The sequence below is a fragment of the Tasmannia lanceolata genome, unplaced genomic scaffold (assembly GCF_043159265.1).
Source record: "Tasmannia lanceolata isolate RefF3 unplaced genomic scaffold, GAP_Taslan_0.1 ptg000015l, whole genome shotgun sequence".
Taxonomy (NCBI): Eukaryota; Viridiplantae; Streptophyta; class Magnoliopsida; order Canellales; family Winteraceae; genus Tasmannia; species Tasmannia lanceolata.
In genome coordinates this window covers 61128393-61408687 of record NW_027518692.1, presented here as the reverse complement: position 1 = coordinate 61408687, position 280295 = coordinate 61128393, and the positions used below count along the sequence as shown (strand labels likewise).

Sequence of the window (280295 nt, the reverse complement as noted above, 5' to 3'; positions counted from 1 at the left end):
GCTTATTGGAAGAGAAAACTAGAAAGTGTCTTCCTAGATTGGGAAAAGGTTATTTTTATCCCCTTTTGTTTGTCATTTTCAAGAAAGACAAACTAACGGGTGTGGAAATGCAGTCATTTTTAGAAATCCAATACAAACAAGGCCTTATGATTTTGAGTCCAAAAGTGATTATCACCTTTGGACTCATATTCATTTCTAAAAATCTAGAAGGAACAGGGCCTTAAGAAACCGATACTCACATTATGCACGCAACAGATGCCTGCGAGCATGCATGAACTTACACATGCCCAGGCACGTGTTTGAACATATTGTCATGCTTTTGTCTAGGTAAACTTTTTTTAATTACTTGTAACATCTTTCCTAGTGTTTTTAATGTGATTGGAGCCACTTTTGTTGATTTTGTGGGTACTTGGGAAAGATAAAATCATTAGCATTCGTCTTAACCTGGAAACAGATACAAAAGGAGGAGATTAGAGCTTGATTTTGTGCCCATTAAGAACCACTTTTGTTGATTTTATGCCTACTTGGGAAAGATGAAATAATTAGCATTCGTCTTAAACTTGAAAACAGAAACAAAAGGAGGAGACGAAAGTTTGGGAGTGTACAAAGAATCCGAAGAAAAGAGCTTCTTTTTGACAAGGGAGGTATGAGAAAAACGGAGGCAAGTACTATAGCCACCTTTTCACAAGGTAGAAGGAAAAAAACGTGGAATTATGCTTAAAACAACCATGCGTGCAATGTTAGAATATGTGAGATCTCATGGTCGGATTGGGTTGAAATTACACCGTTGGATCATCATGGTGGTAGATTAGGCAGTTTGGTTAAAGGGGGTAACCCAGCTAGATTAGGCAACTAGATTTGATTAGTAATTAGGGTAGATTTCATGTTACCTAATTACTAATCAAATCTAGTTGCCTAATCTACCTGGTATACCCCCTTTAACCGAACTGCCTAATCTACGACCATGATGATCCAACGGTGAAATTTCAACCCAATCCGACCATGAGATCTCACATATTCTAACATTGAGCTTCACATTAATTAAAGGTAATCCATCAATAGAACCATTACGAGTGGATTTTTATACTAGAGGAATGCTAGCAACACGCGGTTATATTGAATATGCCCCAGCCTCTAATGCTAAATCCTACAAAACTATTGATACAAAAAATGATAACTGCAAATGAAGAAAACGACTGAGAGAAAGCGAAGTTTAAGATTCTAGAGGACAAAGAAAGAGAAGAAAGACAAACTTTCAGGTAAAGACATGAATATGATAGTTTGATTTTTTATACAAAATCATACACCGTTGGTCCTGTTGTCCATCAACAGATAACCCACATGGTCTCAATCCTTTGCCGAAAGGGCATCCCGTCCGTAAGGTAAGGCTACAAAAATTCAATGGTTCTTTTCTTGGATCAAAGATAATTAAGGATTGATGGATCTATCGGCCAAGATCAGCCAATTTTGTGGGTGCAATGGAAATGGGCCATACTTCCTATTTAGGCTATGGCCCATCTAATATACGGTTTGGATCATCCTATGGTGCGGGCCATACCGTACTTTTAATAAAGTGATGAGTGCCCTCATCAAAATACAGTAGTGCTGATAACATTTCCCTAAAAAAATGTTCCCCTTTTTTATTGCCAAGGCTGACTTTTGTTTGGCCCTTAGTAGAGAATAAAACTGTTCTGAAGCCAAGTTTTGTTCGCTTTGAATAAAACTTGGCTTCTGATCCGTTTGGAGGATGTTCCTCAGACCTACCTAGGGGTGTAAACGAGCCGAGCTTGGCCAGGCTCGGCTCGGCTCGGGCTTGAACTAGGCTCGCGAGCCTTACCGAGCACGGGTTATATTAAGTTCACACCCCTCATCTTCCCTGGACAGCCCTATCTAGTGTAATTTGACTACTTTTTTTACATTATGGGGGGTGGTCCAAGTAACAAATGGGATTCCAAAAATGAAGTGACATATTTTGCCTCCCCCTTTCACTCCCTGGACAACCCTTTTAGTGTATATATTAATAATATATATATATATATATATATATATATATATATATATATATATATTAAATTCTTAACGAGCCTTAATGAGCCGAGCCGAGCCTGGCCTAATCGGGCCAGGCTCGTTAAGCTTAACGAGCCTGGCGAGCCGGCTCGGCTCGGCTCATTAAGGATTCGAGCCGAGCTCGAGCGAGCTTCCGAGCCCGAGCTAAAATTGACACCCTTATCCAGACCTCTTGCTAATAGTGTAATAGCCATGAATTTGATATTTCCACATCCCCTTGCTATTAGAGGGTACTGGAGGAACTTCCTCCAAACTGTTCTAAGCCAAGTTTTGTTCGCTTTCTCATGTAACCGAAGTAAATTTCTGGTCTCTGATCCTTGTCTCGGAAGCTTGTATGTAGTCGGACAAGCCCGAAAGTTACCTCATTGGCAAATTTTAGGCCTATCCTGTAGTCTAGATCACCCCAATGGGTCTATCGTTGCCACGCGATCTTACAGTCTAGATGGCACCTTGACCATTAGAACACACCTACACATGATCATGTGGTCTAGCCCACTTGTGACCGATCGCATCCGATCATCTGAGTTTTTATACGTTGTGTAACGTGAAGACCAGTACTTTTGAAAAAGTACAGTGGCCCCACTTCATAGGATGATCCAAACCGTAAATAACCTGTACCCCATAAATCAACTCCAGTTCTTCAAATAAAAACAAAAAAATCAACTCCATTTCTAGAATGTTATGTTCTTCTACAGATCAGAGGGATAGGACCATCCTATGGAAATGAACTATGGGGTACAGCCTATTTACGTTGTGGCTCAACAAATGAATGATTCGGATCATCTTCTGAAGTGGGCCCCACTGTTTTTTTTTTTTTTTTTTTTTGAAAAATAACGGAATTCAATAGCACTCACCATATAAAATGCCCATTTTACGTCAAAAGAAACAGAGCTCAATGCTTTCTTGATCATCCTTAATCATAGGGGTGGATTTTGTGTTTTTCTCAACAAGAGTGATCATCAATTTTAGGAAATGATACCAGCACAGCTATTTTTCACAATTTCACCCATTTGGATACTTCCCATTTTGTATTTGGATTTGGAATTGAGTTTTGAATACAAATTGACTATATCCGGCAGCTCATGTAGAGGGAGACAGAGAGGGAAGGGGGTGCTTCCTACTGGAGGGGAGAGGTTGAGGAGCAAAGAGGGTGAAGGAAACTGCCAGATTTGTGGATTTCCAATTTCTTATTTCCACAGCAAATTTAGAAATCTGATTTTTTTTCACTGTCAGCTGCTGAATTAGGAATCTAGGAATTTGATCCGATCCAAATTACAATGCAAAAATGGCAGCAAATGTGAGAAATCCAAATCAAAATCTTCTCGGCAACGGGCCCTAAAGCATCTTGTTTCTTGTTATTTAAAGAGTTGTCAAAGGTCATTACAGTTCCTAAAAAGCTGTCGCAAGCCGATTAAAAAAGAAAAGTCAAGCTGAGCTTGGGCAATCTGTAAAACATGGTTGTGCTAATATCATCTCCCTTAATATTTTGATGAACAAGATTGATCTACTGATCAAAGTAATGACGAACCAAAGTCCCGGTAGATGTGCCAACATCATTTTTTGCAAACTTGAAAAGTTGTTGGACAAGAAGTATGAATGAAGATAAGGGAGGGGGCTTTTATTTTACCGAGATTTTTATATGGTGCCCGCTCGGGCACGTACATTGGCGGGGCATCCAACTTGATATTTGATCCAAAAGAAGCCCACTTTTTCAACTTTTTAAGGGGCTGCTTTTGGATCAAATATCAAAGGCAGATGCCCCGCTAGTATAAGAGCGGGCACCATAAAATTTCCCTATTTTACTGCAATATGTAAGGAAATGCAAAGCTTGCATTCATTCTAAACAGAAAGGAAGCTCTTTTCTGCCCCCATGTTTGGTAGAAACAAAATTCTTCCTTGTTAAGAATATTGAGTCTTCTCCAATCACTCTATAAAGAATACGACATTCCCTTCTTTGTTTCTCTGTTCTCCTTTGATTCCTCATTTCCTCACATGTAGTTCATCTAAGAACAATGCGGAAGTCTTCTACTATAAAAAAAAGAAAAAAGAGAGAGAAACAAAAACAAAAAGCTTGTGCATGGGGTGGCGAAAAAGGGTTTTCGCCGGCTTTATGGGTGGGAATCAGAATGCTATAACAAAAGGGTGGGAATCATGTGTAGTTAATATAACAATCTAGATCCGAAAACAACAGGGTGGGAATCAGAATGCAATGCTGTTTAAAAATGTAATCTACTGGCTATCATCTTGACCGTTCTGGGTGGTGCAGAATTTGAAATTTTCATGAAAGTGCTAGAAGGTAGGAATAGTGTACAAAATATCCTGTTTCAAGACCCAAAGATTCTCCTAGTTGTGGAATTTCAAAGCTGGGAGCAGTAGCCTTGGTACAAGGTTCATGCAACCAGATTTTTTTGCTTGTTTAAGGCAAACAAGTTTTGGTTAAAAGAAACTTTACAGTGGAGGAAATGTCCATTTATGAAAATAGCATCCATCATCACTACAAATGCTTAAAATTTTCAAGGTATTTGTAGACTGATGGAATCTGATGTGAGTTTTCCCAATGACAGACCTTCAAGTTGAGTACTTATAACCTGCTGGCTGTGGTGCGCAGAAAGTCCGATTCAGTAACTATATGGTTGCGAGTTATCTCCTTCAGTGAGGTGCACCCACTTAAGGCCATCGTCAGCTCAAACTCGTCACGCAGCATCTGGAGCGCCTTTCTCACACCTGCCTCGCCTTCAGCCGCCAGAGAGAATAACACAGGCCTTCCAATCTGAGACCAAGAATAGAACCAAACTCAGTTACCAGAAGAGAAACTATTTTAAGACCAGTAGTGTGTAAGAAGCATGAGATTTTGAAATGGGACTAGCACCCCAATTTGAAGGTTTACGCAACTACACAGTGAAATGGGTGAAAAAAAGAAGTGGTGTAGTAAGTTGAAAACAGTAATGTGAGTGTTACTTACAAATATACCAGAAGCTCCCAGTGCCAATGCTTTGAAGACATCAGTTCCACGACGAACCCCACCATCCAGAAATACTGGAACTCGGCCTTGTGCAGCTTTAACAACCTAAAGTTGCCATTTCTTGAGAATCAATAATGTGTCTTTCTTAGACAAGTTATATTAACTCCATGGCCACTGCCTCAATAAAGTGACTAAGATATGGGCATGAAGTGTTCAACATGGTAACAATTAAAGAGTCCGACATGCTGACATGTCAATGAAGTTTTATGGTATAAGTGGAAGATATAATATATTAGAACTGAATAAATCATAGTTACCAGGATGGGAAACGAATTCGGGACGTGAAATGGGACACATGAAAAAAAAATATAAGGGAAACAGAAAACGAGAAAACGATATAAAATATGAGAAACGTCTTAGGAAACGCATTAGAAGTGCTTTGGAAACGACTGAAAAAACACACATGAAACACAAAGGAAAACATGGAATATGTGGTTTTGTAGATTTAAATTTTGTTAATTTCAAATTTCTATTTGAATTTTTCTTATTTTTATTTTTATTACAATATATGCTCTTGTTTTCTTTTTTAATATCCATTCCACAATTTTCGGTGTTTTTTTCCAAAATGATTTTTGTAAGTTCCACACATGTTTCCTACATGTTTCAAATGCATTTTCTACTGTTAATGTATAAAAGATTAAATAATGCCATCTCCAACGGCTTAAGATTTTGGAGTAACCGGCTGTTTCACATGGTATCAAAGCCAAAGGTCCCGAGTTCAAACCTCCTGGATAGCAAAAATCCACATGCACTGGCCAAACACAAAAGAAGGGGCCACATGTGCCACGTGTAGGCCAAAACTAAAAGAGGGGCCACACGTGAGGGGGAGAGTAAAAGTATAAAAGATTAAATAACGCCATCTCCAACAGTTTAAGCTTTTGGAGTAACTGGTTGTTTCACATCTACGAGTGTTGCATACGTTTATCACGCGTTACACACATGATTTACATAAGTTTCCCATGCGTTTCGGAAACATTTCTCCAATTTTTTTTATCATGTTTCAAAAATGTTTCCGAAATGGGGAAACGAGTTTCCCACCCTCCCAAGGAGTTTCCGGCAACTATGGCATAAATATTATACATGGGATTTGCTAGCGTCCATCGCATAAGGCATTTCTCAGATGGTCTGTTGCATACTTGCATGTCAGAGCATCCACCTCATGAATGAAGACAAAATCTGCTGAAAAGTGAACCTGTGTGGCTGCTCTGACATGCAACAGACCATCCGTGAAATGCCTTCTGCGATGGATGGTAGCAAATCCCATTATACAATCATGCGAATAAGGAACAACGAATAAAAAACGTGAAGGCTTCATCCGAAGAGTCCTAACAAAACATGTGCAAAGTAAATGTCTGACAAGTGTTTCTGACATAGTAATTGTTTAAGAAATAATCTGTCACGTTAGAAAGAGCCACAGTAAAAATCATTGTTTAAACTTTAAAAGGTCCCCAAATCAATCATATACTCCCTCGAGTTGACTAGGTTTTACATTGGCCGAGTTCTCCCAGTCCGAGTTTAGACTTATTGACTCATAAAAAAAAATCCTTTGAAAACATTGACGATATCAATCACTGACTCGTCCAAGTCGACTTGTTTGTTTTTAACTTGGCAGGGTTCTCATCCGAGTCTGAGTTTATAAATACCGGTAAAAATCATGTGCTTTCATTGAAATCTGGGAGAAGTGTTTATGGGAACCCAGTACGCTTTACAAGGAGTAGCTTATTATTCCTTAAGAAATTCTAATTCCGATGAAAACTAAGTTTTCACCCATAGAAAAAAAGGAAAACCTCTTCATAATGTAAGGAGCAAGCAATGTACCTCTTCTAAAGCACTGATAGTTGCTGGAACATAGTCAAGTTGACGTCCTCCATGATTTGAGACGATGATACCAGCTGCACCGGTTTGGATGGCAATTCTAGCTGCATGATCACCATAGAATGTTATGTGGAAACTCATCAATCAGAAGAAAATATATGAAAGGAAGAGTTAAAACTTATAACTAAATGCTTACTATCTTCAGCAGTCAGAACACCCTTCACCAGAATTGGCAAATTCGTGATTGTCTGTAGCCACTTCATGTCCTGTCCAAAGTCCAAACCCAGAAGGTGTTCTTAGAAAGATATTTAATCATCTTGCTTGAAATTTCTCAATGTTGTTATAATCCTTTGATTTCAAACATTCAGAGGATAACTGCCTTTTTAATTTTTGGTTTTATTAACTTACAGTAATTAGTCGTAAATTTATTAGTTTAATTTAACTATGTAAAAATCTCTCAAATTAAGGAATCTTTATTGAGTGTCTAACTAGCTGGTGAGGATGAAGTAAACGTATGACATTTTGTGATCGATAACAACGATGATCCCTAAGTGGACTATTCTTGAAGAAAAAGAACAAAAATGGCAGAATAATTAATGGCCATGATCCTAAAGGAATTTTTGAAAGTAAATATTCTCAAAATTCCAAATATTTTTTTTCTTATTCTATTGTTTTCAGTTTTATATGCTTATTTGTCTCAAATCAAATGAAAAGAATTTGACTTGCCCAAGCAACTGATTAACCGGCCCAAATTATGAGTTTTTGGCCCTACTGGGTAAGTCCAAGTCACGATTCTTAATCCTCCCTACATACCTTCCAGCTTAGAGACCGATCAATTTGGCCAGCAACATATGAAACCAGACCCGAGTCATCTGACTGCATCACCAACCAAAAAATCGCAATGAGAAAGATTGGATGTGGAAAACTGTCAAATCTAATTAATTGCCTTTGAACTCTCGTTTGCCACTGACCTTATTCATATGGCCAAGCTTCAACCCCTCAAAGTTCTTCAATGTTAAAAATGGAGGTAAAGTAAATCTGGTTCAAACAATTTAGGAGTCAATACGCTCACTGTGATGTAACGTACATCCAAGGTTTAAAAACTCAAGCCTAGACTTGAATCAACAAAGTTTTTCAAGCTTTCAATTCTTTTCAAGAAAGTTCAAAGCAAGTAGTCCTGGATTCTTTCAATTTTTTGAGTTTTGGACCAATTTTTTGTCAAGTTATTGGTAGATAAAATCAAAAGCAAATTTTTCGTCAAGTTATTACCTGATAAAATCAAAACCAAGTTGAAGGGAAATGTGTCTAGACTCTAGAATCTTAACCAACTCGACTCTGCTAACTTTTGGCTTCACTCATTGAGATGTTAAACTATGCATATATCAAATTGTGGTGCCAATAGGCATTGTAGCATGTAAAGTTCAGGTCCACCATTTTTTTTTCTTTTTTTTTCATTTTTATTACTGTTAATCCAGTTGAACTTAAACCCGCACAGGTGTGGCTCTTTGTCTTAAAGTTATGGGTATGCTTCCCATTGACGCAAGTTCAATCCCCCTGGGCTTTACCCAATGTGAGTGGTTTACGGGTGATTGCGCACATCTGTAGGGAATAGTTCGGCCCTAAAAATTGGCGTGGGATACCCTATGTCATCCAAAAAAAAAAAGAGTAACCATCAATGCACTCACCTGTTCTTTATGTCTGCTTCCCTACGGCCAAGTCTCGGAGCATCGACTGTGAGAGCAATTGCCTTGAATCCAGCCCTTTCAGCTCGTCTAACAAGCTGTGCAACTACATTCCTATCCTTCAAGACCTAACAACAGGCAGGATGGTCTTTGAGGAAAGAGAAAATGTTATGAAAGAGAAAATTTTATGCATGAGGACAAGTGAACAGGAAAAGATATGCTAATCTTGGCACATAGGTCTGCCAATAGTAACAACATATGTAAAATATTACAGGGTCAAGCACTTACATAGAGCTGGAAAAAGCGAATACCAGGCCCTGTCGAGGCAACCTCTTCAACACTGGACGTAGCCCATGATGACAATGTCTGTGACAACCATCCAAATAGAGTAATGCAAATATAACATTGCATATAGCAATCACCAAAGAAATTGAATCATAGGCGTTGATACAAAATGGAGAATTACAGATCAGTGATTGAACACACTGAGATCCTATGTAAGGGTACTTACAGAACATCGAATCATAGATTAGAAGTCACTTGTCATAAGAATACTATGAATCTTATAGGGGTTTAGCATTGGATCATATAAACTTTCACAGATAGTATTTACCATAGTTGGTAAGTAGCTTATCAATATTCATCTAGAGAGTCATGTGCATGCATGCCAGCAACCTATGGCAAGAGCCAATAAATTAGAAGTAAGCAAAACATAAATTGATTTATGTGAAAATCAAAAATTTTGAAGTTTGGCAACCCATTTTTTAGGTACACTGTTTCGGTAAAATTATTTTTCGCATAAATTTTGTCATGAGAAAGCCTTGAAAAACACAATCCATGCTATAACTGATTTTTTCATTTCCTGGGAATTTTTTTTAAAGGAAACAGAATTTTCCATAAAAAAAAAGCTCAGGTCAGCCAAACACGCCTTTAATAAATACTATAAATCAGAGAAGATAATCGAATAGAATTGTAGAAGAAACCTGTTTATGTAGAGGCTTCTTTATAATCATGTACATTTTAACTAATAGAATTTTGGTGCTGCATAATACATGCGGGTATAAATTGTTGATTCTGATATTCTTACTGAAAAAGGTTTACTTTTGAATGAACAAAGGGGAAAGTATGCACTCTCGAATTTAATCTTGACAGAATACTTGTTTGACCAGATTGAGATGGACAACTTGACCACATGAAGTTCAATAACTTGATGATTTCTTATCCACAATTAATTTAGACAACACCACATGAATCATAAAAGGATGAGATACCAAACCATCATGTTCCGGTATGAACCTGCTCATAAATACACTACACTTAAGTCAATTATAACTATCATAGTAACAGACTACGTAATTTCACAAGTATTAGTCACATTTTGCAGGTAAAATATGGAGGCTCCTTGACAAAAGGAGAATGAAGGTGTTTCTGACAAGATTTATATGGAAGCAATCACTGCCAGTGTTTCAAATCATGGATGCAAGTCGAAACGAGGCCAAATGAAATCCTAGTCGACTAGGCACGGAAGAGTACTCAGTTGACACAGTCATGACTTGGGAGTCATATGTGTTTTGATTGATTTGGTAGAGGCTGTAGAACAATGCAAGGACTTGAACAAAAACTCGGCCAAGGTAAAAGGGAGTCGACTTGGGTGAGTCAACTATTGACTTAGGGAGTCTTGAAACAGTAACGGCTTTTCCGATTCTGCGAGCTTCAGATGCTTAACTATCCAATCCTACTACCATTCAAAAAAAGGAAAAAGAAAAGAAAAGAAGAACCTATCCAATCCTACTTATAGAAACCACATCACCAAAACATAAAGGTGAGATAATACACCATAATTGTCCCAGCTGCTGATGCTGCTCTTGCCGTTGCGTACTCCCCTGGAGCAGAAAATTAGATGTTTGTTTAGGCACAGCTTATTTTTTCGGCATACTTGGTCCAAAACAGTGTTTAGAAACTCAATGTGACATTTTAAAAAATCTTGAAGAATCAACTCAGGTCGAGCTAAGGGAGTAAATCCACGGCTCAGAACCCAGAAAACTCAATTGAATACTCAGCACCTGAAAAATCAGATTATAGCATAACCTTTTTGGACTCGATTGAGCACTCAACTCAGTTTTCAGTCGACTTGGATGCAGAGCCTTATCAAGTCTGACACACAAGCTTTAAAACTTGGCACAAAGTACAAATATGAAAGAGCTTAATGAAATGGCATACCTTCGGGGTGGGCCATTTTCTGCATTGCAGTGGGAGCAATCATGATGGGCATAGATATCTTGAAACCCAAGACAGTAGTGGTCATATCTATCTTGCTCACATCAATAAGTATTCGAGGCCGAAACCTATCGCATAAGCAAAAAAGCATGTTTAATAGAGTTTAAGCACAGGATTAAGTGAAACACAGACAGGTGTTTTGGGTCAAAGAAAAAATGCTTCATAAAGGCATGAGCAGCAATGGCAGTGTTCATATCAGTTGAAAGACCTAACGCAAGCTAAAAGATGACAACTATGACTCCCCACTTATAAAATGTCTCCATGAACATACTATTTCACTTTATTCTTGGTGGGTAGTAAGGTCTACTGTTGTATCACTAGACTGGGCATCATGCCTCTTGGTACAAAAAAAAGAGAGCATGATGGTGCAAAAAGTTACCTTATAAGGTAAATAAAAAACAATACGTTAAACAGAGAGTATGACTGATGCATCAGGGGTACCAAGACAGTAGATTATTTTTGAGAGGAAGGTCAGCCTCAATATGGAATAGGTAATGGATAAACTTTTGTGCAGGCAATAGTGTAAATAAAAGACTGATATGGATGAACCGTCAACTCTTAAGTGTATATGAGCAATCTTAAACCAAGGCAATTACTGGGCAGGCTTAGGAAACAAAGAAATTAGGTTTCAGGGTGATTGGTAAGGGTTTAGAAAGGTTGTACAGATCTGTAATGATAGGACAGATGCAGAGATATAACATCTAGGCTTTAGGAAAAAGAGGGATTTATGTTGCAGGTGGGGAAAGGTTACAGGTTGAGGGTTTTCTTGACAGTCATGGGCATGAGGAATATGGAATTTATGGGTAAGCAAAAGTTGATGTGAGGCTGGACGAAGATTGCGACGGTTAAAGTGATGATTAGGGAGGTTGATGGTGGAGATGGGAAGTTAATAGTGGGTGGATGGACTGGTGCAAGAGATTATAGAAGTTTTGGTGAGAGCTAACATTGAGGCAAGCTGTGCAAAGTAGAAGGAGAAGGTTGATCGTCATCACTGAGAGCTTGTTTTTGAAGTTGGTGACGAAGTATGGGTGTATCTGTAAAAAGAAAGGCATCCTAGTGGTGAGTATTATAAAATCAAGCCTAAGAATGGTCTTTGGGAAGTTTTGAAGATTAATGGCAATGCCAATAAGGTGAAGCTGCATCCGGATTTGAGTGTTAGTAACAGCTTCAACATCAAGCATCTTTGTCCTTGCTATTGGGAGCAAGAAAGGGAGAACTTGACGGAAAATTCTTTTCAAGAACACTTGACTAAGGTAATACAACTTTATGTTGAGGCTAAAGATGAAGTAGATCAACATGTGCGCAGAATGGAGCATCTAGAGGTTGCTACAAATGTACAAAGAGAGGCAAGATGGGGATTGTTCATGACTCATAATTGGACTAGCGACATTATCCAAAGAAGGAAAAGGCTATTATTCTTAAGACAAGTTTTAGCATGGATGTGGCCTATCGTTAGTATCAAAGTGACTTTTTGTTTTAGTTATAGGGTTCTAAATGAGTCTTTTTTTATAAGGTTGTAATCAACCTAGGTCTGATTTATTTTGGCTGTAATTTTTATATTTCTAGTTTATTATTGAAGAAAAAGGTGAGTTCATATGATCTTTTTGTGGTAATTTACTTTTAAATAGATCCTAGATTTGAATTATCTTATCGATATCTATTACCAAGGGCTACCCATCGACTCTTAGATTTTATTTCTATGATAAATTGCATCATGCTCCCAGAAACCATGACTTACAAATCTGAAAATTGGGTAAATCAAGATTGAGCGATGATTTACTTGCCGAGATAGAAAATATTACAGTAGTGGAGCATGAAGGTTGGAAAAAAAAGCTTACAAGATCCTTGAAAATGCATTTCTGTTCTCCTCGAGAGTCCATTGATCCTCTGCACCTGATGCATAGTAGTCGTACACCATCTTTGGCAGTTTTTGCTTGGCAATAGCCTCGTACTCCATAACATTGGTTATCTCCATATTGGCAATCGACTATTTGCCCTTCCCAAACAGTCTGAAATAAATTTTGCATTTGTATAGATCAAAATCTGCTCAAACCCCTGAAGAGTAAAAGCAAAAATACAGTCTCTCTAATCAAATCTTCAAAACTAACAAAATGAAAAATGCTGTCCAGGATCAAATTTTGCACACCCCACAAGAACAGATAGTCAAACCAACAAGAAAATCAAAACAGAAACCCATGTCTGAATTTTTTATTCTGATCATATGTACTAAATGAGAATGTAACAAAGTCTGAAAGCAGAAATTCGCAATGCTAGGAGAAGAGAAAACGAAAATAGCCTCACATCAAAATCTAGACAAATCCACCAAAAAAAGGGGAAAGGGGTAGAGAAGAGAAGTAGAAAACAAAAACAAATAGAAAGAACCAAAACCTAGTCAAGCCCCATGACTGAACGAAAGCCAGTTTTCACTTCGCCTCAGATTCTACTGAATCTTCATAAGTTTTGATACAATTCAACATAAAAAAGAAGAAGACAGATATAAATTGTATCATGCTAAAGCCCTACAAAAAAAAGCTGAAAATGCACAGCCTAAAATCGAAAATCAGCTGAGCCCACAAGAAAAATAAAATATAGACACTTCATCTCGAAGAATAAAAAAAATAGAATGTGATATTAAATTGTGCTGAACCCACACCAAAAGAATGAAGATACATAGCCTAAAATTGAATATTTACACAAAACTGCATGACAGAAACAGCAATGTTCACGTATATCAGGATTTGATAAAACCCTCTTGAAAATGAAAAAGAAAAGAAAAGAATTAGACATGGGTGATCTACTTTGTTAAAACTTAAAAGCCACAAAAACAAAAACAAAAAAAAAAACTAGAAACACAGAGTGCGATTGAAAATCTGCACAATCCAACAAGAAAAGAAAACAGCAGATCAATTTCTGATAAAACAGACATGCAAAAAGATACAAATAGACTGCCTGAGATACAACTTTGCAGATCCACAAGTAAAAAACATAGAAACACACAGCCTGAGATTAATTTCTACAAGAACCCATAATAGGAAAAACACAAATATGCAAATCCAATGCTAAGGATCAGCTCAAACCCAGATAAAAAGAAACAGAATGCTCTGTCCCAGACAGCTCTAATAAAACTCAGTTAGAGATTACACAAAACTATCCACCATTAGATTGAAAATCTGCTTAACAAGTAAACATTACACACTCTCATATCAATATATCATGTCCTCTAAAACCCACATGAATCACATAAAAGACCCATCCCCTGATTGAAAATATACTCATACCCAAACACTAAACTCTTAAGTAACATTCTAACACAACCCAACATAGAAACATAAAAGTATCCACTAAACCCAGATGAATAAACAGAAATAGACACAAACCCTCAAATTAAAAATAGAAAACAGACCTCAGCTTCTCTGAGCAGGAGAGGGAATGACGAGAAACCGAGACCACGTGAAGACAAATGGGTAGGGATTCCTGAGAGAAATTTACATATAAATGGATGAGTTTCTCGAGGCGTGTGAGAAGGTCGTAGCTTGGGAAGGTTAGTCAAAAGGCTAAAAGAAGCCATCAGAAAACTCAGAAAAATACAAATTCAGAAGGCTATATATGCACGTATATGGCTGCACAAAAAACCGGCAAAACCGATAAACCGAACTCAACCGGGCCTTTCGGTTTGGTTCGGTTTTTCTCGGCATTGGGTCGGTCACGGTTTAGAATTTTATCGGTTCACAATTTTAGAGTTTTAATCCGAAAATTAATCGAACCGAACCGAGAAATGGAGGAAAAGACGAAATGGTTTTGTGTCATTATCAAATCTAAGGGAAGTTAATATCATTTGCAAAGAGAAGAGGGGTGATTTAAACAAGGGAGGTGTGTCTATATCAATTCCCTGTATTCACAAGTAAAGAATATGGGTGTCTATATCAATTCCCTGTATTCAAAAATAAAGAATACATTCACCTTTTCTCCTTAGAGCCCCCCAACACCGCGATCGGTTTGGATTTTATCCAAACCGATGTGATTGGCTCGGTTAAAAAAAAAAACTCCTTAAACCGCACCGGACCGAACCATGTGCACCATGTACATATTTATTAATGTGATATTTGGAGTGGTGAGAGAGGCCTCATCTTCCCTAGTAGATATTCCTTGGATATGACAAACGAGGAAAGAGAGAGGCAGTGGGTTAAAAGGTGGTTGGAAAAAAAAAAATTGCACTTGGGCCCAGTTTGGATTGAGAGAAAAAACATTTCTGATGGAAAAAAATTTCATGGATTTTTTTTTCCTTTCATGATTTACATAGAAATGATATGATTATAGCTAATTTGGAGGGATATAATCACAAGTGGAGTGATAAATTCACCTGTCGAAGTATTGTGTCACGAGTCACGACCGGGAATGCTCTCTCTCATGAACCCTTGGTGGGGCCAGCAATTGAATTGTTTAGATCATTGAACAGGGTAGGCTCCACCCATACTAATTCTCACAACCAGTACTCTCTCTCTCCTCCTTGGACATGAATGGTTTATCTCTTTCAAAGATCCGAACCGTTCATTTGTTGTGACCTAACGTATATAGGCATGACACCAAAAATCATCTTCCTAAGACGATCCTAACTCTTGTGACCATAGAGATATTTATGAGGTGTCATCATATTCAATTGATAGTTAGGGTTATCTGATGGAGATGATTTTTGGGGCACAACCTATTTAAGTTGAGGCTCAACAAGTGAACCGTTCATTTACTAAATAATATGCTTTGTATGATGTCTGTAGTGCCACATATAATAGGTGGCCCCAGTGTGTATTAGGTCCCTTCCTGGGTGAGCCTATATTTTGTTAAATACAGTGAGGTGTTCACCTTGTTCAAAGATCCAGAGCATTCAGTTCTTAGGTCCCAAAGTAAATACATTGTCCATTTGTCCCCCAAAATCATCCCCATTGGATGATCATAACTCTTAGATATATAGAGATTTCTGTGTAGTTTATCTACAAATTAGAGGGTTACGCTCATCCAGTGAAGATGATTTTTGGGGTACAGAAACATTGGTGCCCCAAAAACCATATCTATCATATGATCCTGACCCTCTAATTTGTAGGTGAACTATACCATATAGAAAGCTCTATGGATTGAAGTGTTAGGATCATCCAATGGAGATTATTTTGTGTAGGGATCATTGATCATCCAAATGAGATTATTTTTGAAGCCCTAGGAACCCTACAATCTACCCGATACCATTAGATTAATTCAACGTCTCTTATGATCTTATCTCAATTGACCAAACAATCATGACTCCGTATTGATTGTTTCCTTTAATTTACTCACATTTTTCTATTTTCCATATTGATTTCTCATGCGTCGGTCTCTGATCCATATATATACCTCATCTTCTAGCGTTTCGAAACCAATATTTTCAGCAATTCGAGTACAAGTGTATCGTTCCGATCTATTTACCTCGTTTCTTTTGGTCTTTCTCTCGATTTGCTGCATTGATTCTGTTGGTGTTGTTTAGGTTTTCGCTTCTCGTGATCTATTTGCTGTGTTTTAGATCCTTCTAGTGAAAGAAGGTTAAAGAAACCGTGAATTAAGAACATGTAAGGAAGTGGAGAGATTGGGAAGGACGAAATGAAAAATTACTCTGTTATGTGGCTCAGTTACTATTTATTTTAAAGGTATGATAGTTTTTAGTGATGCAATCCAACAGTTGAAAACTATGTTATCTGAAATTGGAAGGCTCCTAAAATTAGCATCTGTATTGTTTTTTTTCCTATAATGTGTTAATGTTCTAAGTGCCCCCCTTAGGTATAAGACTAGGTGGGACCCAGCCTAGTATGGGACATGTTTAAAGTGCCTAGCCTAACATGTTCAATCACCTTTAGAGCTTTTGGCATTTTAGTTAGGATCTGCTGCACTAGAGTTTATTTTCGTAAAGATGCAAATTCACCGTAATGCGAGCGACTTAGTCCGTGTCTCATCTGGAGCGACCTAGTCCGTATCACAGTTTTTTTCATAAAAAAGTTAGGGTGATGATATATTCGCACCCTCTGGAGGATGATTCCCACCCCTATACCCTGAATTGACGTCAAAAAGCATAAAAAAGAAGGGTATGTGGCTGACTGTGAGTTTGCCTTTGCGGACTCAGCAGCTTGTATAAAATAAGAAATTGTTACCCAGAAAAGTTATTGCGAGAGAGAGATTGCCCTGATCTAAAATACATTGCATTCTTTGGACACTTTAGAGCCAGACCATTGCAATCCACTACAAAAATGGAAAAAATGGTGTATAATTAATCTACTCAGGTAAAAGAATCATGTTTATTAAGCTATTTAGCACTTTCTATTGAAAATTTTGGTTCAATTACCACTAATCATTTCATTCAAAAAAATTATCACTAATCATTACTGCAAAATAGAAATAACTTCAAGCTTCCATCTCACACGCCCAATAATCCTTTCTCTACCTATACATACATATTACATAAAGCAATGCCATACTCCTAGAGAAGCTTAAGTAGTCAACCTCTCCTTACGGATACTCTTTACCACATAAGGAACTAACGTCATGTTGTCTTTCATGAAAACCAATGTCATGTTGTCTTTCATGAAAAAAGTACTAATTAAGGCGAATAAGACAACACATGACATTTAGAATATCATCTAAATCATGCAAGGATTGCACATGCCGATTTATGAGCAACTTGTTATTTACTTTTCTACTGTGACATATATGGCTTTTCAAACCACATACCCAATATTTACATAAATAAGAAGGAAAAAACCCATTAGTAATTCTTCCAAAAATCAGAACATCCCAAAATCCCCACTAGCAGTTTTGGCCAAGAACAAAAAGAAGTAGCAATGAAAGACAAGATCTCGCGCGTGTACTTGTATGCAAGTTTGTATATGCTTTTAATCTAAGTGCTATCTATCTTGAAGATACTTGCCAGTTATTCTCTTCCAGGACAAGAGATAAAAACAAACAGCGCTATTCGAGGAGTGACATAAATCAGGCAAGATGTACTACAGTTAAAGCAAAAGAAAGAAAAGATCAAGACTCTTCATAAAAGCTTTTAAAACTTCAGAACCATCAAATCTAAATACAAATATAGCAACCATAGAGTCTCCTTTTTCATATTACAAAGAAAGAAAATGGCCTGTCAATGGAAGTGGAGGAAAAACAAGAAAAATCAAACAAATACCATTAAAATTACAAAAAGGTTAGAACCAAAGCACCAAAGAAATATCAGCCTCTGTTTCACAACTGATGCATTTGAATTCCCCTTCCCATCATACAAAGATGGCTTCAATCTTTGATAATCAGTACCAGTTCCTGAGTCTTGATCCCAAGACCTGTTGCTAGGTTTATCAGAATCCAAGCAAGGAGGAGTATCTAGATTCAGAGAAAGGTTCTTATACTGATCTTGTCTTGTGCAAAGCCCACTGTTTCCTCTCACATCCAATCTCTTCCCAAGCCTGTTAACAAACTCCTCTGGGAAAGATAGCTCCCCACTTAGCAGATTTTGGCTCAAATTTAGCTGGCTCAAATTTGGAAGTGCCCCTAAATTTGGAGGAACTGTCCCACTGAGCCTGTTTCTATCCAATGACAGAGTAATGAGATGAGCTAATGAACCAATGGATGTGGGTATTGGACCAGAAAATCCACATCCAGCCAGACTCAACACTGTTAACTTCGTAAGACTCCCGAGAAACATGGGTATCCTTGTGTTTATAGGGTTGTTTTCTACTAAAAAGTATTCTAACTCCTTCAAATCTGAAAGGGCCTCTGGTATAGGCCCACTTAAAAGGTTGTTGCTCAAATCTAACAACACCAACATAGACAATATCCCTATATGTGGAGGTATTGTTCCAACAATCATGTTTGAGCTCAAGTCAATCTTTTGGAGGGACTGAAGCTGCCCTAAAGTGTAGGGCACCTGGCCTTGCAGCCCATTCTGGCTCAAGTCTAAGATGGTCAAACTCCTCAACCCTCCAATCTCATCGGGAATCTCACCAGACAGATCATTGTAGCTTAGATCTAGCTGCATCAAACTATCCAACCTTCCAAACTCCTTTGGAATTCTTCCTTGCAAGCTATTCTGAGATAGGCTGAGGACTTTCAAGGTGGAAACCTCTGCTAAGCTAGGAGGGATCTCTCCAGACAGACTTGGATTGGATTTGATGACAAGTTGCTCTAAGTAAGAGAAAGTTCCAAAGAGAGATGGAGGGAGGGTGACTGTTGATATGATGAAGCAACTAAATATGGAGAGGGTCTTGAGGTAAGGTAACCTTACCAGAGATTCTGACAATTTGGCAGAGGTTTTGCAAACTGGGTTGGCAATATCTGGGCCAATATGGAGCTTGGTGACATGAAAGATTGGCACTTCTTCTTGGCCTACTTCACATTGGATACCAGGCCATGGGGTGTCAGTGCAAGGGTGTGGGTGCATTTGAGGCCAGTTGGGGTTTTCTAGAAGGGCACTCACAACCTCAAACAACCCCAAAAGCTCCTCACTGTCCATTCCACTTGCACCATCTGTGAGATTTTTTATGGCACTCTGCTCAGCTGTTGAGCCCACTAGAAGGATCCTCAAAAAGAAGAGGGCTAGAAGGAGAGGAGGAGACATGGAACAAGTCACAGAGAAGGAAAATCTCTACTAAACTGGTGATCGGGGTCCATTTTCCAGCGTATAAGTAGTGTAGCAGAGTTTCAGTACTGATGGGCACTCTTTTTTTTTTTTGGTCGTTTGCCTGGTTTCCTATTTGGGAAGCATTGAAGTGGTCCTTGACTGAAGGGGTTTATCTCTTCTTCCTGATTTTCATGTCGGATGGAATATTTCATTTTTGTCTATTGCAGCAAGTAAAAGATGTGTCTTCCTTTTTAAATCCAGATTATTGACGTGCAAAAGCCACTAAAACTCAATCCAGAAGCCAAGTAAAAGATGGGTCTCTCTCATACACAGCATATATACATGTGTTGTGTGTATAACCCAGATTAACTCAGCTAAGAATCCCCCCGCCCCCGTCTCTCTCTCAGCCCAATCTAGAAGCCAAGTAAAAGACGGGTCTCTCTCTCGTACTTCCGCATATATACATGTCTTGTCTGTATAACCCAGATTAAGTCAGCTAAGAAGCCCTGTCTCTTTCTATCTGCATGTACGTAGGTAGGAGTGTAGGAGCTTCTTTTTGTATGAAAGATAAGAGAGAAGATCGAGGAGGAAGAAAGTAGTCATTTTGCATAAAAAGGTTGAATGGTCAAATGGAATTCAAAGATTAGCCAGTTGATAAAACTGATGGGACGAGACTCTCACCTAGACCAGACCACACAGAGACAGACAGACATGTTAGTACAGCCCTCCGACATTTTCAAGTGCTTTCATAACTATCACTTTTTGTGGACACAACTGCCACGTGGTCATAATCATGCCGTTGATCCGATCTGCTTAAGTAGTCTGGCCCCACTCTGATCGGATGATGCTACCTCTTTCATGTCCATTCGATATGGCACAGCACCGCACGCATCCCATCTGTGACCCAAATATTGATCCTCAGGAGCTTTGATAGCTATCACAATCTGTGCCCAGCTAGTGTCATGTGGATGCAATCATGTCCGTTGATCGGACCTGCTAATGTAAGTAGTCCACCCACCCCTAACTTGATCAGTTGATGCTAACCATTTGATCTATTAGTTCTTTGAGCAGAAGTTAGTAAGTTTTTATCTTAAGGATGAATGCAAATTGAAGCTTTCCGACCATAAACTAGTGTTCTAGAAAATTGACTTAACTTGATGCTTTTCCAACTCTCCAATAGGATGATCCCAACCCTCCAATATATAGAGGGAACTGCACATATGTAAACATCTATAAATCGGAGGGCTAGGATCATCCGATGGAAATGACTTTTTGGGAAACAACCTATTTATGTTGTGCTCTATCACATGGACGGTTTGAATCATCTCATGATATGATCCGTACAGTACTTTTTGAAAAATACGGGACTGTAAGGGCTTACACCAAATAAAAACTCATAAAACCCATTAATTTATCGTGACTTTTTATCCAGTACATGAGGAGAAAAGGAAAATTAATAGGGCCCACATTATTGGGTAATCGAGATGGAAAATGATTCATCCTTCCCCTGGTCATTCCTTGTTGACTAAAAAGAGCAATCACAAATAAAATCGGTGGGGGATGGCCGGAGGAAAAAGAGGGGGCGAATATATCACTTCCCAATGTAAATCATTCAAAAGCTGGGCCCTCAGGTAGATCCATACGATGATCCTAACCCTCATATGTGTGGAAGTTTAAAATTGACGGTACGTGGTACCAGGATTGAACAAATGGTGGAGACACAAATAATTGGTCGTAGTGCCATAGGAATCATTATTGCAGGGCACAAATGGGGAGGTCATAAGCGTCTCTAAAGTAAAATTGATTTTCAAGTGAGAAACACACAAAAAGGTACTGAAATGGGAGATAAGCAAGGCAAGCCAACTAAGGACTTTCTAGAATACTTAATTTCCGAACTTTTGTAGGTAGCTACAGGGAAATAAGTCCCGAGGATACAATGTCTATGCTGTGATCGAGGGTTGGACCCCAAGTTCATGTAACCAGTGTGCCCTCACTTAGAGAAATGAGAGAAGAGTAAAAGAGTAGTGTGCATTTTGAAATGTAAAGTGAGATAGGAAGTCAAAGTGGAGGAGACAAGCATTGGATTTGTCTAGAATTACATATCAGAATTACATATCAGATAATAATGGAATAGATTTCAGTAGAGTTTGGTTGCACAGCATAGACCGGAAGAGTAGGGAAAAAAGTATGAGTGTCATTACCAATATAGAGTATCGAGAGAGGGAAGAGAGAAAAAGGCCCAATTTTCAAGATTTTTCAACGAAATTGTCTCTTTTTGGTGGAATTGGTTTGTAAGTATGAATGCCACATGAACAGATAACAAACAATTATGCTAGAAACATATTAGAATTTTAATGCAATATTGGCAACCGAATGAAGGATCGACTTTACTTTTCTCTTATAATTCCAAAGGAAGCCAAGCATTTTGTGCAATCAAACAATGTAATAGGTAAAAAGGCAAGCACCCTTTCAAAGGAAAATTACCTTTTCATTTAAAATAAGTCTTTTGAATAATTAGAATACCTTTTCACAACATTTTATGCTGTGACCATCTTCATTTAATTTATCTGAGGTGGCTGTTCTCTTTTGCGAAAGTGAGCTGCGAAATGGCTTTTGTGGAATTTGCCTAGCAAAACTCATTTATCACTGCCCTTGAATAAGTGGCTGGTGGGGGGCCTTCTATATGAACTTATGAGAAAAGCCTCTCAAATGCCCGAAATAGCCTCGGGTGTAAATGGCTGAAAAAGAGAAGATAATGTCTCTCTTTACTTAGAAAGTTAGAAGAAAAAAAAATGAAAAAGATAAGGTTGTGGAGATGGTGTTATTTGGTTGTGTCTCTTCACCTTCCATTTCTCTTCCACCATTCCACTCTCCTAAATTCAGTACAGTAATTTCAAAATCAAGGTACTCTTCTGCTTCTCATTCAAATGAAATCTCGTTTACAAGGCGAAAATCGGTTTTCATAGCCTCCTCTCTTCTCGCTTCTTTTCTCCCTTCAAATCTCAACTTCAATCCATGGTTTCGCATTGCAAGGGCGGAAGAAGACGAGTTTCAGGAAGAAGAAGAAGAAGAAGAACGAGTTGTTCACATATTCCAGGTTCTCTCTCTCTCTCTCTCTCTCTCTCTCTCTCTCTCTCTAACTGGACGAGTTAAGTGGGTGACTCGGACGAGGCATGTTTTATGAGTCGGGTGATTTAAACCCACCATGGAGATTGGTGGGCCACAGATCACAGATGTACACTTGAAATAGATAAATTTGAGCACAAGGGTAGTTTTCAAGATGACTAGGTTTTAGGCTTACTTAGTCCAATTATCAGTTTTGGACTCACAATCTGTTTATTTTTATTGGAAGCTGGGTTTAGGCAGGACCCCTGCCAGAGTTTAATAGGAAAAAAATATAAAGAATTACAATCAGGAATAGCATGTGCCATTAGCATCATTACAAATGAGCTCCAATAGAGCAAGAGGCCGACCACTAATATCTTTCAGCCACACTATTTGCTTCCCCGCCATACATGAGTTATTTTCCATTCAACCAGGTTGGCAAGATGATCTCGGATTTGCTCCAAAACTTTTTTAACTCTCCACGGGCACTTCTATTCACCCTCTACAACTTTTACCGCGACCATGGAATCAGATTCGATCCAAACCCTTCTAATCCTTTTATTTTCAACAATCTTGAGGCCCTGTAGGATGGCCTCAATCTCAAGATTATTGATGGACCCACATTGGAGGTTGAGGGAGAACATAGCAACAATCTCACTATCAGCTGTTCTAAGCACACCACCAATGCCACCACCCTCATTAGAAAGAGATGCATCAATGCTAAGTTTAATCCATCTCCCGAGTGGCCAATTTGTTTTGGACCCTTCTGAGCAGGTGGAACATTTGGGATTATGACATGAAAACCGATTGCCATCCCCAATCAAATTATTGGACCCAACATTACATTAATTTTGGGTCCAATAATCGGATTAGGGAGTGACCATCCGTTGCCACAATCTCAAATGAACAGGGCCTTAGAAATGTTAATAAACAACACCGTCCCACTCTAGTGTGGCTGCATTATTATGGAAGTCCCAAAGGTTTCATTAATTCTATTAGAACAAGCATGATTAGCCATCGAATCTTCAGCACAATCACCTTATCTTTACTTTTGTATCTCTTCTTTCGCATTTTTTCGTTACAACTTCCCTACAAGTACCTTCATAGCTTAATTCCAAAGAGAGATTCTACAAGCATAAACCCATTTATTTCTGCATGATCTATAATATCATTATTGTAATTGGGTTGTCCTTTTTATGTTACAGGAAGCTTCGCCTTCGGTGGTTTTCATCAAAGACATTGAAATAGTAAAAGACCCCAGAAAGAGCTCTAACCAAGTTGCAATAAGCGAGGATGAAAATGAAAAGGTTGAAGGCACAGGTTCTGGATTCTTATGGGATAAGATTGGCCATGTCGTAAGCATTCTATTTTGCACTTGTGTTTTACTTCTGGAACTATTTTCGCTCGTTTCCTTAGCTGATGAAATCCAAAAAATGCTATTAGTCCAAAGTACCCATTGGGATACCATATAGGAGATGCGGAATAGTGGCTTATAGTGATACTGATACTGTTGTACTTCTAATGTATGCATTCAAGAGTATTTCTTTCCTCCTTTATTACCAGATAGTTGCTTGCATTAAATGATCCAGAGATTGGACCTTTTTTAGTACAATCATGATATTCAGTGAACATTTTTGGAAATTTATGTGATTTTTAAGATTAACCCCTCTCATTTACGAAAAACAATACGGTTTGCAGGTCACTAATTATCATGTTGTCGCTAAGTTGGCAACAGATACTGGAAATCTCCAGCGTTGTAAGGTACGTTACTCGTATTTTGTGTTCTTATCTTTTCTTTTCTTGGATGTAATGTCGTTGAGCTTGACTGTGATCACTGTTTTTGTGAGGAACTTTTGTTTGACATATCAAGTTTCTCTTTTAAATGGACTATTATGCAGCCTTTTTATCTTCATTTCAGGTTTTTCTTCTAGACACCGATGGTAATACCTTTGCAAAGGAAGGTAAACTTATTGGTTTTGATCCTGCATATGATCTAGCTGTTCTCAAGGTATCAATGTGAGCTCTTCATTTAGTTTCTTAAGACTTTAATTACAGTAGTTTCAATGACTTTAATACATCATATTATGCATATCTATTAGGAGGCTAACTTGATAAGATATAGTTAATGAAGATACTGACCCTTCTGTATTATGTAATTGGGAGTCAATCCTCAAAAATAAATTGGTTTCTTTAGTAAAGTTAGTAATTCAGATCAAGAAAAGAAAATGCGACCGTTTCAGGCTAGTAATGTAAAATCAACTTGCAAATGCTTATTTTGGTATTGGATCCACAGGTTGATGTGGAGGGAAACAAGCTAAAGCCAGCGCTCATCGGTTCATCTCGTGATTTACATGTGGGCCAGAGCTGCTTTGCAATTGGGAATCCATATGGATATGAGCATACTTTAACTACAGGGGTATACCATTTCTTGGATTTTTTTTTTTTTTTTTTAAATTGACATTTTATTGAATAGTGGCTGGGACAAGTTGTCCCTGCCATATTACAAAAGTGGATCCAAGTCCAAATACAATCCTTGAAAGGATTACAAAGATGTAAGAACTATAGTTTCCTCTTTTAGGACTCTTGCTTTAGCTAAAACATCCGCCTCTTCATTTGCCGATCTTCTCCGGCGCTCAATTCTAAGGTGCAGCACCCTTATGAGGTCAAGAACTTCCGCTATCACATCCTGAAGGCGCCAGGGCCCTTTTGAAGTACCCGAAGCCCAACCCACTGCATTAGTCAAGTCCCCTTCCACTATTAAAGATCGCACCATTTCTTGGATTTCAAACATATGTAATTGTGTTAGTTGCTTAATTCCTTTCTCATAGTCCCCTTACAAATTATTCTGCTATCTTCTTCAAAGAACAGCAAACACCTCTGCTGTTGGGCAGCTTATGCATCATGTTGCATTTTATGCCATTTGAAGTATTAGGTGCATACTACTACTGTATGGACATGCTTCTATCTTTTTCGGTGAAACAATCCAAGAATTTAAACATAAACCAAAATGTTACTAGAAAATAACTAAAATAAGTTGGTATGGAAATTTTCCTGATCTGAGGTTCGAGATTTGGAGGACTGTTCCCTGCATCTATTCTTTCTGTTTGTGTCAAATGCCAAGTTTTTTCAAACATTAGTTCTATTTACATTTGTTATCACTAATTAATTAGTCAAATTGCAGGTAGTGAGTGGGTTAGGCAGGGAGATACCCTCCCCCAATGGGAGGGCCATTCGAGGAGCTATACAAACAGATGCCGCTATTAATGCTGGTAAGAGGTTGTATATTCACTTTATTTTCTACAGGATGCAACTCTGTTTTTCCCATTCATCTTTCTATGCATGTAAAAGCATGTTATGTGTTTTGATATCAAACAACTTTATCATGTTCCTTGTCCTGCAATAGTTTTGTTCTGCATATTTAGTTAAGGTAACTTCAATCATTGGAGAGATCGTCTTATTGTATACATGAAATACAATTTTTTTGACAACAAACAACTCCATGTCTAACATATGTCTTGACTCTAACATATGCCTTGACCTGCAATGAGGATTGATTCCTGCACTCCCTTGATTTGATAATGGAACTTCACTTAGTCAAACCCTCTTTTGATTTGCTTTTGACTGCTTTTGGGAATTACAGCGGCCTTTAAAATCTAACTAGAAAAGTCCGCATTATGTGTTTATGAAGACCATTTCACTTTCTTTTGCCTACTTAAAGATTCTTCCTTGCTTTAGATTCATATCCAGCTGTGAATTACGTAGATGCTGGCAAAGAGATTTGCGCCTCTGGTGAGTAGAATGTGCCAGCTTCTCTCCAATGGACAGATCTTGATCTAGGATTCTTCAAACTCAATTTTGACGGCTCTAGCTTGGGCAATCCAAGTCCATCTGAGATTTGACGAGTTCTTAAGGATGACCGAGGGATGACTAGATGGGCATTTTCAGGTCCTGTAGGAGTGGCAGATTCAAATGAGGCGGAATTAAAAGCGGCCTTACAAGGTATCAGATACTCATATGCAAGCGTCCCAAGTAGGATGATTGTTGAAGGGGACTCTCTTAATGTAATCAGATGGATGAATGACAGTCACCCCATCCTTAGAGATTTGCCAATATGATCGAAGATGTTGGGAAAGTTGCCTTATTTCCCCCCACCACTAGGTTGCTTGGGTGGGAAGGAGGCAAAAAATAGAAACTTACTTTTTAGGTTTTAGAAAACCTAGGATATAAGAGAGGTCTTTTCTTTTATGTGGTGTGTGGAAACGTGGCTAGAGAGAAAGAGAGTGAAAAGAGAGAGGAGAGAGAAAAAGAGAAAGAGAGGAGAGAGAAAAAGAAGAGAAAGTGGGCTTTTCTTCTTGGGTTTTTCTCTTGGGGTTTACTCTTGGGGTTTCTCTTGTACGGTCTTGGTTTGACAAGCAAGGAAAGGGTTGCGGGTTTGTGATTAATCCATTGTAATCATTGTATTTTTTTTTCTCATAGTGGAAGATCGTGTTTCTCGCCTATGCAGTAGGCTTGGCCGAACCACGTAAAATCTCGGTGTTCATCTTCTTGCTTGTGTTATTTTACTTTCCGTTTAATTTGTGCACGATTGGATCGGATTGCCCTGCAGATTTTCTCAACAAGTGGTATCAGAGCTCAGGTGGAGCGATCGTCGAGGCTGGGTGGAGTGATCGTGGGTGTTGTGGTTGGATCGCGGTTAGAGCGATTTTTGGGGTAGAAAATTGTCCAAGAAAGATTCTTGTTCGAGGTGGAGTGCTACATTGAGAAGTGCAAAGTAATCTGAGATGACGGTAAAATCAAGTTCTACTCAATTCAACATCGACAGATTTGACGGAAAGGGCAGTTTCACCCTATGGCAGATGAGGGTGAAGGACATCCTAGTTCAACAGGGCTTGGCTAAGGCGTTGAAGGGAAAGGATGGGAAGGCGGAGAAGATGACGGGTGCCTAGTGGGAAGACATAGAGTCGAAGGCGGTCAGCACGATTCGACTATGTCTGGCAGATAGCATTATGTTTAACATTATGGAAGAAGAAGATGCGCCTAAGTTATGGGATAAGTTGGAAAAACTTTATATGTCAAAAAGCTTGGCCAATCGGTTGTATCTGAAGCGGCAATTATACGGGCTGAAGATGCAGGAAGGCGGGGATCTTCTGGAACACATTACAGTGTTCAACGGGCTTGTGGATCAACTCCACAAGGTTGATGAAAAGTTGAAGGAAGAAGACAAGGCCCTTTTGCTTCTTACTTCGCTTCCTGATTCGTATAACAACTTGGTGACGACTTTATTGTACGGTAAGGATACGATAAAGTTAGAGGAATTCACGGCGTCGCTCTTATCGAATGAGATGCGAAAGAAACATGTTCTTAGCGCAAATGAAGAGTAGGGGTTGGCTGTTCATGGTGGGAATCAAAGAGGAAGGTCGTCTAACAAGGGATCAGGAAAAGACAGGTTAAGATCCAGGGTCGGCGGAAAAGGGCGTGCAGGTGTTACCGTTGTAAGGAATATGGCCACATCAAGCGGGATTGTCCGAAGAGAGCTGACTAGGCGGACAATGGTGCTATGAATACTGTGGTGGCGGTAACGGATGAACAGAGAGAAGAGTTTGGAGACGTTCGCACAGTCTTCACAGGTAATGACACTTCTCCTCATGATGAGTGGATTTTAGATTCAGGGTGCTCTGTTCATATATGCTCCAGGAGGAAATATTTTGATACGTTCCAGGAGACAAGGGCGGGTGTAGAGTCCTTGGGTGAGGGGTCTATTTGTGACGTCATGGGAGTTGGAACGATAAATATCAAAATGTTTGATGGAGTGATTCATACTTTGGGTGGTGTGGCGTATGTCCCAAAGATACGGAAAAATCTAGTATCTCTTGGCCGGTTAGACTCCAGAGGTTGCAGGATTTCAGCTACAGGTGGAGCCATAAAAATCATATGCGGCTGTATGATTCTGATGAAACGAGAGAAGTGTGGGGAGTTATATCGTCTGGTCGGGGACACGGTGACTAGTGTTCGTAAGATCTCGATGGTTAGTTAGAAGCGGAGTGATAGCGCGTGCACGCGTAGGGTCTCTTTCGCAGTTGGTGCAGAGACAGGTTTCCAGGGTGCAGACGATGGTGACAGGATGACAGTACATTTGTTGGGGAGGATGGATCGTGATCCCTCTCCAAGGTTGACTGGGTGAGTCAACGGGTTGGCAGCTACACATGTGCATTGGCCGTGTTGATTGAATTGGAAGGAGTCAGAACCAAGGTGATTCGAGGGTGTGTAGCTGGTACTTTGGAAGGCAAATGGTGGTTTGCGGCGAAAGCAGATCGGTGGCGACATCAACAGAAAATCTTCAGGCGGCTGGAAAATAAGCCAAGGTGGAGATTGTTGGGAAAGTTGCCTTATTCCCCCCTCCCCACTAGGTTGCTTGGGTGGGAAGGCAAAAAGCCAAAACTAGAAACTGACTTTTTAGGTTTTAGAAAACCTAGGATATAAGAGAGGTCTTTTCTCTTATGTGGTGAGTGGAAACGTGGCTAGAGAGAAAGAGAGTGAAAAAAAGAGAGAGAAGAGAGAAAAAGAGAAAGAGAGGAGAGAGAAAAAGAAGAGAAAGTGGGCTTTTCTTCTTGGGTTTTTCTCTTGGGGTTTCTCTTGTACGATCTTGGTTTGAGAAGCAAGGAAAGGGTTGCGGGTTTGTGGGTTTGTGATTAATCCATTGTAATCCTTGTATTTTGTTTTTCTCATAGTGGAAGATCGTGTTTCTCGCCCAGGGAGTAGGCTTGGCCGAACCACATAAAATCTCGGTGTTCATCTTGTGGCTTGTTTGTTACTTTTATTTTTCCGTTTAATTTCTGCACGATCAGATCGGATTGCCCGATGGATTTTCTCAACATAAGAGATTTAGGAGCGCCTATCTGATTTCCATGTTTGCTTTCTTCATGTTATAAGATTGGCAAATAGTGTTGTCGATAGTCTTGCTCGTGAGGGAGTAGGCAAGACCATTTTAGGGTTTTTTGATTTCTTGCCTCCCTGATTTTGCCTATTCTCTTTATTTGCTTTCATAAAGTGGGGAGTCCCATTATCTTGTATTCTTGGGGTGGCTCATCTCGGGCTCCCGTTTTTATCTTATACAATCTTGCCATTTCAAAATAAATAAATAAAGAGGGGAGTCCCATTATTTAGACAAGGGAATGCAGATATCATTTCCCTTGCTTTTTTCTCATTAATGATGTCCAGAGGAACTTCAAATCGAGTTAGATGGCATTCCTTATTTCCTCTTTCAGAATGAACAATCATCAATAGAAGGCAAACCAGCTCCCAAATTAGCTAATCATTCAGTTGGCTTTTCTAACAGTTTTGGAAGAAACAATTCTCAAAGGCTAATAGTTAACTTGAATCAGATGCTTGGAGGCATGCTACAAGAAGCTATTAGTTGAAAATAGTTGAGTCCCTCAATTGCACAAGGGACATAATGCAACCCTCTCGGATTCGACCAAGCCTCGACTTTGAATCTCAAACGGATTTCCTTTATGTCACTTAATAAATCCACTCTCCCTGGCAAAAGAAGAAGAAGAGGGGACCAGGATAGGATATGAATTGTGGATAGCCCACTAACACAATCTCTATTAAATTTGTGAAGGGAAATGATTTTAGCACTCCACTTTTTTTGATATGTGGCAAAAGCTTCTTGTCTTTTAGTGTTTAAAGGGCTGTCAAAAGGTTATTTACAGTCCCCAAAAAGCTCGCACAAGGCCATTTAAAAACAAAGAGATATGTTGCTTTAACGACATATCAAAAGAGTGGAGTGTGAAAATCATTTCCCATTTGTAAATATCAATAACCCTATTGAAGATCGATTAAACAAACACAAAAATAGTTTTTAACACATAAAAAGTGGATATATTGCGATGGGTATACACGTACGTCTGTTAATTAGAGAAAGAACCTATTGTTTCAAGTTAAAATAAACTCTTTATAAATAAGAGGAAAAAACTCTTGTTAAATTTAGTCAAATTAACTGAAATAAACAGGTTTAAACTTGATAGCAGTTCATTTGGTTCTCCTCGGCAATTTTGACTTCGTGAAGCTCCTGGTGGTTACACTAAGGTGCAGACCTTCTGGTCTTTGGTCTTCTCCTGGGTTTGTCCCCTTCTCTCTTCTAGCATCCTCCAATGTGGTGCACTCACTACCCATGAGCCCTTGTATACTCCAATTGCACTTTTGGATTTTTTTTCCTGAGCATCATCAATGGTTTATTTTCATTGTTGAATTTTGTCCCATCCATGTTCTAAGTAGCTAAGATTACAGTACCATTCTCAGTTAAGGAAATCATGTCCAACCTGGTTTGAAATGTCTATTATATCTTGAACAGGAAACTCAGGTGGACCATTAGTCGATTCTTATGGTCATGTAATCGGAGTTAACACTGCTACTTTCACTCGAAAAGGTAAAAATAATTATCTCTCTCATTTTTTCTGTATGTGATATTAAAACATGAACACAAATGGCATGCCACTTCATTATAAGCAGGAACAGGCGTATCATCTGGCATCAATTTTGCAATACCCATAGACACTGTCGTCCGAACTGTCCCTTACCTAATTGTGTATGGAACATCTCTTAGCAACAGGTATTGATTGCATCCCATCATTTGGGCCTCTCATGCATCAACTTCTCCTTTTATTTCCTTTACTTTTTAAAGTTCTATACTAAGATTAAGATCATAAGACTTCCGCTTATCTGACTACTGTAAAAAAACAGAGATATAATGTTGAGTGTGTGAAAGCTATAGAAGAAGAGCAATGAAGCTTGTAGTAGTGATTCCCACAAGAGCTCTAGAAATTATAATGATTTGATAAAGTTTTGTTAGAATTGTATTTTAAACATAAAATCATTTCAACTAAATCCTTAAAGAGTGACCAAACCTTGATAAGTCATCTTTTTTAACTTAAACCTTGGCAATCAATCTTTTTTTTTCTGATAGGATAAGTCTCCCTTATCACTCTCTTAGTCTTCTACATGGTTTGAGAGTCCCTTTTTGGATTGTAGGAATTTTATGGAATTGTTTGGAAAGGAATAATATTTCTAAAATTTCTAACTTTTATTACTCATGAGAAAAGATAACTTGAACCTAGGGCTGGCAACGGGGTGGGTCGGGGCCGGATGTTGGGGTCCCCTACCCCTTCCCCTCTGCGGGGAATTCCCCCCCTCCCCTTCCCCTCCCCACTGCGGGGATCATGGGGAATCCCCCTCCCCTCCCCACAGGGAATATCTAATCCCCATCCCCGCCCCGCATCCTTCGGGGACAATCACTTTACTTTGTTAAATGTTATGTTTAAAACTAAAGATTTGTTAGGGACAATCACTTCAGGCATGTTGCGGCTTGGTTGTTGCATGTGAGAGTAGCCGCACAACCCACACAGGCTAAGATTTTGTCTTATTCATTTTATTAACCTGGGGACAAAGGTGGTTGCTCTCAGATTCATTTAATTGATCGATAGTCCCTAGCAGATCCCTAATTCTCAATCCCACCTGCCAAAAAGTACTGTACGTGCAGGATAATCCCAACTCTATGATCTATAGAGGAATTGCATATTATGGTACCTTCTATAGATCGGAGGGTTGCAATCATCCTATGGAAATGATTTTTGGGCCACAATCTATTTACGTTGTGGCCCATCAAATGGACGGTTTGAATATCTATGGTGTGGCATCTAAAGTACTTTTAAATTGTAGCCTATCAAATGGACGGTTTGGATCATCCTATGGCGTAGCCCATACATTACTTTTTGAAAAATAATGGACTATACGAGCGCACACCATATAAAATCTCATCACTCATAAGATAGAAGTTGCCTTTATTTGGGCGAGGGAGATTTTCAAAGGATTTAATGTTGCCTTACAGTGATGGTTCGATGGAGAGATTTTTTGGATTTTTAAGGGTAATATGCTACTATAACGAGGGACAATGCCCAATGGATTATGGGTAAAAGAAAACATAAAAAGTTACTTCAGGGACAAAACTGTACTAATGGAAATTATGAAATTTTGGAGGAATCTTGTAGATATGTTTCGATCCAAGGGGTTTCTAGTAGTTTTCCCAAAAAAGAAAAACACTTATAAAAATACAAGAAAAAAATGGCATTAATGAGGGCAGGGAGGGGCGGGGCCAACTCCATCCCATTCTTCTCCCCTTCCCCGCACCAGGGAATTTTTTAAATCCCCTTCCCCTTCCCCCCTCAAATCGGGGAATTCCCTCCCCAAGCGGGGTGGGGCGGATCCCCGCTTCCCCGGGTGAAATTGCCAACCCTACTTGAACCCACCCTATTCAATTTATTGTTTGAGAGGACCTTCAATCTAATGAGTAATGACGCTCCTTCCTTGTAGGGCTGCAACTCGGGTCGGGCGGGTCGGGTTTTGGAGAACCCAACCCTACCCGAGAAATATCTCGGGTCGGGTCGGGTTTTTTTTCGGAAAACCCACGATTCCCAAACCCGGCCCTACCCATGATAAATCTCGGGTCGGGTCGGGTTTTTTCACGTTGACGCAAATTTTTAAGGAAAATTCTTGTTTGGCAAGGCAACTCAACTCATAGAAGCAAAAATTACACTCACATTACACTTGAATCAAACAATGATGTAATTACACTCACATCACATTTGAATCAAACAATGCTGTAATCAAACAATGTTGTAATTACAATCAAACAATGCTGAATCAAACACTTGAATCAACTCAACTCATAGAAGCAGAAATTACACTCACATACAGTAACAGTGGGTGTGTGGGTTTTCACTTTTAACTTTGGGATAATTACATTTACACCCCCTCTAGTTTCTGACACATCTACTTCCACCCCTATAGTTTAAAACGTGACAAATACACCCCTGTAGTTTCAATTTGTTTAAGGTTTGCCCCCTCAGCTGAAGGTCCGTCCATAGATTGAAGGGTTAGGATGATCCGATGGAGCTGATTTTTTGGGCACACCATATCTATGTCAGGACCCATCAAATGAAAGCTTTGGATCATCCAAATAATGTGGGCCCCTACCCGAATCCAAACACTACCAAAAAATCATCCAAATAATGTGGGCCCACATTGTTTGGATGATCCAAAGCGTTCATTTGATGGGTCCTGACATAGTTAGGGTGTGCCAAAAAAATCAGCTCCATCGGATCATCCTAACCCTTCAATCTATGGACGAACCTTCAGCTGAGGGGGCCTACCTTAAACAAATTGAAACTACAAGGGTGTATTTGTCACGTTTTAAACTATAGGGGTGGAAGTGGATGTCTCAGAAACTAGAGGGGTGTAAATGTAATTATCCCTTTAACTTTTAACTAACAATAGAAAAAAATGTACATACTATAACTTATGTAACTCGGGTCGGGTCGGGTCGGGCCCCTTCAAACCCGGCTCGACCCGAGATTCATGCGGGCTTTTGGATGCTGAACCCGGCTCGACCCGAAACCCATGAAACCTGAACCCGACCCAGGCTATTTTCGGGTCGGGTCGATGCGGGTCGGGTTTTACCCGGCTCGAGTTGCAGCCCTACTTCCTTGCAAAGACATGCCCATTGTAGGCAGTTCACCCGTCATGTTCTCTTTAATGTTTTGACGAGTCAAGTGGTCCCACTGAGTGACTTATAGGCTGATCTTTGAGAGCGGACCCCACAAGGAAATAAGTGTCCTGTCTAATGAGTAATGACGCTCCTTCCATATAAAGACATGTCCATTGTAGGCAGTTCACCCGTCATGTTCTCTTTAATGTTTTGACGAGTCAAGTGGTCCCACTGAGTGGCTTATAGGCTGATCTTTGAGAGCGGACCCCACAAGGAAATAAGTGTCCCGGCTAATTCTCTTTTGCCATGTTCATTTGTTGTGCTACAACATCATAAATAGGTAGTACCCCAAAAATCATTTCGATAGGATGATTCTAACCTATGATATTTTCATAATGTGCAGTCTCTCTATAGATTGGAGGGTTAAGATCATCCCATCGAACTTATTTTTGGGCACAACCTATTTATGTTATAGGCCAATAAATGAACGGTCTGGATCATCCCATAAAGCGGGGCGTATTGTACTTTTAAAAAAATACGTGACTAAAACGTATAAAATCGAGAGAGAGAGAGAGAGAGAGAGAGAGAGAGAGAGAGAGGGGGGGAGGGAAAGTGGGAGAGATAGATTTGGAAGGGCATGAGTGAGGAAACCACAACGAGACTAACAAATTGACTCCAAGTCCTGCTGCCGTGTGTCTCAAACCTTTCTTTACTTCGTTTTAGGTTTTCCTTTTAAAAGGTATTGGAGTCTGCTATCTTCACCTCCATCCTTCTCTTTAAAGAATGGGTTGGATTTCTCAAATCAAAACCCCAGCTTTTCAGTTGGTTTTAATATTATGCTACTTGGCCATCTTTGTAAGATCGGTAAATGATGAAGGAAAATGGCTATTGGAGTTCAAGAAGGATCTCATTGACAACAATCACGAGCTTCGAGGATGGAATTCATCCCATCTAACTCCTTGCCATTGGAGAGGGATAAGCTGTATCCACAACTCTAAGGTAACTTCCATCAATCTCCAATCCTTTAATTTGTCAGGCCATTTGTCTTCCACTTTCTGTGAGCTACGTCACCTCACAACATTTAATATATCAAACAACATGATTTCCGGTCCTGTCCCTAAGGAACTTGCGAGCTGCAGTGATTTGCAAGTTCTAGACCTTAGCAATAATAAGCTCCACGGGGAGATACCACGCGAGCTTTGTGGTATGTCTTCCCTGAGGAAACTTTCCTTGTCTGATAATCATCTTGAAGGTAAAATCCCAACGGAGATCGGAAACTTGTCTTCTCTCGAAGAGCTTTTCATTTCTAACAATAATCTCACTGATGTAATTCCTTCATCAGTTAGAATGTTGAAAAGGCTTCGGGTTTTCGATGTGGGTTGGAACTCTCTCTCGGGTACAATACCTGTTGAAATCAGTGAATGCGATAACCTTGAGGAATTGAGCTTGGGATGGAATAAGCTTGAAGGTTTTATTCCTAGGGAGCTTCAAAGACTTCAGAATCTAACCATTTTAAGTCTCGATCAGAACTATCTATCTGGTGAGATTCCTCCCGAGCTCGGGAATTGCCGAAGCTTAGAAGATCTTGACTTGGGTAACAACGATTTCATTGGTAGGATTCCCGTGGAGTTTGCTCAGAGTAAGACTCTTCAATTACTTAGTATCTTTGGCAATCAGCTAACGGGATTCATTCCGGAAGAGTTGTGTCAGATTCAATCTCTTCGGTTTCTCTATCTCAGTCTAAACCATTTATCTGGAAAGATACCCCGTGGGCTCGAGAATTGTAGTAGCTTAGAGCATCTTCTGTTGGGTTTCAATAATTTCACTGGAAACATTCCCAAGGAGCTTGGAAAGTTATCTAGCTTAATGATGATTGACTTGAGTAACAATCATTTCACTGGAGACATTCCCAAGGAGCTTGGAAAGTTATCTAGCTTAATGATTATTGACTTGAGTAACAATCATTTCACTGGAGACATTCCCAAGGAGCTTGGAAAGTTATCTAGCTTAATGTTACTTGGCTTGAATTACAATAATTTCACTGGAGACATTCCCAAGGAGCTTGGAAAGTTATCTAGCTTAACGGCTCTTTTCTTGGATGACAATAATTTCACTGGAGACATTCCCAAGGAGCTTGGAAAGTTATCTAGCTTAAAGGGTCTTTCCTTGGATAACAATCATTTCACTGGAGACATTCCCAAGGAGCTTGAAAAGTTATCTAGCTTAAAGTTTATTTACTTAAGTAACAATGATTTCACTGGAGACATTCCCAAGGAGCTTGGAAAGTTATCTAGCTTAGAGGATCTTGACTTGAGTAACAATAATTTCACTGGAGACATTCCCAAGGAGCTTGGAAAGTTATCCAACTTGAAATATTTCTATGCTGAGTCCAATGGATTGAACGGAATGATTCCAAGCGAATTGGGAAATTGTAGTAGTGCTGTCAAAATTAGTCTTTCTAAAAATCAGCTGACAGGGTACATTCCTAAAGAGCTGAGTCAAATTCAGACTCTTAATGTGCTCCGTCTTTCCTTTAACCTTCTACAAGGGAGTATTTCTCCAGCTTTTGGAGAAATGGTGCATGGTCTTTCATTTTTAGATTTTTCTTCGAACCTTATAGATGGAACCATACCCTCATCTATATGTAAAATAAAAATTCTGGAAGTTGTTGATTTCTCGAATAATCGTTTATCAGGAGAATTGCCTGATTGTTGGCAAGATTCGCCTAAACTGGCCATTATGAACTTTGAAAATAATACTCTCTCTGGAAATATTCCTAGCTCATTGGGTTCTTTACTTGGTCTCAAATATTTGCAATTGGGAAATAATAATTTCTCCGGAGAAGTGCCATTGTACTTGAAAAAATGTGTGAGCTTGGTACTTGTTGATCTTGGTGGGAATAGATTAACAGGAAATATACCGACATTTATAGGAGAAAGTCTATCAAATCTGGAGGTTCTCCGCCTACGATCAAACATGTTTGATGGGAGAATTCCTTCAGAGCTATCGTATCTTACTTCTCTCCATGTCTTGGATCTCGCACATAATCGTCTTTCGGGAACCATACCACGATGTTTCAGCAATTTCAGCGCCATGGCCGTGACACAGAAATCAAGCAACAATCATAATTTCACATCTTGGTTGGATGGTTACGAAATGCACATTTCGTTAGTCACGAAAGGGACAGAACGTTTATATACAACGATACTTTCACTTATGATAAGCATTGACCTTTCAAGTAATTATATAAGTGGAGATATCCCTGAAGAACTAACGGGTCTTTTTGGATTACATAGCTTGAACTTATCTGGAAATCATTTGACAGGAATGATCCCACCAAAGATTGATTGCTTGCAATCATTGGAATCCCTTGACTTATCAAGAAACCAGCTCTCTGGTACAATTCCTCCGAGCATGCCTGCTCTAACTTTTTTAAGTTTCTTGAACTTGTCAGAGAACAACTTGTTAGGGAGAATTCCATCTGGGCGTCAGTTTGATACTTTCAATTCATCTATTTATTCTAGCAACCCTGGACTCTGTGGGCCTCCCCTCGCAAAAAAGTGCTCAGAAGATGAAATTCCTCAGAGTCCATTGGCTACCGGTGGCGACAAAGATGTGGATGGATTTATATGGTTTTATGCTGGCCTGGCACCGGGACTCGTCGTAGGGCTTTTGGGCGTCTGTGGTATGTTTTTGTTGAAGAAGTCTTGGAGATATGCCTACTTTCGATTCATTGATGATATGAGCGATATGTTGATTGTGAGTGCAACTATAAAGATGCGTAGAATCAGAAAGAAGTTGATTGGATAGTAGGTCAGGTGGTGTTTGTAAGCAGTTTCTACGAAAATGCCATGGTAAAATAATAAATAGTATTGTATTTTTTTTATCTACACTTTTGGAAATAAGGGAAATAATAATAATAATAATAAAGAGTAGTATTGTTTTAAGCAGTTTCTACTATCTTCAAGTTACTACATGTTGGTAAAAATTTTAGTACATTTCCCACCTATGTATGAGGTCTAAACATTCATCTGGTGTGACCCATTGTAGATTATTCGTAGCCCTAAAGTATACCAGGGAAAATCCTTCGTCGTAAAATTTACACCCATTTTTGTTCCTCTCCAGTTCTACTGAAAGACATTTCTGTTCTCTTATACACTTGTAGATTTCAGCATAATTTTCTGCAAAATCAGTTAACTGCCGTTGATTTGGTAGTCTCAGGTGCTTTGCCATTTTGTAACTAGTCTCCATGGAGACATAGATGTGTTAGGATAAATAACCTTCCTTCACATGTAGCAAAATAGGGGTATGTTTGTTATTTTAATTTAGGGAAATGATAAATGTGCCCCCTTTTCTTCTCCAGGCCACACCATGTAGTGTAAAAAGACTCATAAATACGCTAGAGTGGGTGGCCCGGGAAGAAAAGGGAGCAAATATATCACTGCCCTTTTAAAGAATAGTTATTAATACAGGTGGCATAAGAATTGGAGAACTCCGACAAGGGTATGTCTTTCTAGCAGGTCTAATTTTCTGACCCAAACGCCATAATTTACAAACCTCCCTGTGTCTAGCAGTCTGATTCGCATGACCCAAGAGCTATTTGCAACTTGGCACATGTTTGGCTACTATGAAAAATTATTCCATGAAATATTCGGGGTCCCAATTGTAAACGATGTTAGGAGGAGGGAAGGGGAGAGACGTTTTGCCTCACAAGTAGGGAGAGCACAAGAAATAAATACCTAAACAACTGTGTACAGGGAGAGCATACAAAAAAACCCTATTTTTAAAATTACTATACGGCCCACTTTATGGGATGCTCCAGACAGTTCATTTCTAGGGGCCATTTGGATACGCGGATTTTAGAATCCATGTTTTTAGTTTGAAAACAGTGTAAAAGAGAATTGAACATGAATGCACTGTGCAAAGGAAAACGTGAAAGCAACACTCTACAAAATTGATTCACGTTACTGTTTATGTATATTCAAGTGTTGTAGTTCCAAATAACCAAAACTCCTCTATCGACTTTATCTAGATAAACACAACCTCTTTAATCTAAGCTATTAGAACTCCTAAATAAGTAGGACTCCTAGCTAATGGCTATCGGTAGACTAAAGCAAAACCAAAAAACTCTAAAGAGTCGGTGGTGACTCTATTCACACTTAGGTGCAATATTTTTGGGACATGCCTCAATTTGATAGCTGAAATTCATACAATTTTTGCAGGCTATCAGTCTCCAATCGTATTCAACCTTCTGATTGTGGATCCCATTTGGAGTATGAATAGGTATAACCTCAGGATAGGAAGCACCCGCTTCAACTTCAATACATAAACACGCAAAGTGCAATCTTGTTGCCTCCGAGGTTTGAGAATCCATGTACAAGGGATTTCCAATATCGCTGGCAATCTTGCTAAACCTCATAGATAAGTCATCTTTTTTAACTTAAACTATTTGGCGATCAAATTTTTTTTTCCTGACAGGATAAGTTTCCCTAATCACTCTCTTAGTCCCTTTTTGGATTGCCTGAATTTTATGGAATTGTTTTGAAAACAAAAATATTTCTAAGATTTCCAACTTTTATTACGCGTGAGAAAAGATAACTTGAACCCACCCTATTCAATTTTCAGTTAGAGAGGACCTTCAATTTATGATAATAATTGACATAAATTCATCAGAAATGTTTTTCTTTAAATCCAAAAATGGCCCACGGCTTCGTTTCTTTATTTACACCCATTTTACATCAAAAGAAACAGAGCCTGAGTAAACTTTATTTATAAAACATAATAGTATGCCCTCTAATAAATAATATTGGAGATGAAAGGATATGATATCCTCATTATTTAAAAATTTTCAAATTGGCTTTTGATAGCTTGTTAATTGTTATAAATTTTTAACAGAGAAACTGCCAAAAGTTTAAAATAGAGGGCTACTGATGTCAAAACAGGGGAGCTAAATCCAAAATGGCAATGTAGTGTTAAATCCAACTGTTTTGGGTTTTAGGCTCAGACTCTCAGTGACTTTGGATTGACAGGTCATGCTTTAGATTCGATTGGAATGGATTGAGAGGTCATGCTTTAGATTCGATTGGAATGGATTGAGAGGTCATGCTTTAGCAAAGGAAAATGCCAAAAGAAACTCGGACGCTCCTTCCTTACAAAGACAAGTCCATTGTAGGCAGGTCACCCGTCAGGTGCTTTTATACCTGTCACTTTTTGTTGACAACAACTGCCACATCGTCTTAATCAAGGTTTTTAAATTTCGGGTTCCGGTCGAAATAGGGGAAAGTCGAAACGTTACTTTATTTCCACGGAAATTTCGAAATTTCGTTTACCTGAAATTTTCACCTAGATTTTTTGATATTTTTTGTTATTATCCCGCAATTTCAGCCGAAATTACCGAAAATTTCGAAATAATTAAGGAGAAGAGATAGACGTTTAACCCATTTCGTCAAATTTCGACCGAAATTTTGGTTCGGTGAGGACCGAAACGCATACCAAAACCAAAATTTAAAACCTTGGTCTTAATCATGTTGGTTGTCCCATCTGCTTAAGAAGTCTGGCCCCGCTCTGATCGGATGATGCTACCTACATCTTTGATGTCCATTCGATATGGGACCCTGAGTCTGTGGTCTAAGAGATCAATGGTCCCTATCCATGTATGACCCAAATATTGATCCTCAGGTGCTTTGATAACTATGACAATTTGTGCCCAGCTAGTGTCATGTGGATGTAATCATGTCCGTTGATCGGAGCTGCTAATGTAAGTAGTCCCTTTCCACTCAGCCCCAACTTGATCTGTTGATGCTAACCATTTGATCTATTAGTTCTTTGAGGATGAATGCAAATTGAAGCTTTCGGACCATAATCTAGTGTTCTAGAAAATTGACACAACTTGATGCTTTTCCAAACTTTTCCCAGAAAATTCCTGCAATCCGAACCGGGACTAAATAAGAAAAGAATCAGCTCGTTGCCAGGTGGTTACCGGTTTCGTTCTTTATTAGGAAAAAATTGTTCCTAATGTCAGTTTGTAAGTTTGCATTAGGGAAATAAGTGACGTACAAAATCTTTATACCGCCTTTTACCTTACAATTCACAAAATAGCTGGTATAAAACCCGAGTTTTTATATGGTGTAAGGCCTTGTAGTCCCGTATTTTCCGAAAAGTATTGTGGGGATCACAACATAGGATGATCCAAACCGTCCATGTGATGGGCCACAATGTAAATAGGATGTGCCCAAAAAATCATTTCCATAGGATGATCCCAACCCTCCAATATATAGAAGAACTGCAAATATGGAAACATCTATAGATCGGAGGGCGAGGATCATCCTATGGAAATGATTTTTCGGGGAACAACCTATTTATGTTGTGCTCCATCACATGGACGGTTTGGATCATCCTATGATATGATCCGTACAATACTTTTTGAAAAATACGGGACTGTAACTCTGTAAGGGCTTACACCAAATAAAAACTCATAAAACCCATTAATTTATCGTGACTTTTTATACAGTGAACTCAAGCATATGAGAAGAAAAGGAAAATTAATAGGGCCTACATTATTGGGTAATCCAGAAGGAAAATGATCAATCCTTCCCCTGGTCATTCCTTGTTGAGTAAAAACAGCAATAACAATAAACTTCGTGGGGGATGGCCGGAGGAAAAAGAGGGGGTTAATAAATCACTTCCCAATCTAAATCATTCAAAAGCGGGGCCCTGAGGTAGATCCATATGATGATCCTAATGCTCATATATGTGGAGGTTTAAAATTGACAGCACGTGGTACAAGGATTGAATAAATGGTGGAGACACAAGTAATTGGCCGTTATGCCATAGGAATCATTACCGCAGGTCACAAATGGGGGAGGTGCAAGGCAGGCCAACTAAGGACTTTCTAAAAGACTTCGTTTCCCAACTTATGTAGGTAGCTACTGGGAAATAAATCCCGAGGATACAATTTCTATGATGTGATCAAGAGTTGGACCCCAAGTTCGTGCAACCAGTGTGCCCGCACTTAGAAAAAAGAGAGAAGAGTTAGAGAGTAGTGTGCATTTTAAAATGTAGAGTGAGATAAGAAGTCAAAGTGGAGGCGAAAGCATTGGATTTGTCTAGAATTACATATCGAATAATAATGGAATAGGTTACAGTAGAGTTTGGTTGCGCGGCATAGACTCGGAGAGTAGCTAAAAAAGTGTGGGTGTCATTACCAATATAGAGTGAAGAGAGAGGGGAGAGAGAAAAAGATAGAGACAGGCACAATTTTCAAGATGTTTCAACAAAATTGTCTCTGTTTTGGTAGAATTGGTTTGAAAATGAGAAGAAGAGGAGATAAATGCCACATTGGGAGATAAGCAATAATTATGCCAGAAACATATTGAAATTTTAATGCAATATTGGCAGCCAAATGAAGGATCGACTTTACTTTTCTCTTTAGAATTCCAATGGATACCAAGCATTTGTGTAATCAAACAATGCCTTGTAAAAGGTAAAAAGGCAAGCACACTTTCAAACGAAAAGTACCTTTTCATAGGGTTTTGCTAAATGGCACTTGTTATGGTGCATAAGAAATGATATTTTACACATCTTTTGATAATAAATTCACAAAAAATGAGTATTCTTATCAAACAGTCTGTAAAATAGATTGGAAAATATCATTCCCAATGCACCCGGGTAGCTATCTTCCTATAAAATAAGTCTTTTAAATAATTAGAATACCTTTTCACAAAATTTTATGGTGTGACACGGGTAGCTATCTTCATTTAATTCATCTAAAGTGACTGTTCTCTTTTGCAAGGAATGAAGATATTTGCTAATATCTTTCCTCTTTCCTTTTTTTTTTGCGAGGATCCAGTTGGAGACACACCAGATCAACGGTCCTGATCACGTTCATCAAGATGAGTTCATCTTCCTAGTCAATCATATGAGGATTGAATAAAGGACGGTGATAAATCGACCCCTAATATCTTAAATCGACTACATCTCTCTCTCTCTCTCTCTCTCTCTCAGATATTGGGGTCGATTGAAGATATATGTGGGGGTCGATTTATCACTGCCCTTAAATAAATGGCTGGTGGGCCTTCTATATGAACTTATGACTTTATGAGAAATGGCTGAAAAAGAGAAGATAATGTCTCTCTTTATTTGGTTGTGTCTCTTCACCTTCCACTTCTCTTCCACCATTCCACTCTCCTAAATTCAGTACTACAGTAATTTCAAAATCAAAGTACACTTCTGCTTTTCATTCAAAAGAAATCTCGTTAACAAGAAGAAAATCGGTTTTCATAGCCTCCTCTCTTCTCGCTTCTTTTCTCCCTACAAATCTCAACTTCAATCCATGGTTTCGCATTGCAAGGGCAGAAGATGACGAGTTTCAGGAAGACGAAGAACGAGTTGTTCACATATTCCAGGTTCTCTCTCTCTCTCTCTCTCTCTCTCTCTCACTGGGCCAGTTAAGTGGGTGACTCGGACGAGGCATGTTTTATGAGTCGGGTGATTTAAACCCACCATGGAGATTGGTGGGCCACAGATCACAGATGTACACTTGAAATAGATAAATTTGAGCACAAGGGTAGGCTTCACTTTGACTAGACCTGGCAAACGGGTGGGTCGGGCCGGGTCAACCCGCGGGTGGTGCGGGTGCGGGTCACACGGGTCAGAATTTTGGTGACCCGCATTTTTGCGGGTCAGAAATTTGATGACCCGCGTGGCCCGCGGGTGGGCCGGGTTAACCCGCGGGTCACCCGTAAATATAAGCAAATATAATATGGGATTTAAATTCTCCTGATTTGACGTGATTTGACCCACCCAAGTTTTCCCCGTAATTGTAATAACTCTACACATGTTTGTAATTGTAATAACTCTACACATGTTTGTCGTATTTTTCTCGTTATTTTATAATTACATAACCATTTATCCGTAATTTTTCATCTAAAACTTTATAACTCAGTTATTTACTTTTCTTTTGTGTAATGATTACGTTTTTTTGACTTTTTCTTTTTTGCTAGAAACCTTCGCCTCTGTGCGCATCTTTGCACAGCGTTAAAAAAAAAAAACGAAATGTTACCAACACTACTGTACTGAGGGCACTCTCACTTTTTTAAAGGTATGGTATGGCCCACACCATCGGATGATCCAAACCGTCCATTAGATGGGCCATAGGCAAAATAGGTTATACTCCAAAAATCATTTACATCTGATGATTTTCCAAGAGCTGATAACATTCTGCAATAAATTCTTAAAAATTACTTTAAAATGCGGGTGCCCGCGGGTTGACCCGGCCCAACCCTTGTTTTTGCGGGTTGGGTTGCCCGCGGGTCAAATTTTGGCGGGTCACTAAAACCCAGACCCGTGCCCGCAAATTTGCGGGTGGGCCGGGTCAACCCGCGGGCATGGGTCGGTTTTGCCAGGTCTAACTTTGACTAGGGTTTTAGGCTTACTTGAGTCCAATCATCAGTTTTGGACTCACAATCTGTTTTGGATCCTCTTGAGCGGTTGCAACATGTGCCCTGTTCGTTTGGGATTATGACAACCGATTGCCACCCCCAATCCGGTTATTGGACCCAAAATTAATGTTGGGTCCAATAATCGGACTCGGACTGGGGAGTGACAATCCGTTGGCACAATCTCAAATGAACAGGGCCTTAATATTGAGGAGGATTAGTAGGATGAAAGTGTTCTGATTTTGTAATGACACCTCGTCCCGTTCATGCTTTGTATTAGTTCTGATTCAGTTAATAAAAAAATTGACTTGTGGGCTAAGAATATAACAGAGAACATGACCTTGGATAGGATAGGACGGAAGAAATTGATCCATGTTAACGAACCCAACTGAACTAATGTCAGGATTAGACTTAAGTCAATTTGACCTGGGTAGATCCTTTCACCTTTTTCATGAAATTTTTCTAAAGGATTCATTAGCCGACCCAGCTAGTTTGGGACAAAGGCTTAGTTGAGTTGAGTTAATAAAAAATTTGACTGTTTACTTCTGTATCTCTCGTTTTTTTTTTTTTTTTAAGCTGTAATTTATCTAAGAACCGGGGGCAGCAACTGAAATTTGATTGATAGAAACAAAGTAGTAGTAGCGTTCAAAAAAAATAAAAATAAAAATAAATAATGAAGTACTAGAGGTGGACATGAGACCGGACATGAGACCGGACATGAGACCTTACCTAGTTACCTCTGAAACCCATACAAAATACTATAGAAACCACACCTCAATATAAAATACTTAACTAACTATAACTTTAGGAATACCAAGTTGATCACATCTAACAGCCCCTCTGATTCCCCTTGGGAGATCCAACCTTTTCCAAAAAGTGTCATTAAGTCTATTAGTATTTTGTATGGGTTTATCATAATTCAAGGAATATCATAAAAAAATCTGGATTTTATTCATTATTTAATATTTTCCCTAAATTTCAGCCGAAATTTTGTACGAGATAAAATATTACTTTTTTAATTTCGTTAGATTTCGTCCGAAATTTCGGTTTCGGTCCTCACCGACAATCCGAAACTGAAATTCGAAACCATGTTTAGAACAAGCATGATTAGCCAACGAATCTGCAGCACAATCACCTTCTCTATACGTATATCTTCTTTCACATTTTTTGGTTACAACTTCCCTCCAAGTACCTTCATAGCTTAATTCCAAAGAGAGATTCTACAAGCATAAACCCATTTATGTCTGCATGATCTATAATATCATTATTGTAATTGGGTTGTCCTTTATATGTTGCAGGAAGCTTCGCCTTCTGTGGTTTTCATCAAAGACATTGAAATAGTAAAAGACCCCAGAAAAAGCTCCAACCAAGTTGCAATAAGCGAGGATGAAAATGAAAAGGTTGAAGGTACAGGTTCTGGATTCTTATGGGATAAGATTGGCCATGTCGTAAGCATTCTATTCTGCACTTGTGTTTTACGTCTAGAACTATTTTTGCTCGTTTCTTTAGCTGATGAAATCCAAAAAATGCTATTAGTCTAAAGTACTCATTGGGATACCATATAGGTAGATGCTGGATAATACCTTATAGTGATACTATTGTACCATATAATGTATGCATTCAAGAGTATTTCTTTCTTCCTTTATATAATGTAACCCCTCTCATTTATGAAAAACAACATGGTTTGCTGGTCACTAACTATCATGTTGTCGCTAGGTTGGCAACAGATGCCAGAGATCTCCAGCGTTGTGATACGTTTCGGCTATTCTGTGTTCTTATCTTTTGTTGGATGTAATGTCGTTGAGCTTGACTGTGATCACTGTTTTTGTAAGGAACTTATGTTTGATATATCAAGTTTCTCGACGATTATGTAGCCTTTTTCTCTTCATTTCAGGTTTTTCTTCTAGACACCGATGGTAATACCATTGCAAAGGAAGGGAAACTTATAGGTTTTGATCCTGCATATGATCTAGCTGTTCTCAAGGTATCAAATTGAGCTACTCATTTAGTTTCTTAAGACTGTAATTAATAGTAGTTTCAATAACTTTCATACATTATATTATGCATATCTATTAGGAGGCTAACTTGATAAGATATAGTTAATGAAGATACCGACCCTTCTTAATTGTGAGTCAATCCTAAAAAATGAATTGGTTTCTTAGTAAAGTTAGTAATTCAGATCAAGAAAAGAAAATGCTACCCGTTCCAGGCTAGTAATGTAAAATCAACTTGAAAATGCTTATTTTGGTATTGGGTCCACAGGTTGACGTTGAGGGAAACAAGCTAAAGCCAGCACTTATCGGTTCTTCTCGTGATTTACATGTGGGACAGAGCTGCTTTGCAATTGGGAATCCATATCGATATGAGCATACTTTAACTACAGGGGTATGACTTTTCTTGGATTTCAAACATATGTAATTGTGTTAGTTGCTTAATTTCTTTCTCATAGCCCCTTTCCTAGTCATTCTGCTATCTTCTTCAAAGAACATCAAACACCTCTGCTGTTGGTCAGCTAATGCATCATGTTGTTTCTGATGCCATTAGGAGGATTAGGTGCACGCTACTATTGGAGATTTTGATTAAGCCTGTGATGAAATAAAGAGGAATTTTGGAGAATGATTATGTCAACAAAGGAGTTTGAAGATAATAACAGACCAATTGTATGGACGTGATTCTATCTTTTTCGGTGAAACAATCCAAGAATTTAAACATAAACTAAAATGTTACTTGAGAAGAACTAAAATAAGTTACCATTCAAAAAAAAAAAAAAAACTAAAATAAGTTGGTGTGGAAATTTCCCTGATCTGAGGTTGGAGATTTGGAGGACTGTTCCCTACATCTATTCATTCTGTTTGTGTCCTATGCCATGATTTTTCAGACATCAATTAGATTTACATATGTTCTTACTAATTATTAAGTCAAATTGCAGGTTGTGAGTGGGTTAGGCAGGGAGATACCCTCTCCTAATGGAAGGGCCATTCGAGGAGCTATACAAACAGATGCTGCTATTAATGCTGGTAAGAGTTTGTATATTCACTTTATCTTCTACAAGATGCAACTATGTTTTTCCCATTCATCTTTCTATGCATGTAAAAGCATGTTATGTGTTTTGCTATCAAACAACTTTATCATGTTTCTTGCCCTGCAATAGTTTTGTTCTGCCATTTTAGTTAAGGTAACTTCAATAATTGGAGAGATCGTTTTATTGTATACATGAAATACAATTTTTTGGACATCAAACAACTTCACTTTCTATTGCCTGGGTAAAGATTCTTCCTTTCTTTAGATTCATATCTAGCTGTGAATTGTGAAGATGCTGGCAAAGAGATTTGTGCCTCTGGTGAGAAGAATGTGCCAGCTTCTCCGCAATGGACGGCTCCTGATCAAGGATTCTTCAAACTCAATTTTGAGGGTTCTAGCTTTGGCAATCCAGGGCCATCTGGGATTTGGCGAGTTCTCAAGGATGACAAAGGGATGACTAGATGGGCATTTTCAGGTCCTATAGTAGTGGCTGATTCAAATGAAACGGAATTAAAAGCTGCCTTACAAGGTATCATATGCTCATATGCAAGCATCCCAAGTAGGTTGATTGTTGAAGGGGACTCTCTTAATGTAGTCAGATGGATGGATGACAGTCACCCCATTCTTTGAGATTTGCTGATATGATCAAAGAGATTCAGGAGCGCCGATCTGATTTCCATGTCCGCTTTCTTCATGTTAAAAGATCTGCAAATAGTGTTGTTGATAGTCTTGTTTGCGAGGGAGTAGGCAAGGCCATTTTAGAGTTTTTTTATTTCTTGCCTCCCTGATTTTGCCTGTTCTCTTTATTTGCTTTTGTTTTTGCTTTTACAGCTTCTGACCATCTCGGTCGTGGGCCTCCTCTCGTTCTCTTTCTTTTAATAAAATCTTTCATTATCATTCAAGAAAAAACATTTAGTCAGAAAAGTGTACATAAAGAGGGAAGTCCCATTATTTAAACAAGGGAATGCAGATATCATTTCCCTAGCTTTTTTCTCATTAATGATGTCCAGAGGAACTTCAGATCGAGTTAGATGGCAATCCTTATTTCCTCTTTCAGAATGAACAATCATCAATAGAAGGCAAACCAGCTTCCAAATTAGCTAATCATTCAGTTGGCTTTTCTAACAGCTTTGGAAGAAACAGAAACAATTCTTAAGGGCTGATAGTAAACTTGAATCAGATGCTTGGAGGCATGCCACAAGAAGCTATTACTTGAAAATAGTTGAGTCCCTCAATTGCACAAGGGACATAATGCAACCCTCTCTCCAGGATTCGACCAAGCCTCGACTTTAAATCTCAAATGGATTTCCTTTATGTCACTTAATAAATCCACTCTTCCCTGGGTAAAAAAAGAAGAAGAAGGGACCGGGATATGACTTGTGGATAGCCCACTAACACAATCTGTAATAAATTTGTAAACAGAAATGATTTTTGCTCTCCACTCTTTTGATATGTGGCGAACCTCGGCATGGTGCAGGAAGAAAGGACCAAGATTTTTGTTGTTTTTGTTCAGTCTTTCTGGCTCAGGGTATGCCCGGGCTAGCTTTATTCGATACTATGTAATGCCAGTTGGGACTCCTGGTCTACAATGTAATTTTCATAGTATCAATAAAAATATGTCAACTTTCAAAAAAAAAAAAATTGTGGCGAAAAATGCTTGTTGTCTTTTAGTGTTAAAAGGGCTGTCAAAAGGTTATTTACAGTTCCCAAAAAAGTCAGACAAGGCCAGTTAAAAATAAAACGATATGTTGCTTTCCCAGCATATCAAAAGAGTGGATTGTGAAAATCATTTTCCATTTGTAAATATCAACAATCCTATTGAAGATAGATTAAACAAACACAAAAATAGATTTTAACAGATAAAAAGCGATGGGTATACACGTACGTCTGTTAATTAGAGAAATAACCTATTGTTTCAAGTTAAAACAAACTCTTTATAAATAAGAGGAATTAACTCTTGTTAAATTTAGTCAAATTAACTGAAATAAACAAGTTTAAACTTGCTAGCAGTTCATTTGGTTCTCCTCGGCAATCTTGACTTCGTGAAGCTCTAGGTGGTTACACTAAGGTGCAGACCTTCTGATCTTTGGTCTTTTCCCGGGTTTGCCCCTCCCTCTCTTCTAGCATCCTCCAATGTGTGCACTCATTACTCAAGGGCCCTTATATGCTCTAATTGCACTTTTAGTTATTTTTTCTTTTTGAAAAGCATCATCAATGGTTTATTTTCATTGTTGAATTTTGTCCGATTGCTATGTTCTTAGTAGGTAAGATTACAGGACCATTCTTAGTTAAGGAAATCATGTCAAACCTGGTTTGAAATGTCGATCATATTTTTGAACAGGAAACTCAGGTGGACCATTAATCGATTCTTATGGTCATGTAATCGGAGTTAACACGGCTACTTTCACTCGAAAAGGTAAAAATAAATTCTCCCCACACAGTATCTTTCTCATTTTTTCTATATGTGATACTAAAACACGAACACGCAATGGTATGTCACTTCATTATAAGCAGGAACAGGCATATCATCTGGCATAAATTTTGCAATACCCATCGACACTGTCGTCCGAACTGTCCCTTACCTAATTGTGTATGGAACTTCTCTTAGCAACAGGTATTGATTGCATTCCATCATTTGGGCCTCTCATGCATCAACTTCTCCTTTTATTTTATATACTTTTTTAAGGTCCATACTAAGATTAGGATCATAATACTTCAGCTTTCCAATGTGATTACTGTAAAAAAAACCGAGATATAATGCTGAGTGAGTGAAAGTTATCGAAGAAGAGCAATAAAGCTTGTAGTAGTGATTCCTATCTTTAAACTATTTGGCCATCCATCTTTTTGCTTTCTAATAGGATATGTGGTTTGAGGGAAGGATATAATTTCCTTTTCCAGTGAGTAAATTTTAAGTATAAAACATTATAATAGGCCCTCCAAAAGGGTGGCCAGTGCACGAGGCTCCCGCCGCTGTGGGGTCTTGGGAGGGCTACGCAGCCTTATCCCTACTTTGTAGAGAGGCTGTTTCCATGACTCAAACCCGTGACCACCAGGTCACAATGGAGGAACCTTACCGTAGCGCCAAGGCTCACCCTCTATAACAGGCCCTCTAATAAATAATATTCGAGTTGGAAGGATATCTTGTCATTATTACAAATTATTAGTTGTTGCTTGTTATTTCTTTATTTTCATTTATGAAAAAAAAAGTTTTGCTTGAAATATTGGACCCAAAATTTACATTTTTGCTCTATTTTTATTTTAAATTATGTTATTGCTCAGGACATAAAGCTCCTAATTTCCTTTTGAACTAATAATTCTTGTGCTTTTGTTTGCTCGTGTATTTCTTGACAGATTCAATTTTTTAATTAAATTTGGACCATTTCTTGATTTGTGCGTGAGGGACATGCTAATCAGTGGTTTGTATTCTTTGTAATTCCTTCAAATGTCTCGTGCTAATCAATCCCATGCTCTGGGAAAAACCTGTTTCCAAACGGGCTTTGTAGGGCTCTTCAGTCCCATCAGATGTTAGTTTTGACTGTCGAAATCAATGACATCCTATGACAGTCTTTTTATTAAAGACAAGTGGGCTGTTCACCCGTCGTTTTAATGTTTGGGCGGGTCAATTGGTCTCAAATGGTCCAACTCCCAAGACTTATAGACTGATCTTTGAGAGCGGGCCCCACAAGGAAATAAGTGTCAGCAATTCGACCCGTCAAATGGTGCACCGAGGGAGAGAGAGAGGGGGGCCTAGGGGCGTTAAAATTGTAAAAAAATTCGCCTTAAATAACGGATGGAATGGTCCCATTGCGAGAGTCTCCAAGACTTGCTGCCGTGTTTCTACTTTCTAGAACCTTTCTTTTCATGTTTTGGGTTTTCCTTTCTTGTTAGCTACGCCTATTTAAAGAGATATCGGAGTCTGCTATCTTTATCTCATCTTCTTCACCTCCATCCTTCTCTTTAAAGAATGGATTGGATTTCTCAAATAAAAACCCTAGCTTTTCAGTTGTTTTTTATATTATGCTACTTGGCCATCTTTGTAAGATCGCTAAATGATGAAGGAAAATGGCTTTTGGAGTTCAAGAAGGATCTCAATGACAACAATGGCGAGCTTAGAGGATGGAATTCATCCCATCTAACACCTTGCGGTTGGAGTGGGATAAGCTGTATCCACTCTAAGGTAAATTCCATCAATCTCCATTCCTTTAACTTGTCAGGCCATTTGTCTTCCACCTTCTGTGACCTCCGTCACCTCACAACATTTGACATATCACTCAACATGATTTCCGGTCTTGTCCCTAAGAAGCTTGCAAGCTGCAGTAATTTGCAAGTTCTAGACCTTAGCCATAATACGCTTTATGGGGAGATACCACCCGAGCTTTATGGTATGCCTTTCCTGAAGAGCCTTTCCTTGTCTTATAATCATCTTGAAGGTAAAATCCCAATTGAGATCGGAAACTTGTCTTCTCTCGAAGTGCTTTCCATTTCTGACAATAATCTCACTGATGTAATTCCTTCATCAGTTAGAATGTTGAAAAGGCTTCGCATTTTCAATGTGGCTGGGAACCATCTATCTGGTGAGATTCCTTCCGAGCTCTGGAATTGTAGTAGTTTGGAGGACCTTTTCTTGTCTAACAATAGGTTCACCGGGGACATTCCCAAGGAGCTTGGAAAGTTATCCAACTTGAATGCGTTCAATGCAGATACCAACCGGTTGAGCGGAACGATTCCAAGAGAATTGGGAAATTGTAGCAGTATTCGCCAGATTTCACTTCATAAAAATCAGCTCACAGGATTCATTCCCGTAGAGTTGGGTCAGATTCAGAATCTTGAGGAACTCTATCTCAATGAAAATCAGCTAACGGGATTCAAACCGGTAGAGTGGGGTCGGATTCAGATTCTCTATCTCCATGAAAACCATCTATCCGGCAAGATACCTCGTGAGATCGGGAATTGCAGTAGCATAGTGTCACTTACCTTGACTAACAATAATTTCACTGGAGAAATTCCCGTAGAGTTGATTGGAATGCGCTCTCTTCTATTGCTTGATATCTCTCAAAATCAACTAACGGGATTCATTCCAGTACAGTTGGGTCAGATGCAGACTCTTCAGATGCTCGGTCTCAGTGGAAATCATCTATCAGGCCAGATACCTCGTGATCTCATGAATTGCAGTAGTTTAAGTTATCTTCAATTGGTTAACAATACTGTCACTGGAGTCATTGTCATAAAGTTGGTTCAGATTCATTTTCTTCGGTTTCTCGATCTCCATGGAAACCATCTATCTGGCAAGATACCCCGTGAGCTCGGCAATTGCACGAGCTTACAGCATCTTGACTTGTCTCATAATAGTTTCACAGGAGACATTCCCCCTGAGTTGGTTCAGATTCGGACTCTTCAGGTACTTATTCTCTCTCAAAATCAGCTAATGGGATCCATTCCGGTAGAGTTGGGTCAAATTCTTACTCTTCAGTGGCTCGATCTCTATGGAAGCCATCTATCTGGAAAGATACCTCGTGGGCTCGGGAATTGCAGTACCTTAGAGTATCTTGACTTGAGTAGCAATAGTTTCACTGGAGACATTCCCAAGGAGCTTGGAAAGCTATCCAACTTGAAATGGTTCTATTCTGAGTACAATGGATTGAGTGGAATAATTCCAAGAGAATTGGGAAATTGTAGTAGTGTTGTCATGATTAATCTTTCTAAAAATCAGCTAACAGGGTTCATTCCCGAAGAGCTGGGTCAAATTCTTACTCTTCAGGTGCTTCATCTTTCCTTTAACCTTCTACAAGGGAGTATCTCCCCAGGTTTTGGAGAGATGGCGCCTAGTCTGTCTTTTTTAGATTTTTCTTCGAACCTTATAGATGGCTTCATACCCTCATCTATATGTAAAATAAAAATTCTGGAAGTTGTTGATTTCTCGAATAATAGTTTATCAGGAGAACTGCCTGATTGTTGGCAAGATTCGCCTAAACTGGCCATTATGAAGTTTGAAGACAATACTCTCTCTGGGAATATCCCTAGCTCATTCGGTTCTTTACTTGGTCTCAAATATTTGCAATTGGGTAACAATAATTTCTCTGGAGAACTGCCATTGTACTTACAAAAGTGTGTGAGCTTGGAAATTGTTGATCTTGGTGGGAATAGATTAAATGGAAATATACCGACATGGATAGGAGAAAGTCTATCATATCTGAAGGTTCTTCGCCTACGATCAAACATGTTTGATGGGAGAATTCCTTCAAAACTATCGTCTCTTACTTCTCTCCATTCCTTAGACCTTGCACACAATCGTCTCTCAGGAACCATACCACCGTGTTTCGGCAATTTCACTGCCATGGCTGTGACACATAAGTCAAGCAACAATTATAGTTTCACATTTGATTTGGAAAGTTTCCAAGCAGTGGAAAGTTTCCAAGCAAGCATTTTGATAGTCACGAAAGGAAGAGAATTTTTATATACAAAGACACTTTCACTTATGACAAGCATTGATCTTTCAAGTAATAATATAAGTGGAGATGTCCCTGAAGAAGTAACAGGCCTTTTTGGATTGCATAGCTTGAACTTATCTTGGAATCATTTGACTGGAATGATCACACCAAAGATTAATCGCTTGCGACAGTTGGAATCACTTGACTTGTCCAGAAACCAGCTATTCGGTATAATTCCTCCAAGCATGTCTGATCTAACTTTTTTAAGTTTCTTGAACTTGTCAGAGAACAACTTGACAGGGAGAATTCCATCCGGGCATCAGTTTGAAACTTTCAATGCATCTATCTATTCTGGCAACCCTGGACTCTGTGGGCCTCCACTCACAAAAAATTGCTCAGAAGATGAAATACCTCAACCTCCACCGCCTACTGCTGGCGACAAAGATGCGCATGGATTTATATGGTTTTATGCTGGTATGGCACCGGGATTCGTCGTGGGGCTTTTGTGTGTCTGTGGTATTTTATTGTTGAAGAAGTCTTGGAGATACGCCTACTTCCGATTCTTTGATGACATGAACGATTGGCTGGTTGTGACTGCAACAATAAAGATACGTAGAATAAGAAAGAAGTTGATCGGATAGTAGATCAGGTGGTGTTTGTAAGCAGGAAGAAGTTGATCGGATAGTAGATCAGGTGGTGTTTGTAAGCAGTTTCTATGAAAATGCTATGGTAAAATAATAAAGACTACTATTGCTTTTTTAATCTACACTTTTTGCATGTGAGGAAAAAAACCCTCTGTATCTTAGAGTTGGTATAAAGTCGGCAAAAAATTAAGTACATTCGGCACATATGTATGAGATCTAAACGTGGGACCAATTGTAGAATTTTCATAGCTCAAAAGTACATAGGCTCATAAAACAAATTATACTTCCAATTTTACTTCGAAAGAAACGGAGCCTAAGGAAATCTTTCTACTTAAAATGAGCATAAAACAATTTTTACTCATACAAAACACTCTACTAGTGAGCCCAACCATGGTTTCCCGAACCGGTCAAACTATAATAAACCTCTCATTAGGACGTGCTCTGAGGACTACATATCCGAGTTCGAAAGAATTGACCAACAATTTTTTGGTAAGTGTATGAAGAGGAGTCTAAACATGACAATGTTTTAGACTAAAAGGAAGTGTTTCTCCTTTCCGTTCTATGTTTGAACTAAGTACACTGGTTGTTCTCTCTAGTATTATTATGGGAAATGTTATCAGCACTACTGTATTTTGATGAGGGCACTACTCACTTTATTAAAAGTACGGTATGGCCCCCACCATAGGATGATCCAAACTATCCATTAGATGGGCCACAGCCTGTATAGGTTGTGCCCCAAAAATCATTTCCATAGGTTGATCCTAACCCCCGGATCTGAATGTTACAGGGTTGATCCTAACCCCCTATAGATCGGAGGGTTAGGATCAACCTATGGAAATGATTTTTTGGGCACAACCTATTTAGGCTGTGGCTCATCTAATGGACGGTTTGGATCATCCTATGCTTTAGATTCGATTGGAATGGCTTTGGGCCGAAAGTCATATTTTAGCAAAGGAAAATGCCAAAAAGAAACTCAGACGCTCCTTCCTTTATAAGGCACGTCCATTGTAGGCAGTTCACCCGTCATGTTCTCTTTAATGTTTTGACGAGTCAAGTGGTCCCACTGCGTGACTTATAGGCTGATCTTTGAGAGCGGACCCCACAACGAAATAAGCGTCCCGTCGGCCACGTTTGGTAACCATGAAAATTTTTTCATAGAATATTAGTGTTGAGAGGGGAATATTTATACGTGTGAGACTCTTTTTGAAAATTACTACACAGCCCACTTTATGGATAGTGCCCCAAAAATCATTTGGATAGGATGATTCTAACCTATGATGCGGAGTCCCTCTATAGATTGGAGGGTTAGGATAATCCCATCCAACTTATTTTTGGGGCACAACCTATTTATTTTATAAGCCAATAAACGAACGGTCTGGATCATCACATAAAGCGGGGCGTATTGTACTTTTAAAAAATACATGACTAAAACGTATAAAATCACGAGAAAGGGGTAGGGAAAGTGGGAGAGATAGACTTGGGAGGGCATGAGTGAGGAAATGTTGCTTAAATAGGTAAAACAGAATTGACTAAGGTTTTTGCTTTCCCTCTTCCACACCACACTCCACGCCTCTCTTCCATCACTTGATAAGGTAGTGGACTGACTCCAAGACCTGGCCTGCTTCTATTCAATGAAAAAAAAAAAATTAATTGTTGTCGATAGTCCCACCACGAGACTTACAAATTGACTCCAAGTCCTGCTGCCGTGTGTCGCAAACCTTTCTTTACTCGTTTTAGGTTTTCCTTTTTGTTGGCTACGCCTATTTAAAATGAATGGTTGGATCAAACTACGGTGGGCTAATCAAATGGACTGTTCGCATCATCCCACAGTTACACGTACAATACTTTTTGAAAAATAATGGACTATATAATACATTTTCTTAGCAAAATGCAATTTTCACCCAAATTGGAAAACCAGCTCATGTTCCCTCCCTTTTCCCTTCCAAATCTTGCCCAAAAATCATTCTTATTTCAATTAAACAGCCATAATCTACCTATTTTTGCAGATTCGCCATCCCTCCGAGCACAAAATCTATTTTAAAGAAAAATTACCTAAGAATCTTGCTTTAAAATGCCCATTTTCCATCCAATGAGACATAAATCTCCTCCAAATCTTCAATTAGGACCTAAAATCCTTGCTTTGATGCCATCTTTACTTTAAAATCAAACCCAAATCCGATCCTTTCAAAATCCTTGACTGATGCCTTAAAAATGGTAGTTTTTCACCCATTTCCCCTGTAAAAACCCTACTGCATGTTTTCCAATTCATTTTCTAATTCAATGTATAACATCTGATCTTACAGGATATAAATTTAATTTTGTCATCCAATTCTGCACAATTACTTTGCAACTGCCATCGAGTCTGTAGTGCAATTTATTTAAAGCTGAACATTGGATCTGTCCACATCACCTCTAAGATCTCGTCACTTGCTCACTGAAAGTCGGTCTCATTCATCTTGTGTTATTCCATCTACTTTAGCCACAGATTTCATATTTCAATCTGTTATAGAACTTGCTTTCGTGACCATACTGCCATATTTGATCTAAATTTTGCCTTTTAGACATTTCAGCCTATTTAGCTACAGACTATTGCCTGAGCCCTGCTACGCGTGATAAGGTTCCTCGAAGCCGCCAGCAATCCTCTTGATTGTTCCACGGTGTTTCAACCCATTGCCCGCCGTTCGAATTTTAAATCGCAATTGCTGTCCGCACAGCCAAAAAAATAAAAAAAAATAAACGCTCTGCCGCGTATATCAGCCTTGCTACTTGCCAATCAAGTAAAGCTCTCCACAAGACGTCGGTACACTAAATCTTAAAGCTTACCCCACGCGACCGTAATCTGAAGCCAGATTTCTAAAACTGGATAGAACCTGACTCAAAGATTAGGCCTCAAGACCCCTACCTAATGAGATCCAACTTTTAAAATATTAAATCCTCTCTTGTTAACAAACCCAAACTTTGATGCCTCCCTTTGAAATTTTAAACTACATAGTTTTCACTATGCTACTTGGCCATCTTTGTAAGATCGGTAAATGATGAAGGAAAATGGCTATTGGAGTTCAAGAAGGATCTGATTGACAACAATGACGAGCTTGGAGGATGGAATTCATCCCATCTAACTCCTGATTGGAAAGTTATCTAGCTTATGGTATCTTAACTTAAGTAACAATAGTTTCAATGGAGGCATTCCCAAGGAGCTTGGTAAGTTATCCAACTTGGGATATTTCTATGCTCAGTCCAGTGGATTGAACGGACTGATTCCAAGCGAATTGGGAAATTGTAGTAGTGCTGTCATGATTAATCTTTCTAAAAATCAGCTGAAAGGGTACATTCCTAAAGAGCTGAGTCAGATTCAGTCTATTAAGTTGCTCTGTCTTTCCTTTAACCTTCTACAAGGGAGTATTTCCCCAACTTTTGGAGAAATGGTGCCTGGTCTTTCACTTTTAGATTTTTCGTCGAACCTTATAGATGGAACCATACCCTCATCTATATGTAAAATCAAAATTTTGGAAATTGTTGATTTCTCGAATAATCGTTTATCAGGAGAACTGCCCGATTGTTGGCAAGATTCGCCTAAACTGGCCATTGTGAACTTTGAAAATAATACTCTCTCTCTGGGAATATTCCTAGCTCATTGGGTTCTTTACTTGGTCTCAAATGTTTGCAATTGGGAAATAATAATTTCTCCGGAGAAGTGCCATTATACTTGAAAAAATGTGTGAGCTTGGTACTTGTTGATCTTGGTGGGAATAGATTAACAGGAAATATACCGACATTTATAGGAGAAAGACTATCAAATCTGGAGGTTCTCCGCCTATGATCAAACATGTTAATTTGATGGGAAAATTCCTTCAGAGCTATCGTATCTTACTTCTCTCCATGTCTTGGATCTCGCACATAATCGTCTTTCGGGAACCATACCACGGTGTTTCAACAATTTCAGCGCCATGGCTGTGACACAGAGATCAAGCAAAAATCATAATTTCATATCTAGCTTGGATGGTTACGAAATGCACATTTCGTTAGTCACGAAAGGGAAAGAACTTTTATATACAACGATACTTTCACTTATGATAAGCATTGACCTATCAAGTAATTTTATGAGTGGAGATATCCCGAAGAACTAATGGGTCTTTTTAGATTGAAAAGCTTGAACTTATCTGAAAATCATTTTACAGGACTGATCCCACCAAAGATTGATCGCTTGCAATCGTTGGAATCCCTTGACTTATCAAGAAACCAGCTCTCCGGTATAATTCCTCCAAGCACGCCTGCTCTAACTTTTCTAAGTTTCTTGAACTTGTCACAGAACAACTTGTCAGGGAGAATTCCATCTGGGCGTCAGTTTGATACTTTTAATTCATCTATCTATTCTAGCAACCCTGGACTCTGTGGGCCTCCACTCGCAAAAAAGTGCTCAGAAGATGAAATTCCTCAAAGTCCACTGCCTACCGGTGGCGACAAAGATGTGGATGGATTTATATGGTTTTATGCTGGCCTGGCACCGGGACTCGTCGTAGGGCTTTTGGGCGTCTATGGTATGTTATTGTTGAAGAATTCTTGGAGATACGCCTACTTTCGATTCATTGATGATATGAGCGATATGTTGATTGTGACTGCATCTACAAAGATGCGTAGAATCAGAGTGAAGTTGTTTGGATAGTAGGTCAGGTGGTGTTTGTAAGCAATTTCTACGAAAATGCCATGGTAAAATAATAAAGAGTAGTATTGTTTTTTTTTATGTACACTTTTGGAAATAAGGGAATAATAATAATAAAGAGTAGTATTGTTTGTGAGCAGTTTCTACCATCTTCAAGTTACTACAATGTTAATTTGTAAAAAAATTAGTACATTTCCCACCTATGTATGAGGTCTAAACATTCATCTGGTATGACCCATTGTAGATTATTCATAGCCCTAAAGTATACCAAGGAAAATCCTTCAACGTAAAATTTACACCCAAAATTTACACCCATTTTCCACTTAATGATGCGCGTAAATTTTTTACACCCATTTTAAGTTGAAAGAAGAAAAGCCCGAGCAAACAATGCTTGTCCAATTGTTGTTGATTTATTGGTCAATTCTTGTACAGTTGCTGATTTGTAGTCCTCATAAATTTGTCTTTACGGGGAATTAATGTTGTTTGGCTGGTTTGGAAAACCACTAGTAGAATGTTTTGGATCTAGGACACTTGGATAGACAATGGTGTATCCAAGAGTCTTTAACACTATAACGTTTTAGACTGAAAGTGGTGTTTCCTCCTTTTGATTTTTTATTTGAATTGACTGAATCTTCTTCCGTGAATCTCAAGAACTTTTTTTTATCTAATTTGCAGCTTCATTGAAACTGGAGCCCTTTGGCCGCTAAGGAAACATGGTGAACTCGATGAGAAGGTTAAGATGATGACGATGATGATGAAGACATCATAAATTTTCATTGTTTTGTTCAAGCACTCAAAATGAGGTTCCGTCAATGGACCCTGTGCAATTTTTGTTCCTCTCCAGTTCTACTGAAAGACATTTATCTGTTCTCTTATACAGTTGTAGATTTCAGCATAATTTTCTTCAAATCAGTTAACTGCCGTTGATTTGGTAGTCTCAAATGCTTTGCCATTTTGTAACTACGCTAGAGTGGGTGGCCCGGGAAGAAAAGGGAGGGTTCATCTTGAAATTTTTCACCACATTATTGAAACCTCTTGATGCACGGAGACTTCGTGAGGATTTGGTTTCTCTGATTTGAAGATCGGAGTGGGTATTTGTGGTGAAAACATGGGATTTGTCGTTCCTGCGGGTTATATTTTTCTAATTTATTTTATTTTCTCAAGTTTTGCGTGAAAACTTGAGAGAGGCGTTGCATTGTACCTATTTTGTTTAGTGAATATTTTGTCAGATTAGTCATGTTGTTTTTCCCTCTTCATTGAATGATTTTTCATGTAAACCTTTTGTGTTCTCATGTGTAATTGCTCTCTTGATGGTTTGATTCTTTAATCCACATATAGTTTTGCTTCAGAATTTTAGTAGCGTTTCTTCGGTCAAAAAACCATACAAGAATTACTTCAATCTCCTTACTTGTGTGTGTGTGTGTGTGTGAGAGAGAGAGAGAGAGAGAGAGAGAGAGAGCATAAACTAATGAAAAATTAGTAACAACTAGTTAGGCCTACACTTTCCATTCTTAATCTTGCACCATTTGAAAAATAAAGAGCTAAAAAGTAACTTGGGTTGGGTTAACTTGAGCTTTTGTTAAAAAAATTATTTAGAATCAACCCTAACCCGACCGATTTTATGGTAAAAGCTCAACCCAAATTACCAAAAATTGACTCGAGTTGCACCGATACTAAAACGGGAGGCCCTTTGTTTAAGAGATCCTTCTTTTTCTTTTCTTTTTTGTCTCCTGTGTTTCATGCCATTTAAGAGCATTTCATAATTAATTTCTAACAATTTGTTGAATAAGGGTTAGGGTCCGGAAACATATTTTTTACACACATTTTAAAATGTTTTTAGATTTTTAGAAAGAGGAATGATGGAATGTAGTGCGCCCTTGCTATAATCAGCTTCAAGGGCACTCCTATTGGTTGATTTCAGCAAATTCAAAGCCGTTTCCACTTTTATCTACGCCATCTGCTTTTTTCTACGCCATCATAAATGAACTTTACTGAAATAAACCATTAGGGCTAGGGGAGCCCTGGAACTGGTTTTTGCAAGGGCATTCTATAATTCCTCTTTTAGAAATGGTTTAAGACTTTATCATTGTAAACGTGTGTAAAAATATGTCTCTAATGTAAATTAAACGAGTGCTTACGTCTAGGGGTATCAATGGATCCAGACGGTCCGATGGATCGTCTGAATCCGAACGTTAATGAAAGGGATATAAACATATGAATATGATCCATGGGCATATTTCGGATCATCAAATCTAGGATCCGGAAATTTTTGGATTGTGTATGGGCACGCCACAAATGCCCAGTCACGATCTGAAATGGTTTACAAAAATACCCTCCAAATTTTGTTAATGCTAACCGTTTTATGAAGGGTATTTTGGTCAAAACCTCTCTTATCACTTAATGAATCGGATGGGAATGCGATTTCACTCATTTCAATCGTTTCATTTCATACTTTCACGAAGGAAAAGAGAGAGGGGATTTGTTCTTTATGCGTCATATTCTTTGATAATAGTTATACATTATATTTGTGTATGTAATTTTGATTAGTTTTATTGTTTACAAGCATTATTATACACATAGATTAAACATAGATAAATTTTAAATTTAGTTGAAGAAAATGCATAGAGACACACTAATAGTGGACTACCATTCTATCTCTTTTTTTAAAAATTAATTGTTTACTTAGCTTAGTGGGACATAATCGGACACTCCGATGGACGGTCCGAATTAAAAGGGATCGTGATCATGACGTGGAAAGTAGGATCCGAAGAACAATCCGACTCCGACCCGGCCGATAAGGAATTTGAATGGATCGTGACTGTGGCATAGGTGGATTCGACCCGAGTGGATCCGTTGACACCCCTACTTACGTCAAGAGATACAAGCAATACCTCTACCTTTTGTTTTATTTTTATGGAAAACACTTTGAAAACGAGATTCAGTTTGGAAAATACAAACGGAGCTGAAATGATCGTTGATTGATCCTTTTCAATGTGTATTTAATTAATACTTTTATGGGGATTTGAGCTCCACCATTTGTCTTTTAATGGACGTGGCTCTAATGATTGAAGCCCGTTCTTTTCCCAAAACAGAATCCCGTTTTCCTCACAGTATTTTTATTAGAGAAAAGGGTTTCTGCGCTCGAGCGCAAATAAGCTTATCTGCGCTCGAGCACAGAAATAGGGGGGCATTGGGGGGTGATCCTAAGCATTCATTTGGAATGCTCCAACATGGATGGGGTACTTACCAAAAATCAGCTCCATTGAATCACCATAGGGTGTCCATTTGTGGGGCAAAAAATAGACAGATACTGTTTGTCCACTATCTGTCCATTTTTTTGGGCCCACAAATGGACACCCTAAGGTAGGGCTGCAAATGAGCAGAGCCGAGCCGAGGTTTGGGGTGTTCGGGCTCGGCTCGTTTGGTTTTTATGAAGGCTCGTGTTCGGCTCGGCTCATTTAGTTTTTGAAAAAGCTCGGCTCGGCTCGGCTCGTATCAAGAATGTTAAATACATACAATTATGAGATTTGAACCCAAGACCCTTCAAATCCAACACCTTAACCACTTGGCCAAACTTTCATTTGTGATAAACAACCCACATTCTTTTATTTTATATATAAAAAACAAACATAATCCAAGCTTTAAAGCTCGGCTCGGCTCGTTTATGAACCAAGCGTAAAAAGCTCACGAGCTTTTCCGAGCCAAACAATACACAAGTTCGGCTCGTTTATTTGGCGAGCCTAATTGTTGGGCTCGGGTTCGGCTCATTTAGTAAACGAACGAGCCCGAGCCGAGCTTTTAACGAGCCGAACCTAAACATGTTCGCGAGCCGGCTCAGTTCATTTGCAGCCCTACCCTAAGGTGATCCAATGGAGCTGATTTTTGGTGGACACCCTATCCATGAAAGGGCCCATCAAATGAATGCTTTGGATACCACCAAAAAATGTGGCCTCCCTGTTTTTGTGCTCGAGCGTAGATAAGCTTATCTGGGTTTGAGCGCAGAAACCCTTTCCTCCTTTTTATTATTATTTTTTTGTAGACAAGAGGAGACTATTAAATACATATAAAAAGTTGTTAGTACATATCCACTAAGTGGGCTCGTTGTATGCAAATTTGTGGTATTTCAGTCTAGAGCTTCCTACATTTGGTAGTTACTGCCACTAAAGCACGGATGTCTTCCACATGGCTGGCTTCACTAAAACTAATAAAAATGCCGATAAAACTTTATTGGCATATTATTGTGGGTCATCAATCCACCAGTAAATGTACTGCCGGTAGCGCTTCCTAATGTTGAAGTGTAAATGATTAAATATGCCTTACTAGGACCTGGGTTTAAAACCCAACAACTCCTTCATATTAAAAATTCACACGTACTCCTTCATATCCGTCCTTTATTTAGGTCCTATTCTCGGTTTCCCTAGCATTACTCTTCTTTGGAAAGACCATGGTTTCAAATTTTGAGATTTCGGTCAGCCCAGAAACCGAAATGACTAATACTCGAAACGTTAAAATTTCGATCTATGGGTAGAAATTTCGTTTTTCCATAATTTCAGCCTAAATTTAAAGAAAATCAGCCCAAAAATATTGAGTTTTTTTTAAATAATATTTTCCTGAAATTTCAGTAATTTCAGTAATCGATGAATAAAATATTACTTTTTAAGGTTTCGTCAGCCTGAAATTTCAAACCCACACCGAAACCGAAATTTAAAACCATGGGAAAGACAGGATGCTAGGCTTTTCAAAAATCGATCCAAGGGTATTCTATTTGCCTTCACAAAGATGATTTCCAAATGTGATGATCTTTCTTCCTTCTTTCAAATTCTACTTTTTCTTCTGACCTCATCAGATGCAAGGATATTTGCTATTAAAAAGAGATCGTGGAGGCGGCTACTCCTGACCATCACAGCCAGTAATTGAGGTTGGGTGAGAATTTTCCACCATTTTTTAGCCAAGTACATAGGCTTTGTTCTGTGGGATGACATTTCGGATGCCCAGCTCACCGTGGCCTTTAGATCATCAACAAACTCCTATTCTAGCTGGCCATATGAAGGCTCGAGCTAGAACGAGGGTACTTTGATAGAAAATTACATGAAGATGTGGTGCAGGAGTTGAGGGTGGAGACTGGGATATAGAAGGCCCCTATTCAGTGATACTGATTTCAGTGGAAAGGAAATAGAGCAACGAATTGTGGTTTCATCATATTCATTAATAATGAAACAAAATTCCATGCATGTAAAAGAAATTCCATGAAATTCATGTGTTGTCAAAGAATTATACAATAATGTGTTCTCAAGTATTTGAAGGAAATATATTAGGGAATTAACTCATCTAACGAATAACATGTTTTAGATATGTATATGATGATTCACAATAAAAAAAGGAAAATGATATATCCGCCACTTTTGATCACCAGGAACACCCCCCGTCAGTGTATCAATGAGTAAAGAGGGGCTGTTGTACTTATGTCAAAAGAATTCAATGCCCCTGATTGCCACAAACACTGACATGGGGTGATCAGAAGGGGCGGATATATCACTTCCCTAAAAAATATGGTAATAAGAAACCACAAGCCTACAATAAGGAAGAAAAATTCATCAATGATCAGTTTAGGCTCGGGTTTAAACCCATTTTCATTAAGGTAAATATTGTCCCTACTATGACGATATCTACGGTGCAGATGAGATGAAGGATGTCTGCTTCCAAGATGCCAAAATTCTTCGCTCTTGGCATGTGCACTTCAGGGGTTTAAACGTACCCATCTTTGATGTGAAACATTTTTCGTTAATGCTCCATTTCTTTGATTTGAAACAAATTTTATTCTCATTTTTTAGTACAACATTTTATGTCGAAAGAAACGGTGCCTAAAGAAAATATTGCCCCCAACACTGCGATGATATCAACGGTGCAGATGAGATGAGTGATAACTTATGCTAACTTTCCCAGGTACCAAAATTCTCGCTCCAAGGGTGTGCACTCACTGAATTTGAACAGGCCTGTAGGCCTTGATTAGAAAGAAGATTGCAGGGGAGAAAAAAAAAGGGTCAAGGTTCTCAGTAATTATGCTTATATAGCTTTTATGGCATTAATTGTTAAAGAAATATTGGGTGATGCATATCAGCTCTGGATAGTTGAAAGTTGGTTTTCAAACATCAATGGTGGGGCCCTTGTGCTATGGGACAATCGTTAAGAAATTCCAATTCCAATGTCCAGGAATAGAAAGTTGAGGTACTTTGGATGGATAAGCTTAAGCCAACATGTATCCATCAGAGAATGAGTCACAACACACGAATATACAATAAAAAGGAGACAACTTGAGCGAGTCAATATGACGGATTGCTCCATTCTAGGAATGAAACTACTTTTTGGCCCTTCTTGGCCGGCCAACTTGGAACCCCAATTGTTATGAGAATATGTGAGATACACGAGAGAAATTGAACATGAATGCACTGTTCAAAGGAAAACGTGGAAGCAACACTCTACAAAATTTATTCACGTTACTGTTTATGTATATACAAGTGTTGAGAGAGGGGGAAATGCCAAAAAGAAACTGAGACTCTCTTTCCCCATAAAGACATGTCCATTGTAGGCAGTTCACCCGTCATGTTCTCTTTAATGTTTTGACGAGTCAAGTGGTCCCACTGAGTGACTTATAGGCTGATCTTTGAGAGCGGACCCCACAAGGAAATAAGTGTCCCGTCTAATTCTCTTTTGCCATGTTCATTTGTTGTGCTACAACATCATAAATAGGTAGTGCCCCAAAAATCATTTCGATTATGATATTTTCATAATGTGCAGTCTCTCTATAGATTGGAGGGTTAAGATCATCCCATCGAACTTATTTTTGGGCACAACCTATTTATGTTATAGGCCAATAAATGAACGGTCTGGATCATCCCATAAAGCGGGGCGGATCCCCGCTTCCCCGGGTGAAATTGCCAACCCTACTTGAACCCACCCAATTCAATTTATTGTTTGAGAGAGGACCTTCAATCTAATGAGTAATGACGCTCCTTCCTTGCAAAGACATGCCCATTGTAGGCAGTTCACCCGTCATGTTCTCTTTAATGTTTTGACGAGTCAAGTGGTCCCACTGAGTGACTTATAGGCTGATCTTTGAGAGCGGACCCCACAAGGAAATAAGTGTCCCGTCTAATTCTCTTTGCCATGTTTGGAGTCTGCTATCTTTATCTCATCTTCTTCACCTCCGTCCTTCTCTTAAAGAATGGGTTGGATTTCTCAAATCAAAACCCCAGCTTTTCAGTTGGTTTTAATATTCTGCTACTTGGCCATCTTTGTAAGATCGCTAAATGATGAAGGGAAATGGCTTTTGGAGTTCAAGAAAGATCTCATTGACAACAATCACGATCTTCGAGGATGGAATTCATCCCATCTAACTCCTTGCGATTGGAGAGGGATAAGCTGTATCCACAACTCTAAGGTAACTTCCATCAATCTCCAATCCTATAATTTGTCAGGCCATTTGTCTTCCACCTTCTGTGAGCTCCGTCACCTCACAACATTTAACATATCAAACAACATGATTTCCGATCTTGTCCCTAAGGAGCTTGCAAGCTGCAGTAATTTGCAAGTTCTAGACCTTAGCAATAATATGCTTCATGGGGAGATACCACCCGAGCTTTGTGGTATGCCTTCCCTGAAGAAACTAAACTTTTATTATAATAACCTTAATGGTAAAATCCCAACGGAGATCGGAAACTTGTCTTCTCTCGAAGAGCTTTTCATCTCTGACAATAATCTCACTGATGTAATTCCTTCATCAGTTAGAATGTTGAAAAGGCTTAGGATTTTGGATGTGAGTATGAACTTTCTCTCGGGTACAATACCTGTTGAAATCAGTGAATGCGATAACCTTGAGGAATTAAGCTTGGGAAGTAATAGGCTTGAAGGTTTTATTCCTAGGGAGCTTCAAAGGCTTCAGAATCTAACCACTTTAAGTCTTTATTACAACAATCTATCTGGTGAGATTCCATCCGAGCTCGGGAATTGCAGAAGCTTAGAAGATCTTGCCTTGAATGGCAATGGCTTCACTGGTAGCATTCCTGTGGAGTTTGCTCAGATTCAGACTCTTCGGTTCCTCTATCTCTATGAAAACCATTTATCTGGAAAGATACCCCGTGGGCTCGGGAATTGCAGTCGCTTAGAGCAACTTGAATTGATTGACAATAATTTCACCGGAGACATTCCCAAGGAGCTTGGAAAGTTATCTAGCTTAATGGGTCTTTTCTTGAGTAACAATCATTTCACTGGAGACATTCCCAAGGAGCTTGGAAAGTTATCTAGCTTAACGTATCTTTTCTTGGGTAACAATCATTTCACTGGAGACATTCCCAAGGACCTTGGAAACTTATCTAGCTTAACGGATCTTGTCTTATATAACAATCATTTCACTGGAGACATTCCCAAGGAGCTTGGAAATTTATCCAGCTTGGCACATTTCTATGCTGAGTCCAATGGATTGAACGGAATGATTCCAAGCGAATTGGGAAATTGTAGTAGTGCTGTCGTGATTAGTCTTTCTAAAAATCAGCTGACAGGGTACATTCCTAAAGAGCTGGGTCAGATTCAGACTCTTAAGGTGCTCCATCTTTCCTTTAACCTTCTACAAGGGAGTATTTCCCCAGCTTTTGGAGAAAGGGTGCCTAGTCTTTCATTTTTAGATTTTTCTTCGAACCATATAGACGGCACCATACCCTCATCAATATGTAAAATAAAAAATCTAGAAGTTCTTGTTTTCTCGAATAATCGTTTATCAGGAGAACTGCCTGATTGTTGGAAAGATTCGCGTGACCTGGCCATTATGAACTTTGAAAATAATACTCTCTCTGGGAATTTTCCTAGCTCAATGGGTTCTTTACTTGGTCTCAAATATTTGCAATTGGGTAGTAATAATTTCTCCGGAGAAGTGCCATTGTACTTGAAAAATTGTGTGAGGTTGGTAATTGTTGATCTTGGTGGGAATAGATTAACCGGAAACATACCGACATGGATAGGAGAAAGTCTATCAAACCTTGAGGTTCTCCGCCTACGATCAAACATGTTTGATGGGAGAATTCCTTCAGAGCTATCGTATCTTACTTCTCTTCATGTCTTGGATCTCGCACATAATCGTCTTTCGGGAACCATCCCACGGTGTTTCAGCAATTTCAGTGCCATGGCTGTGACACAAAACTCAGACAACCGTTATTATTTCACATCTAGCACGGAAAGTTACCAAATGCAGATTCCGTTGGTCACAAAAGGGACAGAACTTTTATATACAACGATACTTCCAGTTATGATAAGCATTGACCTTTCAAGTAATTATATAAGTGGAGATATCCCTGAAGAACTAACGGGTCTTTTTGGATTGAAAAGCTTGAACTTATCTGGAAATCATTTGACAGGAACGATCCCACCAAAGATTGATCGCTTGCAATCATTGGAATCCCTTGACTTATCAAGAAACCAGCTCTCCGGTATAATCCCTCAAAGCATCTCTGCTCTAACTTTTTTAAGTTTCTTGAATTTGTCAGAAAACAACTTGTCAGGGAAAATTCCATCCGGATCTCAGCTCCAGAGTCTCGATAACGTATCCATCTATTCTGGCAACCCTGGACTTTGCGGCCCTCCACTCACAGAAAAATGCTCGGAAGATGAAATACCTCAACATCCACTTCCTACTGCCAGAGATAAAGATGCGGATGGATTTATGTGGTTTTATGCTGGTATGGCACCGGGATTCATCGTGGGGCTTTTGGGACTCTGTGGTATTTTAATTCTGAAGAAGTCTTGGAGAAATGCCTACTTTCGATTCTTTGATGATATGAACGACAGGCTGATTGTGTCAGCAACAATAAAGATACGAAGAATCAGAAAGAAGTTGATCAGATAGTAGATCAGGTGGTGTTTTAAAGCAGTTTCTACATAGATGCCAAGGTAAATTATTGATGGTCTTGCTTTTTTAGTCTATACTTTTGCAAATAAGGGGAGAAAACTCTGTAGAGAAAACTCTGTATCTTCAAGTTTCTACAATGTTGGCCAAAAATTTAGTTCATTTGGCATATATGTATTAGATCTAAACGTTCATTTGGCAGATATGTATTAGAACCATTGTGGATTATTCATAGCCCAAAAGTACACCAAGAAAAATCCTTCGACATAAAAAGGGCATCAAACAAAACTTACGCCCATTTTCCACTTTTATTGGCCGAAAATTTTGTTTTACACGCATTTAAGTTGAAAGAAGAAATGGCCAAGCACATAATGCTTACCCGATTGATTGTTGATAGAGTTTTTATAAGGCGCCCAACTGTCAAGTACCAAAAAAGCGGTACCACCCTTGATATTTGATCAGACAGCAAACCACTTTTTAAGAGGCGGCTGTTGGATCAACTACCAAGGTTGGTACATCTGACGTACCTCCTTCGTGGGACTTTATGGTCGGCCACCATAGGACACTTCATTGAGACTGGAGCCCTTTGGCCGCTAAGGTGACATGGTGAACTGGACGAGAAGATGACAACATTAAAGATTTACATTGTTTTGTTCTAGTGCGAATAAAAAGGTTCCATTGGTGGGCCTTGTTCACGTTCTGTTCTCTAATGCAGTTGTAAATTTCCCCTTTAAGTAAGGTTTGTCATTGTGAAATAGGGAAATGATACATTCGCCCCCTTTTTTCTTCTCCGGGTCACCCCAATGTAGTGTAAAAAACTTAAAACTAAAAAGAGTTGTCATAAATACGCTAGAGGGGTGGCCTAGGAAGCGAAGGGAGAGAATATATCATAATAGTAATTAATACAGGTGTCATAACTTGTAGAACTCTTGAAGTGTCTTTCTTACCGTTATCATTTTCTGCATGACCCAAAGGCGATTATTTAAAGACCTCCTTGACTCAAGTATGTCTTCCCAGCAGTGTCATTTTTTGCCAGACATCTCCATAGGCACTAACCCTCCGATTCATAGTGTCTATCGATGGGAAGGTTACTATCATCCTGTGGAAATGACTTTCGGGGAACTAACTACTTAGGAAAATGATAAATGCGCCCCTTTTCATCACATGAGACACCCAACTGCAGTGTACGTGACAATCAAATCCGTTGAATCCTTCTGACATGAAGTACATCAGCCCCTATCCCTAGTGATGAAAATTAAGGGGTCCATTATCATTTCCCCCTATTTATGCTGTGATTCAACAGATGAACAGTTTGGATCGTCCGATGAATTGGGCTGTAGTGTACTTTTTGAAAACTACAGGACTATACGGCCACACTTCATGTAATTTCTCATACAACTATACAAGTGGTTTGTGTAATGGTGATTGGAACTTGCTAAGTGCTGGGCTGGGCCCACTGTGGATGGGCCATGGTCCAAAGATTGCACCAATTGGACAATCATGGATTTAGCCTGTTGAATGTGAGCCATTTTAGTTTTTAACGTCTGCTTGCTAGCTACTGGTCGATCGGATGCTTAGGATTGTTCCCACCAGGTTTTGGCCCCATGACTCCTACCTAAATGGCCCACCTCTTGATAAGATTTTGCACAAATATTAGATCACTGCCAATGTGAAAAAACCAGGCCTGGCCAGACTGACTCGGATAGGGTCGGATTTATGAATCATGGGTTTTGCTAAAGCCTCCTAGCCCGAGATAGTTTAGAAAAGCCATCCTGCCCAACCAGAGTTGCAACCCTACGTAAGGGTAATTTAATTAAGAGCAAAATCGGTAATATAATTAGGAACAAAATCGGTAAAAACTAATTTAAGAGTAATTTAAAAGATCCTAGTTTTGGTAATTAAGAAAAAAAAAGACTAATATCACCACGGCAATATTTTGATAATGGCACTATTCACTTGTTTTATAGTGTTTTGATTCGATGTTGATAGCACACCGAGTATTGTATAACTGTAAAAAGCAAATTTTAAAAAGTGTAAAGCAAAGTGACCGGTGTCATTATCAAAACTCTATAGTGCAGATATCAGTTACCTCAAGAAAATTTTCTTCTATATGTGTTCAAATGAGTAGTTTCCCTTTTCTTAAAATAAAAATAATAATAATAACTTCACACGTTTTCCACCTAGGGACGTGTGGACCGAGTGGCCATCGGGGATATAAAATTAGGGCCTGTTTGGATACCTCATGCATTTGTATTTTGATTTGGATTTGAGTTTTGGATACAAACTACATCAATCATCTTCATGATCATGTTTTAAGAGAGAGAGAAAGAGAGGGAGGGATGTCTCGTTGATGCCGGAGCAACGTCGAGGAGCAACGACGGTGAAGGAAGTTGCCACAAATATTGATTTCCAAATAATGTCTTGCAGAACAGATTTCAAAATCGGAACTTTTTACACTGTCGTAGCTAATTTGGAAATCTAAAGGATATGATCCAGTTCAAAATATGAACTAAATCCAAATCTTAATCTTGTGGGTATCCAAACGTGGCATTTAGGGAAATGTCATCAGCACTATTGTATTTTGATGATCCCACTCCTCACTTTATTAATAGTAAGGTACGGCGCACCATAGGATAATCCAAACCGTCCATTAGATAGGCCACACCTTAAATGCCACACCCTAAATAGGTTGTGCCCCAAAAATCATTTCCTCCGATCTGTAGTCGGACTGAATGTTAGGGGGTTGATCCTAACCTTATATAGATCGAAAGGTTAGGATCAACATATTGACATAATTTTTGGGGCACAACCTATTTAGGCTGTGCCCATCTAATGGAAGGTTTGGATCATCCTATGGTGCGGCCCAGACTGTACATTTAACAAAGTGAGAGTGCTATTATCAAAATACAGTAGTGCTGATAACATTTCCCTAAAATCAATTCTTTTCCATGCAACCAAAACACGCTTTCAAGAGCAATTTACGGGGGGAAAAAGACTCATGTTCCTCTTACTTAGGCATGTGCCACCATTTTGAGGTTCGGTGTTTATTTTCTAAGCAGAATCCCGTTTTGCAAGCAGCCCTTTTGACGGGCTTAATGGTCCCAGTGTGAGAGTTACGGGCTGGTACACTGCGGGCTGGTCTTTGAGAGCGAGCCCCACAATTCAACCCATGGAAAAAGATTAATGAGAATCTGAGTCTTGACGCGTTGAATAGTCCCACTCCGAATAGCGGACCCCAACCCACAAACCTTATCAAATTCTCTTTGGGCATGTTTGGCACCCATGAATTTTTTTTCATATAAAATTGGGATTTGCTAAGGACCATCGCAGTAGGCATTTCCCAGAGCGGCTGTTGCATGAGAGAGCAGCCACATAGGATGGATTAAATGAATAAGACAAAAAAGTTAGCCTATGTGGCTGCTTTCACCTGCAACAGTCGCTCCGGGAAATGCCTTCTGCGATGGTCCCTGCGATGTTAAGAGAGAGGCATGAGTGAGGAAATGACTTTCGGGGAGCTACCTATTTATGTTGTGACCCGACATATGAACAGTTCGGAGCGTCCGATGCATAGGATTGTTCCCACCGAGTTTTGGCCCAAGTGGCTGACCTCTTCAAAGATTACCCAGAAATGTTTGATCGGTGACAACGTGAAAAAACCTGTCGACAGAAAAGCAACATAAATTTTATGTCGACAGAAAAGCAACATAAATTTAATTCTTTTCCATGCAACCAAAACACGATTTCTAGAGCAATTTACAGGAAAAAAGGACTTTAAAAAGTAGTGGAGCACTAACTTTTAATCTCATCTTCCTCACCCCCATAATTTTGGGTCAAATGGCAATCTCTAATTGGCCCAATTGACCGTCCTTTTCCACTGAAAGACGTGTGTAGGGCCAGATCTTTCTAGGTATTACACTCGTGTTTCACGAAGCTTTAATTCTCATTTCTCGTTTTTGTGTTAACCTGTTTTTTTGGGTTCGCTACGCCTATTTAAAAGGTATCGGAGCACAAACTTAATTTCATCTTCTTCACCTCCATCATCGTTTTGCGTCGAATGGCAATCACTGGTATTTCTCAAATCAAAACCCTAGCTTTTCAGTTGGTTTTACTATTATGCTACTTGGCCATCATTGTAAGATCACTAAATGATGAAGGAAAATGGCTATTGGAGTTGAAGAAGGATCTGATTGACAACAATGACGAGCTTCGAGGATGGAATTCATCCCATCTAACTCCTTGCGATTGGAGAGGGATAAGCTGTATCCACAACTCTAAGGTAACTTTCATCAATCTCCAATCCTTTAATTTGTCAGGCCATTTGTCTTCCACCTTCTGTGACCTCCGTCACCTCACAACATTTAACATATCACACAACATGATTTCCGGTCATGTCCCTAAGAAGCTTGCAAGCTGCAGTAATTTGCAAGTTCTAGACCTTAGCAATAATATGCTTCATGGGGAGATACCACCCGAGCTTTGTGGTATGCCATCCCTGAAGAAACTAAACTTTTCTTATAATGACCTTAATGGTAAAATCCCAGCGGAGATAGGAAACCTGTCTTCTCTCGAAGAGCTTTTCATTTCTGACAATAATCTCCGTGATGTAATTCCTTCATCAGTTAGAATGTTGAAAAAGCTTCGGGTTTTCGATGTGGGTTGGAACTCTCTCTCGGGTACAATACCTGTTGAAATCAGTGAATGCGATAACCTTGAGGAATTGAGCTTGGGATGGAATAAGCTTGAAGGTTTTATTCCTAGGGAGCTTCAAAGGCTTCAGAATCTAACAATTTTAAGTCTTTATGTCAACCATCTATCTGGTGAGATTCCTCCCGAGCTTGGAAAGCTATCTAGCTTAAAGAGTCTTTTGTTGAGTAGCAATAATTTCACTGGAGACATTCCCAAGGACCTTGGAAAGTTATCTAGCTTAAGGTTTCTTGGCTTGTGTTACAATAATTTCACTGGAGACATTCCCATGGAGCTTGGAAAGTTATCTAGCTTATGGCTTCTTGACTTGAGTTACAATAATTTCACTGGAGACATTCCAAAGGAGCTTGGAAAGTTATCTAGCTTACGGTATCTTAACTTAAGTAACAATGATTTCACTGGAGACATTCCCAAGGACCTTGGAAAGTTATCTAGCTTAGAGGATCTTGACTTGAGTAACAATAATTTCACTGGAGACATTCCCAAGGAGCTTGGAAAGTTATCCACCTTGGTATCTTTCTATGCTGAGTCCAATGGATTGAACGGAATGATTCCAAGCGAATTGGGAAATTGTAGTACTGTTGTCTGGATTAATCTTTCTAAAAATCAATTGAAAGGGTACATTCCTAAAGAGCTGAGTCAGATTCAGTCTCTTAAGGTTCTCTGTCTTTCCTTTAACCTTCTACAAGGGAGTATTTCCCCAGCTTTTGGAGAAATGGTGCCTGGTCTTTCACTTTTAGATTTTTCTTCGAACCTTATAGAGGGAACCATACCGTCATCTATATGTAAAATCAAAATTTTGGAAATTGTTGATTTCTCGAATAATCGTTTATCAGGAGAGCTGCCCGATTGTTGGCAAGATTCGCCTAAACTGACCATTATGAACTTTGAAAATAATACTCTCTCTGGGAATATTCCTAGCTCATTGGGTTCTTTACTTGGTCTCAAATATTTGCAATTGGGAAATAATAATTTCTCCGGAGAAGTGCCATTGTACTTAAAAAAGTGTGTGAGCTTGGTACTTGTTGATCTTGGTGGGAATAGATTAACAGGAAATATACCGACATTTATAGGAGAAAGTCTATCAAATCTGGAGGTTCTCCGCCTACGATCAAACATGTTTGATGGGAGAATTCCTTCAAAGCTATCGTATCATACTTCTCTCCATGTCTTGGATCTCGCACATAATCGTCTTGCGGGAACCATACCACGGTGTTTCAGCAATTTCAACGCCATGGCTGTGACACGGAAATCAAGCAACGATCATATCACATCTAGCTTGGATGGTTACAAAATGCACATTTTGTTAGTCACGAAAGGGAGAGAATTTTTATATACAAATATACTTCCACTTATGACATACATTGACCTTTCAAGTAATTATATAAGTGGAGATATCCCTGAAGAACTAATGGCTCTTTTTGGATTGCATAGCTTGAACTTATCTGGAAATCATTTGACAGGAATGATCCCACCAAAGATTGATCGCTTGCAATCGTTGGAATCCCTTGACTTATCAAGAAACCAGCTCTCCGGTATAATCCCTCAAAGCATCTCTACTCTTACTTTTTTAAGTTTCTTGAACTTGTCAGAGAACAACTTGTCAGGGAGAATTCCATCTGGGCGTCAGTTTGATACTTTCAATTCATCTATCTATTCTAGCAACCTTGGACTCTGTGGGCTGCCACTTGCAAAAAAGTGCTCAGAAAATGAAATTCCTCAAAGTCCACTGCCTACCAGTGGCGACAAAGATGTGGATGGATTTATATGGTTTTATGCTGGCCTAGCACCGGGACTCGTCGTAGGGCTTTTGGGCGTCTGTGGTATGTTATTGTTGAAGAAGTCTTGGAGATATGCCTACTTTCGATTCATTGATGATATGAGTGAGATGTTGATTGTGACTGCAACTATAAAGATGCGTAGAATCATAAAGAAGTTGATTGGATAGTAGATCAGGTGGTGTTTGTAAGCAGTTTGTACGAAAATGCCATGGTAAAACAATAAAGAGTAGTATTGTATTTTTTTACCTACACTTTTGGAAATAAGGGAAATAATAATAATAAAGAGTAGTATTGTTTGTAAGCAGTTTTTACTATCTTCAAATTAATACAATGTTTGTAAAAAATTTAGTACATTTCCCACCTACGTGTAAGGTCTAAACAACTTGGGTCGGGTTTTACCCGGCCCGAAAATAGCATGGGTCGGGTTGAAAGTGATCGGGTAAGGTGTTGGGTCGGGTTTAATTTTCAGAAGCCCGAGTGATTCTCGGGTCGGGCCGGTTTTAAAGGTGGAAAACCCAGCCCGACCCGAGAACCAGCATTTTTGCTTTTTCTAATATTTTAAAATTGAGAAAATTGTTGGTTAGGTGCGATGAAGGCTTTACTAAAGCTTCTCATTGGTTCGTTGATGGTGGGCCCGCATTTAACACAAAAACAAGAAAGAAAAGAGGTTTCTTCTCTTTCGAAAATCTAGGGTTTCATCGTTTTCCTCATTCTCGCCTCCAAACCCCACTCGTCTTGTCTGGTTTCGGCGCTTCCCTCCTTCGCCGACGGCTTCCCTCCTTCGCCGACGGCTTCCCTCCGACCAGGTTAGTACCATTTTGTTTTTTTTTCCTTCAAACCCTTTTTTCTTGGTTTTCTTTCCTTCCATACAGCAACAAACAAGGAAAGGAAAAAATCTGATTTTAATATGTTGTGGATGGTGAAATCTGATTTTTTTCCCTCCAGGTTAGTACCAAGAATTTGATTCGAGGAAAAAATCCTAATTCTACATGCATCTCTCATTATTTGGTTTTCTTTCCTTCCTTTGGGCAGATTGAATCAAATCCACGACATACAAAACTCAGATTTTTTCTTTTGGGCAGATTCACTTTTACTCCTGGGCTATCTTAGTTATTCTGGGTCATAAGATATTTCATGTTGTATGGATGTTTTAGTTTAGTCTTCTCTTTCTTTACTCTGAGAATTTTATGCAATATGGTTTGAAGAAAGCCAATGGTTCTGAAAGGCTTCTGGGTTTTATTCTATTGCTCTTTATACTCCCCAGGTGGTGTTTGATTTTATGTCTGTTTGAGATGCATATTGGGATAAACCAATTTCACCTTCTTAATGAGAGATGCATGTAGAACTAGGATACCCTAGGCTGAGTTACTGCTGCTGTGTATTTCACCTGTTCATTAATGACTTCTACAATTGTTAAGGTTGCTTGTGGTCCAGGCTCTTTTGTGGGGTTTGTTGTAGGTTCTCTAGTTGCTACCTTTGTGATATTTTCTTAAGAAAATTATTGAATTGATGTCTTTGTAGGGCTGGGTTTAAGACTTTAAGTGAACTGCCGTCATAAAAAAGGCGATGATATGAAAAAACCCCACCCGGCCGGAGAAACTACCTCAGGTAGGGTCGGGTTTAAGAATCCTGGGTTTTCCAAACAAAAAAAAAAAAAACCCGACCCGTCCTGACCCGGGATAGTTTCTCGGGTAGGGTAGGGTTTTTGAAAACCCGACAAAAACCCAACCCGAGTTGCAACCCTAGGTGTGACCCATTGTAGATTATTCATAGCCCTAAAGTATACCAAGGAAAATCCTTCGACGTAAAATTTACACCCATTTTCCACTTAATGATGTGCGTAAATTTTTTACACCCATTTCAAACAATCCTTGTCCAATTGTTGTTGATTTATTGGTCAATTCTTGTACAGTTGCTGATTTGTAGTCCTCATAAATTTGTCTTTATGGGGAATTAACACTATAACTATGGGCCCACTAGTAGAATGTTTTGAATCTAGGACACTTGGATAGACAATGGTGTATCCAAGAGTCTTCAACACTATAACGTTTTAGACTAAAAGTGGTGAACTCGATGAGAAGGTTGAAGACGACGACGAAGACATCATAAATTTTCACTGTTTTGTTCAAGCACTCAAAATGAGGTTCCATCGATGGACCTTTCCACTTTTTGTTCCTCTCCAGTTCTAGTGAAAGACATTTCAGCATAATTTTCTGCAAAATCACTTAACTGCCGTTGATTTGGTAGTCTCAGATGCTTTGCCATTTTTTCACTAGTCTCCATGGAGACATAGATGTATTAGGATAAATAACCGTCCTTTACATGTAGCAAAATAGGGGTATGTTTGTTATTTTAATTTAGGGAAATGATAAATGTGCCCCCTTTTCTTCTCCGGGCCACCGCATGTAGTGTAAGAAGACTCATAAATACACTAGAGTGGGTGGCCCGGGAGCAAATATATCACTGCCCTTATGTCTCTCTAGCAGGTCTCATTCTCTCCATGACCCAAACGCCATAATTTAGAAACCTCCCTGTGTTTATCAATCTGATTCGCATGACCCAAGAGCTATTTGCAACTTTGCACATGTTTGGCAACTATGAAAAATTATTCCATGAAATATTCGGGGTCCCAATTGTAAAAGATGTTAGGAGGAGGGAAGGGGAGAGACGTTTTGCCTCACAAGTAGGGAGAGCCCAAGAGATATATACCTAAACAAAAGTGTCTAGGTCGACAGAGTAAAAAAAAAACCCCTATTTTTGTTATGCTATATACCGGCCAGAGAACAACTTGTCATGGAAAATTCCATCCGCGTCTCAGCTCCAAACTCTCGATAACGCATCCATCGATCTATTCTAGCAACCCTGGACTTTGCGGGCCTCCACTCACAAAAAAATGGTCGGAAGATGAAATACATCAACATTTACGTATTGCCGACGATAAAGATGAGTATGGATTTATGTGGTTTTATACTGGCATGGCACCGGGATTCGTCGTGAGGCTTTTTGGAGTCTCTGGTATTTTATTGCCGAAGGTAAATTAATGGTGACTGTTCTTGCTTTTTTAATCTATACTATTTATAAATGAGGGAAATGAAACATTGGCCCTTTTTTTCTTCTCCGGGGCACCCCAATGTAGTGTAAAAACTTAAGAGAGTAGTCATAAATACGCTAGAGGGGTGGGCTAGGGAAGAAAAGGGAAAGAATATATCATATATAATAGAAATTAATACAGGTGTCATAACCTGTAGAACTCTTGGAGTGTCTTTCTTATCGTTCTCATTTTCTGCATGACCTAAAAGCTATTATTTAGAGACCTCAATGACTCAAGTATGTCTTCCCAGCAGTGTCACTTTTTGCCTAGACTTCTCCAGAGGATGATACTAACCCTCCGATCCACAATGTCTATCGATCGGAGGGTTACTATCATCCTGTGGAAATGACTTTCCGGGAACTACCTAATAAATGCGCCCCTTTTCATCACATGGGACACCCAATTGGAGTGTACGTGGCAATCAAATCCGTTGAATCTTTCAGACGTGAAGTACATCAGCCCCTCTGCAGTCATTGATACACTGCTGCCATGGTGTCCCGAGTGATGAAAGGGGCGTATTTATCATTTCCCCCTATTTATGCTGTGGCCTGGCAGATGAATAGTTTGGATCATCCGATGAGGTGGGCTGTAGAGTACTTTTTGAAAACAACAGGACCATACGGCCATTCTGATACAAGTGGTTTGTGTAATGGTGATTGGAACTTGTTAAGTGCTGGGCTGGGCCCACTGTAGATGGGCCATGGTCCAAAGATTGCACCAATTGGACAATCATGGATTTAGCCTGTTGAATGTGAGCCGTTTTAGTTTTTAACATCTGCTTGCCAGCTACTGATCGGATGCTTAGGATTGTTCCCACCAGGTTTTGGCCCCACAACTCCTACCCAAATGGCCCACCTCTTCATAAGATTTTGCAGAAATATTAGATCTGTGCCAATGTGAGAAAACCCGGCGGATTTATGAATCATGGGTTTTGCTAAAGCCTCCTGGCTCGAGATAGTTTAGGATAGGGTTTTGGAAAAGCCATCCTGCCCAACCCGAGTTGCAACCCTACTTAATGGTAATATATTTAAGAATATAATTAAGAGCAAAATCGGTAATATAATTAAGAACAAAATCGGTAAAAACTAATTTGAAAGTCCTTTAAAAGATTGTAGTTTTGGTAATTAAGAAAAAATGACTAATATCACTACTGCAATATTTTGATAATGGCACTATTCACTTGTTTTATACTGCTTTGATTCGATGTTGATAGCACACCGAGTATTGTATAACCATAAAAAGCTAATTTTAAAGAGAAAACGGTTTCTACACATAAGTGTACACACTAGGTTAAAATACAGTGGAGGCCCACATTGTTTGGGTGATCCAAACCATTCATTTGATTGGCCCTCGCATAGATAGGGTGTCCACAAAAAATAAGCTCTATAGGATCATCTCAACCCTACGATTTGTGGAGGTAAAATGAACGTATATAAACCTTCACAAATCTGTCCATTTTTTGCCTCCACGGTTCGAAGGGTCAGGATGATTCTATGGAGCTAATTTTTTGTGGACACCCTATCTATGTGAGGACCAATCAAATTAATGGTTTGGATCACCCAAACAATGTGGGCCTCCACTGTATTTTAACCTAGTGTGTACACTTATGTGTAGAAACCGTTTTCTCAATTGTAAAAGTGTAAAAGATTGGATTAGTGTTTAAAAACTCGTTTTCCTAGAGATTGAATAACTGTAGAAAAACAAAAATAAACTTCACACGTTTTCCTCCTAGAGATGTGTTTTGGGCCGGGTGGCGGTCAGGTATTGCGCTCGTGTTTCTCAGACCTTTCATTCCAACAGGAGAAAGGAAAAGATTGGATCAGTGTTTAAAAACTCGCACGAGTCAACCGCGTTCCACGTTGATTCGGGTGTTGCGCTCCTTTTTACCTTTCGCATTCCGCGTTGGGCCACATCCACATTCCAAGTTTTGCCTTAGTGCCGAGTGGACAAGGACATTTCAAAACATCACATCCACATTTCAAAACACTGGATTGGATATTCGATAGGCTGTGAGAAAGTTGGGTTGAAATTTCAGGCCAAATTTGAGAGTGCGCGAAATTTCAGGTGACATGTGGGGATAACTGTAAGGGGAAGTGAGGCTTGAAAATTTTCAGAAGAGAAACCGTTTTCTGGATTTCATGATTCAGGTCTTCACGATTCCGGTGGGCATAGTGACCGCCTAAGCTGTGAGAAACCCGGGAATAACCCTGTAAACCATTGACGAAAAGCAACATAAAATTATTACTTTCCTGTATAAAATTAGTTCTTTTGCAAGCGTCCAAAACACGATTTCAGGTAAACCCTTTACGGGGACAAAAGACTCATGTGCACTTACTTTACGACTTTAAAGGGTAGTGGAGCACTAACTTTTAATCTCTTCTTCTTAATTTAAGGTTTGGTGTTTATTTTCTAAATGGAATCCCGTTTTGCAGGCAGCTCTTTTGACGGGTTTAATGGTCCCAGTGTGAGAGTTACGGGCTGGTCCACTGCGGCCTGGTCTCTGAGAGCGGGCCCCACAATTCAACCCATGGAAACTGGTAATTCTAATATTTCTCTAATCTTTGTTTTTTGTTGGCTACGCCTATTTAAAAGGTATCGGAGTGCAAACTTAATCTCATCTTCTTCACCTCCATCATCGTTTTGGGTCGAATGGCAATCACTGGTATTTCTCAAATCAAAACCCCAGCTTTTCAGTTGGTTTTAATATTCTGCTACTTGGCCATCTTTGTAAGATCGCTAAATAATGAAGGAAAATGGCTATTGGAGTTCAAGAAGGATCTCATTGACAACAATGGCGAGCTTCGAGGATGGAATTCATCCCATCCAACTCCTTGCGGTTGGAATGGGATAAGCTGTATCCACAACTCTAAGGTAACTTCCATCAATCTCCAATCCTTTAATTTGTCAGGCAATTTGTCTTCCACCCTCTATGAGCTCCGTCACCTGAAGATATTTAACATATCAAACAACACGATTTCCGGTGTTGTTCCTAAGGAGCTTGCAAGGTGCAGTAATTTGCAAGTTCTAGACTTTGGCACTAATAAGCTTCATGGGGAGATACCACCCGAGCTTTGTGGTATGCCTTCCCTGAGAAAACTTTCCTTGTCTTATAATAATCTTCATGGTAAAATCCCAGCGGAGATCGGAAACTTGTCTTCTCTCGAAGAGCTTTCCATCTTTCACAATAATCTCACTGATGTTATTCCTTCATCAGTTAGAATGTTGAAAAAGCTTCGGGTTTTGAATGTGGGTTTGAACTCTCTCTCGGGTACAATACCTGTTGAAATCAGTGAGTGCGATAACCTTGAGGAATTAAGCTTGGGAAGTAATAGGCTTGAAGGTTTTATTCCTAGGAAGCTTCAAAGGCTTCAGAATCTAACCATTTTAAATCTTTATCGTAACTATCTATTTGGTGAGATTCCTTCCGAGCTCGGGAATTGCAGAAGCTTAGAGGAACTTGACTTGAGTGGAAATGGCTTCATTGGTAGCATTCCCAAGGAGCTTGGAAAGTTATCCAAGTTGGTATATTTCTATGCTGAGTCCAATGGATTGAACGGAATGATTCCAAGCGAATTGGGAAATTGTAGTAGTGCTCTCAGAATTAATCTTTCTAAAAATCAGCTAACAGGGTACATTCCTAAAGAGCTGGGTCAGATTCAGTCTCTTGAGGTGCTCCGTCTTTCCTTTAACCTTCTACAAGGGAGTATTTCCCCAAGTTTTGGAGAAATGGTGCCTCGTCTTTCATTTTTAGATTTTTCTTCGAACCTTATAGATGGCATCATACCCTCATCACTTTGCAAAATAAAGAATCTGGTCGTTCTTGATTTCTCGAACAATCATTTTTTAGGAGAATTGCCTGATTGTTGGCAAGATTCGCATGAATTGACAATTATGAACTTTGAAAACAATTCTCTATCTGGAAATATTCCTAGCTCAATGGGTTCTCTACTTGGTCTCAAATATTTGCAATTGGGTAACAATAATTTTTCTGGAGAGCTGCCACTAGACTTTAAAAAGTGTGTGAGCTTGGTATTTGTTGATCTTGGTGGGAATAGATTAACAGGAAGTATACCGACATGGATTGGAGAAAGTCTATCAAATCTGGAGGTTCTCCGCCTACGATCAAACATGTTTGATGGGAGAGTTCCTTCAGAGCTATCGTATTTTATTTCTCTCCGTGTCTTGGATCTCGCACATAATCGTCTTTCGGGAACCATACCACGGTGTTTCAGCAATTTCAGCGCTATGGCTGTGAAAGAAAAGTCAGACAATTTCACATCTAACGCAGAAAGTTACCAAATGCACATTTTGTTAGTCACGAAAGGGAGAGAAGTTTTATATACAAATATACTTCCACTTATGACAAGCATTGACCTTTCAAGTAATTATATAAGTGAAGATATCCCTGAAGAACTAATGGCTCTTTTTGGATTGCATAGCTTGAACTTATCTGGAAATCATTTGACAGGAATGATCCCACCAAAGATTGATCGCTTGCAATCGTTGGAATCCCTTGACTTATCAAGAAACCGGCTCTCCGGTATAATCCCTCAAAGCATCTCTACTCTAACTTTTTTAAGTTTCTTGAACTTGTCAGAGAACAACTTGTCAGGGAGAATTCCATCTGGGCGTCAGTTTGATACTTTCAATTCATCTATCTATTCTAGCAACCTTGGACTCTGTGGGCCGCCACCTGCAAAAAAGTGCTCGGAAGATGAAATTCCTCAAAGTCCACTGCCTACCATTGGCAACAAAGATGTGGATGGATTTATATGGTTTTATGCTGGCCTAGCACCGGGACTCGTCGTAGGGCTTTTGGGCGTCTGTGGTATGTTATTGTTGAAGTCGTCTTGGAGATATGCCTACTTTCGATTCATTGATGATATGAGTGAGATGTTGATTGTGACTGCAACTATAAAGATGCGTAGAATCAGAAAGAAGTTGATTTGATAGTAAATCAGGTGGTGTTTGTAAGCTGTTTCAACAAAAATGCCATGGTAATATAATAAAGACTAGTATTGTTTTTTTATCTACACTTTTGCAAATAAGGGGAAAAATATGTTCAAGTTACTACAATGTTGCTAAATTTTTTAGTACATTTCCCACCTATGTATGTGGTCTAAGCATTCATCTGGTGTGACCCATTGTAGATTATTCATAACCCAACATTATACCAGGGAAAATCCTTCAACATAAAATGAGTCATCAAACAAAATTTACACCCATTTTTCCACTTAATGATGTGTGTAAATATTTTACACCCATTTTTATTTGGAAGAAGATAAGCCCGAGCAAACAACGTTTATTTGGAAGAAGATAAACCCAAGGGATTTCATCTTCTGAGCACTTTTTTGCGAGTCATCAAACCCATTTTTCCTCTTAATGGGGAATTTTGGCAGTGATATCCTCCCCCCCCCCCCCCCCTTTAACGTTTTCCGTGAGATTAGTTCACTGCACGAGGATAAATTCACCACTTCTAAAGTTGCTGACTTGCAGTCCTCAAAATTTGTCTTTATGGGGAATTAATTTTGATTGGCTGATTTGGAAAACCACGATGGGCCCACTAGTAGAACGTTTTGGATCTTGTACACTTGGATAGACAATGGTGTATCCAAGAGTCTTTAACACTATAACGTTTTAGACTAAAAGTGGTGTTTCCTCCTTTTGATTCTTTATTTGAATTGACTGAATCTTCTTCCGTGAATCTCAAGAACTTTTTTTTTATCTAATTTGACACTTCATTGAAACTGGAGCCCTTTGGCCACTAAGGTAACATGGTGAACTTGATGAGAAGGTTACGATGATGATGATGATGATGACGAAGAAGACATCATAAATTTTCATTGTTTGGCCCTGTGCACTTTTTCTTCCTCTCCAGTTCTAATGAAAGACATTTCTGTTCTTACACACTCGTAGATTTCAGCATAATTTTCTGCAAAATCAGTTAACTGCCGTTGTGTTACGTGTGAGAGAATATCTCCCAATGCTTATCCACTATTGGGTTTTGATTAAAGTAGTTAGCAGTTTTAGTTAGTAGGATTTGCTTTATTGTAATTGTAGATAAGTTAGGGAGTAGATTTATTCTATTGGACTTTATTTTCATTGGTTGAGTTAGTTAGCAATCCTATCTGATGTATTTTGTATTTAATGTAGAAAAGTGAACGGAAGAAGCATCTTTGGCATAATTAACAGTTTGTGTTATCTGGAGGCTTGGGTTCCCTCAAAGTAACCCATATTCTTCTCTTTTTCTTATCTATCTCCACATACATTTTTTGTAGGTCCTTCTGTTAGCTTTCCACTCTCTACGGCTTCCTTCTTGTGGCGACAAATTAGGGAAATATACCGGGAACGTACCAAAGTGGTATCAGAGCTCAGGCATGGACCAACGTGTGGAGCGATTAGAGCAAGCTGTGGAGTCGTTTTCTAAAGGCCAGCAAGACATGATGAATCGGATGGAGGAGATGTTCGAAAAATTGAACACGCGTGTGGAGCAAATCTCTACTCAATCTATCAGGGAGACAGGGGAGACTTCTCACGTTCCTATTCGAATCAATGAAGGTCGGGTTAATGGCAATGGCGGCTCTCATGATGCTGGTTCCACCAATTCATACACACCCAAGTTTGTGAAGTTGGACTTTCCGCGCTTCAACGGTAGTGAAGATCCAACAAGTTGGTTATGTAGGGCGGAACAGTTCTTCTAATTTCATGAGACCCAGAGGCGAAAATGTATCGTTGGCTTCTTTCCACCTTGAGAGTGACGCCCAACTATGGTACCAATTGCTGAAGCAAGAAATGAAGGTAGTTACTTGGGAAGAGTTCAAGGATGGACTCCATTCTCGATACGGTCCAAGCCAGTTCCTTGATTTCTTCGGAGAACTCGCCAAATTGCAGCAAACTGGATCGGTACGGGAATATCAAACCCAGTTTGAGAAGTTACTTGCGAAGGTCGGACATCTTCCCCAAGCTCGTTAGGTTAGTTGTTTTGTCAATGGGTTGCGAGATTCTATTAAAATTGACGTGCAGGCTAATAAACCCACGACCTTATCTGCCGCTATTGGACTAGCCCGCCTGTATGAGGCCCGTGATTTATCGCAACGCGCTATTCCAACATCAGATACGACAAATCCATACGCTTCCAGTTCAACGGATGACACCCGCTGAGTTGCAGGAGAGACGAGCACAAGGGCTGTGCTACAATTGCAATGACAGATGGCGCAATAGACCTAGACGAAGAAATTTCCGGAGTACACACTTGAGGACAAGGTCAAAATTTAGGGGGAAGGAACGTTACGTGTGAGAGAATATCTTCCAATGCTTATCCACGGTTGGGTTTTGATTAAAGTAGTTAGCAATTTTAGTTAGTAGGATTTGCTTTATTGTAGTTGTAGATAAGTTAGGGAGTAGATTTTTTCTATTGGACTTTATTTTCATTGGTTGAGTTAGTTACGCTATGACAATCCTATCTGATGTATTTTGTATTCAATGTAGAGAAGTGAACGGAAGAAGCATCTTTGGCATAATTAACAGTTAACACTGTGTGTTATCCGGAGGCTTGGGTTCCCTCAAAGTAACCCATATTCTTCTCTTTTTATTATCTATCTCCACATACATTTTTTGTAGGTCCTTCTGTTAGCTTTCCACTCTCTACGGCTTCCTTCTTGTGGCGACAAATTAGGGAAATATACCAGGAACGTACCACGTTGATTTGGGAGTCTCAGATGCTTTGCCATTTTGTAACTAGTAGTAGGGCTTTCCCTCACCTCCATCATTTTGGGTCTAGAGGCAATCTCTAATATTTCTCAAATCAATTCCTTTCTCTGCTTAGGCATGTGCCACAATTAGGGGTGTAAACGAGCCAAGCTGAGGCGAGCTTGGCTCGGCTCAGGCTCGAACCAGGCTCACGAGCCTTACCAAGCTCGGGTTATATTAAGTTCACACCCCTCAGCTTCCTTGGACAGCCCTATCTAGTGTAATTTGACTAGTCTTTTTACACTACGGGGAGTGGTCCAAGTAACAAATGGGGTTCCAAAAAAGAAATGGCATATTTTGCCTCCCCCTTTCATCCCTGGACAAACCTTTTAGTGTGTGTGTGTGTGTGTGTATATATATATATATATATATATATATATATATATATATATATATATATATAGAGAGAGAGAGAGAGAGAGAGAGAGAGAGAAAACATTTCCTACACACTTGTGTAGGTAAGTTACCTACACACTAGCTTAAAATATAGTGGGGGCCCACATTATTTGGGTGATCCAAACCATTCATTTGAATGGTCCTCACAAAGATAGGGTTGTCCACAAAAAATCAGATCCATAGGATCATCCCAACCCTACGATTTGTGGAGGTAAAATGGACGTGTATAAACCTTCACAAATTAGTCCATTTTTTGCCTCTATAGTTTGAATGGTTGGGATGATCCTATGGATCTGATTTTTTGTGGACACCGTATCTATGTGAGGACCATTCAAATGAATGGTTTGGATCACCCAAACAATGTGGGCCCCTACTGTATTTTAAGCTAGTGTGTAGGTAACTTACCTACACAAGTGTGTAGGAAATGTTTTCTATATATATATATATATATATATATATATATATATATATATATATATATATGTGTGTGTGTGTGTGTGTGTGTGTGTGTGTAGGTAACTTACCTACACAAGTGTGTAGGAAATGTTTTCTCTATATATATATATATATATATATAGAAAGAGAGAGAGAGAGAAAACATTTCCTACACACTTGTGTAGGTAAGTTACCTACACACTAGCTTAAAATACAGTAGGGGCCCACATTGTTTGGGTGATCCAAACCATTCATTTGAATGGTCCTCACATAGATAGGGTGTCCACAAAAAATCAGATCCATAGGATCATCCCAACCATTCAAACTATGGAGGCAAAAAATGGACTAATTTGTGAAGGTTTATACACGTCCATTTTACCTCCACAAATCGTAGGGTTGGGATGATCCTATGGATCTGATTTTTTGTGGACACCCTATCTCTGTGAGGACCATTCAAATGAATGGTTTGGATCACCCAAACAATGTGGGCCCCACTGTATTTTAAGCTAGTGTGTAGGTAACTTACCCACACAAGTGTGTAGGAAATGTTTTCTCATATATATATATATGAGAAAACGGTTCCTACACATATGTGTAGAGAGTTCTCTACACACTAGCTTAAAATACAGTGGGGGCCCACATTGTTTGGGTGATCCAAGCCATCCATTTTAAAGGCCCTCACATAGATAGGGTGTCTACAAAAAATCAGATCCATAGGATCATCCCAACCCTACGATTTGTGGAGGTAAAATGGATGTCTTTAAACCTTCACAAATTAGTCCATTTTTTGCCTCCACAGTTCGAATGGTTAGGATGATCCTATGGATCTGATTTTTTGTGGACACCCTATCTATGTGAGGGCCTTAAAAATGAATGGTTTGGATCACCCAAATAATGTGGCTCCCACTGTATTTTAAGCTAGTGTGTAGATAACTTATCTACACATATGTGTAGGAACCGTTTTCTCTCTATATATATATATATATATATATATATATATATATATATATATATATATAATTCTTAACGAGCCGACTGCGGGTTTAATGGTTCGGTGTTTATTTTCTAAACATAATCCCGTTTTGCAAGCAGCCCTTTTGACGGGTTTAATAGTCCCAGTGTGAGAGTAACGGGCGGGCCCACTGCGGACTGGTATATGAGAGTGGGCCCCACAATTCAACCCATGGAAAAGGATTAAAGAGAATCTGAGTCTTGACGGGGTCAAAGTCTTGACGCGTTGAATAGTCCCACTCCGAATAGCGGACTCCAACCCACAAACCTTATCAAATTCTCTTTGGGCATGTTTGGCACCCATGATTTTTTTTTCCATATAAAATTGGGACTTGCTAAGGACCATCACAGTAGGCATTTCCCAGAGCAGCTGTTGCATGAGAGAGCAGCCACATAGGATGAATTAAATGAATAAGACCAAAAAGTTAGCCTATGTGGCTGCTCTCTCATGCAACAGCCGCCGCTCTGGGAAATGCCTTCTGCGATTGTCCCTGCGATGTTAAGAGAGAGGCATGAGTGAGGAAATTGTGCTTAGTATGAGATGTAAACATTCATCTATTCTGACCCATTGTGGATTATTCACAGCCCAAAAGTACCCAAAGGAAAATCCTTTGGATGTAAAATTGGGGAAGTGATATGGCCGCCCCTTTTATTTACATGGCATAGCCATCTGTGGTGTATCTGACGTAGCCACAACCAACATCTCTCCTTATCAGATAAGGATAAGGGTCTAATTTTGATCTAATTTTTTAGACTGGAGCCCTTTGGCCGCTAAGGTGACATCGTGAATACCACGAGAAGGTTAGTGCAGAAGAAGAAGATGATGACAACATCAAAAATCTTAATTATAGTGAAAGACATGTATCTGTTCTCTATTGCAGCTGTAAATTTCAGCATAATTTTATGCAAAATCAGTTAACTGCCATTGATTTGGGTCGTCTCAGATGCTTTGCTTTTTTGTAACTTGTCTCCATGGAGACATAAATGTTTTAGAATTTTCCCAAATAAACATCCTTGCCACATGTAGCAAAGTAGGGGTACGTTTGTTATTGTGAAATAGGAAAATGGTACATTCACCCCCTTTTTCTTCTCCGGCCACCCCCATGTACTGTAAAAAGAGTACTCATAGTAAAGAAAAGGGAGAGAATATATCATAATAGTAATTAATTTAGGTGTCATGATGTAACTCTTGGAGTTTCTTTCTAACCGGTCTCATTTTCTGCAGTTACCATTAACCCCTTTGCTGATATTTAACATCTGTTTCTATGAGAAATTATTTGAGGGTAAAATCGTAATCTACATACAAAAAGTATCGATACGGGGTACCTGTCTATGGCAATTACGGCAAAAAACTACCAAGAAGAGGTAAAGACATAACAATGACGGGAGAACTACTTTATATTGTGCATGCAGGACACTTGCAAAATATTGATGGATTCCGGGCACCTGAAGAGGAACAACAATTATGGAAACCCCTATCGATTGGAGGGCTAGGATCAACCTATGGAAATGATTTTACGGGCACAGCCGATTGATGTTGTGTTCCATCACATGGACGGTTTAGATCAAACCTATAATCATGGTTTAAAATTTCGGTTTCGGTAACCGTTTCGGACCCCACCGAAAACCGAAATTTCGGCGAAATCCGAAATTTGGTAATTTGGTTCGAAATTTCGCCAGAAATTTTGTAACACTCTTTTTAAAAAAAATAAATAATGGCATTTAATCGAAATTTCGGTCTGAAATTTGGTAAACGGCGAAAAATGAAATTTCGGTAAATTTCGGTTTCGGTCCCCACCGAAATTTCAGCTCAAAATTTCGTGAATTTTGAACCGAAATCTGATGGGATGATCAGATGCCACGTGTCAGATGATCTGGCTGCCGACATGGCAATAACTACCAATCAAAATGCAACATCTGTCTATAAGGCATTTTGTCTGTTGGTAGTGAGTCTAGTATATCATAATAGTAATTAATTCAGGTGTCATGATGTAACTCTTGGAGTTTCTTTCTAACCTGTCTCATTTTCTGCATTACCCAAAAGCTATTAGTTAGAGACCTCCCTGACGCAAGTATGTCTTCCCAGCTGTATCATTTTTTTTTTGTGAGACCTCTCAATTGGATGGTCCTAAGATTCCTAACCCTCGGATCCATAGTGTCTATGGATCGGAGAGTTAGTGTCATCCTATGGAAATGACTTTCGGCTAACTACTTATTTATGTTGCGACCTGAAAGATGAACAGTTCGGATCGTCCGATGCATAGGATTGTTCCCACCAGGTTTAATTGGCGCAAGTACCCCACCTCTTCAAAAGATTTCGCACAAATGCTAGATCCAACGTGAAAAAACCTGGCCTGGCCAGACCTGACCAGACCTGAGAAACTATCTCGGATAGGGCCAGGTTTTATAATTGTGGGTTGTTCTAATAAAAAAAGCCTGACCTGACCAGACCCGAGATAGGGTTATGTAATAGTAGACCCGCCCAACCCGAGTTGCAACTTGCAAGTTGCAACCCTACTTGAGCGTAGTATACTAAGTGTAAAATCGGTAAAAAAAAGTATCTGCAGGTAATTTAAGGTGGAAAATCATGGTTTTGGTAATTAAGAAAAAGGGACTGATAACGCAACTGATCACTTGTTTTATCCCGCTTTGATTTGATGTTGATAGGACACTGAGTACGTATTGTATAACAGTCAAAGGCTAATTTTAAAAGTGTAAAACAAAGTGAGCAGTGTCATTATCAAAATTTGATAGTGCAGATAATCAGTAATTTGCTTCTAGATGCCTTTTAGATGGGGGTTTTCAATAGTTTTCATTTTTTTTTATTCAAATCGGTTTGTGTGAACCGACCTAAAATTTCACACGATTTCCAACGAGGGCGCGTGGTGTCGATCGGGTATTGCACTCGTGTTTCTCGGACCTCTCTTTCCGACAGGTAAAGGAACTGAATGGAAAACCATTTCCAAACCATGGACGAAAAGCAAAATCAGTAACCATTGACTCCAAGTCCTGCTGCCATGTGTCTCAAACCTTTCTTTACTCGTTTTACTCCTAGTTAAAAGGTATTGGAGTCTGCTATCTTCACCTCCATCCTTCTCTTACAAAGAATGGGTTGGATTTGGATTTCTCAAATCAAAACCCCAGCTTTTCAGTTGGTTTTAATATTATGCTACTTGGCCATCTTTGTAAGATCGGTAAATGATGAAGGAAAATGGCTATTGGAGTTCAAGAAGGACCTCATTGACAACAATGACGAGCTTCGAGGATGGAATTCATCCCATCTAACTCCTTGCCATTGGAGAGGGATAAGTTGTATCCACAACTCTAAGGTAACTTCCATCAATCTCCAATCCTTTAATTTGTCAGGCCATTTGTCTTCCACCTTCTGTGAGCTACGTCACCTCACAACATTTCATATATCAAACAACATGATTTCTGGTCCTGTCCTTAAGGAACTTGCAAGCTGCAGTAATTTGCAAGTTCTAGACCTTAGCAATAATATGCTTCATGGGGAGATACCACCCAAGCTTTGTGGTATGCCTTCCCTGAGGAAACTTTCCTTGTCTGATAATCATCTTGAAGGTAAAATCCCAACGGAGATCGGAAACTTGTCTTCTCTCGAAGAGCTTTTCATTTCTAACAATAATCTCACTGATGTAATTCCTTCATCAGTTAGAATGTTGAAAAGGCTTCGGATTTTGGATGTGAGTATGAACTTTCTCTCGGGTACAATACCTGTTGAAATCAGTGAATGCGATAACCTTGAGGAATTATGGTTGGGAAGTAATAGGCTTGAAGGTTTTATTCCTAGGGAGCTTCAAAGGCTTCAGAATCTAACCAATTTAAGTCTTTATTACAACAATCTATCTGGTGAGATTCCTTCCGAGCTCGGGAATTGCAGAAGCTTAGAAGATCTTGCCTTGAATGGCAATGGCTTCACTGGTAGCATTCCTGTGGAGTTTGCTCAGATTCAGACTCTTCGGTTCCTCTATCTCTATGGAAACCATTTATCTGGAAAGATACCCCGTGGGCTCGGGAATTGCAGTCGCTTAGAGCAACTTGAATTGATTAACAATAATTTCACTGGAGACATTCCCAAGGAGCTTGGAAAGTTATCTAGCTTAATGGGTCTTTTCTTGAGTAACAATCATTTCACTGGAGACATTCCCAAGGAGCTTGGAAAGTTATCTAGCTTGAAGTATCTTTACTTAAGTAACAATCATTTCACTGGAGACATTCCCAAGGACCTTGGAAAGTTATCTAGCTTAACGGATCTTGTCTTGGATAACAATCATTTCACTGGAGACATTCCCAAGGAGCTTGGAAATTTATCCAGCTTGGCACATTTCTATGCTGAGTCCAATGGATTGAACGGAATGATTCCAAGCGAATTGGGAAATTGTAGTAGTGCTGTCGTGATTAGTCTTTCTAAAAATCAGCTGACAGGGTACATTCCTAAAGAGCTGGGTCAGATTCAGACTCTTAAGGTGCTCCATCTTTCCTTTAACCTTCTACAAGGGAGTATTTCCCCAGCTTTTGGAGAAAGGGTGCCTAGTCTTTCATTTTTAGATTTTTCTTCGAACCATATAGACGGCACCATACCGTCATCAATATGTAAAATAAAAAATCTAGAAGTTCTTGTTTTCTCGAATAATCGTTTATCAGGAGAACTGCCTGATTGTTGGAAAGATTCGCGTGACCTGGCCATTATGAACTTTGAAAATAATACTCTCTCTCGGAATTTTCCTAGCTCAATGGGTTCTTTACTTGGTCTCAAATATTTGCAATTGGGTAGTAATAATTTCTCCGGAGAAGTGCCATTGTACTTGAAAAATTGTGTGAGGTTGGTAATTGTTGATCTTGGTGGGAATAGATTAACCGGAAACATACCGACATGGATAGGAGAAAGTCTATCAAACCTGGAGGTTCTCCGCCTACGATCAAACATGTTTGATGGGAGAATTCCTTCAGAGCTATCGTATCTTACTTCTCTTCATGTCTTGGATCTCGCACATAATGGTCTTTCGGGAACCATACCACGGTGTTTCAGCAATTTCAGTGCCATGGCTGTGACACAAAAGTCAGACAACCGTTATTATTTCACATCTAGCACGGAAAGTTACCAAATGCACATTCCGTTGGTCACGAAAGGGACAGAACTTTTATATACAACGATACTTTCAGTTATGATAAGCATTGACCTTTCAAGTAATTATATAAGTGGAGATATCCCTGAAGAACTAACGGGTCTTTTTGGATTGAAAAGCTTGAACTTATCTGGAAATCGTTTGACAGGAATGATCCCACCAAAGATTGATTGCTTGCAATCATTGGAATCCCTTGACTTATCAAGAAACCAACTCTCTGGTATAATTCCTCCGAGCATGCCTGCTCTAACTTTTTTAAGTTTCTTGAACTTGTCAGAGAACAACTTGTCAGGGAGAATTCCATCCGGGCGTCAGTTTGATACTTTCAATTCATCTATCTATTCTAGTAACCCTAGACTCTGTGGGCCTCCACTCACAAAAAAGTGCTCAGAAGATGAAATTCCTCAGAGTCCATTGGCTACCGGTGGCGACAAAGATGTTGATGGATTTATATGGTTTTATGCTGGCCTGGCACCGGGACTCGTCGTAGGGCTTTTGGGCGTCTGTGGTATGTTTTTGTTGAAGAAGTCTTGGAGATATGCCTACTTTCGATTCATTGATGATATGAGCGATATGTTGATTGTGAGTGCAACTATAAAGATGCGTAGAATCATAAAGAAGTTGATTGGATAGTAGATCATGTGGTGTTTGTAAGCAGTTTCTACGAAAATGATTTGGTAAAATAATAAAGGGTAGTATTGTATTTTTTTTTATCTACGCTTTTGGAAATAAGGGAAATAATAATAATAATAATAAAGAGTAGTATTGTTTGTAAGCAGTTTCTACTATCTTCAAGTAACTACAATGTTGGTAAAAAGTTTAGTACATTTCCCACCTATATATGAGGTCTAAACATTCATCTGGTGTGACCCACTGTAGATTATTCATAGCCCTAAAGTATACCAAGGAAACACCCATTTTAAGTTGAAAGAAGAAAAGCCCGAGCAAACAATGCTTGTCCAATTGTTGTGTTGTTTGGCTGATTTGGAAAACCACGATGGGCCCACTAGTAGAATGTTTTGGATCTAGGACACTTGGATAGAGTATCCAAGAGTCTTTAACACTATAACGTTTTAGACTGAAAGTGGTGTTTCCTCCTTTTGATTTTTTATTTTAATTACTGAATCTTCTTTTGCGAATCTCAAGAGCTCTTTTTTTATATCTAATTTGCAACTTCATTAAAACTGGAGCCCTTTGGCTGCTAAGGTAACCTGGTGAACTCGATGAGAAGGTTACGATGATGATGATGATGACGACGATGACGACAAAGACATCATAAATTTTCGTTGTTTTGTTCAAGCACTCAAAATGAGGTTCCATCGATGGACCCTCTGCACTTTTTGTTCCTCTCCAGTTCTAGTGAAAGAATTTTCTTTTCTCTTATACACTTGTAGATTTCAGCTTAATTTTCTGCAAAATCATTAACCCCCGTTGATATGGTAATCTCAGCTGCTTTGCCATTTTTTTACTAGTCTCCATGGAGACATATATGTATTAGGAGAAATAACCTTCCTTCACATGTAGCAAAATAGGGGTATGTTTGCTATTTTAATTTAGGGAAATGACAATGTTTTAGACTAAAAGGGAGTGTTTCTCCTTTCCGTTCTATGTTTGAACTAAGTACACTGGTTGTTCTCTCTAGTATTATTATGGGAAATGTTATCAGCACAACTGTATTTTGATGAGGGCACTCCTCACTTTATTAAAAGTATGGTATGGCCCCCACCATAGGATGATCCAAACTATCCATTAGATGGGCCACAGCCTGTATAGGTTGTGCCCCAAAAATCATTTCCGTAGGTTGATCCTAACCCCCCGATCTGAATGTTACAGGGTTGATCCTAACCCCCTATAGATCGGAGGGTTAGGATCAACCAATGGAAATGGTTTTTTGGGCACAACCTATTTAGGCTGTGGCTCATCTAATGGACGGTTTGGATCATCCTATGGTGCGGGCCAGAATGTACTTTTAATAAAGTGAGGAGTGCCCTGCTGATAACATTTCCCATTATATATTAGCCTATCACTTGTGGCTACTAATATTGGCACTACCATGTTTTCACAAGTCCCATGAACCTTCAGGGAAGATCAACTAGGGTTTTTATGAGGAAGTCCCATGAACCTTTCATATTGTAACAACATCCTCTAAGAGTTAAAAAATTGTTGTGTGCGGTGGATGATGGTGGATGATCCTATTTGTTAGGAATTAATAACGTTGAGTATTTGAATAAGTCATGTGCCATTAACGTTTTATTAAGAGTCATTGTCTCCTCTAATTGACAAGAGTTATTGCCACCTCTAATCGGCAAATTCCTCTCTCCACATTACAAAAATATAATTGAGTCTCTATTTTTTTTTAAATATTTTTAAAGGCTACTGATATTTACACTACGTTTGTGACCCAAATGTAATTTTTTTACAAATAGAGTCACCACGTTTGAGTGAAATTTGCAAATCAGGTCACGCCATCAATTTGTGACCAAAATGTAATTTTTGTACAAGGTAAATTTTTGTATTTCCACATGTAAGGACATTTTGGTATTTTTGAGTTAAAAAATCTACCATGGGTATTTTGCTCATAAATTGATGACATTGACTTGATTTGGAAAATTCATTCAAATGCGGTGACTCTATTTGCAAATTGTCAAACTAAAAGACTCTTTTTTGCAAATTAATCAAAATAGAAGACATCTTTTGCAAAAAAAACCCTTGAATTTAATTAGGGCCCGTTTGGATGCCGAGAAGATTTGGATTTGGATTTCTCACATTAGCAGCCCTTTTTGCATTGTAATTTGGATCTGATCAAATCCTTGGATTTCTAATTCAGCAGCTGACAGTGAAAAAATCAGATTTCTAAGTTTGTTGTGGAAATAAGAAATTAGAAATCCCCAGATCTGGGAGTTTCCTTCACCCTCTTTGCTCGTCAACCTCTCCCCTCCACTAGGAAGTACCCCCTTCCCTCTCTGTCTCCCTCTACATGAGCTGCCGGATCTTTTCAGTTTGTATTCAAAACTCAATTCCAAATCCAAATACAAAATGGGAGGTATCCAAACGGGCCCTTAAGGTGCTAAAAACTACTCCCAATGATTGGTTCATGAGATTCTTGTGGAGTTGGCATTGGCAATGAGTTTCGCTTGGCATTGACAGTCGGTCTCCTTCTCTCGTCTCCCAACTACGATTTGCTGGAAATCTAAGATTCTAAAATCAGCGAATCCAAACGGCCCCTAGTAAACTTTATTTACAAAATATTATAGTATGCCCTCTAATAAATAATATTGGAGATGGAAGGAGATAATATCCTCTTTATTTAAAGATTTACAAATTGGCTTTTGATAGCTTGTTATGAATTTTAACAGCGAACCGCAAAAAGTTAAAAATAGGAGACTGCTGATGTCAAAACAAGGGAATGCAGATATCAGCTGCCTTTGTAGAGTTAAATCCAACTGTTTTGGATTTCACGCTCGGTGGTTTTTAGATTCCATTGGGTTGGCTTTCGATAGCTTGTTATGAATTTTAACAGCGAAATTACAAAAAGTTTAAAATAGAGGGCTGCTGATGTCAAAACAGGGGAGTTAAAGTCATATTTTAGCAAAGGAAAATGCCAAAAAGAAACTCAGACGCTCCTTCCTTTATAAAGACATGTCCATTGTAGGCAGTTCACCCGTCATGTTCTCTTTAATGTTTTGACGAGTCAAGTCAAGTGGTCCCACTGCGTGACTTATAGGCTGATCTTTGAGAGCGGACCCCACAAGGAAATAAGCGTCCCGTCGGCCACGTTTGGTAACCATGAAAATTTTTTCATAGAATATTAGTGTTGAGAGCGGGAATATTTATACGTGTGAGACTCTTTTTGAAAATTACTACACAGCCCACTTTATTGATAGTGCCCCAAAAATCATTTGGATAGGATGATTCTAACCTATGATGTTTCCATAATGTGCAGTCCCTCTATAGATTGGAGGGTTAGGATTAGGGCTGCAACTCGAGCCGGGTTTTACCCGACCCGCATCGACCCGACCCGAAAATAGCTTGGGTCGGGTTCAGGTTTCATGGGCTTCGGGTCGAGCCGGGTTCAGCATTCAAAAGCCCGCATGAATCTCGGGTCGAGCCGGGTTTGAAGGGGCCCGACCCGAGTTACATAAGTTATAGTATGTACATTTTTTTCTATTGTTAGTTAAAAGTTAAAGGAATAATTACATTTACACCCCCTCTAGTTTCTGACACATCCACTTCCACCCCTATAGTTTAAAACGTGACAAATACACCCTTGTAGTTTCAATTTGTTTAAGGTAGGCCCCCTCAGCTGAAGGTTCGTCCATAGATTGAAGGGTTAGGATGATCCGATGGAGCTGATTTTTTGGGCACACTCTATCTATGTCAGGACCCATCAAATGAACGCTTTGGATCATCCAAACAATGTTGGCCCACATTATTTGGATGATTTTTTGGTAGTGTTTGGATTCAGGTAGGGGCCCACATTATTTGGATGATCCAAAGCGTTCATTTGATGGGTCCTGACATAGATATGGTGTGCCCAAAAAATCAGCTCCATCGGATCATCCTAACCCTTCATTCTATGGACGAACCTTCAGCTGAGGGGGCAAACCTTAAACAAATTGAAACTACAGGGGTGTATTTGTCACGTTTTAAACTATAGGGGTAGAAGTGGATGTGTCAGAAACTAGAGGGGGTGTAAATGTAATTATCCCAAAGTTAAAAGTGAAAACCCATGCACCCACTGTTACTGTATGTGAGTGTAATTTCTGCTTCTATGAGCTGAGTTGATTCAAGTGTTTGATTCAGCATTGTTTGATTGTAATTACAACATTGTTTGATTCAAGTGTGATGTGAGTGTAATTACATCATTGTTTGATTCAAGTGTAATGTGAGTGTAATTTCTGCTTCTATGAGTTGAGTTGCCTTGCCAAACAAGAATTTTCCTTAAAAATTTGCGTCAACGTGAAAAAACCCGACCCGACCCGAACCGACCCAAGATTTATCATGGGTAGGGCTGGGTTTGGGAATCGTGGGTTTTCCGAAAAAAAACCCGACCCGAGATATTCTCGGGTAGGGTTGGGTTCTCCAAAACCCGACCCGCCCGACCCGAGTTGCAGCCCTAGTTAGGATAATCCCATCAAACTTATTTTTGGGGCACAACCTATTTATTTTATAAGCCAATAAACGAACGGTCTGGATCATCACATAAAGCGGAGCGTATTGTACTTTTAAAAAAAATACATGACTAAAACGTATAAAATCTCGAGAAAGGGTTAGGGAAAGTGGGAGAGATAGACTTGGGAGGGCATGAGTGAGGAAATGTTGCTTAAATAGGTAAAATAGAAAACATTATTGACTAAGGTTTTTGCTTTCCCTCTCCCACACCACACTCCACGCCTCTCTTCCATTACTTGATAAGGTACTGGGCTGACTCCAAGACCTGGCCTGCTTCTATTCCATGAAAAAAAAAAATTTTAATTGTTGTCAATAGTCCCACCACGAGACTTACAAATTGACTCCAAGTCCTGCTGCCGTGTATCGCAAACCTTTCTTTACTCGTTTTAGGTTTTCCTTTTTGTTGGCTACGCCTATTTAAAATGAATGGTTGGATCATACTACGGTGGGCCAATCAAATGGACTGTTCGCATCATCCCACAGTTACACGTACTTTTTGAAAAATAATGGACTATACGGGCTTACACCGTATAAAACCCTGCAAGAGATGTTGCCTTCCGAAGCCAGATTTTTAGGCTGCGAAATGAGAGATTTTAGGGATTTCTAAGTATCTAGAACTAGGGGTAAAATGGATAAGAGAAAAAAATTTAAAAGGCATCGAGGTGCTATTGGTAATTAAGAAGATTTTGAGGGGATTCTTGTAGATACATTTTTATCTAGGGGTTTTTTAGTAGTTTTCCCTTTCTAAAATCACTTCTCTTCTAAAGCATTCAAAATACCCATGATTTTTCCATTATTTACATCCCTATACCCCTCTCATTTTAAGTATTTAAAAGACGAAAAACTCGACAAAGTTTACAAAACCTTGCCATCAACCCTAGAAAACGTGATTTTCTTAGCAAAATGCAATTTTCACCCAAATTGGAAAACCAGCCATGTTCCCTCCCATTTCTCTTCCAAATCTTGCCCAAAAATTGGGATTTGCTAAGGACCATCGCAGTAGGCATTTCCCAGAGCGGCTGTTGCATGAGAGAGCAGCCACATAGGATGAATTAAATGAATAAGACAAAAAAGTTAGCCTATGTGGCTGCTCTCTCCTGCAACAGCCGCCGCTCTGGGAAATGCCTTCTGCGATGCTCCCTGCGATGTTAAGAGAGAGGCATGAGTGAGGAAATTGTGCTTAGTATGAGATGCAAACATTAATCTGTTCTGACCCGTTGTGGATTATTCAGAGCCCAAAAGTACCCAAAGGAAAATCCTTAGATGTAAAATTGGGGAAGTGATATGGCCGCCCCTTTTATTTACATGGCATAGCCATCTGTGGTGTATCTGACGTAGCCACAACCAACATCTCTCCTTTTCAGATAACGATAAGGGTCTAAAAGACTAAAAGAGTCCGAATTGCCAAAGATTTACAGCAAGCTTATGTGTTAATAGGAGAGTACCAATATACTCACGTTTCTGTGTTTAGAGAAGAGTCCAGATGTCATTGTTTATTAGAAGTTTAGCGTAGTTGTAGTTTGCGATTTAATACTAGTCATTAGATTAGATCTATGGTCGAGAAGGAGTCTTGCTTAGAGTAAAAAACTTACAATCTATTTAAGGCTACGTGCAAGGCCTGTTTGCACGACTTTTGATTAATTTTATAAACTGAAATAGAACTTCCAGACTTCTTGAAGAGGGTGCTGGTTTTTTATCTCGTTCTACGTGGATTCGTCGAACACCCTTCGTGGATTCGAAGATTTATTCTGATCGGTGTTGAAATTAATCAACCCCGACTCGTTCTTCATGCTTCCAGCTACGCCAGTATCTATGACTACATATGTATTGATTTACTTCACACGGGAAGGATTCAACGGGCTTTGATTGCCACTACGCTGGAGGTGCTGTCCCATGTAAAAAAGGGGTTGCTTTTATCATTTTCCTCAAATTGGCATCAAACAAAAGTCACTCCCGTTTTCCACTAAATAAAGTGCATTGATTTTTTTAACACCCATTTTAAGTTGAAAGAAAAAAAGCCCATGCTAACAATGCTTACCCAATTAATTGTTGATTTATTGGTAAATTCTTTTAAAGTTGCTGAATTGTATTCCACAAAAATTTTATGGGAAATGCTAGTTTGAAAAACCACGATGGGCCCACTAGTAGAATGTTTTGGAACTAGTACACTCGGATGGAAATTGGTGTATCCAAGAGTCTTCACACCATAACGTTTTAGGCTAAAAGTGCTGCTCCTCGTTCATTATATATTTGAACTGACTAATCTTTTTTCTTTAATCTCTAGAACTTCTGTAACTTGTCATTCAATTTTGATCTAATTTTTGAGACTGGAGCCCTTTGGCCGCTAAGGTGACATGGTGAATTCCACGAGAAGGTTAGTGCAGAAGAAGATGATGACAACATCAAAGATCTTAATTATAGTGAAAGACATGTATCTGTTCTCTATTGCAGCTGTAAATTTCAGCATAATTTTATGCAAAATCAGTTAACCGCCATTGATTTGGGTCGTCTCATATGCTTTGCTTTTTTGTAACTCGTCTCCATGGAGACATAGATGTTTTAGGATTGTCCCAAATAAACATCCTTGCCACATATAGCAAAGTAGGGGTACGTTTGTTATTGTGAAATAGGGAAATGGTACATTGACCCCCTTTTTCTTCTCCGGCCACCCCCATGTACGGTAAAAAGAGTTGTCATAGTGAAGAAAAGGGAGAGAATATATCATAATAGTAATTAATTCAGGTGTTATGATGTAACTCTTGGAGTTTCTTTCTAACCGGTCTCATTTTCTGCAGTTACCATTAACCCCTTTGCTGATATCTAACATCTGTTTCTATGAGAAATTATTTGAGGGTAAAATCGTAATCTACATACAAAAAGTATCGACACGGCGTACCTGTCTATGGCAATTACGGCAAAAAACTACCAAAAAGAGGTAAAGACATGACAATGACGGAAGAACTACTTTTTATTACGCATGCAGGACACTTGCAAAGTATTGATGGATTCCGGGCACACGAAGAGGAACAACAATTATGGAAACCCCTATCGATTGGAGGGCTAAGATCAGCTTATATCGATTGGAGGGCTAGGATCAACCTATGGAAATGATTTTACGGGCACAGCCGATTGATGTTGTGTTCCATCACATGGACGGTTTAGATCAAACCTATAATCATTGTTTAAAATTTTGGTTTCGGTAACCGTTTCAGACCCCACCGAAAACCAAAATTTCGGAGAAATCCGAAATTTGGTAATTTGGTTCGAAATTTCGCCCGAAATTTTGTAACACTCTTTTTTTTAAAAATAAATAATGGCATTTAATCGAAATTTCGGTCTGAAATTTGGTAAACGGCGAAAAATAAAATTTCGGTTTCGGTCCCCACCGAAATTTCAGTTCAAAATTTCGTGAATTTTGAACCGAAATCTGATGGGAAGATCAGATGCCACGTGTCCGATGATCTGGCTGCCTACATGGCAATAACTACCAATCAAAATGCAACATCTGTCTATAAGGCATTTTGTCTGTTGGTAGTGAATCTAGTATATCATAATAGTAATTAATTCAGGTGTCATGATGTAACTCTTGGAGTTTCTTTCTAACCTGTCTCATTTTCTGCATTACCCAAAAGCTATTATTTAGAGACCTCCCTGACGCAAGTATGTCTTCCCAGCTGTATCATTTTTTTTTGTGAGACCTCTCAATTGGATGGTCCTAAGATTCCTAACCCTCGGATCCATAGTGTCTTTGGATCGGAGAGTTAGTGTCATCCTATGTAGGGGTGTCAATTTTGGCTCGGGCTCGGAAGCTCGCTCGAGCTCGGCTCGAAAAAAGCTCGGCTCGAATCCTTAACGAGCCGAGCCGAGCCGGCTTGTCAGGCTCGTTAAGCTTAACGAGCCGAGCCCGATTTAGGCCAGGCAGGCTGTATAAAAAAATATAGTAACTTTTTTCCGTAATTGTAATAGTAATAAATATAATTTAAATATAATACAGTAAGGAGGAAACAGACAGCTGTAGCATAATCATGACTTTTTTCCGTAATTGTCATAATTTCTAAACTTTTGTTCGTATTTTTTTAGTAATTGTCATAACTTGCCAACTTTTATTCGTAATTTTTCATTTAAAACTTTACCTTTCAGCTATTTTACTTTTTCCCTAATGATTACTTTTTTTCTTTTTTCCCTTTTTTTTGCTTCGCGACCTTTTTGCGAGACAACTTTTTCTTTTTAAAATAACCCAACCAGTTTTTTTTTTTTGCTAGCGACCTTTGCCAGACATCTTTTTCTTTTTAAAATAGCCAACCAGCCAAGCTCGATAAGGCTCGCGAGCCTAACCGAGCCTCACCGAGCCGAGCCTGGTTCGAGCCCGAGCCTAACCTTTTAGCTTAACGAGCCGAGCCAGGCTCGGCTCGGCTCGTTTACACCCCTAATCCTATGGAAATGACTTTCGGCTAACTACCAATTGATGTTTGCGACCTGAAACATGAACAGTACGGATCGTCCGATGCATAGGATTGTTCCCACCAGGTTTAATTGGCCCAAGTACCCCACCTCTTCAAAAGATTTCGCACAAATGTTAGATCCAACGTGAAAAAACCTGGCCTGGCCAGACCTGAGAAATTATCTAGGATATATAATTGTGGGTTGTTCTAATAAAAAAGCCCGACCCGACCCGACCCGACCCGACCAGACCCGAGATAGGGTTATGTAAAAGTAGACCCGCCCAACCCGAGTTGCAACCCTACTTGAGCGTAATATACTTAAAGTGTAAAATCGGTAAAAAATAATAATCTGAAGGTAATTTAAGGTGGAAGACTATAGTTTTGGTAATTAAGAAAAAGGGACTGATATCATCACTGCAGTACTTTGATAATGCAACTGATCACTTGTCTTATCCCGCTTTGATTTGATGTTGATAGGACACTGAGTACGTATTGTATAACAGTGAAAGGCTAATTTTAAAAGTGTAAAACAAAGTGACCAGTGTCATTATCAAACTTTGATAGTGCAGATGGTAATTTGCTTCTAGATGCGTTTTAGACGAGGGTTTTCATTTTTTTTTAATTCATATCGGTTTGTGTGAACCAACCTAAAATTTCACACGATTTCCAACGAGGGAAAGGAACTGAATGGAAAACCATTTCCAAACCATTGGCGAAAAGCAAAATCAGTAACCCTGTAAAAACCATTGACGAAAAGCAACATAAAATTAATTGATTTTCATGCAACCAAAACACGATTTCTAGAGCAATTTACGGGAAAAAAAAGAGACTCGTGTTCTACTTACTTTACGACTTTAAAAGGTAGTGGAGCACTAATCTCCATTGGCCATCCTTTTCCACTGAAAGACGCGTGTAGGGCCAGCTGTTGTCAATGATCGGCCACCACGCGTATAGGACTCCAAGTCCTGCTGCCGTGTGTCTCAAACTTTTCTTTACTCGTTTTTACGCCTATTTAAAAGGTGTTGGAGTATGCTATCTTCACCTCCATCCTTCTCTTACAAAGAATGGGTTGGATTTGGATTTCTCAAATCAAAACCCCAGCTTTTCAGTTGGTTTTAATATTATGCTACTTGGCCATCTTTGTAAGATCGGTAAATGATGAAGGAAAATGGCTATTGGAGTTCAAGAAGGATCTCATTGACAACAATGACGAGCTTCGAGGATGGAATTCATCCCATCTAACTCCTTGCCATTGGAGAGGGATAAGTTGTATCCACAACTCTAAGGTAACTTCCATCAATCTCCAATCCTTTAATTTGTCAGGCCATTTGTCTTCCACCTTCTGTGAGCTACGTCACCTCACAACATTTAATATATCAAACAACATGATTTCCGGTCCTGTCCCTAAGGAACTTGCGAGCTGCAGTAATTTGCAAGTTCTAGACATTAGCAATAATATGCTTCATGGGGAGATACCACCCGAGCTTTGTGGTATGCCTTCCCTGAGGAAACTTTCCTTGTCTGATAATCATCTTGAAGGTAAAATCCCAACGGAGATCGGAAACTTGTCTTCTCTCGAAGAGCTTTTCATTTCTAACAATAATCTCACTGATGTAATTCCTTCATCAGTTAGAATGTTGAAAAGGCTTCAGATTTTGGATGTGAGTATGAACTTTCTCTCGGGTACAATACCTGTTGAAATCAGTGAATGCGATAACCTTAAGGAATTAAGCTTAGTAAGTAATAGGCTTGGAGGTTTTATTCCTGGGGAGCTTCAAAGGCTTCAGAATCTAACCGATTTAAATCTTTATGACAACCATCTATCTGGTGAGATTCCTTCCGAGCTCGGGAATTGCAGAAGCTTAGAAGATCTTGACTTGAGTGGCAATGGCTTCACTGGTAGCATTCCCATGGAGTTTGCTCAGATTCAGACTCTTTGGTTCCTTGATATCTCTGGCAATCAGCTAACGGGATTCATTCCGGAAGAGTTGGGTCAGATTCAATCTCTTCGGTTTCTCCATCTCAAGGGAAACCATTTATCTGGAAAGGTACCCCGTGGGCTCGCGAATTGTAGTAGCTTAGAGTATCTTGACTTGATTTACAATAATTTCACTGGAGACATTCCCAAGGAGCTTGGAAAGTTGTCTAGCCTAAACTATCTTGAATTGAGTAACAATAATTTCACTGGAGACATTCCCAAGGAGCTTGGAAAGTTATCTAGCTTAGTGACTCTTGACTTGAGTAACAACGATTTCACTGGAGACATTCCCAAGGAACTTGGAAAGTTATCTAGCTTAGTGACTTTGGACTTGAGTAACAACGATTTCGCTGGAGACATTCCCAAGGAGCTTGGAAAGTTATCTAGCTTAGTGTTTCTGGACTTGAGTAACAACGATTTCACTGGAGACATTCCCAAGGAGCTTGGAAAGTTATCTAGCCTAATGGATCTTTTCTTGAGTAACAATCATTTCATTGGAGGTATTCCCAAGGAGCTTGGAAAGTTATCCAACTTGGTATTTTTCTCTGCTCAGTCCAATGGATTGAACGGAACGATTCCAAGCGAATTGGGAAATTGTAGTAGTGCTCTCAGGATTAATCTTTCTAAAAATCAGCTGACAGGGTACATTCCTAAAGAGCTGAGTCAAATTCAGACTCTTAATGTGCTCCGTCTTTCCTTTAACCTTCTACAAGGGAGTATTTCCCCAGCTTTTGGAGAAATGGTGCCTGGTCTTTCTTTTTTAGATTTTTCTTCGAACCTTATAGATGGAACCATACCCTCATCTATATGTAAAATAAAAATTCTGGAAGTTGTTGATTTCTCAAATAATCGTTTATCAGGAGAACTGCCTGATTGTTGGCAAGATTCGCCTAAACTGGCCATTATGAACTTTGAAAATAATACTCTCTCTGGGAATATTCCTAGCTCATTGGGTTCTTTACTTGGTCTCAAATATTTGCAATTGGGTAATAATAATTTCTCCGGAGAAGTGCCATTATACTTAAAAAAATGTGTGAGCTTGGTACTTGTTGATCTTGGTGGGAATAGATTAACAGGAAATATACCGACATTTATAGGAGAAAGTCTATCAAATCTGGAGGTTCTCCGCCTACGATCAAACATGTTTGATGGGAGAATACCTTCAAAGCTATCGTATCTTACTTCTCTCCATGTCTTGGATCTCGCACATAATCGTCTTTCGGGAACCATACCTCGGTGTTTCAGCAATTTCAGCGCCATGGCTAGGACACAGAAATCAAGCAACAATCATAATTTCACATCTAGCTTGGATGGTTACAAAATGCACATTTCGTTAGTCATGAAGGGGACAGAACTTTTATATACAACGGTACTTTCACTTATGATAAGCATTGACCTTTCAAGTAATTATATAAGTGGAGATATCCCTAAAGAACTAACGGGTCTTTTTGGATTGAAAAGCTTGAACTTATCTGGAAATCGTTTGACAGGAATGATCCCACCAAAGATTGATTGCTTGCAATCATTGGAATCCCTTGACTTATCAAGAAACCAGCTCTCTGGTATAATTCCTCCGAGCATGCCTGCTCTAACTTTTTTAAGTTTCTTGAACTTGTCAGAGAACAACTTGTCAGGGAGAATTCCATCTGGGCGTCAGTTTGATACTTTCAATTCATCTATCTATTCTAGCAACCCTAGACTCTGTGGGCCTCCACTCGCAAAAAAGTGCTCAGAAGATGAAATTCCTCAGAGTCCATTGGCTACCGGTAGCGACAAAGATGTGGATGGATTTATATGGTTTTATGCTGGCCTGGCACCGGGACTCGTCGTAGGGCTTTTGGGCGTCTGTGGTATGTTTTTGTTGAAGAAGTCTTGGAGATATGCCTACTTTCGATTCATTGATGATATGAGCGATATGTTGATTGTGAGTGCAACTATAAAGATGCGTAGAATCAGAAAGAAGTTGATTGGATAGTAGATCATGTGGTGTTTGTAAACAGTTTCTACGAAAATGATATGGTAAAATAATAAAGGGTAGTACTGTATTTTTTTTTATCTACGCTTTTGGAAATAAGGGAAATAATAATAATAAAGAGTAGTATTGTTTGTAAGCAGTTTCTACTATCTTCAAGTTACTACAATATTGGTAAAAAATTTAGTACATTTCCCACCTATATATGAGGTCTAAACATTCATCTGGTGTGACCCACTGTAGATTATTCATAGCCCTAAAGTATATCTAATTTGCAACTTCATTAAAACTGGAGCCCTTTGGCTGCTAAGGTAACATGGTGAACTCGATGAGAAGGTTACGATGATGATGACGACGATGACGAAGAAGACATCATAAATTTTCGTTGTTTTGTTCAAGCACTCAAAATGAGGTTCCATCGATGGACCCTGTGCACTTTTTGTTCCTCTCCAGTTCTAGTGATAGAATTTTCTCTTCTCTTATACACTTGTAGATTTCAGCATAATTTTCTCCAAAATCAGTTAACCCCCGTTGGTATGGTAATCTCAGCTGCTTTGCCATTTTTTTACTAGTCTCCATGGAGACATAGATGTATTAGGAGAAATAACCTTCCTTCACATGTAGCAAAATAGGGGTATGTTTGCTATTTTAATTTAGGGAAATGATAAATGTGCCCCCTTTTCTTCTCCGGGCCACCCCATGTAGTGTAAAAAGACTCATAAATACGCTTGAGTGGGTGGCCCGGGAAGAAAAAGGAGCAAATATATCACTTCCCTTTTAAATAATAGTTATTAATATATATAGTATATTCTCAGAAAGATGCGTGGGTATCGGAATGTTTCGATCGGGTCCACGGGCAAGTGGAGTGGATTCCCAAATTCCGCAGAGCCTTCTTTGTTCGGGAGTTAAGCGATTACAGCGCCCTCATCTCCTTATTGGACTCTTGCTTCATCAAGTCTTCGGGCGTAGATCGTCGTATTTGGCTTTGGAATCCGTCGGAGCTTTTCTCCGTTAAATCTTTTTATCTCCATCTGATCCCCACTCTAGTGGAGCATGAGTCCTCCGCGGTTTGGCGCCTAGCGTGCCCTCCAAGAGTTGCTTTCTTTGGGTGGTCGGTTAGCTGGGGACGAATTCAGACGATGGATTTCTTGCGGAAGAGAGGAATGTGGCTGGTGGATCACTGCCCCCTATGCCTATCCGCCGGGGAATCCATCGACCACCTATTTATTCATTGCCAGGTTGCTTCATATATATGGGGTCATCTTTTTTCTAGATTTGGGATCAGTTGGGTTGCTTCCAATTCTATGGCCGAATTTGTTCGGAGTTGGGAATGGGCTCCGTGGAAGAGGAAAGGTAGAATTTTGTGGAAGATGTGTCTCTTAGCCTCCTGGTGGTTCTTGTGGAAAGAACGGAATGCGCGGGTCTTTGAAGGGAAGGTAAGGTCCCCATATTGGATTTATATACAGGTGGTAGCAGCGGTCATCTCCTGGGCCCGTTCACTTCTTCTTTTTCGGTTTGTTTCTGCGTATGCCCTCTGGGAAGGGTGGTCAACCATATGCATGGAATCGGGCACCAAAGTGAAATGTCGACCCTCCTGGTCCCCCCCGCCGCCGGGGTCTCTGAAGCTTAATTTTGACGGTTCGTCTATAGGTAACCCCGAATCGGCTGGAGTGGGGGGGTTATGTCGGAATCACAAAGGGGAAGTCATTTGGGCCTATTCGGGGCCTATTGGATTTGCCGACTCGTCTGAGGCGGAGGTTATAGCCGTTCACAGTGGGATACTCTCCTTGCCTCGCTTGGAGTGCGACAGTCTGATAGTCGAAGGCGATTCCGTAAATGTTATTCGCTGGCTTTCGGGAGTCGCTTCTCCCCCTTGGCGATTTGTGCCTTTCTTTGAGGAGATAGAGGATAGAGGAAAGGGTTACTCCATGGTCTTTCAGCATGTCCGGAGATCGGCCAATGTGGCAGCCGACTCTCTGGCTAAGAGTGGAGTTTCTCGGGCCGAATTGGAGTGTTTTGACTATCTCCCCCCTTGACTTATTGTCTTGCTATTTTCTTTGCTCATTGTTCCGCAAGGACCATCTCGGTTCTGCTTACTCATACATATAAATATATCTTCTGTGGCCTTCTTCAAAAAAAAAAAAAAGTTATTAATACAGGTGTCATAACAATTGGAGAACTCCGACAAGGGTATGGGTTTCTAGTAGGTCTAATTTTCTCCATGACCCAAACGCCATAATTTACAAACCTCCTTGTGTCTAGCAGTCTGAATCGCATGACCCAAGAGCTATTTGCAACTTAGCACATGTTTCGCAACTATGAAAACTTATTCCATGAAATATTGGGGGGCCCAACTGTAAAAGATGTGAGGAGGAGGGAAGGGGAGAGAAGTTTTGCCGCAGAAGTAGGAAAAGTACCTAAATAACTGTGAAAAGTAATAAGCTACTTCAGATTGGGTTTTCTTTTTTCCAATTTTTTCTGGTGCTTTTCAATTTCATGCTCCCCTCACTCCTACCCAAAGGATTTGACGTGTATAGGCATCTGACATTGGCTTAAGATGTCCATAGGATGGCCATCACAACACATAATATATTGGAAGATATATTATTACATAACTACTAGTTCTTATAGATAATGTGGAAAATTCTTAAATAAAAGAGCTACTTAAATAATATTTTGATAAAAAGAAGGAAATTTACTTTTAAGGTTTTATCATAATAATTGTGACATTGTGTCTTAACATGTTGAACAGTTGAAGAAGCAAATTACGTTAAAATTGGAGTATCCAAGTTCGAGAGCCTAAAAGTGTACGTTTCTCAGGTGAAAAACATGAGGGCACCACAACTAGGGCTGCAACAGGGTCGGGTTGGGTTGGGTCGGGTTTTTCAAAACCCTAGCCCAACTCTGGATCCCATTATCTCGGCCCTGACCCTGAGTCAGGGCCGGAAAACCTCAACCCATTACCCGCCCTATAGGGTATTGTGCTGGCCCTGATTGGGCAGGGCCGGGCCGGGCTGGCCCTAATTGGCCCTAGTGCAGATACCTGTTTTTGCTTTTTTTAAATGACAAAACTATCATACCTTTGCTAAATGACATGCAGGGACTTGTTATGTTTCACGCTAAGCAGTCGGTTTCTGTGGCAGCACTCTTTTGCAAGTGAAAAAACTGAGGGTAATTACTAAATAAAGTGATACGAGGGTGCTTGTGGTGCCTGAGCACTCCTTTGCACTCTTTATGCTGCAGCAGAGAATTAAGATAGATAACCTCCCATTTTACAATAGTATAGATAATTCCTGCTCCGTATAGAGTGTGCTTTTGGCTGAAAAACATTGGAAAGAGAAATGACTTGGAGAGAGAGAGAGAGAGAGAGAGAGAGAGAGAGAGAGAGAGAGAGAGAGAGAGATGGGATGCATTATGTGTTTTGAAGGCTGGGAGACACGTCTAATATAGTGATGAAGGGGCAAAAGAGGAGGCCATCCATGTGTGAAAATACATAAAAAAAAAAAACTTATTTTGTGTTATGCTATATAGATATAAGATATGTGTATATGCCTAGTTTTTGTCGGTCTATATTTGACAACCAAAATTGAACTAAATTGAAATTTAATCGGATGTTATAGATCGTCAAAACAGCTTTCGGATCGTTGAAGATCCCATTATTTTTCCTATCAGATGGACGATCCATATAAACCTACTGCGGTGATCCATTATGCGACACTCGATGTGGCTTTTGCGTTGCCATGAGGCAGCACCCTACCAAAGTGGGTTGCATTTAGGGGTTGTCCAATTGCATAACTTCTCCTAGAATTCTAGGAGAAAGTGGTGCAGATTTCCAGCAATGTGACGGATTGCTACATTTAGTTGCCAAACTCGGAATGAAACTACTATTTAATGAAGAAAAATGTTACAATGGAGTATAGGGAACTCCGCTAGAGTCCTTACACACAATATCTAAGAGAGCAGATGGAATAGATACCAGATTAATATCCATCCCTTACAATCAATCTTAGACAAAAAAAAAAAAAACTCTGTTTGCTTCTCTCCATGCGTGGGATGCTTTCCAATGCCAGAATGAGTCTAGGAGGCCTCTGATCTTTTCCCGTAAGGGTCGAGCACTCAATGGGCTCCCAAATTCTCTGATGATGATCTTTACTCCCAGCATGGAATCGGATTCAATCCAAATGTTGTTAATATTTTTCTTCTTTGCGAGGGCGATGCCTTGGTAAATGGCTTCCATTTCCAGCATATATATGGGAGCAAAATGAGCAGTCATTAAAAACATGCCAACAATGTTGCTTTGATGATCACAGAGGATACCCCGCATTCAATAGCCCTCTCCACTGTAAGCGATGCATCGGCATTCAATTTGTTCATATCATCATTTGGAACTTCCTACCTACAACACATTGGGATTGAATTTGTTGAGAACAGGGGGGGAAGGCCAAATTTACCACAACAAGAACGTTCTGTTCAGAGAGATCATCATGAAGACGGAGGTGAAGGACCCTGGCATGAGTTGTTTCGATAAAAAAATTTACCTCAACCTGCTTGTGGCACATTGACCCTTCCCTTTAAAACAATTTCTGATCCACACCTCTTCTTCACCCACAGAGTGTCTTGGTTTTTTTCTATAATTAAATTGCCAAAGAACTGATCACCATATCCATGAGGTGTAAGAGCAAGAGAAAAATAAGTGGTTTACTGTCTCTCGGTCGTTGCGGCAAAGAAAGCAAGTAGTATCGCTAGATATCCCCAGGGAAACTAGCCGATCTCTTGTTGAAGCTTATTCAGCATTGCCTCCCAAGCCGTGAAAATCCATCTTCCTAGAGAGAGAATTGAAACCGTAATTGGAAAACAAATCCTCACAGGTTTCTCTCTCTGCCTCCATTGTTACCACTCCCTCCATCTTCGAAGTCTTCTCTTTCATGCTTTTTAGTGAGTGCGGTCTTTGCTCCACTCAAAAAATGATAGTTTGAAAAAAGGAAGGATCTTTGCTGCACTCAAAAAAATGATATTTTGAAAAGGGAAGAGACATACCCAACCTTATAATGTAAATGTTGTAGAGAATGTAAAAAATAGAGGAGTTAAATTTTAAAGTGTATTTTTTTGGAAACTAATTTTGTTTGGCTTACTTTTGAGAGACGTAGTGAGGATAACATTGTAATTTTGTGTCCAAGGCATTTTCGTCATTTTGTCGGTCTTGCTTGCACATGTGTGAGTCACACATGTTTGCTCCATCTTTTCTCCCTTCCCTCCTATTTCAAATTCAAACTCTACTTGAAACTCTAAACCCACCAAAACTTCCCTAATCATTTAAGTCTCACTTTCCCATACCCACTACGAGTTACCTAAGCCATTAACTCTCTATTTTTATCTACTCATTTACTTTTTTTTGTAGAGATTCTCCACTAACAAGACCTCCATTGAAGTTCTCTTGTGTGCAAGCTTATGGTTGAAGCTTGCCCCATTTTTGTCTATGTTTTGAAGAAGCTTTCTTCTTTCTATGGTTCATATCTTCTACTGTTGTTCCTTCATCATATATTGGATGCATCTTTTTGGTGTTTGTTCTTCTTCTACTTTGGTTGTGGATATTAGGCTAGTGTAAACTTCGGTTTCGCTATTTGAGAAGCGGCTGGATATTCCGGTATTGTGAAATACGTCTTTCTCTTAAAGAGATTTCTTGAGTTGGATTTTTAGATTTTGTAGAAAATCAAAGAGGCTTATACAGGGAAAATGGATTTTTTGTGTAAGAAAAAAGTGTGGAATAAGTAAGGTGAAAGTGATACTCTTCCGTGTTGATTGGGGTATGGTTCAAATGTTGAAATTGGAAGTCCTTTGAAGTAATTGGGAATGGAATTTTGAAAATGGAGCTCTTTTGAATCATGTTTCTGAGTTCATAACGAAAGACATGAGATTTTCAGCAGAAAATGGGTTGTTTGAGCTCAAAAGTTGACAAGAGTGAAAGCTGTACATCTCTGTAAAGAACGGGAGAGATTCATCAAGAAAGCGATCGATTCGAGGCATCCTCTAAAGGAAGCCTGTTTTTCTTATGTTTAGTTTCTCCCAAGTATAATAATTGATCTTAGGTAATTTGTTGAAGTTAATGGTTTGATACATTTAGCATTGTCCACATCCACAACTAAACCGCACATAACCTCTTCACATCCATCTTATCCATCACCATCTTAATCCAATAATGTTGAAATGGTCAAGAAATTGCACAAAGACCACGTCGTGGATGGGAAATGAGGAACCAGGGACAAATTCTCCAATATTATTATTAGGGGAATGAGATCCCCCCGAATGATAAAACCCTTTTTAACGTTATCCGTGAGAAAGGTTCACGATAAAGTCTCCCCTTTAATGTTTTTCCTTACCTTTAAAGGTTAAAGATAACGTTACAAGGGCGGTGGGGGACACTTTTCATTCAATTCACTAGTGTCTAGAGTATGTTTGGTTGCACCAAAAATAACGTAAACTTTACTTTTTACTTATTAAAGTGATAGTCTCGTTGGTAAACTTAACTAGGAACAATTACCAATGGGGGACAAACATTAGGCAAAATTATCAACAGGACCCATGCTTTTCAAAAATTATCAACGAGGGACAAAAGAGGTCTTGTCAGTAAAAGCTGGACGAAAATGCCCTTTGGCATTTACAACATGCCCTTTGGCATTTACAACACGTTTTGACCTTGTTTTTTCCTTCTTCCCTCTTCTTTTACTTTTCCATTATCACCTTTTTTATTTTTTACCCTACTAGTCATCTTCCTCCTTGTTCACCCACTATTGTTGCTGGCAAATCTTGAAAACTTGAATGTTGAGTTCTTATCATCTATCTCTTTGTATTTTGGTTTTGTTTTTCTTCTTTTTTTAGGGTTTTGCACTATTTTTCATTACTCTGTTTCTGATTTATCTTGTTTAGGGTTTAATCGGTTTGTATTTTAGGGTGAGTTCTGGAGATAATGCATGGATGGCTTCACTCACTTTTTTGGAAGACAAGTGGTTGTATAAGAAAAAGTTGATGTACTACATGAATGGATGGCTACACATTTTTTTGATTTACTTAATTATTAATTTTGTAATACACAAATTGGGATGTAATACATGAAGCACATTTAATGAAAACAACATCCATTTCTTTTGTTATTTCTATCATGAGCATAATTGTAATGCCATTAGACGAGTTGCTATAGACAGGGGGTTTTGTCGTAGAAGGGGTTTATCAACTCTCTGGAAGGGGGTAAGTAACTCTCAAAAGTATGGTTACCAATTTTTGAATGAGCTTATCAAGTGCTTGAAAATTGGCCTAAGGTACTGGAGTTTTGGAAAAGAGTTTTCAAGTCTTTAGGATTGGGGTTATCTAGTATAAAAAATGGGGTGATCAAGTCCCTGATAACTCTCACAGCTTTCTAAGGTTAGAGTTAGGCTAGTGTAAACTTCGGTTTCGCTATTTGAGAAGCGGCTGGATATTCCGGTATTGTGAAATACGTCTTTCTCTCAAAGAGATTTCTTGAGTTGGATTTTTAGATTTTGTAGAAAATCAAAGAGGCTTTTACAGGGAAAATGGATTTTTTGTGTAAGAAAAAAGTGTGGAATAAGTAAGGTGAAAGTGATACTCTTCCGTGTGGATTGGGATATGGTTCAAATGTTGAAATTGGAAGTCCTTTGAAGTAAGTGGGAATGGAATTTTGAAAATGGAGCTCTTTTGAATCATGTTTCTGAGTTCATAACGAAAGACATGAGATTTTCAGCAGAAAATGGGTTGTTTGAGCTCAAAAGTTGACAAGAGTGAAAGCTGTACATCTCTGTAAAGAACGGGAGAGATTCATCAAGAAAGCGATCGATTCGAGGCATCCTCTAGAGGAAGCCTGTTTTTCTTATGTTTAGTTTCTCCCAAGTATAATAATTGATCTTAGGTAATTTGTTGAAATTAATGGTTTGATACATTTAGCATTGTCCACATCCACAACTAAACCGCACAGAACCCACATCCATCTTATCCATCACCATCTTAATCCAATAATGTTGAAATGGTCAAGAAATTGCGCAAAGACCACGTCGTGGATGCGAAATGAGGAACCAGGGAGAAATTCTCCAATATTATTATTAGGGGAATGAGACCCCCCAGAATGATAAAACCCCTTTTAACGTTATCCGTGAGAAAGGTTCATGATAAAGTCTCCCCTTTAATGTTTTCCTTACCTTTAAAGGTTAAAGATAACGTTACAAGGGCGGTGGGGGACACTTTTCATTCAATTCACCAGTGTCTAGAGTATGTTTGGTTGCACCAAAAATAACGTAAACTTTACTTTTTACTTATTAAAGTGATAGTCTCGTTGGTAAACTTAACTAGGAACAATTACCAATGGGGGACAAACATTAGGCAAAATTATCAACAGGACCCATGCTTTTCAAAAATTATCAACGAGGGACAAAAGAGGTCTTGTCAGTAAAAGCTGGACGAAAATGCCCTTTGGCATTTACAACATGCCCTTTGGCATTTACAACACGTTTTGACCTTGTTTTTTCCTTCTTCCCTCTTCTTTTACTTTTCCAATATCACCTTTTTGATTTTTTACCCTACTAGTCATCTTCCTCCTTGTTCACCCACCATTGTTGCTGGCAAATCTTGAAAACTTGAATGTTGAGTTCTTATCATCTATCTCTTTGTATTTTGGTTTTATTTTTCTTCTTTTTTTAGGGTTTTGCACTATTTTTCATTACTCTGTTTCTGATTTATCTTGTTTAGGGTTTAATCGATTTGTATTTTAGGGTGAGTTCTGGAGATAATGCATGGATGGCTTCACTCACTTTTTTGGAAGACAAATGGTTGTATAAGAAAAAGTTGATGTAATACATGAATGGATGGCTACACATTTTTTTGATTTACTTAATTATTTTTTTCTTAATACACAAATTGGGATGTAATACATGAAGCACATTTAATGAAAACAACATCCATTTCTTTTGTTATTTCTATCATGAGCTGAATTGTAATGCCATTAGACGAGTTGCTATAGGCAGGGGGTTTTGTCGTAGAAGGGGTTTATCAAAAGTATAGTTACCAATTTTTGAATGAGCTTATCAAGTGCTTGAAAATTGGCCGAGGGTACTGGAGTTTTGGAAGAGGGTTTTCAAGTCTTTAGGATTGGGGTTATATAGTATAAAAAATGGGGTTACCAATTTCCGAATGGGGTGATCAAGTCCCTGAAAATTGGCCAAGGGTACTAGAGTTTTGGAAGGGGGTTTTCAAGTCTCTGGGATTGGGGTTATCTAGTATAAAAAATGAGGTTACCAATTTTTAAATGGGCTTATCAAGTCCTTGAAAATTGGCTGAGGGTACTGGAGTTTTGGAAGGAGGTTTTCAAGTCTCTGGGATTGGGGTTATCAAGTATCAAAATGGGGTTACCAATTTCCGAATGGGCTTATCAAGTCCTTGAAAATTAGTCTAGGGTACTTGAGTTTTGGAAGGGGGTTTTCAAGTATTTGAGATTGGGGTTATCTAGTATCAAAATGGGGTTACCAATTTACGAATAGGCTTATCAAGTCCCTTAAAATTGCCCAAGGGTACTGGAGTTTTGGAAGGGGGTTTTCAAGTCTCTGGGGTTGGGGTTTTCAAGTCTCTGGGTTTGGGGTTATCCAGTATCAAAATGGGATTACCAAATTCCGAATGGGCTTATCAAGTCCCTTATGAATACGTTTTTACTTCCTGTTTTTTTTACTCGTTTATTTTTACGATTTTTTCTTTCTACCGTACGATTCATCTTCCTCATCCTCCACTGAAAGGGGGAAGGAGAAATGCAAAACCCTAAAACAAATGAAAAACAAAACCTAGATATTGAGAGATAGATGGGAATGAACTCATGTTTCACATTTTCGAGTTTTCCCGCCTCCTATGGTGGCTAAATGATGAAGAAGATGACTGGTAAGGTAAAAAAACAAAGTTGAAAATGAAAAAGTAAAGAAAAAAAAGGAAAGAAGAGACAAGAGGGAAAAGTGGAAAAGCAAAACGTATTGCTTAAAAAAAGGGCATTTTCGTCCGGCTTTTTATGACAAGACCTCTTTTGTCCCTCGTTGATGATTTCTGAAAAGCATGGGTCCTCTTGATAATTCCACCTAATTTTTGTCCCCCGGTGGTAATTGATCTACTTAACTATTGTGGGAGGGCTTATGGTTCCCGATTGCGACTCCACGGATTCGAACGACTACTAACATAAGGCTACAAATAGTCACATATCATCCAGCCGGTGTCGAACCTCAACCCTAGATGACGCGATATGAATCTGAAAAAGGATTTTAAGATGCCGTATTACGATTTAGGAACGAAAGTCTCCTCACTCTTTCTCCCTATCACAGCTTTCTAGGGTTAGGGTTTTGCTCCGCCTCCATTCTCTTCTCAGGTATTTCTTCGTAATATTTACTATCGGCACTCCTCGTCTCTTATATTCTTTCTCTTCTACTTTTCCTAGGGTTAGGGTTAGGGTTTTGGTCGCAGATTTATCTGTCTAGGTATACTTCTTGTTAGGGTTTTCCATCTGGTTTTCTTCTCGTTCTTGCTTTTCTTCATGTTTTGATACCTTTCGAGTTAAAGTTTCAGATTTGAGGCATTTCTATTTGAAATTTGGGGGGCCGTTTGTATACGCGGATTTTAGAATCCAGGTTTTTAGTATGAAAACAGTGTAAAAGAGGGTTCATGATCAAGCAGCTGTATGCTGTCTTGACAGCGTTTCTTGGATTTGAAGTGAGGTTTTAAAAATCTCTCCATCATCCTGAGATTTCTAAAACTCTCTTGCTGACGAAAAGAAGGGCGAGAAGTAAAAAACGAGTCAAAAACTAAGGCTGGTCCGCTTCTTCTCTTGTCTCTTAGCTACAATTTTGAAGAAATCCCGGATTTTAAAATCCGCGTATCCAAACAGCCCCTTCGTGTCTTCACTTAGTCCTCTCATATATTAAACATCGTTTTAAGACAAGTTGCTATATGATTTAGATTTTATTTCCATAAGTTTTTTTTCCTGAATATCTCTACTTGATATATACGATTTGCAATTGTTATTATTTAATGTGTTCGATACTAACCCTTTTCGCGGATAAGACCTGTTCTTGCCTGCCTCATGCTTCAGTCCCATTAGTAATTTTATTTTCAAGGGCTCTTTATCTACCTGAAGTACAACTTGCTACTGTTTCATTTTTCATCATATTTGAAAATCAGTTGTTAGCGTGCTCACTCAAGATCTACAATATTTGTATTTTTGGGGGTTTCTGTTCTTTTTCTTATTTTCAGGCATAAACCATGGAAACTGCTTTCCTTCCGGCACAAATTTGTTTTGATATTTTTAATTTCAATGTCTATATAATCTATATTGCCTGATGGTGCAAAATGTATTAAATGTAATTTTCAATGCACTTGGGATTTTCATTCATTTGTATTTCTCTGCTTTTGTGCAATCAGGAGGCCACTGTTCCACCAACTACATTTCCATTGCAAACATGGGTGAAACTGGCAAGCGTACCCGCCCTGTTAGGGATAATGGCGGTGATGACAAATACCAGAAACGGAGATTTAATGACAGAGACAGCTCAGGCGATGGACAGTTGGTTGTCTATCGCATACTTTGCCCAGATAGTGTTATTGGGAGCGTGATTGGTAAGAGTGGGAAGGTGATAAATAGCATAAGGCAAGAAACACGTTCCAAGATCAAAGTCGTCGATCCATTTCCCGGGGCAAATGAGAGGGTTATAACTGTCTATTGTCATGTCAGAGACAAGGATGATACGGAGGTTGATGAGGATGATATCAAGCCTCTATGCCCTGCGCAGGATGCTCTTCTCAAAGTCCATGAAGCTATATCCAATGCTGTGGCTAATGCTTCAGATTCTGATAATAAACGCAAAGAGGAGGCCCATATTCTCGTCCCAAGTAGCCAAGTGGCAAATGTTATTGGTAAAGCTGGGAGTACCATCAAGAAACTGAGAACCAAGACAAGGGCAAATATCAAGGTCACTCCCAAGGATCCCAATGATCCCATACATTCATGTGCAATGGTCTTTGACAACTTTATTCTGGTAATTATCGTTGATTTTCACCAATGTACTGAAAATTGATCTGGAATGTGGATTCGTAAGAGGATTGGGTCAAATCAAATCACAAAGTCAATCATAGTTCCTTAGTTTTTTTTAAAAAATTAATAAAAATGTTTATAACTTAATGTCATGGCCATATTGACTTTAATTTAACATTTACATCAAGTCTTTTCCAATTTTTAAGATTTCATAGTATCTTTAAATGATCCGTTTTAGCATACTATTCAGTTGTTGGAAGGTTAATAGTTGGTTTCAAATTGTATCCGTGAATTCTATTCATCTCTCAAACCATGTGATGGAACTGATTTAAATCCATTTAATTAAGATGGAGTTCTTTTCCATTTCTTTTTTAAGGAATAGTTCCATTCGTGTACAGATAAGATTCAAGTTGAAGCATGAATTGTTTCTATGGATTCAACTGGACTTGTAGCATTTGAATTCTATTATGAATTTCTATAAAATAGTGCAATGACGTTTCACATCTGTCTTTCTGCAGGTCAGTTGATTAATCAATCATATTGTGTGTTTAGAATAATTGCTGTGTTTTGGAAACTTGCCTGTGTTTTAAACTACTTGGGTCTCTTGATGTGAATTTCTAGAATCACACAACTATATACGTGTATTTTTTTTTCTTGTTGACAACTCTTCTGTTTCTATAGGATGTTGATCCTTCTTCTCTTGTTATTGTTTTTTTATTTTAAAATGGCACATATTTTGGACTATTAAGTTAATGTCATAGTATCAGTTTTATCTTGATGCTTCTTCTGTTGTCCTATTAACATCTATGCTGATTACCATTCAAAAATAAAATAAAATAATCTATGCTGATTATGAAAGTGACAAACATGAAATTTCTAGTTCCATGTTTAATATTTGTCCCTGCGTGTAGCACTTTCTTTCCAGTGTTTAAAATTTAAAATTTTGCACTCTGACTTCTCACCCAAGGTAAAATTGAATCGACTTGGCCGACTCAATGATTGATGTGGCAGGCATTTTACTGACTCAACCAAGTCGAGGGAGTTTTTTTTTTTTTTAAATGAATTGCTAGTTCCCAAACTGAGTTTTTTTATGCAAGTCATTTTTTAATGAATTGCTAGTTCCCAAACTGAGGTTTGCATTCTACATCTGACTTGACTCCTTGCACAATATTTTAAACCCTTGTGACTTCCCTCTTCCGCACTCTGAACTCCCTTAGACCTTTTCTGTGACTTTTAAACTATTAAGCGACCATGGAGTAACAAATCACTGACAAAGTCACTCCTAAAATAGGCCACACTGAAATTCGAGGACTCTTAATAGTTTTGTACACATTTTTTAAACATGCTGAATAGTTTGGGACTGCCAACGTTGTACCCTGATTTTAAACCCTTGTGACTGCCCTCCTCTGCACCCTGACTGTTAACTTTTGAACTATTAAGCAGCCATGGGAGTCATAAGTCACTGTCAAAATTGCTCGTAAAATTGGATACTTTGAAATATGAAGGGTCGTAATAGTTTGGTGAACATAAGACATGAAGAATAATGCATTCCATGATGTTGATCTAGAATCCTAAATTACAATCCCTATGTTTACCCTTGAGAACTGTGATGTTATGAACTTATGATCCATCAGTTCGCCGAGGGTTAGCTTGTTACCAGCAAGGGACAACAAGGTTGATGAATCAACAAGGTTGATGAATCGACAAGGTTGATGAATTAGTTCTCCAATTGTTTTTGGGCAAGTACTCCTTGAATTTGATTTGCAGTTTTGTTATACCTCAGCTACCCAGAACCTTGATTCAAGAAATATATATGTGCCTCTATCGTTTTTCATAAGTGATGTCTAGTGATTTTTCTTTTTTAATTATGTCTGAGCTGTATTGTTATTTTTATTTGTAGATCACTGGTGATGCGGGAGCAGTAAAGAAAGCATTGTTTGCAGTATCTGCAATCATGTACAAATTCTCTCCAAAGGAAGAAATTTCTCTGGATACAACTGTGCCAGATCTTCCCCCAAGCATCATTATTCCATCGGATGTCCCTATTTATCCAACCAGTGGCTATTATCACAGTGCAGAAACTATGGCCCCTCCTAAGTCTCTGCCATCAGTCATGGGTACAACACAACATATCCCGGAACTGCATGGATATGCAGATACTCCGTGGCCTATGTATTCTTCTTCCCTTCCGGTTGTTTCTGGGTATGGTGGTCAGTCTCGATCTGAAGAGTTAATAGTACGGGTATTGTGCCCATCTGACAAGATCGGTCGTGTTATTGGCAAGGGAGGGAGCTCCATTAAAAATGTGAGGCAAGCTACTGGAGCTCGCATCGATGTTGATGATACAAAGGAAGATAGAGATGAATGTGTTATCACTGTCACGTCTACAGAGGTTAGGCATATTACCATTGTTTTCATTAGTCATATTCTTATTCTCTTTCTCCGAATGGTAATTACAAGGTTTTTTTTTTGGCAGTCAGTTGATGATCTTAAGTCCACAGCGGTTGAAGCTGTTCTTTTGCTGCAAGGAAAGATCAATGACGACGACGACGACACTGTGAACATACGTCTCCTCGTTCCGTCTAAGACTATTGGTTGCCTTATTGGGAAGAGTGGTTCAATTGTGAATCAGATGCGTAAGAAAACTAAAGCTGATATCCGCATCTCAAAAGGCGAAAAGCCAAGCTGTGCTGATAAAAACGATGAACTTGTTGAGGTTTATTTCTTCACCTTGTATTCTTATTGTTTTTGTTCAAATGGTAATTGTTTTATTAATTATTATATGCCTTTTAGTTTCCAAAATTTGATTTTTCGCATTCGTCTAGGTGCTTGGAGAGGTTGGTAGTGTGAGAGATGCACTTGTTCAGATTATTTTAAGGCTCAGAGATTATGTTTTGAAGGATAAGGATGGTGGTCACATTGCTCCTGCTGCTGATTCTGTGTACTCGAGTGGCCTCTCTGTCCCATCTGTTTTGCCGAGCGCTCCCCCAGTTACTTCGTTAGGTTATGATCAACGGGTCGAACCTGGAAGCGGGTTGGGCATGCTTTCTTCTAACAGCCTGTATGGATATGGATCTTTGCAGGTACTTCATGCCGTGTTGCATGCACATCATCATTTTTTTTAATGGTAAAAAACATTTTTTTTTCTTCCATTCCCTCTTTTTTGTTGTCATTAATTTTACTACGAATTTTGACATGGAACTTTGTGACTAGACTTTGCCTGGCTAGGATTTGAGTTCTGGTTCTAGACAACAATTTAAGAAAGAAGAAAAAAATTGGCCAAGCCAATTGCGAAACTGGCAAGGCCAATTTTTTCACCTCTGGCATAGGTCAACTTGGAAATTGAAATGTCAATTTCCGAAACTAGTCCTACTATTTGATCATTAAGAACTACTGCAATGCTGTTGAAACTTCGAAAGTACTTCGTTTTGTTTTGGTTAAATCATTTGTGTTTGTAAACACTTCTTCCCTTTAGTAACCATAACATTGTTTATTTTTGCTTTATGTGAAGGATGGGGAGAATGACTACGGATCCATTCATTCATATTCTTCGAAGCTGTATGGCGGGTTTGTATCTCCAACCCAGAGTTCTGTACTCATCTTCCTCCCTGATTTGTCATAAGCTTATTTATTTAATTCTATTTTTGTATTAATTTGCCTATGTAGATTGCCTTCAAGCCTTGAGGTGACAATCCCTGCAAATGCTGTGGGTAAAGTGATGGGGAGAGGCGGAGCAAACATAGCAAACATCAGGAAGGTTGGTTGCTTCTTGATCTTTATTGTATGGCATGAAGAACCGGTTCCATTGTTTATTTCTTTAAGCAATCCCATCCCCAAAATCATTCAAAAAAAAAAAAAACTCATCTCCAAGTGATACTTGTCCGCATGCACTGTGATTTGGACCATATGCATCCTGTGGATCAACCATTTTTGGTTTAATAGCCCAGAACTCACATTGATTGAATGATGGTAACCTATGATTTGTAGACACGGTATGCACACACTTTTTCTTTCAGACATGTACACATCTATGGATACGTGTCATCACAGACTTAGACACGGACTTAGGTGCATCATGTAGAGAAGAGTTGTGCTAGGAAACCGGGTCCGTAGCTGTGTTTTGAACCCTATGAAATCAGCACCTGGGAACCTAGCCTCTTTTTTTCTTTCAAAATCAGCAACTGCAGTCGCTCTTTCATCCTATTGAGCGATTGTAGTAGTTGCAGCAGATTTTTTTGCTTCTACTGGTTAATTTTATTGATTGGCCTTCGCCTTCACCTCCACTTGGTAATTTTACACTTCCACTAAAACCAATTTCAACTCCCCCGATTGTACAAACGGTGCTTATCCGGTTATACCTAACTGGCGCTAATCAGGTCGTTGTAGAAAACCCTTCTGGACAGATTACCGTGATAGCTGATGTGCTACAGAATCATCGATTTGTTTCTCCATCTTTCCATGGATGCTGGTAACCGATGTCCTCTACAAAACCCATTTCTCCCTTCTCTCTCTCTCTCCCCCCCCCGGCCCTCTCTGTCACTTACTGTTTCTCTTACCATGGTGGTAGGCATAATCCCCAAATCTAAGACATATGTACTTGACGGAGAAGTTGCGGACCATTGATTTCTATGAGGAAGCAAGAGATATGTTTGTGGAAATGGTTGGCAATGGCAACTTGCAGCAGCAGATGATTCTTGGCGATAGAAGCAGTGAGGATCATGTGGTGAAGGGGCAAAAGAAGTGTGCTGAGACGGGTTCAGTGGATACCTGAGGTGGAGGAAAACAAAGGAACAATGATAAAGGGAAAGATTTTTTGGTTACTTAATTGAAACTTGATTAGATCTTAATAATTTTGTTAAAACGGGATACCATTTTTTCCTGGTTACGCTCTTAGACATGCTGCACTTGCACACAACATTGTTGGTTACCGAGGGCTTTTACTCTCGAATGGCTAGGATCATCTTATCGAGATGATTTTGAAGAAATGTTGGGGCCCAACAAATGAATGGTTTGGTTTTCGATTAAAGTGGGCCCACTCTATTTTTTCAAGTACATGCATACCCACATGCCTTTGAGCCGGGTAGATCCTTTCACCTTCTTCATGAAATTTTTTTAAACGATTCATTAGCCGACCCCAACTAGTTTGGGACAAAGGCCTAGTTGAGTTGAGTTGAGTTGTATGCGTACCCACATGCCGTCACTCGACATATCATAGGGCTAGGATCATTTTATAGAGAAGGTTTTCAAAGCATAGCCCATTTATGTTGGGGCCCAACAATCGAATGGTTTGGATCTTTGAACAAGGTGGGCCCTACTCTTATTGAGGGTTGGGCGGGAGTGCCTTGGAAAAAGAAAGGTAAGGTCCTTTGGGACATATGTTTACTTGCTACTTTGTGGATCATATGGAAAGAAAGGAATGCTAGAATTTTTGAGAGTGTGGCTAAATCTCCCCACTTCCTATATATCCTGTAATTGCTTGTGCACGGATACATCCTTTATTCCAATTTGTCTCGGCCTATGAGCTTTGGGAAGTATGGAGGGAGGTATGCTTCAGTATGGAAAGAAGGCCTAAAGTAGTCCAAGCTTGGATACCTCCGTCTGATGGAATGCTCAAAATGAATTTCGATGGGTCTAGTGTGGGGAATCCGGATCCCGCTTGCATCGGTGGGGTGTTGAGAAATTCTGGAGGAAAATTTTTATGGGCTTTTTCGGGATCCATAGGGATTGCGGATGCAAATGAGGCGGAGGTTAGAGCTGCGCACCAGATGTAGCCATGCTTGATAGAACCATCGTTGAGGGAGACTCTTTGAATGTAATTCGGTGGTTGAGAGGGTCGCTTGTACCGCCCTCTGGCGCTTTGCTAGCTACTTTGATGAAATCCAGGACCGGATTGGCGGGGATCCTCTTTGACCTTCAATCACTTGACAGCTGTGTGCATGTCAACAAATCATAGATTGTATCCATACCTCCAAATGGACAGTTGAAGGTATAATGGGTAACGGTTCATAATTCAACCTCTAAAGTCCATTCATCAAAAAGGTTTAATTAAGTGTTGTGTGTCTATCCACTGTTGGACCCCCGACCCCATGAATAGTGAAGCTCGCTGTCCACAAGGCCATGTAGGGATAGAAGGTTAACGTGCCAAGAATGGTATATTTTCTATTTAGTTTTAGTATATGTATTTATTTTTGAATTGCTTTTATACTACATATTTTGTGTCACCACAACTATTTATTATGCTATACTTGGACACCTACAATAAGTCTATAATGGGCATCTCCACGGAGTACCGTGCCTTCTTTTTAAACAGAGGAACACCTGTCCCTCGTTAGTGCTTGGATTTTGCACCAAGGTGGAAGCCACCTATGTTGAGGGCAACACTAAGGCTCCTGTTGGCCTACGTGGCACCGAAAAAGGGCGCTCAAATTTTCCACTTGATTTGGGCGGATTTAGGTGGAAACTTTTTGTCTTCCAATTTTTTTTATTTTGAAATGTTAAGTCTATTAATAAGAGCGACCAAGACCAAGGCAGTCATGGGGCTGTGGAAGTTGTTATCTTCCCATTATCTGTGATAAACATCATCTCTCTCTCTCTCTCTCTCTCTCTCTCTCTCTCTCTCGCAAAGCCGCATCTTTGTAGTCTGCAGAAGCCCCTCTACCACCTCTTTCATTGTTTCTGCTGCTGCAGCATCTGCTATTTCAGCCGTTCCTTTACTAGTGAGCAGATGTTGCTTCAGTGATTGCTGAGGTGAGCAGGTTCAGCCCTCGATAAACCCCCTTCCTAAATTAGAGTACTGGGAAATTGGGACATGCTTCACGGCCCAGCTACATGCTGGTTCTGCAACAATCGCAAGCGACTATCTATCCTGTTTTCCGCCATGCCCCATGCTCCAGCTACTGGGTTTTTAACAGCCCCTGGAAAACCGCAAAATTGTCAGCAAAATAGGTCGTCCGAATTGGCAACCATTTTCCTTTACTTTCTATGTGCACCAAACTTCCCCTGGAATTGGAAAAAATTCTAATTCCCAGCCTTTCCTTTCTTTGTCGGCTAACCCACATTCTGGGAATGGAATCTAAAGAGGATGAAATGAGATGGATACAAGGAAATGAAAGGAATGGAGATGTCTCCCTAGATTTTTTTTCCTGATTTGCTAGCCTGTTTGGTTTTCTCTGGATAGGGAAAAACGGAGTTCCTTCAAAGGCTTCAATAGGTTATTGTAAAACCAAATACCCAAAACTGGGAGGCATGACCTTGCCTTCACCATCTCTTGGATAGAAGAGCTCAGTGACGCAACAACGGAAGTAGTGACGCGGAACACGGCCAAGAAAAATCCTTGTCGACTCGGCGCGGATGCGGCCAAGAACGCGGTTGATGAGGTTGACGCGGTCATAACTCGGGAGAGTCGAGGAGTTTATTGACTATGCAGGGCAAACTGCGGAATGCGGATGTGGTGCAATGCAGAACGCGGCCAAGGCAAAAAGGAGTCGACTCGGGGGAGTTCCTTGTCGAGTCAAGGAGTTTTTAAACACAGCAGCAGATTTCTGGGTTAATGAAGGAAATAGTTGGGTTAAAGAAGAAAAGTGCAGAAAAAACTGGTTTTCACTGTGTTAACTAAAAAACTGATTCGGGCTATCCCAACGCAGCCCAAATCTTTTTCACTATTCCGATTCATGATTCTTGCTATTCCAATGCAGTTAGTCTTTTTACGCTTGATTTCTAGATTGTACTTTTGCGGTTAGACTGGCATGGGAAACATATGGGAAACTTACGTGACTCATATGTGATACATGTGAGAAATGTACGGGAAACATGTGACAAACATACGTGAAAAACATAGGAAACATATGTGAAACATGTCGAACGCACGAGAAGCATTTTGCAGAAATCACACCCAAAAAATTGTGAGAAATGTACGGGAAACATGCGACAAACATACGTGAAAAACATAGGAAACATATGTGAAACATGTTGAACGCACGACAAGCATTTTGCAGAAATCACACCAAAAAAATTGTGAAGCATATATAAAAAGAGGACAATTGTATGTATAGTAATAAATGTAACAATAAGTAAAAAGTTCTAGTAGGAAAATAAAATATGTAAACAACATATGTATATCATCTATGTCTGCCTCTAATTTAAATAAAAGTCATGCAAAGAATTTATAAATGCATACATAAGCTCTTATAAATTTGAAATTAACAAATTCCAAGTTTACAAGCACACCAAAACTTATGGAGACACAAATTAATAGAAAAAAATATAATAATTAAATAAAATAGCTAAAATAAAAATAAAAACATATTATGTTCATTTTCACACATTTCTCTCTTGCTCACCTCGTGTGTTTCCCTCGACATTTCCGTCATTTTCTAAACGTTTCTATCACGTTCTTTAGGTGGCTTTTCATCGTGTTCCCTCATACAATTTTCTATTGCTTTCTTGTTTTTCGTTTCCGCTTTACTTTTCCTTCCTGTTTTACTGTTTCACGTCTCTCTTCCCGAATTTGTTTTCCAACGTAATGAGTAATACAGTAGGTAGTTTCTGTGATACAAATGATACCTTAACTCTAAGTACATGTCTTGTTTTGGAAGTTGGCTCTGACTGGTGTTTGACTTGCTATTATTAGCTTTCGAATGACACATTTTGGCAAAATTCTATGTTTTTTTGCAGTTATCCGGGGCAGTTGTAGAGATTATCAACTCCAAAACTTCGCGTTCAGATCGCATTGCCCAGATTTCTGGGACACCCGAGCAGAAGCGTATGGCCGAGAATTTAATTCAGGCATTTATCCTGGCCACTTAACTTTCCGGATGCTTTCCATAAAGTGGAAGGTTATCTCTACTTTTATTTGGAGTGCTCTTTCTCAGAGGTTTCCTTTCCCTAGTTCCTTTAGGTTTCTTCTGGGGATGGAAGACGTAATCCATGAAAGCCTACTGAGTTTTTGTTTATTCCTCCTAAACTCATGATCATGGAAGATTCGCTGCGGACTTATTTTGGGTTATTATTCCCATTCTATGTTGACGACTCTGGTCTTCTCCAGTTTATCTTAGAACTTATATAGGATCTTCTTTCGTGTTTTTCTGTTTTATCTTGCGTGCTCTCTAGCTGGCTTAGGCAATACTGGGTCTCTGATTTGTGCCATGCTCATTAATGTTGTTCTTGCTGTTTCGTAGCTCAAACTATGTATGTTTTATTATCTGGGCGAGCATTCCCTTTACCTCTGTTTTATTATTTTGATTTTTCCATCGATCCACAGGTACTAACCAGTTGGTGGCTTCTTGTTTTCTCTGTTACCTTGATTGAATTATGTAGATGCAAAAGGTGGGGAATCATAGTTTCTGAAAAATCAAAACAGAATTCCTGTTCTCCAATCCTGCTTTCCCTTCTGAAATTGTTTTCCTGATTCTGGGAAACAGAAATGCTTGTAAAATATGAGTCCTCAACACTTGGGGTGGTTCTTCAGTTCTGTTTCAACACAGCCCCTTTACTTCTCTGCAAAACCTTACAGAGATTCTTATCTGTGATTGTTCCTCTAGATTGGCCAGATTTTGATCTGCACGATTTCTTCCTGTTCTTTCCAATGTTGTACAAATGCTCACTTGCACTCTTATGTATCTTGTTCTGCATAATGTTTGCTTTGCCCATAACCCACTTCTCTATCAGGCTACATTGGAAAAGTTTACAAGTTGAACTAACAATGCTGGTTTGAAAATTCTATTACATCTGCTGCCCTTCATACAGAGTTTTCAATAAGTTTAAAAACAAGATTTTCTCTAGGGAAATGATATATTTGCCTCCCTTATCTTCCCCGGGCCACTCCTTTGTAGTGTAAAAAGAGTAGGCATAAAAGGGGAGGCGAATGCATCACTTACCATTTCAGCCGACCCCAATCCATTTCCAAATGTCATATGGGCCTGTTTGATTGTACATTTTGTAGGACTTTACCAGTGGTTTACCATTAACGTTATTCATGCTACTTCTTGTTGCAAAAATGAGCCAAAAATCTGGTAAGACTACTTTCCCACTATTCCACTTGTCAGTTCATTGTATGCCACTAAGAAGCTTTTAAAGTGAGTTTTTTTTGTGGTAGTCTCTCTCTCTCTCTCTCTCTCTCATCACCCTTGACATCCCAACATACCATTGGGTTCTACTATACCAGAAGATCACAACTCCCTATCCTACATGTTGTCTGTTTACCTAGTAAACTACGCATCCAAACATACCCCATTCTAGGTCGACTCTCAGCTTCTAATGGGTAGTGTAAGTCACCAGTAATTCTTTTTGTGGGGGGGGATTTGCCAGATGTAAGCTTCCACCTCCCTCGCTAAGGTTTGTTCATTTAGACAGGAAGTGAGATATCTTGGAATCATGTAATGGGTTTCTGAAATCAATGATTTTTGAGCCATCACAGTTTTATTTTTTAGAGATCTTAGCTTCGGATCAATATATTTGATTCAACTGATGGTTGTATTATTCTCATCGCTGATCGAGAAAAGGGAAATGGTCAATATTTTTTTTCAAAGTAGGCTCATTACTTTTTGGCTGTTTTTCATGTGCATTTGCAAGTGTTTAGGTAAGGTGTTCTTCCTAGCTGTTGTATGGAGCACCCTACAAAAATTTACCACACAAAATGTATTGGATACAGTCGTATTTTTATTAGCTTTTGAAATATTGGAGAAATATACATTTGACGCAGAAAAAATGTTACAGAAGAGCTAATTCTCTCTTTACTATTGATGGTGAAAGTGACTGGTTTCTTAATACATTAGGGGGGGTTGTGCAATTTCTGCAACTCTGGAGTCCCAATAAGCTCGATCAAAGTGTATGTTCATTTTCCCATCAAACAAGGCATGTTTTTCAGTTGTTTCCTCAATGGGTCAAATTCTTCATGAACTTATTAGAGACGGTAGGATTTAGATTAGTGCTCTAGTTGGGGAATTACGCCAAACAAGTGGCTAGCTAGTTGTCAACCCGCCACTGCTCTACCATTTGCAATGAAAATTTGGTGCAGTTCCAAAAGCCATGAGCTGCATTTATCTAGGGGTGCACCTCGGGTCGGGTTTAACCTGAAAAAGTCATGTCGGGTTGAGTTTAGGTCAACCTGACCTGAGTGAAACCCGACATTTTTTATGGATTTTTTTTTAAGCTTAAAACCTTGGGTTGGGTCGGGTCGGGTTGGGTTGAACTTGGGTCGGGCTCGGGTTTAAAAAAATGGTTTCCTCGGTCGGGGTCGGGTTTTAAAAAAGCGTTGCGTCAGGTTGAACCTTGTGTCGGGTTGGGTCGGCCTAAACCCGACCCGAGTTGCACCTATCGATCATCTGCTTTACTTTTCTTGGGCCAGGGGAAGTGTGCCACACGCTTTTTTAGATCATTTGGCAGTACTCGGAAAGTGCCTTTGGCCTTTGCTCTTTGTTGGAGCTGTATTCGTTTTCAGCTGCCTGATTGGGGCCCACATTGTACCCGCCAAATTCAGTTTTGCAAGGCTCGCGGGGACCCACGAGACATAACTCTTAACTAGTGGAATGTGACTCAATTGCTGCCAAAAATTTCTTCAGTGTCCCACGTCAAAATGTATTTTACTACAGTACGATATTATTTTCCGTACTTACTAAATATGAGCAGTTTTTTTCAGTATACAAAATAAAATAGGGAAGTTATATATTCGTCCCTTTTTTTTAATTTGGGGCAGCCCCCACTAGTGTATTTTCGACAACTCTTTTACACTAGAGGAGGCTGCCCCAAATAAAAAATGGGGGAATATTTCATTTCTCAATTAAAAAAAAACTAGCGGGGCTCACATTATTTGGTGATCTAAATTACTCAAACCCTAGCGTGGGTCCATCTTTCTTTTGTAGATTAAAAATGGGCATTTATAATTTTAATTGCTTTAATTCTTCACGGGATCATGACAAAGACACATTAAATAGTGGGGAGTGATAAATCGACTCCCCAAATTGATGAATCGACTCCCCATGTGTCTTTCTCTCTCCTCTAGGTTAGAAACAGAAAGAAGAGAGAGATAGACACATGGGGAGTCGATTTATCACTGCCCTGACCGAATAAGACCCAATTGAGATGGCATTCAAATGGATCGCGACACAGACATAGGTGGATCAAACTCAATATTCAGTCCTAGGAGCGGGGTCCATAGTGGCCCCGGCCCTTACAACACGACACCGGTACGTTCTTGTAAAATGACTAAAGTACCCTTCGCATTTCTAATGATGATGATTAAATTATTAGTGATGAGTATGATCCTTAGTCCTTACCATTGCATTGAGATCTTTTCCAATTGGGTGGAAATCGTTGCTATAGTATTCGTCTACTTATTAACAGTACCGGCTATCTTTTGTACAATGGTGTGTTCAATCGACGTAATTATTTTTGTTGTCATCTCCCAAGGTGGGCCCGTCAAAATTAAGGGTAATTTAGGGAAGTGACAAATTCAGTAGAAATGGCTGTAAATTTTCCGTTCCTTTTCCGACTCAATGGATATACATATATAGGTACTTTATAAACTGTAATCCAAAATCCAAGACCACCAAATCAACCCACATAAATGGAATAGAGAAACTCAACTAAAGCAATCGGATTCTGAATTGGGTTAATGGTTTTAGGATCTGGGTTCTGATTGTTTTCTCGTTTCTTGCCTCTTTGAGCTCTCCAACATCATTTTGGTCGGGAATTTTGGAGAAAACCAATGGCGACCAAGAGATCTCTTCTTTGTTTTGTAAACAGGGTTTCTGGGAGGAGTTTCAGTGCTCTTCCTCAAGGCAGTCCCTCCTCTTCTGAAGAGCTAATGAAGTTTGAATATGAATACAGTGCCCACAAGTAGTTTTCTTTGATTTTTTTTCTTCTTTGTATGATATGCCCTTCATTTGGTTTTATACTATGTTTCAAGGATTGTTTATTTTTCTCTCTTCTTTTCAGAATGTCTTTTTCCTTTATATAGATTTGATTATTTATCTGATTTATTATCTTTTCAGTTATTCCTATTTGTGTTGGTTTAGTTCACTTTATGTTTCGTAAAGTGTCAGCTGTCGCATTTTGCTGTGGTTTGATAAGAGAGATCACGGCTCTTTTTTTTGTTTTTCTGTTAAGATATTGTTGCATTAGGATAATTTCTATTGTTGTTATCTCACCTGATTGCTGATTGATCTTATAGAGAATTTGAGGATAGTGAGTTTCTAGTTTGATCACGTTCAATCGGAGATAGCCATGAACTTTTACTTATTTTGCTAAGCCTCGAATTCAGGTTTATGGTGTTTGAGTGCAGAGTAAATAGTTAATTGCAATCAAGGAAAAAGACTATATAAAGACAGTTTTACTTGATTTATGTTACCACTCTTCCATCAGCTTAGACATTGTACAAATTAACTCAGTAGAAGCTCTAAACACCTAGTACAGTTTGGATCTTGTGATCCTACTATCATCTCTTCCATTTTTCATGTTAGTTATCTCATACAGTCAATTCTTTTGTAGTAGAACTATTATTGATAAAAAAAACTGATGGGAATCACAAGCTTGGCTCAGTCAGTTCAGGTAAAGTAGATTTGGATCTGATTCAAACAAGTTATAGATGTTGTTATGTATGAAACTGAGCAGAGTAGGCATTTTTTGTCTGTTTGCACTGTCTATAGACTTTGTAAAGTTAAAAAAAAAGGAAGTGTAAATATTTGTAAATGTGTTATAATGTATACAAATTTTTTCAACTAAAATATTCATTGTGAGATTGTATAAATCCTTGTAAGCATGTCAAAATCCTACAACTCATTTTACATTTTTTAGATGTATAGTAGGTGCTATAATAATTTATGATCCAATACTTTATAATCTCTAATAGTTAATGATAAGTACCAGGAGCGACCATCATTCCATTACAAATAATTTATGGCAAATAATTTATAATCTATAAATTATTGTAATTTCTACAAAATCCGGAAAATACTATGAGGTTTGTCAGAATTTTCAATAATCACCCTTTTTGGACATGTACTATATAGTTTTCATTATTTATGGAGAACTGTGTATGTATCTATAAGGAGCCTAGAAATAAAATTTAAAGGAGAAATAATTAGGGAAAAACATTATCTATTCGAGATCAAGGTAATAAGTCAAAAGATATATTTTTATTGTTTTGGGCCCAAAGTGCAAATTGCTTCTATTATTTTGAAGAATGTTGTATTTCCTTGCAAGGAGCTTCTTTTGCACATGTGTAAGGTTTCCCATGGAAGATTCTCCATCATTCTCAGACAAGATCAAATAAACTGCCACAGGAGTTAATTTGTTATGGTAGAACTCCTTTGTAGTTCAACCAGAAAGCCGCTTCTGCTTCATTGAAGAGTTTGACTTGTACTTCTCTACTAATGGCATCATGTTGCTCTTTAGTAAATTTGACTTTCCCGCTAGCTTGGCTTTAAATTGAAATTACTCAGATTCACCACCTATAGACCTTTGGTCATTGGTTTGATTTTCTAGAGCCATTTTTTTATCAACCTCAAATAACCTCTAGATATTGTCTTCATATTCTAAAAAAGTTTAGATGCGAATTTCTTAAAATAAATTTTAGTTCAAGGAAGCAGGATTCTTCCCTGGAGCCTTCGATTCCCGCTCTGGCAACCTTGAGCAGGATTCTTCCCTGGGAGCCTTCGATTCCCGCTCTGGCAACCTTGTTTTAGTTTAGCCTCATTTTTATTCATAAAATGTAGCAATTTAAGTTTCCTAGGTTATATGACTTATCTAATGAAGGTAGAAATCAAGTGTTGAACTGTTGATAGCCTTCCTATGAATGTGAATATTAAAGTTTTCTTCTTATTTAGCACAGTTTCAATCGGAATGAACATTAATCTATATATTATTCATTTACAATTAGAAAGAAACTATCAGAGAGATTATCATATTTTATATTCCCTAATATTTAATACCAAACCTGTCCACCATGGATACACATCATTAGCTAATTTAGAATAGATTTACATTAAACAATTTGAAGGCTTTGTACACGAGCCCATTTGTGTCTTTAAGCAGTATGTCTATAGAAGTTCTAATTTCTACTAAATTTTCCAAACTAGGCATGCTTGACTACACATAACAGAGCACTGTTCTTGAAGTTGCTGCCTTACTCTTTCAGGGTGAGGGAATATTTTAGGGTGATTTCCCTGAGTAATTACATAAATAAACGATATATTTGTCAAAAGCATCTGAATGTTGTGGGATTTGGATTCTTCAAGTACGTTGTCTTGGGGCCCACAAGACAGTTTGTCGCTTATTAACTTGATCTTTGATCATCTATCAAGATGCAAATCTCAGACCTATTGTTGATGTATTAGTTTAAATCCAGGACCTTATTGTTTAAGAAGGGTATCTTATTCTCCCATTTATTTGTGATGTCTTCAACATCTGATCTTCATGGAATCTGCCATGCCTTTTTAAAATAAAATAAAATTAGGCCTACCAATTATTAATCTAAAGAAGGTTACCTTATTTCAAGTGAACTTTTTCTTTAAGAGGTCTTTGAGATCTGCCTTCATGACAGAAAGAAAAAGAATCTCTTGGTGTCTGCAAGGTCATTTGTTTTTCGAAGTCACAATAATTTGATGCCCATAACCATGGAAATCCAGCTTAGGACTAGCTGGAGCGAACTCCTTTTGGCATGTTAAGTAGGATTCATTCTACAAGATGCGATGCACAATTTTTGGGTTCTCGATAACTTTGGTAACTTCAAATTTTATTGATAAATAATGATTAGCTCAAATTTTTGCTACTTTTTCTTGTGAGCTCTTCTGGCTTGTATCTGTTTTTCCTTTATTTACTGTTACCTTTTGTGATGCAAGTTTCATTTTTAATTTGTTACTCCATCAGTTCAGACTTTGGAAATTGATAGGTGTGTATATTCCATTAAGTTGGTTTCTGTGCTAAAACTGCAGTTACCATCCAATTCCCGTGGTTGTTTCTCAAGCCAAGGGTACATGTATATGGGATCCAGAAGGTCACAAATACTTAGATTTTCTCTCTGCTTATTCTGCAGTCAACCAGGTTAGCATTACTTTTTCAAGTTACTTCTATCATTTGAATTACCATTTTGGCCTATTTGATTTTTGCTTCAGAAATTAATTAAATTCCCCTCTCTATGCTGCAGGGACATTGCCATCCAGAAGTCACAAAAGCCTTGGTTGAACAAGCAGAAAAACTTACTCTTAGCTCTAGAGCTTTCTATAATGATAAATTTCCTATCTTTGCAGAACGTCTGACTCGCATGTTTGGATATGAAATGATGCTGCCAATGAATACTGGTGCCGAAGGCGTGGAAACAGCTCTGAAATTGGCAAGAAAATGGGGCTATGAAAAGAAAAAAATACCCAAGGATGAGGTACGCTGATACAGAATGTCTATTAACGAAATAGTTGTATCCTTTATGTTGAAATCCTTATATTAACTATGAGAATAACCTTGGCAATGCACATGAGAATGACAACAAAAGAAAGATACAAGGAAAAAAGTAGGAAAATTGACAAAAACATGAAATTGGAACTTGGAGTTCTAATAAAACTTACACCAGCCTTAAACTTACACACATTCGCTCACTTACGCTGTCCCCCCCCAATGAGATGGGGAATTAGTCACCTCTTTTTTGATTACCTTCCTCGCGCCCAACATGGAAGTATTGGAAAAACTCATACACCAACGAGTAAAATCTCCTTGTGCTTCAGGACCCCATAATAGCAACAAAGAATGTGCTAAACTATTAGCAGGAGTAGAAACTGCAGGCTATTTATATCAGTCAATTACGATTACGGTATTACGATTCATAATTTGAATAAGAAAGAATTGTTATGTTATCTGTTTCCGCCCAGCTAACGCGTGAAACACTCCGCAACAATGACACTGTGAAAAAAAAGAAAGGGGCTGGTGAGTTCAAACTTCACGTTGATGGGGCGTTAGGAATTGAAATGTTAAAATATACAAATTTTATTAAGTTAGCTACTGAAATGTTAAAATACATATTTTTAATAATTAGGAGAGGTAGTGAAAGCATGTATTTGAAAAGAACTTGGGATTATTAACTTAAATTGACAGAGGAAAATCATATATTTTCAATAAAAAGGAGAAAATCTTATTAATTGTCAAACAAAGAATCATGTGATTTTTTAATACATGAGAGAGAGGGAGGGAGGAGCTATCTATAGAAAATGGATATTTGAAAAGGGCTTGGGATTTTTAAGGTTATTGAAAGGGGAATTGTATATTTTTTCAATAAATTAGAAAAATTGATGAAGTGGTTATGTTTGGTAAGCAAATCTTAGTAACTGTTGGAACAAAGAAGCTTACGACTTTTTAATACATGGGTGAGGGGGGGAGGCAGGGTTTTTTCCGTTCTCAAGGTAACTAGTTTGAGAGACCTTAATGCATGAGAAAACGGTTGGTGGGGTTGTGACTGACAGAATTGGTTGATTTTTTGGTAGGAAATGGAGAGGAGAGGGTGGTATATTATATGCTGCTTGTTGTATCCTCCACCTCTGTCTCTCTGATCCGACAATCAGGTTGTACATTGTGTGGGTAGAGTAGGGTCTTAGGATCACACATAAAATGGTTTTGCTTTTAGTTAATAACACATTGGTAGGAAGTTTTGTGCTTTCTCTGTTAACATTAAGAGCTGCCATACATATGGTAAGTCCTGAATCTTTTGGGTGGATTCTCTTTGTTCTTTGCATTTTCTCTCTCTTGAGGTCCTTACCAATTCTGGGATCCTGTTACTTCTTCTGGCACACTTGGATTTTCAGTCTCTCAAAGAAGTATCCTCCTTTTGTAAATCGACTTCTGCGTACTCTTGAAAAAAAAAGGAGCAAGGATGGCTTACTATCTCTGGTTCATAGCAACTAATAAGAAGCTAAAGAATACATACTGACATTAGATGAAGAAATGCATGTGCAAATTGAGGCTTTTCATTTTCATTTTGAATGTAAATGGCATGAAAAGAGATAATTATATTTTAGCAACTAAATGGTGATATCGTGAAACACCTTCTAATTGTTATCTTAATTGAGGGATTTAATCCTTTGCAGGCTATCATCGTTTCCTGCTGTGGGTGTTTCCATGGTCGCACCTTGGGTGTGATTTCTATGAGCTGTGACAATGATGCTACTCGTGGTTTTGGACCCTTGTTGCCGGGCCATCTAAAAGTTGATTTTGGTGATGCAGATGCACTTGAGAACATATTTAAAGGTCTGTATTATAACACAAATATCTCCGATATTTTCAAATTATCGCATTTTTATTGCGACATTTTGATAAAACGACAAAATCCCAAACTAATCCCAAGATTTTAAAAATGTAGAGATATTTTCGTTTTTATTATAAAATATCCCGATAATATTGCGATATTATCCCTATATTTTTACAATATTTTTATTTTAAATATTTTCATAAATTTAATATTTTTATATATTTTTGAAATAATTTTATTTTTACCGTTTTTCCCGATATAAACCTAAAAAAAAAGATATATCCCGAGATTTTCCCTTGCCGCAAAATTCCCGAGAACGACATTTGTGACATAGGGTCTGTAAGATCGTCTCCTCTGCCATGGTGGATGTTATACTTTTTTATTTGTTAGAATCAGATGTGGTGCATCTAGAATCTATGGTGTTTCAAGTCTATAATTTGCTGTTTTTGTTTGGAGTTTTTCAGCACATGCAGATCTGATAGCTGGATTTCTATTTGAACCCATCCAAGGAGAGGCAGGGGTAAGTATGCTTAGGAACTTTATGATAATTTACTTGCATCAACATTAAGAAACTCATTGAGTCTGACTAGGTACTCGGCTGAGTTGACCTGTTCTGATCAGGCTCCGATTATGAGTTGAATCTCTGATCTTTATAATATTTGGCAAGTTGTTTATGCACTTGACCAAGCAGTGCTTATTCAGGCTTCCATCAATTCCAAGGTTTTGAACATCGCTTTGAACTATTTAACTAGGTTGTCTTAAATATTATCCAGGCTTTTGTTGGTTCCTGGTCTGTCTTTTGAAATTGTTAAAGGCTATAAGCACCCTAGGATATGGAACTAAGTCCATTTCTCTCACCATGTTGGGATTAGACCCATTATAATTCCTCAGGAGCTTTTGTTTTCTAGACTAGATGTGGCTTTAATACTGACTGAGTATGCTTGACACTGTCCATCTTTTGGTATTCTATGTTTTATTTCAGGTAACATGTTTTTGGGTTTTTGTTTCATATTTGCAGGTTATTGTTCCACCTGATGGTTACCTAATAGCTGTTAGAGACCTCTGCTCGAAATATAATGTTCTGATGATAGCAGATGAAATACAAACCGGCATTGCACGCACAGGAAAAATGCTGGCATGTGACTGGGAAAACATCCGGCCGGACGTTGTTGTAAGCCATAGTTTTATCTTAATGAATTCCCATCTACTGGACAAGGACGTGACACTTAAAAGTTTTTTAAGCTGTTTCCATTCAGTGCAGATACAAGTGTTGACATGATAGGTCATAAGAACATGGCTTTAGTTTTTTTCTATGGTGTTTTAATATTTTTAATATTTTATTTTTCTAATGTATCCTTTTGTTATTCATAACTGAACATTTATATAGCATAATTACATGTGTCTGGATAGGCACTTAGGTGTTTCAAATGGCTTTAAGTCAGTGTCCGATACTAACACATGCCCTTTCTTTGTTATATGAACAGCTGGAATTATTTTCCCAGCTGATTGAAAGCTTCAATTTTCCTCATTTCTCTGATTTCTAACGAGATTTTTTTTAAATGTTTGAACCAGATACTAGGAAAAGCTTTAGGCGCTGGAGTCATACCCGTTAGTGCGGTGCTAGCTGACAAGGACATCATGCTATGTATTCAACCAGGAGAGCATGGAAGGTTTGCATTTTTCCAGTGTCGTCCAATTTTCATGAATTTCATTTTTAATAATCCATTTACAGGCAGTGATCAGATGGTTAGGAATGTCTGATCTCTGCAATATTTTCAATGGGCCCATCCTCACAGTGGTCACTGGGTGTATGGCTCACAACACTGTAATGTGCACATGTGCGATGAGGATTAGGCATCGTAGAGCGGGTGACCTTCCTTATCCCCTTTCAAAATATTGTTGCATTGGACATGTGTGAGGCACATGTGAACACTGCTATAGGGAGAAAATATTTATTTTTCTTTCTTTTTTTAAAATAATTTTTGCTTGATATTTGTATATACAATAATAACCTTTACTACTACTACTATCTCAAAATGCATTTTTTCTATCTACTATGATTTTGAAATAGCATTTCTATACTAAAATCAGAAGATTCAGAAGGAAATTTAAAATATAACCTGAAGGGGAAACTAATGAGATGATACAATACGAGAATCTTTCTTATTCCTGTGTTCCACAGTCTATTCAGAATCTGTTTCTCTTTCACTTCTAGTTATTCTTATCGTGAGTTACATCATGGGAATTGATATTTTCCTTTGATTTAATTATCATCAGTACCTTTGGCGGAAATCCTTTGGCAAGCGCAGTAGCAATTGCTTCGCTGGATGTGATAAAAAATGAAAGACTCGATGAGAGGTATGAATTTATGATATCTTTGGACCCAAGCTACAGTACCAATAGTTCTCCATATTTTTTTATACTCTGGTATTTATTATTGCTATGAGTTGGTTGTCGCTCTTTGGATGATAAATCAAAGGGTATGCATTAGGCCCAAACACGTGTACAGGTGTTAGAAAAGGACAAAGGGACACTAGCCATAGTGACCCAAAGACTCTATGAGCTGAAACTTTAATGTAGCCATGATGACATCAAAGGATATATTATTCTACTATATTAGTTCATGAAGGTAGAGACTATACAAAATCTACTGATAAATAGAAACATTTTAAATATTGTAAGAAGTATTAAACAATTCAAATAATCAAGAAAAAATACAAATAAACAAGAAAAACAGAGAAAATTAGAGAACATAGATTGAAGCTTATTCATCTAGCAATAGGTATTCAGCCAGGTGGCAACGCACGGAAGTGTAGAACTCGTTGTGATGGTTGACCCAGAAGATCATTCTTTGGTTTTTTACTGGTCTAGGAGCATGCTTCTAGCCACCCCCTTAATTGATTGATTCTATGTAATGCAAGTAGGGACCCCTGGTCCCCAATGTAATTTTCATTGTATCAATGAAATTGTCAATTTAAAAAAAAAAAGGCTTATTCATCTAGCTTATGTCACAATTTTTGTTGTTGTTGTGGAAATGGAAAAGATGTGTTCCTGTGTTGAAGCTAAGCTGCTATACTTAACTCAGCACGCTAGAGATAAAAGAAATGTTTCTGTTTATCCTTTTAGGAGTTATTTTGACAAAGGATGGATGCATCTTTTTTAGAAATTTCATGATAATAATGGTTATCCGAATTATTTTCTTATGGTTTATGTAATTAAATTATGACGTTTCTTTCTTTTTCTGTTACCATTATGCAGAGCTGCTAAGATGGGGCAGGAGTTCAGGCATCAACTAATGAAAGTACAAGAACAATTCCCACAGATAATAAAAGAAGTGCGAGGAAGAGGATTGCTCAATGCAGTGGAGTTGTACAACAAAGCTCTATTCCCTATCTCTGCTTATGATATCTGTCTGATGTTGAAGGAGAGAGGAATTCTTGCTAAGCCCACACACGACACCATAATCCGATTAGCACCTCCACTCTCCATAAGGTACTCCTTTTGGGTTTTGATAAGTTCCATGGTGTGAACTGACCTCGTTATCCTACTTAGGGTTGATATAGAGAACAAATTTCTCCAGTTAAGTAGGAAAAAGGAAGAATTTGAAACTTCCCCTTAGATATGCACATTCAAATTACAACACTCTTGCACCATGCATTGGAATTCAAAGCCTACCAGTCCCACTTTTCTTACACTAACATGGACGACTTTTGGTGATTGTGGATTACTTTGTTTCTTTGGATTATGATACCAAGTCATGTGAAGATAGTATGAGATCATCCATGGATGAATATAAAGGAGAAAGTGACGTTAATTGATAGAGACCCTTTTTCCTTATTTGAAGAATTTTTTTTTTTTTTTTTTTGAAATGATAATATATAGAAAAAGGGATCCGAGATGGACCACCAGAGATACAAAGATAAAACTAGAATCTTAATACAAGAAAAACAGGAAAAGAAACATCAAAGTAACAGCCCCTTTTTCTCACGGAGGAAGGAAGTCGAACCACTCCAGCCCTTCTCTTGCAACCACCAGATTTAGCGAGGGAATCCGCCTCTCCATTTGCTTCACGCCTAACATGCTTACAAACCATATCGGATTCTGAGATAAGATCATGAATTTCCTCAAAATAGCTTAAAAAACGCCACGGAGGAACCACTCGGCCCGATAACCAACCGATAAATTAGAAGAGTCTCCTTCCACAATTGTCCTATCATAGGAATCAACACTTAGAAGCTTAATCCCCTGATATGCCGCCCTTACTTCCGCTTCAGACGAATCAGATCTTCCAATGGGACCTGCGAAAGCCCACAAAACGCTCCCTTGGGAGTCCCTAAGAAGGCCTCCAATCCCACCTGGACCCGGATTTCCAAAACATGACCCATCAAAATTTAATTTAGTAAAACCTTCAAGGGGAGCTTCCCATTTCAGATTTCTCTTTGGACGACTCATACCTTCAGAGCACACCGAGCGCCAACCCTTCCAAAGATCGAAAGCTGAGACGAACTTAAACAAAGGAATGCTTTTTACCCAAAAAATGACCAGCGCTATGATTTTATTATATAACCAATCTGCTGAGTTTGCGGATCCTTCGAAAACTCTCGAGTTTCGTTCCTTCCAAATGACCCACCATAATGCAACCAAGCATAACCTCCAAAGCATCTTACCTTTTTTCTTCCAAGGGACAAAATCCCAGCTCGAGAAGAGATCGGCTAAGGACTTGGGGAAGACCCAACAAATCCCAAACCTGCCCAGAATTAAAGCCCAAATCACCCTTGATATCTTACAATGGATAAACAGGTGGTCAATCGATTCCCCATCCTCCAAACAAAACGGGCAATGATCCACCAAACACATACCTCGCTTTCGTAAAAAATCGATGGTCTGAATCCTCCCATTACACACCGCCCAACTAAAGAAAGATACCGAAGGAGGGCTCAGAAACTTCCAGACCGCAGCAAAACTAGGGGATTCAGGAATAGGTAATAACCGATAGTAAAAGGATTTCACGGAAAAAACCCCAGAAGGATGCCAAATCCAGACCCGTTTATCCACCCCACTTTTTTTAATATAGCACCCCTCAATGAGGTGAAGCAACTGAGAGATATCCGCCAATTCTCGCTCAAAAAAATTTCTTCTGAAACAAGGGAACCATATTACCCGATTGTGACTTCTTTCAAAGCAAGCAGCAACCGTCACGTCTTTGATCGAGGCCACTGAGAACAATCCAGGGAACAACACTGCCAAAGGATCGGATGAGCACCAAGGGTCCGACCAAAATCTAATTCGATCACCCGAGTAGACTTTAAACCTGATTCCGGCCTCAAAATTTTGCTTGAGCCTCAAAATATTACGCCAAATGGTCCTTCCTTGCTTACCATACTTATCATCCGAACACCAGCTGCCTTGTAAGAAGCCATACTTGCTCCCGACAACTTTCACCCATAGCGACGACTGTTCCAAACCAAATCGCCAGAGCCATTTGCCCAAAAGGGCACGATTAAATTCTTTTAAGCGCCGGATTCCCAACCCTCCATTCTTTATAGGAATACAAACCTTTTCCCATTTGACTAAAGGAATTCCTCCTTTCGGGGAAGACCCACCCCACAAAAATCTTCTTTGAAGCATTTCAATTTTGAAGATAACACTCACCGGGCAGCTGAAAAGTGACAGATAGTATATAGGAATGTTAGCCAAAACTGCTTTGACTAAAACTAATCTGCCACCTTTCGACATAAGGTTTCTTTTCCAGGTTTCCAACCTTCTTTCAATTCTCTCTACAATAGGATTCCATATCTCCTTTCCCGGCCTCCCCACCCCCAAAGGGAGACCAAGATATGATGAAGGAAAAGTCTCCAACTTGCATCCCATCACACCTGCAAACTCGATAGCTTCTGATGAAGGAATATTTATAGCAAACAAGCTGGATTTCTGGAAATTTGATCTTTGCCCAGTAATCATCTCATAGCATCTTAGCAAAGCCTTCAAATTTAAAATCTTCTCTCTGACAGGGGCACAGAACAATAATGTATCATCAGCGAATTGCAGGAGCGACACTTCAACTCTGTCACGACCAATGATGAAGCCCTCCAGCAGACCCCTACTGCTTCCTTTTACCATCAACCTATTGAGAGACTCCGCAACAATTAGAAAAAGAAACGGAGATAATGGATCCCCCTGCCTGAGCCCTCTAGATGACTTAAAAAAGCCTTTTGGCGACCCGTTTACCAGGACATAGAACCATGCCGAGGAAATGCAGCGTCTCATCCAGCTTCTCCAACGGTTTCCAAAACCCATTCTCCCTAGAATATAATCCAGACACTCCTAGTCCACTCTATCATAGGCTTTCTCCATGTCGAGCTTACATAGAACTCCCCCAGAGCCACTTCTTGAATATGAGTCAATAACTTCGTTCGCAATTAAAGAACAATCCAAGATTTGCCTTTTACTAATAAAGGCACTCTGCGTATCTGAGATAACAAATGGAAGCACAATTTTAATCCTGTCTGCTAATACCTTTGCTAACACCTTGTATAGGCAACCAACCAGGCTGATTGGACGAAAATCAGACACCCTGGATGCACCCTTGATTTTAGGAATTAATGTTATAAAGGTAGCCCCGGTGCTCTTATCAAGACCCATACCTTCAAAGAACTCCTTGAAGAATCGAAATATATCCATTTTAACTACCGACCAACCGGATTGAAAGAAGGCTAAGCAGAAGCCATCCGGACCAGGCGCTTTGTCCTTGGGAATTGAGAACAATCCTTTCTCAATTTCCTCCTCCGAAAAAGGTTGTTCCAAACTCGAACTGGCTTCCAGATTTAAGCTATTAAACTCCACACCCTCCGGAATAGGACGTAAAGATCCTTCAGAAGCATATAACTTAGTATAAAAGTCTACGATAGCTGAGGACACCTCTTCTTTAGTATTCCTCTTGATTCCATTCACAGATAAAGACTCAATTCTATTTGATCTTCTTCTAACACTAGCCATCGCGTAAAAGAAAGCCGAGTTCTTATCTCCCTCTTTCAGCCATCTCACCCTTGATCTTTGCCTCCATGAAATTTCTTCCCGCAGCAGCAACTCTTTATGTTCCTGTTTGGCTTTTCCCATCTCTGCCCAATCCACGTCGAAGCTTAAACCACATTCCTCCAAAGCTATCAATTCTTTAAAGCGATTCTCCAACCACACCTTCCTACCTTGATGTAGATGATTTTGTTGCTTAGACCAAACTTTTAAATTGTGCTTCACAAATCTAAGTTTTTTCCCTATCACCACATCTGCAGGCCCCTCCACATTACATGAGGACCACCAACTCCCCAATCGATCCTCCATTTTTGGAAATTGAAACCATGCCATTTCAAATCTAAAAGGAGGAGGACCCCACGACTCTAAGCGCGGGTCAAGAAGGAGAGGGCAATGATCCGATACTGAATGCACTAGAGCTCTGGAAAAACTCTCAGGAGCCATACCCAACCATTCAGAGCTTACAAGGAATCTATCCAACCTACTTCTGCTAGAGCCCCTAGCCCAAGTAAAATAAGCTCCCGACATAGATATATCAATTAGTTCAAATTTTGCAATGAATTCGGCGAATGCTTTGATGTGAGAGTTAGATCTCGCACAGCCCATTCTTTCGCCCACCTCTTTAACCTCATTGAAGTCCCCCCAATACACCAAGGAATGGACCAGAAATCCCTAACCTTCTCTAATTCTTCCCACAACAGATTTTTTTCTTCTCTCAGAACCGGTCCATAAACCCCTGAAAACATCCACATCGAATGATCCTCCTTTTTTAAGACCACCGACAGAGAAAACCTACCCCTCCATACATCCTGAAGCCGCCAGACATTTTCATTCCATGTTACTAAGATCCCACCCGAGGCTCCAGACGATCCCACAAAAGAAAAATCCCAGACCCCTTGAACTCCCAAACCTTGTACAATTCTTCGATTTATAACCTCCATTTTTGTTTCCTGTAAGCAGATAAGATTTGGTTTGAACTGTCGAACCAACTCCTTAACGTGAATTCTCTTCTCCTGATGATTCAGGCCATTAACATTCCATGATAGTATTTTCATCACGCACCCGATATTGTAGACCGCTTTCCCCTCCTAACACTGGTATTTCTTCTCGACAAATCCACGGATTCCCCATCGATTGCCGCTTCAGGCTTGTAGATTAGATCGATCCTTAGTTTTTGTAATTCTCTATCTTTCCTGCTTGAAGACTCGCCAGCCCCCTTACCAGCTCCTTTGCGCAGAGACTCTTTCGACACCGAATCTCTCATCTCTGCTGATCGGATTTCAGAAATGAAATCTTCCTCAGGACCGGCATAAACAACACCCAAAATTTTACTAACTCCCAGGGTATGACCAACAAGGTCCTCAATAAATTTGCCTTCTATCGGATCTTCCCGAGACTCACTTTCTATTTCCAAAGAAGCCCCAGTGGGACTCAAAACCTTATCTACTATATCCGAATGAGCTGCCTTAGACAAAACTTCCGGACAACAAAAAGGATCCCCCTGACATATCTTCTTCAGACTAAGATATTTGGGTGATTTTTTCTTAAATTTTTTCCCAAAACCCTTTAACTTCATATTATCAGAAGGACGGATAAATCTCTCATTCGATTCAAGGGACAATTTAAGAACGGAGGGCATACGGAATTTCCCCATCTCATAAAGACCTAGACAATCCACTCGAATAACCAACACTGGTTGTCTTGATTGCTGATCTTTCCTCAAACCGCCGCACTCCTCGATGACGAAGCCCATCGCTCCAGATCGCATAGAAAATGACTTCCTATTCTGGGGAGCCTGATCCCCAACCAGCGAGGATACTTCCACAGACGAGCCCCCAACCTCTTGAGATCTTGTCCGGTTGCTACTCTTCTCTACCTCCATGATACTAGCTTCCTCAATATCCATATCAAAGATCAGATGCGAAGCGACATCTGCCAAAACAGCTCGTGAAACCCCAGCCGTCGAGCTCCAACCTTCAGAAGGACATTCTAGTCTCACAGATCTTTCTTCCACTGAGGACGGGGAGCAAGAAAAGTAGACCCTATCCTCTGCCCCCACTTCCAGAATATCCCTCCTGAAACTGAATGATTTTGATCGAGAGCTTTCCAAGCTTGCAAAGCAAACAGCTGAGAATGAGGCAGATCGATCTTTATTGATACTTTTTAAACCAGGCCCATTACTATTGGATCCACAGAGGCCATCTTCATTTACATGGGCCTCAGCCCAACACCCAGACGCTGCTGCAGCTGGCAAAGGACCCAACTCCCAAGGCACTCTAGTAGATATTTGAAGCGCTGGTTCCCGAGAAGGGGTCAAATCCGACTTTGTAGAAGGGCATGGAGAAAGAGCGTCGATAATATCGAAGAGGCTATTCACGTGACATGAGGGGCCCACCATCTCAGAGCAAGCAGAAATCCCTCCACAGACGCTTCGCCATCTGTACCCTATAGGAGAAACATTATTTTGAATTTCAAAACTTCCGCCCAGTGAGTCGACTCTATCTTGCACCTCATGCTGCGTAAGATAGCCTAGATCACTACCGTGAGCCGCCTCTTTCACCGGGACCTGCGTAGAACCAGAAATCTCTTCACCGATGACAAGATCCGCCTCCTTCCCGGATACCCTTTGGACAGAAATGCTCACTTTCTCCGAGAGAATCCTCACCGAATCCTCATCACCACCTACACCCTTGCTACTAGAACTAATCTCTTCGTGATCTGATCTCTCTTTTTCCTCCTTCCACGCTCGAACCCATCTGACGGCTCCATCCAAAGAGACCTGAATAGCCAGCTCCAGCCCAATACTTCCGCGAACTGAAAGTAGCATCCGAGCAACAGAATAACCCTTCCCAGCTTGACAGGATTGCCCCAGTTCCACCACCTTCCCAATTTTTTCCCCAATCCGCCGGAAGTTCTCCTCACACCACGCCTCAGGAGGCACTCCGCCAATGTTCCACCAAAGAGTATTGCCCTCTGACCTGAATTTCTGATCCCATAAGGAAATTTCCAAAAACGGTGAATTGATTGCAGTAGTCCAGATATTCATTAGCTGATGTCTGTCCACCCCCATGGGCGAGGAAATTAAAATCTCCAGCTCTGCTATTTTATATACAATAACTTCACAGTTAATACCTTTCCTACTGCTCAACCACCGTTCCATACCCATTAAATCCCTAGCCACCTAGGGGAAACTCGACCCCAAATCCCTAACTCAGCATTACAAATAGACTGTAATGGAACCACTTCCAGATTAAAACACATTCCTTCAGATATCTGAGGCTCAAAAGGAAGTGTTCTCGATAGTAGGGGTTTTTCTGCCCGAATTAGCTCCTCCTTCTTGGCCTCCATTTTCCGACCTCCTTCCTGAGCAGCCCAAACCTGGAAAGGAAGAAAATTATAATCCATGTTGGACCATATTTTCTTACACTCCCAACAACAGTTCCTTCTTTGAAAATTCCTAAAGCCACATCTACAACATCTCCAATCGCCGAATCCGCCCTCCGATCGACGACTGGAAATCCGAGCAACCCGTTTTGACCATTTGTTCTCCACCACCGCCCAAGAGTTTTCTGCAAAAACCCCTCCTAGGGGAATCCTATTAGGGCCTGTTGCTACACCCGAAGATACCCCTCCGAACCTTCCGGGCACAGACTCTGCTCCCCCACCCTTGATCATCCTTGTTTGTTTTCAGAAGATATCCACCTACCTTTAAAAAACCAGAAAATGTGCCGTCCACTGATAACTGTAAACCCACCGGAATCTGACTCTGAGCCCAGTGAAGACTCAGAAACAGAGGACGATTCCACATAAAGTTCAATAACCGAATCAGAATGGGCAGAGGTAATGGCTGAAGTGGAAGAGACACGCCGAGAAAGAGAGTCAAACACCACCCCCACGACCACCGGAGAAACTTCCCGACCACGGGATCCCACGCAGCTAACTTCCAGCTCAGAGAACCTACAAGCCAGAGGCGACCCATCCGAGAGCCACCAACAAGAGACGCGTCCAGCTTCCGGCGAGGATAGAAGCTCGTGAAAACCCCATAGTCACTCTGGTTGTCCTTCTACCCAGTGTTCAAAAACTCCTTGACTCGACAAGGAACTCCCCCGAGTCGACTCCTTTTTGCCTTGGCCGCGTTCCTCATTACACCACATCCGCATTCCGCGTTTTGCCCTACATAGTCATTAAACTCCTTCGAGTCTCCCAAGTTATGACCGCGTCAACCTCGTCAACCGCATTCTTGGCCGCGTCCGCGTTGAGTCGACAAGGATTTTTCCTGGCCGCGTTCCGCGTCAAATCCGCGTTTTTAAACACTGCTTCTACCTCTCTCTCTCTCTCACCAAGCACGTATTTGAAGAAAATTATTATATCGGTTATATTATGAGTAATGACAAAATTGCCCCTAACAACTTCGTACAAGTAATATATCACGACCCTTAAATGTTTATGATTCAAAACGAATGATTCTTTCTTTTACACCACAAATTTCTTTTATTTCTCATAACCTCGTTGGAAATGATATTGAAATTGATGGATTCCAATACCTAGAAAATTAACAGATGGAAGGGTTCATTTGCTAATCTTAGTTGGTTGGGTAAATAATTACATTTTAGTTACTAGAATCTTTTGGCTCAATAAATCAAACCCATGAATTTCTTTTATTTCTCATAATCCTTGTGGCCAAATTTATTGAGATCAATTTGGTACTCAAAACAATAAGAAATGCATAGATTCATATGCTAATCTCTCTTATCCGTGAAGTGACTGCAATTTCTTGCTACTATCATACCAACCCTTGTATTCCTTTCATTGCTTATGACCTTTTTTGGTACTTGTATTCGGATCATCAGATTTGATACATAATAAAACACGGAAATGATTGCTAATTATGTTGTTTGTTGATTAATTGCATCCCAATTAATGAAAAGTTCTTAGGAAAATTATAGCAACACTCATGTCTTTCTTTCGGTTTGTTACAATTTTTTTAGATCGATGTCTTTGATACAACCAAGTGGACTGATTCAGTTGCCAATTTATGTTGTTTTGCTGGGTAATTCTGTCTTGGTTTTATAACGTCAATAACATTTGATTTGGTTTTTGTCTTTGCTTGATGTGGGTTGTTTTCAGTTTGGAGGAGCTTAAAGAAGCATCAAAGGCATTAAGTGATGTGCTAGAACATGATTTACCAAAGAAGCAGAAACAGATGCCTAAACCAGTCTCTTCAACAGCTCCCCAACCATGTGACCGTTGCGGACGGCACACATATGCTTAATATATATCTATATATGTATGAGTTTCATTAGCATTTCTAATGCATATCCAAATATACGATCAGAAACTTGGAAGCTTTTAATAAGATCAAAGCGAAAATTGTCACAATTTACATGAAATTCGTCAACGCTTTATATTTCTCTATCACAAGTACCATGCACGTGGAATGAGAGAGTCCTTAGGTTTAAGGAGACATCGTGCTGTTGTGGAAACCTCAATTATATTGTGAAGACAGCTCAGTAAGAATGGGGAATTCTCTATATAAAATACACAGAAAGTGTCTAATACTAGCACTGCTTTTTCCCCTTTTTTCAGGTATCTTAATCCACTACATGTGGCACTTGTATGTGATCTGATTTGGTTGTCTGGTGGGGCCCATATATTGATGGTCCATAATCCAAAACCACTAATCAGGTGAGTATAATCATCTCACTTGAGAACTGAAGTGTGTAATCAGTTATAGTCAACATTTTGTTCAGTCACCCATTTGCATTTTCCAAAAGTCCATTGATTAGGTGAGATGGATCACTTAATCGGTGTTGGTTTTGTGCTATTGAGAAATTTAAATTAAGAAAGTCCTCACAAGTCTTCCCTTTATGATATTAACATGACGGACAGAAGTTCTGATCTAATGAAATCTAACCAATCATATTTTCTTTTCTTTCTCTCTTGATCTTCAAAAGATTCCTCTCATGTCACTACAAAAAATAATCATTTTGCCTTCTTTATTTGGTAGGAACTATTACTATAATAAGAGTTCCATGAGATTATGCCCATAGGAAATAAACTTATCCAGCCCATCTATCACTGTAACCATTCTATGATTAATGGGTTGCAAATGAATGGTTAAGAGCAACACCAGATTTAATGGAATTAAGTCTTCCCAATGGACGGTTAAGATTATCCGATCGAAGCTATTTTTGAGCTATGGTGTCTCTACCAAATGAATTATATGAATCAGGGGAACGCGCAACTCACAATCTAACCCCAGGCCGGCCAATGACAAGCTGTGATGTGTCCATATTCTTTCAATTGCTTTTAATGCGAAACCGAGTCACTCTGCACTGAAGGTTAAATAATCAGGACATGCAGCCTCTTCTCATTGGCTATCTTGGGTGGGTGCCTTGCTTATGAGTCCCCTGTCATGTTCCTATTAAAATTAGACATCTCATCTAATTTTATTACTGAATATCTATAAAACCCATTTATCGAAAAAAAATTTCAGTCTATAATCTCTAATAATGTAAAAGATGGCATATTCTCTTTGTGATAGTGAACATGTGTGAGAGAGGGACAGAGAGAGAATCAGCTGTCTTATGAGGAAGACAACTTATTCTCTTTATAATGATGTAAAATATGGAGAGATGATAGGATTTATTAAGGAGAAGGAGAGTATTTTAGAGCTTTCCTAAGGTTATGGAGACATTGGTCTCCACAGGCAGTATATTCTAAAAAACTTTAGTTGATTTTATGACTCGGGCGACAGCACCTCTCCTTTATAAGAGTATATAGAATAATACCTTTATAAAAGTTAATAGAATATAAGATAGATGATGCAATTTAGATGTACAAGATGACTATAGTGATTGAAATTGTCTAAATAAAGGCAAGTTAGACAGAATAGTATATAAACCCAGTCATTTCATGATTATATCACGTAGACAGCCCATAGTATTTAATCTCTGTATTTGTATATACATGATGCAAGAGACGTGGCTCAGCTGTAAAATGCAAGAATTCGATGCGAGAAGGGAGGGAAGAGAGGGGAGGACAGAGCATCCATGTCGGAAATGAGAAAAAATCACAAAAGTTGCAGGTTTTCAATCATGCTATTAAGTAATAGATATTGTTAGATTATAAATGTTATCCTGAAAGGGTCAACTATATTCATGGACACACTCTAATGCACTTAATTGTTGGACCATTCACAACACCATAACATATCAAAGATAGGCCCTTTTTCCGGCACCGAGCTTTATACTTGTCTACTTTTACCATTAGTGCCACAGCCACACCAGAGTCCATGACTATTGTGACCGCCACTACAAATTCCATTGAAGAAATTAAAGAACGTTTCCTATGTACCTACATACAAGATTTCTGAACTTTGAAAAAGGTTTCCTACGAAGGAAGTTTTCTTAGATCTTATATCACATAATTTTTATATTAAGTATTAGAAATACGAGAATATAAATTATTAGCACATGAATAATGCTGGTTCCTAATCCAAACATTATAAGATCTATGTGATTAGAAATTTATGGTGCATTAATTATTAGACATAACAATGTATGTAGCTTAATAAACTTAAAATTTTAATAAAGTACCAAAAGCTAACATGTTAACCGAGTTGGGAAGCGGGTGTGGAACTAGAAAATTGCCTCTTTATATATATATTAACAACGATTTGGCTTTATCTTAGTTCCTTTTTTTTTTTTTTGCTTTGTTCTTAAAATGGAAAACTATCCCCTCCCTATGCCATGTGGCGTGTAGCCGTGTAGGGATTTGTTCAGTTCCACTCTCGGTTAGGCAACCGGTTTCGTATCAGCACCCTATAGTAAATATAACTTCAATAAAATCTAAAATATCAAACACATGTCTTGCATGAGAGGATGTTCTATTTTATGAGTTTATAGAAACCATGAAATCAACAAAACCATGGTCCTAATTTCGACACTATTTGGTCAGATTTTAGGAACATATAGTTTACAAAATGTAATTGATATTTTTGGAGATGGCCACGAATTCACTGAAGTATCTTCAACAATCATAGACATCCAATGCCTAACACTACAAGAAACATTGGTATTAGCGACCCACTAAATTGGGTCGCTAATACTAAAAATACTGTCGCTAATAGTAATAGCGACCATTTTTTTTCGTCGCTGTGTGGTCGCTAATTCGATCGTCGCTAATAATCTGCAGCGACACAAATTAACATGAGCGCCACTAAATGTTTCCCATTAGCGACCCATCAAACCGTTGCTAATGACATCATAAACAAGAAAATGTAACAATAGAAGCAGAAGAACTACAGAAAACAAGAACTCACTATTTTACGAGAAAGATTTCTTTGGTTTTTAAACTAAGAAATGCCTTCTAAATTTTAATTTCTTCAACAAAAATTCTATTCTAAACAGAGAGTCTTTGTTTTCTCTGTGTGCCAACCCCACTCTCCGCACTTGCAGCGGACTCAAATCTCTCTCTCACATCCTCTAGCCTTTTCTCACCTTTGGTAAAAAAAAAAAAATTCCATGATTTTTTTTTTCTCGGTTGCAAAACATGCCCGCAAGTTTATGATTGAAGGTACGTAGGTGGTAAAAACCCTCTTAAAATTGAAAACCCTTTGAAAGTTAGAAGCTAATTAAACAATCACATACTAAGCATTAGCAAAAATAGGGAGATGATAAATTCCCAACCACTGTGTAGGATGATTCGCACCCCTGTTAACATGAATTGTGGCAGACTTTAACACGTTTTCACTTGTAAAAGGGGTGTGAATCATCCTGCAGTGGGAGCAAATTTATCATCACCCAAAAATAGTGTATTAGAAATAAGAAGGTACAAAGCCTATCTTTGTAGTCTTAGAAATAGGCCATTTCATATGTTATCTCTCTCTCTCTCTCTCTTGTTAACTTACCAACTTCTCCAAAAGCTTAAGCTCTTGGAGAAAGGCGTTATTTATCTTTTATACTTTAACACTCCCCCGCACGTGTGGCCCAATTGGCAAACACGTGGCACATGTGGTCCCACTTTGGGCTGCCCATCACATGTGGATTTTTGCTATCCGGGAGATTTGAACTCTAGACCTTTGGCTCTGATATCATGTTAACTTACCAACTTCTCCAAAAGCTTTGGAGAAAGGCGTTATTTATCTTTTATACTTTTTAACATCTCTCTCTCACACACACTCTAACCAAGAAGAATCTCATTACTAGAGGGGGGAGAATTTCATCTTTTCCAAAATAATAGCAGAAATATCTTGTTGAATCTCTATTCTCCCTCTCTAACTAGCCAAGAACAATCTCAAATGCTAGAGGGAGAGAAATTCATCTTTTTCAAAATTAAATACAAATATAAATATTAGACTCTTCATACTCCATTAGCGGTGAGGGAGAATCATGCTTTCTTCCCCGGGCCACTCCCTTATAGTGTAAAAAAGTTGTCATAAATACACTAGAGGGGGTGGCCTGGGGAAGAAAAGGGGACGGACATATCACTTCCCTTACTAAAATTCCATTAGGTATTGGTATGAAGAATGCTTCATTATGATGCGACCTTATTGTAATACCATGAGGTAATAGTACAACCATAATATCTAATAATATGTAGTTCTTGTCATTGAGTGTTGAAAAACATAAGAGAATGCAAGTCTTCTTAGCAAACACTCTTAATTAAAAAAAAAAAAAAATTGATACAAAGTACGTAATCCCCAAAATAGCCAATCATTTTTTGCCAATTGTCCTAGTTGGTCTAATGAGCAAGCTGACAATCTATTGATCAATCCCAAGGGTCTCTCTTTCTTATTTGCAACAAGAAAATGTTATGGCACGGGGTTGAGCGTCTAGCTCAATGGTAAAGACTATGTTCTAGGTCGGAGGTTCAATCCTACCTTTCCTACCAAATTTGTTTTATGGCGATGGCCACAATGACGTCATAAGCAGGGGTGCTACTCGGGTTGATTTTTGAGAATTTGGGTTGAGCTTTTACTGTAAACTTAGGTTGAATTCGTGTTAACTCCAATTCACTTTTTGGCAAAAGTTCGTTCCGACCGGCCTGATCAGCAACCTTGAGAAAAAGGGGTTTAATGGTGCCAGAAATTAAGCGCCTCAACCCTTATATATCTGATCTTTAGCATCAGGGAGATATACTCATTCATGAGAATCGAAACTCCTCAATTCGAAGATTTTGGAGCCCCTTCATCATATTCTTCTTTCTCTTTGGATTTCCGTTAGAAAATGGCATGCGCTAGGCACGGACATTATTATTCATGCCTAGAAAACATGCTTTCGTGATTTTTATGAGAAAGATAAAGTTCAAGCTTTAAAATGTTGGATATGTAATAGCTATAAAGAAATTTATATTTACAAAGTATTTGAAGCATTTAATTGTTACATAGAGATCTACACGTATAATATATTCAATAGTTGTAAAGAAATTTACATTTATAAGCTACTTAATAGTTAAACAAAACTTTACATGTATAAGATTTTAAATGAACACGATAGCCAGACTCCTGTAGTGAGCCCGGACGGGTGTGGCTCTTCGGCATAAGTCTCGGGTTTGCTCCCTGGAGACGTGTGATCGAATCCCACTCAGGCTTACCCGATGCGCGTAGCCCTTATCCGTAGGGAATAGTCCTACTTCCAAAGGGGGTGGGGACACCCTATGTCACCCAAAAAAAAAAAAAAAAAAAAAGTGGTCATAAGGGGGGGAGATAAGGAGAAAAAAGGAGCGAATATATCACTTCCGGATGGGTGGAAAAATTCAAGTTTGACACGGTTATGGCTACAAAAAGTGGTAAAGAAAAAGGCCAAATAAATGAACACAAAAAAAAATGGGAAATGATATTTACGCCCCTTTTATCACTAGGGACACGCATTTGCCAGTGTACTTTGCAATCCAAACCACTGGATTTTTCTGACATAAAGTACATTAGGTCCCTTTTCGCCATTGATACACTGACGCTGGGTGTCCCTGGTGATGAAAAGGGGCGTAAATATCACTTCCCAAAAAAATAGGTTGATACATTTAAAATGTTGTCATTTACAAAGTGGGATATGCTAGGCAATTTCGTGGAAAACTTTCGCATAATAGAACAACCACCTAAGATCTGTTAAATGAATAAGACGAAATCTGCCGAAAAGTCAACCTATGCTACTGTTCTCACCTCCAAAAGCCAGCTGCGAAATAGTTTTCCGCAAAATTGGCTAGCAAATCCCTGACAGGTGTTCCACAAAATTGCCTAGCAAATCCCTTTTGTAATGGATTTAAATGAACAAGACAAAATCTGGAAAGTTGGCAAAACAAAACATAGTTTTATACTAATTATGTTGGGAGGTAGCTGGTTAAACCTTGGAAGGAGGAGATGTACGGTCCAACGTGGCCTTATGTTGAAGCAGAAGATTATGCCTTGTTTGAATTTTTAGAAAATTATGACTAAAGGAATTTTTTTTTCCTTTGTACAATTTATTGGTAAACACTATACAGTATGATTATGACTAATTTAGGAGGCAATTAGGGGTATTTTCGTCATTTGGTACCGAGTCACGTGTTCTCTGTTTTGAAGGCTATCTAAGCCGAGCCGAGACTGAGCTTAGCTAAGCAGAGCCGTAAATGTTCTTCTTCCGACTTTCCCTCTCGACCGTGTGTCCACCGACTCATCAACGCACCTGATAAAAAAAGAAAAAATATAAATAATTTAATAATAGTAAATATAAATAAAAAAAAGAAAATAATATATAAAACTAAAAAATGAAAACAAGGCACCTTTTTATGTCTTTGACACCCCCAAAGGAGAATTTATATGTTGGGTGGCCGTGAAAACACGTGAAGTCTGAAAAAAGTAGGTACGGCCCACTTTTTCTGATGATCCAAACCGTTCATCTGTTTGGGCACAACGTAAATAGGTTGTGCCCCAAAAAATCATTTCCAATTGGGTGATCCTAACCCTCCGATCTGAACTGATCTGAAAATGGAGATTTCCAAAAATCATTTATAGGATCTTCTAGATCCTACAGATCTGATCAAACAAAACAAATCGACGCAAGAGAGAGAGAGAAGAAAATCCCACCATCTTTCTCTTCGCCTCTTCTCTATCTAAAATCCATGGCAGCTTCTCGAATCTAGGTTTAGGGTTTGATTTAGGATCAGGTTGGAGTTTCTCTCTCTCCGACCAGATCCATCTTTAAACATCCATGGAAAACTCCCAAACTCAGGGTTAGGTTTTCCCTTTCCCGGTCTCTTTCTCTCCGCGATCTTTTCCTTCCGACTAGATCTCAGGAAAATCAATACGAATCACGCCAATTTGGATGAGAATTTGAGCAACGTTAGGGTTAGGGTTAGGCTTGTTCTTTCCCTCTCTCTTTCCTTTCCCCGTCTCTTCCTGTCTATGATCTTTTCCTTCTGACTAGATCTCTCCTTGAAATCAATCCGAGTCATGCCAATTTGGATTAGAGTTTGATCGAGGTTAGGGTTACGGTTAGGGTTTCGTCTATCTAAATCTTTACCCGATGTCGTCATTCCGGCCAGATCTCGCCGGAAAATCCCGCAACCATCATCAGACGGAGAGATCGGAGGCTTTTCCGGCGATCGATCACTTTGACCGACTGCCGGATTCTCTGCTCCTTCTCGTTTTCAACAAGATCGGAGACGTTAAAGCCCTCGGCCGGTGCTGTGTAGTTTCCCGGCGATTCCACGGGCTCGTCCCTCAGGTCGACAACGTCATCGTCAAAGTCGACTGTGTCATCTCCGATGACGATGGATCGGCCTCCGGTACCTCCGATAAGGGCAAAAGCGTCTTTTCCCATCTCGTCCGCCTCGTCCTAGGCGGTATAGTCAAGCCTCTTCAGGCTCTCGGACAATTCCTTGGCCCTAAAAAACCCCTCTCCCAAAATGGTAACGGTAACGGAGATGGTGAGGGTGAGGTCTCTCATCACTCCCCAACAGAGGTTTTGAAGAACTTTAATGAGATAAGAAGGCTCCGAATTGAGCTTCCTGGTGGAGAATTAGGGATTGATCATGGGGTTTTGCTAAAATGGAAGGCGGATTTTGGATCTACCCTTGACAGTTGTGTTATCCTCGGCGCGTCCTCTGTTCTCTTTTCCGGCGCGAAATCTCCGGCCGGTGAGGGTGTTTGTGGGAATGGTGGAGAGGACAATGGGAGTATTCCCGAATCATTCTATACGAATGGAGGGCTGAAATTGCGAGTTGTTTGGACGATCAGCTCTCTGATTGCGGCTTCTGCTAGGCATTACTTGCTTCAGCAGATAATAGCTGATCATGAAACCTTAGAGAGCTTGGTTTTGACGGATTCTGATGGACAGGGTGTGCTGAGGATGAATAGAGAGCAGCTTGAAGAGCTGAGGGTGAAGCCATTATCGGCTTCTGCGTCGGCTAATAGGACCCTTGTGCCTGCTCTTAACATGAGGCTCTGGTATGCGCCGCACTTAGAATTGCCTGATGGGACTGTTCTGAAGGGGGCGACATTGGTTGCAATTCGCCCCAGTGAACAGACTGCTGCTAAGAAGGAGGTTTCAGATAGTTGTTGGGTTTCATCTGCATTCGAGGAGCCATTTGGGACAGCTGCGAAACTGCTTGTGAAGAGACGGACCTACTGCCTCGAGATGAATTCTTTCTGACCTATGGAAATTTCAGAATCTTGAGGTAAATTTTTGGTGTTCCCTCTTTGCGCTTGTGATTATTAGAAGAAGAAATGGAAGGAACATTAAAGTTAAATAAAATGTGTTTTACTCTTGGGTTGTCTGCTTTTACTTAGGTTCGATTTTACAGTGATCGTATTTATCAGGAGGAAAGACAACGTTGTCCAATGTATGATCAGGCCTAAGTTCCTTTGCTTCTTTCTGATAAAGAAATCTATCATTACTTGGTAGTTCTATTGGCTGGTGATGATGATGATGATATTTCCCTTAGTTTGGAGTTGTTGTATATATGCGTTCCTGTTTTTGGTAGATTAGCTGTTTATGCAAAAGAAAACACAAACCTTACTAGTTTATATTTTGAATTTTCTAGCTTTATTTTCACCTTATGAATTGTAAAGTTCCTCGACTTTATGTACATAAATTTCAGGAGTGTAATTGCTCAAAAGAAAAACAAAATTCAGGACGGTGTAGCTTTAAAGAATGGAAAATGTGTGCATATGGGAAGGTGGATAGGAGAACATATTTCTGTATTCCTTTGTTGGTTGCTCGCGTTCATCATTGGTGTTGCTGGTTGCTGGGTTGAATTTCGCCAGGAGATTTGTACGGGGTATATGTAATGCTCTATTGATTTAGAGGAAGGAGCTTGTCCTGCATTCTTTTGCTTTGTATAGAGGTATCCAGCATTGGTTGTCAGTTCTGTTTACCGCTGTTGATGATTTGATGATCTCCTTGGACTAGGAATGTTGTATGTAAACTTTGGTGTTTTGGTTCTTGTAGCGGCTTATGGAAAGGAGAACCTGAAGTTTTTTTTGTTACTTCCGTCCTGCTGAAGTACTGGAGTTCCCCCTGTTGAATTGTGAGATTAATTTGTTTTTTTGCTTATGATTTACCAATTTCATTATGGAAATTGTAGGATTGGGATTTAGAGAAAGAGAAATAAAATCAGAAATGAAAGTATCGTGGATTTCAGTATCACATTATGAGCTGTCTATGTTTATTGTTAATTTGTTGCATTGGATTTTTGCTTGGGGATTTGTGAATAATTAGTTCTGTAGAATTAGTGCTTTTTAGCCATTGGGAGGAAAGGGGTTGTAGTTGGTTATCTGATTGCTCCTGGGTTCTTTCTCCCCTTAGTTCTTATAAAGTGATTACGTATGTTTGATGATGCTGCTCTTCTATTTGGACTGGCAATGTTGTATTTTTAACTTCCAAATTTGTTACTTCCTATCTGATTATGGAAAGGAAACGTGATTTAGATCACTGTGTATGTGTGTGTCTATATATATATATATATATATATATATATATATATATATATATTTTTTTTTTTTTTTTATTGAATGTTAGCTGCAGGGTCTTTCTTTGCACGTCTAGTTTTTGTTGTGGATACTTTTTTTTTTAAAGTAATGAATCCCCTTACATTTGATACTTCAGAATCATTTTCCCCTTCCGACTAACCGGTTTTGTTCTAAAATTTGCAGGATGTTGGAATATGGGAAGAAATGTGCGGATGAGAAAATGAATTTTGATGTCGATGCTACTAGTTTGGGTTATTTTTCCATCGAATGGTAACCAACTTCCTATCACCGATATGACGATGAACTCCCTGTTGATTATGAGCTACAAATGTTCAATGTTCCCTCCCCTTTTGCTTGCGATGAAAGATGATATGAATCTATTCTTCTCTCGCGAGCGTGTTCTTGTAAGGTTTCTCTCACACATCCTTCTGTACTAATTTCATAAGATCTTTCGTTTGGTGGTCTGTCTGTTTAAATTACAATCTACCTACTCCTGTGAATATTGAATGTATGGATGTGATCTGCAGATCTGAAGAATTATGCTGAAGTTTTGTCAACTTGGTTTCTTACAGCCTTTATTTTAACTGTCTTTGCTAATTAACGAGTCAGTTTAGGCTATTTCTCTCTTAATTTTATGGGTGGATATGGTTGATTACAAACCATATAGGTCAGACGATGACACCAAATGGTGTGACCATAGTCCAATCTTCTGATAGTGATTTTCAAAAGCCAGGCCAAACCAGAATCTAGCTGTATTTCCAGTCCAGTTAGAGCAAGCAACCCCCCCTAATATTGATAATGGATTGAACCGTCCAGTCAGATGGCCAAACTGCTCACTGCTGGAACCAGACATTTTTCTATTCTCTACCTTAAAGAAACACAACACTTGAAGTGATTTAATTTGGGAGCCCCTCCCAGTCCAACCCAACCACTCACTTGGTATCTCTTTATTGTAGGTGGAATATACTAACTTATGAAGAAAAAATGTAATGCCGTAGTGCCATACAAGACTAGTGTAACGGGGATGCAATTGGTATTATGAGTAGGAAGTGACCCTGTCTTGTTGTGTCGTCAAAAGTATGTCGGCGGAATATGTTTAGTGGGCACTCCTCCTGTCTAAGAGGGCCGGCAATCCATTAAGGGGGTTGTCTCCCGTGAAATGACAGCCCCCATGCCGAGCAGGCTGGGTCCAAACTTTGGTGGCTTGATGAAGGGATGTACAAGGAACTTGTGTGTGTGTGTGAGGCAGAACGGGAAATCGACTTGCAGTTCGTAGGCATGCTCTAAGGGAGCTTTGGGTGCGGACTGTGAGTTCTAGAGGGATGCTCCTGTTCTTTGGTCGACAAAGGGGGCCAAAGACAATGGCATGTTGGGTTGGGTTCCCACTTGCACCGTAGTACGTCTTGAGGGTAGGCCTATCTCTAGGCTTTCCATGAGTTCAAGACTGAGCGACTTTGGTTGCCCTCGCAAGTCACAAGCCTTGCGGATAATTTTATGGGGAGGAGTGTGTGCTCCTTGGATGACCAAGCCTTCGTGTGCGGCAGATTGGGATGCGGCACAAATGCCTCTTTCTTTGATGGGCTTCAGCTATTCGAGTAGTCCCTCGATGCGGTGGTGTGAGCGCCCTAGTTCTTGGGCCTGGCAGAGAGAAGTGTGGCTAGGCCTTGCCTTGCCTTGCCTTGCCTCCAGAAGGTTGGTGTTGCCTTTTGCGACTTCGGTCTTGCAGATTGGTTCATGGCATCGGTCCATGCCTTGAGCTGCTGGGTTGTATGACTTGGCGGATTAGTGTGTGGCATCGTCATGCCTCCCACTGAATGGACTTTGCACTTGGCTTGAAGGGCCTTGTGTTCGATGTACACGTGATGCAGGCTGATCACGAGAGTGGGCTCAAAGTTGAGCATGAAAAGGCCAAGCTTAGTAGCTTGATGAAAGGCTTGGGAATCGTGAGAAGGGTTTAAAGATGTGCATGACAAGAACAAGCTTAGCAGCTTGGAGATTGTGAGCACAAGTGTCAAGAGGTGTTGGACGTGTAGGGACCTCAGGGCCTTGCACCAGAGGAGGAGGCTGGCCTTAGCATATGCGTATGTTTGGGTACCGTACGGGTTTGTCTGCGTGAAAAAGAAAAGGCTTATGACACTCGGCAGCTATGGTTGCAAACATCCACACCAGATTGGACCGGGAGCTACTCAAAACTGCTACATGCTTGCTGCAATGCGTGCAAATTTGTAACCCCAGAAAAAATCCCAAACATATGTGTGTGCCATCCAGCACTTTCTGATCCGATCAAACTGTTGCGACGAATGTGGCCTGCAACCCTGCTGGAGCAGCGGCTCACTTAGGGAAGCCCACCACTCACCACGTTCTGGTAGGGATTCGATGAGTTGTTTGTATACCGGACGTTTCCATATATCGTATGTGACCCCGAATTATTGGCATGAAGCCGGAAGGGTTCCAGCTGGATTGATCGGATAGGCAAGCAAAAATGCGAAGGGAGCGAAGAGAAGTAATTCATTGATTCTATTCTGTGTTTGGGTACTTTGGTCCTCTAATATGATTTTGTTTTCACCTCATGCGTCCTTAATTTTTCTAACAGTTTTAGGGCACTTTAGTTCCATGGCTGCAGTCACGACATCAATTCAAGATTCAATATGTTCGAACCATGACGAAGTTCACTTAGGCGATGGATATAAAGATTTCATTTTGCTAGTGTATGTCTTCACAGCGAAATCATATGGTGTATGCGCATAAAAGGATATAATGGGTTACAACCTAGTTGCTGCTCTTCAGTGTTTGATCCAATGACAGCCTCTTATAAAGTTAGAAGAAAAAACTGGTCTTAACAACTCCTACTGTGTCTTCACCATTGACACATACCAAAAAATTTCTGGTTGAAAATGATAGATGGTAAGTCAATTATAACAAAGTGTATGATATGATTCATTCCCAGTTGGGATTCGCCTATCAAAACCTAGGAAGCACAGGTACTTCTTCGGAGGCTCCCGTACCCGTACCCGACACGTATTGGGTGCGGGTACGTCCTGCGTACGTACCCCAATTTTTTGTTTTAAAAAACCCCAATTTTGGTTGCTGGGTGCGTGTCGGGTGCGCACCCGACGCCTCTTGTTTCTCTTGTCTGGTGTAAATCCTTCCTGTGCTTCTTCTCTCTCCTCTCCTGTACTCAGTATTTACATGTAAACCATTTAAGTAAATGCCCATTTACTTAAGATTTACATGTAAACCATTTAAGTAAATGGATTTACATGTAAATAACGGAATACCCCCCATTTGGATTTATTAAAAATACTTTCAAGACCCAAATCTAAAAGGAAAAAAAGTCAACTCTCTTGTTCTAGTACAAAATCTGAAGAAAAAGGGTCGGGTCAAAATTTTAACTTTCTTAACTTCCAAACGGTTGTGTATTTTTCAAATTTTAAAAATTTATAAAATCAATCATGTCCAAACATTATTAAATCCGAAAAGTCCGGTATAAAAAATCTCATAATTTGGTCTCTAAAAATTATTCATCTTGTCAGGCACTGGTCAACACACTGGCGACAGACTTTTTTTTCTAATGAATGATGTATCGATGCCTCATGTTATGAAATATGGAACTTAATCACTTATGAAATTAAGAGTAATATTAGAATTTTCCATTTTGGTGATGTTACTGTTATTTGATTGCTCTCTAATTATTATTTTTTAATTTTTATAAATATATAATAAAATTTTAAAATATATTATTATATTCGACGTACCCGCATCCGTTTTTTTTTTGGAAAATCACGTACCCACGTACCCGTGTCGTGTCGTACCCGCACCCCGTACCCGTACCCGTACCCGTTCTTCATAGATCAAAACTTCCCCATCATGTAGACAATGCGGAAATAAGCTTAAAACATCACGAGTATACGAGTTTGGATGAACTCCTTACTTCGCAAAATGGGGAGAAAGATTAGACTCCATGATATGTGGAGTTGAAAGAGTTCCAATTCAGGGTCTATTATTACGGACCAAAAAAGAAACAATCTATTTATGAAAAACTCCACCGCCAAAGTTATAGGAAGCTGAAGTATCAAAACTAAACTTCAGTTCTGAGAACCCACCTTAATGGAAGTTTTGCTTATTTTAATTGCTCAAATATTTTGGCTAAAAGGAAGAGGGCTGCTAACAGTACTTGCTTATAACATGGGGAAATATTTGAAACTGAGAACTTAGGTTTGAAGCTTTCTTCTTTGAATTTCGCTGCTAGCAGAATTTCATTAGGGTTGAAACTAACTTATAGCAGGATTTTCTTATAACACGGGGTAATGTTACCTTAAAAACTAACTTAAGTTAATGTTTGAAACTTAGGCATGTCAATATCCATGTTAATTAGTTCAGGATTTGCTTATAACATAAGGTTCGAAGCTCTATTGATGACTTGTTATATACAGAGCAGTAGTCCGTGTAAAAGACTATTAAAATGTGCATGTTTAGGCCATAAGGATAAGGCTTAGAGATTTCTACTGTTAGAATGAAGGTATGTTAGTGTCTAAACCTACCTTTTTTTTAAAGAGAAGGTGTGTAAACTAGTCAAATATCTACCTGGCAACGATGTCGTAATAAATTTGAAAAAACAATGTCACTACATAATTTTAAAAATAATGATTTGTCAAATGCATAGATAGAAATTCTTTGAAAAAAATGTGTAAGTTGTTTTTATGTAGAATTAATGGCATGCTTATATTTTTGGCATTGATTTAGATATTTTAATGATCTATGTTTAGAATGAAGGATATTGTAATTAGAGGGATCAAAGTGATTGTAAAACAACTAGTAATTATCTTAACTAAATCACATTTTATAGAGAACATCATCAGTTAAGAATATTTTCTTTTCGGTTGTCTTTCCACTGATCTTGTGAGAACGACCACCACGCAGAAAGTCACTTTCATGATCAATGGTAGGCGGTAATTTCTTGTTCCTAGAGAGGGCATAGGGGGGGGGGGGGGGGGTGTATTTGTGTAAAATCAAGACTGTTGATCTTGTGGAACATCGTGACTCGTGAGGTGACCCGCGGGGTCTTGGTCCCATCCAAAATGGAAATCCCATGTGTAAGATAAATGACTACAACATCAACAATTTAGGCCATGTTCGTTGAGATTATGACAGCCGATCATGAGCCCTAAACTGATTGTTGGACTCAAAATTATGTAAAATTTTGGGCCCAATAATCGGTTTGAGGTTCACAATCGGTCGTCACAATCTCAAACAAACAGGGCCTTAGCTTCTCTTGGTGGAACCCTAAACGAGGCTTGATGGATTAAGGGTCTAGGATCATCTGATCAAGGTGTTCTCGACTGCATTTGGCCGGATACATGGTAAAATAACGTACGAGAGGCAAAAGCGGTCTTCAATAAGGCCCTGTTTGGATTGTAAGAAAATCATTTCTGATGGGAAAATTTTCAATTATATGGTTATGGTTAAATAGATAGATAAAACAAATTGAAGCCCCCATCTACCCACCCCCGCCACCGAGTTAAAGCTGAATTGGATCGGTTCAAGTCTGTAAAAAAAGGGTAGGAAGTTTAAAAAATATTTTCCCTTTACAAACTTTTCCAGAAAATCTTTGGAATCCAAATGGTGCCCAAGTGTCTTTTACGGAGGAGCGTAACAATGACTTTCTTTTTAGCATTTTCCTACTTTTATATGCAAATAATGGATATGATAATTTTATATTTATCCTAGTTAATGCATTCCAAAGTGGCTTGGATGCTCCATTTGCAAACAAGATTTACTTTTGAGGAGGAATTCTAGAGTGAAGGGAGCCCTTTCAAAAAAGAGGTGAAAGGGCTCCCTTCAGTCTAGACTTCCTCTACTTTGAGATGCAAATTGCTGTTGGACTATGTTAGGATTATGGGGAACTTGATGTATGTGATGTTACTATATGGGGCCTGATATAGAAATCCACTAAGAATACATTCCATGATGGCGAAAATCTGAATTTATAGCATTATCTATTGTGGATAGGGAACAAAATCAATCACTAGTTGATTGGAAGTTGTGTCACTAGTGGATAACTCTACACATATTGCTGTACCTTGTGATAGCCAAGTTGCATTGGCTATAGCATATGGTATGAAATACATGGGAAATCCTATTGGAGAGGAGAGGTTGAGGAGCAAAGAGGGTGAAGGAAACTGCCACATCTGCGGATTTCCAATTTCTTATTTGCACGTCTTATTTGGAAATCTGATTTTTTTCACTGTCAGTTGCTGAATTTGAAATCCAAGAATTTGATTCGGATCCAAATTACAATGCAAAAAGGGCTACAAATGTGAAAAATCCAAATCAAAATCTTCTCTGCATCCAAACGGGCCCTAAAAGAATTGATAACAAATTGTGTTCTAGCACCAAACTAAGCTTAGCCAAAAGAAATTTTGATTAATCCTTAACAAAAATCCTTGATAGGGGTTATAATTCTTACAAGATTTGAGATGATGGAGCTTAAAACTATTTACAAATAAATCAACTGTGACGGGAATCCAACTTAAGAAATTAGAAACTCTATTTTAATTGTTAAATGAGAAAAAAAGAGTTATAAGAGTGATTTGTTATGAGATGTGCACAGAATAATGGTACAATTTGATCCTTCTCATTATGTACACAAACAAATTACCTCGCGAAGCTTTTGTGTTAATTGTTAATGAATTTATAGGTTTAAAGAAATCATGGCAAAGTTTTGTGTTAATTGTTCATGAATTTATAGGTTTAAAGAAATCATGGCATATAAGTTATAGTGGCACTTAGATAATGTTATCATTGTATCGCTTCCTATGAGATAAGATTATTTCTAGGGCAGTGAGAATGTGAGACACATTATTATGAGTGTAAAGCTGCTTCATATGGGACCTCAGATTATCTCTAGGGCACAAAGATAGCTAGATAGAAACATATGCCCTTAAAAAGTGTTTGTTTTGTGGAGAACAGCCCCTTTGAAAGTGAGTAGGGGCTCTTGGATTAAATTTCAAAATAGTGCCCCAGAGCTCTCATATGATAGAACATTAAGGCCATGTTTGGCAAAGATGATTTTCTTTTTTTCCTTCCTATCGAATGTCAGCAATAGTGAGGGAAAGTTAGGGAGAGATAGAGTGACGAGAGCACAAGAAAAGGCTGAAAAACAAGGGGGGGAAATCTCCACTTGAAAACTAGAGGGCGCTGTTTGGATTGCAAGAAAAACATTTCTGAGGGAAAAGTTTTTTGGGGGATAATCTTTGTCTTTTCACAATTTAGAGGGAAATATATGATTATGGATACATTATCATAAGTTTTTAAAGTTCCTCTAAATAAAAGTTGAATAGGGTTGGTTCAAGTTATGTTTTCTCTCGTCTGTAAAAAAAAATAAAAAAGGTAGGAAATTAAAAAAAAAACCCTTTCCGAACTTTTCCAAAAAATTGTCGCAATCCAAACAGAACCCAACAATAAAAGAGATGCGGAAACATCTCAAAAAATCACAATACCCAAGCACATCTCCAATATTATCCTCTTTAATCATGTGATGCTCTCTTATTCTATCTTTCCTTCTTTTCACTATTCTTGAGTTCATAAGCATATCGATTTTGAAAGGGAGATGATTTTTTCAACCCCCACCCCCTTTTGAAGTAGGACTATTCCCTACGGATGCGCGCAATAGCCCGTAAACCACGCGCATCGGGTAAGCCCGGGTGGGATTCGATCACACATCTCCATGGTCCAAACCCGAGAATTATGCCCGTCCGGGCTCTTTTTTCAACCCCTTTTAACGTGAATTGTGGGCAAACTTTAATGCTTTTTGACGTCAAATCACGTTACAAGGGGGGTGCATAATCCTGGGGGTTGAAAAAATCATCTCCCACTTTGAAAATGTTTAGATTTATACATCTCTACGTCAATAGCAAAATAGACTAAGTTTGGATGTATTTATCAAAAATTGCTGCACCCATCAAAGATCCGTCCTAGAGAGATAACAAGACCCTTTTTATCTTTTCTTTTTTATAATGAGACGAACTCACCTCACTGTACATTGTTTAACCAGCTGTCAAAGGCTATTACAATTCCCAAACAGCTCTCACAGCCAATCAGAGAAGTGTACAACAAAGTGAGTCGTCCCATTATCAGTAGCCAATTAGAATAAATATAAACGATGAAGAACCATAGTTGGGGGTGCACTTAATCTACGCATCCCTCAAATAAAAGCGACTTTTAAATCATCAAATACATATATAAAATGCAAATGAGTCATCATATAAAGAGAAATAATAACAATTTTCTTGAGTGAGGTGGAAAGGAAGGCTATCAGCGCACTCTCCCCAATGGTTCCCACTTCTTCCACCTTCGCCTCCTGCAGAGATTCATCAATAAAAAGAAGGGTCAATTTCACCCCACTAAAATGGATATTAAGGTTTGGGGTTTCAGGTTTTTTATGAAACAGATGAGGATTAAGTTCAAGATCGAATAGTATAGAAAATGGTAAAAAATATTATTCAGACATGAAAGCAAGATCCCACATCATAAAAGTGAATGGAGATGAAGGGGCTTATAAGGACTTTGGGCATCCTCCCCTTAATGGTTAGCTTTTAAGGGTGAGTTCAACTTGGGTCCCAACAAGTGATCTTACAGGCGGGTCATGGTAACCTCTGAATACCCTAGAGGATGGAGAAAAACACCCTCGGGGAAGATCTTGTAGTTCCCACGTTGCTTTCGCATGGAGTGGGAGATTGTTTGGGGTTCCACACAAAAGCAAAGATCCCACATTGGAAAAGTGACCGTATGTGGAAGGGCTTATAAGGACTTGGACGCCCATCCCTTAGGGCTAGATATTTCAAGGGTGAGTTCTACCTGCCTCCCAACAAATGTATGCGATGCATACACAATGAAAATAGTAAACAAATTACAAGTTACAAAGAGATAAGAGCTAGCAAATCGGGAATCCGTTTTGTTAAAAAGACGGGGATCAACTATTGGCGCCGCGTTCACAAAAAGGTAATTAAGAGAGCTCGAATCCCCATGAAACACAATTAATACAAGTGAAAATACCAAATCCACGGCCATTTCCACTGTTGTCTTTATTTTCTAGATGGGATTCCATTTTCAAAGTGTTTATACCAATGTTTGCATGATTTGATAAGTTAGTCTTGACCTTCTAGAGATATTATTTTTCAAAGTGAGTGACATGCGCAACAGATTTCAAATAGATAATCAAATGCTCATAACCCAAAAGCAGTGGACATCCAAACAAAACTACTTTCACTTAGAATAGCTTTCTCCTCCTCAATTTATAGAATCTGGAGGGAACGAAATCTTAGGGTGTTTGAAAATAAGAGTACCCACAAGACAAAGATTCTTTGGGATGTATTAGAAGATGCAAAAATCAGAGTAAATTCCCTGAATTTAACGGATTCTGAAGACGATAGGAACATACAGATGGCGGGAAACTTTGGTTTCAAACATTGCCCAATCAATACCTCTGTGAAGTACTGTAAGTGGACAGCTCCTAAAGAGGATGAATTCAAACTCAACATGGATGCTTCTCTGACTGATGAAGGAGGTGGAATTGGAGGAATTATCAGAAATGCCTCAGGTCAGGTAATCCATATCTTCTCAATTTCTGTTGATAAAGATGAGATATTTTCCCTGGAAATTCAAGCTATCTGTGAAGGCATCGGAGTGGCTGAAAAGTTGGGAATATCAAATCTGTGGATAGAGACTGATTCCACCTTTGCTGTGGACTCCATTAACAAGAAAACAGACCCGCCTTGGAAGAAATTGGACCAGATTTTCAAAGCTCGGCATAAGCTTGGAGGGATGAATTGGAAAATATCCCATATTTGGCGGGAAGCTAATGCAGCGGCGGATTTTCTCTCAAAAAGAAACTGCCCATTCAAAGGGGTTGACATTCCTTTGGAAGGTATTCCGGAACCTCTTCACCAAATTCTCTGTGATGACATGAGAGGAAAATTCTATCAGCGATTGTAATCTGTTTCTGATGTTTGTATTTCTTTTGTGTAATGCTCTTTTGAGCCCTTTCCTTTTGGTTTCTCTTCTATCTTCGGATCGGATAGATGAGTTCCTGCTCTTTGTATCTTTCTTATCTTCAATATATCTGGTGGGGGTCTTGCCTAACCCCAGCTTAATCATCATCATAAAAAAAAAAAAAAAACTACTCTCACTTCCAACGTTCAAGTTCTTCTCATCTTCTCTTTTTGCATAAATTAATACGGTACCTTATATCCCGTTTCTAAACCCAGGACTCCCCTACCTCTCTCTCCTAGTCCAAGCAAGAAAGCTACAAAAGGCCACTCCTAAAATTATCACATCCTCTCTTCTATAAACCACTAATATCTTACGAGAAACGAGACAAAATCCCAGCAATTACTCAAGCATAAAATGTTTTTACATGCATGTATACTATCAAGCGGGGTTCTTTTGGAAACTAAATAATTTGAGCCAATTGTTTTTCTTTCTTCTTTTTTGTTTTGGACGAGATTTACAGAAAAGCAGGAACAATAGAGGTGCGGGCCTTTGGTGACTGATCCAGTCTGTCTACGAGGACCCTTGCATCGATTGGTCTATGCCCTAAAGATCAATTATAACCATCGAATAGGGACACTTGTAATACGCCATAACTTTATGAAAAGTGACAAAAACACACAAGTTTGAGCTCAAATTCTGCAAAATAATTCTTGTATTCTTCCGGACAGGATTCTTTTCAGTTAAAAGAAAGAAAAAAGACCAAAGATTTCATTGCCATTATGATTTTGTTTTTGCCTCCCCCTTTTCCTTTAATTCTAGGAAACAAGCATTGATAGACACATATGTACATACATGCGTACAAAGATACACGAATAAATAGGTAACTGAAGAATCATAGCCACAAATGGATATCGACACCCACAGCTAGGTTGATATGAACTTCAAAAAATAGCAAACAGATGAATACGACAATAATAGAACCCCCGACCCCAGGGTGAAAGAACATAGACTTTATCAATTGAGCTAGAGGCTCAACCCCTCCACACCCATATCTAGATTCAGATACACAATACATAAAGACACTATATCCATTTCATAGAAGAGTACTCTATCTGTTCAATTTTGGTCGGTTTCCTTTGTTTATAGAAAGGGAAATGGTATTGTCACCCACTTTTTTATGTTACCTTACCAATTTTGGAGAGAGTAATTTATAATAAGAAATAGTTTCCAAATTGGAAAAGGAAAATGAAAGAGAATCCTAGGTGAGTGTGTAACTGTGGGAGAAGAAAAGGAGAGAAAGGAGAGGTGATGAGAATAGAATTATGTTGTTTTTCCTAGGGTGCCTTCTTGAAAGAAGGCTTGTGCAACCATTTCGAAGCCAAATCAGTTCATGTTTGAAGCATCTTGAACAAAAAGAAGAAGAAGAGTAGATTACATCACAACTATCCTTGTTGGAAAGAAGCTTGACCACTTGGACTTCCTTGGAACTTTGTACTTTAAATATTGCATTGAGAGCTTGCTATATGCACTTGACCACATTAGAACACATTTTGTGGGAGTTAATGGCCTAGGGACTTAGTTTCTTTGTTTTGGAATTATCTAAGACATTTACTTTACCTTTGTTAATGGGTCATTGGTAGCTTAGGGAAGCTAAGATTAGTTAAGTCTAATTAATCTCGGATTCAGAATGTAGGGTAGGGTAGGTTTTGGATCATGTACCTTCTTCATATATAAGCCATTTTAGTGAAATTTGAAGGGTATTGAGTAGTATAACAACTTGGCCTACTTTCTTTGTGCCTTTGGCATCAAGAAAACTCTCGAATCACATCTTCCTTCGACCTAGTTGGTTTCATTCCAACATAGTGGTATTAGAGTATGTGCAATCTATCTCTTGAATATGTTTCCCATGAGTTTGAGAATTTCTTGAAAGAGAATGGGATTCGGCATCAACTTACCACTCAATACACACCTCAACAAAATGGTGTAGCCGAAAGGACGAATCGGATGATTATGGAATTAGCTAGATGTATGTTGAAAGCCAAAGAAACGCCTAATATATTTTGTGCGGAAGCCGTTGCATGTGCCATCTATCTCTTGAACAGGGCATCAAAAAAAGTGTTCAAGATATGACTCCTCAAGAAGCTTGGAGTGGTCATAACCCTTGTGTTGGTCACTTAAGAGTTTTTGGTAGTATTGCCTACTCTCACTTGCTGGATGAAACAAGAAGAAAGTTGAACTATAAATCTGAAAAATGCATCATTGTTGGGTATAGTGAAAGTTCAAAAGCGTAAAAGTTGTGTTTAATGAAGAAGAATCTTGGGTTTGAAATCAAAGTGAAAAGAAAAAATCAATTTTGTAGATGTGAATAAAAATAAATATCCTCATGGTGGTGAAATTGAAGAAAATGATGAGGATGAGACTCCCCCTACTCTCCATATTCTTCTTCAGCTCCATCTTCTACGATAGTTATTATTTGTGGAAAATGTAAAAGTCATTTTATATTTTCTAGAGTTCTTAATATCCTGGTTAGATTACCAAAGAGTCAATGCAGAACTCCTATGATGTTGCTTAGGATGCCTAAAGTCTCACGGGACTACAGCATGGTATTTAATGTATTTATCTATTTTAAGAGTGTCTTGTGCCTATAAGTATGTAGTGATTTATGTAGATATTGTAAACTTAAAATTCAAGGAGAAGAAATGTAAAGATTCTAAGGAAAAAGGAAAAGAACAACAAATTTGTTGTAAGGTTTTTTTTTTTTTTTTTTTTTTTTTTAAATGGTACTGTTGTAAATTGTTTTTAATATATAAAAGTCTTTTATTTGTGTTAAAATTGTGTTCTAGTGGAGCTCTACATGAGCCTTTTAACCGTGTATCTTCAAGATTTATAAGTGACCATCAAGTACTCGAGTACTTGGAACATACGGGGTTGCAAGATAATCAATGGCAGCGCCATTAAAGAAAAGAACATCAATGGCAGTATTATTTTTTTTGAATGGCTATTTTTAATTTATCTTTTGACACCAAAATAAACTGTTTGCATTTTTTTATGTCACAGTAGTTTATGAAATCATAAAACCTGATAACTGAAATTGTTGGCCAAGTTTGAAAATTATGTGACATTGGGAGGTTATGGATATATACAATCGAGGAATTTAGGATTAGCTTGGTGTGTAACCTACTTGCAGTTCGGGTGCAATTATTGTGTAAACTGCAGTCTACTAATTGCTTCCAATATGTGAAAGGTTTTTCTTTTATTTTTGAAAACGAATCCAATACCTGACTGGTTTGCAAACCTAAACTTTGAAACTAGCGATTAAATAATCTTTAAAGCTTTAGACATAAGAATTTCGTAGCTATAATGTCTGACATAGCAATTTCAGACCCCTTGGCGTAGCCGGAAGCGCGAAGAACGAGTCGAGGTTGATCAATTTCAACACCGATCGGAATAAACCTTCGAATCCACGAAGGGCGCTCGTCGAATCCACGAAGAGCTATTCTTCGAATCCACGAAGAACAAGATAAATAACTTCTTTACCAAGAAAGAAGAATTTTTTTATTTCATAAAACAAACATGAACTGTGCAACAACCCTTGCACACAGGTTTTTATAAAACACTAACTTCTTCTCCAAGTAAAACTCTACTTTCTAAATCAACTACTACCACCTAAAGTCCTAAAAAGCAATAAAAAACTAAGTTCCTTAATTTATCCAGACTCAAATAGAAATTGCTTTTAATTAAAAATATGATGCTTCCTTTCTTTTCCCAATTTTAGAAAGAGACGTTAGATACTTTTGGGAGATTTGGAAGTTTCCAAAACTCCTTGCCTTGCAGCCCACGTCATTCCCCCCACTTGAGGAGAACTCGACCTCGAGTTCATGTTCATTGGCAATGCCGTCCTAGCCTCTCCAACTTCAAAGACCTTACAACGCCGATGCTTTTCTTTTTTAACATTGTACTTAGTTGTAGGCGGAGTAGGCCTCTTTTGTTTCCTTTTGGTGCCATCACGAATCACTTTCTTCTTGGATTTGGCAACGGATTCTTTTATTGTCAAACATGATTGCCTCTCCACTTGAGAAGCCTTGGTGTCCTTCTCATCCGCCAATGGTTGAAGTGCATAACTCTTGTTGTTTTGACGAACAACAAAGACATTATCTCTCCCCAAGGACCAATTTCAGAAGGAATACGACAACGTTCAGTTACCTTCTTTTCTTTACCCTTTGAAATCCAACAGAGCTTGTAGGGAATAGGGTGGTTTTCTGTCTTTAACTTCAGTTTCTTCACCATGCCCTTTGATGCGTAATTCTCCATGCTACCTCCATCAATGATGACGTTGCAAATCCTTTCGTTGACCATACACTTGCATCTGAAGAGGTTGTTGCGTTGCGTAAATTCCTCTACTTTCGAGGTGCACATAACACGATGCATCACCAAGGATCGTCCTGGAGCACAAGTAGTTGGAATGGAATCTTCTGTATTTTGTTCCTCTTCATGCTCTTCTTCATCTTCTTCATGTCCGTCACCAACGACTAGATTTGTAGTATGCCGACCACGTTTGGGACACTCATTGGATTTGTGACCCACTTGGTTGCACTTGTAGCATATGATCTGCTGTTCGAATTGTGACTCCTACGGATCCCGTCCTGAATTTTGGGTCGTTGTAGAAGTAATAGGAACATCTTCGCGTCCTCTTCCTCGTGTCAGGAATGCTTGGGTAGACTTGTTTATCCCAACAGGAAGATCCAAACCGCCTTCTCTTTCGCCGTCGGAATCGCCATTTGCGATGTCTCTACAACGGTTTGACTCTCATAAAAATCCATACGGGTCGAACGGTTAAGCATAGTCTCAACTTGTTCTGCCATCTTTACCGCCTCAGACAGTGTCCAAATTGGGTGGAGGGCGATTTGATCATAGATCGCATGATGAAGACCTCCTTTGTAGCGTGCCACTCGTTGTGCCTCAGTCTCCGAAATATCATTTTTAGACGATAGCCAGTATTACTCTTCCGTATAATCTCGAACTGATCTATCACCTTGACGACAATTCTGGTATTGTTGAAAGAGCATCTGATCATAATCAATGGGAAGAAATCTCTCACGAAGGATTTGACGCATCCGTGCCCAAGTCCGGATTGGTCGCTTTCCCATCCTCGTACGAGAGAGTTGGAGTTGCTCCCACCATACCGAAGCACCTCTCTTAAGCTTGATCGCCACAAGCTTTGTTTTCTTTTCCTTAGGAACTTCCATATAGTTGAAAAATCTTTCGACCGCAGCGAGTCAGTCAAGAAAATCTTCGATGTGTAGCTGACCGTTAAATTTGGACAAATCCACCTTAATACGATATTCGTGATCACGAGCCATGGCTTGCGAAACATGATCACGAGCATGTCTTGGATGGATGATTTCTTCGAATTCCTCCTAGCTAGAATAATCGTCGTCTTAAAAATACGTATCTCTAGGGCCCGTGCGGGGAACTCTTGGTAGAGCTTGAGCGTGTCGTCGCCTATCACCGTCGTCGATTTGGGGTTGCTCGCACTCAACAGGATTTAACCGTGCCAATTGCTCTGCTATTTGATTAACGGTAGCTTGTAGAGAATTGAACATCTCTACCGTCACAGTTTCTTGATTTTCTCGTTCTTCATGGGAAGCCATGGAAAGTAGCTGGGCTTTAATACCACATGGCGTAGTCGGAAGTGCGAAGAATGAGTCGAGGTTGATCAATGTTAACATCGATCGGAATAAACCTTTGAATCCACAAAGGGTGCTCGTCGAATCCACTAAGAACAAGATAAATAACTTCTCTACTAAGAAAGAAGAATTTCTTTATTTCATAAAACAAACATGAACTGTGCAACAACCCTTGCACATAGGTTTTTATAAAACACTAACTTCTTCTCCAAGTAAAACTCTACTTTCTAAATCAACTACTACCACCTAAAGTCCTAAAAAGCAATAAATAACTAAGTTCATTAATTTAACCAGACTCAAATAGAAATTGCTTTGAATTAAAAAGATGCTGCTTCCTTTCTTTTCCTAATTTTAGAAAGAGACGTTAGATACTTTTGGGAGATTTGGAAGTTTCCAAAACTCCTTGCCTTGCAGCCCACGTCACCCCTCATTCCTACCAACAGAACCAGTATCACCCTGATAACATTAAGAGTGCCATCAACTTACTCTTTTACTAGAAATATAGCATTTTAAATTATTTAGGTTGAAAAATATGAAAATTCGTTTTTTAATGGATAAATACGAAAATTCGTTCTAAATTCTCTTAGGGCCCATTTGGATACCTCATATTTTGTATTTGGATTTGGAATTGAGTATTGAATACAAAATGAATAGATCAGCCAGCTCATGTTGAGGGAGACAAGAGAGGGAAGGGGGAACTTCCTACGGGAGTGGAAAGGTTGAGGAGCAAAGAGGGTGAATGAAACTGCAAGATCTATGGATTTCCAATTACTTATTTCCACAACATATTTGGAAATCTGATTTTTTTTTTCAGTCAGTCGCTGATTTGGAAATCCAAGGATTTGATCTAGATCCAAATCACAACGCAAAATGGGCTGCAAATGTGAGAAATCAAAATCAAAATCTTCTCAGCGTCCAAACGGGCCCTTATAGTATTTTTATTCTAAGATTCATCTACACTCCAGATTCATGACTTCATGGAGAACCATAGATTACACATCTCATTTGTTGCAACTCTTGTACAGTTTTGATGTAGTTCCCTAGTTAAACTCGAGTAGATTAATTTTTCCATATATCACTCTATTGAAGAAAATTTTGTGTGCCACAGATGTGCTCTCAAAATGACTACTACAAATTTTTTTAAAAAAAGAGGAATTAAAATTATCCATTTTCTTGTTTTTATTAATTTTGCAGTTTTTATGTATTTCTATTTATCACAAGAATATGGCGCTTGGAAGAGAGACTCAAATAATCCCAGTTCCAAGGGGGAAAACCTCAAGAACAAGAGAAGAATAGGGAAAGGAAACAATTTTTCATTGATGTCAATAGAAAGTTACAATCTTTTTGTATTCTCCAAGATTCCTCTAACATTATTTTCCTAACGGATACTTTCCTCATAAAATAATTAAAGGATAACAATAGATAACTACTAAGATAAAATAAGAAAGCTACTATAACCACTAAGACAAAATAAGACATCTACTAATATATGTTTGTATCATATTCCCTTCTCCTTCAAGATGACCTTGTCCTCAAGGTCTTAAATCTAAAAAATGTTGCTGCAAGTCCTGCTAGCATTCTCAGGTGGCATCATCTAGACAAAATCTGTAACCCCATCCGCTACCTGTAGTGTGTATAACTATGCTACCAATCCTTACTTAGATTACTATAGAACCCTGCTCGGCTGCTGAGAGTACCATCTGAACATCACTTGACGTGGAACCCCGTAAAATAAAATTTTGAACGCCTCGAGAAAACACCATGCGTAAGTTTCTAAAATCCCACATTATTGGGCCTAGCGTTGCCAACCATTGTACCCCCAAAACTATGTGACAGCCGCCTGGTGGCAATAAACACGCCTTAGCGCAAAAGTTATTTCCGTGCATCGTCCACTGAAATTCATGCCAGATTCTTTTACTAAAAAGTCGGGTACCATTTGCAACAGTCATTGGCTAGGGATTTGTTTTATGCATAACACAACCGGCTCGTTTCACCACTCGTGGGTCCAGGAAGTTATGCGTGCTCCCTCAATCCACAAGGATCATAACCAACATTTTTTTAGAAACCCCCTAATACGCATAGTTGGGGATGACAGCGAATTTGTGAGAGCTTGCACAAATATCTGTAAATCACAGGTAGAACCTCTTTAGATGAAAGATCAGTATCTTTCATTTCTGCTTCAACCTCGTCGTTATCACATACTTCTAATAGAAATAGTTGGGGTCGCTTACAACGGTGTCCCGGTACGAACTATTCATAATAGTTATTGCAGAGGCCTTTTTCTCAGTATTCTATCACTAGCTTTTCAGTGAGGTGTTTGATGGGAGGAAGGCCATTGTTACCACCAAATTGAGGTTTCAGACCTAGCGGTGAAGGCAGTAGAGCAGGTTTAGGTGGGGATCGAGGATGACAAGTAATAGCATCAACTGATTCCTCATGTAACCCGGCAAGCTCAATGGCTTGATCCAAAGTTTTAGGATTGAGCAATTGTACACCCGATCGAATCTCATCCTTGAGTCTAGCAAGGAACACACTTACAAAAAATTGTTCAAGAAGACCTTCGGTTTTACCGGATAAATTTTCAAAGCTTTCCTGATATGATACAATTGTCCCAGTTTTTCGAAGCCTCATAATATCTCCAATGGGCTCGTGGTCCAAAACGTAGACAAATTGTTTTTTGGAGACTGGCCAAGAAACTAATCTATGAGTGTGCTTAAATCATTGGAACCATTGAATTAAAGAATTTGTCACAACGATAAACCCAACCCTTCGGATCATCGCTTGCAAATTTGGGAAAGTCAATATTTGCATAGCGGGGTTGAAAAATACCTAAAGGAGGAGCCGAGATTCGTGGAAAACAACCTCACTTTGATCAATAGTGTTGCCTCCAATTTCTCAATCAGCGGGTGCGGTCTGAATGGTAGTCGCTCCCAAGCATCATAGAATCTATGTAAACTGGTTTGTAGTCAAAGATTCCAAACAAGAAACATCATCATTCTGGGTCTCAACAGATTCACACAACTTTGTGAGATCTTCCGAGTGATGGGAGACGGTCTTTTGCAGTTTTAAATTGCAATAGAATGGAGTTTCGATTCCGTCTCAATTTGTTTCTGTCTGGTTCCATCTGCCATAATCGATTATCTATACGCAAGCCGAAAATCATCGGCTCTGATATCAATTAATACGGCGCTTGTAAGAGACTCAAATGATCTCACTTCCATGAGGATAGCATCAAGCACAAGAGAAGAATAGGGGAAGGAAACTATTTTTCACTGATGTCTGTCAATAGAAAGTTACAATCGTTTTTTGTATTCTCCCAAATTCCTCTCACGTTACTTTCTAACTGATACTTTCCAAATAAAATAACTAAAAAGTAAAAATAGATAACTATTAAGATAAATTAAGAAAGCTACTATAACCAATAAGATAAAATAAGTCAACTTCTAAAATACGTTTGTAACACACAAAATTAAATCTTATATCAATCAGTAAATAAATATTCTGTAAAAAATATACTGCTCAATACTACGGTATATAAGGATAGGTTTCTTATAGCAACATGCATGACCATGGAGCTAATAAAGTTAACTCAACGAGAAAAATTTGGCTAGTATGATATGCTCCTAGAATTTGTCCTAGAGAAAGACCATGACCGTTAATCCTATGGACCTTAGAAAATATGGATTTTAGACTCAGATGAAGAAAATGGACTAACTGGTGTGTTTTTTCTGGTTCACTTCTCCATAATCATCAATGATGGGCAATAGGGCCACTTTTTTCCCTTGTGAAATCTTACAAGGAAATCTACTATCTCCATTTCTATTTGTCCTAATAGCCAAAAACATAGGGTATGCGAAAGAATGCAATTATTAAGGGCATTAAGGTTTGCCCCAACAACCCTTCAATCTCCTACCTATAGTATGTCGATGACAGTATTATCTTCACCAAGGCCACTCTAAATCAAACATTTCATATCAATATCTTACTTGCATTTGTTGAGGTAACAAGCCAAAAAAGTAAATAAGGGCAAATCATTTGGCAAGTCTCAATATCTTTACCTCTAAAATAAAGGCCATAATAAAGGCCTGTGTCTAGCATTCCTACTTATTATTTATCGATCTGTACTCAACTCAACTCAACTCAACTAAGCCTTTGTCTCCAACTAGTTGGGGTCGGCTTATTACTTATTGATCTGTACGATTCCAAATCAGAATGTATTTCAGTCCTATGTACAAAATCTCACAAGGCCTCAAAACAATAGCAATTTGCATGTGGAGAAGATTTTGCATCCCCAAGACGGATTTTGGATAGGTTTAGAGGTATGCAGACACATGTTATGAAGTTGTAGATGTATGTAGGGAAGGTGTAAAATTAGATTTGTGACAAATTGGAAAGGACGCTAGGTAGATATAGAATTGAATGATGTTTCTAAGGTAGGTAAATTTTTATAATGGGTGTTTTGTGGATTAGAAGATAGACATGAGTGAGGTATCGGAGGTGGTTAAGGGTTAGGTATAGTTGGACGTATATGAGGTATGGAGAAGTAGGTGTAGGGCTTAGAGTGATGAGAGATGGGTAGAACAAGGTAAGAAATAATGCAAGAGAGATTTTGGGAAAGAGTAATAGTGGTTTGGGGTTCACGTGAAGGTGGTTTATGGGAACAACAAAGAAAAAGAAGGGAGAAAATTAGTAGAAATAATATGTGACAAGTAATAAGCAGTAATCTATACATATCTCAAGGTTTCACGCCATGAGTTTCTTTGGCATCTCAACAAAGAAGAAGAACAAGAGGGATTTTCTCCAAGAAGCTCTAAATATTAACGTGAAAGTGTGTGTAATGTCTTACAGACTGAACATAAAGTATTTATATCAAACACATAATACCCTCAAGACTAAACTATTCTCTTGATGACTTAAAGCCTTACTCCCACTTACAAAAATTTGTAATACATATGTGTACCTATTTAAAACACTCATAACTCAAAGAAGTTAAGCTATTTTGATGGGCAAAAGGCCCTATATCTATGACTATAAGAGGCATGTTAAAGACTCATTTAAAATCCTATAACTAAAAGAAAAACAATAAAGAACATTTGGAATCCCAAAAAAGGGCTCGCATGACATTTGGAATCCAAAAGGGGCTTGCATGACGTCTGAATCACCTCTAAAAAATATATATGTGAGCTTGCCCAACAAGTGGAATATGTTTGTAACATTTGTGGATCATTCATGTCGTCAGATAATCAATCTAGGACATGTAGATCAAAGAATTTGGTAGTCCATCTATATCGAAGTCATTTTCCTAGCTCTTTATCTCCTCCACCACTAGTACACTCAGAATCCTGAGTTTGGATCTCCATGAAAGGGGTTTTCCTTTTTCTTGTATGGATAAAATTTCATTCAAATTAAAAGACCGAGATGGTCGAATACAAATAAGAATGAAGAAAGCAAGGAAGATACATGAAAAGAATAAAATACATGAGACTAAAGAATCAAAGAAAACATACGACAGTAAAAATCGAACTGCTCAAGTGACACCGGATGGACCCCCTCTTTGGCTAGCCTATGCGCCACCCCATTTGCAGATCTTCTTATATGGCAAAAGGATATACTCAAACTAGGGAAGCAGGATTCGTACCTGAGGGTGGGGAATCGCGAATCGGAATCGTGATTCGATTCGATTTCCCGATTCTGAGGAATCCCGAATCGATTCCGACGAACCTCGATTCCCAATTTATGGAAACCCCGATTCCCAGGCGAATCCCTGCGAATCCCCAGTGAATCCCAACTCCCCAACGACTCCCGGCGATTCCTCGGCGAATCTCTTGCGATTCCCCGATGATTCCCCGGTGAATCTCCGTCGACTCTCTGGCAAACCCACGATTCCCGCTTCCAACCATCCCAGGAGCCTTCGATTCCCGCTTTCGAATCCCGAATCAAAGCCCGCTTTCGATTCCCGCCCTGGTAACCTTGACTCGAACTCCCCAAGATGTCTTTAATCTCCTCAAATAGCTCATCAAATCTCCATGGGAACACATGAGTTCCGTTCAAGCAATGCATGACGTTGAGAAGGGACTTTCCTTAGGGTCTCTGAGGAAATCTTCCAGACTATCCAAAAGCTACAACTCAACTAAGCCTTTGTCCTAAACTAGTTGGGGTCGGCTACAAGACCTATATTTATAACCCAGTGCATACAGGGATGAGTTTACTTGGAGGCGTGATCAATGTGGGGTATTCTAGGCTAAATCTTACCATAGGGGCTAATCAAATGGGGATCACTTTTCTAGCTTTCTCAAAATTCAAAATTCTTTGGCTTATTTTACTAGGAGTGCTTTCTTGTGGTGTGTTCTCCATGAGAAAATTCTAACAAGGGACCGATTAATAGAGAAATGTTGCCAACTTTTGTGATTACGTTTTACTTGGTACTCCTATGAAATCCCCCCTTTCATCTATTTATTCAATTTCATTGATCTTCTCAAAGATGGATTTATTTCTTTTGTCTATTTGGAGTTTGTTCAGGCATATGTGATGTTTTAATTGTCGGTGCGCTGAGGGTATGGTAGAGAAAGGGAGATAGTAGCAAATGGTCAGATTATCTTTGAAAACTTATGTTACTTTCAAAATTTTTGGTAATTTGAAATGAAAGATTACTAGGCGAAGAAAGAGTTTGTATAAAGTAAATAATTGGATCATTGTAAGAGTATCTGAGAGGGCCTCAAAATCGCATCTTTTTCAGAATTTGGAATTTCGGATACTATTCAAGATTGAATATCTGTATGTGCCAAGTACTCTCTCCAAACCAAGACTCCTAATGTTGGGCATGCTCCTGATGAAGTGTGGATTACACTCAATTTTGACAGAAGTAGTAGAGTTTGTCTCTCGGTTAACATTATTACCCTATTATCCGATTGGTTAGTTTTGGAGGTCCTTAAGGTCATGTGGATGCTGGTGAGGCAAAAGTATTGGTAGTTTGGAATGGTGCTAAACTCATATCTAGGTATGTTCTACCTAAAATCTAGATTGAAGGTGATTCCCTTAACACTATCAGATAGTTTATGGGGAAAATCCTGCCTCCTGATGTAGCACACTCTTGCAGGGCTATTATTCATGTTTCAGTAGTTCTATGAGTGAAGGAAGAGAAAAGTTGGGACTATATGTGAGACAATTTTTGGCACAATTGGGGTCCATCGTACCAAAGTGACGTTTTATTTTAGTTATAGTATTTTAAATGTTTTTTACAATGTATATCATTGAGGCTTAATGGGTATTTTATTTAAGTTTTACTCAAGTAACTTTAAGTGAATTCGAATAAAAGATGGCCCACTCAACTCCCACGATACTATTCATGTTATGTTCACGACAATATTCACTATTAATGGCACTTTTCATGGTACTATTCACAAGGTTAGAATAATCTATTTGAAGTCGGCAGTAAAAACGTTTTAGTATTAAGACTACAATTATTTTCGAAGAGTAGCCTAGTAAGTAAGTTATGGTTTATACTTTTTTATTGAATATGCTATGTTATTAGAACTTTGATTGGACCAACAAGAAGGAAGAAACATATATGTAATCGGGACTATAGTTTCAAAGGGCTTTTGACATATTGGAATAAGAGAAAGATGCTACAGATCTTTTTTATGGAATTTTCGGCAAATTCTTTTCATGAGGTTTTCTTGGAGAAAGAAACTCCAACTTTCAGAGATCATTTGTTGCTGATTTCTACACGGTTTTTGAAGTGTAATCAACCTAGATTTAATGTATTTTGATCGCAAATCTTATTCTTTTGGCTTATTATCTAATAAAAGGCAAGTTGCTACAATTTATCGGCAGTAATTTACTGCTTAGTTAATTTGATATTTGAATTATAGTGTGGGTTATTTTTTATTTTTTTAATTAAAAGGTAAAATAATTCATTAAAAAAGACCAAGATGGTCCAATACAAGATGAGAGAGGACAACAATATACAAAGAAGACAAATAAAAGCAAGGACCAAACAAAATTAAGGGGGAAGGAAATCAAAGATCTCAAAATCCTCCTTGAGAGCCCCGGACCTAGCTAACCTATCCGCAGCCCCATTCGCTGATCTCCTGATATGATGGAAGGAAATACTAGAAGAGCAAACCATATTTTTATCTCATTGAAGAAGGCAGCAAATCTCCAGGGGGTAGATGAGAACCGGATAACCATCGGATGACATTCAAGGAGTCCTCTTCCACCACTACATTATTAGGATCTTCTCCCGCAAGTAGCTTATCCCTTTATGGACGGTGTGCACCCCTCATTAGATTCAGCTATACAAATAGGGACTTCAAAAGCCCACCTCACCACTCCTTCGACATCCCTAAGAACTCCCCTATACCTGTTGGACCTGGACTACCGAGGCTAGAGCCATCAATATTGAGCTTTAAAAAACCACTAGATGTGGGTTTCCAAACCTGAATAATCAATGGACTCCTCTCGATGATATAACAAACCTCGCCCCACCCTTGCCATAGATCATAGGCAGAGACAAACTGAAAACTCGAATGAGACTTAGTCAAAGTCAATACCTTAGTAAACAAATAAGAAGCACTCTTTGCACTACCCTTAAATATCCTATCATTTGTCTCTTTCCACACCACCCAAATAACCGCGAGGAAGGAAATAGTCCACAAAATCTTACCTTTACTGCTCCAAGGGACCAGTAGCCAACCATTCAAAACATCAATAAGATCCTTAGGGAAGACCCAAGAAATACCAAATCTATTCAAAAGGCCACCCCAAATCTCCCGTGCCAACTTGCAGTGTGGATATTTTAAAAGATGAGAATTTGGTGTTTTGACCAAATCAAAATCAGATGGCAGGTGTTTTGCCACCTAGACCGTCTGATTTTGACGGTCGGGCACCATATAAAAACTCTTAAAAGATATCCAAAACATCACTTATAGTGTGGATATTTGAATTCAAAAGATACCCATCAACTCTTGAGTGTCTCTTCTTACACACATTCATTGTGAAAAAACAATCGGGCGGGTTTTTTGCCAATTTGGAATATCTTGCTTATCTTTCGTTGTGTGGCACCCGATGCCCATTATGTATTTTTTCAGTTTGGTTGGTCTTCGTTCATTGTTGTTGGGTACTTACCTTGGCCTCATTATCTTGAATGTGTCTTTTATTTATAAATTACTAGTTCAAAAAAATTTAGCTCTTTTCATTTTCAAAATCTGAATCTATACTAATTTCTATATATGTATGTTCCTTAGTTTACTAAATAGTAAATACAAATATATTTCAAAGTATGACATTATTCAATATCATTTTATGTATAAATGTCGTTGGTGCTCACATTTCTCTTCTCCTGCTTCACGCAACTAAAGTTCGCAAACCCTTAGAATTGGCTACTTTTGGAATGCTAAACCTAAGTGAATGTCATACTGTGTTCAATGCTATAAGCCTACAAGTGAAAGTTATACTATGTTCAATCGCATAGGTATTGCATAAGAGGTCACTCAATCCAATAGAAATACATTTTTATCATACCAAATACAAATATGAAGATACATTTTAAAGTATTCAATAACAAAATATCATGTAACAAAAGCTTCCTTGTACTCATGCACCTCTCCAGTAACAAACAGACCTAATGCTAATGTTTCTCTTGGGTTTTTTTTGTGGTTTTTGGCCGCCATGTCAGCAAAATACTCTCTTTGGTTGAATGTGAAGTTTCAAAGTGCCAGGAGACCACTTGACTTGTCTCCTTCTTGTCTCCTCTAGTGATGTGGTATACCAGCAAACTACTATCAAAGGCAAAAAAACCACCAAAAGAAGAATCTTAGGGATTAATTTTTTTCTCTTTCTCTCTTGTCTCTATTGGTAATGACACTTCCCCTACTACTTTAGGTAGTTGACAACCAAAACACTACTTACCACTACTCTACGAGATAACTACTTGGCTTATCTCCACCGAGCTGGCTACTTAAAAGTTTTATTCACCACTATTCTACGAGGTAAATATTCCAAGTTCTACAGGTAGTAGTATGTTTGGAAGTTTACATCCTCCCGTGATCTGGTTGAGAACACGGTTTTGTCCGTCGTTCTGTTTATACCGTGTGCGTTAGGGCAACGTTTTTTTATTACATTCTTTCACTTCATGTGTTGTTTGACTTGCTTCACGTCTGATGAAGGAATTGAAGCGATTTTAAGGCAAAGTTGCTGCCTTCCAGCAACTGTTCGACACCTGGCCTAACGCCACAAGCCTTATAACGAGAAAAGGTCGAGCAAATGATCATACAAGACACCCGTCTATGATCTATCAATCTTCACAGCATTCAATGTAGGAAAGCAAGACAAAAACATGACATGATACCGGTAATAAATATTACCGATTAGCCAAAAGGCCGTAGCCAGCAGTAGCAACATTGGGTTCCTCATTAAAAGCAGTAAAACCAATGAGAAGAAGCCAAAAAGAACATTATTAAAGAATGGATTTAGTTAAGATAAGTGGATTAAAAAGTGAGCACCGTACCTGCAACGAAGAAAGCGATAGATGGTTTCACCACGGCCATGGTTTCAGCTCTCCTCTTTCCCCTTTAAATCTGAGTGTCTGCACCCATCACCGTAAAAGAGCTGCAAGCGACTATCAAAACCAATTGGGAACTGATTCGCCCCTACAGTGGCAGTGGTGGGAGGAGCGGTGGCTCCGATGAAGAATGGCATGTTGGCTCCTTCGACTGGAGAAGGAAACCTTTGTAGGTGAGGAAATGTAGATAGTGAATTGGACTGAAGGGTCCCCCTATTGAAGCTAGCAAGGCTGGAAGAGATTGAGAAATTCAGGTTGTAATCGGTGGCTGCGACGGGGATGAGATGATCCGGCATGAATGAGAATTGTTGGAGCTCCGGATGATCCGCCATTGTTGCGGCATTGAGCGGCACCATGCTGAGAGGGTTTCCCAAGTGGGTTTGGCTGGAAAGGCTAGAAGGGTGTTGGGTTCTCGGTGGTGGCGCTGTGAAATGTGCCTGGCCAAAGTAATCCATAGGAGCTGAAGGGAAATGGTGGAACTGCTTGTGAACGAAATCAGGATTAGTGTTCTGTTGGGCTGCAGTGATGGAGCTGTTACTACCGCCGGTGAGAAGTTCCGTAAAAGAGCTTTGGGAATTAGGGTTTGGGTTCTGTTGCTGAGCATATGACTCTTTTTCCTTGGCGGCCCTTCCCCTCGCGCGTTCTCTGGCCTTGACACGGTTCTCCGTTCGGGAGAGAGATAATACCGAACCCCTGCTAGTCTCTGAAGTGCTGCTGCAAGCGGATTTCGTCAAAGAAAGAAGCTGATGCTGATGCTGCTGATAATTTGTGGGTTCTTTCTCAGCCACGGGTTCGAATCCAATTTCTGAATCTTCAGCCCTTTTCTCATCGCTCGTTTGCTTTGGAGTTGACGGGAAGGCACCGTCCAGCGACGGAAGCTCAGCGATGGCATCAGCTGCTTTTTTAATCAGCCATTCTACAGCTTTGCTTGGTTGATCGTAGCCCAAACGGTCTTGGAGGTCATAGAACTGAATAGCTGTGGACACCGAGAGCCGAACCCTACGGTCTCTCAGCCCTTTCGCAGTCACAACCTTGCTGTGTCGATCTTTGCCACCCGAAGCTCGAGAAACCCTAAAAATCCTCGACGAATGCCAAGCCAAAACCCTACCTTTCTCACCACCTGCTACCCCGTCTTCCTCGTTTTCATCTTGGTACTGCTCGCCCTCTCTTTGCCCTATCTTCCCTTCGTTCCTCCCGTTCCCAATCCTCCACCGCTTGTTAGCCTCCAAATGGATATCCTTCACCTCCATGCCTCTTTCATACCGTTCCCATAAAACGAGAACGAGATCTGGATTTTTCTTCTTTTACTTTTCCACCACAGAAGAAAAGAAGAAAAGAGATTTCCTGCTATGCAGCTGAATTAGAGTCTTTGCGTGCAGATGGTGCAGTCCTTTGTATTGATTGGTAGGGTTTCAGTACTTTTACTGGTGATAAAAGGATATGTTAGCATTCGAGGCCGGAAATTGTCAGCTCTCCGTTTAAGCTTTTTGCAGTACTTTCAAAAGCACGCCTGGATAGATGAGCTGTGCTTTCTTTCTTCTTATCTTTGCTTTCTTGCAGAAATCGCTCAGCGCTGAGAAGAGAAGAGGATCGGATGCTTAATTAAAGCGATCGAGATCGAGATCGAACGGTTCAGTAAACGTAAAAAAAGGATCTCAAAACCCTAGCTTTAAAGATGACGAAAGCAAAGGCCAAAAAAAACTTACCTTTGCGTTAATTCCTGCTATTTCCAGCTCTTCTGACCTTTAGCTTTTTGCTGCAAGATATCAGCTACCTGACGGTCATCAAATGTGGAGGAAATGAGGAATTTTTTAGAAACTTATCAAGAACTAAGATGTAAACATAATCCTTTTCTTTTCTTCCTTTCTTTTTTATCCAAGAAGAGGAAAAAAAAAAAAAAGGCTCACCTCGCCTTGAATTTCAGGCCATTAATTTAAGCTCCGATCTGAGTTTCTTGTTTTAGGTTTAAGCTGAAACATAGCTAAAATAATGTTAAATTTCTCGGATATTTAACGGAAAGGGAACTAGTAGAAAAACGCTTATGATCTAACCTTAAATTTATGCGTTTTCAACCACGATTCATATCTTTATACTTAGGAAAGCTTCCCGAAGGTGAAAATCTGAAATCATGAAGGTTTGAGTCGATGAACAGCTCTAAAGTTGGTGTACTCACGTTATTCTCTTCCGATCTGGATAGTTAGCTACCAAAATCGATCTGAGAACAACTAAAAGCTCGCAGATCCGTGCCTGCAGCTTCAATCAGGATCCCTAGTTCAAAGATCGATCCCTGAATCATGAAACAAATAAAAAGAAGTAGAAAAAAGGTAACTTAGTTCCTTACAAGTATCGGAGATCTGATTTTTTTTAGCCGTCTCCTTACAAATTCAACTCAAAACATTGCTTCAAAACAGCTAAAAGACCTGAAAAGAAAAATCGATTATCTCAACTTACCATCACGTTGAATCCGCATTTCTCCACCTCCTACTCAAATATTTCTCTTCAAACAAATAAAAACCGCAGATACGAGCGCGTATTTCTTGTGTTGTTTTTGAGTCAGCTAGTATTCCAGCTTCAAATTTCTACTCTGAACTCCCTTTCAGTAAAATCAGTTAATAAGCTGTGAGAGATCTAACAAAATCCTCAGTTAAAAGACCGTTTTCAACTGCTCCAGACAAGAAACCGCCTTGAACCTGATTTTTCCCAAATTTGAAGGATTTTTTGCTCTAAAATCGGCGAATTTCTTTCCAAATGTTCCTCGAATCTCTCCTCTCTCTTATTAAAAATTTTTTCTCCCTTCTCGAGATTATTGAGGAGCGAGAGATCTGTGGAGAAATCGAAAAGACGAAAAAAGAGTGCGGTATTTATCCGAAATCTAAGCGAAAGCTCGTTGTTCTACGCACCTGAAATCCCATCCCAGCAGGAGGGACAATGCGCCGTTTCCCTCTTTAAATAAACCTTATAATATAAGTTTGCTTCTATTGTTTTGTATAATATCACAAATGCCACTACTTCCTTAATTTCCAGCAATGCCCTTCTGTTTTAATCCTTCCCCACTCATTCACCGGAACACTACCTTCCCGAAAAAAATAACAGAGCAGCGGTTACTATGAGATACATATGATTGTTTGGTGGGCCATGTTTTGACGATGAGATCTACTGAAAATTGTACCCTCGAATGATCCTGACCGTCCAACGTGGGGACTTGAATATGGTTTCGTAAGCGACACTGTGAAGATGACGTAAACTGAAAAGGGAGCTGATAAATTCGCACTCCATAGAGGATAATTCACTCCCCTCTACCTGAATTAGCGTCATAAAGTGTAAAAAAAGAAGGGCATGTGGCAGACTTTAACTCTGTTGTTCAAAGGGTGCGAATTATCCTACAGGGTGCGAATTTATCATGGCCCATTGAAAATTGTAACCTCCAAATATCTGTGAATATGAGATGAGTTAAAAATTGTACTCTGTTTGTTTTTTTGCTTGAAGAGTTGGGAAATTGTACTCTCTGTTGATCTTGACCGTCCAACAGGGAATATGGTTGTTAGTTCAATTTTCCTTAATCATAAATTTACGGTTCTTTGATCACTCATTTTTGGTATATTAGTCACTTCATTGTAGGGTCCACTAGATAGATAATCTAAATGGTAACACTTTAAAAGGGGAGTGGACGGGGCCAATCAAGATTAAGAAAGTGGGTTATGACTATGAGCATTTATTTTTGGTGAGACATCAAAACTTCTTATTTTGTCCTCATAGTTTTTATAGCATAACAATGGTTCTAATTTGGAGAGAGACACAATTTGCACCACTAATGTTCATAGTGATGTCAATCATTTGAATATTTAACCTTAGGGCACTTTTGGCTATCATGAGTTTTTTTTTTTCCCTAGAATATTGGCTTACCCAATGGTGAGGGATGGTGGGAGAGGGATAGATAGGAGAGGGACTGAGTGAGGAGAGGGAAAGAAAAGCCTGAAACCACGACACGGTGAGGGATGGTGGGAGAGGGATAGATAGGAGAGGGACTGAGTGAGGAGAGGGAAAGAAAAGCCTGAAAACCACTCTCTCATCACTTGTAGACACTAAAAATCGTGAAACAGAATTCGACATGGCCTTAAGGTAATTGGGTCATCTTTCACCTGATTTTACTTTCAGAACGGAGCTCCATTTGGGAAGTGTTTTCTAATATTATTTGTTATGCAACTTTTTTATGCACATGTTTTGTACATGAGGCATGCAGTTGGTGTGTGTGTGTGTGAGAGAGAGAGAGAGAGAGAGAAGGACCAAGAGATCTTTGTAAACCTAGGATAAGGACCACATGTGTTTTTAAAGGTACCAAATTATACGGGGAGAGGGGATTACAAGTAATAAAATGAAATTCTGTGTGACTGTGAGCAAAACGTGAAAATGGGACGAGAATTTTTTTTATAAAGTATTAGTTTAAAAAACGTATTAAAAAACAAAAACACATTTAAAATTTTGTCTTTTACAAAATATAGCTGGATAAAGTTGGAAAGTTAGCCGAAAAAATGTGTTTTGCTAACTATGGTTGGGACGTTATTGTATTACAATGTGGTGCGACATTGTTGTAATACAATGAGGCAGGGGGTTCCCATCTTTGACTGATCCGAACCATCCATGGTCAATAACAAAAAATCATAAACTTCTTGATGTTAAAATTGCATAATTAACATGATTTTCAGGCCATAGGAGGAGATCCAAAGCGAGGTTTACAAGATGAACGGTTCAGATCAGCCAGAGGCAGGACCCACTGCGCGATAGCGGACAGCCTCATAGTATTAAAACTGTGGAGAAGTCGTGGCCTAAGATTACAACATCAGATGGTTATTATCGTTCAATTAGTGTCTTGTTAATGAACAGTTAAAAAAAGCAATTGAGAAACCACAACTGCACGATGGGCCCCATGAAATGAACGATCTAGATCATGTTCACCTCATATTGTGGGCCCAAGAACATGACAGAAACAATTAATTACAAGTAGTTTTTTATCCCTCAAAATTGGTCATCTAAAGGAACCGAAAACACATGATTCTTGGTTAGAGAGAGACATTATAACTCAACTTTCGGTGACATCCAATAGAACAATCCGTTTTGCTTGGCAAAGAAACAGGGGCATTCTTAGGAATTTTACTAAAATTCAAGGGTCATTTCCTACATTTCCAACTCACTCCCTTTGTCCCAAACCTTAAACATATTTTTATATTCCGAATCATTGTATTTAATTATAATTATATTTATATGAGGAATGATAGATACAAGGGAGCCCTTGCATAAAGAGCCGCAAAAGGGCTCCTGATTGGATCCACATCATCAAATGTAACTGATTTTTCTTTTTTCAACCAATTTTAAAATGTAACTGAAAATTACGTGGATCCAATGAATAGCCCTTTTGCCGCTCTTTATGCAAGGGCTCCCTTGTATCTATCATTGCTCATATTTTTATATTATATGCAAAGTATCTTATGTAAAGCTCTAAATTCATTCTAATTATAATAATTAAATGCAATTTAATATTATGTTCGTAGGGATATATTATATGCCTCGTTTTTTGGTGGTTGTTGCCTTTTAATTGGTCCCCCTCACAACCTATACTTGAAAAAAATAAAAAATAAAAAGAAACCTTGCTTTTTACTGGCCTTATGCTTGTACTAATTCCAATTATGGATTCCTGTCCAATGGGATTAGATTCGGACTCAGGCTATTCATTTTTTTCGCTAAACTTTTGTGATAGACTTCTTCTCCAATGGGATCAGATCCGGACTCAGACAATTCTTTTTTCGCTAAAATTGTGATTGTCTCAGGACCAATGAAACCCATAATTAAGTCTGAGAGATCGGATTAGCGCTTGACGCTTTGAATTTGAAATTTCTTTGCTTAGATGATTGATGTTGATTACAAAGGGGTAAGAGGGTGTTGGTGCAAAAATCATGCATTCTATTTATATTAGAGAAGAATGTCCTTCGATCGAAGGCTTTCAAATGTCTTTCCGAGACGTCCTCGAATTTGAGTAGTGTGCAAACTCACAATCAAACAACTGTTGGTTTTCGATTACCTTGTGAACAAGGACTTAACAATTCATTTAGGGCACGTTTGGCTACCATAAATTTATTTTCACGATAAATTAGCTTCTTCATGTGGTGAGACAGGCTGGGAGAGGGATTTGTTCTCCTGAATATGAGAGGGAGTTAGCTAGGAGAGGATAAGAAAAGCCCAAAAAATAAGGAACAAAAAACTCCACTTCAAATGTCGTGACTTTTTCCCATGTGGCTGAAGCGAAAGTGGGTAATCCAGGTCCATCGGGAATAGGAGGTGTTCTTAGAGATGAGAATAGCATCATAAAGTGGGCTTTCTCAGGTCCGATAGGAATTACTGATTCGAATGAAGCAGACGTGAGGGTTATCCTCCAAAGTATAAGATTGTTGTCGGAAAATGATTTGGACAATCTCATACTGGAAGGGGGTTCTCAAAACGTCATTAGAGGGCTGGAAGGCAGATCTCCTCACCCTTGGAGACTTTTAGAGTTCCTTGTGAGATTTTGGATCAGAATGAGGGCCATATTGTCAGCTTTCACCACATTAAGAGGTCAGCGAACTAAAATGCGGATCGCCTAGCCCAATTAAGAGCGGGTAGAGAGGTTTTGGAGTTTTTTTATTACTCTCCTCCTTGAGCTGCTATTCATCTTTGATTTTTTGTTATGTTCTCTTTTCCCACGAACGTCTTGATCATGGCACTCTTTTCTTTCTAATAGAATCTCAACCAGTTCCAAAAAAAAAACACCCTCAACTCATTCATGCCCTCTCAAATCTCTCCATCTCCCACTTGTCCTACCCCTCTCACACACTTGAAGACATGGATTTATCATGAACAAAAATTCTTGGCTGCCAGGCATGGTCTGAGTGTAAAGAGAGGAATTCCGCGCTTTCATCATAGCGGCAAGTCTTGATGTTGCATGCATCATTAACTTTCCTTTTGAATTTTGGGGTGTAAACAAAGAGGGTGGAGAAATTGGTACAGGGAAAGAATTGATACCGTGTAAGTGTGATGTGATGTGGTGAGTGGCTGAAAAATAAGAAAAGAAAAACCTCTCTTCCGAGTAAATTTTTTCTTTTCCTTATTTCAAAGCCACTTCCCATCATGTTCTCAATCATGCCCTCCACATTCTCACCATCTCTCGCCCTCCTTGGCCACCCACAACTTGGTAAACTTATATTCCATAATTAAAAATTGTATGGCTATCAAATATGGCATTAAGAGTCTTTCTCGAGGGTTTAGATTACCTGGTTCTTTGGCATACTTAGTTCAAGTTTCGCAACTTTGGAAATGATCTTGGGGAGGTTATTTGAGCCTTTGCAGCCCTGTAAGGTCGACGGATGCTTCGGAAGCAGAAGTGTGTGCAGTTCACCAAGGTCTGAAGTTGGTGGGTAGAGATCATCGAGATAATGTGGTGGTTGAAAGCGACTCATTGAATGTCATCCGGTGGTTAAAGAGACCTCATAAGCTGCCTTGGATATTCAATAGATTCTTTGATGAGATGTTTGATTAGATTAGATCATGTCTATAGAGTTTCATCATGTCCCACCGATCTGCTAATAAGGTGGCGGATAGCTTAGCTAGAGAGGGAGTGTCCAAGGAATCATTGGCGCTATTCGACTCTCTCCCTCCGTGACTTGTTCTTTTTATATTGTTGAGTTTTATCGCTTGGTTTATGCTTTCATGTCCCGCCGATCTGCTAATAAGGTGGCGGATAGCTTAGCTAGAGAGGGAGTGTCCAAGGAATCATTGGCGCTATTCGACTCTCTCCTTTCGTGACTTGTTCTTTCTATATTGTTGAGTTTTATCGCCTGGTTTATGCTTTCTATGTGCTTGACCATCTCGGTCGTTCTTTCATTCAAAAAATCTGGCTACCATTTTCCCGAAAAAAAAAAGAAAGAAGTTTCACAACTTTGGAACTTGTTCCCAAACTCAGATCAATACGGCCATGTTTGGCAGCCATGAAAGTTTTTTTCATGGATTGTTAGCTTATCAAGTGGCAGGAGAGGGACAGGGAGATTGCAAGAGGGTGAGAATTAAAAGAGCACGAGTGAGGAGAGGATAAGAAGTAGTTGGAAGCCTGGAACACACGAAAGTAAAAAACTATACTCAAAATAGAGTTTTAGTTTCCCTTATATTTCATCCACTTGGCACCATTCCCACTCATGCCCTCTCAATTCTCTCCCTCTCCCAGTCTCCCTACCCCTCTCTCAACACATGGTAATTTTTTTATTTTTCACAACTAGAAAAGAAAATGATAAATTTTAGGGATTCTGTAAATAAAACTTGAACTGTTGTCGTTCCATTTACTTTGTTTCAAGTTGAATTAAACAATTGAAAGTAAAAAGTTTTGGAAAAAGAAAATTTATTTCTAAATGCATTCCAAACCGGGCCTAAGAGTAGATATAGTTGCATGGGATTTGTGCAACTTTATGCGCATTCCTCTTTATATGCCTTATTTGGATTGCAGGATTTTTTTTTACTAGAGTTTGAGAAAGACCTTATTACAAAAGTTCGGGAAAGAAAAACCTTTCCAGAATTTCCTACTTTTTTAATCGTGGGTTACACAAAAAAAGTTGCTTGAATCACTGCACTTAAAAAGTATTATTTAGAGGGGAGGGGACCTTTAATTTAGGGTGCTGATATCGGCACTACCAATTTTGATAATGGCGCTGCTGACATTGTTTTAGACTTTATTAATTGATTTTCACTACTGTTAACGATAGTGAAAACGATATGAACATGCGGGGTTTGCTAGGCAATTTCGTCTTACGAATTTAATTCATCTGATGTGGCTGTTCTCACATGCAAAAGCCTACCGTGAAATGGCTTTCTCCGGCATTGCCTAGCAAATCATTCTTTCTAAATAAGCTATAATAATATCATTTCTCTCTTCCGTCTGAAAATAGATTTTTTATATGGTGTAAGCCCTTACTTATTGTCCTGTATTTAAGAAAAGAAAAGAAAAGAAAAACACTGTACGGACCACACTATAGGATGATCTAAAATGTCCATGTTATGGGAGTTTTTGCCCAAAAAATTATTGGGAAAAATACACTTAGACCTCTTGTGGAGGCCCCCTATGGTTTCTGACACATTCAACTTAACCCCAAAAGTTTAAAAAGTTACAAGTAGACCCCCTGTGGTTTCATTAGGTTTTTTTAATTGGACGGAGCTGACGGCATGAGGGAAAAGACCAAAATGCCATTGCCTTCCCTAGCTGAGAATTAGGGTTTTCATACTTGAAAACTAAAAATTGGGGTTCGGTTCAAACCCTTGTTGATTTATCAATATAAACCCTCCATTTAGGAGTTTTATTTGTCTTCATTCACATCATTATAATGATTTGCACAAAAACCCTAAAACACACCCTAATGTTTTAGGGCTTTATTTTTTGTTTTTATCAAAGTTTTGTGGAATTGCATATTGTGGAAACCTCTATAGATCGGAGGGCTAGGATCATCCTATGGAAAATGATTTTTGGGGCACAACCTATGGACAATTTGGATCATCTGTCTGAAAAGTACTCTTTGAAAAAAATAATAATAATTTTGGACTATAAGGGCTCACCATATAAAATCTCGTGAACAAAAAAGGCTATTGAAATTGGCACTACCATGTTTTAATAATTGCACAAACTCAGCTTATCCTTTCGGTTTTAATTGGCTTATTAGAGCTTTTTGGGAATTGTAATAACCTTTGGCAGTTGTTTAAATAATAAAAGACACGGTCAGTTAATGCAATTATTAAAACATGGTAGTGCTAATATCAGCAGCCTAAAAAAATTTCCTAAGAAAAGTTTTTCCCCAAGAAAAGTTTTTCCTGCAATCCAAACATTGGCCTTACTAGAGAGACTTCACCAAAATGAAGGTTTTGTTTTGTGCCGGCCAGGGACTTAAGTCACAGCGTATATACATGAGAACAGAGGCCTAAAGTTCACCTAAAACAGTTGGAACTTGAAATTCTTCCCAGTGTCGATCCCATTTACACAAAGTGAGTATTTCTACCTTTCTCTCACCGAAACCCTAACATCTCTGGTCTCTTTATCTCCCTCTCCCACTTTTCTTTGGTTTTGCATTTTTTCCTTCGGAGCTTGTGTGAGAAGAAACCCTAATGCTCATTACATGTGTGTGATTGAATCTTTGTTTGGTAACACCCTTTACTTGAATCTTTTTAGGTATTACCTTTTCATTGCCTATGATGATTATAATGCTATATGAGTGGTATCTTATTACCAAGTTATGGAATTAGGGCACGAGCAGTGGTTGATTTTCTGTGTTTGACAAGTACTTGTAGGTAATCTTTTGTGATAAACATGTTGTACAACAAGAGTTAAAGTATAATGGCTACATACTTTGGATAGTAATCTTGATCTTAAGCGGATTTCGCTCAATTTCTTATGCTATTCTGTTGTCTTGCTCTTTTATTATTTCTTACTGCTTCTTTGATGTTTCTTCGCAATTTCAGCTTTTGGAATGAGTTCAATTCTTCTATTCTAAACTGGGTGTTTGACATTAGTATATTTGTGTATTGCATTCAGTTAAATGAAGTCTCACAACACAAGAGACATGTTATTCTGGTGGTGGACATACATTACTCATCAGGATGACTATGTTTAAAATTTTGATTTCATTCTTCGCCGATTCTTATCTAACTAGTTAAATGCATTCTCCTCGGTTTGAGATGTTCCTTGATAAACTCATACTGTGCTGTCAACGCTGGGTTTGTAAACCACAGCAATATAATTAAGCATCAGTTTGTTGGTGTGCAACCTACTAGAAGTGTCATATTAATTCCATGTTACATGTTCTCTCAAAGGAATCTATTTTCATGAGTATCATCACCATATTTCTTTCTTTTTCATGTATTCATTGGTGGTCACCCATTAAGGATAAAGACAGAATGAAGTCAAGGAATTTTATTTATTTTCAGTTCTGTGCGTTTATGGGTTTCCACATATTTTATATGCCTATTCTTACATATGCCATCTGTAGATATAACACCGCCATGTGATTCCATCTTGGCAGGGTATATCTGCGATCTTTTTCTGTTGGATTACCACCTGTACCTGCAGATATGAGTTTTGCTTCTGAATGGACAGCAGGTATTTTTCATCATCCTTATTTTAACATTACATGTAACCATAAGTTCCTAAATGGTTTGTGTTTCCTCTGCGTAAGTGACTTATAATTTATGTTATTTGTGTAACTGTGCATCATCATCATCTACCAAAAAACTGTGCTTCATATCCAACTATAATTGCTGCTGTCATATCTTTCTCTTTAAACTGTGAGTCCTTTAATTTTTTCACATCTTATTTAAAAGTTTTATCCCCAACTAGTTTGGGAAAAAGGCTTTGTTGAGTTGAGTTGAGTATTTAAAAGTTTTATCTTTAATGCCACAACTATGGATGTCTAATATTGACCATGTACTCCATTTGTTCTGCTTTATCTATCCTGCATGCCCCACATTTTCTTTCTTACCAGGAAGCATGCTTTGTTGACTTTTAAAGCTGTATCCTGTCTCTTTTTCTCCCCGTTGTGGGATTTCCATAATTTTTACAGGCTTTCTTATGGTTGGTTCCATGGGGCTTGTAGAGGTTTTGTAGTTTTAATCAAATGAAATTAAATATTATGAAAGGAAACAAAGAAACAAAAGTATGGTCAAATCATTCAAAAAAAAAGAAAAACAAAAGATTTGTAAATTACAGATCCTTCATATGGTTTGATATCAGGTCCACATTTTCAAATCGCACGCCCTGGTTTGCAAGCTTGTCTCACTTTTAATGTTCTTGTCTTTGTATGTAAAAGAGTGATCAGCCAAGGAAGCTAGTCACATTTTCATTTTTAGGTAACATTCTTCAAGATCCCAATAAACCCCATTGCTGGCCCGGTGGGAGTAATAACTCAATGGAAGCAGAAGCATAAGCCCTAAGAAGGGTTGAGATTTCTCATCAGGTTTCTCAGTGTTGAATCTTTCAATGAAAATGGTTCCCAAAACGTTATAGATGAAGCAGAGAGGGGATGGGCTTCCCTTGGAAACTTGTGGATGCATTTGATGAGATATTAGAAAAACTTGAGGGTCGCTGCGAAAAACTTGAGGGTCATGGCATCCGCTACTGCCATGTGCGAAGAACGGACAATGAGGAAACTGATAGGCTTGCTAACAAAGGAGTGTTCAGTGAGAACCTTACCGTTAAGGATCATATGCCGGAATAACTTAGGTTGCTGCTGTTTCGAGTTTTGGCTTTATCTCTATTTGGTTATTTAGCATTTGTATTTTTTTAGTCCTTGGCCTAATCACTTCAATTTGGATTTTGTTTTGTACTTTGTTTTGCAGTTTAATGAAGTTGATGCTATTGAAAAAAAAACACATTGTTTCATAAGATGGCCATGACTCAGTTTGATGTGAATATTGAAATTTTAAGATTTGATAGCGTCGAAGAGTACATCATTACATCTCCCAAGACTTTCAGCATTATTTATAGGAATCTGGTTTTGACCAGAAAATGACTTGTCCTTGCCCCTTGAATGAAGTTACCATTCCTTATTGCCTGAAGCTTATCGTAATTGCGTTTATTTTGATTAATGGCATGCCGTCTCATTTCTTGGAGCAATTTACCCTATTAATGTCCCTGCATATACGGATCTGATACTTCCGGACCTACATCCTTCAGCTGGCTTTTATTCTTGGCCTGTTAATGGGCCCTACCGCTCTAGTGGGTTGAGAATTTTGTCTGTCAGCAATCCAAAACATAAGAAAAATAGCTTTTAAGGTGACAAATCTTTTACAACTAGTGTGTTGCCCCAAATTACTGATACAACTATTGGGACCAGGCTATCTTAGTTCAAAATCAATTGGGCAACGGGCAGTAAATGGGGCCACAGGAACTAACCTCCTTGCTCTTTTCTGTAATCATTGGGCGAGAAACTATTTAGCATATAGGCCTCACTAGCGCTTGCTGGCTCTGCAGCTTTCCTCAAGTTATGAGGAAGTGTCTGAAGCCATGCTCGTGCTTGATGTCGTTGGTGTTAGAAACCCACATTGCATACAAAATGTGATCGGGTTGTATTTTCTGTTTCAGGATCATCTTCACCCTGGGCAGCCCTTCGAATTTAATGAAGTTTCTGTTATCTACTAAAAAAAATGTGATCTGGTTTTGATTCTGCCGTGGCTTTCTTTGCTAAAGTTTTTCTTCAGAGTTTAAAAAAAGAAAAAAAGAAAAAAAAACAATAAAAGCCTTGAGTCCCGTAGCTTTAAGATTTGAAGTAGGGACCTGCCTCACTGGGGTCTGTCTAGATTGATTGAGTTGAACACCCTGTCTTGCCTCACCCTGGGTGACTACTTCACACTACTAAGCCAGGTACAAATTGTACAATTGGCTGGTAGTGCTGTAGACTGTTTTCTGTTTCAGGTGCTCTTGAAACTTGCTGTTCTTAGAATCACCTAATGATGTTGTGTACGGTACTAATCACAAAACAATAGATCTTGGATACACACACACACACATTCATGATATATGCCATCTGTTTTATTTTGTTATTATTGTTATTATTATGGTTGGAATACCACACATGACTGATGTGATAATGATATTATATGGAATTTACCAACTGCATCTTGTTGCATTTGTATGAAGTGGGCCGTTCATTGTTGGGGAGCCTTGGCAACAATTCATCCGGTTTACTGAGAACAACATCTCATGATATTATGACAAAGCTGGCTTGTGGCAATTTCTACTCTCAGGTTTGTTTCGGTTTTATTATATTTTTGTATTCTAATCATTCAAAAAATAAAATTGTATTCAATTTTCCATGCTATCTATGCCAACCTTAGCACTTCCAATTGCAACTTCACAAGCTTGTCACTCATTTAAGTTTACTAGCAGTTTCCAACTCCCACTAGGTTGAAGCTCGCTTCCAGAATTTAGTGGAAGCGTGCTTCCAACATGCTTCCTATTGAGGTGATTATTTATTTTTCTAGGATTGTTCAAGTTTTAAATTCACTTCTTTGGCGATCAGCATAACCCTGCCTATTATATGGATATCTTCCTAAACAACGTCTGCCCATCTTACATGCTATTACTAGGACTGGATTGGCTGGGAAAGATGCCCGGGAAAGGCCCTTGTGCACATATGCATCTACCTGAAAAATTAAAGAAGTGTAATCATACCTGAAAAGACATTTTAAGTTTGAAGTAAAATTTGTTAACGTAAGTGTAATTCTGGAATACAGTTTAAGTTAAATCTAAGTGGAGAAAACCCAATCCTCCATCTTCTCCGGCCAAACCCATCTCTGACCCATACCCACCCTCAATCCAACCATTATCATTTCCCCAACTTCTTCTTCTATCCATAAAACCCTAGATCTGCAGATCCGACCATTTTCTTCCCCTCCTATAACCCTAACCTTAGATCCATCACTTTTGTCAGCTAGACCCGATGCTCACCACCGAGATCTGAAGGGCTTGAGGATTTTTCATCGTTTTCTGGCAAGCATCTACAGGATCCGATTTACTTTTTGCTTGTTTAGTTCCTTCATCAACAAAGATTTAAATAATTGGATTTGGGAGGATGGTCGGAGGACTGGCAAGCGAGAAAGGATGTTTGGAGGACTGGCAGTGCTACTATTGCTCCTACCACAACTTTAGTTGGCGGCAAAGATGTAGAAGGTGCACGCAAGTTAAGGTAGAACCGAACCCTTCTTCTGTAACGCTTTCCGACGGTGGGAAGAGTTCCAATAGGAAAATTAAACTAAGGAATAGACCTGGTGTTTAGTTTTGCTCCCCCTGGAAATATCTTAATTTCAGGTGGCGGGATAAGTGCCGTTGGTGTCAACGGTCTGAAATCCCCTCAAAATGGGTTGCTCGTGGTACTTCAGAACCTCGTCTAGAAGCTAACTGTGGGGTGGACAGCCGATGGCCTGATTCGGGTAATATCCATTTACTTGAGGGTAAAGGGAGCCCAGCCCTTTCCATTTCCGGCAAGGAAGTGCTAATACGTATGGATACCCTAAAAGCTTGTCTTATAGGAAAAAAGAAAGACGGTAACGTTACTCTGGAGGATCTCTAATTTTGGGCACAAAAAGTTTGGGATTTTCCATCCTTACATTGCCCTTGTACTTTGGCGGAGAACGAGATCCTCTTTAAGTTTGAATCTGAAGCCCGGGCATTAAAGATTCTTGCGATGGGATCTGAAGCCCTAGGTAATCAATTGGTTTCTCTCTCATCGTGGAATAGGGAGTTCCTTCAAGGTGAGGAAGCCCTTTGGGTTAATTTTTATGGTATCCCACTGCACGAATGGGCTGTTTCAATGGTGGAAGCTATAGAGAATCTCTTTGGTAAAGTATTGGAAACCAAAATGGAAGGCAACCACCAGCATTGTATGAGCTTTGTCTCGGCCAAAATTCTAGCCCCCCGGTGGCATTTCCATGGTTCTTGTGTTAGAATTAGAATTTTTGACAAGGTTTACTCCATTGGGATTGATTTTTAGGAAAAAAAACATGATAATAAAAATGGTGGCTACTTTTCTAAGTACTCTAATTCCTTCGAATGTGCTGGTTTGGGCATTATGCCGTCGATTGGGGGTTCCCCGCCGATTGAGGATCGGATTCCTGGTGAGCCGTTGGTTCCCCTGACTAATTCAAAATTTAAATCCAATGATGGCGCTGAGAAAGAGCTCGAAAAAGGTGCGAAGGGGCCTGCCGTTAGGAGTGTTGGTCAGTCTTGTGTGCCCCTGGTGGGGCTCAAGAAGAGTAAGCCATTTGACTCTGCTACCCCTAGACGGAAAGTTGCTTGGTCGGACTTACCCAGTAAGGAAAGAAATGAAGGTGCTTTCCCTCCAAAAGTAAGGAACACTTTCGTTTCTCGAGCCTCTAACAACGTTAATCATGGCCTAAATCTTAATGCTTTGGTGGCAAGATCAGGAAATAACCTCCTCGCACGTATTGTTGAGAAACTTTTGGATGCTTCTTTGGTAGGGTCAAGAACGAAAAATAGTAGACTCTCAAATCTCCTCAAAATTTATTCCCGGTCGCCCAGGGTAGGATTTGCTTCGGGTTAAATTATTATTACTAGTTATTCCAGTTAGTAATTAGTAGCTTTTGGGTCTGGGGGGGGGCCTCCTTTTTGTTTCGAGTTTTCCTCCTTTTCTGGTGATCGAAGCTTTGGCTACCCTTGGGGCTTTTGGTGCTAGAGAATGTCATGTAGCAGTTTAGAAAGATGACTGTTGATGAAGAGATGGTCTTGTTGGGAGATCGCCTTCGGAAGCAATGGAAAGACTTCAACTTTGAGTCTCAAGCTAGGATCCTTACATGGCTGAGCCTCTGTGGGGCATTAGGGTGGTGGGAATCCGGATGGTGGAAGAAATAATTATTAGCCGCTTATTGATTGGGGCTTCGGGGGAACTCCTCATTGACATACTGGATTTCTTGATCCTCCATGATTATGGCCAAGGGGAGTGCGCAATTTTGGCTTGTCATTCAAAGATACAAACTGAATGACTATCTAGATGGTGATGACAAGCTTGTTTTGATGAATGCCCTAGACCATTGGGTATTGGAAAGGATAGGAAGAGGTATGGTGAAGGCTTTTTTGGTTGCGATAGTAGAGATATCGAAAGGAAAGTGATATAGCTATTTGGCAGGGTGGGAGTGCATGGGTGTGTTGACCTATCTGCAGTGGTTTTACCCAGAAGATTTTGTTGGTTTTTATTGGCCCAAGAGTATACTCCTTGCCACTCTTAATTGATTCTATGTAATGCAAGTTGGGACCACTGGTCCCCAATGTAATCTTCGTAGCATCAATGAAATTGTCAATTTCAAAAAAAAAAAAAAAGTGGAGAAAAGCTCAAAATTGTAAAACTATTAAATCCCTAAGACTTGTAACCATGATCAACAATGAAGTTCTACTACTAAATTCTTAAAACTTCTAACCATGATCATCAATGACGTTTCTCGTAACTTCTAACCTAATCTTCTCTCAAATCGTCTTTGCTGAATTATGGACTTGTCTATGAACTTTGGTTGCATCATAAATCTTTTTAAGCAGATTTCCTTCCATATTTCTATCAATATATATGGCCACTAGACGAAACTCAGGTAAAGGTTTTCCTTGCATATTCACAGCAGCAAAGAACATTCATACAGATGAGAACCAACCTCAAAGTTGTGGATAACTCTGGCGCGAAACGGGTCATGTGCATACAAGCTTTGAAGGGAAAGAAGGGAGCGAGATTAGGAGACACTATAATAGCATCAGTAAAGGAAGCACAACCACGTGGCAAAGTTAAGAAAGGAGAAGTAGTCTACGGTGTTGTGGTGCGTGCCGCCATGCAGCGGGGGCGTTGTGATGGCAGTGAAATCAAGTTCGATGACAATGCAGTTGTCCTTGTCAACAAACAAGGAGAGCCAATAGGGACTCGAGTGTTTGGACCCGTACCTCATGAGCTCAGAAAGAAGAAGCATGTGAAAATTCTTACTTTGGCAGAGCATATTGCTTGAGGTATGCACCATCTTTAGCTTTTCTTACTGGTTTTGTGGGGTGAAGGTTGGGAGGAATGGTGGTTTTTAAACTCATGCTGGACATTTTTGTCTTGTTAAAGAGGAGGGAACTCCCATTTTGGGTAGGATTTTGATGTATGCTAAACTTATCTAGTTGAATTGCATTGCACCTCTTACTGTTGCTATGATCCTGTTATTATATGTTCAGGGAGTATGATGCTTAAAGCTATCAGTCTGCCATGTAAATGTTGTATAGTGGTGGCAAATTTATCTCCTCATTTACTGACTCAAACTACTGCTTCAGTGATTTCAGTATCATTAGAATCTACAAATTAGAGTTCAAATCCAAAAATCAGTGTGGCTAGAGATTGACCCAAAAATCAGAAATGTCCATGTAGTCCCCATTGCTTCTGTTAAAGACAGGAAAAACTGTGTGACAATAGGTTTTGGACCCAGTTTGCAGTGGCAGTTATTTCGCCACAGACTCCTCTGTGTCTCAAGGGATAGATCTTCACCTCCCCATACTAGGATAAAAGAATATGATGTGCAAGGCTAATCCGGTCAATGCTAGGAAGCCATATTTTATTGGTCCTCTTTTATGTGCCAAAGCTTGTATTCTCTGTGGCGTTGATTATGTTGATTATTCGCTGTTGAATTTGAAATCAAACAGTCCCAGAAACATCTGCAATGAGGATAAATGTGTATTTAGAGTTCTCAGTAGAATCCTTGTGAATCAATTAAACAGCGCAAAGGAAAATAAAAAATCCAACGACAGAACTCTAAAACCTCACTAACATCTTTAATAGGATTAGAGAAATGGTGAGCAATTATGACTAGAAAACTAGTGGTTGGTGGTCTATTTGTATATATGTGAGTCTGACTTTTAGCAGAATGTGTGAAATTTATGGCAAAACTAAAGCAGATCAAAACAAGAGATTAGAGCAAAATCTTTCTATAAAGCAAAACTGAGGCGATTAGGGAATACATAACGTAACATCAGTACAGACTGCAACAAAGCCGGAATTCCGGCAACTCCGATAATCCACATCCAATATCTGGGTGCCTGAACTTAATAATGAACTATTAAACTAAGCTGAATTACACTGGCACTTCCTAAACTAGTGTGTGGACCCTGGTTAAGCTTCTCATATTAAGGTCTGTCATTGTAACTTAAGTCCTTTGTTTCAGTTTTTTGCTTTCAAAGAGATAAGACGAGTGACATATTGCTATGTGCACATGTAGTACGACGGCGTGATTGTCAACCATAAAAGAAAAAATATTCCATGGAATATCAGTGGGCCCAATTGTGAGATTTGGACAGGGTGAGGGAGAGAGGGTCGAAGTGCTGGGAAATCCCTAAAAACCAGTCAAAAACACGAGCCCATCCATCACAATTGGCCCCAGCAAATATTCCATGGAATATTCATGGTTGGCAAATATCCATGCTTTGACTCTTATAACATTTCTTGACTCAAAGTTTGAAAGCCCTCAAAAGTTGGATGTTTTTTTCCAATGATGTTAGATGTTTTGAAATCAAAAGATACCCAGAAGCATTAAAGCAGCAAAGAAACATGACATTTGCAAAGAAAAACACCCTTTAAATGATTGAACCCAGAAGGGAGATTCCTCCCACTTTTTCCCTTCCAAAGCTGTATCAAATTATACACAGATAATGCAAATGTAGAAACACCTTTGTTTTTTTCTCTCTCTCTTTTCCATCTTTCACTTGGAGATGAGTATACTGTGTAATCCACTGCTCTCTAATCTCATACACATGACACAGCTGATAGATCTGAATCGCTCATCTAGTGGGCCGCGTCACGACCTCTCAAAATGCAAAAAGCAGAATTATCAGATAATTCTAATTATCCTAGGAAAAGAGTTTCACCCTATCAATTGGTCACAGATTTAGTTTTTCAAACCATTCAGTTCAAGTCATGAACAGTTGTGCCCCCGCCATGATAGAATTCAGCAGGTAAACAATCTAGATCTCACTTCCAAGTGTCACTTTACACTAGATCAGAGTCATTGACAGCAGGAAGCAAAAAATGGTTTACACTGTACTTGCCCTCAAAGCAAGATTCAAATTTTCTACTTTGGTTCTCAAGTTCAAAGATGTAAACATCATCACATCACACAAAATAAAATAAAGATTAAAGCACTATGAAAAGCTAGGGAACTAGGGGAAATGTTAAAACACAAGTAAAAAATAGAGAAAAAAGTCATACCAATCCTTTCTCAGGTTTTCAGTTTTCAGTTTCCAGACATGGATCTCTTCATGGGGCTCCATATCAGCTGTCATGATTGCGCTCATCCGGAGGGAATTAGTCCCACTCTACCAAGTGGGGTGAGGACACCCTACATCATCAAAAAAGAAAAAGAAAAAAAAAAGGTTTAGACCCTTTCTCAAAGCTTTGATTTTTCAAGGAGGACCACACTCATATTTCTCTCTACTTTGATGATGATCTATAGGAGTACTTCAAGCACACCTTGATTTGAACCTGCACTAAAATACTTTTGAAATTCAATGAACAATTTCTTTTCTGAGGTCTAGCTGCTTTCCTCCTTGGATCATGACATTGGGACCCAGAAAAAGAGATAAAATGCCTTTCTCATACTAGTCCAAGTATATTGGTCTCTTTAGCAGATTATAAAAAAGGTACAGGCACTAATCAGAGCCACATGATAATAAGCTGTCGAATCAAACCGTATTTGAAGAACAACCTTATGTCATTCGGTCGATCTTCCTTTAAAAAGAACTGTATTTCTTAAATTGATCTTTGCATCCTAGTATATCACTTTTTCAGTCCTTTTTTTTAATAAAAAATCAAGAAATATTCTGTTCATTTTACACTATGAATCGGAACAATATTATTAAGAGAAGATCTCATCAACAGACAAATTTACCTATTGCTTTTTGCCACAGAAATGTTCTATGCCAGACTTCATGATCATGGGTTCAAATCTTCGGGAGCAAATTATTAATGCTACTTACATAATCAAATCAAATCAATTGGAAAAGAAAATAAAGCGGTTCAAGTTTCACATAAACCATGACTATAAAGATTGAATAAATATTATTCTGCAATGGTATTCTGGGTCGGCGGGGACATGAGGCCGAGGGGAGGGGACTGCTCTTTAGGCTCCGATGGTACGCTAATAACAACTTTGGTCCACTAATAGTACAAGGGGATTCCTCGAATGTGATCAGCTGGCCTAGAAATAAAGGAGGTGGGCCATGAAGATTAAACCACATTATTGACGAGATTCGAGATCATGTTCGTCGTATTCATCCCCAACTTGTTCACCAGAGGAGAACGGCTAACTCTGAGGCGGATGCACTGGCCAAAGAGAGGGTCTATGCAACGGGAACAAATGTAACTTATTGTAATTCGTTGCATAATCAGTAGGCTTTTTGTGCCGAATTGGTGATTGCGTTGCTGTCCTGGGACATCTTGTCCCTCATTTTTTATCAAATAAATTATAGTTAATTTTCAAAAAAACAATTATTATTCTGCTATCTGTGTCTGTAAGCTAAATACTCCTCTGCTATTTGTATCTAGACGCTCATCAACACTAAAATAGTACATCGGAATGTGAGCAGGGAATCTGTGAAGGGAAGCCGAGGTGATAGGATTTGTGCCAGACTTTCCCAAAGCATTCAAAATTGGAATTGTGCAGAAGAATTCTATTGTACAAACTAGAAAACGCTCACTCCATTTGAGCCTCAGAAAATATATATAGAAATACTTGCTTTGATTCAGGGACAACAGAGCGTGTGATCTTTTTTTGATAACCAACCTTCTGAGAAAAATTCAGTAACAAAGCATGACCTTGGAGGGACTACACCCTTTCGGAAATGGATCGATAGGTGGTTTCCCACCTATAATATCAGCTATACAATACAAACAAAAGCCCTTTCCAAACTGATCTCCAGGTGATGAATATCAGTTTGAAGCACTCCTGCCAGACGTGCAAAAAAATAAAAGTTGACTAAGAAAATGCAATCATTTATGCACGGGCACAAGGTTAATAACTTCATTCAACAAGAATCCGACGAGAACCAAAACCTCAAATTGGTGCTCAATCAACTTTCTAGATTCTAAGAAGCTTAGTTCCAATTTTTTCAAGAACGAGTTTTTGAGTATTCAATCAAGTTTTTTCTAGTTTTTGGAAAAACACACTCCTTTAACTTCAAGCTAACTAGAATTTCTTGAACCCAGTTCAAGTCTAACTGACTTGATGAATTTATAGAATTGAGTCTAGACTAATTCTTAACTGACTAGATGAATTTATAGACTTGATCTAGATTAAGTCTTAACTGACTAGATGAATTTATAGACTTGAGTCAAGATTAAGTCTTAACTGACTAGATAGGATTAATTCTGATCTTCCTCACCAATCTGATTTTATGGTACCGGTAGACAGAGATTCCGTTATGGTCCAATTCTGAACAGTAATAAATACCGGGACTTTGCAATATTCGATTGTTCACAATTCTGCATATTCCATTTACTATAGAGGTTCTTGAGTACTCAATCTAAGTTTAAATTCAGTGTCTATCCAAAATCTGATATTCAGAAATGACGTGTAGCCTCTTCACAAAGAATGACACTTAAAACCTTATGTTGAAAAGCACAATGATAGACTAGGCTCCAACTCCAAGTACCACATCTCAACTTCAATTTCTTTCATAAAATCAGCAAGTTTTTCGGTGACCAAGCTGTGTCAAACTCAGGATTCAGAACTAAAAGATCAATGTCGATCCCAAGTCAAATCCAAGTTTTTGAACATTGATAAAGCAGATGTACGGAGAAATAGATTGAGATAGAGACATACCTTTGCTGATGGCACAGACAAAATCCGTGAGAACCTGGAAGATATCAGAGAAAAAAAATGTAGCATGTTAGAAGCCTTACAATGCGTTTAATGATCATTCTGAATTCAAGCTATGAAGTTAGACTAGTTGGTTCATGGAAACCAAGTTTTGTAAACAGGAAAGAAGCCCTAAAATCTCAGTAAAAAATGGAACCTACAGAAACTCGTCATAGAGGATGTGTGCCTGAGCCATTTGACCTAATAAATATGGACATACACAGTCCATGCATCCACTCAGGCCCCTTCAGGCATAACTGCCTGCAGGAAATCAGAGAAGGCAGGATGAAGAATGTGAGGACAAACTCTGTAACAAAGGCTCTCCATCTCTTAAAAAGATTGGGGTGTCGGAAAAAGTGAGCGTGAAACACACAAAAGACATGCTCACAGCTTACAACTATTAGCAAAAACAAAAGCAAACAATATGAAAACATGCTTCCAACTATTAGGAAAAAGAAAAGCTACCATTTTCTCCTTAAATTTGGTTTGATGCAATACAATTGATATAGTTCTAATAGTTCCTATTTATCTGGATGCACCTTGTTATCTGACACTTTCATGAAATGATATTTTATTTGAAATGATGTATTCTCAAGTTTAATGGGTTTTATAGAGTGGCCATGTATGAAATCATCAGGTATCCATTTATGTTACATTGGTTAGAACTTGAAAGCTATTGCCTTGTACATTGGCAAAGCTTAACAGGTATCAATTTATGTTACATTGGATAAGCTTATTTGGGAGGTGAAAAGCTCAATCTTAAGTTGGGCCATAGGAAAGAAAGTGTTGTGGGGGTACTCCCTCCAAGAACTATCAAGGAAATGGGAGGTTATCATTATGGATAGGAGCTCTATCCAGTACAAGAAAGGGCCATCTGCTTCAAGTAATCAAGCTTAACTGTCAACTTTTAGGAAACCCGTGCCGAGGCAGGATTGGAGGTGTTTTCAACAAACATTTGGGGAAGTTATCTTGGTTTTCTCTGGGCCAATTGGAGTGGCCAACTCCAACTTGCTGGAGGCTAGGGCTCCTCAAGTGAGAATCCAATTTTCCATGGACTAGTTAGGAGGGGGAGGGAGGTAATTTAAAACCATGGTGGGCAAAACATAAGAGGTTGGGACTGTGGCACTTGGCATATATTATTGACCATGGAGAGATGTTCATTCGTTTTAAAGAGCTAGTGATCTGGACAGAGAGAGAGAGAGAGAATGTCTGGACACGTGGCCCCATCCTCTAGTGATCTAGGCCATTCATCTTGTGGGCCTGGCCTATTGTAGATGAGACACTGCCCTCAAAATCTTCCCCATTTAGATGATGCTAACCATCCATTTGAAACCTACAAATAGTCCACATTTATCTCCGCCAGGGCACTGATATATCCGGCCTTTTTATTTACTTGGGACAGCCGGACAGCCAGTACTTAACTATTTATGACTAGTCTTTTACAGTTTTACACTAGAGGGGGCTGTCCCAAGTACAAAAAAGGGAGTAAGTATATCATTCCCTTTTCCCATTTATACGTGGGCCCCACCAAATCCACTCTTTAATTCAAAATGAAATTTTTTTGGTTGGCAAATGAAATTAGGGGAATTATTGTAAGTTAATCTTATTTGCAAAGCATCATTAAGCCCTCTTGGGAGGGGAGATAAATTATGGGTTAAAAAAAGGAAGATGATATTTTCACCCCTCTCCAGTACGCATTCGCCCCCTTGTAGCGTGAACAGTGTGCAACTTTAAGTCTTTTTTTTTATGTCAAATCACGTTCAAAGGGGCGAATGCGTACTGCCGAGGGGTGAAAATATCATCTCCCTAAAAAAAAAGGCCTCATAGAGGGCATTGGGTGTATAAGTTGAATATAGACACAAAACTAGATGTTGTTTGACCTGCGTCCCTCGAAATCAAATCACCCCATTTACTCTTTTTGCGAAGGTCTAAGCTTACTCTAACTTAAAAACAACTTTTTAAATTTCGGCCCATAAAACAAAAGTGAACGGGCTGATTTTCAGGCGACCACTTAGATGCGACAGAGATCGTTTGCACGTAAGATCATATACAAATAAAAATTATATGCTGGCGGAGCCAGGAATTTACAACGGGGGGGGGGGGGGGGGGGGGGGCGGCATGGCCCCCCTCATGCTGTATGTGCCTCCACCCCTGATAATGCATATATGATTAACGAAGTGATATATTGGCCTTTTTTTCTGAATTTCTGGAGAAATTTCGGTACAAAAAAAGGCGTCTTTTTTTTTGTTCCAGATTTCAATAGAAATTTTTTTTTTTAAAAAAAACAGGTTTTTTGGTTGAAATTTTGGAAAAAATGAAATTTTGCCAGAAATTCCGAAATTTCGGCCTAAATAAAATACCGTTTCGGAAAAGTGACATTTCGGTGTCGGTCTCCACCGAAATCCGAAATGTCGGTCGAAATTTAAAACCATGCTTACGACTACTCTTTTTTTACACAAGAGGCTGTCCCAAAAGCTCAAAGGTTATCACAATTCTCAAAAGCTCTTAGAAGCCAATTAAAAAAGAGAAGACAAGATGAGTTAGTACAATTATCAAAACATGTTAGTTCCATTATAAGTAGCCTGTATCATTTCCAATAAATAATAGTAAAAAGGTGGAGCCCACTCATCATTACTCGTAGCTGAATACATGTTGCCAACTCAATCAATAAACTTGGGAAATGATATCAGCACAACCATATTTTGATATTTTCACAGAGCAACTTGTCTTTTAATATTTAGACGCTACGGGCTTGATTGGGTTGAGCCTTGTCTTTTAATATTTAAGGAGCTTTCAAAAGGTTATTACATATCTCAAAAAGCCAATTAAAGAAGAAAAGACAGGTGGGTTTGTGCAAATATCAAAATATGGTTGTGTGCTGATAAGTGATAACATTTCCCATAAACTTACCTCGTTCTTTCATTTTCATTTCCAGTCACCAGTACACGTGTTCATATATATAGCTCGAAAGCCATGAAACAACCTCCAACGAACATCAAATGCCACGTGTCCCTATAGTTGTCCGGGTCAAAAACCCACCCCATCTAAGGAGAGCCCCTTAACAAAGTAACCTCTCTCTCTCTCTCTCTCTCTCTCTCTCTCTCTCTCTCTCTCTCTCTCTCTCTCTCTCTCCATTCTTTCATGGATGGGTTGTAGGAATGGATGGGTTGTAGGAATGGAGACAGAGTTACAAAAACTCGTGTTCATTCCCTTAGTACCCATAGATCGTAATGGAAGCATAAGAGAGCCCGAGATCGACGATCTCAAATACACGAGCCTAAAAGACATCATCCCATATTCGTCGATTACCAAATACGTGCACATCATTGATGGGAATTGCTTCAATTCAACCAACATCTCTATCAGAAACCAATTGGTTAAGCACGCCGCCTCCGCTTACCTCCAATCCACTGCGATTCTCGCAATCCGCCATGAAAATTGCCTAGCGAGATTGTGGCACAAGGTGACTAGAGGGGCATTATTACGGTCATGGTGGGTATATGTCCGAAATCCGATATGTGCATGCATCCGATATATTGCCACACCGATATGTCGGCTCATGGCTTATGTTGCCAATCCAATTGGTGGAGTTTAAGCCCAATTGTACGAGAGATCGAGCCCTTCGGTTGACCGGATGGTGCATTGTGTTGCACCCTTTGTGACAAGGGCTAGACCTCCGCTAACACTCGCCCTCCAAAAGAAAGTGTCTCTGTGAGTAATGGAAAAAATCAAGGTATTGTACTTTTTTTCCCTCTTTTTTCTTTATTAATTTTTAACGATTTGCTCTTTTTTGTTCTTTTCTTTTGTTAATTTGCAATTTCTATGTATGCTAAGAGTGTTAGCATGTATTTGTAATTGATCTAAAGATTTGTTTATATTTGTTCGTAAAGTGAATTATATAAAGATGTGTTCGTATTTATTTGTATTATAAACAATCCATAGCGTGATCAAATCATAAGCATGCCATTGAACAAATTAAGCACGATAAGAGATTAGGCATAAATACATTTGGACAATTTTGATCCTTTGGCAAAGATGATTTCTCAATCGTAGGATGATTCTGAGTCTCTGCAAAATGAAGAAGGATCTCAAGTGGTCTTCTACTCTCTCCACTTCCTTATGTGTATTACAATGGGACAAATAACAACCTTCTGTGTGAGAGCAGAGAGCAGGGACAAATCCCTTATTTATAACTCAAAATGAAATCCTGGAGTCCACCCATTACGGACTCTTGTTCCTTAAATAAGCCCACTAATCTTACTGGGCGTACAATGAGCCTACATATTATTAACCAATTATCTTACCCCTTCCAACGTGAACACGCATGGCTAAGGTGTTCCCAGCTCAAAACCTTGTTGATCACCAACCGTCTATGAGCCGATTTGGATTACTCTTTACTACAATCAAGTGTTCTCTACAATATCCGGCTTTTACAAAAGCCAAAACATGTTGTATGCAAGTCCACAAAAATATTACGTAGTATGGAGAGAAAACTGTACTAAATGAGGGTTGATTTTGGCCTTGTTCATACAAATGGCAATATGATATTCTTAAAAAGATGTGAAAATTTGGAATAATGGAAAGCGGTAAACTGATGAATTCAATATACATGATTGTGGCTTCTACTCAAGTTCGGCGTTGGTTGGTTCATGTTCGGCGCTCGTACATCGCAAATTCTATATGATCGAACCCAGATTATTATGGATGAGCTTCTTTTATTCACTTCTATTCACTATAGTTTCGTACTGCTCATGTGCCTCTTTGGTTGTGCTCATGTGCCTCTTTGGTTGTATTTACGCATGCATGTAAAATTAGGACGGTTGATCTTGTAAAACATCCTGAGGCGTCCCTACATGGTCTTGCTCCTATCCCAGAGCATGGTTTTAAATTTCGGCCTAAATCTGAAACTGAAATTTTAAGAAATTCAAAATTTCGGTCTAAATTTCGGGTTTATCAAATTTCAGCCAAAATTTCAGTTTCAACGAAGGCTGAAATTGGGACTGAAATTTAAAACCATGTGCCAGAGTCGACCGACATCCCATTATCTGTATAAGATAATGGGCTAAGAAGATCAATGGTTTAGCTCTTCTAGACATAACTCTAAATGAATCTGTGCAAAAATCAACGGCTTAAATACATTTTAAAAGGCTAGGATATCTTTTCCATCATACTTGATCAAAGGTCTTGAATCTCCAGATAAGGGTGGGACCCAGGGCAATAGGCCGAAATTGTTGGTCAACAACATTAATACACTTATGGCAATGCCTTTTACTATACGATGATTGTTTTTAATGCAAATAATGATTGTTTCAAGATATTTAGCGAATGAGATCTCTACTCAACCCGGGAACTCTTATCACATCCGTTGGCTTATGTTGGCCCACATGATATCAACGGCTATGAGAGCAACCAAATTTCTCGGCCCTTAAGTTTCGTTCCCAACGGAAAGATACACGAAATATGAGACTCTGAGATTCGAACTATCAACGTACAAAGAAGAAAAGAAAATGCTAAATGAAAGTTTTAGTACACGATGAGTGATATGTCCTTGAAACAACCGTTTTATACCATGTGAAAACAAGCCCATAATATTAACTCACCAAATTGCCCCATTGTTTCCTCTGTTCACTTCTTTTCCCTGGTGCTGTTTTCCTTGGAAAACAACCTTTTTTTCCCTGACAAGACATAATTTCTGTGTTCACTTCTTTTTCAGGGAAAAATATTATCAGATGTGGAATTTCTTATTTAAAAGCTGAAAATGACGTGGAAATTGACTTTTTCCCTGTTACTCGAGATTTGGTTTCCGATTAAATATATCGGAAAGAGGCTTTCCAAAGAAAACGAAACATTTTCCTTGACAGTTTCCCTGGATTCCTTTTCCTTCTGCCATGTCACCTGGAAAGGAAAGGAAAATGAAATCCTTTCCTTTCCTTTCCGGGGAAAAGAAGTGAACAGAACCATAGAAGACACGGACTATCCTTTCCGTGGCGCATGCAGAAAATATGAGCATTTAGAAATAGAGTCAAAGCATAAAAATGTAACGTGTGTAATAATAACTATTAATGGAATTTATATCTATATGGGATTTAATAGTTTTAGAGAAATTTATTCATCCACGATATTTAATGGTAATAAAGATATTTAATTGGTAGATCTGGTAGGGGTCCCACCTAAATCCAGCTTGCCCATTAAAAAAAAGATAATTAATTGGTGGCATTAAATATTTTAAGAAACTCCATTTTTTTAGCTATAGCCCCTGTTTTGGATTTTGACAACCGATTGTAATCCCAAAACTGATTATAGGAATCAAATTTTACGTTTAATTCCGAGTCTAATAATCAGCTTTGGACTCGCAATCTGTTCCTAATATCCAAAAAGAAACAGTAGATAAAGAAATTTTATTGAAAATAACAAAAATGTCATAGGTTATTTCTTATGACCAGCAGGGACATTTGCAAGCTGGCCCCACATTTATTAAATAATCCAAACCGTTCATCTGTTATGCCCTTTCACCAAAAATTATTGCGAATATCCTACGCTCTATTGTTCTTCACCATCTGAACATGGTGGGGCCAAATGACCAAAATACCCTCAACAATTTTGCATTTACAACCAAAAATCCACCCGGTGTACCGAATCAAATACGTGGATAAAGCATGGAAGGATGGGTACGGTCGAAATGACGAAATTATCCATAAGAATGCTTCCCGAAAAGGTCAAAAAAAGCCAGAAAAAAGGCCAACAACAGTTGTGGCACTTTTGAAAATCGTACGCGTACAGAGGGTTATTGTCGGACCAATAACTTCACGACGGTCCGCATCCCAGGTAGTCTTTAACAGAGAATTGACGGCGTTACTGTCTCCAACAGTAGCAGAAAAAAGCCCGATTGGCCGCCGGAAGACGGCGCTTTCGCCGTTAATTGTCGGATTGTCGGTTTCCGTCTCCCTCCCCGTTTCTTATCCCCCCAACGTCCGTTATTCGATTTTCAGAAGACGTTAACAACTTCCGTTAAAATCGTACGACCTCTCTCTCTCTCTCTCTCCTCCCTCTCTAAAACTATAAAAACTTAAGCACGCGTTAAAAAGATAATTTTCTCGCAGTAGGAGAGAGCTCAAAGTGGTCAGATATTGCCGGGTTCAAAACACATACAAAGGCCTGAAATCTCTCTCTCTCTCTCTGGCTTACTTTTTTCTTTTTAAACCCTTCTAATCTTCAAAGGTAGAAAACGATTTTGGCTCTCGCTTCTTTCGTTTGTTCTATCTTTCTTTATTTTCTTAGGGAGGTACTTGAATCACATATCTTAAAACGACTGTTTATCTGTCGTTTCTCCCTGTTCTTTTTGCTCTATAGTCAATACGCCTGCAACACATTGAAAAATGATCTCAACAACTACCTGAATCCATCTTTTCTTTTCTTCTTTTCCTTCTACTTCTTGTAGCATACTTAGGCCAGCGTGCTCCAACCAATCTTCAACTTTTCTCTCTTTTTTGCTCCCGGTAACTTCTTCGAGAAGTAAGAAGACTTGAACGCAAAGGAAGGTGATATAACTTTCTTTTCTTTTCTCTCTTAAATCTTCAGATTTCGTCTCGTGGAATTACTTGGAGGTTTTAACGAGTTTTTGTGCATTGAACAACTATGATTTTCCGATTTTCGAAGCTAAGATTTTAGGTTTTCCAAGAAGACGATGATTTTAATGGGTATTTAGTAGCTTCTTGCTTCTTCTTTTTTTTGGCAGACTAAAATCTTAGGTCTTTGTCTGTGCTTTCTTTCGTTTTTCCGTTTTGATTCACTTAAGTTTCCTCCAAACTGATATCCTAAATCTCTGTAGGCATTACTCAAAAGTCAAAACAAATGGCCTCAATTGCGAATTCGATTTTGAATCATATTCTTCGTCTGTTTCTTTACCGGATTTTAGCTCTCTTATTAATTTGTCTTCATATTTGTACATTGCAGAGAAAAACGAGAGTCGATAAAGCTTCTACAAGGAAGAGATCAGATTAAGAGAATGCAGTTTCTCGAAGATTCCGGCAGTAGAGTAGGACTCCATTTCACAGGTGGTGACCTGGATTTGCCGGTGACTCCGTACGAGAGAGTACGGAGGCTGGCATCCGGTAATGCTGTGGTGGTGTTCAGCCTCAGCGGATGCTGCATGTGCCACGTGGTGAAGCGTTTGTTCATAAGCCTGGGGGTAGGCCCCACCGTGTACGAGATTGACGAGGAGAGAAATGGTAGGGAGATTGAGGCCGTACTATACCAGCTTACCGGAAACTGCCAGAAGCCGGTTCCAGCAGTCTTCATCGGCGGGAAGTTTATCGGCGGACTTGAGTCTGTAATGTCTCGCCACATCAGCGGCACTCTTGTGCCTCTCCTCAAAGAGGCCGGAGGACTCTGGCTTTGAATTTATGTCTTTTTGTGTAGTGGAAGGACGAAAGTAACCTTTCTCACATGAATACATAGAAAAACATGAGAGGGTATTTTCGTCCCACGATCTATATATATATATATCAAAGTTGTTTTTCTGTTTTTGTTTTCTCTACATATCTATTATCTAGATCATGGGGATTTGCTAGGAAATTTCACGGAAAGCCATTTCGCAGCTCACTTTTGCATGAGAGAACAGCCACCTCAGATGAATAAAATGAATAAGATAAAATCTTCTAAAAAGTGAGCCTGTCTGGCTGTTCTGTTCTCTCTGCAAAAGAGAGTTGCGAAATGGCTTTGCGCAAAATTGCCTAGCAAATCCCGTAAATCATTCATTCTATCTATCCTCCTGCAAATTATAGTGGCACTATGGTAATTCTAGTGCAGAACGTCCTCTTATAGTCTTATTATTTTGTGGTTGTAACGGAAACCTGAATTATATCGGCCGATATAGCTTTATCTGTTTTGAGGAGAGGGATTTAACGATACTTAAAACCGTTCTGAAACGGAGAATAAGGAAGGTTGCAAAACGTCGGCATAAATCCGTAGCGAAAATCGAGAGAGGACGATTTTCGGTATTCGAGATTCCGTTTTATATCCCAATCTTCATCTGGCTAGTAAAATACGGACACGTGTTATACGATATTTTTGAGATTTTAATGCGTGGTCCACGTCACGTCGTGGGGCGTACTAATGGGTGAGGAGGAAGCAAAACCTTGAGTTTTCTAACGGTCTCTGAAGAGACTGCACCGTATTGCTCATTTGGTGGCATATTTCTGTAAATTTCCGCACCAAAAAGAAAGGGAAATGTTATCAGCACTACTGTATTTTGATGAGGGCACTCCTCACTTAATTAAAAATAAGGTAGGGCTCCCACCATAGGATGATCCAAACCATCAATTAGATGGGCCACAGCCTAAATAGGTTGTGCCCCAAAAATCATTTCCATAGGTTGATCCTAACCCTCCGATCTATTGGGGGTTAGGATCAACCCTCTAACATTCAGGTCGTGGGGTTAGGATCAACCTATGGAAATGATTTTTGGGGCACAACCTATTTAGGCTGTGGCCCATCTAATGGACGGTTTGGATCATCCTATGGTGTGGGCCATAACGTACTTTAATAAAGTGAGGAGTGCCCTCATCAAAATACTGTAGTGCTTATAACATTTCCCAAAAGAAAAGTTTTAGTTTTAAAAGAGCCCCTTGGATGTTTAATTTTGACTAAACCAACCTTTTCCTATATCACATTGCCCTTTGGTAAAATCCTTCGAAATTTTTTCTACTTATTTCTTTTTTATTTCAGAATTCGAGGTTAATTTTTTTTTTTATGGGCTACATTACGGGTAGACTCCAAAATTCTATTCGATCGGATCATATCCTAACCATTCATATTCGAGGCGACTCCAAAGGGACAATTATAATAAAATGTTGAACATAAATTTTATTTTATTTTATTTTTTCCACATCCTTTTAATAAAGTTGCATTCCCCTATATTTTTTTCCTACAAATTTTTTTTTTCTATGGAAACGGTTGTCTTCGTTCAATTCTGGGCTAATTTTGTAATTTCCAATAATAGATCTGAGTACATTTAAAAATTTGTTAAATTAAACGAATTTAATGCTCCTAAAACATGTTCTTAACTTTTTTTCTCATGCAATTTTTAGCTATAAAAGTTTTAAACCGAATATTAAAACACTTGCCCTTTAAAACAAGGGAATTGCTAGCGTCCATCGCAAAAGGGTTTCGCGGTTGATCTATCACACATAAGGGTGTCAATTTTGGCTCGGGCTCGGAGGCTCGCTCGAGCTCGGCTCGCTCGAGCTCGGCTCGAATCCTTAACGAGCCGAGCCGAGCCGGCTCAAGAGGCTCGTTAAGCTTAACGAGCCGAGCCTAATTTAGGCCAGGCTCGGCTCGGCTCGTTAAGAATTTAATATATTTAAATATATATTATATATTAATTTATACATTAAAAAGGTTGTCCAGGGAGTTGAAGGGGGGGCCAAAATATGTCACTTCATTTTTGGAACCCCATTTGTTACTAGGACCACCCCCCATAGTGTAAAAAAAGTAGTCAAATTACACTAGTAGGGCTGTCCAGGGAATATGAGGGGTGTGGACATAATATAACCCGAGCTCGGTAAGGCTCGCGAGCCGCTTGAGAGCCTGGCCGAGCCGAGCCGAGCCCGGTTCGAGTTCGAGTCCGAGCCGAGCTTTTGAGTTTAACGAGCCGAGCCGAGCCTGACCAAGCTCGGCTCGTTTACACCCCTAATCGCACGTCAAACCAGCTACCTCGTGAATGGAGATAACTTTTGTCTCTATTCACGAGGTGGCTTTGTCTCCATTCACGAGGTAGCTGGTCTGACGTTCAACAGACCAGCTAGAGCTTAGCAAATACCTTAAAGGGAATTGCTAGAGTCCTTATCAAAGTAAGACAACATCCTTATCACGATGTTGCTAGATTGAATCCTTATCCTAAACATTCTCATTCCTTCCACCCCTATTAAAAACCTAGATTTCTTTGTGATTTAATTTTTTTTTTTAGTAGGTAAGCTAGGATTGAACCTACAACCTCAAGGTTGAGATACAAAGTGTTGCCCAACCCCAGTCTAATCAGGGTCATAAACCCGAGCTATTTGACCAGGAAAACATTACCTAGGGCCCTAAACTTAGAATGAATGATGGAGCAAAGGTGGCAATCAGTTATATATGAACACAGTGCCTTACTCGTAGATGCCTCTCCAGCTCCAGCAAGAATTGTATGGGAGTCGTCCTCACAAGGCGAATTCCCTGAATGATTGTACCAGATTGCTTGTGTGTTTGTGTGTGTGTGTGTGAGAGAGATGCAGATGATCCAATCTATACCACACACGTGTATGATGGATTATTGGAAGTGGGACCCACAATTATTCACAAATGCAAACAATAGTCCTAACAATCTGATCCACGGTTAAACATAAATGACATGATTTTGCTTTAAATGTTTGGAGGACCATTTTCTTCCTTCAAAATCACACACCAATGATCGATGGCTGAGATTGATCTCCAATAAGTGCAATGCTCACAATGTAATTAGACACATCTAATATGGACTATCCAGAGAGAGGGTTGCGCCACGTGTACAGTGATGATTGATGGGTCTACAATTTGAATGCTATAGGAAATGATATATTTGCCCCCTTTTCGTCCTCGAATCACCCCACTCTAGTGTACTCATGACTACTACAGTACTACCTTGGCACTAAAGGGGTGCACCAGGGAAGAAAGAGGGCCGAATATATATCACTTCACTGTTTTTAGCTACACATTTAAAAAGCGGTCCAACATGCAAATCCACCATGCGTGGCATTTCGAACACGCAAAGTCCACTATCCTGCGCCCTATGTGCGCATGTTAGGACGGGAACCCGGTCAGAGATACCAGACGACCAAACGACCGCGCATGAGAAATTAGCAGAAAGGCGTCCGTACAAATATAGACGGTTACTCTGTTGGTAAGTTATGAGAGAGAGGGAGATTCCATGGTCATGTGATATTTCCACTTTTGCCATTGACCATACCTTTCACATTCCCAAAACAGGAAACCTGTGGGAGGCCAAAAAGCCACCTAGTTTTTTGGGACGTTTTCTTGGTCTTCTTAAAGCTATGATTTCCCTTCTTTTCTTTTTTTTAAGTCCATTGACTGATGGCGAAAAAATTTTCCATCTGTTTCTAACATTGACTGATGTGTCATGATTAAAATGGTGTTTAAGAGGGCGCTTTGCTCGTTTTATAATAGAGGCCATCCATGTGATGTCAGCATGATCCCCATGCCAGATAAGCCTAAAAATCCCACATAATTCGTGATCTTATTAAGTGTCAAATAAACCTTCTCAAATGGCTCCACATAGGCCATAGGGCTGCAACAGGGTCGGGTTGGGTCGGGTTTTTCAAAACCCTAGCCCAGCCCTGGATCCCATTATCTCGGCCCTGACCCGCCCTGACTCTGAGTCAGGGCGGAAAAACCTCAACCCATTGCCCACCCTACAGGGCCCAGTGCTGGCCCTGGCCCGCCCTGATTGGGCAGAGCAGGTCCGGCCCGGCCCTAATTGACCCTAGTGCAAATACCTGTTAAGAGGCAACCACTTATCATATAGAACAAAATGATCAATAATCAGAGAAAGGGAACAAAATAAGACAATATGAATTCAACAACATCACGGGCAACAGAGACAATTAATAATAATAATCTAAAGAAGCATCAATCCAAGATAATAGAAACATGCGCAGATGGTTCAATTCTATAATAGAAAACTTAGGGTCGGGCCGGGTCAGAGTACCTGAGGCATTAACCCAGAACCCGACCTGAGTCAGGGTCTAAAAAAATGAACCCTGACCCGCCCTCAGGGTTGGAAAATCCAGCCCTGATCCTGTTCGTGAGCAGGGCGAGTCACGGCTAACAGGCCAAACTTGCACCCTTAGCTCCACAAATAGAACTTTTATAAGTGTCCCAATTGGTGTCAAATAAACCTTTTACTTATTTTATAAGTGTCAAATAAACCTTTCAAGAGGCTCCAATAACGAGTGGCTAAAAACAAAATTGAATAACTTAGGTCCTCATTATTTGATCAGATGGTTAGGATCATCTGACGAGGTTGAATTTTATGGTATGACATATCTAGATCATTGATTTAAGTATTTGAGGTGTTCCATAACATTTGAGGCGTCATTTTATAAGTAAAAAAAATAAAGTAAAGTTAAGAAGCAATTTTGGCAAAATTACGAAGTTGAGAGGATTTTAAAGAAATTCTTGACACAACAAGTTCAACTGTTCAAGGGTAAAAAGAAAATTACACGAGGCATGTTGGCAACAAATCAACAATAAAAAAAAAAATTTACTTTATTTTATGATATCTGGTGGGGTCCTGCCTAACCCCAGCTTGCCAATCAAAAAAAAAATAATCATAGAATATTAGTGAGGCCAAGTTGTGAGAGATAGGTGGAGAGGGGAACTTGAGAGGGTGCGAGTGAGGGGGGAATAATATAGTCCAAGAAAAACAGGAATAAAATAGCCAATTTGAAGCAGTGCACTTGCTTTCCTGTCATTTATGCTGTATCCACATGTGCCAATTTGAAGTAGGGATCTCTTATGCTGTATCCAAGGTTTTAAATTTCAGTTTCCGGATGCTTTGAAATTTTGAAATTTTGGATTTCGGTCGAAATTTAAAACCTTGGCTGTATCCTCATGTGCCCTCTAAAGTCTCTCCCCTCCTTCCTTCCGAGCTCCTCTTTCACAATTGGTTCCATGAATATTCCATGAAATAATTTTTCCGTTGTTGGCAAACATCGCCTTGTTCTTTTTCTTCTTGTAGTGCGGTTTTTAGATTTTTATTGGAGAAAATGAAAGAGAAGAATAAGAAGAAAAACAAAAAAAAAACCCTAAAAATCAATTAATCAAGAAGAAGAAAAACAAGAAGTAACAAAGGGCATTGATATTTTCACCCCCCCTCAGTACGCATTCGCCCCCCTTTAACGTGATTTGACTAGGGGTGCAACTCGGGTCGGGTTCAACCTGAAACCTAATCAATCTTCTAATACAAAATAGATTAGAAGCATGGATGCATCAGTATGGTGTAACCTTATGGTAGTAGAATGAGAATGCCTACATCATTAGCTGGGAAATTTTGCAGAAAGCCATCTCACAGCTCATTTTTGCCGAAGAGAACAGCCGCCTCCGATGAATTAAATGTATAAGACAAAATCTGCTAGAAAGTGAGCTTGTGTGGCTGTTCCCTCCTGCAAAAAGTGAGCTGAGAAATGGCTTTCTGCGAAATTGCCTAGTAAATCCCTAATTAGATATTGGATTGTGCAACTTGTAGGCTCTTTAGGGCAAGGTTTTAAATTTCGGTTTTGGAATGCGTTTCGTTACTCACCGAAATCGATTTTTTTGCAAAATTTTGGTATTTCGTTCGAAATCCAACGAAATAAAAAAAAGTATTATTTTATGATTTAGGGCACGGAGATCCAACATTGGGCCTCTTTTTGATGAATTGGTTAGGATCAGAAGTGGGCATACCTCATTGTGTATCTATATATCCTCTTAGTTGAATTCAGTCGGAGGGTTAGGATCATCAACCTATAGAAATAATTTTTGGGGCACAACCTATTTAGGCTGTGGCCCATCTAATGGACGGTTTGGATCATCCTATGGTGCGGACAATACCGTACTTTTAAATAAAGTAAGGAGTGCTATCATTAAAATACAGTAGCGCTGATAACATTTCCCTATAAAAACTAGGGCCCCTCTTTAGACTTTGGATACCACTAAGCTCTATTGGCACATAATCTTTTGATGCAAATGGCTTTGAACTTAAATATTGTTATTTGCAAATAATGGTTACAATAGTTTTACAAACCATATAGTTGAGCTTCAAAAGAAAACAAAAAATATCATGGTCAATAAGCCTGATACCCATAATAAGCCGTAATCTTAACCCTAATGAGTCTTGAAAACCCCGAAAAAATCCACACTTACCTCGTTCTCTGCATCACACAGGCCGCCATGCAATACAACCTGAGGTTACCCAAACTTGATCCATCAAAGTTCAATTTAAAAAATATAGGATCCCATTTACGAGCAGTGTTAACTTTACTACTTTACTGAGCGATAAGATGAAGAATCTCGTCATTTCTCAATAGAACTCCAAACAGTCACAGCAAGCTAAAGGCCTAAAACTGAAGGGACAGAACGAGGAACTGAGGTTACACAGATTCATCGCATAGCTACAGAAGCAGGCTAAGGTTTACATGGTCCTGAGAAAACGAAAAAATTTCACTAGCAAAATGCTAGAAGCTTGTCCATAGGCCTACCTAGAAGCAGAGGCAATATCCTCTCCCTCACCATTCTACGAGGTAAGTTCCAGGCAAATACAATGCTTGTCTCTTCCCTGTTGACTAGTTTACACCACTAATCTACAAGGTAAATACTTGCAAACAAAAAGAGCCTTATAATAGCCAGAGAAATATGCAGGGCATTCACACTGGTAACTCCTCTATACCCAAATCAAAGTTCAAAACTTCTGTATCATGTCAAGCCCATCATACATTACAACACGTTCTACTGATTCTATAATACAGCATGGGGACTTGTATCGATGCTGCCGTGTTTTGATAATGGCACTGATCACTTTGTTTCACACTTTTCTGATTAGCTGCTGATACTTTTTTTTAGAATTTGAATAGCCTTTGACAGCACCCTCCCTCCCCCCCCCCCCCCCCCCCCCGCCCAACAGTAATTTCCAATATTTTGAACAGAGCCCATGTCACTAACATACCTATCTTTTTTTAAGTGTTTCAGGATAATCAAACAAATGAGGAATGCATCACCAAAATAAGAGCATAGACCAAAACCAGGCTATCAGCCATTTTGCCTCCCTTGACTTACTATCATGTCAAGTACTGTTGCTGGCTGTCACTAGATGAAGATGAAGAAATACTCGGATCTATACGCAAATTGGTGGAAATGATCAAAGAAGTTTCCAACTTGAAACCCTACAAAGAATGCCTCGACAGAACAACACAGGCACCGGTTTATGGCGAGAACATCTAAACAGTCTCAGGTAATATGCCTACATCTATCCACGGGTGCAGAGCAACACCTCATGATCATGCTCATATATAGAGTGCAGGGACAATTGAACAGAGAGAAGGTGCAATAAATATGCTATGACCAGTTGAACATCAGATGCGCTCCACAAAATTGTAGATAGGAAGTTACTATGATCGAAGTTTGACCAATTTCTTTTATCATAGGAAATCCATTGGAGACGGTGCTCGAAAGAGCTTTGGCTGAAAGAGGGCAATAGTAGGAATACAAGCTTCTTCCATAAAATGACCTCAGATAGGTTTCAAAGAAATGCCATTAAGGGAATCTTGTTTAATGGTCAGTGGGTTGAAGATGAAACGACGATGGGAGAGTTGATTACTGGCTTCTACAAAACATTATTTCAGGGTTGTAGGGGGTTCGCATCAAGCCTTGATGGCATTATTTTCAGGATGCTTTCCATGGAAGATCAGATTAGATTAGAAAAAGCATTTGAGGAAGATAAAGTACGAAGGACGGTCTTTGCTATGAATGGTAATAAAGCGTCGGGAACTGATGGCTTCACAATGGCTTTGTTTCAAGAGATGTAGGATAGTTTTAAGTGAGATACTATGAAGATGTTTGAGGAATTTCACGGAAGAGGTAAACTGAATCAAAGGTAATCCTTCATTTCCCGTATACCCAAGAAGGAAGGGGTTAGGGAGATAAAAGATTTTAGACTCAGTTATCTCATCAATAATATTTACAAGATTCTGGCCAAAGTTTTAGCTGACCGGCTCAAATCTATGATGGCTTGCATCATCTCCTCATTTCAAGGCGCTTTTGTGGAAGACAAATTTTAGATGGAGTGCTCATTGCTAATGAATGTATCTTGAAGTCTTCCTTCTTGGTGATTATTAACGGGAGCCCAAGGAGATAATTTCAAAGCTTGAAGGGATTAAGACAAGGAGACCCTCTTTTCCCTTTCCTTTTTGCGATTCTTGGAGAAGCCTTAAGGACGGTGTTAGTGAAAGCTGAGGAATCTTGGTGAGGAATCTGGCCTCATTGAAAGGGTAAGGATTAGAGCCTTGGAGGACATATACCACCATCAATTTGCGAATGATACGATCATTTTCTGCAAAAGAAACTCAGGAACAGGTTGAGAATCTACATATCATTCTGAGGTGGTTTGGTAAAAAGTTCCATAGTGGGATGCAATGTGGATCAAAGTCACCTGCAAAGTTTGGCTAAGTATTAGGGTGTTCGACTGCTTCCTTTCCCCTCGTATACCTGGCATTATCTTTGGATTGGTTATCCTTCAGCAACCTTGTAGAGTTTGAAAATTGAGAGAATGGACAAAAGGCGGACCGATTGGAAAAAGATTTTTTTATCATTGGGGAAACACATCACTCTTATAAAGATGGCCCTAGCCAATCTCCCACTGTACTTTGTCTTTATTTAAAATTCCAGCATCAGAAACTGAGGCACTAGGTAAATTGGGATTAGGTGTGTCTTGTCAAAGAAACAGTGTGATTTGGGAATAGGAAATCTGGTCAGAATGAACAAGGCTCTTTTGGGGACATGACTAAGGCATTTCAGAAACAGAAAGGAGGCCCCCTTTGGAGAACAGTCATCAAATGCAAGTGTGGAAACCAAGGAAATGGGTGGAAGGAAGGTAGGTAGGTCAGGTAAGAGTCCAGGCTCGGGGATGTGGAGGTCTATTTATACCCATAATCACAGTTTTACCCAAGGAATTAGATTTAGGGAGGGGGGTTGATGCAAAGGGTAGGCGGCGGAAGCGATGCTCGACACCAAACAACTGCTAAAAGAAGTGCATAATATGATAATGGGTGGCAAAAGAGTGCCAGTGATCAGTCAGTATATAAATCACTTAAGAACAGTCCAAATGTAGTTTTAAGCAGCACTACCCACAGGAAACTTCACTATTGACATTCGTAACAGCTCTAATGTTCACAAGTTCAGTTCAATGGGAAAGTGGCACCAGCTTGCATAACTAAATCATTCTGATATGCAGAGCAACAATACATTTGAGACATCTGAGACTTAGGCCTTCAACAATACATTTGAGACTTAAAACACTTTTAGGAATTCCAAAGCAGAGGGTTTAAAGGGCCTTCAACAATACATTTGAGACTTAAAACACTTTTTAGGAATTCCACTCTATACCTGAGAGCTCAAAACCAGATATGCGGAGCAACATTAAAGGAACCAACCCCAGGTCTGCCAATAGCTCAAGCAGAGTGGAAATGATCCAGAACTATTGATCCCTTGTATTCCCTTCTTCAACCACTAACCGAAAACTTATAAATTAATGATAGTAGCAACTCTCCGAAAGAAATCAATTCCTTAGGAATTAAATAAAACTATAGATTCCATTCTCGAGTGATGATGTTTGATTAATTGAGCATATCGGACCATGAATGGTATGCGATGTTGTTCATTCCATGAACCAAAATTCTTTTTTTTTTTTGAAATGGTAGAATGATTTCATTAGATAAGGGAGCGGGCCGAGGAGGACCACTCCCGAAAGTACACGAGAAACAATAAAAATAAAGATACAAAAAAACTCTCGAGGGAGGAAGTCAAACCACTCCAATGTCATACGACTAACCCCACCCCTAGCCAAAGAATCCGCCTCCCCATTGGCAGATCTCCGCACATGATTGAAAACAATAGCAGAGCCCGAGATTGAAAACAATAGCACATGAACCAAAATTCTTATCATTAAATTTATAGTGGAATTGAACAGAAAGATCACGAAACCACAAATTCCAAGTCATAGCATAACCCTCACAACAGAAACATGCACGGTTTGGAAGAAGAATTTTCAATTAACAAAAACATGCACGTCTCGTCTCTCTGTTTCTTCCACACATACGGAGTGTTTGAGGATCAGATCTAATCATTCAAATCCATTTTTTAATAGAGTTCAGGCTTTCTGTTAAACGGCGATTCTTGGCAAAATAAATACTCATAATCGAAGATCGGCATTTTCAATTAGCGAAGAGATGTTATCTTGGCACAACAGAGGAAGAAACCATTTTTCATCTCTTCATTCATTGTAAACTGGCCTCTTTTGTTTGGAATTGGGTACTCCAAAGGTTTGGGATCAATTGGGTTTTCCCTAACTTAATCCAAGAGTTGATTCGGAGCTGAGAAGCGACAAATTTGGGCTCCCTTCGACTAATACTCTAGTAACTCAGACCTTTTGTAGTTTTATGGATCATTTGGACAGATAGAAATTCTAGGATTTTTTAGGATAACGGTTTTACCTTGAAATGGATGGTATGGAAAATCAAATTTACAATGGGATCTTGGGCTTTGCAACTTCAGTTTTTCATAGGTAATTCGGCAGACACCATTATTAGAAATTGGGATTCATTTCTGGCTGGCATCGTCTCTAAAGCAAAAGTAGTTGCTAGGTGGAAACCACTCCTGGGAAAGTCTTCAAACTCAATGTTGATGGTTGCTCCCTTGGCAACCCAGGCATGGTAGGGATTGGGGGCGTTTTTAGGAACTATGTCGAGGACATCATCTTCTCCTTTGTTAAGCCAGTTGGTTATACTGATTCATCTCAAGCCGAGGTCATGAATTTTTGTTAGTCAGATGGAGGAAAACCTGAAAGTAGAGAGCGACTCTTCCAATTCTTTATGTTGGGCAAAAGGGAGTAGAGTAGAGACTATCCATGGAGATTAGCCAAGTTTATCGATGAGATCTGAAAAGGGGAGTAGAGACAATCCATGGAGATTAGCCAAGTTTATTGATGAGATTAGAGCCCTGAGTTTGGATAAACCTGTATCGTTTTTCACTAATCCCTAGAATCTCCAACGATCTGGCTGACCGTTTGGCCAAATTTGGGGCTTCTAGTGTTATTATCTTTTATGAGGGAACTTCTTTACCCCTAGATGTACACCTATAATCCTTATCTTTCTTAATAATAATTGTTACCTAGAGAGAGAGAGAGAGAGAGAAGAGACTTTCCAAAGTCAAAACAACTCAAGGTACCGATTCAAGATACAGAAGATTACCGACTATACCTTTCTATTAAGAAACTCATCATGGTTTCATTGAATATCCATGTGGTGTGTTTTGTCAGTGTAGGATACACATATTTTTAAGATAACAACATATATTCAAGAGTGAAAAAGGAGATAAGGCCAATTTAAGACGAAAAAAATTGTATCTGGAAATCAGTTTAGGACTCGAGCAGGGTTGTCAAATAGGCACAACCATCATTACCAAAGTTTCTGGGTAAAGCTAAACAGAAAATCCAAGCTTTACAGTGTGGACACCAAAAGAACCTCTGAGGGGTCTTGTATTTAAGTGGTAATCAAGTAATTGACTAGCCCATAAAAGAAACTAGAATTGTACAAAAGCCACAAGCAAATATGGAGATTCTTACATTGGCTAAAAGGCCTAGCGAGTCTTCTTCATGCGTTTGGGCTGCCTCATTATTTCCTTCCTATTATCCTCAGGTGTTCTAATTTCTGTATATGGCTGCCAATCAATAAATATCAATTAAAACTATTGAAAAGGAATAACAATTTTGGCCCATTACCACGGAAGAAAAGCGTATATCACTGTACCCATCACATACACTTTTGACAAAAGGAACTTAGAAACAGTGTTTCAAAACTAGGCCATAAAGAAACAAAAGGAACTTAAAACCAGTGTTTTAAAACTAGGCCATGGAAAAAGGGAGTCGCCTCAGGCAAAGATTGCCAACTTTCCCAAAAACACAAGACATGTTTGTTAGTTAGAGAAAAGAATTCATTCATTCGTGAATTTATCACTTCAAAAGATGCATGACATGAGTTTATCACTTTAAAAGATGCATGACAAATTTGACATGTTTTGTTGATATAATAGTTTCTACTTGAGTGTTTCAAAACTCAGACTCGGGCAAGAACTCGGCCAAGGTCAAAAGGAGTCAACTTGGGCGAATCAATGATTGACGCTGTCACATTTTCATTAACTTGGGAGACTCAAATGAGTTTTGATTAACTTGGTAGGGCAAAACTCAAACTCAGAAGTTAGCTCGACCAAAAACTCAACCCAGGTAAAAGGAAGTCAACTCAGGCAAGTTGAAGATTGACTTAGGGGGTACTTAACAATGCTCTTGACATAAGAAATTTTTTAATGTTACCATAGCCTCGAAGATTGACTCAGGCAGTATTTAAACAATGTGTGTTACATAACGAACAGTTTAATGTCACCATAGCCTTAGTTAGAATGCAGGAAGCAAATAAAAAGAATGTAGAAAGTAGCCTCTTTATGGTAAATTAAATTTTGATCATGAAACTATCACTTTTAAAAGATGCATAATAAATTTGATTCATGCCACAGATAGAATGATATCAACTATTTATATAACAATTGTTCAATGCGAATAAGGAAATTTTAAGTATTATAAATTAGAGTGCGGGAAGTAAATAAAATGATGTAAATATGTAAGCACCAACCTCTTCCCATTTTCTTTGAAGCTCGAGAAGTTCTCGACAGTACGTGAGACATTCAGCATGGTATACAGCAGCTAATTCTTTAATCAATGCCTTCCTTCTAATAATGCCAATCACTAGCAAATAAAAGATGGTAAGTATGGAAGCAAACTCCCTAATAGGAAAAATCAACTCTCAATAATTTTTTGAGAACTCGTATCAATATATAGAACTAAAATTTTGGGCAGAAAAAAAAAATGAGTGCATTATAGAGAATATTGCACAGAAAATTCTAGTGATTTTGCAACAGTAATTTTTAACCAATTTAGCCATCATGTGCAACATAATCCAATGTTAAAAATCTCAAACTAGATTCAGGATTTCATCTTTTGAATATGGGATTTGCTAGGGTCCATCGCAAAAGGAATTTCGCAGCTGGTCTGTCGCATGTCAGACCAGCCACCTAATTAATGAAGACAACAGCTTTTGTCTCCATTCACGAGGTGGGTGCTCTGACATGCGACAGACCAGCCGCGAAATGCCTTTTGTGATGGACGCTAGCAATTCCCTTTGAATATTTCAAGTTAATAAGAAAAATAAATTTTCACACGTGGCATTTGAACTCAAGACTTGGTGCTCATGCTACGCAAATTGACGTGGATGACTTCTAAGTCAGTTACCAAGTTTGTTTAATATTGTGATTAGCTAATGATATCATTAATCCTGAAATGCATTCCCATCTTACTGAAAATCAGCATAAATTTATAAACTCAGAAATGGAATTGCTTAAAATACTAAGTTCCTCGATGGAACCCTAATGAGACAGATAAGGGATAATGCCCAACTGAAAATTTATTTGAATTTCAATCAACACAATTCTATGATGCATTGATACTAGACTGAGCATGGAAGATCCCCATGCAATGCAAGCCATTCAGATCATTCTTCCCATAGTTGAAAATTTGGTTGAGTACTGTTGGGACCCGGGTAGAACTCACCCATAAAATCTAGCTGTTAAGGGGAGGGTGCCCAGCCCTTATAAGCCCGTCCACGTCCATTCACTTTACCGATGAGGGATCTTTGCTTTTGTGTGGAACCCCCAACAAGTACTCAAAAAAAAAAAAAAAAATTTGAGTTAGTTTCCAGATGACTTGGGGCCAAGCCCTCTTTGAGTCTGGTTCAAGCTTTAAACTTTCAAAAGTTGGCCCTTTTATATAATAGAACACAAGCAACTAGCATATAAGCAAAAGCATAAGCTTCTTATACAAACAAATAGCGGTTTTCCAAGCACAGCACCTACAATTACAAGACCATATATCCATGAATGCAAAAGAAACCAACAACAGAACACAAGAAACTAGCATATACCCATGATAAAAGATAAAATGCATTCAACTAAGGCCCTGTTTGTTTGAGATTGTGGCAGCCGATTGTATTACTGGGCTCAAAATTAATGGGGAACCCTAATGGAAATGGAGAGAAAGATGGGGAACCCTAATGGAAATGGAGAGATTTTTTTCTCTGCTTAGTTGAATGCGTTCTATATTTTATCAACCCAAAAGCATAAGCTTCCTATAGAAAAAAAAAATGGTTTACAGAGCACAACACCTACAATTACAAAACCATGTATACATGAATGGAAAAGAAATCAACAGACACATGACATTCGTACTAGGAAAATCGAGATTAATGAAAAAAAAATCAGAGCCCGGACATAGTAAAAAAAAACATAAACAAAAATAACGGAAACAGATCCAAGGCAAGACAGAGAGGGGAAAAAAAAATAACAAAAACGAGGTCGGTGGATGAAAATCGAAGGTAAGTCAAGAAAGAAATCGGATCAGAAAGAGAATACAAAGAACGAAATGCAATGAAATTGATAGGAACAAAATCATAGAATATAAAGGAATTGGAACGCGATTGATAGAAGAACATCCGATCTAGGGCATCGAAGAGAGAGAGACAGAGGAGAAAAAAGAACTTACTTCGGGTGGGATCGAATCGAAGAGGAGGAGCTTCTAGGGTTGCAGGTGGCTGCTGAGACGGAGGTGGTGATGAAGGTGGCGCAGGATCTCCTCCTTCCCCCATCGGCGTATGATAGCTCTCTCTCTCTCTTCTCTACGATGCGTAGTTTCTAATTTTCTATACGGAACGGGGAAAAAACAGAGCGAGTGCGCGCGAAAATGACTCTAGTCGCTGTGAAGGGCAACGAAGGGCCAAGATTTATAAAGGTGTTTCCATTAGATTAATCTCACCCGTTTATAAAATCGAAGAAAGTCTGATTTATAGGCGACACATTTCGTTGCGACGGAGGTGAAACAATGGTTGGTTCTTCTCGTACCAAAAAAGGAAAACAACTCTCTCTCTCTCTCTCTCTCTCTCTCTCCTCTTTTTAAACCCTAGTTTTTATTTGGTGTAAGCTCATACTGTCCAGTATTTTTCTGAAATACTGTGCGGGAAACACCATAGGATGATCTAAACCGTCCATTTCATGGGCCACAATGTAAATAGGTTCTGCCAAAAAGAAAACACTTCCATAGCCATAGGATGATACTAGCCCTCTGATCTATAGAGAAACTGCATGGAAACCTCTATAAATGGGATGGTTGGGAACATTGTATGGCAATGATTTTTGGCCCACAACCTATCTACGTGGTAGCCCTTATAGTCCTTTTTTTTTAAAAGGACTGTACGGCCATACCATAGGATGATCCAAACCGTCCATGTAGGTATTGCCTCTCTATAGGATCGGAGGGTTGAGATCATCCTATAGAAATGATTTTTTCGGCACACCCTATTTACGCCGTGGCACATCACATGGACGGTTTGGATCATCCTATAGTATGTTCCATACAGTACTTTATGAAAAAATACGGGACAATAAGCTCTTACACCATATAAAAACCCCCCCTTTATAAACCCTCGTAAACCCTGAAAGCTAGAGAAATTCCACCATGACTCTAGTTGCAGGCTCCTACGAGAAATTCATCTGGGGCTTCAAGCTCAAAACCCCCAAACACCGAACCCTAGAAACCCCTTCTCAAACCCTAAAACCTCTCTTCTCCTACCCATCCCACCGTGCCCCAATCAAATCCGTCGCCGTCTCCGGCCCCGTCGCAGTCTCCGGCGGAGCCGACGACACAATCAAGATCTACGACATCTCTTCCTCTTCCGAAATCGGAACCCTAACGGACCATAACGGCGCCATTACCGCCCTTTCATTTTACAACCCCTCTCCTTCCCTCTCTTTCCCTCGAAATCTCCTCTCAGGATCCGATGATGGATGCGTATGTATCTATGATGCGGATCCATTTGTTCATCTTAAGACGATCTCTGTACACAAGCGTGGAGTCTCTGATTTGAGTATACATCCGATGGGTAAGCTCGCGTTGTCTGTGGGGAGGGATTCGTGTTTGGGAATGTTGAATTTGGTGAGAGGGAAGAGGAGTTTCTGTTGTAGGTTGGATAAGGAGGCGTCGATCGTGAAATTTGATTTGGAAGGGAAGAGGTTTTTTATGGGGACAGAGGAGAAGGTTTCAGTGCATGATTCTGAGGACGCGAGGTTGGTTTTTGAAATGGAGAATCAGAAGAGAGTTCTATGTGTTGCGCCTGGAGAGGTTAGGGTCTTAATATCCCATTCTCCACTATTTCAGCTATAATTGTAGGGATTGTTATTGCTTGTTTTGTTGATTCTAGTTGCATATTTTGTAAGAAAATCTTATGTTTGAGGAAAGTGGGATCGTTACGAACCCGAATAAGTTCGTAACTGATTTAATCAGTCCTCCTTTGTGCACAAGACACACTTTCTCAAACAAGTTTTCTTCATTGATTTAAGAAAGCAAGCGTACATATTATTTATAGAAAAACCCTAATCTAGATAACCCTAATGTCTAAAAGTCCTACCCAAATCAAGCAGCAATGACAGCAATCTCTATAAACAACAAAATCAGAACTAATTTGTTTTACTCCAAGTGGGACCCATAAAGGACGTAACAGGGATTTAGAGGGTGTTTGATGGAGAATCAGAAGAGAGTTCTATGTGTCCCTAGCCTACTAGGTCGTGTTTGTTTTGGGTTTTGATAGCAATTGTGAACCCTGTGTTTTGGATCTTGGTAATGAGTCCAAAACCGATTATTGGATTCAAAAGTAAACGTAAATTTGAGTCCAATAGTCAGTTTTGGACTCACTATTGGTACTCAAAATCCTAAACTAACAGGGTCTTAATGTCCCATTCTCCACTATTTTACATATTCTACTTGTTTTTGTTTATTCTAGTTACATATTCTATGAAAAATTAGAAATTTGAGGAAAGTGGGATTTAGAGGGTGTGTGATGGAGAATCAGAAGAGTTCTTTGCGTCGCACCTGGTGAGGTTAGCCTCTTAGGTTGTGTTTTTTCTTTTCTTTTTTGGATTTTGATAACCATTGTAGATCCAAAAACGGTTATTGGACTCAAAATTAAACGTAAATTTGGCTCCAATAACCAGTGTTAGAATCGCAATCGATTCTCAAAATCCAAAACAAACAGGACCTTAATGTCCCATTCTCCACTATTTCGGCTATAATTGTAGGGATTTTTGTTTCTTGTTTTGTTGATTCTAGTTTCATTTTTTGTGAAAAAATAAAATTGAAATTTGAGGATAATGGGATTTAGAGGATGAGTGATTTTGTGAGGTTTAGGATTTGGTTGAGGTGGGTATTCAGTTTAGTAGTAAAAGATGAATTGACCCTTAGAAATGAAAATAAAACAGGAATGCATCCAAGCACCTCAAGATTTTGTTCTTTTCATTGGGTCATGTCATAGAAGAAGGCCGGTATCTCCTTCCGTAAGTCGGTGAAGCCTTTGGTACAATGTTTGTTGATAGTTGAAAGGTAGAAACTCACGTCGCATCTCACGTTTCAAGTCTTCCCAAGTGGTGATAGAGGTTCACCCAATTGACGAAGTTGAAACTTCAAAGTTTTCCACCAAGCTGCGGCTCAACCTCTCAAGCGAAGGGTCACCAATGCAAGCATCTTGTCAGTAGGCATCTCCTTGAGTTCAAGAATGTTGTTGCTATTTGCGCTTCAATCAAGGAACTCCTCCGGCTGAACTCAGCCATGAAATTCCAGAATCTCTCTACCTTGATCCCTGATTCCCATCGAGTATATTCGCCCCAAAGATGCAAACCTACAACCAAAGCTTTGGATAAATCTTACATTAGAAAACAGAGCATCAAATACCACAACTAGAAACAATTGAAATCCAAAAAAAATGGAGGAAGATGACTTTCAGAAGCAATGGAAGAAGGTAGCTGATCCTCCGCCCCCCCCTCTTCCTCCCTCGCCAACAAATTTTAGATAAAATGTGTCAGTGCGCAAACAATTCCATCTGTATCTTCGAGAAGATATTGGAGAGATTTTGAGAAACAACAGCCGAAGGGGTTGATGCTTTCATGGCAGAGAAATTGGTTTCTAGAAACGGAGGGTCGTGGTGGGGGAGCGTCAAGGTGGTTGAATGGAAAGGGAAAGTAGGGAGTGTGGACATGTCTCTTTAGCGGTGTTCCTGTCATCTGCGACAATAAATTATACAAACAAGAAATAGTCTGAAAATGGGGTGTTCGTAGTAAAAAATAAGGGTGCAAGTATCAGCTCCCTTTATCTAATCATTGAAAGCTTAAGAATTTCAAAATTTTAACAGTAAATAAGGGATCTTGCTTGATGAAGAGATTGAACAGTATCATGCCATTCGTATTTAGTGTCACACTTCAAATCATTGTGCTTTACTACTTCTGGTTTGATTAGTTGGGCATGCCTGTATATGTTGTCCGTAATTTCTGAATGCTCCTGCTCTAGCAGTATGTTGTAACCAAAAGAGATTTGAGTTGATAGGTTGAAGTTGGTTAGGGGGTTTCGTGAGTAATTATTTTGGGAATTTTTGAGAAAATGCATCAGCACCTTATCCATTAATGATGCAGTTTCTCAACAAAGCCTTTGTCCCAAACTAGTTGGGGTCGGCTAAATGAATCCTTTAGAAAAAATTCATGAAGAAGGTAAAAGGAATCTACCCGGCTCTAATCCTGGTTCTAGTTGGGTTCTTCTACGTAGATCATTTTCTTCCATTCTATCCTATCCAAGGTCAAGTTCTCTGTTATGTTCCTAGCTATCAAGTCTTTCCTCAATGTTTCTACCCAAGTTGTTTTTGGTCTGCCCCTACCTCTTTTTACTCCATCAATTTGGCACGAGTCGCCTCTTCTCACCGGAGCATCATTAATGAATCCATTAATGATGCAGTATCCTTGATATTTCAAAATAAAGGGCTCTCACCAAAACATTAGCCTCATTTGCTATTCTTTTTTTTTTTTTTGGAATGGTTTAGCCTCATTTGCTATTCTATGAGAATGTTTTCTGTACTGAAAAGAATTGAGAATTTGTTTACTCCTGGTCATCATTAATTATAATTTGAACATTTGAAGAATATGGATCCTATATGATACATGACTACCCAGTTTGGTGAAGAAGTATCTGGGTAGTTCGTACTCAATGAAAGACTGGGTTTCATATTCTTGTTCTCGTGTCTAATTGTGTATGTTTGCTATTTTTCTATGAATGGAATTATGGAACTTATGCTCACACATTACACCTTCCTTTACTTCCTAAATATTGATTAACTTAACAGAGTGGACTCTTATTTACTGGCGGAGAAGATCGCACTGTCACAGCATGGGATACAATGACTGGGAAGGTTGCATATTGTATTGAGGATGCACATTCAGCTCGTGTAAAAGGTCTTGTTGTTCTTGGAAGTAGAAATGGTGGTGACGCCGCTGAATCCCCTTATCTTGTAGCATCTGCATCATCAGACGGGTTTATACGTGTGTGGGATATGCGCATGGCCAAGAAGGAGAATCCAAAACCACTGGTGGAGGCTAATACAAAATCAAGGTTGACTTGTCTTGCAGGATCCTCTGTTAAATGTGAGTCTTTATTTTTATCCGTTTTGTTGCTGTCTCTCTCATCTTTCAACCTCTAATTTCTTGTCCATTATTGAATACTTCAATCATGTTTGGAACACTAGTATACGGCTCTGAATGGTTGTCGGTGCTCTTGCAATCACTTCGACTGTTGCATGTTTTGAAGTATAATCGTAACACAAAGAACTTGAGTGATTTTGATAGGAACACCTCCCCCCCCCCCCCCCCGGACTTAAAAAGAGTTCAATAATTCAATAACAATATAAAAAACTAAATAAAGCTCTTTTAACATCAACAATAGGCCTCATCTTAACTCTTTGATTCTTCGTGGCATCTTGGATAGATCTTGATCTGTAATTTTCCATATTTCTGTTATTAATAAAATTCTTTTTTATGGTCACTTACAAAATACGAGAAAATAAGGAGAAAGTTAAATTAAGGTTTCGTCTTAAATAAGCCATGTCAACCCTTAAGTCATTTGAATTTGCAATCTTTTCAAGTAATGGTGCATCCGTGTACACCAAAAGAGACGTGTTATCATGTGTCTTCATGAAATATCTAGTACACCACTCAGTTGTTGATTTATTTTTTTCTCAGTTATGTAGTTCTACAGTATCCGCCAGTTTTTTTCATGGTTCTGGATCCCAGTTTATTTATTTGAACTATTATGTATATATCTCGTCTCTTAACTGAATCTTTCTTAATCTTCAGTAGTATTGCTTTATGCAATTGTAGATTTTAATGATTTTTTTCTTCTCAGCTTTCAGGAAACCTGTTGTTGGAAATGGCATCCAGGGTAAAGTGCAGGACGTTGCACTTGAAGAAGATTTGTAAACAAAGACAAATCTAACTGTTAGTCCAGAACTAACTCGGCGAAGAGCTGCCAACAACAGTGGCAGGTAGGCAGGAAGAGAAAAAACAATTCTTTTGTAGCAGTAATACTTTTGAGTAGTCTTCCTAAGGTACTACCTGCAAGGAGAGTTTCGCTACTGGGAATACGAGCGGTAAGTAACTATCAAACGGAACGGAAGAAGAAACCAAAGTCAGACTTAACAAGAGAGTGTTATTCACATTTATTTATGATCAGGACAAATCTGTGTTGTTGTTTTTTCTTTTGTTTATTTATTTACTCAACGATATGATATGGTGTTGCCTAAATGGTGCTTTTGGATTGCCCAAATCAGGAATCAGAATTGGAATCCTATTCCCCCCTCCCATACTCTTCTTTATTTATTTTTTATACTATTCCACATGGCTCTTTAAACTTTTGAGGCTGTTAAAATTGCAATGTCCAAGTTAAAATAAATAGGAGTGTCGTTATTAAACAGCAGTGGATGTCATCTCCCTAATTGAAAATATTAAACTGATTGAAACAATATCTGCCACAAGGAGGTGATTAACAAACTTTCAGCTCTATTAGAAAACTGTGGTAAATGAATGTATTCAATACAAGTCATTACAAAACCTTAAAGGTCGTACATCATCTTCTTCTACTCTTAAAATCCAGAAGAATGCAGTTTCTTGATCAATCAAAGAACCTTTCTTCTTGTCAGTGATTTTTGTACACACTATAAGAAAACATTTCAGATTCCACTTCTCGCTGCTGTTCGATTATTCCACCCCCTCTCTTTTTCCTTCTGTTGCATTTCCTTTGTTGCTTTGCTAGCATTGCTGACCAGAACTCTCTGAGCCATTCTCCCTCTGCTCCCAAATGAGACTCTCACCTGTTCCATCCCCCCAAGTACACCACCCCTCCTGATATGCTGCCCTGGAGATTTAATATACACCTTCTTTTGAACACTTCTTCTCAGTATACTGTTTATCTTCCTCGCACTTTTTGACCCCTTGGAGGCCCAAGGCACCATCTCTGCCAAGTCTTTTTCTTCCCCATCTGCATCTTCTTTGATAATAGGAATCAATGGTGGAGGTAATGGTGGTGAGCTAGTGGCAGTGTCTGGTAATGGTGGCAGTTGTGCTATGTTCATTGCTGTGGGGAATGGAATTAGTGAGTTCCGTCTAGCAGCAGTAATAACCGGAATCGGAATCGGAATCGGATGTCCTATTGTGCAGATGGATGCTCTGCCCGTCCGCTTTGGGAGTAACTCTTCAGCCATTTCGGGTTTGTTTTCTTTCTGGGTGGAATTGTTCTTGAGAAAGTTGTCTATTGAGGGAGGGAGTTGTGGCTTGTTGCCGTTGTTCTCTGTTAGTGGTCTGATGACATTTACTAGGTCCTTGAGTAAGGTTGGTGCTGGTTCGGTGCCATGCTTAGGGTGCCCGAGTGGCCGCGTTGGTGCGAGTGGCGGAGGCTTCATTGATACTGTATATTGTTGTTCTTGTTGCATTTGCTGCTGTATTTCTGCTAGTTTTGTGTCCACATGTTGCCTTGCTAGTTTTCTTTCTACCATCAATTGGGATTCCAACTCCTTCACCTGCACAAAAATAGAACTTTTGGAGAGCTTTTCATAATTTTTTCAGTTCAGTTAAATTCATGATGAAGTGGCTGTTTTGATTCAATGGTTCTTAAAATAGATACAGAATCATGATTTACTATATGTGATTCATTTCAGGACTGATACTGATGTGTAGGTGAAGAAGTCAATCATTTTTAGTTTTTCTTTATAATACAAACCTTCAATAAATAAAGGAAGCCATACTTATCTTAGATCGGTTGCTATGCTGATACTTAAAAGCAATTGTGGTTCGATAACAAAGGGAAGAAATTTGATATTCAAATGGAGGTTAATGTGAATTAACAATAGTTTTGAATTCAGAAATTTGAGAGCGTCCAAGCGATTTTGCAAATGTGATTTTGCAGCCCCTCCCTCCACCTGCAAGCTTGTCCAGAAATTATACATTTGTTGGAGGCCCATGCTGAAATCCTTCCATCACCTTGGAAGGGAGGTCAGGGTTATGAGCCACCATTCAAAACTTGACTTCAGGATATTCATGGTGTGCCAAAAAACTGAGTTGTTTGTGAATGGCTTGGCAGGATATTCACTTTCCCCTTCAGCCAAAATGTTAAACCATGGGTAGTGCGTAGCCCTGTTTTTCTTCTGATTATTAGACTCAAAATTTGGATTTTTGAGAATTGGATTCCAAAATTGATAATTAGATAAAAAATTAAACACAGTTTCAAGTCCAAGAATCAGTTTTGGAGTCAAAATCAATTCTCAAAATCTGAAACGACCAGGGTATAAAAGATTGCTAGGGCCTACATTATTCATGGGGCAATGATAAATTTGCACCCCATGTAGGATAATTCGCACCCCTCTAGAGGGCAGGGGTACGTGGCAGCCGCAGACTTCAACGTCAATTCACGTTAGAGGGTGAATTATCCTAGAGAGGGTGCAAATTTATCATTGCCTTTTTTCATATTAAATAACAAATATCCCAGAAAAACCATTGTACTTTCACAGTTTTAACTTCACCCCTTTCTAAAATGTTTCAGGCTTTTCTAGTTCAGCTCAACTTTGAAGTATATTTTCAGTAAGGGATTTGATAGGCAATTTTACAGAGAGCCATTTTGCGGCAGACTTTTGCATGAAAAAACAGCCACATAGGCTCACTTTTCAGCTGATTTTGTCTTATTCATTTAATTCATCTGAGGTTGCTGTTCTCCCGTGCAAAAGTCAACCGCGAAATAGGTTTCCACGAAATTGCCTAGCAAATCCTTTCAGTAATAATCAATGGCAAAGTTTTTTATGAGAAATAGGAGGAAAGATCATTCCAAAAACAAAAAAGAAATAAGAGGAAAGGAAAAGGGAAACTTGGTTATTATGTCTTGGGAGCTCAGAGTTCAAAACAGAAAAACATATGCTTCTCATACCTTGTCTTGTAGGGTCTTAGTATTTGCATCTCTGGCCTTCATCTTTGATTCTAGACCATAAATAGTCTCCTCCATTTTCCTAATATACCCATCCTTGCTCTTAATATCTTGCTTTGCCTTCTCAGCCTAACAAATGCAGCAAGAAACAGCTCATTGAAATTGAATAGGGAATTAATGATGAGTAAATAAGTGCTTATAGATTTTACTGTAAAGGTACTTCAATGTTAATAATGTCAATTGATCAAGAATTTCAGTAATGACCAGTGATCACAAACTATAGAACATTTAAAAGTTGTTGTTAAAATCACTAACTGTACCATCTGTTTGTATTTAGAAAGCTCGCTAATGTCGATTTGCTTCTTAGCAGGACCAAGCTCGATTCCCTTCACTCTGCTCGCAAAGTTCAGCGAGCACAGAGTCTCACTTGCATCATTCTCGTTAGGACTGATCTGCACAAACATCAGCGTCTTCGAATCTCCTCCTGAAGAAAATAAAAAATCAGTGTGTTTTATGATCTCAAAAAGATTTCATGAGAAAAAAAAAAGTTTAAAAAAATACCTAGAGAGTCTTGCAGCAAGTGGGTCAGCTTGGAATTCCTACACAAGTTTTGAAGAGATCAAAATTCGATACAAATTAAAGAACCAAACAATGAAAAAGTTCTGTGTCTTAAGAACCTGAAAGGAATATGTGGGCTTTTAGTTGCAAGAGACGATATCACATCACCAAGTGCAGAAAGAGATTTGTTGATGTTCTGTGTTTCCCTTAAACGGTCTCCTTGAACATCTGTCTTCGCTATTCTCTCACTCCCAGCTAGATCAACGAGCCATAACTTACTTCTTGTGCATTCTCCATTCACCAAGTTCTCCCCCTTTACCATTACACAATGAATACTGTGAATCAAAGAGCAACATTCGGAAGTTCAGTAAGTCTCACCAATCCATCATAGCAGGTAAAGTAAAGATGATGAATAAATCCATGTTATTTAGGCCCTATCTGTTTTAGATTTTGAGAAAGAATGTGAGTCCAAAACTGATTATAGGACTCAAAACTTACATTTTGTTTTTAGTCAAATAATCAGTTTTGGACTCATAATCGGTTCCCAAAATCCAAACCAAACAGGGTGTTAGACGCTTAAAGTCACAAAGACAAAGATTCACCAGTGTGATCGACTGCTATGCTCATTTGCATTAGTTGAGCCAACAGCTCTCGCATTGCTGCCCGTCTGTAGAACTTCCCAAACCTCGTTCATGTTGTTCACGTGGGCTTCAATCAGTCCTGGAACATGATGAACTCCTTCCGCCACTTGCCTTATTTCAAGCCTAGCATGACAATTAAAATAATTTGACTGTCATTTATTCTGAAAACTCATCATTTCAAGTTTCTTATATATGTTTCATTGAAGAACTAATGGTCTAGTTTAGTTACCTCTTTGCCGCTACTCCAGACTGAGAAGAAGGAACAAGTAAATCACGTATTTGTTCATTATAGACTTCTAAAACGCTTACTGAAATATCATATCGAAATAGCCCCTGTCGCTCACTGATGATTTGAAACAGTTCCTTGAGAGTCCGATAATTGACTCCACGAGCTTCTTCTGTGCCCTCCATTGTAAATGTTTTTCCACTTCCTGTCTGCCCATAAGCAAATATGCAGACATTGTATCCATCCAAGACCGATGTTGCAAAGGGTGCAGTGTCTTCGAAAACATCAGCTATTCATACAGAAATAAAATATATATATATAAATTTCAAGTTTATTTGCAGATGAATTATATCATATGTTTCTAATTAATTACCTTGATCTGCTTGTGGGCAGAAGACAGAATCAAACTTAAAGACCTTCTTTGGAGCGCCATTGGCTTTCACAGTAAGCTCTCCATCTTTTGCAGCTTCAAAATCAATTGCCATTGAAGCTCCAGCAGCTATTTCTTCTGTGTTCAATGGCCGACATCTGCAAAAAACTCTTATATTTCCTACAACAGAAACACCCATCCAGTTAGCTTCTGAATTTCTAATTTGTTTCAGATTACCTCAGTCAGACATAAAGCTAACCTTTTAGTTCAAGAACCTTATTATAAAGTTCTTTCCGCTCCTTTGCCCCTTCAATGAATTTGAGTTTGAGATCATTGTGTTCCCTTTCTAAATCCACGTGTCGATTCACTGTCCAGAACAAAATATGGGTGTTTTTACGTTCTATTAGTCTCGCCAAGAAGACCAAGTAAGATGTGGATTTAAAGGAAATACTAGAATGTATTGGAACAGAAAAAGATGATTAGATTGACATCTTTACTTGTAGATTGAATGGTGGCTGTCATTTGAGTCACATCTTCGAGACACTTCCTACATTTCGATCCTTCCTCCAGTAGGTTGAGGTGTTGTATCTTCAGGCTCTGTTCAATTTTTTTTACAACCAAGGATAAGAACACATTCAAAGAAATTTCCTACGGTTGGTTTTGTGAGTGCAGTAAAAGAAGAGGGAAAGTAGCCTGGAAAAGTCAATGTGTTGACATATTGTTGTGAGCCAGAGAGTTCAGAATCATACAATGGATTTTAGTACCTTGAATTTCTTACTCAATTCTTGGAGGGAAAAAAACCATCGACTCTTCTCCTTGACTTGTCCCTCTACAGCATAAGCTGAGAAAAGAGGACAGTTAAAATTGAATCTTACACCAGTACTTATTATGTAAGCAATATTTTGAGGGAATAATTTATGTACCTAAGGAGCCGACGTGCATGGATTTGCGCATGAGCTCATTTTGAAGCTCCTGTAGAGACTTCCAAGCTTCATGGCATTCTTTACTCTTTAATTCATTCTCCCTCCTAAATTCATCCAGTGTTCTTTTGGTTTCTGTTTGCTCCTTATACAACAAATCATAATCCCTTTTCAGCTTCCAAACTTCTCTTTTCGAGCTGCAGTTACAGTCATTACATTCTTCCTGTAGAATTTCTCCATTGCATGAAAAAAAAATCCACAATTGTTTATTGATAATTTCAACAAATTAAATTCATTTCGTAGAGATAATTACTTCCATCAGTTCTTGCCCTCTCATCTGGGGCCTTTCTTCCTCTCTTCCCTGAACCAGTGTGATGCTTTGAGCTGCCTGTTTTTGAAATTTCTTGCCTAATGCACAAATTTGCCAGATGTTTGTGAGATATTGAATCTTGCTGCAAATCTCGTGCTTTTAATTGTGGGGAAAGTTTGTCTCTTCGGATCCTCACTAAAGAAAATTTGTATATAATTTTATATGCATCATAGTCTTTTTTTCATATAATCTTATATGCATATAATGGCTATAATACCTTTATATCTATCTTAATTACTGGATTCCAAAGTAGCATTAATGTCCCATTTGCAAATAAGATTAACTTAAAATATAAATTCGACAAAAAAAAAAAGATTAACTTAAAATAATCTTATGGAAGCAAATAAAATTTAAGTCTCTTTGGATCCCTCCTAAAGATAATTTTATATGCATATAGTCTTATTTGCATATAATCTTATATGGCATATAATGGCTATATCTATCTTAATTACTGGATTCCAAAGTAGCATTAATGTACCATTTGCACATAAGATTAACATAAAATAATCATATTTGCAAATAAGGACAGATTTTGGAGGTATCCAAAGAGGCTTTAAGTTTTCAATAACATTTTTGTATCCATTTTAAATGTCAAGTGAATCAATTGAAATGTACCTGTTGATGAATCCTTGCGTATTGAAATGCCGCACGCAAGGGGATTTCCAATTACTCCTTGGAATCTTATGGATAACCCCTCTTCTCCATTAACAAAAGCTTTCAGATCAGATAAAACAAGAGGATGATTAGAACCCACTTTAGCATAGATGTCTATGCTAGAAACAACCTGCAAAAACATCAAGAAAATTAATGAACAAATAGATGATGAAACTACTACAAGTGTACTATTTTGCGTATAAAAAAGTAGTTATGATTTTGTTTGAATCTTGGATTCTCACCTTCTCTTCCTGTATAAAGACATCAAATACTCTCATTCCCATAGGTCCGTTTGTGAATATTATCTCCGCGAGGTGCAGGTCGATAATATAATTCCCAGCTTCTAGGGTTTGAATTTTATACGAAAAGTTCCCAAATCGAGCGGTTTGATACAATTCATGACCTTCACCGTCTCCAATCTTCACTTCTGTTCTTACAACATCACCACCTGTGAAAAAACCATCCTTTTGAAAATCGACCCCGCAATAAGCTACAGCCCTATCTACTCCCCCAACATTTATACTTAATACTGGTTGAGAATTTTCCATAATCTCATCTATTTTTGTCTCATGGACGACATTCGATATTGTTTGAAGCTCGAGCGAAGCTTCCATGTACCCATTTTCATTTGAAGCTTGTGCAGCTAAATTGTATACGATATCTAAACCATCAATTCCATTTTCTAGTGAGAGCTCAACAGAGGAAATCAGTTTTCTTCGAAAGGATTTCGTAATCAAATCTGGTGTTTCTTCTAAGTTACTGCAAGGGATGTCAGGTGATCCAGCACATATAACCAGATCTGGCGATGTTAGCGAAAATCCCAACACGGACGGAGCTGAAAACAGTACAGGAACCAAATTAGTAAATCCTGATGAGATATTTTAAAAAATGATTTGATGTTTATTGCACTAAACAGTAAAAACTAAAAAGATTAAGAAATTACAGTTGTTCGTTTCGTCGGGATCACTAGTCCTTGCCATTTCCTCAATTTCCAAGCTCTTCATTTGCCAAGAAACATCTGTAAATAAAAATGAGTCAAATCATCAAAAAACCCATATGGCAAATGTAATAAAAAAAACAATACAAAAAAATGGCGAAAAGATCAATCAAATTACGGTTTGTCGTCTCATTGGTTTTGCCCACTGTTTCTGTTCCCAAGTGTTGTTCTTGCCACGAAACATCTGCAAAGAGATGCTGGTCAAATCATCAAAACCCTAGATGGAAAATTGTAACATTATTGATTTATCAAAAATTCACAAAAAGATCAATAAAACTACTATGGATTGCTTTGCCGGGCGATTCAGATCCGCGTTCTTGCCAACAAGAATCTGTCAAAGAATGTGAAATCATCAGACAATTCAGATGAAAGAAGTGAAAAGATTTAGGATTTGTTGCAAAAAAATGGCCTAAAGAGGAGCTAGGTTACGTTTTTCTGCTCTCTCCATTTTGGGCTGTTCTTGCCAAGACACGTCTGTCAAAAGAAGTGGGTCTTGCCACAGATCTTCCATTGATGATGAGAATTCAATCAGAGGGCAATTTTTTTGAAAAAAAGTAGACCGTTGAATCTTGGAAAGAGGGGCTTTAGAAAGAAACTTTCCTTTGAGTGGGGGCGAAAGATTTCTTGAAACGGTCGAGATCGTAAAACATTCACTCATCCGTTATGCGGAGAAGAGACCGTTAGAATTTTGAAATTTGAATTTTTACCGGTCGAATAAAATGAAAAGCTCTAATTTGAAACTTTATGGTGGGGTTGGTTCACATGATTCGCCCACTAATCCAGATGAAATAGTAAATGGCCAAAATGCCCTCACGCAGTGAACATTTTTAAGAAGTGCTCGTGTCTTCTTGTACGTTCAATCCAATTCTTATCATGCATGAAGATGTTGGATAATCCTGACCTTACCTGTATTATCGAATAATCCAGACCGTCCATACGGTGCAATATGGGTAAAACAACTGATACGATCATTTAAGCTGTGGTTGGGCTAAAAATTACTGATATGTGCCTACCATGTTTTGGTAATTGCACTAAACTATCCTTGTCTTTTATTTTCGAAAACACTACCAAAAAGGGATTTCGTTTTGCAAATAAAGACGAAAGTGAAATTCATCTAAAGTTACAAAAATAAAAGTTAAGAACTTGACAAAAAATAATCCTAAAATATAAATCCCGTTGACATGTACTGTCTTTAAATCGTTCATAGCTTCCTCAAGATCATGTTCAAATCACGTGATCTTCTGCTCGTTATATAAGTAATTGAAAAGTCTTTCTAATGATACCAAAATCAAGCCAGAAGAATAAGATTTAATGTCTAAAAAGTAGGTTAAAAATAAGATGACGAAAATAATACTTTCGTAAAAGACACTTGTCATATCTTATTAGGGAGTCGATTTAAGATATTTGGGGAGTCTAGAATGTGTTGATGGAATTTTTAGTAAAAATATATACATTCGTAAAAGGCACTCCCCATGTGTCTTTCTCCGGGAGAGAGAAAGACACATGGGGAGTCGATTTAAGATATTTGGGGATTGATATATCACTGCCCTTTATTTATTGTAAATAACAAACCTCACCTTCTTGGTGATTTTTGTTTGCATCTACTTTCTACTTTCGTATATGATCATAACCATTGATTTGAATCGCACCATTGAGAACACCTTGATCAAATGGGCCTTGAATTTGACGGATTAGACCAAGGCCATGCGGTCTTCTTAAGATAAAATGGACAAACTTGATTTTACATACATGCCCACCTGTCCCCTTGTAGGACCCAAAAGTTACCTTTTACCATTAATGGTAAGCGTGACTTTCATGGGTTATTCTCTTCCTAAAGATTATACACTTATAAATGGGTAACTCGTGCACTCGTGCCCAGACGCGACAAAATGGCACCCGTACCCCGGGTACCCCCGGCCTGTAGCAAACTTTGCGGGTACGGGTACCAATTTTGTTACCCCCCAAAATAAAGACCCGCACCCGGCCCGCACCCGTGACCATCAGGTGGCTCTGGGTCGGGCCCTAGTTCCCGCGGGTTACCCGTCAAAACTAGGATTAGGTTTTTTCTTGGTTTTCATTCACTAAAGACTAAACAGTAATATCGATTCAAGCAGATTTCAAGCTGAATTTCAAGCTGATTTGGCACAAAGCCCAATCGTAATTTCAAGCAGATTTTGCTACATGCTGAATTTCAAGCTCTCATCTCCAATTTTTTTGTGGACAAGTCTGGTGCAAGATTTAGGGTGGTCTGGAATAATTTATGTAGACAATAGTAGCTAGAAAACTGGTGGACTTGGCTCGCACGAGTGATATCTTGTCTTTCTGCATCCATGAGTGGAATCCTTCTATTACATACAGTCCTTGACTGGGGCTAAGTTTACTAGAATGTGTTTATGGAATTTTTAGTAAAAATATAGTCAGGCTTCTTTATAATTCAAGATCTGCATGTTTGATAATGTAATAATTGAGTGGTATCTATCACGAAGTCTCCATGGTTATTTGATGCTCTTTTCGGGATCATTTGCTCCTTAGCAAGTACTAACATTTCCGGTGGCTGGTGGCATTGAAAATCATGGGCTGCTGGGAAATAGCAAAGTAGAGACTGTTATTTCCATGTTCAGGATTGTTGATTGAGAAGTTTAGATATTCAAGGAGTTTGTGATGTTATCTATGGAAATTACTGAATTAATCGCTGCACTTGCCTTTATTTTCTATTGGATTATGGTCCATAGAAAATGAAATCGTCGTTGCCGCAAAAGGTTTTTTTGTTAAAAAAAAATTAAATATATATTTGCTAGGTTACCTGCAGGTTGGGTCTGGGTTACTGAAAAGCCTACCCATAGAACTGCGGGTATTTTTTACGCGTACCCGGTGGGTACGTACCCGCGCGGGTTACCCGTTTGCCGGGTCTACTCGTGCCCCCTAGTATGATCCTCACTCTCTGAAATATTACCTGTAAAATGGATGGCTTAGAAAATTTTGAAAAAAAAATGATGATACCAACAAATGAAGAAATATTTTTCCGGCTAGATTTATCTACAGTGGAACCAACAACTGAGATTTAAATCATGCTCTCTCTCTCTCTCTCTCTCTCCAAACCTTTCAATGAGGCCCAATACCTAGCTTTGAACAAGGTAGGCCCTACCATACTTTGGAAATAAAAAATACGTGCACCAACATGCGGAAACCATATAAAGTGTGTATTTTTTTTAAAATCACTTAGGCCCACCGTGTTTGAAGATCCAAAACGTTCATTTGTTGGGGCCCAACATAAATAGTCCTTGCCCATAAAATCATCTCCAAAGGATGATCCTAACTATCTGATGATCTACTATGATCTACTGACAGACTAAACCTCTATAGATTGGAGAGTTGGGATCATTCTATAGAGATGATTTTTGGGGAAAGGCCTCTTACATCGGGGCCCAACAAATGATTGGTTTGGACCTTCGAACAAGGTGTTTTCTAATAAATCAACATTATATGGTGTCCATACGTGGGTGCATGTATTTTTGGGCCTACCTTATTCGAAGATTCAAAACGTCCAGTTGTTGGGCCCAGCGCTATAAGCGTCTTATGTCACCTCCCCGCATTAAATCATCCAAAAATGTTGCTTCCATTGAACTTTTTACTTATGCTGGTCGTTGAAATATGAACTAGGATCTCAGACAGCGGGCGGTAAACTGTGCTGAGCTGGCTCCCATAAGAGATGACTCGTGGCCTGCTTACACAGAAAAGCGTAAGAGAAACTGCCGGAATTTGGACTCCGGTGGACCCTCCGATGCCTTGGTCAGTATGGGCAGCAGTAAAACTTGAGTTCTCTTGAGGGCTAAGGAATAATGGAAATGACTGAACGGCGCGCGCATACCTTTAGTTTTGGCCCTCCTTTTGTAGAGTAGGAGATTTTATATGGTGAATGCTCATGTAGTTCGGTATTGGAGTTACCGCCCTTGATATTTGATCCCACAGCAGCACAATTTTTATGGTGTGCTGATGGATCAAATATCAAGGGTGGTACTTCTATCGTACCACCAAGACCGACTTAGATGCACATATAATTTCTTTGTAGATTAGACTCATTTAGAAAAGATTCTCTGGGACTTTCTCGTGATTGGTTGTGAATTCAGCTTGTAGTTTAATGGTTTCCATGGCTTATGGAAGTGGTGTGGAATTACCCCTTTATCTTCTCCAACCTCTTGGTCTCCGCAACAACTTAGCATGCATTTCCATGTAAGTAGAAGCGTATCATATAAAATCTTTTAAAATAATAAGTAGGCTTTAGACATTATAAACTTGTGAGTTTTTAAATGGTGTAAGCCCCCGGTTTTTTGAAAAACACTGTATCATACTATAGGATGATTCAAACCGTCCATGTGATGTGCCATGGCGTAAATAGGTTGTGCCCAAACAATCATTTATATAGGGTGATCCCAACCGTAAATAGGTTGTGCATATTATGAAGACTCTATAGATAGGAGGGCCGGGATCATCCTATGGAAATGATTTTTGGGGAACAACTTATTTACGTTGTGTTCCATCACAATGACGGTTTGGATCATCCTATATTGTGGTCCGTACAGTACTTTTTCAGTACTTTTTGAAAAATACGGGACTATAAGGGCTAACACCATATAAAATCTCAAAAACTTATAAGTTAAGGGTTGGGATTTGGTGGAGGCTTTTGTATCTTAATCCTGTGGTCGTAAGTTATTTCCTAGGTTGCCTATGAAAGATAAAACCTTTTAAGTTACGTGGAGTCCTTATTTGTAATTTTGTGGAAAATGACCAAAGCCTAGTTTATAAAGATGGATTTGTTGGGTAATGGGAATTTTGTCCGTCTACTGAATTCACGTCTGGTGGGCCATTTTCACTTTCAGTTGAGTAGTTAAGATCATTGACATTGGACAATGATAAATTCCCACCCCCTTAGGATAATTCGCACCCCTTTAAAGGAGGGTACGTGGCAGACTTTAAAGCTTTTTAACGGCAATTCACGTTCAAGTGGTGCGAATTATCCTACAGCGGGTGCGGATTTATCATTGCCCACAGGCTATCCATTATGGAACTCTCTGTCTCACGTTCATTTCTTCGGAAGAAGACTTTCTCTCTTCTCAGTTGTCTCGTTCCCCAGCAAGGAATGTAAAGAGAAATCCCTTCCGTGTTCTTCTGATGGTATTCAATTGTATTTACTTTCCCATTTTGTGAGTTAGAATTTGAATTTGACGGATTGGATTGGAAATTCATTTTGGAAATGGTGCTTCGATCTTGATTTAAGCACTAGGGCTTAAAACTCTTGAAACTTATCGGATTTTAGGGCACCATATATTCATGGATATTTATGGTTGAGGGGAATTGGTGTTAAGAATTAGGTTTTTGTGATGATGGAGTAATTCAACCTGGTATAGTCATTATTATCATTCCAAAAAAAAATCATCATGATGGATATGGAGGTGAGGAGTACATCTGGAGCTGGTGGAGGAACTCCACCTGTTCCTGTCAATTTGAGGCGATCGAAAGGTACTAATTTCTCCATTGATACTGTATCATGATTCTGTATTCCTTTGTGTTTTGTATTACAAAATTGTTTATATGTGCACTTCTTTAGCCAAAAACTCATAAAGAAAACATCAATGAACACTAATACTGGTTAGAAACTTTAAACAACCAGAAAACACATGCTATTGACTTGTAGAGCTTGAATTGCAACTAAGAATGATTTTTGGAGGGTTTTTGAAATTGAGAATAATAAAATTCAGTGTTTTTTTAATGTCCATTTCTTCTTCTTTTTTTCTCATTAGATTTTTAATTTATTTCTGGTTGCTATAAGCCTATAACTAGTTGCATATTGCTTCTCTCTGTCACGTGCTGCTGGCTCCTCCTATTTCAAATATTTAGAAACTTGAAATTTGATTAGGACTCATCGTGGACCTAAGTTGAATATACTTGAAACCCAATTTAGGACCTTATTTTTTTCTTCTTTAAAATGCATATGTATTGTCTATCTCTGATAAATAACGTTGTAATGACAAAGCAAGTCAATACAACAGAAACTAAATCAAGTCAAGATCAAGTTGAGTTCGACCCAAAAGTCTCGATCTTGGTTGATTACTTAATTCTTGTTTAAAATGCTTATTCTTTTCTTTCTTTTGGTGATAAATAGCATTTTAGTGAAAATCCCGTTAATAAAACAGAAACTAACTTGAGTTATAGCATGATACTCTGACACATTGCGGTTGATGGATGAAATATGAAAAACAAAACAGTTAAATTGTGGATTTCATTGATGGTTAAAGAAATCTACAAGGCCATAAATTCATTTGATCACATTGAATGTGTTGCCTTGCACAAACAGTTCGGAAATGGAATTATAGGTTATTGGGCCTTCCAGCAGTGATCAAATTTTCACTTCATTATAGCCTCTAGAGCCAACCTGTCCTGTGAACGCCATACTAACTCTTCATTATAATTTCTATTGATGGCCCAAGCTCTCCTGTTGTAGGCACTCGCCTAAGACGTAGACTGGGAGTATCAACCACTTAGAGATGTGGGGGTTTGTTTAGATCAGGTGTATCATTTCATTTCCTACTAGTGAGTTTCGTAAATAGAAATAAAATATTATATCTACTTAACCGAGTAAAATTTTCAACTATATCTTGTTATAACCGTATTATTACTTAAGAAAACTAAAATTAAAAATGATTAAATATTTTGGCAAATCCACGGATCGTTCTTTTTTAGGTTTGCTGAATCTGACACTTGATACCCGTGTCAGATTCCGACACTCGTATCCATACTGATGCAACTTATTTGTTTTAATAGCTAACATAGTGTAAGATTATGTAGACTCACGAAGAGGCATTGGAACCTGGGGTTAGGCGTTCCATGACTCCATAGGTTTTGGCCTATAGTTAGGCCTTTAGACAGCCAATATATGTGTTTGCATTCCACTTTATACTCTCTCTCTCTCTCTCTCTTCTCCTTGTCCCTTCGTCTCTCTTCTTCTTTATTTTTCATTTCAACCCTCTGAACAAGAGGGGATCCCCTCTGTGGTTGAATCTCGTGCACTCCATAGGGTGTGCGAACGCGGGAGTTGCTAAAAATCAGGGAGAAAAGACCAATGAAATGGTGACTGTTCGTCGCATTTCCATGTATGTTCCCACGTATGCAACTTCTTATCCCGGACACACCTGCATATGTGGACCTACGGTAATCAGTCGTTTCTCTTGTGTGTTCTTGTTTGCTGCCCACGCTTCTTATCAATTGCACCATTCCTCATTCCCTGTTTATCACATATGCTATTTTGCTTCACTACATTTCCGCTTCCTAATGCCTAAACAACCATAATTTTACATAATAACTCCCATTCTCTAGTAGAGACCGGTGTAAGGTGAGAGGAATTGGTGCCTAACACCTTCCAATTCTGCAAACGGATCATGGAACCGATTTTGGGAAAGTGGAACGGTGCCATAGCATAGTCTATACAGGTCCTAGGCCCTATCCTAGGTGGCGACTCTATTCCTTCTGCATGGAATCTAGTCTTGTCCCTATTCCAAGGAGTTTGACGAATCGAAGGAGGCTCAACCCTCCGCATAACAACTTAGAATTCCACTTAAAGAAAGCATCGCCTTGATGGAGATCTGCCCCTACGGTAGTGGGTGTCCACACCTGCATGGACTGATATTTTCTGGTGTGACCTTTAAGTGCACACATTATTTACTTAATTAGTTTAAAGAATGTCTATAGGCCAAAAGTATACAATGAAAACACTTATATTTTCTGGATTGACCTTTCAATTGATTACAAAATGTATTTGTCATATTGTTCAAACCTGTGACGTGGGCTTAACTTGTACTGGAATCAAGTTTAGGTTGAAACTGATATGTATCAGCTGTTACACACCAGTTCAGTCTAGGGTACTTGAAAATTCAAACTGCTAATAGACTCTCAAATGTTTCCTAAGTTTTGGCTGAACATTCATCTTCAGCCGAAAAGTTACAGCTATTGAAGGTGCCATGTGCAACTTGTCACAACCTAGACTGGTTTGAGTGGAAGCCACTCACACCTATGTTTCCTTCACGTTGGAGCTCAAAATAAATGTGGAATCCTACTTTGAGTATTCCTTTAACGATCAAACTGCAAAAACATGGATTTAAGTGTGTATGATTGTATTATTTTATCTACTTCATAGTTCATAGTTGATTGTAATCATATACTTGATAGGTGATACTTGATAGCTGATAATAGCCGATTCCAGTGTGTCACTGTCAATTGATAAACTTTCCCATTGCTGCAACATGTCACTTGAGCATTAGTAAGACAATTAATACTAGTATACAACAAATTGGCAATCTAATAATCACACAACATCACCAGCCATGTCCAGTAAAAAAAAATTCAAATTTCTTCAACGATTTATGTTTTTTCTGATTTTTTTTTGTAGCTCCATCAAATAATATGGAATGCTTTCGTCTAAACTGATACATATTGTGAAAAGTATTGGTTTTGGCCCCGGCTGAGTTGACCCCGGAAACCATTATTATATCTTTGATTGACCTTGTGAATCTAAATTGGAGGAAAACTTAATATTGTGCTGAAATGGATCTTAATATGTTGGTTTTGCAGCTTATTATAGGTTTACCCAGCAGAATCTCCCTGCTTGTAAACCTGTTTTGACGCCAGGATGGGTGAGCTAATGACTATTATGAGTTTAATATTTTTGCTCCACTGTCCACCTCATTTGTTTGTATACTTATTGATATTTTATGTTGCCTTTCACAGGTGATCTCTATATTTTTGTTGACAGGGGTTATTTTTATGCCTATTGGGCTTATTGCTCTTCATGCTTCACAGAGTGTAATATCCCCACCATGTTATTCCTACTGCATTATTCATCTGACCCACATGATATTCTTTTTCTTCACTAGCATAAACCTGTTACATTGGGAGTTGATTATGGGCAAGGTTGTTTTTAATTTACAATATATTTTTCAGGTTGTGGAAATTGTGTACCGGTATGACACTGAATGCATACCCGAGTCATTTAGAAGCAACAAAGTGGCCTACATCAAAGACAGCTCAATTTCTAAGAACTGCAATCAAACCTTAAAGGTGATTCTGTTCTTCCCATTAATCTTGTTTTCCTATCCGGATTTCATTTTCCATATGAGCACAATCAATGGTTACTTTTTTTAGATGTGATCGCTTTGCACTTTATATTAATTTCTAAATACCTTTGTTTTGTTGTTGTTTTAGATTCCAAAAAAAAAAGATTTTTTCTAAATACCTTATTTAGTTGTTGTTTTAGATTCCAAAAAAAAAGGATTTTTTATCACTGGTTATAATGATTCATTTTCTTTCTGATGCAAACAAAGGTGATTTTTTTTCAAATAATAAAAAGAATAAAAGTTGGAAACTACCCAAATCTTCCTCCAGTTTTTATTCCTAGAATCTTTTATTTAATATAAACTATCCATTCATCAAGTTCACTATCTTCAGATATATTTTTTTTAACAATAAAATGAGTTTTAGGTCTATTCACAGTTTTGAGGATCCAATTAGATGGACTACATCCTTTTGAATCTTCTACCATTTCCTTGAAAATATGGATCTTTGCATTTATCTGAAGTATATTTGGAATTTTCTTTTTCCGAGTTTAATTTTTCTCTGGAAATTTAGGTTTAAACTTCAAGTAGACTTTTCTTGAATCTTGATTTTACCTTCATTGAGCTTCCACTGACATATCTCTTGTTTCTTCTTTTGTTGGCTATGCCTTTTTTTGAAACCGTGATAAAACTCTCTTAAGAAAGAAGAAAACAGCATAAAAGTACATGGTGGCAGAGATGCCCCTCAAATAAAAATCCTCTTCCCACTTCCCCATTTGGAATACAGGTCCGCCATATCGTTAGCACTCCGAAGGATTTAGCGAGATACGGATTATACAAGATAAGTCAATAATTTCATTGATTGTTCCAGCAAGCCTCCATCAGCTGACCAACTTCCTCCTAGCCCACAAAATCGCTTTCTTAGAGTCCCCTTCCTCTTCAAGCCTTCAAGCTTTCCTAGGAACTCACGTGCACGAGCAAACAATCTAAGCCTGGTGAGCCCGACATAGCTTCATTAGAATCTTTCCATCTGATCAGCCCAGAAAATGCGGAAGCTATCTCCCCAGGCTGATCCCTAAATACCCCTCCAATGAGAAAGCTATGTCACAATGCTGTCCCCATTCTTAATTCTTTTGGCTTCGCTGCACATCTAACTTCAACTCCAGAAACACTACAAGTTCATGCAAACAGTGTATTGACTTGGAACACCAAGAAAACATAACTTTGTGATTTTGCCAATAACCTTGGCAGAAGCCGTAGTGATGCTCTCTAGTCCCATCAATTTGAGGTTTCAGTCTGCCTTACCATCTTATGTAATTGTAGAACATCGAAAAGTAAAATATGGAAGAAAAAACAGTGTGCCACATGCACATAGAAGATGCTTTCGCGTAGCATATTTAGAAAATCCAATGAAACAAACATTGCTCTGTTACAGTAGGCATATGTATATGATAAAATTCACTTTTGTGTTAACACTTTTTTTTACATAAGGAACAGATAAATAGAATCAACAATGAGAGGGGCAGAGATTGCCCCTCACATAATGGATCTTTACAACAACCCCCTCCTCCCTCCCTCTCTTTTGCCAATACTTAGGATCTCATTCGCCTCTCCTCAGTGTGTACTTGAAAATGTCCCTACCTCTGCATATATCATAAAATTCTCTAATAGTACAAGCCACTTGTTCCAGAATCCCAACTAATGGCATTTTGAGAGTCCCCTTCAATTTGAAGCGTCCCGTCAGAAATTCCCACGGGGCATTACCATTGTGATTTCTGAAAATGCCTCTGATTCCAGCAGGACCTGGGTTTCCAAGCGAGCACCCATAAAAAAATAATTTTATAGTGCCGGATGGCAGTGGAATCCAGGCTGCTGACTTCCTTATTTTAGCTGTGCTGCCAGCAAGAACCTCCTTTCATTTTCTGAAGAAATCAAGAGTGGAGATGCACCAGAGCTCGGTCTTTCCGGACGTCCAACTCACAAGCTGATTTGGGTGCACGAGTAGCAAATCTTCTTTCTTTCCCCATCACCCAGACCTTAGAAGCACGAAGCGGGTGCAGGGGCGGGGAAGCATGGGGTCTAGAAGAGTCTAAGTTTGGGAGCGTCATGCAATATTTTATTTATATATCATTCAAAATTCGTGTACGTAAAAAAAAAATAGTTTCTAACCATTTTCAAATGTATCTTTCAAAATTTAAGTACATAAAAAAGCAGTAATTTCTAACTATCTTCACCATCTTCATTTACGTGCACTTGTTCCTCGCGCCTTTTGAAGATGCACAAGCCTTTATGCTTGCTCCAATGAAGAACTTTGAAGAGTTGGAGAATTTTGATGCAAGGAAGTTAGTGGTGGGACTTACGGAGTAATAGAAGCAGGTGGGAGCGTCTTGAGAGTGATTCCTGTCTTTTCGGGGTCGCGCTCCCTGGAAGTTCGTTCCTAAGAAGGGCCGAATCGAGGTTCCGAGATGGGAGCGGCACCCCGAGGGAAGATTCCTGCTTCTAGGCCCAGATCACTGTGCACAGAACCACTGACCACATAAAATATCTCTTTCAGAGAGAAGGGGTATCCACCAGCCCTGCAATAGCTCCGTTAAGGCCCGAGGGAAACCCATTGAACACCAGACTAGCACAGGACTGATCTGCATACGTGCAATGCAAGATTGCAATGCTAGAAAATGTGGTTGGAAGACTCCTCGTTGCAATTGCAAAGAATACACCTGTTCTCCAGCTTGAAACCTTTAGATTTAAGCAAATCCTAGGTGTTGGTTTGTTAAGAATAGCAATCCACATAAAGCATTGAATAAATGGTATGACTGACTTCCACATCCTTCACTAAAAGGGCTCTTTCATTACCACACCCGAGAGGGATGAGGAAAAAGAACGCCCTTATGCACTCCTATTGTAAACAAACAATCGATGTGGCCCACCTTTGAGTGGAGAGTGCAATGTTGTAGGTGCTACTTCTGTCAGCTGGTAATTTGTCAGTTTTGCTGCAACTGTAAGTTGAGAGGGACTTGTCCACACAACCTTCTCTATCATTTTTGTGAGATGTTGATAGCATCTATCTATATTTCTCATTTTTCGGTCATCTTGTTATCAGCGGGCATTTGCTGCTCTCTTTGGTCTCCACATCTGCATGTTTATAAATGTGCGAGAACCATAGGTCAGAACCTTGGAGGTGCAGATTAAATGAACTACAATCAACATTCTGCTAAACTTGCTTCTGGATATTTGGAGTCTAAATCTTTATTGTGTTTGCTGGATTGATTTTGGAAATCCCTCCTTCCATTCTCTGTTCTCCACATGTTAGCAGTCTATAAGTCTATGAAAGCTACAATCTTGGAAGTTTGAAAGGGGCGGATTGAATGAACTACAGAACAGTCTGCTAAACGTGCTTCTGGATTTTTCGAGTCCAAGTTTTATTTGATTTTCTGGAACACCAATTAATTTCATGAACTCGCATGGTTTCACCCCCCTAATTGTCAAAGTTTAGACTGCTGTTTGAGAAACACATTTAATAGAGGAACCATGCCTTCTTTTGTAACTTTTCATCCATTTTTTTTTCTAATAAACTGTCACATGCAGAAGAATGGTTAGACATTTTCTATAGAAGGTTTCCTTGTGAATCTTCTTTTAGTCTGGTGTTTGTTTAGGTCTACTTTCGGGAGAAAAATATTTTTATGTTGCAGTCTTCTTTGGTAGCATTTTGTGGTTGATTCTTTGTTCAAATCTCATGTGGATGGCAAATGGAACTGGTTTTTCAGGTGCAAAAACATATGAAAGCTCCAATTCATATTTATTATCAGCTCGATAATTACTACCAGAACCATCGGCGGTAAGGATCTCTTCATTACTCCCCAAAGCTATGTGTATTGTTATTTGGTTGTTTTTACTACTTTTCTTTCAATCCTTTACCACTCTTGCTTTGTCTATTCCTTGTTCTTTGTTGCTGATCTCTTTCCTGGTTTCTTGCACATGCATGCAAACAATATCTGCCTTCAATTTTATATCTTTACATTCTTTTGTTTTCTTTACCTCATTTTTATGATATGCCACATTGCGATCTCAGGCATGAGTGTCGTTAAAAATCCCTATTCATGGATGGGGAATTTTGCGAGCTTTTCTCATGTTCTTATGGTCTGGTAGGAAGTTTTCTAACTTTGCATGATCTAACCTAGCCATCTGTGTTCCCCGGATAGAAAATTGCAGGTTCTTTCACCAGCTTGATTTCTGTAGGAGAAAATCGTTCTAAATATTTTATTTGTTGAAAATTTTATCCTTGTCGAATATTTAAGAAGTTTCTGAATGTTTGTGTAGATATGTTAAAAGCAGAAGCGATCGACAACTTCTGCATGGATTGAATTACAATGCCACAAGCTCCTGCCAACCTGAAGAGTTGAATAATGAGCTCCCCATTGTCCCTTGTGGGTTGATCGCATGGAGTATGTTCAATGACACATATACTTTTTCCCGTGAAACAGCAGAATTAAAGGTTAACAGGAAAAACATTGCTTGGAAGAGTGACCGGGAACACAAATTCGGGAAAGATGTGTATCCCTTTAATTTTCAGAATGGAACTTTGGTTGGTGGTGGAAAGCTCAACCCGAGAGTTCCTGTGAGTATGACTTTGAAAATCTTTTTATGGAACATGTTCTCTTTAGAATTTTGAACTTTTAGAGGAGGTTTTCAAAATTCTTTTGCTCTTTAATATAAAAATGCTCTGGCTCTGTTCATGTCTTTCGAACAAAAGATCGCCACAATTTGAATATGTTGAAACTTGATTAGAATGCTTAGAATTATTTTTGGGTACTTGATCAAGATTTTTCTTGGGCTTTAAAATACTGAGTTACAAGTGTAACTTGACTGGAATCTTGGTTTAGTCGATTCCATAATCCAAGGTTTTCTAGTACTTGATTAGATTTGTAAGAGTTGATTTTCTTTTTTGAAAAGTTGGCTTAGAGGCTAGTTTTATGATGTGGGTAGCATATATGTCCCATGCAGAAAAAAATGCTATTTTCAGACTTTATGTGGAGTCATTTTGAAAGAACTTCCTTCCATATTCTGCCTTTTGTTTTGTCTAAGTTTTTAACATCCTGTGTTCTGTCATTTTGTAACTTATGTTATATTAAATTATTACATTAATTATAACATGGGATTTGCTAGCATCCATCGCAGAAGGCATTTTGCAGATGGCATGTTGCATGTGAGAGCAGCCACATCGGCTCACTTTTCAACAGATTTTGTCTTCATTTATGATGTGGCTGCTCTCACATGCAACAGGCCATCCGCGAAATGCCTTCTGCAATTGGACACTAGCAAATCTCTTATAACATTAATTTATTCCGCCTTTTGTTTTGTGTAAGTTTCTAACATCCTGTGTTCTGATATTTTCTTCTTTCATTTTGTAACTTCTGTTATATTAAATTATAGCTAAACGAGCAGGAGGATCTGATTGTTTGGATGCGTACTGCCGCTCTTCCCAGCTTCCGAAAATTGTATGGTAGAATTGAAGTGGATCTTGAAGCTGATGAATTTATAGCAGTAAAATTTGTTAACAACTACAATAGTTACAGCTTTGGGGGGGAGAAAAAGCTTGTTCTTTCAACCTCAAGCTGGTTGGGAGGAAAGAATGACTTCCTTGGTGTAGCCTATATTGCTGTTGGGTGCTGCTGCATTTTCATCTCCCTTCTGTTTACTCTTCTTCATGTGAAAAATCCGAGGTAAAAATTCCAATTTTTACACAATTTCTAACCTATGCAAAATGGCTCAGAAGTTCATTCCCTTCCATGAATTTTCCCTGCATGGATTCATGTCGACATGGATATGCATGTTGATATGTGTATTGGCTTTTCCTTTTGTAACTTTTCTGATAATTTTTGTATGTTTTCTGTTAGCCATTTGGATTTTTGCAGTACCATTATTATTATCTGTTTTATCATCTTTATTGGTTTTTGTTATTGTTTTTTGTCAAAATATGCTTGTTTGGATATATCTCAACAACTCTAAGTCTCTGTGCTTGTATGGACGTCCTATAAATATGTATACCTACTTCCTGATACATGCTCTGTAAAACGAGGGTGATACCGGCAGATTTTGTTTTGTCATTCTAACATAGTTAAGTGATTAGAATTTTCTAAAGGATTCATTTGCCGACCCCAACTAGTTTGGGACAAAGGCTTAGTTGAGTTGAGTTGAGTTGAGTTGAGTATTCTAACATAGTTAAATGATTCAACTACTCACATATCCAGTGGCACAGATCTAATAGCTAGATGAGTCTATGTACACTCAAGAGGACATTAGATTTCCATAATATATTTAATTATGGGAAAAGGATATCTCGACATCTATTTTTTACCGTTCCACCATCTCTTTCCATATTCTGCCCTGTGTTACGTTGCAACTCTTGCATTATTTGAAGACAACGTTTTTGGAAATAACAGACAAAGACTAAGCAAAGGAACATAACTGAATCGATAATGCCACAACATCACCTAGTCTTTACTCAACCTAGACTATGAATAAAAAACAACCAAAGTAGATGGTCCCACATTTTCTACAAGATATAGGTCTCCTCCACTTACGATTATCTCCAGTCATCCTCCTTTTTTCAGATCCTGAAAACTATAGTAGGAAGGAAAAAGGTTCTGCGACAATTTAATTCTTAAGTAAGACTACTCATAGATTAAAGGGATTTGCTAGCCACCTTCGCAGAAGCTACTTCACGCCCCGTCTTTTGCGTGTGATGACAGCCGCATATGTTGACGTTTGCTTTATTCATTTAATTCATCAGACATGGCTGTCATCACATGCAAAAGACGGGGCACGAAGTAGCTTCTGCGAAGGTGGCAAATCCCTAGATGAAAAATAAAATTAGAAGAAAAAGATGGAACACGAAGAACAAATGATAGTGTAAAAGAGACACCTTAATGGTACCCTTCCCTAAAACATAGGAAAAAAAGTTGTCATCTATTTTCACATTATCATTATTAGGACATTAGAGAAGGGAAATGAAACTGTCAATCTTACCAGACATATGATCTTAGCCTCCTGAATCATAGGTTGGATCGTTTTTGGAGTTTTTTGAATCCTATTTTCTAAGGTTGGGTGAAAATCAATTTCAAATCGGATGTCCATTAGAGTGTATTTGTTTCACTTGTGTTGTACACAGTTAGGGCGTAGGTTTAGAGAGAGAGAGAGAGAAGAATCGTATCTAAACAAAAAGTGGGTAAACGGAATGTTTGTTGTTTTGAGTAGAATTTTTAAATGTTACAAAAATACCCCTCATTAAGAGATGTAAATAAACAAAGATATGAAGGGTATTCCCCATTCAGATCTAGGACACTCCATCGGATCTTGTGGCTACATCTGGGTCACGATCTGAGATAATTTAGATCTTAGGTGCTCAAACCCTGTCCATTTACATTCCGGTCCTTTGGATCCATCGGACTATCATAATCCATTGACAACCCTACTAAATCAATTATTCAAGAGGTGGAAGGAGATGACAAAAAGGCACAGTGAGCAAAAGCGTGAGTACTTGGCCGTTCCACAATGGATCTGGAACTTCACGAGACCATTAAGGCTGCAAGATGCTTATGAAGATCATCAACAACATTAATGTATGGGATCAAAAGATGTGTTAGCTATATAATGGTGCAACTGATAAACCGAAGCAATGTCATGTCTGTGAGAATAAGTCTCGGCTGCAGTGCCCCAAACTTCTTTGGCTGTTCATAAAAGTAACAACCCTCTGTTGATAACTCAGCCGCATTGAATGCAACAACTAAGGCATGACTGAGATTTTCCGACTATTGTTACTCATAGCTGGGATCGTCCTCCTTTGCTTCTTTGATCCGGCCATTGATGTATCTTAATTTGGATCTGCTACCGACGAACATCTTTGTTGACTGTGACCGAAGTTAGTCTGTTCCATCAAGCCCAATGTTGACAATATGTACTCCAGGGTAGTCCATGTGACTGCTTCCCTGTGTCTAGTGCTGACTCGAACTAATCACATAACTTCTGGACGAATGTTCTTCAGACATGATCCAAGACTACTATGGATAAATAGAGCTCAAGAAAAACTTATAGCAATTTAAATCCCTCTAATTTTTTATTTTTTAGAAATCAAAATCTTCATAAATCTCACTTGAACTCAATCACAGAATTGGTTAAGAAACATGAAAAATACCTCTTTGGTTGGATATACTCAATTTTCCATGTTCACTTTAAGTCTGAGAGGAGATGAGCCGTATGACTGATGATATCAGCTATACAGCATGTGGAGATGTGATCTAGGTCTCTCAATTCACAATGTTTTGTCTTGAAGTTTCCTTGGAGTCGGGTTATTGAAACATTTATGGCCCGTTTGGATATCAATATTTTAAAATCTTGGATTTCCTCAAAATCCTTGATGGGAGACGAGAGGAGACCGTCCTGTGTTTTCTGATTTCTCGCCCCTCTTTTCGTCGAGCAATAGAGTAGGAGATCGTCCCATGTTTCCAGGTTTTAGAAATCTCAGGATGGGGGAGAGATTTCTAAAACCTGGATTTCTTATTTAAAATCCAGGATAATGGATTGTAAAATCCAGATTTTTACACCGCTTTCAAACAAAAACCTGGATTCTAATATCCATGTATCCAAGCAGCCCCTTAGAGATCTAGTTCCCTCGTATCTAGATCTGATACCCCTCTGATACCATGTAGAGTGATAGGACAAAATGAAAGTAAGAGAAATACGGAGGAGTAGAAGAAGAGAATGTTCGGTACAGAGGAGTATAAGAAAGAGAAGAATTTCGTGAGAATTGGAGCTACACAATTTGTGTAGCCTTCTCTCTTTTATTAACTTGAGTGAGTTCGCTTGATAATGACTTAAATACTCTTCATACAAAAAAATGTATGATAAAAATGACTATTTCAGCACTCTTCTCTAGAAAACCCAAAAATTTAGTCATGGGTCTTACTCAGGTCTGAAATTTTCACCCTTCCTATATTTCACCCAGATATTTCTTCATGAAATCTGAGTGAAAGGGAGTTCTCGAGATTGAGAGGAATGCTAAAATGAAGGGGAGTCACTCTCTTCCTTGGTAATTTGCTCATTGGATTGATGAGATCCATGACCTAGTGGCAGGCTCATCTATCATTTACCAGCACGTCAGAAGATCGGCTAACAGTGATGTTGATAGGCTAGCCAGAGAAGGTGTAGGAAGTCTCCGGATATGTTTTATTTTCTTCCCGCTTGAGAGGTCCAGTGTTATTATAATCTCTGCCATTCGAAAAAAAAAAAGATCTCCTTTTTGTAGAATCTATCAATATCATAGTAATAATTTAAAATAATAGTCCAAAGCTCTGAATAAATCTATCAATATCATTGTAATAAATTGGTTTTCTAATTTACTGTAAACCTTGTAACATAGGTGCCTTCATTTTCTTAAAAGGCTGCCTCACACATGAACAAGGGCTTGAGGTAGGTCATTTTTTATCTTCTTTTTGGGTATTTATATAATCCTATTTTTTGGGTATTATTTATACTCCGGGTATGTTTTTTACTGATTCATACCTTCAAATATCATCATATTTTTGTAAAAAAAATGCCTGTCTTCAGGTGTTTCAAATGTAATGGTAGTATCCATGTAATTTAGCAGTAAATTAGGTCTGGCCAAACTTAAAACACTGAGAAAACACTTCCTGCCTTTCTCTGGATTTTCTTCTTCTGCTAAAATTTCAATCCCCTGCCTTTTTGGGAGATGCAATTAGGTCTGTGTTTTCTTTCTGCTTGCAGGCCTTATGGGGATTCAGCTTACCTACTTTGGAACAGGAATGCAATGCTAATTAGTACTTGATGTTATCTGACACGACTTTTTGGTAAATATCAATAAAGCCTCTTTTCTCATATATATATGTTTTCTTAGGCATGAAAGTGAGAGCAGCCCTCAAGATTCTGAAATCCAAATGACAACCCGTTGATGCGTTTCTTCTGCCAAACACTTGGGTTTTTTCTTTAAAAGTATTGGTTCAGGTATGAACAAAAAATAGCAGAATCCTGGCTCTGCTACCTCTGGTTTTATAACCTTTAATTAAGGGTATTTTGGTGTGTTATGGACGAAGGAATGCTAAACTGGAGGGAGTGTGGATATCATTTCCCTTAAAAAATCATATTAGTAATACCTCTTTGCAACTATGGCTGGCCATTAGTGGGTTTTTAAAACAAGGCCAATACCCAAATAAGATCAGATCCCTGGTCCATGAACACCTTTATGTCCATGTTTGAGGCTAATGTACACGCAAGAATCCATGTATGCATATGTTGGATGTGAAAGAAGGGATAAAGTAGATCGAGAATGAATTTATATTAAGAAGTAGAATGCTAGTTTTCAAATCTCTACTACTTTAGATCAGAGGTGTAAATATAATTGATGTTATCTGGCCATGTCCCATAACTCAGCTTTAGAAAACCTACAAAAGAAACTAAAAAAAAAAAAAACTTGGGAGAACACCAATCATTTCATGTCTTCTTCTATTCCCTCTTCAAGGATGGTATCCAGTTTGGGAGTATTGGATGGTTTTTGTGGAGAAATGAAAAGAGCCGGTGCAACTTCAATCCATGGCTGCACACATCTAGCTCCCTTTGAAACACTCCATGGCTGCACACATCTAGCTCCCTTTGCCCCAATCCATGGCTGCACATATCTCCCTCCATTTGCCATTTTCTTCAAATGGGGATCTTGAAAGATTTATTAGATAACAGAGAGGGTTTGAAACTCGAAAGAAGTCAGGAAAAGAGATTTGGATGAGGGTTTGTCTCTCTCTTTTGGCTCTTTTATTGTTACAGAGCTCTTCAACGAGTTGAAAGAGAGATGGGTGAGACAAGGGAGGGTAGGGAAGGGTCTATATATGGAGAGAAAAGAGAACAAAATAACAAACCGAACGTGGAAAAGGCTTTAAAATAGGATGTTGTGGGCCTGTGTGCAATTCCATGTGTAAATTGTGGGAAACTGAGTTGCATGTGAGGAAAATGAGAGAAAGTAAAGCACGCGGTGGAATCTGTTATGGGGAAAGAGGCTTGCCTAGTTTTCCGGGAAACGAGTGGAGGAGACAGAACTTTTGGGGATGGGGTTTTTACTTGGAAAAGTGATGTGATGCTTGGCTGCATTTTTCCAAGTTCTGTGTTCGAGGCAAAATATAAGTAGGGCCCACCTTTTCTATGATCCAAACCATTCATATACTTTGTAGTGAATTTTGCACGTTACATATGGTGAATTGGCGGAAACGCTTGTGTAGCAAAAAAATACAGAAAACCCACATATTAGGGTCATCTAAACCATTCATTTGTTGCGCTTCATGTAGATTGGCCGTGCCTCAAAGATCTTTCTCATAGGATGACCCTAACCTAGACCTGGCAAACGGCCGGGCCGGGCCGGTTTCGACCAGGCCCGTATGGGTCCAGGTCAAACGGACCGGGTCAAAATGACCCGGAAAATTTTACGGGTCACTATGCTTGGACCCAGACCCGGCCTGTACGGGCCGGGCCGACCGCGGGTAGCCGGATTTCTGACGTATTATGTTTAAGATTTTTTTTTTGTATAGGGATTCGCTAGCCATCTTCCCCGAGCCTACTTTTCGGCTTGTCGCCCATCCTTTGCTGCAAAAATCAGCAAAGTACGATTTGCTCAAAGGTTGCAAGCAATATATAATAATCATGGGAGTACTAAGTTTTAAATGAAAAATTAAGGAAAAATAGAAGCGAAAAATTACCAAAAAAAGGCCCAAAGAGTGTATTAAAATATGACAATTACCAAAAAAACTACAAAGAAAATTAAAAATTTATGACAATTACGGAAAAAAAAAGGCCAAAATAAATCTTTTGTACCTCTCTCGGGTACCCACGGGTCCATCCGGCCCGGCCCAGTACCCGCGGGTCAATTTCAAAAGGGTCACAAGTGGTGACCCGGACCCGGAATTTACGACCGGGCCGGGTGGACCCGCGGGTCCGGGTCACTTTTTGCCATGTCTACCCTAACCCTCTGATCTGTGGATATTTCTATATTACTCCGATCTATAGAGGGTTAGGATCAACCCTCTAACATTCAGATCGGAGGGTTAGGATTAACCTATGGAAATGATTTTTCAGGCATAACCTATTTAGGTTGTGGCCCATCTAATGGATGGTTTGGATCATCCTACGGTGCGGGCCATACGGTACTTTTAATAAAGTGAGGAGTGCCCTCATCAAAATACAATAGTGCTGATAACATTTCCCTATCTAAAACAAGAGGAATGATAGATACAAGGGAGCCCTTGCATAAAGAGCCGCAAAAGGGCTCTTCATTGGATGCACATTATTTTCGTGACATTTTAAAATCGGTTGAAAAAGTAAAATCAGTTACATTTGATGATGTGGATCCAATCAATTGCCCTTTTTTGGCTCTTTATGTAAGAGCTCCCTTGTATCTATCATTGCTCCTAAAACAAATAGGGCCCCAATAGGCTAGGCGGAGAGACTCTGCTCAGTTGATAATGGCATCTGCCTGAAAATTCAACCATGTGTTTACTTTTGAGTCCAGTAATCAGTTTTGGAATCAAAACCAATTTTCAAAATCCAAAACGAACAGGGCCTAAATAAAGGTGGTTTCGTCACTTCACTTTCATTTTTATTATTGTCCTCCTCTTATCCATTGTATGTAGACCTGGCAAACGAGTGGGTCGTGCCGGGTTTCACCCAACACGTACGGGTCTGGGTCTTACGGGCAGGCTCATAGATGACCCGGAATTTTATGGGTCACAATTTGGTGAACCCAGACCCCACCCGTACGGGCCGGGTAGACCGGTGGGTCACCCGGTTTTTTTCTTTTTTCTTTTTGCTGTTTTTATTCCCACACCATCATCCAAACCGTCCATGTGATGGGCCATAACGTAAATAGGTTGTGCCCAAAAACTCATTTCCATAGGATGATCCTAGCCCTATTAGGATCATCCTATGGAAATGATTTTTAGGGAACAACCTATTTAAGTTGTATTCCATCACATGGATGGTTTGGATCATCCAATGATGTGGTTCATACAGTACTTTCTGAAAAAATACGGGACTATAAGGGCTTACACCATATAAAATCTAAATCATTTGGGCTTTTACGGGTACCCGCGGCCAGTTTTGATGTGACCCGTATGGGCCGGGTCAAATTTCAAACAGGTCACTAACTAGTGACCCAGACCCCGTAAATTACGGGCGTGCAGGGTGGACCGGTGGGTCCGGGTCACTTTTTGCCAAGTCTAATTGTATGTCATGTTGGTCTCGTCACTCCCAAATTTAGTTATAGGAAAATGACACTTCGCCTTTAAAATAAATGCAATTTCACTTTGTGATTTCACAGTAAGGGAATTGGAAAAAAAAAAAAAAACTGACAGCCAGGAGTTTTTTTCATGATAAATTAGCATTTCCAAGTGGTGAGAGAGCGTGGGGCCGGTGGGAGGAGAGCGAGAGTTCTCTACACACTAGCTTAAAATACAGTGGGGGCCCACATTGTTTGGGTGATCTAAGCCATCCATTTTAAAGGCTCTCACATAGATAGGGTGTCTACAAAAAATCAGATCCATAGGATCATCCCAACCCTACGATTTGTGGAGGTAAAATGGATGTCTTTAAACCTTCACAAATTAGTCCATTTTTTGCCTCCACAATTCGAATGGTTAGGATGATCCTATGGATCTGATTTTTTGTGGACACCCTATCTATGTGAGGGCATTAAAAATGAATGGTTTGGATCACCCAAATAATGTGGCCCCCACTGTATTTTAAGCTAGTGTGTAGATAACTTATCTACACATATGTGTATGAACCGTTTTCTTTAAAACCTATGGGATAACAAGTTTCTCGTGTGGAAATGACAAGAGGAGATTGGGGGTGCATCGGGTGCCCTAAGGAGAGTGAGAAAAAGAGAGAGAAAGGGAAAAAGAGAAAGGGAGAAGAGGCTTTTTTCTTGTGTACGGATGGTGTTCGGATTTATCTCTCGGATAATCTCTTGTGTACGGTCTTGGGTTTGAGAAGCAAGGAAAGGGTTACTAATTTGTGTGTTTGGGTTTTAATCCATTGTAATCCTTGTATTTTGTTTTTCTCATAATGGAAGATCGTGTCTCTTGCCCATGGAATAGGCTTGGCCGAACCACGTAAATCTTGGTGTTCATCTTATGACTTGGTTTATTTTACTTTTCGTTTAATTTGTGCACGATCGGATCGGATTGCCCAGCAGATTTTCTCAACAGATGGGAAGGAAAGAGAATGACTATTTTCTCTCTTTCTTTCATACTTTTAGACATAACTTCGAGGGTCTAAGCTTTAACAGCAAAAAGAAAGTTATGTTTGATTTAAATGTATGAATCTAAGTTGGTGTGTTGATTCATGAAGTTCCAAAGAATTCAATAGAGGCTAATTTTAAAGGAAAAAGAATCCGAAGATTAGAAGGAAGAAAAATGAGTCCCAACCATCTGCTCATTTTCTTCTTCGTCGGCATCATCATCTCATGATTTTGGAAATGCAGCAATGATAGGCGGTTAACCGAAAACCGTTTATCACCACCACTGCCCAACTCTATGGTGGCTTTTACAATGGCCAACTCTGTGCTAACTTTACTCTTACTACTTTTTTACCAGGTAACCCTTCACAACTAGTCCTTTCCACATGTCCTTCCTTCCATGATTCGAACAAGTGATGTGGTAGTTACTCAAGTTGGGGTACCTCACCAATATGCCTTCGGAGCCTTCAGAGCTAATAGAATGTGACGGGTTAGTCCCATTAAGCTTGTCGCATGTCAGGCTGAGCCCCACCTAGTCCTATACATAGACAGGCCCCCACTTAGGACCGTAAAACCGTACGGATTAGGTCCAATGGGGCTATTCTTCTCGGGGATAGAAACCTTAGATAAGTTGTTCCTCGGATTGACTATCCTGCTTGGATAATGTTATCTTGAAAGAAATCTGGTTTGCTCTTCGAGAACAAGTCCAATAGAATATGAGTCCATAAAACCTTTTTAGCATTAGCTGGGCCTAAGTCCGGCCCATTGATACCCGTACTTGTTTTCCCTCTACAAACGAGCAAAGTTCATAGCCACTTATCTCTAACTACCCTTTTTCGTGGCTCCTTTTTCATCTCGTGCACAATGCGCACCTCAAGGGGTACCACCGTTAGGGTAGGGCTGAGAGCCCCTTCTCCGGCCACATTTCCGGCCGGATTCCGGCCGTGCCGCCTCTTCCACCGCCCGTCCAATCGGATCTTGGCATCCCACCACCATCTTCTCCACCCTTTCCTCCATAAACCCATCGCAAACCCTCTTCTACACCTTTACCTCCATTAAACCCATCTCAAACCCTCTTCTCCACCCTTTCCTCCGTTAAACCCATCTCAAAACCCTAACCCACCCACCCAGATCCGACCTCACCCCATCTTCTTCTCAGCCAAAAATCTGAGCAGAGAGGGTGGGTGGTATTTTCTGAGTGTGAAAGAGAGCTTGGAGGAGGAGGGAAATCCCATTTTCTTTAAGATCTAGTGAAGGAGTGGAGTTTGTTGACGAACTCGGTAAGGCTCACAAGCGTTCTTCTTCTAAAGTTGGGTCTCACCATGAGAGAAGAACATGAAGCATCAGTTCTGGGACCCCTTGAGGATTCGGATGATGAACCTGCACAAAAGAATTTTGGTAACTTGAAGATAAACTGGTCCCCGGGCATTCTGAGAAACTCCAAAGAATTTCTCGTTCAGGCATCTTCTGGATTGTTGGAAACTCTGGATTCCAGCTTACCTGAGCTGCTGGACGAAGAGCAACAGCCATTGACCTTCACTCAGTTCATCCAATACAAGTTAAGTAAAGTAGAATCCCTAAGTGAAAGACTTCTCAAAATCAAAGCCCTTGTTGACAATGAAAATATAGATAACTCCTTGACCTTGAAAGCCAAATTGGACATCCTAAAAGAGATTGATGCCGAGATTTTTCACTCTCCAGCACATTCTATCCTTTCTACTGAGTCCAGTTCCTCATCAAAAAAGAAGAGTAAGAACAAGAAGAGTAGAAAGAAGGCCAAAGCTCTTTTTCAGCAGCAAATTGAAGATGAGGAAGAAATCTTCTCTAGCTATGAAGATAGATTGAAAATCAGTCTGGCTGCTTCTCAAACTGGAAACCCTCCATTTGTTGAGGATTCTGCCATTGCTGTGGAAAAAACCTCCAGTCCAAACCAGGAATCCAACTTCACAATCCACTCCAATGGTTTGGACAAAACCAAATCCAGTTTCATGCATTACCCTTTGGTTATTGCCCAAGATCCTGTTGGTGTTCTTCTTCAATCAGAGCTCCATCAGTCAAAGAATGACCCAACAATAATTGAGAAGCTTCAGGCATTAAATGGCAAAGACAGCTCTTGTACTACCCTCTTAAATGAAAAGGACTCTCCTAGCTCTTCTTCTTGGCTTTGTCCTGTGGATCCAACTTCAAACTTCGTTTTGGGTGATGAGAAGACACTTTTGTTGACAGCTAGTACTCTCCCCTTACACCCTTGCACTGATCCTAAGGCTGCTAGCTTACAACCTAGTACTGGAGCATTAAATTCAGCAGGAGGTACTGATGTTGCCATAACTGCCATGTCTGCTGGTCAAATGAAATCCTACACAGTGCAGAGTACTAGTGCGGTCATTACTGGTTCAGCTTTGAATTCAAAGACTTGCTTGTTAGGTGGACCCTTGGTGAAATCCACCAAAGCTAGTCTAGCTCATGATTCTCAAGGCTGTGCTGGAAAGGGAGGGGAATCAACCCATCTTTCTTCCAGTTTTGAAATCAGTGATAGCACTGCCGCTCTTTACCCGCATTCTTCATATCCCATTGAAAAGGACCTCCATGGTCTTCCTACCATTGCTAATCATGGATCTCCTGTGGATGGCTTTGTTCCCAATCCAGCCACTACCATCCTCGCCCCTGGTAATGATTATCCAGTGATCTCTTCCAACTTCGGTTCAAGCAGAGACCCTCTAGTTTCTCCTGTTATTTGCATTACTGCTCCAAATTCAGCTGGTGTTGGCCCTCTCAAGAACAATGGTGGTCTTTCTGATGCAAAGGCAATAGGGAAGGAGATTTCTTCAGCAAATATAGTTGATCTACTACCAGCTGTAAATCTCCCTTGGAAAAATCTGTTCAATGATCAGAATTCCACTCCTTGCACTGCAAGGCATCCTATCCCAACTAAACTCACAGAAATTTCACCAGCTGAGGAAGAAAAATCAAATCTGGAAATTCTTTTTCAAGATGAAGAGATCCAAAGGTATGAAAATCAGTGGGCAAATTGTCTGGTGGGGTATTTCCTTGGGAGACGGCCATTCTTCTCCACTCTTAAAGATACCCTTTCTAGGAAATGGAACCTTACTGGCCCTCTCCAAGTTGTTTCTCTGCAAAATGGATTCCTTTTGCTAAAAAGTTCTCTTGCTCTGAAGAATGTACTAGAGTCCTGGAAGGCAACAACCTCCATTATGGAGGAAAACCTCTTATATTGCAGAGGTTAGGGCTGGCAATTTCACCCGAAAAAGCGGGGATCCGCCCCGCCCCGCCCCGTTTGGGGAGGGGATTCCCCGATTTGAAAGGGGAAGGGGAAGGGGAAGGGGAATATAAAAATTCCCCGGTGCGGGGAGGGGAAGGGGAAGGGGATGGAGTTGTCCCCGACCCGCCCCGCCCCGCCCCGCCCCGCCCCGCTACGCCCCGCTAATCAATGCCATTTTTTGTAAATTTTTAAGTGTTTTTTTTAAGGAAAACTACTAGAAGCTCTGTGGATCGGCTACAAGATTCCCCCAAACATAAACTTAGCTTGTCTTTTCCTTTTAATTAGCTTCTGAGAGCATTTTGGGAACTATAATAACCTTTTCACAGATGTTGAAATAATAAAGACAAGCTGAGAGCCTGAGACGCTGAGTGTATGCAATTATCAAAAAATCGTAGTGCCAACAGAATTTTAGGGTTGGATTGCAGGTTTAAATTTTCAACAAGAAAAATTTAGCTACTAGAAATTTGTTTCATGTCAGCACTAGACTGAATTGCAGTTAAAGAAATAAGTCATTTGTTGATTTTGTTCTCTTCTCCATTCTCATTTCTCATGCTCATCTGAGGGTTAACATGCTATACAGAATGAACTAATGAACATTATTTTGCGTGTGTGAGCGCCCACTTATGGACTTTTAAAGTTCATTGTGACTACTGAAATAGTTACTTTTTGCACATTGGCTGCCTGTTAATGAAGGTAATCCTGGTGCTCATTTCCTATTTATCATTCCATAATTTATGCAGAAAATTGCTGAAAGATGAGGTCCTGTTGTTATTTATGTTTGTTGTCTCATCCATGCATTTCTTATTTTGTCTATCTGTTTGTTGATCACATGAATAGAATCATAGCATTCATCACAATATTGTCTGTAATGGACGTAGAAGAAAGAAGCTCTGTTTGCTGGTTTGGTTGGGTTCCAAAGAGGGGGCGGGGCGGGGATTTTGTCCCCGAAGGATGCGGGGAGGGGAAGGGGAAGGGGAAGGGGAAGGGGATTAGATATTCCCCGCGGGGAGGGGAGGGGGATTCCCCACCATCCCCGCAGAGGGGAAGGGGAAGGGGAGGGGGAAAATTCCCCGCAGAGGGGAAGGGGAAGGGGACCCCAACATCCGGCCCCGACCCGCCCCGTTGCCACCCCTAGCAGAGGTGGGATTCTGATTCCTTACTTGAAAAGAAAAAATTGCCAGAAATCCCAATTTGGGTTCGTCTTCCTGGGCTTCACCTCAAATTCTGGAACCCTCACTGCTTGAGTAGAATTGGAAGCATGATCGGAAAGCCACTTTACATGGATACCCACACAGCTGAAACTTCAAGACTCCACTATGCAAGAATTTGCATCCAAATTTCAGCTGAGCAAGACCTCCCTGATTCTATAAAGCTTAAAACTTCCTCTGGGGAGATCATTCAAGAAATTGTTTATGATTGGAAGCCCAAGGCATGTTCTAGGTGCAAAGATTTCAGCCATTCTTTGGAGAATTGTACCTTAATTTCTTCTCATGTGGTCCCCAAAAAGGTTTGGAAACCTGTCCAAAAGAGTGTAGTCCCTGAGCAAGCTAAGTCTTCTCCCGAAAATCTTCTTCCTACCTGTAGGAGCTTGCCTCCTAATCAGAAACTTCTCTATAACAGATTTGATGCCCTCTGTGATCAAGGAAATATGGTATCCAAGGGAGAAACCATCACCCCGATTCCCCCTGACGCAATTGACAAAGGCAAAGCAACTGTGATAACAAATGTGATTAATAGTAGTAAGCCCCCATTAGATAGCCCATTATCTAATTCAGCTTCTATTCCCTCTTCTTCCAATGGAGAACCCTGGAATTTAGTCTCAAAAAAGAAAGGGAAGGTTTTACCTTTTGTTCCTCCCCTACCTGGGTTTCGAACTCCACCAGCTTTCAAAGGCCTTATCCCTGGAAGGTTCTGATCCTCAGTGGGCTGTAGCTACTTTTCTCCGGTCCTTGCTTGGTGGGTTGCTATTGTCCCCCCTGCAGTGTGGGAGCTTTGCCCATGTTTCGGGCTTGTCTTGTATCTTGGGGTTTCGCCCTGTTTTGTTGCTTTTGTTTGGCTTGTTGCTTCTTTGTTTTCCCCTTTATGTTAGGGATTGCTCTCTTGCTCCTTGTATATCTTTCGATTTCAATTAATATATCTGGTAGGGGTCCTGCCTAACCCCAGCTTACCCATCAAAAAAAAAAAAAAAAAAAAGAACCACCCACCTACCACACCAACGATTTTTACGTGTCCCATTCAGGAGTTTGTCTCATTATCAAAACATGGTAGTGCAAATAGTAGTCGTAATGTATTTTTTTCATTATTTTTTATTATTTCTCGTGCTCATGCTATGCCCTCTAAAAATTATTTGCATGTAAGTTACAAGAAAATGATACGCAAACATTACTTGTACAAAAAAATACTTTCTTTTATGACTAAATTTCTATGACACAAAAATAAAGGCATAGCCTTACAAAGTAACGTATATAATAGTTATAAGAAATTTACATATATGAGAATTTATACGATAGGTGGCCGTGAAAACACGTGAAGTCTAAAAAAGTAGGTACGACCCACTTTTTTTTATGATCCAAACCGTTCATCTATTTGGTCACATCGTAAATAGGTTGTGCCCCAAAAATCAGTTCCATAGGATGATCCTAACCCTCCGATCTGAACTAATCTGAATATAGATTTCCAAAAATCATTTATGAAATCTTCTACAGATCGGAAGGTTAGGATCATCCTATGGAACTGATTTTTGGGGCACAACCTATTTACGTTGTGCCCAAATAGATGAACAGTTTGGATCATCGAAAAAAGTGGGTTGTACCTACTTTTTTTAGACTTCATGTGTTTTCACGGCCACCCATCATATAAATTCTCTACATATATAACATATTTAATAGATATAAAGAAGTTTATATATAAGATATTTAATAGCTGCGGAGGAATTTTCAATTATAAGACTTTTACTAAATAAAAGAAACTTTACATTTATAAGGTTTTAAATAACCTTGAAGGCTACTCAAGTTTTCCCATTATATATAGTATATATAAGATAAGTGGATTTGCTAGCGTTTATCGCAAAAGGCATTTCACACATAGTCTGTTGCATGTCAAACAGGCCACTTCGTGAATGAAGACAAAAGCCGCAGAAAAGTAAGCCTGTGTGGCCAGTCTGACATGCAACAGATCATCTGCAAAATGCCTTTTGCGATGGACGCTAACAAATCCCATAGGATAATAGGAGGATGCTATATGCATTGATACCCACTTAATACACATAATCTTTATAATTAATCATTATTTGCAAATTAGAAATAATCACATTTGTAAAAAAAAAAAGGTTACAGTGGATTTATATTTATCATTGGATGATAAAGTTGAAAGCATAGTCCCGCCCTAAAAATTGGCGTGGGGACACCCTATGTAAGTTGAAAGCATTTAAATAGACCTTACTATTCCACCGCAGATGGAAGGAAGAGTAACACTCACTCTTTATTTCAATTTTTCAAAACAAACGAACAGAGGGATCGCGAGAAACACGTGTTTGGAGCTGGAATACGCCGTACACCTTTCACAGATTTTTCTGCTCTGCACTCTCGCAAGGAACGATGACATAAGTGTCGGTGTGGTGTACCTCTCTGCCTCTTTGTTTATGACAAGTCATATATCGGCCCCTGGGCCAGCCCCCTCTATGTTATTTATGGCTATACTTTTCCGTTTGGTTGCCAGTATAATTATTGTCCCAGGAAGTTTTAGTAAAATTTTGGTCCCATCCCATGTTTGGTTGCCTTTTAGTACTAGAATTTTTTTAAGCCCACTCTTGTAATGATTGCTTGTGTGGTGAATTTTTTTCTTCCCAACAAGTTTTTTTTTTTTTCCCACCATAATCCGGTCAACCAAACATGGGATTTTTATTTTACCGGGATACTTCTAGGACTTTTTTTTCCTACCATTCTAGGATTTTTTTTCTCCCACCATAGTCCAGTCAACTGGGATTTTTATTTTACCGGGATACTTCTAGGACTTTTTTTTCCCACCATTCAAAGATTTTTTTTCTCCCACATAAATCCTAAAAGAATAAAAAGGAAGAAGATAACCGACCAACGATGGGGAAAGGGAAAACCATCGCCGTGAACCAACCAACGATGGGGTTACCATCACCCAGAGAACCGACCAATGATGGGGAAACCATCGGCCAGTTAGCCGACCAACAATGGGGATACCATCGCCCTGAGAAGATAAGGCATAAAGCCGAAAAAGAAAGATGAATCCGTAAAAGCTGTGCTAAGAACATGAAGAGAAGAACCAACTGAAGAATGAAACTGACACTCGAAGAGTGGTGAAATACCTCAAGGAGAAGATAACATGAAGAAGACGAAGAACAGAATCACCAACAATACTCTTTCTCGGGCGAGACTACATGAGTCCAGAGACAACAAGACTAGAGAAGACTACAAGGAAGACACACCAATGCAACACATGAAAAGTGGATAAGGAGAGAAGAAGACAAGAAGCTAATATGACAAGTCAACAAGAAGACAACACTAACACTCCCCCTCAAGAGAAGACGACAAAAGAAGAACTACATGACAACACTAGACAATACAAAAAACCTGGCAACCAAACAGAGCAACGTTGCCCAAGGAAGTAAAAAGGGCAAATATATCATATCTCTTTATTTATTTATTTTTAGGGATTTGCTAGCGTCCATCGCAAAAGGCATTTCGCAGATGGTCTGTTTAATCTGACAGCAGCCACAGAAGGTCAATTTCCAGCAGATTTTGTCTTTACTAACGAGGTGGCTGCTATAAGATGCAACAGACCATCCTCATAATACCTTTTGCGAGGGACCCTAGCAAATACCTTATTTTTATACTTAATAATTTGCAAGAGAATAAATAATATCTGGAGTTATGGACTCTCTTGTTTTGATGATGGCACTCTCTACATTGCTAAATAATTTATTTATTGGGCCCCAACTTAAATAGGCCGTGCCCCAAAAATCATCTTCTTAGGATCATCTTAACCCTCCGTTCTGCAGAGGTTTAATAATGTGTCGCCCTATGTAGATCATAGGGTTAGGATCATCCCATGGAGATGATTTTCAGCGCACAACCTAATTATGTTGGGGCCCAAGAAATGTATGGTTTGGATCATCCTCAAGAGTGGGCCCTTGTGTATTTTTTATTTTTTTTTGAAAGAGCATGCATATGGAGTCAAATCATGCACCCCTATTTCAAGTTTTCAACCATGGGCATCCCTTTAATGTCCTTACGACGAGATTTTATTAAGATATAAAGCCACTACAAAGGGTGGCCCAGGAAAATATAGGGATGGATTTGATTTATCATTACCTTAAAAAAATACAATGGAGTGGTGCATTTTGGGGGCTGTGGATATCCTCTCTATTTTAAATCGGATATATTATATTAAATCAGTATTAATACATTAAACAATCGGTATATGTGAGATTTTAATATTTCTTTTCTTTCTTATCATAAAAGTGCTCCACTTATACATACACGTGTAATTTCATCTTACCATAAATTTAAGTGGACAGTCAAAATCATTCATTTTCTTTTAGTGGGCAACTTGTGATTTTCGTGGGACCTTGACTACATTCTTTTTCTTTTTTTCCTTCTAACTATCATTAGTGGTCTTTAAGCAACGGTTAAGAACGAGATGCCACCATGTCTCACTAATTTTCTTGCATGAAAAGGAGGAAAAATAATTAAGAAAATGGAATTTGCTTGTATTTAAGGTTGTGTTCTTTACCCCTTCTTGGCCCTGGTTTCTCTCTCTCTCTCTCTCTCTCTCTCTCTGGTTGCTGAGAATTAAAAAAATGAAAATGCGACAAATCTAACCCGTCCGTTCTGCATAGTTTTCCAACCCTCAAGCAGAAACTGGCTTGGATTTGCATGTAATACTCGTGCAAAGTGGAGTCACTCTAAAACCAATTATTGGACTCAAAAGTAATGCGACAAATCTAACCCGGCCCGTTCTGCATAGTTTTCCAACCCTCAAGCAGCAACTGGCTTGGATTTGCATGTAATACTCGTGCAAAGTGGAGTCACTCTAAAACCAATTATTGGACTCAAAATTAAATGTGATTTTAGATTTTGGCAACCGATTTTGTATCCAAAACCAATTATTGACTCAAACGAACAGGCCCTAAGCAATTGGGTTCCACCTGTTATTAGGCTCAAAATTAAGTCCCTATTCGTTTTAGATTGTGACAACCGACGATGACGGCCCCAACTCATTATTGGCTTTTTGGGCCAATAATGAGTTGGGGCCGTCATCGTCGGTTGTCACAATCTGAAACTTACAGGGCCTAAATGTAATTTTAGATTTTGACAACCGACTGTAAGTCCAAAACCAATTATTGGACTGATGCAGCCTTAGCTTTTCATTTCAGCGTGCTGTTTGGTGTTCGGATGCAATGGAAAATTATTTTAGAACAAAAAATTTCCATGAAAAATCCTCATTATATGAATGTTAGGTAGGGGAGCTCTTGTTCAGTTGCCCCCATCATATCTGTCTGGTCAAAATTAGGTGACTGTAAACAAAATTCACGTTTTGGTTAAGTGAGGGTTTTACGCTGACTAATCTCCTGGGATTCATGTGCATATATAAAAAATTATAATAAAAGGATGAAAGAAAGAGCATAAATTCTTTAGGCCCGGTTTTGATTGCAAGAAAAACATTTTTTATGAAGATTTTTTCTCGAGAATATTTTCTCTCTCCATGATTTAGAGGAAAATAATATGATTATGGTTAATTTAGAGATATCTTATCATAAATCAAAGCCCCTGTTAGTAAAAATTGAATAGGGTTGGTTCAAGTCATGTTTTTCGTTCCTCTGTCCTTTAGATGGTGGGACCCCCTTCCCGACATTGTATTGGTGTCCTTGTCTTTTTGTTGTAGGTCCCATTGATCCCATTTATGGAAGTGTTCAAATAACTATCAAATTACCAATAACTCCCAGCTTAAAGTTTATTTATTAGTTCTACAAATGATATTTTTTATTTTCATTATCTTTGTTACCCTTAACCTTTATTTATCGGAGGTTAGGATCATCATATGGAGATGATTTATGGGGTACAACCAATTTACATTATGGCCCAACAATTTAACGGTTTAGATCATCCTTTGAAGTGGGCCACACTGCATCACAGAGCATCTTCAATTGATAGAAATATATTTAACAAGAGATTTGCTAGCAAATCCCATTTAACAATGCACTTATTGCAGAGGGTGCAGTAGGTAGGTCTATTAATGGGTAGAGAAAGATCTTTAACATTGATCTTTTTTTTATCTTTAGCAAAGGGTAGAGAGTGAGGGACAGCTGAGATCTATTAATGGGTAGAGAACCCATTTCCAGGGCGGAAATAAAGAGAGAAAATTATCGAAATCTGTTTCCAGCCTTAAGAGATGGTATTCTGATTCCGCCCAGATCGGAATGAAATATTTATTGGAATTATTTGAACTAAAATTTTTATTTTAATTTCTTTTCATTCTGTTTATGGAATAATAAGAATAAGAATCTCTGTAGGATACAGATTCCTGATTCCGGCAATCCAAAAAAAGTGTAAAATTAGAGTAGGTCAAGACTCAAGAGTGATTTAAGAAAAGTGTAAAATTAAGGAGATCCCATATGAAAACGGGATTTGCTAGGAACCATAGCAGAAGACAATTAGAGGACCGGCTGTTGCATGATAGAGAGGCCACATGGGCTCAGGTTTTGTCTTATTCATGTAATTCATATGAGGAGGCCTCTATCTCACGCAACAGCCGGTCCGCGAAATGCGTTCTGCAATGGTCACTAGCAAATCCTAGCAAGACAAGGGTTGAGACTTGAGAGTATCATATCCTTTTCTGAATTTAATATTTATCATGCAGTTGCCATGCATGTTTGATGATCAGAACCGTTGATCTTATGAGCCACCAAAAGACAAATCTATTACTCCCTAAAAGGGAAATGTTATCAGCACTACTGTATTTTGATGAGGGCACTCCTCACTTTATTAAAAGTACGGTATGGTCTGCACCATAAAATGATCCAAACCATCCATTTGATAGGCCACAGCCTCAATAGGTTGTGCCCCAAAAATCATTTCCATAGGTCGATGCTAACCCTCTGATCTGAATGTTAGAGGGTTGATCCTAACCCTATATAGATTGGAGGGTTAGGATCAACCTATGGATATAACTTTTGGGGCACAAACTATTTAAGCCGTGGTCCATCTAATGGACGGTTTGGATCATCCTATGGTGCAGGCCATACTGTACTTTTAATAAAGTGAGGAGTGCCCTCATCAAAATACAGTAGTGCTATCAGCAGCTAAAGTATGTTTGCAATTTTCTTTGAAAAAAGGGAAATCTTTTGAGAAAAAATTCCATAAAAAATTGAGTTTACAAAATGGGGAAAAGGTCCCAGGGTGGGACCAACTGTAATGGACTGGACTCATACCACCCGACCAGATCAACGGCTCAACTGCCACTAATTTACACGTGGCAAGAGGCAAGCCGTCCATATTAATATGCAAAAGTAATCCCCCAGATTTTTCTCATTTACACCCATTACTCTCATTATCTACTAAATATCAGCCGTACTCCACAGTGGCAAAAACGGAAAAAGAAGATTCTTCGTTAAGTCCGGGATCCATA

The 280295-nt window shown here is 39.1% G+C and overlaps 21 protein-coding genes and 1 long non-coding RNA gene across 38 annotated transcripts; 16 read left to right on the top strand and 6 right to left on the bottom strand.

Annotated features, from left to right (window-relative positions):
• Window positions 1-4375: 4375 nt before the first annotated feature.
• LOC143892849 (glycolate oxidase 1-like) lies at window positions 4376-14423 on the bottom strand. Of its 2 annotated transcripts, none has more exons than XM_077397755.1 (12): window positions 14267-14423; window positions 12702-12872; window positions 10807-10931; window positions 10423-10469; window positions 8875-8952; window positions 8590-8714; window positions 7876-7942; window positions 7718-7780; window positions 7101-7170; window positions 6908-7008; window positions 5030-5134; window positions 4376-4837 (listed from the first exon to the last, which is right to left on the bottom strand). In XM_077397755.1, exons 2-12 carry the CDS (start codon window positions 12836-12838, stop codon window positions 4649-4651), a joined length of 1107 nt encoding a protein of 368 aa, XP_077253870.1. In that variant the 5' UTR covers window positions 12839-12872; window positions 14267-14423; the 3' UTR covers window positions 4376-4648. The 2 variants fall into 2 exon arrangements, with proteins under 2 accessions (XP_077253870.1, XP_077253871.1); XM_077397756.1 differs by having other exon boundaries at window positions 12702-12918; window positions 14267-14411.
• Window positions 14424-17897: 3474 nt separating this feature from the next.
• On the bottom strand, window positions 17898-19606 carry LOC143846520 (uncharacterized). Its single transcript, XM_077354971.1, has one exon. It carries the CDS (start codon window positions 19481-19483, stop codon window positions 18047-18049), a length of 1437 nt encoding a protein of 478 aa, XP_077211086.1. The 5' UTR covers window positions 19484-19606; the 3' UTR covers window positions 17898-18046.
• Window positions 19607-22214: 2608 nt separating this feature from the next.
• Window positions 22215-31400, top strand: DEG5 (DEGP protease 5). Of its 5 annotated transcripts, XM_077397754.1 has the most exons (9): window positions 22216-22390; window positions 22520-22583; window positions 23797-23946; window positions 24290-24352; window positions 24510-24599; window positions 24885-25007; window positions 25773-25860; window positions 30945-31019; window positions 31103-31400. In XM_077397754.1, exons 1-9 carry the CDS (start codon window positions 22302-22304, stop codon window positions 31207-31209), a joined length of 849 nt encoding a protein of 282 aa, XP_077253869.1. In that variant the 5' UTR covers window positions 22216-22301; the 3' UTR covers window positions 31210-31400. The 5 variants fall into 5 exon arrangements, with proteins under 5 accessions (XP_077253866.1, XP_077253868.1, XP_077253869.1 ...); XM_077397751.1 differs by having other exon boundaries at window positions 22215-22583; window positions 31203-31400; XM_077397753.1 differs by having other exon boundaries at window positions 22215-22583; window positions 25773-25867; window positions 31203-31400.
• A 3346-nt stretch (window positions 31401-34746) lies between these two features.
• LOC143892845 (uncharacterized) lies at window positions 34747-38083 on the top strand. Its single transcript, XM_077397748.1, has one exon. It carries the CDS (start codon window positions 34917-34919, stop codon window positions 37941-37943), a length of 3027 nt encoding a protein of 1008 aa, XP_077253863.1. The 5' UTR covers window positions 34747-34916; the 3' UTR covers window positions 37944-38083.
• A 5175-nt stretch (window positions 38084-43258) lies between these two features.
• LOC143892846 (protease Do-like 5, chloroplastic) lies at window positions 43259-48586 on the top strand (the record flags this gene model as incomplete). The annotated part of the gene is made up of 6 exons (XM_077397749.1): window positions 43259-43537; window positions 45868-46017; window positions 46464-46553; window positions 46832-46954; window positions 47499-47586; window positions 47856-48586. Coding segments are annotated over 6 exons (1095 nt in total), but the record flags the coding sequence as incomplete, so codon positions are not given.
• Window positions 48587-50210: 1624 nt separating this feature from the next.
• LOC143892844 (uncharacterized) lies at window positions 50211-54953 on the top strand. Its single transcript, XM_077397747.1, has one exon. It carries the CDS (start codon window positions 51555-51557, stop codon window positions 54657-54659), a length of 3105 nt encoding a protein of 1034 aa, XP_077253862.1. The 5' UTR covers window positions 50211-51554; the 3' UTR covers window positions 54660-54953.
• Window positions 54954-66483: 11530 nt separating this feature from the next.
• Window positions 66484-69442, top strand: LOC143846402 (uncharacterized). Its single transcript, XM_077354836.1, has 2 exons — window positions 66484-68798; window positions 68871-69442. The coding sequence occupies exons 1-2, from the start codon at window positions 66545-66547 to the stop codon at window positions 69212-69214; spliced, it is 2598 nt and encodes an 865-aa protein (XP_077210951.1). The 5' UTR covers window positions 66484-66544; the 3' UTR covers window positions 69215-69442.
• A 3826-nt stretch (window positions 69443-73268) lies between these two features.
• On the top strand, window positions 73269-76043 carry LOC143892128 (uncharacterized). The gene has a single exon (XM_077396590.1). It carries the CDS (start codon window positions 73269-73271, stop codon window positions 75864-75866), a length of 2598 nt encoding a protein of 865 aa, XP_077252705.1. The 3' UTR covers window positions 75867-76043.
• Window positions 76044-81439: 5396 nt separating this feature from the next.
• Window positions 81440-86394, top strand: LOC143892127 (uncharacterized). The gene is made up of 2 exons (XM_077396589.1): window positions 81440-83618; window positions 85069-86394. The coding sequence occupies exons 1-2, from the start codon at window positions 81440-81442 to the stop codon at window positions 85215-85217; spliced, it is 2328 nt and encodes a 775-aa protein (XP_077252704.1). The 3' UTR covers window positions 85218-86394.
• Window positions 86395-91484: 5090 nt separating this feature from the next.
• LOC143846398 (uncharacterized) lies at window positions 91485-94366 on the top strand. Its single transcript, XM_077354831.1, has one exon. It carries the CDS (start codon window positions 91489-91491, stop codon window positions 94159-94161), a length of 2673 nt encoding a protein of 890 aa, XP_077210946.1. The 5' UTR covers window positions 91485-91488; the 3' UTR covers window positions 94162-94366.
• Window positions 94367-104195: 9829 nt separating this feature from the next.
• LOC143892843 (uncharacterized) lies at window positions 104196-107234 on the top strand. The gene has a single exon (XM_077397746.1). It carries the CDS (start codon window positions 104207-104209, stop codon window positions 107093-107095), a length of 2889 nt encoding a protein of 962 aa, XP_077253861.1. The 5' UTR covers window positions 104196-104206; the 3' UTR covers window positions 107096-107234.
• A 10094-nt stretch (window positions 107235-117328) lies between these two features.
• On the top strand, window positions 117329-128377 carry LOC143892841 (RNA-binding KH domain-containing protein). 2 transcript variants are annotated; one of them, XM_077397743.1, is made up of 8 exons: window positions 117332-117494; window positions 118544-119157; window positions 121054-121545; window positions 121630-121869; window positions 121979-122236; window positions 122665-122720; window positions 122820-122910; window positions 127827-128377. In XM_077397743.1, the coding sequence occupies exons 2-8, from the start codon at window positions 118582-118584 to the stop codon at window positions 127956-127958; spliced, it is 1845 nt and encodes a 614-aa protein (XP_077253858.1). In that variant the 5' UTR covers window positions 117332-117494; window positions 118544-118581; the 3' UTR covers window positions 127959-128377. The 2 variants fall into 2 exon arrangements, 1 of the variants encoding a protein (XP_077253858.1); XR_013255638.1 differs by lacking the exon at window positions 127827-128377 and having other exon boundaries at window positions 117329-117494; window positions 121979-122280; window positions 122820-122873.
• Window positions 128378-131666: 3289 nt separating this feature from the next.
• DELTA-OAT (ornithine-delta-aminotransferase) lies at window positions 131667-149823 on the top strand. Its single transcript, XM_077397745.1, has 10 exons — window positions 131667-131987; window positions 135083-135191; window positions 135295-135525; window positions 137219-137378; window positions 137844-137899; window positions 138398-138550; window positions 138952-139049; window positions 139657-139737; window positions 140638-140871; window positions 149536-149823. The coding sequence occupies exons 1-10, from the start codon at window positions 131857-131859 to the stop codon at window positions 149678-149680; spliced, it is 1398 nt and encodes a 465-aa protein (XP_077253860.1). The 5' UTR covers window positions 131667-131856; the 3' UTR covers window positions 149681-149823.
• Window positions 149824-156236: 6413 nt separating this feature from the next.
• Window positions 156237-159915, top strand: LOC143892840 (F-box protein At5g46170-like). Of its 2 annotated transcripts, XR_013255637.1 has the most exons (4): window positions 156237-158064; window positions 158488-158733; window positions 158838-158916; window positions 159542-159915. XR_013255637.1 is itself a non-coding variant. In XM_077397742.1 (2 exons), exon 1 carries the CDS (start codon window positions 156912-156914, stop codon window positions 158037-158039), a length of 1128 nt encoding a protein of 375 aa, XP_077253857.1. In that variant the 5' UTR covers window positions 156241-156911; the 3' UTR covers window positions 158040-158064; window positions 159542-159915. The 2 variants fall into 2 exon arrangements, 1 of the variants encoding a protein (XP_077253857.1); XM_077397742.1 differs by lacking the exons at window positions 158488-158733; window positions 158838-158916 and having other exon boundaries at window positions 156241-158064.
• A 7572-nt stretch (window positions 159916-167487) lies between these two features.
• Window positions 167488-188540, bottom strand: LOC143892838 (transcription factor TCP24-like). 2 transcript variants are annotated; one of them, XM_077397740.1, is made up of 6 exons: window positions 188048-188540; window positions 187648-187883; window positions 187504-187566; window positions 187303-187370; window positions 185543-187169; window positions 167488-167717 (listed from the first exon to the last, which is right to left on the bottom strand). In XM_077397740.1, the coding sequence occupies exon 5, from the start codon at window positions 186844-186846 to the stop codon at window positions 185587-185589; it is 1260 nt and encodes a 419-aa protein (XP_077253855.1). In that variant the 5' UTR covers window positions 186847-187169; window positions 187303-187370; window positions 187504-187566; window positions 187648-187883; window positions 188048-188540; the 3' UTR covers window positions 167488-167717; window positions 185543-185586. The 2 variants fall into 2 exon arrangements, with proteins under 2 accessions (XP_077253855.1, XP_077253856.1); XM_077397741.1 differs by having other exon boundaries at window positions 187509-187566.
• On the top strand, window positions 168800-169351 carry LOC143892126 (uncharacterized). The gene has a single exon (XM_077396588.1). It carries the CDS (start codon window positions 168800-168802, stop codon window positions 169349-169351), a length of 552 nt encoding a protein of 183 aa, XP_077252703.1.
• Window positions 188541-195506: 6966 nt separating the features above from the next.
• Window positions 195507-203375, top strand: LOC143892836 (Ribosomal protein L14p/L23e family protein). 3 transcript variants are annotated; one of them, XM_077397739.1, is made up of 4 exons: window positions 195507-195640; window positions 196675-196751; window positions 199287-199393; window positions 202775-203375. In XM_077397739.1, the coding sequence occupies exons 2-4, from the start codon at window positions 196724-196726 to the stop codon at window positions 203144-203146; spliced, it is 507 nt and encodes a 168-aa protein (XP_077253854.1). In that variant the 5' UTR covers window positions 195507-195640; window positions 196675-196723; the 3' UTR covers window positions 203147-203375. The 3 variants fall into 3 exon arrangements, with proteins under 3 accessions (XP_077253854.1, XP_077253852.1, XP_077253853.1); XM_077397737.1 differs by having other exon boundaries at window positions 202772-203375; XM_077397738.1 differs by lacking the exon at window positions 195507-195640 and adding an exon at window positions 195653-195796 and having other exon boundaries at window positions 202772-203375.
• On the bottom strand, window positions 202772-208343 carry LOC143892837 (uncharacterized). 2 transcript variants are annotated; one of them, XR_013255635.1, is made up of 4 exons: window positions 208183-208343; window positions 207986-208019; window positions 205375-205504; window positions 202772-203828 (listed from the first exon to the last, which is right to left on the bottom strand). It is a non-coding gene; the product is annotated as an uncharacterized LOC143892837 (long non-coding RNA). The 2 variants fall into 2 exon arrangements; XR_013255636.1 differs by lacking the exon at window positions 202772-203828 and having other exon boundaries at window positions 205199-205504.
• Window positions 208344-222779: 14436 nt separating this feature from the next.
• Window positions 222780-251941, bottom strand: LOC143892835 (uncharacterized). Of its 3 annotated transcripts, none has more exons than XM_077397736.1 (4): window positions 231447-231794; window positions 229486-229598; window positions 228426-228520; window positions 222780-222994 (listed from the first exon to the last, which is right to left on the bottom strand). In XM_077397736.1, the coding sequence occupies exons 1-3, from the start codon at window positions 231547-231549 to the stop codon at window positions 228440-228442; spliced, it is 297 nt and encodes a 98-aa protein (XP_077253851.1). In that variant the 5' UTR covers window positions 231550-231794; the 3' UTR covers window positions 222780-222994; window positions 228426-228439. The 3 variants fall into 3 exon arrangements, with proteins under 3 accessions (XP_077253851.1, XP_077253850.1, XP_077253849.1); XM_077397735.1 differs by lacking the exon at window positions 222780-222994 and adding an exon at window positions 251936-251941 and having other exon boundaries at window positions 228311-228520; window positions 231447-231576; XM_077397734.1 differs by lacking the exon at window positions 222780-222994 and having other exon boundaries at window positions 228311-228520; window positions 231447-231790.
• On the top strand, window positions 232368-237676 carry LOC143892832 (Transducin/WD40 repeat-like superfamily protein). Its single transcript, XM_077397728.1, has 3 exons — window positions 232368-233078; window positions 236116-236413; window positions 237171-237676. Exons 1-3 carry the CDS (start codon window positions 232416-232418, stop codon window positions 237242-237244), a joined length of 1035 nt encoding a protein of 344 aa, XP_077253843.1. The 5' UTR covers window positions 232368-232415; the 3' UTR covers window positions 237245-237676.
• On the bottom strand, window positions 237753-245655 carry LOC143892831 (kinesin-like protein KIN-14Q). Its single transcript, XM_077397727.1, has 19 exons — window positions 245399-245655; window positions 245250-245300; window positions 245088-245153; window positions 244916-244990; window positions 244215-244807; window positions 243934-244102; window positions 243262-243356; window positions 242952-243171; window positions 242793-242869; window positions 242526-242625; window positions 242288-242395; window positions 242032-242208; window positions 241662-241947; window positions 241394-241555; window positions 240911-241126; window positions 240795-240832; window positions 240554-240717; window positions 240237-240362; window positions 237753-238839 (listed from the first exon to the last, which is right to left on the bottom strand). The coding sequence occupies exons 1-19, from the start codon at window positions 245625-245627 to the stop codon at window positions 237994-237996; spliced, it is 3798 nt and encodes a 1265-aa protein (XP_077253842.1). The 5' UTR covers window positions 245628-245655; the 3' UTR covers window positions 237753-237993.
• LOC143892834 (putative ALA-interacting subunit 2) lies at window positions 250004-264427 on the top strand. Of its 4 annotated transcripts, XM_077397732.1 has the most exons (9): window positions 250011-250486; window positions 253592-253653; window positions 253748-253822; window positions 253961-254077; window positions 257835-257905; window positions 258388-258685; window positions 259501-259790; window positions 263486-263535; window positions 263851-263963. In XM_077397732.1, the coding sequence occupies exons 1-8, from the start codon at window positions 250405-250407 to the stop codon at window positions 263520-263522; spliced, it is 1032 nt and encodes a 343-aa protein (XP_077253847.1). In that variant the 5' UTR covers window positions 250011-250404; the 3' UTR covers window positions 263523-263535; window positions 263851-263963. The 4 variants fall into 4 exon arrangements, with proteins under 4 accessions (XP_077253846.1, XP_077253847.1, XP_077253844.1 ...); XM_077397731.1 differs by lacking the exon at window positions 263486-263535 and having other exon boundaries at window positions 250004-250486; window positions 259513-259790; XM_077397729.1 differs by lacking the exon at window positions 263486-263535.
• The last annotated feature ends 15868 nt before the right edge of the window (window positions 264428-280295 follow it).

Excerpts from the sequence above, each read along its gene's own strand:
- LOC143892849 (XM_077397755.1), bottom strand. The coding sequence starts at position 12,838 with ATGGAGATAACCAATGTTATGGAGTACGAGGCTATTGCCAAGCAAAAA. Across the intron at positions 10,470-10,806 it reads GAAAATGGCCCACCCCGAAG|GGGAGTACGCAACGGCAAGA; the intron begins GTATGCCATTTC and ends TTTCTGCTCCAG. Across the intron at positions 7,943-8,589 it reads GAAGCAGACATAAAGAACAG|ATTTACTTTACCTCCATTTT; the intron begins GTGAGTGCATTG and ends TGTTTGAACCAG.
- LOC143846520 (XM_077354971.1), bottom strand. The coding sequence starts at position 19,483 with ATGTCTCCTCCTCTCCTTCTAGCCCTCTTCTTTTTGAGGATCCTTCTA.
- DEG5 (XM_077397750.1), top strand. The coding sequence starts at position 22,302 with ATGGTGTTATTTGGTTGTGTCTCTTCACCTTCCATTTCTCTTCCACCA. Across the intron at positions 23,947-24,289 it reads GGGATAAGATTGGCCATGTC|GTCACTAATTATCATGTTGT; the intron begins GTAAGCATTCTA and ends TACGGTTTGCAG. Across the intron at positions 25,861-30,944 it reads AGATGCCGCTATTAATGCTG|GAAACTCAGGTGGACCATTA; the intron begins GTAAGAGGTTGT and ends TATCTTGAACAG.
- LOC143892845 (XM_077397748.1), top strand. The coding sequence starts at position 34,917 with ATGGGTTGGATTTCTCAAATCAAAACCCCAGCTTTTCAGTTGGTTTTA.
- LOC143892844 (XM_077397747.1), top strand. The coding sequence starts at position 51,555 with ATGGATTGGATTTCTCAAATAAAAACCCTAGCTTTTCAGTTGTTTTTT.
- LOC143846402 (XM_077354836.1), top strand. The coding sequence starts at position 66,545 with ATGGGTTGGATTTCTCAAATCAAAACCCCAGCTTTTCAGTTGGTTTTA. Across the intron at positions 68,799-68,870 it reads ATCAAGAAACCAGCTCTCCG|GGAAAATTCCATCCGGATCT; the intron begins GTATAATCCCTC and ends ACAACTTGTCAG.
- LOC143892128 (XM_077396590.1), top strand. The coding sequence starts at position 73,269 with ATGGCAATCACTGGTATTTCTCAAATCAAAACCCTAGCTTTTCAGTTG.
- LOC143892127 (XM_077396589.1), top strand. The coding sequence starts at position 81,440 with ATGGCAATCACTGGTATTTCTCAAATCAAAACCCCAGCTTTTCAGTTG. Across the intron at positions 83,619-85,068 it reads AGGGCTTTTGGGCGTCTGTG|GTCCTTCTGTTAGCTTTCCA; the intron begins GTATGTTATTGT and ends CATTTTTTGTAG.
- LOC143846398 (XM_077354831.1), top strand. The coding sequence starts at position 91,489 with ATGGGTTGGATTTGGATTTCTCAAATCAAAACCCCAGCTTTTCAGTTG.
- LOC143892843 (XM_077397746.1), top strand. The coding sequence starts at position 104,207 with ATGGGTTGGATTTGGATTTCTCAAATCAAAACCCCAGCTTTTCAGTTG.
- LOC143892841 (XM_077397743.1), top strand. The coding sequence starts at position 118,582 with ATGGGTGAAACTGGCAAGCGTACCCGCCCTGTTAGGGATAATGGCGGT. Across the intron at positions 121,546-121,629 it reads TCACTGTCACGTCTACAGAG|TCAGTTGATGATCTTAAGTC; the intron begins GTTAGGCATATT and ends TTTTTTTGGCAG. Across the intron at positions 122,237-122,664 it reads ATGGATATGGATCTTTGCAG|GATGGGGAGAATGACTACGG; the intron begins GTACTTCATGCC and ends CTTTATGTGAAG.
- DELTA-OAT (XM_077397745.1), top strand. The coding sequence starts at position 131,857 with ATGGCGACCAAGAGATCTCTTCTTTGTTTTGTAAACAGGGTTTCTGGG. Across the intron at positions 135,192-135,294 it reads CTTATTCTGCAGTCAACCAG|GGACATTGCCATCCAGAAGT; the intron begins GTTAGCATTACT and ends TCTATGCTGCAG. Across the intron at positions 139,738-140,637 it reads AATGAAAGACTCGATGAGAG|AGCTGCTAAGATGGGGCAGG; the intron begins GTATGAATTTAT and ends ACCATTATGCAG.
- LOC143892840 (XM_077397742.1), top strand. The coding sequence starts at position 156,912 with ATGTCGTCATTCCGGCCAGATCTCGCCGGAAAATCCCGCAACCATCAT.
- LOC143892126 (XM_077396588.1), top strand. The coding sequence starts at position 168,800 with ATGGCGGGAAACTTTGGTTTCAAACATTGCCCAATCAATACCTCTGTG.
- LOC143892838 (XM_077397740.1), bottom strand. The coding sequence starts at position 186,846 with ATGGAGGTGAAGGATATCCATTTGGAGGCTAACAAGCGGTGGAGGATT.
- LOC143892836 (XM_077397737.1), top strand. The coding sequence starts at position 196,724 with ATGAGTTTTGCTTCTGAATGGACAGCAG. Across the intron at positions 196,752-199,286 it reads TGCTTCTGAATGGACAGCAG|TGGGCCGTTCATTGTTGGGG; the intron begins GTATTTTTCATC and ends ATTTGTATGAAG. Across the intron at positions 199,394-202,771 it reads GTGGCAATTTCTACTCTCAG|CAGCAAAGAACATTCATACA; the intron begins GTTTGTTTCGGT and ends GCATATTCACAG.
- LOC143892835 (XM_077397735.1), bottom strand. The coding sequence starts at position 231,549 with ATGGGGGAAGGAGGAGATCCTGCGCCACCTTCATCACCACCTCCGTCT. Across the intron at positions 229,599-231,446 it reads TCGATTCGATCCCACCCGAA|TGATTGGCATTATTAGAAGG; the intron begins GTAAGTTCTTTT and ends TTTATTTGCTAG. Across the intron at positions 228,521-229,485 it reads TTCAAAGAAAATGGGAAGAG|CCATATACAGAAATTAGAAC; the intron begins GTTGGTGCTTAC and ends ATTGATTGGCAG.
- LOC143892832 (XM_077397728.1), top strand. The coding sequence starts at position 232,416 with ATGACTCTAGTTGCAGGCTCCTACGAGAAATTCATCTGGGGCTTCAAG. Across the intron at positions 233,079-236,115 it reads TATGTGTTGCGCCTGGAGAG|AGTGGACTCTTATTTACTGG; the intron begins GTTAGGGTCTTA and ends TTAACTTAACAG. Across the intron at positions 236,414-237,170 it reads TGCAGGATCCTCTGTTAAAT|CTTTCAGGAAACCTGTTGTT; the intron begins GTGAGTCTTTAT and ends TTTTCTTCTCAG.
- LOC143892831 (XM_077397727.1), bottom strand. The coding sequence starts at position 245,627 with ATGAGTGAATGTTTTACGATCTCGACCGTTTCAAGAAATCTTTCGCCC. Across the intron at positions 243,357-243,933 it reads ACGCAAGGATTCATCAACAG|GCAAGAAATTTCAAAAACAG; the intron begins GTACATTTCAAT and ends TTTGTGCATTAG. Across the intron at positions 240,363-240,553 it reads TTTCTAAATACAAACAGATG|GCTGAGAAGGCAAAGCAAGA; the intron begins GTACAGTTAGTG and ends TGCATTTGTTAG.
- LOC143892834 (XM_077397729.1), top strand. The coding sequence starts at position 250,405 with ATGATGGATATGGAGGTGAGGAGTACATCTGGAGCTGGTGGAGGAACT. Across the intron at positions 250,487-253,591 it reads CAATTTGAGGCGATCGAAAG|CTTATTATAGGTTTACCCAG; the intron begins GTACTAATTTCT and ends TTGGTTTTGCAG. Across the intron at positions 258,686-259,500 it reads AGCTCAACCCGAGAGTTCCT|CTAAACGAGCAGGAGGATCT; the intron begins GTGAGTATGACT and ends ATTAAATTATAG.